Source organism: Microtus pennsylvanicus, chromosome 11 (genome assembly GCF_037038515.1).
Source record: "Microtus pennsylvanicus isolate mMicPen1 chromosome 11, mMicPen1.hap1, whole genome shotgun sequence".
NCBI lineage: Eukaryota > Metazoa > Chordata > Mammalia > Rodentia > Cricetidae > Microtus > Microtus pennsylvanicus.
The window spans coordinates 23,248,659-23,502,220 of NC_134589.1; the positions used below are offsets into that span (position 1 = coordinate 23,248,659).

At 48.0% G+C, this 253,562-nt stretch overlaps 8 protein-coding genes, 2 non-coding genes and 1 pseudogene across 21 annotated transcripts; 5 read left to right on the forward strand and 6 right to left on the reverse strand.

The window, feature by feature from the left end:
• The first annotated feature begins 3,322 nt into the window (after positions 1-3,322).
• Positions 3,323-36,034, forward strand: Top2a (DNA topoisomerase II alpha). The gene is made up of 35 exons (XM_075990796.1): positions 3,323-3,460; positions 4,561-4,713; positions 5,232-5,322; positions 6,429-6,492; positions 8,457-8,602; positions 9,400-9,497; positions 9,689-9,901; positions 12,261-12,434; positions 12,563-12,664; positions 12,773-12,910; positions 15,019-15,157; positions 17,181-17,338; positions 17,782-17,907; positions 18,223-18,333; positions 18,463-18,568; positions 18,663-18,772; positions 18,996-19,088; positions 19,975-20,089; positions 20,194-20,315; positions 20,766-20,914; positions 23,127-23,358; positions 23,718-23,852; positions 23,971-24,171; positions 24,807-25,002; positions 27,337-27,428; positions 27,629-27,781; positions 27,901-27,984; positions 29,494-29,676; positions 30,722-30,818; positions 31,697-31,849; positions 32,802-32,925; positions 33,057-33,100; positions 33,427-33,561; positions 34,424-34,626; positions 34,898-36,034. The coding sequence occupies exons 1-35, from the start codon at positions 3,440-3,442 to the stop codon at positions 35,024-35,026; spliced, it is 4,590 nt and encodes a 1,529-aa protein (XP_075846911.1). The 5' UTR covers positions 3,323-3,439; the 3' UTR covers positions 35,027-36,034.
• A 12,165-nt stretch (positions 36,035-48,199) lies between these two features.
• Positions 48,200-51,846, forward strand: Gjd3 (gap junction protein delta 3). Its single transcript, XM_075942231.1, has 2 exons — positions 48,200-48,316; positions 48,962-51,846. The coding sequence occupies exon 2, from the start codon at positions 48,966-48,968 to the stop codon at positions 49,797-49,799; it is 834 nt and encodes a 277-aa protein (XP_075798346.1). The 5' UTR covers positions 48,200-48,316; positions 48,962-48,965; the 3' UTR covers positions 49,800-51,846.
• A 6,822-nt stretch (positions 51,847-58,668) lies between these two features.
• Rara (retinoic acid receptor alpha) lies at positions 58,669-108,539 on the reverse strand. 5 transcript variants are annotated; one of them, XM_075990799.1, is made up of 11 exons: positions 100,108-100,287; positions 99,117-99,991; positions 89,627-89,791; positions 86,473-87,024; positions 67,106-67,254; positions 65,221-65,362; positions 63,173-63,333; positions 62,855-63,031; positions 61,500-61,704; positions 60,616-60,774; positions 58,669-60,131 (listed from the first exon to the last, which is right to left on the reverse strand). In XM_075990799.1, the coding sequence occupies exons 4-11, from the start codon at positions 86,648-86,650 to the stop codon at positions 59,914-59,916; spliced, it is 1,389 nt and encodes a 462-aa protein (XP_075846914.1). In that variant the 5' UTR covers positions 86,651-87,024; positions 89,627-89,791; positions 99,117-99,991; positions 100,108-100,287; the 3' UTR covers positions 58,669-59,913. The 5 variants fall into 5 exon arrangements, with proteins under 5 accessions (XP_075846914.1, XP_075846915.1, XP_075846913.1 ...); XM_075990800.1 differs by lacking the exons at positions 99,117-99,991; positions 100,108-100,287 and adding an exon at positions 108,435-108,539; XM_075990798.1 differs by lacking the exon at positions 89,627-89,791.
• Positions 108,540-114,220: 5,681 nt separating this feature from the next.
• Cdc6 (cell division cycle 6) lies at positions 114,221-127,625 on the reverse strand. Of its 3 annotated transcripts, none has more exons than XM_075942235.1 (12): positions 127,279-127,625; positions 126,483-126,702; positions 124,615-124,896; positions 124,298-124,497; positions 123,858-124,030; positions 123,333-123,439; positions 121,325-121,464; positions 120,110-120,210; positions 118,650-118,714; positions 116,307-116,509; positions 115,259-115,399; positions 114,221-114,951 (listed from the first exon to the last, which is right to left on the reverse strand). In XM_075942235.1, the coding sequence occupies exons 2-12, from the start codon at positions 126,661-126,663 to the stop codon at positions 114,862-114,864; spliced, it is 1,683 nt and encodes a 560-aa protein (XP_075798350.1). In that variant the 5' UTR covers positions 126,664-126,702; positions 127,279-127,625; the 3' UTR covers positions 114,221-114,861. The 3 variants fall into 3 exon arrangements, with proteins under 3 accessions (XP_075798350.1, XP_075798349.1, XP_075798348.1); XM_075942234.1 differs by having other exon boundaries at positions 123,858-124,033; positions 126,483-126,676; positions 127,279-127,624; XM_075942233.1 differs by having other exon boundaries at positions 123,858-124,033; positions 127,279-127,624.
• Positions 127,626-131,265: 3,640 nt separating this feature from the next.
• On the reverse strand, positions 131,266-164,037 carry Wipf2 (WAS/WASL interacting protein family member 2). 4 transcript variants are annotated; one of them, XM_075990805.1, is made up of 9 exons: positions 163,849-164,037; positions 150,998-151,125; positions 145,786-145,917; positions 144,381-144,513; positions 143,591-143,707; positions 141,826-142,482; positions 138,306-138,515; positions 135,268-135,369; positions 131,266-134,954 (listed from the first exon to the last, which is right to left on the reverse strand). In XM_075990805.1, exons 3-9 carry the CDS (start codon positions 145,846-145,848, stop codon positions 134,914-134,916), a joined length of 1,323 nt encoding a protein of 440 aa, XP_075846920.1. In that variant the 5' UTR covers positions 145,849-145,917; positions 150,998-151,125; positions 163,849-164,037; the 3' UTR covers positions 131,266-134,913. The 4 variants fall into 4 exon arrangements, with proteins under 4 accessions (XP_075846920.1, XP_075846918.1, XP_075846919.1 ...); XM_075990803.1 differs by having other exon boundaries at positions 150,998-151,177; positions 163,849-164,011; XM_075990804.1 differs by lacking the exon at positions 163,849-164,037 and adding an exon at positions 163,617-163,723 and having other exon boundaries at positions 150,998-151,177.
• LOC142832004 (U6 spliceosomal RNA) lies at positions 158,388-158,495 on the forward strand. The gene has a single exon (XR_012907103.1). It is a non-coding gene; the product is annotated as a U6 spliceosomal RNA (small nuclear RNA).
• Positions 164,038-173,451: 9,414 nt separating the features above from the next.
• Rapgefl1 (Rap guanine nucleotide exchange factor like 1) lies at positions 173,452-188,481 on the reverse strand. The gene is made up of 15 exons (XM_075990808.1): positions 187,821-188,481; positions 185,151-185,229; positions 184,062-184,197; positions 183,749-183,846; positions 180,796-180,908; positions 180,529-180,696; positions 179,691-179,788; positions 179,442-179,564; positions 177,203-177,381; positions 177,037-177,127; positions 176,505-176,555; positions 176,320-176,407; positions 176,072-176,136; positions 175,655-175,709; positions 173,452-175,430 (listed from the first exon to the last, which is right to left on the reverse strand). The coding sequence occupies exons 1-15, from the start codon at positions 188,338-188,340 to the stop codon at positions 175,306-175,308; spliced, it is 1,989 nt and encodes a 662-aa protein (XP_075846923.1). The 5' UTR covers positions 188,341-188,481; the 3' UTR covers positions 173,452-175,305.
• A 4,328-nt stretch (positions 188,482-192,809) lies between these two features.
• On the reverse strand, positions 192,810-218,339 carry Casc3 (CASC3 exon junction complex subunit). The gene is made up of 14 exons (XM_075990809.1): positions 218,051-218,339; positions 217,672-217,699; positions 217,183-217,220; positions 203,202-203,357; positions 202,965-203,116; positions 202,144-202,320; positions 201,282-201,967; positions 197,548-197,612; positions 196,549-196,663; positions 196,240-196,338; positions 195,781-196,001; positions 194,269-194,391; positions 193,904-193,967; positions 192,810-193,290 (listed from the first exon to the last, which is right to left on the reverse strand). The coding sequence occupies exons 1-13, from the start codon at positions 218,276-218,278 to the stop codon at positions 193,944-193,946; spliced, it is 2,112 nt and encodes a 703-aa protein (XP_075846924.1). The 5' UTR covers positions 218,279-218,339; the 3' UTR covers positions 192,810-193,290; positions 193,904-193,943.
• A 1,677-nt stretch (positions 218,340-220,016) lies between these two features.
• Positions 220,017-231,718, reverse strand: Msl1 (MSL complex subunit 1). Of its 3 annotated transcripts, none has more exons than XM_075990810.1 (9): positions 230,806-231,718; positions 228,015-228,238; positions 226,943-227,325; positions 225,020-225,067; positions 224,513-224,577; positions 223,626-223,693; positions 223,183-223,307; positions 222,734-222,806; positions 220,017-222,502 (listed from the first exon to the last, which is right to left on the reverse strand). In XM_075990810.1, the coding sequence occupies exons 1-9, from the start codon at positions 231,571-231,573 to the stop codon at positions 222,412-222,414; spliced, it is 1,845 nt and encodes a 614-aa protein (XP_075846925.1). In that variant the 5' UTR covers positions 231,574-231,718; the 3' UTR covers positions 220,017-222,411. The 3 variants fall into 3 exon arrangements, with proteins under 3 accessions (XP_075846925.1, XP_075846927.1, XP_075846926.1); XM_075990812.1 differs by lacking the exon at positions 230,806-231,718 and adding an exon at positions 229,248-229,342; XM_075990811.1 differs by lacking the exon at positions 225,020-225,067.
• A 5,390-nt stretch (positions 231,719-237,108) lies between these two features.
• LOC142832120 (U6 spliceosomal RNA) lies at positions 237,109-237,213 on the forward strand. The gene has a single exon (XR_012907197.1). It is a non-coding gene; the product is annotated as a U6 spliceosomal RNA (small nuclear RNA).
• Positions 237,214-241,844: 4,631 nt separating this feature from the next.
• LOC142831562 (pre-mRNA-splicing factor CWC22 homolog pseudogene) lies at positions 241,845-243,022 on the forward strand (annotated as a pseudogene).
• The last annotated feature ends 10,540 nt before the right edge of the window (positions 243,023-253,562 follow it).

Sequence of the window (253,562 nt, forward strand, 5' to 3'; positions counted from 1 at the left end):
AGAAGAGAGAGCCAAAGACTCCACTCAGTCAGCCGGCTACAGGGAAGAAATGACGCTCCCTCTCCAGGACTGCCCCGGATTGATGATGGAGACCCGGAGCTTTCAGGATCTCCTAACCTCTTTGCTGCAGCTCTGGAGAGACCAGAAACACAACGCCCAGGAGCAAACAGCCAAATGCTTTATTAAAGGAGTGCACATACGCCTTTAATCCCAGCACTTGGGAGGCAGGGGCAGGACAGCTAGTTACACAGAGAAACCCTGTCTCAAAAAAAAAAAAAAAGTGCAAATACACTCTAAGAGAATCTAGCTACCATTAAAAAAAAGACGGACAGAGGACTCCCTACTGACAGGAAGGAGTGTTCAGGCAGTTTGGGAAGGGATTTGTAGAATCCCATAGGGAAAGAAGGAGGAGCGCTCCTCCCCCCCTTTTCTCCCTCACCCCAGACAGGGTCCTCTGGAAGCTATGCAAAGAAACTCTGTCAAGAAAAAAAAAAGAAAGAAAGAAAGAAAAGAAAAGAAAAAAAATGTTTCAAAAGTAGAATAAACAGAGTCATGATGAAACTGACTTCAGGGAGACTTGAGAGCTGAGTTTCAGAAAACAGCACTGGAATAACTTACTAAATTCCTGTTGTTCCTGTGTGGACTTCGCTGGAATGAACTCAAGAGTGGAGGGCAGGAGGGGAAGCGGCTGAAACACCACCCTTGGGAAGCATGCCCACCGAGCTTCTGTGCTCAGGGAGAAGGCAGCGCTCCTGGCTTCTGACGCAGAGAGTGGCACCCCGGCTCTGGAGCCCACCGCCCAATCAGTCTTCCCGCTGCTGAGTACCTAGTGGCCCTAAGCACTGATGTCACCCTTCTTCCCAACAGACAGTGACCAGAACACGGCTGAAGACACTGAGGACAAGGACTGGAACAATGTCAAAGCACCCTAGCCTGTGAGCTGTGTTCATCCTCAGCTTTCTGTCACATCGCGGTTCTGCATTGGTCCTCTCTTTGACTTCACCACCAGGGTCATCATTGGGCACGTAGGGTTATTTAACAATAATTGATCACGGGCTACTGCTGCTGCTGCTGCTGTTCCTCCTCCTCCTCTTCTTTTTGAGACAGGGTCTCTCTATGTATCCCTGGCTGGCCTGGAACTCTCAGAGATCCACCTACCTCTGCCCCCCTGAATGCCGGGATTAAAGGCATGCCCCACCACCTGGTCGATCTCAGGCTTTTTTTAGGTTTTTGAAGACAGGGTTTCTCTGTAGCTTTGAAGCCTGTCCTGCAACTCACTCTGTAGACCAGGCTGACCTCGAACTCACAGAAATCCGCCTGCCTCTGCCTCCTGAAGTGCTGGGATAAAGGCGTGTGCCACCACTTCCCGGCCTTTAGGCTTCTTTTGGAAGGGGAAAAAAAAGTTTAAATTTATCAATTCCTTGATGATGATAGCCTACTATTTTAAAATTTATTTTTGGTTTCGTTTACTTATTGTTTTGTTTTGTTTTCAAAGACAGGCTTTCTCCTTGTAGCCCTAGCTGTCCTGGAACTCACTCTGTAGACCAGGCTGACCTCAAACTCAAGAGATCCAACTACCTCTGCCTCCTGAGTGTTAGAATTAAATGTGTAGACGCCACAACCAGCCTATTATTATTTCTGTCCCCCTCCCCCACAGGAAATCGAAGACGCTTTCTCCATCAGGGTGACACAGCTGACAAATTGTGCTTGAAATTCAAATCAACAAGTAGCGGAGAGAAGGAACTGGTTCAGCCAAATTAGTAGTTATTCAAATTATGCTGCTATGTTTGTCTAGCATCGTGTAACATGTGAGCGAAAAGGAAAACACAAGGGCAGTCAAAATTGACATGCCAAGGTGGTCGTGCGTTCCTGAGGCCCCGGCACTCGCCATGGGCAGGAGGATCGCCAGAATTTCAAGGCCAGCCTGGTCTACGCAGCAAGTTTCAGGCTAGCCAGGAGTACCCAGAAAGATCTTATTTTGAAAACGAGATTGTATTAATTTATACACGACTGTGATAAAAAAAAATTCAATGTATGGGGGCTGGAGAGATAGCTTAGAGGTTAAGAGCATTGACTGCTCTTCCAGAGGACCTGGGTTCAATTCCCAGCAACTACATGGCAGCTCACAACTGTCTGTGACTCCAATCTAGGGCATCTGACCTCCTTGAATGGACATACCTGCAGGCAAAACACCAATGCACATAAAACAATAATAAATAAAGTATAAAAAATATTTTAAAAATTCAACCTAGCACTTCATGTCTGTTTTTTAAAATTAATTAGCAGGGGTGGAGGCTGGAGGTGGCGGGGGCAGACGGGGTCTCAACTCTGGAACTCATGGTAATCCTTCTGCCTCAGCCTCCTAAGTGGTGATATCACAGGCGGAAGCCACCAAGTCTAATCCCTCATATCAGATTGATCATTGCGCTGGAAGGCAGAGTGCATGGCCCTAGTGGGTTCGGTCTCATGATGGCCCCTCATTCCCCTGAAGAAGCATGAAGGACTCTTTTATCCGTCATGATCCTACCGTCTTCCACAAGGGATTGTTTATGCTCCTGGGGATTTTGCATGTATGGAAGCCTAAGACCACAGCGGAAGAACTCTCTTGTCATTGAAAATAGATTAGAGAGGGAGGTGGGCTGACAACCGGAACCCCAGGGGTTCCCAACCTTCCTACCACAGCCACCCTTTAACACAGTTCCTCATGTGTGCTAACCCCCCACCATAAAATTATAAAATGATTGCATTGCTACTCCGTAACTGTAATTTTTAAGACTGTTATGAATCGTAATGTAAAGATGCGCTATGCAACCCCTAGGGGGTCTCGACCCACAGATTCAGAGTCGCTGCCCGAACCAAAGTGACCGAGAACTCGCGCTGTTTTCTCAAGAAAAAAAAAAAAGGATGCCCATTCCTCTCGCTGCCTACATAACGATTAAGGGAGAATTTGTGTAATTTTAACGAATCTGAGATAAAGAATGAACACCCGTTTCTACATCATTTCATTCAGGCGGACAGCTGAGGAAACAGCTTTGATCTCCAGAAGCGCTTTCTCTCTTCAGAGTTCTCGGTCCAGAGCACATAGACCTTTCTCATTGGTCAGATTTCCAGTCAGTCTGCGCTACAACTACTATTGGTCCATTTTGAAGGTTCTCCCGCCTCCCTTACCTAATTGGTCCATTCGAACAGGCCAATTAGGTATTTCAATGAATGAAAGACCGTCTACCATTGGTTCGTCTAAACGGCGCTAATGAGAGCGGCTCGGTGATTGGTTACTCTGGTTTGGGCGGGCTAGGCGGAGATTCAAATGAAGTAGGAAAGCACTATCCTAACCGCCGCGCGTCTGTAGAGCAGCGTCCGGTCGCGGGTCGCCTCGCGTCCCCCCCCACTTGAGTTCTTCGCTTTCGGGACTCTCGAGCCCCCCTGCAGGACCGTCACCATGGAGTTATCTCCGCTGCAGGTACGGCTCGCGGGTGGGCCTGGGTGATGGGGCCTTGGCGCCGCCTCTGCATCCGTGGCTCCGGGGCGGAGGGCAGGCCTGCGACCGGCCGGGCGGCATCCCATCACCCGGTCGCCTCGGCCGCGGGGGGCCGCGGGGAACCGTGGGCAGGGCGAAGCCCCTCACGGGATGCTAGCGTCCGCACGGACTTCTAGGGGGCCGTGCGTTTTGCTCGTTCGCGGGGCAGGGTCCACTCGTCCCGTGGTCGCCCTGTGTTCTCACGGTCCTGGTGTGACTTCCGAGCGGCGTGGGATTGAGTGCCGTGGCCCTCTTTTCTCCTCCGCCCGCACCTCGGAAGGTGCAGAGCGTGACAGTTGCCCTGGGGCCGGCCGGCCGTGTGGCCACGGCTGGCCTTGCTAGCCGGCAACCCCGTCTGTTGTCTGCCCGGGACTCTGCGGGCACGCAGTTGGTATTTGCCCATTGGCTGAAAGGAAACTGAGTGTAGTTTATTTCTGACGTCAAAATACTGTTCAAGGAAGAAATTCCCTGTATTCGATCTGAGAAATAAGATACCTGTGGAAACGGACACCTGCTAGCCAGACCTAGCGCTTGTGATGGCAGCTGCTCCGGAGACGGAGGCAGGAGGATGGCTTAAGCTACTTAATGGGACCCTGAGTTAAAGACAAACAACCAAAAAAGGCCTGGGGGGGGTGGGGGGTTGACTCAGAGGTCAGAGCATTTGCCTGGCACGTCGCGGGCTCCATCTCCCTCTCTGCACACACAAACACTTTAGAGCCTATTTACAAGGATTGTAATGGAATTGCTTGTTTAAAACTATGAGCCGCGTGGTGGCACTCGGGAGGCAGAGGCAGGCTGATCTCTATGAGTTCGAGACCAGCCTGGTCTACAGAGCTAGTTCCAGGACAGGCTCCAAAGCCACAGAGAAACCCTGTCTCGAAAAACCAAAAAAAAAAAAAAAAAAACAAAAAAACCTATGGACCCATCAACAGATGACAAATTGTGAGATAGCATATTGAGTTCATCATTAGCCTATTTTGTTGATCATTTCTGATAAAGTTATGGTTAAGCAATCAGTTTTCTTTTTTTCCCCCAATGACTAGCCTGTAAATGAAAATATGCAGATGAACAAAAAGAAAAATGAAGATGCCAAGAAGAGACTATCTGTTGAAAGAATCTATCAGAAAAAAACACAATTGGAACATATATTGCTCCGCCCAGATACCTACATTGGCTCTGTGGAATTAGTTACCCAGGTAAAACCAAGCTGTTGTTGGATGGCTGCTTTTTCAGGCTAGTGTTTTGTACTTCACTCACTGAGGGTCACAGAACTGACCTATGGTTCGTGCACATGCAGAAACACACACACATATTTCAACCTTTATTTAAGAAGACTTTATTCCTGGATGTGTTGCTGCATGCCTTTAATCTCAGCACTTGGGGGCAGATCTCTGAGCTTGAGACTAGCCTGGTCTATGTAGCCAGTTTTTGGCCACCCAGTGCTACATAGTGGGATATTATCTCAAAAGAAAAGAAAGCCGGGCGATGGTGGCGCACGCCTTTAATCCCAGCACTCGGGAGGCAGAGGCTGGCGGATCTCTGTGAGTTCGAGGCCAGCCTGGTCTACAGAGCGAGTTCCAGGACAGGCTCCAAAGCTACAGAGAAACCCTGTCTCGAAAAACCAAAAAAAAAAAAAAAAAAGAAAAGAAAAGAAAGACTAGGCTATTAATGATAAAACAATAAATAAATAAAAATAACTTTTTTTTTCTTTTAGCAAATGTGGGTTTATGATGAAGATGTTGGCATTAACTATAGGGAAGTAACTTTTGTTCCTGGTTTGTATAAAATCTTCGATGAGATTCTAGGTAAGTAAGGATTTTTATATAAAGATCTGCTGGTCAAATTCTTTTTTTTTTTAATATTTATTATGTATACAATAGTCTATCTGTGTGTATGCTGAAGGCCAGAAGAGGGCACCAGACCTTATTACAGATGGTTGTGAGCCACCATGTGGTTGCTGGAAATTAAACTCAGGACCTTTGGAAGAGCAGGCAATGCTCTCAACCACTGAGCCATCTCTCCAGACCCCTGCTGTTCAAATTCTTAAGTAGCATTCATACCAAACCCTCTGTAAACGCTGCTCCTCTTTAAGTAATTAGTTGTCAAAAGTAGGACAGCCAGGCTGGATATGGCAGCTCACGCTTTTGATCCCAGCACTTAGAGGTAGAGGTGGGCAGGTCTCTGTCTACACAGTGAATTCTAGAGCAGCTAGACCCTGCCTCAAAAAAAGGGAAAGTCATAGCCAGGCAGTGGTGGCGCATGCCTTTAATCCCAGCACTTGGGAGGCAGAGGCAGGCGGATCTCTTTGAGTTCGAGACCAGCCTGGTCTACAAGAGCTAGTTCCAGGACAGGCTCCAAAACCACAGAGAAACCCTGTCTCGAAAAAACCAAAAAAAAAAAATAGTGAAAGTCATATAAAGTTCAGAAAATTAGGTTTTTCTCTGGGAAGAATTCTATGAACAAAAGTTGCTATAGTAGAAGGCTATAGAGAGATGACTTAGCAGTTAAGAGAATTGACTGTTTTTTCAGAGGATCCAGGTTCAATGCCCAGCATCTGCATGGCAGCTCACAACTGTCTGTATCTCTAAGGTCTGATACTCTCACACAAACATGCACAGAAAATAAAAATAAACAATTATTTTTAAAATTGCTATAATAAAACAGTAAGGTGGTAATTCTGTTACTGGGGAGGTAGATGCAGTAAAATCAAAAGTTCAAGGCTATTAACTGTAGCAAGTTCAAAGTCAGCGTGAAATGCACGTGATTCTGTCTCCAGAAAAGTTGCTGTAGACTTAACACCTTGTTAATGCTATTCCTTTGTTATTTGTGGGTTTATTTTCTATATTATAGAACTAATGTGGTTTTTAAAGCACTTAACTGTCATCTAAGTGTGTATCTCATTTTCTTACAGTCAATGCTGCAGACAATAAACAAAGGGACCCCAAAATGTCTTGTATTAGAGTCACAATTGATCCGTAAGTGCTAAGTGCTAGCCTTCTGTTTACTAAAGCTCATTTGTTATATTTGCTTTGATTACTAGTGAAGATAGCTTTTTATAAATTAAGATTCCTGCTGAGCATGCTGACTTGTTATACCTTTAATCCCAGCACTTTTGGGAGGCAGAGGCAGGCGAATCTCTGAGTTGGAGGCCAACCTTGACTACAAAGTGAGTTCTAGGAAAACCAGAGCTACACAGAGAAACCCTGCTTCAAAAAAAAAAATAAAATAAAATTTGCAAAAGTTCAGAGAGACAGCGTTCTAAAATGAACAGCCTGTGGGTACTCAACAGTTAAAACGAACAATTATTAGTTGTTTTGTTTCCTGTTGGCTTTTGTTTGTTTGTAGACATGATCTCACTGTGTAGCTCTTGCTAAGGGAGAACGTGCTACATAATCTCGATATGCAGGCCAAATGCAGAGATCGGCCTGCCTCTGCTTCCCTAGTCTGGGATTAAAGGTGAGCCCCACCATACCCAGTGTCGTCAACAGTTTTCTACCTGGGCCTGGTGATATAGATCTGTAATCCTTGCTCCTTGGGAGGCTGAGGCATATAATGAGACCATGTCCCAAAATAAAAGTTTTAAATTAATAAAAGGGCTGAGAGTGTAGCTTGGTGGTAGCACATGTACAATCCATGATTTGAGCCACAGTACTACAGAAAAACAAATGCCATGTGATAGCATACACCCTTCATTCCAACAGAAGGGTCAGACAGATCTCTGTGGATCCCAGGCCAATTAGAATTACGTGGTGAGGCCCTGTCACAAAACAAAACAAATTTCTATATTTGCGCTGAACCATTTCAAAGTAATTTATAAACATGATGCTTAATCCCTAAATGCAGTGGTTCAGCTAGCATTTCCAATAATTGATCAGTCGTCTAAAAATGTAAAAGGTTTTTAGGGGTTTTTTTCTTTATTTTTTCCCTTTTCTGATAATGCTATTGAAACAGAAAACCAGCAGGTGGTAGTAGAGAATAATTTGGGTTTACATTTCTGGTTTTAAATGCTCATGTTCCTTTGTGGGGTGGCCAGGATGCCTGTTTAACATTTTCTTATTAGCCTGATCAGTTCTAACATAAACTATGCTTAAAGTTCTTGTGGGTGTTTGTTAATGATAACTGCGCACTTGATTGCACGTAAGGACTTGATAACGATCTTTTAAAGATGTTGAGCTAGTTTTAACTGATTTTTATAGATGGTATTAAACCAGTATTATTATTTGTGTCCCATTTTAGCAATTTTATATATATATGTGCGTGTGGTGTGTGTGTGTGTGAACGAACCCAAAATAACTAAGATAAAAGTCCTAGTAACTGAGCTAGAGCGCTGGATCCACAGGACCTGAGTTTGGTGCCAGTACCCACATTGGGGTGGGGTGATCCAATGCCTCTGATCTATGTGGGCACTTGAACTCATGTGCAATAAGCACACACACATATACATAATTTAAAATAAAAATCTTTTGTAAGACATCGCTTGAGTGACTAACATTTTGATAGCAAATAAGACAGTTAATTATTGGTAATATTTTTTCTTTTTAATGTTTTTCAGTGTTTTTTATTGGGTGGGAAAACTAAGGGAAGTAGAAATATACAGAAGATACTTTTGAAAGTGGTATTATTTCCTGATTTTGTCCTTTTAAATGAGAATAATTTATTTCCTTTTGTTTATACTAATATTTTTAAATTTCATGTTTTTTCAGCATTATCAGTGTCTACCCAGGTGTTGGAAAAGGTTTCTGTTTTCCATCCCTGGATGCTATTTCAGGAATATTAGGAACTAAGCATAGTGGAAAAGATTGACTATGCTAGCTAGCTTCTAAGGGGATATATATAGAGTCACACTGAAATTGAAGCTTATGGATTTATATATTTTATTTACAAATGTTAAGCATAGTTTAAAATTTATAGTATAATAAAATTTTCTATTTTTTCTTAGAGAAAATAATTTAATTAGTATATGGAATAATGGAAAAGGAATTCCTGTTGTTGAACACAAAGTTGAGAAAATGTATGTCCCAGCTCTCATATTTGGACAGCTCTTAACCTCTAGTAACTACGATGATGATGAAAAGAAAGTAACAGGTAGAGTATCGATAGAAAATAATGTCTGTTGCTGAAAAAAACATCTTTTAATAACTGTGTGTGGTGTGAGGATTAAAAGTATGGCTCAGTGATTAAGAGAGTTGGTTACTTTTGCAGAAGACCCAGGTTCAGTTGTGAGCACCTACAGTTCCAGGGGATCTGATGCCCTTTTCCAACCTCTGTGGAACCAAGCATGCATGTGGCAAGACACTCATACACAACAAGTGTAATAAAAATTTTAGAGTTTGAGACCAGCCTGGTCTACTGAGCGAGTTCTAGGACTGCCAGGGCTACACAGAGAAACCCTGTCTCAAAACCAGAGGAAAAAACAGAGAGAGATAGGAGGAAATTGATTCATAGATAAAATAAACCCTATCTTTCTTAGTTCTGCCAGCAACTAAGAAAACTGAGGAGAACTAGGTAGTGGTGGTATACACCTTTAATCCCAGCACTTGGGAAGCAAAGACTCTGTTAAGAGAACTTGCTGCTTTGCAGCTCTTCAAAGAACCTAGGGTTAATTCCCAGCTCCCAGATGATGTTTCACAACTGTCCGTGACTCTATCCAGTCCGAGGAGGTCAGACACCTTTTCTGAGCTCTGTGGGCATTGCATGCAAATGCAGGCAAAATCCCCAAATACAAAATGAATAAAACCTCAAAAATACGAAAGAAAGCTGAGTGGTAGATTGCTGGCCTGGGCATGGGCAAGGCCGGGTTCCATTCTAGCACCCAAAAAGTAAATAAAATGAAAAGACTCTCAGTTGAATAATAAAGTAGTTTTCTATATTTACTTGCTTAGGTGGTCGAAATGGCTATGGAGCCAAACTGTGTAACATATTCAGCACCAAATTTACTGTGGAAACAGCCAGTAAAGAATACAAGAAAATGTTCAAACAGGTAAGCAGATAGGTATTTTGTAACATATCTTTAAATTATAGAACAGTCATTTATAATAACATTAATATTTGACTAAATTTAACAGTTTGTAAGGTACATGAAGTTATTTTACGTATGCTTAAATTATTTCCTTATAGTTTGTTTGCGAAATGAATTGACATTTTCATCTTTCCTGTTCTTCTCTGCCATAGACATGGATGGATAACATGGGGAGAGCTGGTGACATGGAACTCAAGCCCTTTAATGGAGAAGATTATACATGTATTACCTTTCAACCTGATTTGTCTAAGTTTAAAATGCAAAGTCTGGATAAAGATATTGTTGCACTGATGGTTAGAAGAGCATATGATATCGCTGGTTCCACTAAAGATGTCAAAGTCTTCCTTAATGGAAATAAGCTGCCAGTGAGTATTTTTCTGGGTAATAAGACTGCAAAGGAATTTTTGATCATTGTTTTCCACCCACATTTTTCTTAAAACTTCTTGGATAAGTTCCTGAAAAGAAACTTGAGTAGCACAATTTTTGAAAACCATCTCATATTTATTTTACTTGTTTTTCATTTTTTTCCCGAAATAGGATTTCTCTGTGTAGCTTTGGCTGTCCTGCAACTCACTCCGTATTCCAGGCTGACCTTGAACTCACAGAGATCCACCAGCCTCTGCCTCCCAAATGCTGGGACTAACGGAAGTGCCTTCACAGACACAAACACACACACACACACACACAGGCAAATCATCTTGTTATAAACCTAGTAAAGGAAGCTTTTTGTTTTCTTTTTGAGAAAGGCTCTTGTGTAAACTTGACTGACCTAAAATTCCACTATATAGACGACTGTACCTACAGAGGGGTTCCTATTTCTGCTTCCCAAGTGCTAAGATTAAAGGCATGCACCACCATGCTAAGCAGAGAAAAGAACTTTCTTTTGAGGGGGAGGGGACTCTCAAGACAAGGTTTGGAAGGAAAGATTTTTCTTGAAGAAAAACTTAGACACCGGGCGGTGGTGGCGCACGCCTTTAATCCCAGCACTCGGGAGGCAGAGGCAGGCGGATCTCTGTGAGTTCGAGGCCAGCCTGGTCTACAAGAGCTAGTTCCAGGACAGGCTCCAAAGCAACAGAGAAACCCTGTCTCGAAAAATCAAAAGAAAAAGAAAAACTTAGTTTTTCTAGAGATTTCTTTCAAATTTTTTATGTATGTGGGTGTTTTGCCTTGACTATGTATGTGTACAACATGTATGCGGTGCCTATGCAGGCCAGAAGAGGGTGTGAGCCATCATGTGGGTCCTGGAAATCAAATCCAGGTCCTCTGAAGAACAGCCAGTGCTCTGAACTGCTGAGGCATCTCTTCAGCCCTTAAATGTGCTTGTTCTCTTCCTTAAATACCATTCTTTCAACCTATCAATGGATATCATTTTAATAGTTTTTAAAAATCTTTGTAGTCTGGGAGATAACTCAGTATGTAAAGTGTTTGCTGTGCCTGCGTGAGGTCTCCAGTACAGATATACAAAGCCAGTCATGGAGCCACAGGACTGCACAGTGATAGGTGGATCTAAGGAGTTCACTGGCCGTCTGATCTGGCCAAAATGGTGAGCTCCAGACTCAGGGAGATTCTATTTCAAAATTAAGTTGGAGTTGGAGAAATGATCCAGATGTCAACCTCTGGCCTCCAGTTTACCTCATGAGTAAACACACATATACACAAAGGATTTTTTTGCATTTATTTGTATGTGCATGTGCACATAGCACATGACACAGCAAGTGTGTTGAGGTTGGGACAATTTATACAAATAGTTTCATCTACCGTGTGTGTCCCAGGAATTGAATTCAGGAACTCAGGTTATGAAGCTTAAGTGTACTTACCTGCTGAACTATCTTGATGGCTCACACAATTTTTTGTTTTGTTTTGGGATTTTGTTTGGTTGGTTTTTGTTTTCTGAAACAGGGTCTCACTATGTAGTTCTGGCTGCCCTGAAACTCACAGGGGCCTGCCTGCCTCTACTTCCCAAAAGCTGGGATTAAAAGCATTCATCACTACATCAGGTGAATTGGTTTGGTGTTGGTGGTTTTTGTTTTTCAAGACAGGATTTTTCTGTGTAGCCCTGGCTATCCTAGAACTTGCTCTATAAACCAGGCTGGCCTCAAACTCACAGAGATCCACCTGTCTCTGCCTTCTGAGTGCTGGGACTAAAGGCTTGTGCTAATACTCCTCCGCTTGATTTTTTTTTTTTAAGCCAGCAAGGTGGCTGAACAGGTACAGGTGCTGGCCAGGCAAGCCTCTCAGCACCTGAGTTCCATGCTCTAGAACCCATTTTGATAGGAGTGAACTGACTCCTACAGTTCAGCCATGTGCATACCCTATTTTTCTCTCCCTGCCCTGCCCCTTTCTCATATACACATAAGCTAAATTTTTAAAATAAAAAAATTTGAACCCTCATATTCTATTTAACTTTAAATTAAATGTATTTATTTATGTCTGAATGATTTGCTTGCATATGTATGTGTGCGTCCTATGTATGCATGGTATATAAGATCAGAGGAGGTCATCAGATCCCTTGGAACTGGAGTTAAAGATAGTTGTGAACCTCTATGGGTGCTGAGACCTGAATGCTGGTTGGTCCTCTGCAAGAGCAGCATATACTCTTAATCACTGAACCATCTTTCCAGTCCTCTCATAGTCTGTTACTGATTCCATTTTCCATCATTGTGTTTTGTTTATTTGTTTGAATTTCCTATTATTTTGACACTCCTCTCTTTAATCCCTATGCAGGTAAAAGGATTCCGCAGCTATGTGGATATGTATTTGAAGGATAAGGTAGATGAAACTGGGAACGCACTGAAAGTAATACACGAACAAGTCAACCCACGGTGGGAAGTGTGCTTAACAATGAGTGAAAAGGGCTTTCAGCAAATTAGCTTTGTCAATAGCATTGCGACTTCTAAGGTAATTTTTGAGAGTTCTCATTAATTTACTTACCAAATAATATAAAATGGATTTAAACATTTGTCTAAAGTATGTTTGTAGTTACTATTATAATTCTGAGGCATTTTGAAATGCTATTTTTTCACTAGGGTGGCAGACATATTGATTATGTAGCTGATCAGATCGTGAGTAAACTTGTTGATGTGGTGAAGAAGAAGAACAAGGGTGGAGTTGCCGTGAAAGCACACCAGGTACAGCATTCTCTTCCCTTGCATTTACAAGATCCCAGGCTCAGTCTCTAGCACTAAGATGGGGCAGGGCATAAGACATTTTGATGACTGTATCAACTTTCATTACAGGTGAAAAATCACATGTGGATTTTTGTAAATTGCTTGATTGAAAATCCAACCTTTGACTCTCAGACAAAAGAAAACATGACTTTACAAGCCAAGAGCTTTGGATCAACATGTCAATTAAGTGAAAAATTCATCAAAGCTGTGAGTACCTACATGGAAAGTAAAATAGAAATGTCTTATCTTATTTCTCATTGTCCTCAGCTCCGCAGAAACAAAGATTGCCTGTTGCACTACACTTCCTCAGCCCTTTTCAGTCTGTGTTTTGTTGTTTTTATAGCAGGGTCTAGCTTTGTAGCTCAGGCTGGCCTCTAACTCAAGATCCTGCTGCCTTGTGCCCGACTAGTGCTAGAGTTAAGCAGTGCACCGTCACTCCTTAGATAGAGATCCTGTCTGCCTCTGCCTCTTCAGATTAATGTAACAGGTTGTTTGTTTTTTGTTTTCTTTTTTTAAACTTTTATTATTATTACATAGCAAACTTCTCAATTATACACTTTTGTTTGTTTGTTTGTTTGGTGGGGAGTGGGGTTTGAGTAGCCCTGGCTGCCCTAGAACTTGATCTGTAGACCAGGCTGGCCTTAAACTCCCTGAGATCCATCTGCCTCTACCTCCCGGAGTGCTGGGATTAAAGGTGTGCACCCCACCACCTAGCCACACTTGTAATTTCTTTCTTTTTTTTTAATTTTTATTTATGTGCATTGGTGTTTTGTCTGCATGTTTATCTATATGAGGGTATTAGGTACCTTAGAACTGAGAGTTACAGACAGTTATGAGCTGCCGTGTGGGTACTGGGAATTGAACCCAGGTCTGTTGGAAGAACAGCCATTGCTCTTAACCTCTAGCCATCTCTCTAGCCCCCACTTGTAATTTCTTATTCTGTCTTCCATATTAATACCTTCAACTACATGAAGGCACAGATATGACATGTTCGGTTTCTTTTTTCTTTTCTATTTTCTTTTTTTTTTTTGACAGGGTTTCCCTGTGGTTTTGGAGCCTGTCCTGGAACTAGCTCTTGTAGACCAGCCCGGTCTCGAACTCACAGAGATCCGCCTGCCTCTGCCTCCTGAGTGCTGGGATTAAAGGCGTGGGCCACCACCGCCCGGCTTCTTTTCTATTTTCATGTGTATGTGGTATGCATGTTTTGTTAGTGTAGGCACTTGTGTGAGGGATGTGCACGGATGTGGAACCTGAGGTTTATCTTAGGAATCATTCTGCCTGGATCCCTCTTCTACTTTATTGAATGAGGCAGTTAAAGTTAGAGCTAGGCAATAGGCCAATCTCACTTATGTATAGAATATATAAGTACCTAGGAAAAATGTACTCTAGTTTTGCTCCAGAGATCATTCCATGTCTCCTCCCCCAAGGCTGGAATTCATGTAGCTGCTATTCCTCTCTGCTGTTTACTTAGGTAATGCACAACAATCTCCTATAGCCACTAAGCCATCTCTCTAGTCCTAACTCATTTTAACCACTGTGTCTCCAACAAGTAGCTCAGTGCCTGGCATAACATAAGTCCATAAAAACTATTGAATGAATGATCCTAGAGAAACCAATTCCTCACAGTAAGGAGCTAACATGGAAAGATCCAAGGGTTACTAAGTCATGCACATCCTACCCAGTCTAGAAATGTTGTTTTTGAGGATTTTTTTTTTTATGTTGTTGTTGCTTTGTTTTTGCTTTGTGTTTTTGGTTGTTTTTGAGATAAGATCTTATTAGGTAGCATGGCTGGTCTTAAACTCCTAGAAATCCACCTGCCTCTCTCTGCCTCCCAGGTGCTAGGATCAAAGGTTTAGATCACCACACCCAGTGATGAGGCGAGCAGGCCTACTTTTTGACCCGCATGGCTAGCTTAGCACCGGAAATAATAACAACACACAAACTGTATTCATTTAAACAACTGCCTGGCCCATTAGTTTCAGCCTCTCACATCTTGCTTTAACCCATGTTTAGTAATCTATGTAGTACCACAAGGTGGTGGCTTACCAGGAAAGATTCAGCATGTCTGACCTGGCAGCTGGCTCCATGGCGTCTGCCCCACTGCCTTCTTTCTCCCAGCATTCTGTTCTGTCTTCCCTGCCTACCTATATTCTGACCTATCAGGCCAAGCAATTTTCTTTATTAATAACCAATGAAAGCAACAGATAGAAGATCCACCTACACACAGTTCTTTTGAGTTATTTCATTTTTCTAGGTGCTTATACATTCTATATTTGTCTTGAATCTTTGCTAATGTGATTGTTTCTGTTTTGAAGGCAATTGGCTGTGGTATTGTTGAAAGCATACTAAACTGGGTGAAGTTTAAGGCCCAAATCCAGTTAAACAAGAAGTGTTCAGCTGTAAAGCATACCAGAATCAAGGGAATCCCAAAACTTGATGACGCCAACGATGCAGGTACACATTTAACGTTTACTTCAGTAGCAGCAGCATATGTGGATGTGCAGCAAAATAGTTTAACCAGTTTCCTGCCGGGCAGTAGTGGCACACACCTTTAATCCCAGCACTTGGGAGGCAGAGGCAGGTGCATTTACAAAGTTATTCTGTGAGTTTGAGGCCAGCCTGGTCTACAAAGTTCCAGGATAGCCAGAACTGTTACACAGAGAAGCCGTGTCTCAAAAAATTAACCAGTTTCTTGTTGAATATTTAGGTTATTTCTAATTTCAGGCATTTTAAATGCTACTGAGATGATTTTAAGTACAGTAATCTACCTAACAAGCATTTGCAGTCTAAAATCAAATGAATATTCAACAGCAACGTCAATATTATGAGGAATTAAGATATTAGGCCGGGCATTAGTGTCACACGCCTTTAATCCTAGCACTCAGAAGGCAGAGGCAAGTGGATCTCTGTGAGTTTGAGGCCACCCTGGTCTATAGAGCAAGTTCTGTGACAGCCAGGGCTGTTACACAATGAAATTCTGTCTTGATAACCACACAATCCCACCCCACCCCCAAAAAAGGAGATGTTATAGTGCTCTGTAGGGGGTATATTTCCAGACCCTCAGTGAACACCAGAACCATGGATAATAATACCAAACCCTGTTATGTGTTGTTTCTCTTATGATTATGATACTGATGATAAAAACACAGAGTAGCTGGTAGAACAGTTAAAGCCACGTGTACTATAATAACTTATGTCTTACTGTACTACACTTATCCCATGAAGGTTTTGGAAATGTTATGTCATAAAAATTTTAATAAGTTCAGACATTCCTTTATCTCTAACACAGGCAGGCAAATCTCTATATTCAAGGCCAGACTGGTCTATATAGTGAGTTTTAGGCCAGCCATGGTTAAATAATGAGAGATATGAATAATACAAGCATTATGATGCTGCATTTGTTTACTACATAAGGATTATTTGAATTTGCATTCAAGACAAATGATCTGATGACTGAAAAAGCTGTTAAATGACGAACAGTCAGATAGTGTGTGAGCACTTTTAACAAAGGTGGGATTGCATGAAGTTTTAAAACATCAGACAAAACTAATGAATTGTTTGTTTCTTGAACCTCTAAAAAATGTTTTTATTTATTTTAATTTGTATATGTGGTTCAGCACATGGTGTGGAGGTCAGAGAATGATTTTACAAATAATGGTTTCTCTCTTTCTACCATGTGGGCCCCAGATTGTCAGGTTTGGAGGCAAGGGCTATCTAGCTGGCCCTATTTTAGTTTATTTTTGAGACATAATTGTGTTATATAACCCAGACTGGTCTTGAACTCATGATTCTCTTTATCTCATTCTCTAAAGTGCTGGGACTACAGGCGTGAGCTGTGATAATTGGGCTTGAATTTTATACTTAGTATTCTCAGGCTATTGTTAATTGAAAATGTTCAAAGTAAAACCATGGGCCTAGAGAGTTGGCAATGTAGTTCCTGTACTGCTCTTGTAGAGACCCATGTTAGGCTCCTAGTGCTCATGTTGGATGGTGCAACTATCTGTTAACTCCAGCTCCAGGGCAAGCCACTGCCTCTGTCTTCTTCTGCAGGTACCTGTACTCACACACATAAACTCATACAGACACATAATTCAAAATAATAGAAATTTTTTTTCAAGTGAAGCATACATAAGGTGTACTACTGTATTAATTTACTATAAACCTTAACTGTAAAAAAATGTTTTAGGGGGAGCAGTGTTGGACAGTTGGTTCATTGCTTAAAAGCACTTATTGCTAATGGAGAGGACCTAGATTCAGATTCCCAGCACCCACATTGTGGCTCATAATTATCCATAACTCTAGTTCCAGGGCTCCAAAACCTTATTCTGATAATCTGTGGTACACATGCATACATGCGACCAAAACATTCATACATGTATACACACATAATTGTTGGGTCCACTTTACTCCTAAGACAATTTGTTATGGATTATTTTGCTTTAATATACTAAAGTTAATTTGTATATTTATGTTTTAGGGAGTCGAAATTCCACTGAATGTACACTTATCCTGACTGAGGGAGACTCAGCCAAAACTCTGGCAGTTTCAGGTCTTGGTGTAGTTGGAAGAGACAAATATGGGGTATTTCCTCTTAGAGGAAAAATACTCAATGTGCGAGAAGCTTCTCATAAACAGGTAGGCTGTAATGCTATTGTTGTAATCCTAATGTAGAGCCAATAGAGTATAACTCAGTGGTGCAGCACTTGTTTGGTGTGCATAAGGCCCAGTGTTTAATCCCAGCACTGCAAAAGTGCTGTGGGGGAAGGAATGGGATCTAAATCTAGTTTATAATACAGGAATCCATTTTTGTATATCATGTCCTCACTCACTGGGCATCTTAAAATATATTTTAGACTGTTATTTGAACAAATTGAGCATGCATGCGATGTATATATCCGTGGTCTCTATGCCTAGTAGCATACACACTTACACACAGAAAGAGAGAATGAGAAATGGGAGTTTAGATACTTTGAAGTTTTATCATAACAGGCCTGATTTTTCAAAGTGTAAGTAATAATTCTAAATGCTGAGGCAACATACATAATTATATCTCTTTATTCTTTTCCAATGTGTTTCAGATTATGGAAAATGCTGAAATTAACAATATCATCAAGATTGTGGGTCTTCAGTACAAGAAAAACTATGAAGATGAAGATTCATTGAAAACTCTTCGTTATGGGAAGATAATGATTATGACAGATCAGGTCAGCTATTTTAGATTTTTAAACTGATATCAAATGTTTGGGCTCAGCTGTCCACCTGCAAGCACATAGCACTGTACCTCACTATGCAGGTCCTATGTTATATTACTTTACTGTCATAAAAAGAGCTGACTCATTATCTCTAATGGACATCCGAGCAGATGTGCTGACATAATAAATTACATGTACAAGAGAAGTAAGTTTACTTTGAATAGGCTTTTTAAAACTTGCACAGAAGAATTTTTGAGAAATTGCCAAATCAGTCATAATTTTATTTCTAAACAGTTCTTTGCTCTTTGGCTTTTCAAATATTTACAGGACCAAGATGGTTCCCATATCAAAGGCTTACTGATAAATTTTATCCATCACAACTGGCCCTCTCTTCTGCGACATCGTTTTCTAGAGGAATTTATTACTCCTATTGTAAAGGTATACACGTTCTGGGATGTATCAAGACTCTTAAGGCCCGTGTTCAGCACTGATGGAACTGTAATTCTGGATGTGTTATATAGAGAGTCTACAATGTGTAAAGCCATAGCGATGTGTTTTTTACCATAGGTGTCTAAAAACAAGCAAGAATTGGCATTCTATAGTCTTCCTGAGTTTGAAGAATGGAAGAGTTCTACTCCAAATCATAAGAAATGGAAAGTCAAATATTACAAAGGTTTGTGATAAAGCCTGCCTACAAATTCTCGGTTTTGTTATGTGTTGTATGAGGCTAAATGGGGGTAACTTACCTGTTTTGTTTACTTCTATAGGTTTGGGGACCAGCACGTCAAAGGAAGCTAAGGAATATTTTGCAGATATGAAAAGACATCGTATTCAATTCAAATACTCTGGGCCTGAAGATGATGCTGCAATCAGCCTGGTGAGTTTGAGTCATGCTGTACATGTACATTCTGCTTTCAGAAGTCACTGCTAGGCTGGTCGATTACACCTGTTAAGTTTACATCGAAGAGTGTTTTATGAAATAAAATGTTTCTGAAAGATCTAGGTATTTGAAAAACCAGGACTTTTGATGTTTGTTTGTATGGAAAAGATATTTGGAACCAATAAGCACCAGTGACATTTTTCCACCTTTTAATCCATAGGCCTTTAGTAAGAAACAGGTCGATGATCGAAAGGAATGGTTAACTCATTTCATGGAAGACAGGCGACAGCGGAAATTACTTGGTCTTCCTGAGGTAAGAATTTTAATCTGTCCCACTAAATAACTTGAGAATTGATGCTATACCAAATTGAAATTATTAAATAGTATTTTTAATTAAAAGTTTGATGTAATAACTATAGTATACAATAGTGGTCCTATATGTATGAAAGCACTGAAAAAATTCTTAATGGTATTTTGGGGGGGCTAATTCAAGACAGGGTTTCTCTGTATAGTCCTGGAACTCATAGGTTCTCCTTAGTGCTGGGATTAGAAGCTTGCACCACTACCACCCAACAATATAGTCTTAAAGTTATGTGACAAGGCATTTCTCAAATGTTTATGCTGATGCTGCTGTAAACAGTTAGTATGCAATCAGTCATCTGTAAGTATGTGCCTTTGTAGTATGAAGTGAATGACAAGCAGCTAGGCTGGGCTGCACAATGAGTCTCCAAAAAAAATAAATTTTAAGGACTGGAGCAACAGCTGAGATTGAGTGTTTGCGTGTTGTATAGAAAGCCTGGAGTTTAATTCTCTGTACTACTCCCCTCCCCCAACAAAAAAAAGTTTAATATTTTATACACTGCAAAGTTGTTTAAACAGCAGCCTCATATACCTATTGTTTTTCCTTTTTGATTGTTTATTTTTCAAGACAGGGTTTCTCTGTGTGGCTTGCCTGTCCTGGAACTTGCTCTATAGACCAGGCTGGCCTTGAATTCACAAAGATCTGCCTGTCTCACATTCCCAAGTGCTAAGATTAAAGGCATGCGCCTCCACTGCCTGGCTCACCTATCATTTTTTCAAGGACTGAAGAATTATCAGACAAATGATATCTCTAATTGTTTATATTTTTGTATTAGGCATTGTTAAGTCTAGTACTTTATTTTCAACCAGATCATCTAATACTGTCTTGGACCCCTTAGGATTATTTGTATGGACAAACCACTACTTACCTGACCTATAATGACTTCATAAACAAGGAACTTATCCTGTTCTCAAATTCTGATAATGAAAGATCTATTCCATCTATGGTAGATGGTAAGCACCAATGCTTTTGTCTGTTTTTAACGTAAAATGGTGATTTGTGCTTAGAAATTGCCAAATTAAAAATGCTAATGGTTGATTGTCCTTTCATTTTAAAGGTTTGAAACCAGGGCAGAGAAAGGTTTTGTTTACTTGTTTCAAACGAAATGACAAGCGAGAAGTGAAGGTTGCCCAGTTAGCTGGGTCAGTGGCAGAAATGTCCTCTTATCACCATGGTGAGGTAAACCCACAATCTTTAACACTTCTAGAATGCCTTAATGCAGAAATAATTGAAAGTTACTCTCTAAACATATTTCATGTAAGTGTAAACTGTTATATCCATGATAGAACGATTTGTTAAATATTTCAAAACTAAATATGATTGACCTTTTGACTAATAGTTCTATTTCTAGAAATAACATTCCTATTAGGAATACTTGTCTGTAAAGTTATATTCATAAATTTTTCAGTAAGATTTAGTATTACTGTATGATATCAAAATTTAGACACCTAGAAGTCTTATGTTTGGACACTATTTCTGCCATATATTTCTCTTGAAAACATCATTATAAATATTTAAATCTTAAAACTGAGAGGATTATTGTGTGACTTAGTTGTGATAGTGAACACACAGGCACACATTTATTTTCATTTTTGGATTAGATTAATGATTTGTCTTTTCCCTCCACAGATGTCACTGATGATGACCATTATCAATTTGGCTCAGAATTTTGTGGGCAGTAATAATTTGAACCTCTTGCAACCTATTGGTCAGTTTGGTACCAGGCTGCATGGTGGCAAGGATTCGGCTAGTCCTCGATACATCTTTACTATGCTTAGGTGAGTTTGCTTTTAGTGACTTGACATTTTGAAGCAATATGAAACCAAAGTATTAAACATTCAATGTTATAGTCAGTTTCCAGCCACTTTTGCAACAACACTGAGCAGTTATTAATCATTGTCCTGGAAATATTTGGACAACTATTCTGATTCTCTGTTCACTTTCTTGGTTCTGTGTTCTTACCCTCTTTCCCACCCTAAATAATGGCCTACCTAAGACCTACTAACTACACTCCTTTCTCAAATGAGCAAATAAATTATGTCTGACTGCCCTCTCACTAATTAGTATCCTAATCAATTCCAGCTGGGCATGGTGGTGCAAACCTATAGTCCCTGTACTCAGGAGGCAAAAGGAGGGACATCTTGAGTTTGCTGCCAATCTCAATTTACAGAGTGAGCATCTGTCTCAGAAAAGCCACTCCCAATCCAAAAAAGTATATACACACACACTTCCTCCAAAACCAAGTCCTGGACTGAGATTAGCTTCGTCAGTAAAGTGCCTGCTATACAAATGTAGATCTGAGTTCAGTCCAGAACTCAAAATTTTAAGAAAATGTCAGAGCTGGACAGTAGTGGCACACGCCTTTAATCCCAGCACTTGGGAGGCAGAGGCAGACCGAACTCTCTATTCCAGGACATCCGGGCTTACTCAGGGAAAGTCTGGCAGGGTAGTGGTCCGGTCGTCTGAAGAGGTGGCACAGGAGTTAAGAACACTTGCTGCTCTTCCAAGAAGATGTTCCATTTCCAGCATCCACATGTTGACTCACGAATGTCTGCAACTACAGTTCTGAGGGATCCAGTGTCTCTACTGGCCTCCTTGAGCCTCACACGGTGCACAAACGTACATGCAAATAAAACAACTGTACACATAAAATTATTTTTATTAAAAGGGGACGTAATGGCACACCTTTGTAATCCCAACACTGGATTCCTTCCTGGGGATTTGCTAGTCAACCAGCCTAGACCTGTGAAGCTTCAAATTAGTGAAAAATGCTGTCTCAAAAAAACAAACTTGTAGATGGCTCCTGAGGAATGGCACTTGAATTTGTCCTCTGACTTTTACACGAGTGCATACGCATACATATATACCTACTCATAAAAGATAATAAAAAAAGCAATAGTTCTTTTATTTGTTTGTTTATATTTTTTGAGACCATCTTATTCTGGAACTCACTATGTAGACCAGGCTGGCCTTGAACTCAACTCATAGAGATCCACCTGCCTTTGCCTCTTGAGTTCTGGAAATAACTATAAACTATACTCAGCAGGTCTTTTTAAAATATGTTATCCAGGTTGAGCTAGCTCCTGACCTGAAGTAATCCTCTGTGTTAGCTTTCCAGAGGCATATGCCTAAAGCCTTGCATCTTAACACTTTCTGTTGCTGTTTTCTAACACCCTACCCACTTCAGCATTCTTTTGTGCATATATATGCATGTATGGGTGAACTTGGGTGGCATCCACCCCGTTTCTTGTTTTTTTTTTTTTTTAAGATTTATTTATTTATAATGTGTACAACATTCTTTCCATGTATGCCTGCATGCCAGAAGAGGGCACCAGATCTCATAGATGTCTGTGAGCCATCATGTGGTTGCTGGGAATTGAACTAGGACCTCTGGAAGAGCAGTCAGTGCTCTTAACCTCTGAGCCATCTCTCCAGCCCCCGTTTCTTGTTTTTAAGGCAACACCTCTCTCCAGGAGTCCACCTGTCTTCATCTGCTGGACACTCATTATTTTTACTTGGGTTATTCTAGGTTTAAAACTCAGGTCCTTGTGCTAGCATATAGATTGAGCTGTCAGCACAGTCCAGCACTCTTTTTATTTGGTTTGGTTTTGATTTGGATTCTTTGAAGCAGTCTTCATATATATCCAAAATAAGCCTCACACAAAATCTCCTCTCACTGCATCCCTAAGTACCAGGATTATAGATGTGTTGCTACAGCACTCATTTCTTTGTGCCCCAAGTAATCATTTTAATAATTTTCCTTTTTTAGAATTCTGCCCTACTGAATACCTGTTCATTATCTATCTACCTGTACTAAATCATGAGCTTGACAGACTTTTGTTTGGGTTTGGAGCAAGGTCTCACTATGCTCCTTGATGGGCCTGGAACTCACATAGACCTGCCTGCTATCTCCGCTTTGTGCCACCATGCCCAACTGAATGTGAGAAGTGTCAAGGCCATTTTACTAATGATATTCTTTGTTTTCTTTAGCCCTTTGACTCGGTTGTTATTTCCACCGAACGATGATCACACATTGAAGTTTTTATATGATGACAACCAACGTGTTGAGCCTGAATGGTACATTCCTATTATACCTATGGTGCTGATAAATGGCGCCGAAGGAATTGGTACCGGGTGGTCCTGCAAAATCCCCAATTTTGATGTCCGTGAAGTCGTAAATAATATCAGACGAATGTTGGATGGAGAAGAGCCTCTGCCCATGGTAAGTGTTCTGGGTTAGGAACTTTGTTTTTCCTCAGGCATAGTTGAGTAAATTCTACAATAAAGATTATACAGGTACAAGATTTATTTTAGGGGCTGGAGGTGGCTCAGTGGTTTAGAGCACTGCCTGCTCTTCCAAAGGTCCTGAGTTCAATTCCTGGCAACCACATGGTGGCTCACAACCATCTGTAATGAGGTCTGGTGTCCTCTTCTGGCCTGCAGACATACACACAGACAGAATATTGTATACATAATAATAAATAAATAAATATTTTTTAAAAAAGATTTATTTTATACTTTGGATTTGTTTGAACATATTTGTGATTTACCATTTAGAAACCTTTTTTCTTGTTAATTTAGCTCCCAAGTTATAAGAATTTCAAAGGTACTATTGAAGAACTGGCTTCAAATCAGTATGTGATTAGTGGAGAAGTAGCAATTCTGAATTCCACAACCATTGAAATCTCAGAGCTTCCCATCAGAACGTGGACCCAGGTAAGTAACTGTTGATTTCTTGTTTTTTCAAGTGAAAGAAGCCAACAATAGTTGGTATTGACTATTCAACAAGGGACTCCTTACAAAAGGATTACTGTGTTTTGTTTTTGGTTTTTAGACTTACAAAGAACAAGTTCTAGAACCCATGTTGAATGGCACTGAGAAGACACCCCCTCTTATAACAGATTATAGGGAATACCATACAGACACCACTGTGAAGTTCATCATAAAGATGACTGAAGAGAAATTGGCAGAGGCAGAGAGAGTGGGACTACACAAAGTCTTCAAACTACAGACTAGCCTCACTTGCAACTCAATGGTATGTCTTATTTTGTAAAAGATACATCTTTCAAATCTAGTATTTTTAGGTATGTTGGTCCCCTCTGATAATCCTCGCATTCCAGAGACAAAAGGATCACAATGAATTCCAGAGCTATCTTAGGCTTGTATAGTCAGACCCTGTCTCAGAAAGAAAGGCTGGAAAGATGGCTCAGGACTTAAGAGAAATTAGTGTTTCTTCATTGGACCTGGGTTCAGTTCTCAGCAACTACATAGCAGTTCACAACTATGTAACTCAGTTCTGAGCGATTCAGGGTCCCCTTCTGGCCTCCATGGGATAGTGCTTCAAGCACATGTTGTAATACAAACATGCAAGCAAACATCCATTTATGTAAAATGTTTTTTTTAATTAATAATTGATTTTTAAAAGGATATCGGGGGGCTGGAGAGATGGCTCAGCTGTTAGGAGCACTGATTGCTCTTCCAGAGGCCCCGGGTTCAATTCCCAGCACCCATATGGCAGCTATCAGCTATTTGAGAGTCCAGTCCCAGGGGATCTGACACCTTCACACCAATGCATATAAAATAAAGTTAAATAAATCATCTTTTTAAAAGGTATGTCAGGTAACTTTTATAAAAGTTACCCAATTTATTGAATCTTTTCTTCTTTTCCAGGTGCTTTTTGACCATGTAGGTTGTTTAAAGAAGTATGATACTGTGGTGGATATTCTAAAGGACTTCTTTGAGCTCAGGCTTAAATATTATGGATTAAGAAAAGAATGGCTTCTAGGAATGCTTGGTGCAGAATCTGCTAAACTGAATAATCAAGCTCGTTTTATATTAGAGAAAATAGACGGCAAAATAATCATTGGTATGTAAATGTCTACTAAATATTTACAGTGTGGGGTAGCTTTTCCTAGATCGTTTATTGTTTGTAGAGTTTTAGTGGTTCTGGGGCTCACATTCAGAGCCTTTACTTGCTAAATAAGCATGTACTCTGTATTAGCCTCACCCCTGCACCCTAAACTGATCATCTAAAGAAATCAAGACTGAATATTTAGATAGGAAGACTAGAGAATTAAAAGACCTTGTGTAGGACTGGGGTGTATCTCAGAGTGGTAGAATGCCTTCCTGACATCCACAGGGTCCTAGGTCTGACCACAGCAACTGCATCAACTTTCTGTGGTGGAGCACATTGTTATCCCAGCACTAGGGACAGGGAGCAGGAGGCTCAAGGCTACATGGTGGATTTTAAACCAGCCCATACATGGGACCTTGTCTGAGAAAAAGACCTTGTTTTACTAATTGATCACAAGAAGAGACACTGGTCTGATCTTAAAATGAAGAAGGTTATAAATAAATGCCTTTTAAAGAAAAGAAGACTGAAAAATAGTCAAATCTTAGGGATGTTTGTTTTACATTTTGTTATATTGAAAATTTTATAAGCAATTAGCAGGGTTTAAAGTAAGAAAGGAGTCTTGACTAAATTAGGTATAAGAATAGAGCTTAGAGGATGTAGCTCAACTCTAGCATAACCAACTAAGAAAGCCAGCAATATTTTCTTAAGGCAGGGTTTCTCTGTGTAACAGCACGCACCATTACCACCTGATGAAAGCCAGCAATATTAAAAAGTTATAGGAAGTCCCAAAATATAATAGCACCAGTTACTGGTGATAAGACTAATTTTCTCATAGTATACAAAAGTGTTTAGCTTAATAATGTTTGTTTTCATACCTACTTAAAAGCTTTAGCGTAGGGCTGGAGAGATGGCACAGAGGTTAAGAGCATTGCCTGCTCTTCCGAAGGTTCTGAGTTCAATTCCCAGCAACCACATGGTGGCTCACAACCATCTATAATGGGGTCTGGTGCCCTCTTCTGGCCTGTAGGCATAAACATAGACAGAATATTGTATACATAATAAATAAATAAATAAATATTAAAAAAAGAGGGATCTGTTTTAAAAAAAAGCTTTAGCATATCAGCCAACTTATTTGATAGATGCTATTGATTCAGGCAAGGCTAAAATGAATGATACTGGGCATGACTAGAATGGAAAAAAGAAAAGGGGGGGATTATTTGGCTGCTTGGAATAGCCCAATCTTCTTACAGAGTGAATATCGAGCGTCTGAATGTGTAATCTAAGTTGGAGAGATGGCTAAGTGGTTATAACACTTGTCGCTCTTACAGAGAACCCAGGTTCAGTTCCCAGCACCCACATGGTAGTTCATTACCATCCATAACTCCAGTCCCAAGAGATCTGATGCCTTCTTCTGTCCTGCACAGAATATTTAAACCTAGGCTAGAAGGGTGCTGGAGAGATGGCTCAGGTCCTGAGTTCAATTCCCAGCCACCATATGGTGGCTCACAACCATTTATAATGAGATCTGATGTCCCCTTATGGCTTGCAGGCAGGCATGCACTGTATACATAGTAAATAAGTAAATCTTTATAAATAAGTAAAGCCTAGGTTGGGCAGTGGTGGCACACACTTTTAATCCCAGCACTCAAGAGGCAGAGGCAGGCAGGTCTACAGAGGGAGTTCCAGGGCTACATGGAGAGACCCTAGTCAAAAGGGGGAAGAAAAAAAACAACGTAACTCATATCAAGTTAAATTAAAGAAAGAGTGGTACTCTTTATATTGGTACTGACTTTGACTATCCCTCAAAGCATAACTGAATACAACAGACATTGAAAGAGGTCGTGTGCTGTGGTGATTAAGAGCATCAAGCTTTGTGGAGACTGCTAGAGCTTTAAATCAATGAAACATTGCAATAAAAGCCAGAATACATAATTGAGTCACAGACTCTTCAGAGGTGGAGGCTATAATTCTTTTGTGGTCTTTGACAGTTATATAGATTTCAGCCTCATCTATGATCTAAAGAATCCCCAGGTAATTCACCTTTGTCCTGCTTCACAGAAATTGAGGCAAAACATAGACAGCTGAATTTCCTGTTTTGTGGATTTGGGTTTGTTTGGTTTTGGTTTTTCAAGACAGGCTTACTCTATGTATCCCTGGCTCTCCTGGAACCCTTGTAGATTAGGCCTTGAACTCACAACTGCCTGTCTTTGTCTCCAGAGTGTGAATTAAAGGTGTGCACAACCACCTGGCTCAAATTTTCCAATTTAATCTTGTGACTTGATGTAGAAACACTTTATCCTTTTTTAAAATCTTGTTCAAAGCTATCTCTCCCTCTTTTCTCAATAGAAAATAAACCTAAAAAAGAGTTAATTAAAGTTCTAATTCAGAGAGGATATGATTCTGATCCTGTGAAAGCCTGGAAAGAAGCTCAGCAAAAGGTAATTTCGTTACTATTTATCTATTGGCTACGGCACACATGCATGCAGAGCACCATACACAAAGATAAAATGGGGGAAAATTTTTTTAATTAAAAAATGTAAAATTTCTTTTCTTGCGTTTCTAGAGGTCACAAGTAAAAAAATAATCAAGGACTCTATATGTTTGTATTTCACGTTCTACATTTTAATTTGTCTTTTAGGCTCCCGATGAAGAAGAAAATGAAGAAAGTGACAATGAAAACAGTGACTCCACAGCAGACTCTGGACCAACTTTCAACTACCTTCTGGATATGCCCCTCTGGTATCTCACCAAGGAAAAGAAGGATGAGCTGTGCAAGCAAAGAGATGAAAAGGTCAGTTGTAGAAGAATGATATGGTCAACAGTTAATATTGTTTTGATGGGAAAAACTGTTGTGTATAAAAATACTATTTGTACATATTTACTACCTCAATTTTTTGTAATCTTATGAAGGAACAAGAGCTCAACACATTAAAGAAAAAGAGTCCATCAGATTTGTGGAAGGAGGATCTGGCTGTTTTTATTGAAGAACTGGAGGTATGTGTTTATAAAATTTATATTATATTAATTATTAATTATACTTACATTAATACTTATATTAATACTTACAAACTAGCAGCATGTTCACTCTTAAGTATTTATTTTTCTTATGTGTTTGTGTGTTGAGGGGTGTGGGTAAGTGCAGGTGCTCACAAAGGCCAAAGGGACCAGTCCCCTGGAGCCACAGTTACAGTGTGGGTGCTAAGATGAACTCATCCTCAGCAAGAGCAATGAGATCTCTTAACCACTGAACCATCTGTCCAGCTCAAGTAGCATACCTTTTTTATCAAGAAACTTCAGCCAGCCGGGCGGTGGTGGTGCACGCCTTTAATCCCAGCACTCGGGAGGCAGAGGTAGGCAGATCTCTGTGAGTTCGAGACCAGCCTGGTCTACAAGAGCTAGTTCCAGGACAGGCTCCAAAGCTACAGAGAAACCTTGTCTTGAAAAAACAAAAAAAGAAACTTCACATTTGATAAAAGAAGAAATACAGAAGAAAGAATACATCCCAAAATAGGTTGGGTATGGTTGCCACTTAGATGTTAAACCTGTAATCTCTGACTAGGTCAGGAACACCAAAATTTGAGGCCAGCCTGGGTTACCCAGTGAGTTCAAGACCAGCCTGAATTATATATGTAATAAGACCCTGTCAAAATCCAAGTACTAGGAATACAATTGTAGACTATTTACCATACATGTGTAAACTTTTGCCCTCCATGCTTAGCACATAAAAAAATAGTAACATAAAGGGAAAAAATTAGGCAGAATGTGGTGAACATGACTGTAATTCTAGCATTTGTAAGGAAGATGAGGAGTTGAAGGTCACCCTCAGATACGGGGACTTTGACGCCATCCTGCACAATATGAAAACAAAAGCAGAGAGGGCAATCAAGATGGCTCAACAGGTGAAGCACTTGCTGCCCAAACCTGTGTTCAAACCCCAGAGGTCAGATAAGGAGGAAGGAGAGAGCTGATTCCACAAAGTATTCCTCTAGTTCCCACATGTTTGCTGTGACATGCATGTGCTCACACATACAGTAATGAAAATATATTTTTAAAGGGAGGAGAGAAACATTATTAAATACTAGTTAGCATAAAGTAAATAATGGGAAGAAATACACTAAAATTAATATTTTTACAGAAAAGAACCAGTGTTAAATCACTTTTAGAGGTGGCCCCTCTATTTCAGAATGTCCTTTGTTACATAAATCTCCTTAGCAATACTTAGTTTCTTAATATTAGAAATGTGTGTGTGTGCATATATACACACTCACATAGCATTTGTCCTTTAACATGGTTTTCTCTTTGTCTTCAGAAAGATTAAATGATGAAATTGATATAGGCACCTAGTTCTCCTGCTCTGCCTTCCCAAAGTCAGCCACACTGTGCCTTCACTAAAGCTGATCACAGATTTACATTAAATTGTAAAAACAGCAAATTCTTAACTGTTGCTTGTTAGGTATCATGTTTTCTTCACCTACGAATTTGTTCTCATAATTCCCTTTATAGGTTGTTGAAAACAAGGAAAAGCAAGATGAACAAGTAGGACTTCCTGGAAAGGGAGGGAAGGCGAAGGGGAAGAAAGCACAAATGTCTGAAGTCTTGCCTTCTCCTCAAGGAAAACGAGTTATTCCCCAAGTGACCATGGAGATGAAAGCAGAGGCAGAAAAGAAAATTAGGAAGAAAATTAAGGTAATACTTGAAGCTTATTTCTCTTTAAAAATGAAATAAATTAAGACCAGTGAGATGACTCAGGTAAATGTTTGACCCCAAGTCTGAACAATCCAAATCCAGTCCACATGGTGGGAGAAGAGTACTGACCTCTGACCATAAATAAGTATAATACTTTTTTTAAGTGGAGCAAGTTATATCTAAATTTCTAAGCCTGTTGTTTGGAATGTATCATGTTTCTGATCCACTTTCCTTTCTCAAGCACCCGATGTTTTTAAATATTTAAGTATAAAATATCATAACTACACCTTTATTTGGATCTCCTTTAATATCTTATGTCTATGGATGTTTTGCCTACATTTGTGTCTACACATATGCATGTGTAGTACCCAAAGAAACCAGAAGAAGACCTTGGATCCCCTGGAACTGGAGTTAAAAATGGTTGTGACGGGGCTGGAGAGATGGCTCAGAGGTTAAGAGCATTGCCTGCTCTTCCAAAGGTCCTGAGTTCAATTCCCAGCAGCCACATGGTGGCTCACAACCATCTGTAACGGGTCTGGTGCCCTCTTCTGGCCTGCAGGCATACACACAGACAGAATATTGTATACATAATAAATAAAAAAAAAAAAAATGGTTGTGACCCTCCATGTGGGTGCTGGAAATTGAACCCTGGTTCTCTAGAAGAGTAGCCAGTGCTCTTCATCACTGAGTCATATCTCCAGCTTTCGATTTTAGATTTGTTTTGTTTTGTTTTTTTCCAGTTAGAGTCTCAATATATTGCTCTAGCTGTCCTGGAGCTCACTATGTAGACCAGGCTGGCCTTGAACTCACAGAGATCTGACTGTTTCTGCTCCCGTGTGCTGGGATTAAAGGCGTGCGCCACTACTGTCCTCTACTATTCTAGATCTCTTAAACAAAACCCAAAGAAAAATATATTCTTTCACTGTATTTGTGTCTGTGTCTATCTATATGTGAATATTTGACTTTATTATTCCAAATAATTAGACAGAAGTTGAGTGTTTCTGTCTTGCTGGGATTTGTTTCTTACATGTTGCTGTTTTTTTAGAGTGAAAATGTTGAGGGCACGCCTACTGAGGATGGTCAGGAACTAGGAGGCCTTAAACAAAGACTAGAGAAGAAGCAGAGGCAGAAGAGAGAGCCAGGTATAACAACATGTTGAGCAAGGTGGTATAAACTCTAAAGTGTTATTAGTATGTTCTACATAGATATTCAATGTTTTTGTAGCCTGGATTAAGTATTGTAAAGGAAGGCTGTACGTGACTTACATTTGAGCCTTATGTTGTCTTTGATTTGTTTTAGAAAGACTCTTGTAGAATAGCTAGTGACTTGAATTCCTTGGTTGGAATCTAAAATAGCTCCTCCCCTTTCCAGGAAGTCCTGAATGTTTGTCTTGTTCTTCCTTGGCTTCAACAGCCTACAAAAGGGATATATGAGAGCAAATTCATAAGCATTAAAAGCATTATCACAGCCTAGTCTGCCCTTACCATCTGTGTGAGCAAACACGGATGACATAAAGAACAAGAGGTGACTATACAAGAATTAATTATCTCCTAGTGACCCTCCAGATCTGAGATATCAGCTCTATTCTATATCTCTAGATCTGTTTCTTAGGGAACTTTGATGTTTAGACATTTGTATCGCATTATTTACTATAAAAACATCATTTACTTATGGGATTAAATGGCCAAACTCTGTACTCTATAGGAATAGAAAATGTGTGTGTTGTACTCACAGTTGTACCCTCAGCGCCATTACATTATGTAGATAATGATGAAGAAACCAGAGTATATCAATATAGTTAATTTCTGGGCCAGTGAAATGGTGTAACATGTACAGGAGCTTGCCACCACTAGTGACATCCTGAGTTTGATCCCAAGGACCCATATAGCAGAAGGAGAGAACTAACTCCCATAAGTGGTCCTCTAGCCTTCACTCAAGTACCTTTGCCCAAACACACACGCACAAATACAGTAATGTAAAACTTTTTTTTTTGAAGTATGAATCCCTATCTCCTTTGTAGGTACCATGGCAAAGAAGCAAACTACATTGCCATTTAAGCCCATCAGAAAAGGAAAAAAGAGAAACCCTTGGTCCGATTCTGAATCAGATATGAGCAGTAATGAAAGTCATTTTGATGTTCCTCCACGAGAAAAAGAACCACGAAGAGCTACAAGTAAGGAAAAATACAGAACGTGCTAGCTGTGCTAGAAGATTTGAATGGCCAATTAACTTCAGGGTACTAAATTCAAGATTACTGCCTGTTAGAACAGCAAATCAAATTTTGAAAAATCAAAGTATCTTTTAGGATAATAAACTGCAGCTTAGGTGGTCAGTGGTGCACAGCTTTCATCCCAACACATGAAAGATGGAGGCAGAGCCGGGCGGTGGTGGCGCACGCCTTTAATCCCAGCACTCGGGAGGCAGAGGCAGGCGGATCTCTTATGAGTTTGAGACCAGCCTGGTCTACAAGAGCTAGTTCCAGGATAGGCTCCAAAACCACAGAGAAACCCTGTCTCGAAAAACCAAAAAAAAAAAAAAGAAAGACAGACAGAGGCAGGCAGATCTCTGTGAGTTCTAGGCCAGCCTGGTCTACAGAAGCAAGTTCTGGGATAGCCAGGGCCACACAGAGAAACACTGTCTCTAGAAACCAGAAGTTAAAAGTTAACTTTTATATGATGGATGGATGGATAGATAGATAGATAGATAGATAGATAGATAGATAGATAGATAGATAGATAGATAGATAGATAGATATGACTTTTATATGCCTTAGTTTAACTTTATATATATTCATAAAATGTTAAGTCAGGGACTGGGGAGATGGTGCAGTGGTTAGGAGCACTTGCTGCTCTTCCAGAAGACCTGGGTTCAGTTCCCAGCACCCAACATGGCAGTTCACTACAGACTGTAACTCCTGTTCCAGGGGTTCTGACTCCCTCTTCTAGCACCCATGGGTATTGGGCATGCACATAGTATACAAACATACATGCGGGCAAAGCACACTCATGCACATAAAAGAAAATGATTGCTATGATAACACACAAGTATATACACACAAAAACACAAATTTAAAAAGTAAAATGTCAATTCAGCCTATGTTTAAATGTCTTTTTGGTTCCTAACAGCGAAAGCCAAATTTACAGAGGATTTGGATTCAGATGAAGATTTCTCAGGTTTTGATGAAAAGGATGAAGATGAAGATTTTTTCCCATTAGATACTAGTCCACCTAAGACCAAAATTCCACCAAAGTAAGAATTTCATCTAACACAGAATTTATTCATAGCTATTTTAATAGTCACTGGTGTGTTTATTGATCTTTGTTTGCCACATATAGAATTGATTGTCAGGATGCCTTCTCTGTGTGTTTTCTTTTTTTCAGAAATACTAAAAAAGCACTGAAGCCACAGAAAAGTACCATGTCTGGTATGTATTTAATAAAATGACTGGGTGCATGGGAGATGTCTCAGCTAAGCAAGCGTGAGGACGTGGGTCAGTGCACAGCACCTACATAAACAAGCGTACCCCTGTAATCTGAACACTCAGAATTTAGAGGCAGGAGGATTACAAGTTCAAAGCCAACTTGTGCTATAGAGCAAAGCTCTGTCCCTCCAAAACTAAAAAATTCAGCTAAGTTCTCAGAGTATTGATAATATTCCAAGAAAGTTATAATGAGAATGCACGTCAGGGACAGAGCAGCACATGGAATGTTTTAAATGCTTTTTGATCATTTCCCTTCCTGTTTGGAATAGTTGACCTTGAAGGTGATGTGAAGGACAGTGTACCAGCTTCTCCAGGCTCTGCTGCTGCTGACTTCCCAGCTGAAACTCAGCAGTTAAAGCCATCTTCCAAACAGACTGCAGCAGTGAAGAAGACAGTAGCCAAATGTAAGCCTGGATCTCTTAGAAGGTTAATTATTAGGGCTAACTGACTTTTCCAAGTCAATTTTAATTTTTTATTCTGAAAATGTCTATTGATGATGAAATTAAGTATCCTAGCTGGGTGGTCATGGCGCACGCCTTTAATCCCAGCACTCGGGAGGCAGAGGCAGGCGGATCTCTGTGAGTTTGAGGCTGTCTGGTCTATAGTGCAAGTTCCAGGACAGTCAGGGCTCTATACCTTGACTCAAACAGAATAATGAATGAATGTAGTAGCTTAAAATCAGTGCGTTACTCAGATTCTAGACATTACCTAGCGCATTTCTCTGACATGAAGGGAAGGAGCTTATAAGCAGTTGGAAGTAATCCATGTAAGATAATTCAGAAATCGGGCTGGAGAGATGGCTCAGAGGTTAAGAGCATTGCCTGCTCTTCCAAAGGTCCTGAGTTCAATTCCCAGCAACCACATGGTGGCTCACAACCATCTGTAATGGGGTCTGGTGCCCTCTTCTGGCCTGCAGGCATACACACAGACGGAATATTGTATACATAAATAATAAATAAATATTTTTTTAAAAAAAGATAATTCAGAAATCAAGGCTGGGGTATGGCTCAGTTGGTAGACTCCTGGTCTACAATATAAAATGCCTTGGAATTGATCCCCCTAGCACCGCATAAACCAGGTGTAGTGGTATATGCCCCCCGGGGCTTTCTCGCTGGCCAGTCCAACTTACTTAGGAACTACAGGTCATTGAGAGAGAGAGAGAGACCTTGTCTCAGAAAGAAGGCGATTATTCTAGAGTTCATTCCAGAGTTCACAATGAGAAATCACCAAAGGATGATCATGACCAGTACTCATGTTCACTTACAGCCCAGTCTTCAACCTCCACTGCTGCTGGTACTAAAAAGAGAGCTGCACCAAAGGGAACCAAATCAGATTCAACCTTGAGTGCTCATGGCCCTGAAAAGCCTGAACCTGCCAAAGCTAAGAGCAGCCGCAAAAGAAGGCAGTCTTCTTCTGACGATTCTGATTCTGATTTTGAGAAACTAACTTCCAAAGCTTCCGTGAGCAAGGTATTTATTGCTGCTTAATCCTTTTGTTCTAGAGACTTTGAAACATCTAACTTAGGTTTTGCTCTAAATTTTGCATATTTTTAAAGAAGTAAATTTAAACCTCAGAATTCATTATTCAATGTGTAATTTAGCTATAAGAAAGTTAAATCTGTCAGTCAGTGCAACAGTTGCTTTGGACCTTTTTCTTACTACTTAGTAGGAAGTGGTAGTGAAGTCTGGAATGACCCTATTGCATTAACAATATCAAATTACTTGGATTTTCTCTTTTTAGAAAGCCAAGGGAGAGAATCAGGATTTCCATGTGGACTTAGATGAGACTGTGGTTCCTCGAGCAAAATCTGGACGAGCAAGGAAGCCTATTAAGTACCTGGAGGAGTCAGATGAGGACGATCTTTTCTGATGTGACAGGGGACTGTTTTAGGAATGGTTTTACTGAGCTGGATTCATTTTAAAGTTACTTGAAGTTTTTCCCTAACCCCCTCTGAATTTAATTTGGGGAAGACTTTTATAAGACTATCCTAGTGAGTGGGCCCACGTGACCTTTGCCTTTGTACTCTACAGACTGTCCCAATGGTGACCTCACATGATACTGTTTTCTTCTGCTTTGTCTACGTTTTGTGTCTATTTCTTTGGTCTCTAAAATCTTGCTTGAAATTCTTTTGGATTCCACATAATTATATGGTCATTTCGGCATAACAGAACTTATTGATCATATACTAAGCTAAATGAGTATGTTTTCAAAAGTGCCCCCTGCCTCTTTTCCTATTTCCACTAGATATGTGGTAGCATGGTGTTTCTGTTTTCAGTTGTGTAGGTAGAATTCCACCACATAGAACTGGATAATTCTACTACAAATACGGTATTCAACTATGATGTTTTGCATTTTTGTTTAAGCCATGAGAAATTGCTCATACCCTTTGAACATCATCAGAGGCTGTAGAAAGTCACTTTGACTGTGTCTTCATGACCTCAGCACAGGCAGCAAGGAGGCCAGCTACGTGGCGTCCTGGCTTTCTTATGATGCCTTTCGAACATGAGATTACAGGGAGCAGGCAAAACTGCTCAGTCGTGAAGTGTGGTCCAGTCTAAGTCTCCATGCATAGTTTCACCTTGCGAGTGCAGAGACCTTTCTGTGTGTGGTACTTAAGTGCTGTTATCAATGTTTTTTGTAAATATTTAATATGTCTTTTCTATTCAGCTTAATTTCAACAATTTTGTACTTTAATAAATGTTCTAAAACATTGTGAGTCATTCATTCCTCTTATCTTAACCTACTTTATGTCCTCTCTGCAGTCTGAAATAAACCCTCTTCACTTCCCTTTCAGGACTGTTACAGCCAGATTGGGCTAAGACTGACAGTCTTTGGCTGGGTGAAGTATAAATAAAGAGTGGCAATGTGTCCTTTGTTGTTATTTTGTTTTTGTTGGTTTTTTGGTTTTCGAAACTGGGTTTCTCTAGGTATACCTGGAACTTGCTTAGTAGACTAGCCTGGCCTTGAACTCAGAGATGCACCTGCCTCTGCCTCCTGAGTGCTGGAATTAAAGGTGTGTGCCACCACCGCCCAGCTCAGCCTGCTTTCTTATAGAATCACCAGCCCAGGGATGGCACCACCCACCATGAGCTGGACCCTCTCCCATTCATCACTATTGAGAAAATGCCTTACAACTGGATCTCATGGAGGCATTTTCTCACCTGACGGTAGTTTGTGTCAAATTGACACACAAAACTGGCCAGTACGTGCATATTTTATTTTGTTATTTGGGTTTTATGAGATAGGATCTTTTGTAGCCCTGGCTCACCCTCAGACTAGCTACGTAGCAGAAACTGACCTTGAACTCCTGATCTCCTTCAGCCCTCTGAGTGCTAGGATTAAAGTTGTCCACCACCACCACCGCCCAGCTTGGTCCAGTTTTACTTAGAATCTTTTTCATGGCTGCTGAATTGTCTATGTCCTCCGCACTCAGGATATGTAGGTATCATGCTAGGAATGTAACTTCGTTGGTAGAGTCACAAGACACTGGATGAAGTCCCTGTCCCTGTGTAAATATAGTGTGGTAACTTCTGCCAGTAATCCTAGCACCAGATAGGTAGAGGCAAGGGCATCGAGAGTTCAAGGCCACTCTGTTAAATTTGGGTTTTTTTAGTTTGGTTTGGTTTTGGGTTTTCAAGACAGTTTCTTTGTGTATCCCTGGCTGTCCTGAAACTCAGTATGTAGACCAGGCTGGCCTTGAACTCAGAAATTCACTTGCCTCTGCCTCCTGAGTGGTGGGAGACAGAGATACCCTATCTCAAAACCAAAAAGAAAAAAAAAAAGCCTACTTTAGCCAATTAAGCTCTATTGGGAGCAACTAGTTAGAGAAAAACGGTAAATCCAATTCCTTTCTTAACCTCTTACATCAAAATTCACTCAAGGTACACTTGAGTTTTACTTTTTATGCTAGGGTGTAAAGTCCACAGCCTGCTGTGTGTTCTGGATATTAAACCAAAGCTACCACCCCACCCAAGATTAAATATTTAGTGTCAAAGGATAAGAAAATGTTTCCAGTGAGCTGAGATGACCAGCAAAACCTGACCGCCTAAATTGGATCTTTACCAAGAGATAGTTGGTAAAGTTTCAATAATAAAGTGGAAAGTTACCTAAATTTCCAACAGTCAAGGACATAGGAGCAAACAATAGGATTAGACTTAGTGAGTGCTCACTAAACAATTGTACTTCTTAACATTGTCATGTTGCTGAGGGAAAGAGGCAGCTTCAAGGCAAAGGTGGGACCCAAATCCATATAAGAAAAATCGGAAATAGGTCCTCTGGTTGGTCACGAGCTTCTCAGTAGAGCGGTTAGAGACTTGACCACTGACTACCCAAGTTACTAACATTCAAGGGAATTGTTTGAGATCTACCACTCAGAGTTTGGTAGTTAGAGGCATTTAGACCCTTTAGAGAAATTGTTTGCTTCCTGTATATATGAAGCATTGTTCATAAATGTTTATTACAAATAGTTATTGAGAGAAGGGGCTCAAAATCTCAGTGCATACGGCAGAGACATGACTAACCAGGGGACCTACTGGCCAGCCGGTCCAGCTGCAGCTGTGCTCCATGTTCAGTAGATACCCTGCCTCAAAAACTAAATGGTAAAAAAACACCCAGTGTTGACTCTGGCCTCTATACAGGTGATGCACCCACCCAAAAACATGAACACATGCATATAATGTACACACCAAAAACAGTGATTCAGACCTATCCAATATCTAAAACTTTCTTGGTAATTCCACTTGGGTAGCTTGTCTGAACAAGAGCTGGTGTGGTAGTGCACCTAATCTGTAGCACCAAGAGACCCTCTGTAAGTGTGTTGTAGAGCTAGAGATGGCACAGCAGTTTCAATTGCTCTTTCGGAGAACCTGTTCAATACCTCCATCAGGAGGCTCACAAACACCTGTAACCCCAGCCCCAAGAGAACCAACACCTCTGGCCTCCTGCGAAACTCAACTCATGTATATATGCTCCCCTCAACACACCCAAGTAATTAAAAGTAATAAAAGTTAAGAAATGTTACCCGGACCACCTAGTTAGGCATGTAACTCAAGTTCAAGAACAGACAGTTCAGTTAGTGAAGCCTCCATCTCTTAAGCAAAAGGTATCTATTAAAGCATAATTTACACAGGTGGGAAACTGGAAACAGCCTTGATGTCCAGCAGCAAAATTAGTTAAATTGAGCCAGGTTTGTCTCATACCTGTAATCTTTGCACTGCTGAGATAGAATCTCTGCAAGTTCAGTCTGAACTACAGAGTAAGACCGTGTCCCGGAAAAAAAAATCATTTCTCATTAGCAAGGTATTTATTATAGAGCCACTAAACATTTTTTTTTCCCCTGAACAAACATCCTCAGTCAGGCAGTGGTGGCAACGCCTTTAATCCCAGCACTCAGGAGGCAGAGACGAGTGTATCTCTGTGAGCTCAAGGCCAGCCTGGTCTATTAGAACAAGTTCCAGGACAGCCAAAGCTACACAGAAAAACCTGTCTCAAAAAAAAACGAAACAAAAGAATATCCTCCTGTTGGTGTTTGCTTTCTATTGCTGTGAGAAACACCAATGACCAAAGCAACTTGAAGAGGAAAGGGTTTGTTGGGCTTCTAGGTCCTGATCACGGTCCATCATTGAAGGAAGACAGGGCAGGAACTGAAGCAGAGACAACCCACGTTCAACTACCCTTTTTCTACAACAAAGTACCCCCTTCTCAGGGATGGCACCACCCACAATTGGCTGGACCCTCCCGTATCAGTCATTAATATTAAAACAAAAACGTAGCCGGGCGATGGTGGCGCACGCCTTTAATCCCAGCACTCGGGAGGCAGAGAGGCATGCGGATCTCTGTGAGTTCGAGACCAGCCTGGTCTACAGAGCTAGTTCCAGGAGAGGCTCCAAAGCCACAGAGAAACCCTGTCTCGAAAAAGCAAAAAAAAAAAAAAAAAAAAAAAAAAAAAAAAAAAAAAAAAAAAAACGTCCTACAGACAGTTGAATTTCCCTCTTCCTAGCTTCTGTTAAATTGACAACCAAACTAGCACAGTAGCCAGAGGTGAACCTGAGCTCTACCTCCCAAATGCCGGGATTACAAACCTGCAACACCACACCCAACACAATGTATTTAACTTCCGGAAACCGTCCTCTCAGTGGGTGGTCCTTAGAGCAGCAACCACACCACCTGGGAGCCTCTTAGAAATAGAGTGTTGGAGCTGGGCGATGGTGGCGCACACCTTTAATCCCAGCACTCAGGAGGCAGAGGCAGGCGGATCTCTGTGAGTTCGAGACCAGCCTGGTCTACAGAGCTAGTTCCAGGACAGGCTCCAAAGCCACAGAGAAACCCTGTCTCGAAAAAAAAAAAAAAAACAGAAATAGAATGTTGGTGCTGGAGAGATGGCCCTGTGTTCTCTTCACAGAACCCAGGTTCAATCCCCAGCACTCAACATGGCTGCTAAGGAGAGTCTAACTCCACTACCAGGGCATCTGTTGCCTCCTGGCCTCCACCAGTACTGTCCAAACATGGTACTCAGACATGCAGGCAGAACACCCATACACATAAACAGTGTTTTGTTTTTTAACAAAGAAAATAGAGTGTTGATCATACCCCAGAACTGTGGGGCTCAGAAACACTTTGTAGGGGGTTGTTTGGTTTTTTGAGACAAGATTTCACTACATTGTGTAGCTTTAGAGCCTATCCTGGAACTTGCTCTGTAGGCTAGCCTTGAGCTCACAGAGATCTGCCTGCCTCTGCCTCACGGGTGCTGGGATTAAAGGCGTGCGCCACCACCACCAGCTCAGAAGCACTTCTTTCCACAGCACTCTGGGGCTGGAGAGATGAGATGACTTGGGACCTGATCGCATTCTTAGGAATTGAAAACAAGGTGGTTTTCTCCTTTTCTGAGATGGGTTTCTGCTTTTTAGCCCAGCGTGGCCTTGATCTTCCTCCCTCAGGCGCGTCACCGCAGCTGTGACAGCCTTTGCTTCACCTCTGAATTTCTAAAGTGCCTCTTCAGACAAGCTTGGGCCTAGTCGTGAGCCTGCTTTCCACAGCTGCAGGTCACTTTTCCTGTTCCACAACTTCCCAGGAATGGAATAACAGTGTCTATGTTGTTGTGCCTACCTTTTTAAACTTGATATGATGTTTAAATTGTGTTCGTATTGTTAGGGGCTGGGGAATGGCTCAGTGGGTAAGGGAATTTGACCACACACTTGAAATTCTAGTTTGATTTCCCAAACCCGAATAAAGATGAAAGGAGAGACCCAACTCCACCAACTTGTTCCCTGACCTCAACATATTTGCTATATGGCACATCAGACACCCTCAATAATGATGATGATGATGATAATAATAAAAATAATGTACCCCACAATAATGGTTTTTAATAATAAATATTAGGGGCTAGAGAGATGATTAACATTTGTTGCTCTTGTAAAGGAGCAGGGTTCAATTCCCAGCACCTACTTCAAATCCATCTATAACTCCAGATCCCAGAGATCTAATACCTTCTCTGACCGCCTCAGCCACCAAGCACTCATATGTGCACAGACATACATGGAGGCAAAAAACTCATATACATAAAATTAAAACTATAAAACAACACAGGCAGTGGTGGTGCAATCTTTAATCCCAGCACTTTGGAGGCAGAGGCAGGCAGATCTCTGTGAGTTCAAGGACAGCCTGGTCTACAGAGGGAGTTCCAGGACAGCCAGGGCTACACAAATTCTGTCTTAAAAAAAAAACTTTAAAATGAAATGAAATGAAAAAATTATTACATAAAATTTAAAATGTAGCCGGGCGGTGGTGGCGCACGCCTTTAATCCCAGCACTCGGGAGGCAGAGGCAGGCGGATCTCTGTGAGTTCGAGACCAGCCTGGTCTACAAGAGCTAGTTCCAGGACAGGCTCCAAAACCACAGAGAAATCCTGTCTGGAAAAACCAAAAAAATAAAAAATAAAATAAAATTTAAAATGTACTCACATTGCAAGTATCAGTAGTTCTTTTTCTTTTTTTTTTTTTTTTAAAAATGTGTAGCCCAGGCTGGCCTCGAACTCGTGATCCTCCTGCCTCTGCCTCCTTCAGCAAATCCTACCGGCGTGCGCCACCACAACCGGCTCAGTAGTTCTTTTTCAAAACAGACAAAAATAGCTTCTTTTTATTATTGCTGAGTATTATTCCATTGTGTGGGTTTGTTGATCCACTCACCTGCTGATGGACATTTGGATTGTTTCCAGTTGGGCCTATTGTAAGTAAAGCTGTTGTGAATTGTATAGTATGTATCCATTTCACGCTTTTTTCACAGTGGGTGGGATTCCTGGCAGTGGGATCACCAGTCCCGTGTTTTACTCTACAAACTGAAGAGCTGTCTTTCCGAACAAGGGTTCGTATAGTCTCTCTCCACCCTAACATTTTCCTCCTGTTTCTTTTTTTTTCTTTTTTTTTTTTCTTTTTTGGTTTTTCGAGTCAGGGTTTCTATGTGGCTTTGGAGCCTGTCCTGGAACTAGCTCTATAGACCAGGCTGGTCTTATACTCACAGAGAGCCAACTGCCTCTGCCTCCCGAGTGCTGGGATTAAAGGCATGCGCCACCACCGCCTGGCTCCTCCTGTTTCTTTGTAAATGTTACACTCACCTACCTCAGGTTGCCCCAGTTCAAATCAAAAGATATACCAGCAAATGTCATTTTAGCTGAAGGAAAGGAAGCTCGGTCTGGAGCCTGGTCCTCTGACTCCAGTGTTTCTCAATAACTTTCCAGGAGCAGTTTCAATCTCGGTCCTTTGGGTAGAGACCTGCTTCCAGGGAGGGCGTGGCAGCCACTGGTTTAGGGTTGACCAGATTGCGGTTCTGCCTGCATCCTCCTCACCAGATGCTGGAGAAGACATCAGAGCGCTCTCACGACCTAACCAGCTACAGAACCGCGAAATAAGCCTGTGGTAATGACAGGACCAGGCAGTATGCCGCCACTGTGGCTGTGTACACACAAATACACATAGAGATACAGGCGCTTTGTTTTGTTTTGAGAGTCTTGTTCTATAGTCCAGGATAGCCTAGAGCTTGCAATTCTCCTGTCTCAACATCTGCAGTACAGGAGTTACCCATTTGTGTTTTTCTTAAAGATTTATTAATTATGTATACAGTATCTGTCTGCATGTATCCCTGCAGGCCAGAAGAGGGCACCAGATTTCATTATAGATGGTTGCTGGGAATTGAACTCAGGACCTCTAAAAGAACAGTCAGCACTCTTAACCTCTGAGCCATCTCTCAGCCCCTCCAGAAATTACCCATTTGTACTATACCACCTGGGCGCCTATACCTTGACATTTCCAAACACCAAAAACTCGGACCAGCCTGTGGGCAGGGCTTTGAAAGATGCTTCTCTTTCGTTTGTTCTTCTGTAAAGTCTATGTGTACGAGTGTATGACTGCATCACATGTGTGGCTGGTGCCTGAGGAAGACAGAAGAAGGCATTGGCTCCTGGAACTGGGGTTACCGATGGTTTCAGGTTGACATGTGGGTGCTTGTTGTAGGGGCTGCTGCGTTCCTGCCACCCAGCTCCCGACTGCCTGGCTAGCTTATGCCCCAAAATAACGACACACAAACTGTATTCATATAAACACTGCTTGGCCCATTTCTATTAATGTGTGTAGCACCACGAAGTGGTGACTTACCAGGGAGATTCTAGCCTACGTCCATCTTGGGTCGGAGCTTCATCGCATCTGCCTCAGAGAGCAGAGCTATGGCATCTGTCTGAGGCATCTTACCTCCCAGCATTCTGTTCTGTTTACTCCACCCACCTATGTTCTAACCAATCAGGGCCAAGCAGTTTCTTTATTAATTAACCTTAATGACCTTCCTCCATCAGGTGCTGGAAACCAGACCCGGGTCTTCTGTAAATTCTCTTAAACCCTGAGCCATCTCCCTAGCCCCAAGCTGGATATAGCTCACTGGTAGGGTGCTTCCTTAGTCTGCATGAGGACCTAAATTCAATCCCTAATAAGAATATAGACACACCCCAATGCCACTTGAACCTATAGGAGAATTGTCATAAATTCAAGGCCAGCCTAGGCTACCTGTAAGCCTGTCTTAAAAAAAAAAAAAGATGAGCCAGGCAGTGGTGGCGCAAACCCTTATTCCCAGCTCTTGGGAGGCAGAGGCAGGAGGATCTCTGTGCACTCAAAGCCAGCCTGGTCTACACAGTGAGTTCTAGGACAGTCAGGGCTATGTAAAGATAACTTGCTTCAAAACACAAAAGAAAACAATTTTAAAAAGATGGAGCATGTGGGGGAGGGCTGGAGAGATGGCTCAGCGTTTAAGAGCATCACCTGCTCTTCCAAAGGTCCTGAGTTCAATTCCCAGCAACCACATGGTGGCTCACAACCATCTATAATGAGGTCTGGTGCCCTCTTCTGGCCTGCAGGAATACACGCAGACAGAATATTGTATACATAATAAATAAGTAAATATTTATATAAATTAAAAAAAGATGGAGCATAGGTAATGAAATGGTTCAGCCCGATGACCCAAGTTCAATTCCTGGGACCCACGTCCTGCAAGGAGAGAAATAATTCCCAAAGTTGTCCTGTGCATGTCCATGTCAACATGCATGTTATAGTACATGCATGCACACACACAGACACACACACACATGCACTCAGTCCCTCACACGTAAACATACACACATCTATAAGTATAAAACCAAAAATTTCAAAGCGTCAGGCGACAAGGTAGCTCAGGGGGTAAAAGCACTTGCTACACAAGCCAGCCTGACCACCTGAGTTTGGAACCTGGAATTCATGGAGGAAGAAGAGACCCAGCCCCTAAAAGTTGTCATCTGACCTCCACATATATGTGATGGCACATATGTAGGGTACACACATACACAGTAATAATCATGTTTTTAAGATCCAAGGGGCTGGAGAGATTGCTCAGTGATTAGGGTCATATGTTGCTCTTCTAGAGGTCACCAAGGTCTGTTCCAAGCATAAACCATCCTGTCCCCAGGGTGCCTTACAACCGCTGTAACTCCAGCTCCAGGGGGATCCGCTGTCTCCTGCAGGCACCTGCACACATGTTCACACCTGCACCCACCCACACGAGCATACACACACACACACACACACACATATATACTTTCTAGCTTTTTGTTTTGTTTTTCAAGACAGGGTTTCTCTGTGTAGCCCTGCCTGTCCTGGAACTCTTTCTGTAGACACAACTGGCCTCGAACTCAGAACTCCCAAGATTAAAGGTGTGTGCCACCACTGCCTGGCCTCAAAACATTTTTTTAGGGCTGGAGAGATGGCTCAGTGGTTAAGAGCATTGCCTGTTCTTCCAAAGGTCTTGAGTTCAATTCCTGGCAACCACATGGTGGCTCATAACCATCTGTAATGAGATCTGTGTCCTCTTCTGGCCTGCAGACATACACACAGACAGAATATTGTATACATAATAAATAAATAAATGTTTTTTTAAAAAAAACATTTTTTTTAAATCTTAAGAAACATTCAAGCCCTTCCGCACCCCAGTCTCAGAGCTCTACCTCCAATTCCCGAGCTCTCTGGTCACTCAGATGAGCCAATGCAGGGCCCAGGCTCTACTCACAGGACAGAGGTTACGTTCCCAAAGTGGGATGGAAGGCTGAGAGGGATGGAGCCTTCACGTGAGGTAATGAGGGAAAAGGGTTGAGGTTGGTTGTCAGCTACCCTTGAAGAAAGGCCTAAGAAGTGCAGTGGTTTGGAAGGGTCTAGAATAATATGACAAGCCAGTCCAGAAAGGCTTCTCTTCTTTCTCAGCTGGTAAGGGCAAAGACTGGGAACACCAGGTGACTCCAGTGCCCATTCCAGTGTGGAGAGCCAGACCAGAAGTGAACCCATGACCCTGACTCTATAATCCCCTCCTGAGGGTACAGCCCCCAGAACAGACTACACTTCCCATCCTCCATTTGCCCATGGGAGTAGACATAGGAGCCCGCTCTGGCTAAAGATGTATGAGAAGAATGGATACAGGCCCGTCCTGGACCTCCTGAGACGCCGTGTGGACGCTGTGTGTTTGGGTGATGACTGCTTGGCGTCTACTGCATGGCAGTGTGGCCCTCTACCTTCTTAGGAAGGAAGACACCAGCTTCTTGGTTAACAAAGCCATTGGTTGGTATTCTTGCTGCTACAAAACCAAACAGTAAAGAACTCCAGATCCAGGTGGTGGGGCACACATTTAATCCCAGCACTTGGGAGGCAGAGGCAGGTGGATCTCTGTGAGTTCAAGGCCAGCCTGGTCTACAGAGCAAGTTCCAGGACAGGCACCAAAGCTACACAGAGAAAGCCTGTCTCAAAAAGAGAGAGAGAGAGAGAGAAGAAAAAGAATTCCAGAGCCAAAGGAGGTATCCAAGCAGGGGAGGGGGGTGGGTTCTGTAAGAACTACATACAAAACAGCACCCAAGAGTGTGGAAGCCAAGGTCAAGTATGAGGTACCTTGGGAGGAGAGAGAAGCTAGGCTGTGGAAAAGGTTCAAAGGCTCAGGAGCTGTGCAGGTTGGAAGGTGGCTAGAGAAGGACAGGAGAACACCCACCTCTTCCCCACCCGAGCCCCTTCCCCACTTGGGTGCCAACCCTCCACCCGGGCCTGTACATTTTGCAAGCTAATCGGATACCGAACGGGGCGCTTACTGGACTGAAGCCCAGGAGAACAGAGCAAGCAGCTGGCATGGAACCAGGACGCTACAAGCTTGCTGCCGTCCCTCTCGCTGCCCCTTATCCAGCCAGCGGCTATTTCAGAGCATCTACCGTGGCCCCAAGTGTTCTAGGTGCTGGGGGTGACGTGGAAGGAAGCACACCCCAAGTCCCATCACTAACATTGCTTCCATGTTTAGCTGAAGAGAGGACTGGTGCAGAGGAGAAAGGCGGGGAGGGATGGGAAATAGGAATTAAGTTCGAACACAGCAACGCCACTGAGAAGGCCTTCTGTCCGGGAACGACTCTACGCAGCCGCTTGTGACTTGTTTGTTTCATTTTCCAAATATTGCCATGTATGGGCTACAGTACGGCCGTGAACTTGCCAGTTACAGACGCATGCGTGCCCCTGTGTATGACCGTGAGCGGTTGCTGCAGGGCTCTGGCACCACAGTCCGATAGCCAGGCTGAGGTGTCTGGGACACAGAGCTCCTCAGCCCAGTTCTTCAAGCAGGGCCCAGAAGGGCCAGTGCCACTAGGGCTGGGTATTGTCAGCAACACCTCCCAGCCTGCCCAGTGCTATCTGGGCAGGGGCCTGGGTCCTGGAGATTGTAGAGTCTCCTCTGGCATCAGGAGCTTGGGGGTGGGAGGACGGGGCAGGGTGACCATGGGCTCCCCACCCTCGCCACCGCTCTAGCACGTGTTTCCCCTCCCTGCAGGCACACAGAGTGGGGCGGGGTGGGGTCTGGTAGGCTTTTTCCAGGCTGATGAAGCAGGAGCGACAGGGATGGGCTGGGACCATTCCCGGACAGTTAGGAGAGATGAGACGTGACCCCGAGACTCCACGGCTGAGAACAGAAGCCAGTGGCAGAGGTCACCGTGAGCGCCCCACCTCACATCCTGTTTGCCGAATGTGGGGCTCTAGCACGTGCTATTTTCTTGGATTTTATCCAGGGCAGCACCCCCACACCCAGACCTGCTTCTACCGGACCCTGCAGGAGGGTGGAAACAGTCAAGGGCACACCCGTGCTGGAGTTAAACCAAAGGTTTTTTTCAGATCGGGCTAGACCCCTGCCTGAACCAATGGGAAGAGAACACATTTCGAACACATTTCCCATCAAGGGACCCCCTGTTGACAGACAGAAACCCACGCAGGCCTTCGTGCCTGACGGGGGGGTTGGGCAATATCACAGAGAACAGGGTGACTAACGACCTTCCCCTTTGCAGGGATAAGCATAGCCACCTCCAGTGGCAGCCGGCACCCTCAGCCCCACACAAGACCCTGGGGAAGCCCAGCCTGGTTAGGGAGCGAGGATAGTCCCCTGGTGTGCTATACTTGTCCTCCAGAAAGCTAAGGCCCAGCGAGACCAGGATCTGCCGTTCCCTGACTGAGCATCTATGACTAAGGATCCCCGGCTATAAACAGTGTCCCCCACCTGGGTTGCTGAAGACTGTACTAGAGAGGAGGGGCAAAGAGAACATTTCAGCCTGAACTGTCTTATCCTCACCCACTCAGCTCCCCCTCAGGATTTTCCTAACTCTTCTCCTCGGGACAGCACACCCCTGCTCCTAGGTGTTGGAAGACACTCAGTGGAGAAGCCTTGGTGGAAGCTCTGACTGCTGTCGGCCTTATGAAGCGCCGTACTCTTCATAGGAAATCTAGAAGTTTCTGGAAAGGAGAGAGCTCAGAGCCTTTGCTTAACCACGGGAGCCAGCCACTTTCCGCACCTTCATGCCGTCCACCCCTTCTTCCAGGCACCAAGCTCTGAGCTTCCATAACATAACTGAAACCTGAACTTGGATGGGCACCTAAGCTGGGTGTGGTGGTGTATACCTAAGGTCTTGGCACTTAGGAGGCTGAGGCAGGAGGATCAACACTTCCAGGGCAGCCTGGTCTATACAGTCAGTCAGCCGAGCCCAGGCCAGCTTGAACTACACTGAGATTCTGTCTCAGAGCAAAGTAAGAGGCATCTTGGCGCTTTGCTGTCTCAGGTGACCAAGAGATTCTGACCCACGTGACCAAAATGGTTCATCCAAGGTCGAGTGCCCTAGAGCCGAAGTCAAAAGCCATCGGATATTCGTTGCCTCCTAAAAAAAACACGGTATCTCCCTCTGACTCTTTCAAAAGGGGTCAGTTAGTTGTGCGGACCTTGTTCTGAGTTTGGGGAGTCTGTCGGGAGGGTTTCCATGATTCCCCTGCTCCCTCAACAAAAGATGTGGCTCTAGTTGACCTCAGTCCATCACCAAACGGCTATGGGACAGGGGGCATGGGAGGGGGTGAAGGATGGAAAGGGAGGACCCAGCAAGGGGTGTGGTCCCGGGTCTGATCCCAGGGTGGAGCCAGACAGCAGGGTCACCCTGTCCCTTTAAGAGAAGGGGGAGAGCTAGCCCCTCTCAGCCATCCTGTCCTGTCATCCACCCCAGCCAAATCCTAAAAGGAAAATGAAAGAGGGATCCAGAGGAACAGGTCCCAGCTGTCTCCCAAGGTCCTGCTCTCAGCTCTAAGCACAGGCCCCAGGGTAAGTAGAGTCGGGAGGAATCCAGAGGCCACCAAGGGTCTACGGGGACATGGTGTGTTCTGTATGTCGGGGGAGGCTTACAGGAGATGCTTGACAACTGCTTGGGGGGCTGCGGGAGGCGCTGTTCCCATTCCCCTTGGCCCGAGGTAGGAGAGCGAGGAAAGGGCAGATTAACCGCGAGAAATTCCTAAAGCAGGTTTCTGTGTCAGCCTCTAACGGTGAGGAAGAAAAGAAAGGAGACAGTGGGGGCTCACCCGGCCTGGCCTTCCCCTTGCTTCCAGGAGTCTCAAACGGAATGAGGAATTCCGGACTCCAGCAGTCGCTCTGACTCCTAGAGATCATCCTGGCGCAAAGAGCCAGGCAGGGGCTGTCCCTGCAGAACAACCTAGAATCTGAGAGATCACAGGGTCTAGCCAAGCAGGCCCGGGCGGGGGTGCGGAGGAATCCCGCCTCAGCACCCCTTTAAGCCCAGGTGAAGAGATCCCATAGCTGAGGACGGACTCACCTACTATCCTCACACTCAGACTCATTGAACCCCACATCTCTGACCCCTGGTGCCCTCCTAGGTTAGAAATTGTGGTGGGCGTGGAGGGGCGGGGGTCCGGTTCATCCCAGCCTCTGATTACCCCCTTCCCTTGTCCCCAGCGTCATGGGGGAGTGGGCGTTCCTAGGCTCCCTGCTGGACGCGGTGCAGCTGCAGTCGCCACTCGTGGGTCGCCTCTGGCTGGTGATCATGCTCATCTTCCGCATCCTGGTGCTGGCCACGGTGGGAGGTGCCGTGTTCGAGGACGAGCAGGAGGAGTTCGTGTGTAACACGTTACAGCCCGGCTGTCGCCAGACTTGCTACGACCGCGCCTTCCCGGTGTCCCACTACCGCTTCTGGCTCTTCCACATCCTACTGCTGTCGGCGCCGCCGGTGCTGTTCGTCATCTACTCCATGCACCAGGCCAGCAAGGAGGCGGGTGGTGCGCAGCCGGCCACGCCGTGCACGCGCGGGCGTCCCGAGGCCCCGTGCGCCCCGTGCTCCCTGCGCGCCCGCCGCGCGCGTCGCTGCTACCTGCTGAGCGTGGCTCTGCGCCTGCTCGCCGAGCTGGCCTTCCTGGGTGGCCAGGCGCTGCTCTACGGCTTCCGCGTGGCCCCGCACTACGCGTGCGCCGGCCCGCCTTGCCCGCACATCGTCGATTGCTTCGTGAGCCGGCCCACCGAGAAGACGGTCTTCGTGGTCTTCTACTTTGCCGTCGGGCTGCTCTCGGCGCTGCTCAGCGTAGCCGAGCTGGGCCACCTGCTTTGGAAGGGTCGCCAGCGCGCGAAGCTGCTCCCGCCGCCGCCACCGCCCTCTCTGCCTTCGCAGCGAGCGGACCCCGACCCCTTCGGCCCGCCCGCCTACGCGCACCGCGCACCGGCCGGCGACAGCGAGGGCGAGGGCGACAGCGGCCACAGCAAGGCTTCGCTGGCCACCGTGCGTCAGGACCTGGCCATCTAGCGGCGAGGTCCGAGGCCGAACCTTCAGTAGCACTGGGGTCCTTGGAGGCAGAAGGGAGAAGTGGCTTCTCGCTGCGTAGGACCCTGCCTGAGCTGAAGATGGGAAGAGGGATACACCCCCACTCCCGGAGCAGAAGATACGGGACCACCGGGGTTCTGGTCGGGGTAGCGTCGCACTTCCTAATGTTGGTTGCACCAGCGTGCTGGGATTGCTTTGATCCCAGCGGAAAGGGAGGATGCCAGGGACCTTGAGAGGAAGCAAACAGGCCAAGGGCAGTGAGTGATCTGATTGTTCTACCGGGGGCAAAATCAGCAACGATGGCAGCATTCCCAGGCCCCCTGCTTGGTCAGAGAAGTCCTTTTCCCAGAGGGCTTTCTGTGCACACATACATGCACACCTGGATACGCTGCGATGGGTTGGGTGCTCGTGCACATTAAACCTCCGTGGACTGTGTGTGTGTTTGCATGCGTACACCCTCTGAGAGGTCCGTCCACACAGGCATATGCACACTTGTATACACCTCACAGGTAACAGGAGGTACAGACCTGTGTCCACGCATGCATGCACAGACATGCACATAGATGTCCTTGTGGGCTCTGCTCTGTGTGCAAGCATGTGTGCATGCATCCTACGTAAGCTTTGTGTACACACCTATACACACACATTCTGTGTGTGCATCTGCTAACACTGTCATTTACTACCAGAACCCAATGCCAGTGGGAGCCATCATGGCTTTCTCCCTACTGATCTAACCCAGCCACCTGTGAGGCCGTCGGTGCCCCCGTCCCCGCCCCCAACAGAGGGGGAGGAAATCCTGTCCAGCCGTCATCTTGTAGGTTTATACCGCCATCCATGCTCTGCAAGCCTCACTGGGAGTGGGCTGGAAGATACAGCAGGCAGTGTTGTTCTTTTGGCTTCCATCTCTACTCTTCCCACCCGCCATCGTCCCTATAGTCTGTAAACGTGGTTGAGGTCTTTCCATCCTTAGGGAAAGCTGCCCCGAAACAGATTTGTTCCTGGGTCCCCATTCCCTTGCAACTAGCCTTCGTCTAGCACAGACTTTGAAAGAGTTGCCCCATGGCTAACTCATCCTTTCCTGTCCTTCCTCACCTGCCTTTCTCCATCGCCCGTGTGGCCACTCTGGATACACCAGGACCAAGTAAGAAGTCCTGACAGAGCAGGGCTGCCCCTCCCCAGAACCTCAGGCTCCATTAGACATGCTGCCGGTCGTACCTTTAGCCACCGCACCCCAAAATATGCCATCACCCACCTGAGGGCTTTCTGCCTTAGCCCCCGGGGGATCCCTGTCATTCAGACACAGCCAGCCCTTTCCCTCAAGTTTCCTGCACGTCGGGCTCCCTTGGTTAGGCCTCCGAGATGGCCATCTTGCCGTCTGTCACACCAGGCTGAAGTTTTGCTCACACCCACTTTGGACGCCAGTTTTAGACACACTCTCGGGTGTAGTCTCTTTCTGAAGCCCTGCCCCGAGGCTGCCTGCCTTTGCCCTTTGGGCTCACTTGAAGGAAGCAAGTGCCTCCAGCAGGGGCTCTCCCTGCCCCCCCCTAGCTGGGAGTCAGCACCCCATGTCCCAGCCCTTCTGCTGGATGGTCGCTCCATGTGGTTGCTATTTTGGGAGAGAAAATGAAGAGTTACCGGGGCCCCCCGCCGTCAGTATGCTCATGTATATGCTCCCAGTGGACACATCTGGCTACAGCCTAGACCCCTCCACACAAACACAGATGTGGCTGTCCAGCTGTTTTCCAGAGAACAAGCCACTCAACAAATACTGTTCAAGGTCAGCATCTTTCAGTACAATTGTACATGAGGCATAATGTAATTTTTGTTTGTTTGTTTGTTTGGTTTTGGTTTTCGAGACGGGGTCTCTCTACATAGCCCAGGCTGTCCTGGAACTATGTAGATCAGGCTGCCTCAAAAATCACCCAGTCTGCCTCTCTCTGTTTTCTGAACGCTGGAATTAAAGGCCTGGGCCACTGCATCCAATTTGCAATGTAATTTCAAATTTTCCTGTAGCCACATTAAAAGAAAAAAAAAAACAACGAAACAGCTGAGACGGATGTAAGTGGTATTTTCTCTAACCTGCTTTACCCAAAAACATCTCCATTCCAGAACATCATCAATATTTAGAAGTATTACAGAGATATTTCCCATTCTTTCTCAGAAATCTTGTGTGAGCTTTACACATAAAGTACACGCCAGGTCAAGTCGGCCCATTCAGCACACATGGCTTAGTGGCTACCACATGCAGCACTGATCCAGATGTTGGGCTGCAGCACAGATCCAGATGTTGGACTGCAGGTCGGCATCTCTGCTCTCAGAGCCTGTTTTCTGGTGGAAAAGATATCACAAAAAAGATAAGGGGAAAGTGATGTCCCTGAGGAGGTGACACCCCAGAGGCCAGTTGTGAAGCTCTTTCAAGAACAGCATGCAGGTGGCAAGTGCCACAGCCAACAAAGGCACTAGAGTGACCGGAGTTGAGTGAGCAATGGCCCTGTGGTGGGGCCAACCAACTAGAAACAGTTCACCCACACCTCTCGCTTTGCTACATCATCATCACCTCCTGATCTACCCAGGGTCAGCTGTGCCTAGTGCTCCTCCACAGCATCTGTTCAGGAGGCCCTGCTAGCTCCATCTGAAGGGCCTGTCTTGCTGGCTTAAATCTCCCTTCAGGGTCAAATCCTGCTGCTGCGGCCCCTGTCCCAGCCTCTGCAGCCTTGCTGTCTCCATATTGGCTCTCACAACCAGACCTGAGTTGCTGATAAATTCTGATCATGCCTAGCCACCTCATTATCCCCATACCTCATCAAGGTCCTGCAGGGGTGGGCAAGCGCTCACCCACAGATTCCCTCCCGAGTCTCAAGTGGGAGACACTTCTGACTGGGGTTCCTTAACCTCCTGAGTCCCTCTGCTTATGGAGTAGTTAGACCATGGAACAGGGCAGAGCTCCCCTGACCCCAGGGGACATGGCCACAGTCCTCCAAATAGCATTATGAGCATTCAAAGAGTAGAGGCGGCTGAGGGAGTTCAGTTTGGCCAAGTGCTTGAGGAGCATGCAGGAACTGTGGGCTTGATACCCTAGCGTGGTGATAAAAGGCTGTAATCCCAGCACTTGGAGGATGGAGGCAGGAAGATGCCATCTCACCAGCCCACACACACCTTTGGGAATGTTCCATTGGACATTCACATAGTGGAAAATCACTTTGTGGGGCTGGAGAGATGGCTCGGGAGTTTAGAATCCATCCTGTTCTTCCAGGACTCAAGTTCAGTTCCCAACACCCACGCCAGGAAATTCACAATGGCACCTAACTCCATCTCCAGGGGATCCAGTACCCTCTTCTAGCTTCTGGAGATGTCTGCACACACACACACACACACAGACTCACCAACACATAAGGAGATTCTGCGCACACATACACAGACTCACCGACACATAAAAAGATGTCTGCACACACACATACACAGACTCACCAACACATAAGGAGATGTCTGCACACACACAGACTCATTAACACATAAGGGAAATAAAAAGTCAAACTGTAAAATGTGTTTGTTGTTTGTTTGTTTGGGGACACTGGACTGACTCCTAGAGATCATCCCGACACAAAGAGCCAGGCAGGGGCTGTCCCTGCAGAACAACCTAGAATCTGAGAGATCACAGGGTCTAGCCAAGCAAGCCCAGGCAGGGGTGCAGAGGAATCCCGCCTCAGCACCCCTTTACGCACAGATGAAGGGATCCCATACCTACTAACCTCACACTCAGACATTACCTCATTGAACCCCACAACATCTCTGACCCCTGGTGCCCTCCAAGGTTAGAGATTGTGGCGGGCGTGGAGAGGCATGGTCATCCTCAGTTATATAGTGAACTTAAGGCTGTCCTGGGATACCTGAGACCCTGTCCAAAAACAGAGGGGTGGGTGTGGTGGAGTGAGTTAGGTGTGGAAACACAAATCTGTAATCTCAGAATTTGGGAGGCTAATGCCAGAGAATCTCAAATTCGACACTTGCCTGGGCTACACAGCAAGACCAACAAAGACTAGAGCATAGCTGGTAACCATTGTTGAGTACTCCAGACAACTCTCACAGAAGGAAAAATACTATATATATATATATATATATATATATATATATACATATAAAATACAATATATATATATATATATCTCCCACCCAAAATGTCACTACTAGGGCTACGTAGTGAAACCCCTGTCTCAAAAAAAGAAAGGAAAAAAAATGTCATTCGTGCCAGAGCTTGAGAAACTGCTTCACAGCGATGAACTGAGGATCCGTGAAGACAGCTCATGCCCAGCAATTCACCACAGGGAGGATACCCTGTCAACAGCTCCTCGTCAACGGACGGGCCTCTTCTAGATTGTCAGTGACTTCCTGCTAGCACTCTGTGGACAGGAACTATGAACCTCAAGATATCTTCCTGCAGTTTAAAAAAATGATAAGTCACAGGGGCTAGGGAGATGGTCTGGTCTGTGGGAAAGTGTTTGGTACGTGGCACAAGAACCCAGATCAGATCCTCAGCATCCTCCTGAAAACACTGGCCCGCTGGTGCACACCTGCAGAACCAGTGCTGGGGCATACAGAGGCAGGGGGATTCCTGTGGCTTCCTGGCCAGCCAGTTTAGCCACGTTTGGGAGTTTCAAGGTCAGTTAGAGACCCAACCTAAAAGATGGAGTCCAGTCAAGTCAGATAAAATCCCAGCATGGGTTGGGAAGGGGTCACCAGGTCCCACCCCTAGCTGAGGAGCTATTGGTGGTTAGCAGCATCGTGGAGAGGGGGGGAGTTTTCTTCAGGGATGTTTCAGTAGGTGTGCATACACACAGGCTGCACAGAGTAGACTCAGTGGGTTTTTAAAGAGCACATGACGTTGGAGGTGGGGTTGTTACGGGAAGAGACCGAAGGGGTGGGAATGGGGAGTAGATCTGATCAAAAGTCATTATATGCAAGTACGAAATTCTCTTTTTTTGTTTTCATGTTTTGTTTTATTTTGTTTTGTGAGACAGGGTTTCTCTGTGTAGCCCTGACTATCCTGGAACTCACTGTGAAGACCAGGCTGGCCTCAAACTCACGGAGACCCACCTGCAGAAGGCTAGGATTAAAGGCATGTACCACCACAGCCCAGCTGCAAGTATGAAATTCTCAAGCAAAAAATAAAGGTGGAAAGATGTTGGAGACTACAAATATACACAAAACTGTCACACAAACTTTTAAATGTCTTGTTACACACGTGTGTGTTTGTGTAAGCGTGTCCATGTGACAAATGTAGCGGTCAGAGGACAACTTGTGGAAATCGGTTCTCTTTCCTTCATGTGGATCGGGTAGATAGATGGGGGCTCAGACGCAGGTTATGAGGTTCGTGCAAGCTCCTTTGCTAGCTCGGCCGTCTCGCCAGCCCACACACACCTTTGGGTATGTTCCGTTGGACATTCACATAGTGGAAAATCACTTTGTGGGGCTGGAGAGATGGCTCGGGAGTTTAGAATCCATCCTGTTCTTCCAGGACTCAAGTTCAGTTCCCAACACCCACGCCAGGAAACTCACAATGGCACCTAACTCCATCTCCAGGGGATCCAGTACCCTCTTCTAGCTTCTGGAGATGTCTGCACACACACATACACACAGACTCACTGACACATAAGGGAAATAAAAAGTCAAACTGTAAAATGTGTTTGTTTGTGGTTTGTTTGGGGATACTAGATGTCACCTATCTACTTTTTGTTTGTTTATTTTTGTTTTGTTTTGTTTTTTGAGACAGGGTTTCTCTGTTGTAGCTTGGGAGCATGTTCTGGAACTTGCTCTGTAGACCAGGTTGGCGTTCAACTCACAGAGATCCGCCTACCTCTGCCTCCCAAGTGCTGGGATTAAAGGCATGTGTCACCATTGCCTACCAGCTTTTTTAAAAAAATATTTATTTATTTGATTATTATGTATACAGTATTCTTCCTGCAGGCCTCATTACAGATGGTTGTGAGCCACCATTTGGTTGCTGGGAATTGAACTCAGGACTTTTAGAAGATCAGGCAATGCTCTTAACCGCTGAGCCATCTCTCCAGCGCCTTCCCTCCCCCTGGCTTTTTTTTTTTTTTAGGGCAAAGTTTTTTGTTGCTTTTTTTTCTTTTATTGATATTTATTGAGCTCTACATTTTTTTTCAGCTCCCCTCCCTGCCTCACCTCTTCCCCCTTCAGCCCTCCCCCAAGGTCCCCATGCTCCCAATTTACTCAGGAGATCTTGTCTTTTTCTACTTTCTACTTCCCATGTAAATTAGATCTATGTGAGTCTCCTTAGTGTCCATATTGTTGTCTAAGTTCTCTGGGATTGTGGTTTGTAGGCTGGCTTTCTTTGCTTTATGTTTAAAAACCACCTATGAATGAGTATATGTGATAATTGTCTTTCTGGGTCTGGGTTACCTCACTCAAAATAATGTTTTCTAGCTCCATCCATTTACCTGCAAAATTCAAGCTATCATTATTTCTTTCTGCTGTGTAGTACTCCGTTGTGTGAATGTACCACATTTTCCTTATCCATTCTTTGATCGAGGGGCATTTAGGTTGTTTCCAGGTTCTGGCTATGACAAACAAAGCTGCTATGAACATAGCTGAGCACATGTCCTTGTGGCACGATTGAGCATCCTTTGGATATATACCCAAAAGTGGTATTACTGGGTCTGGAGGAAGATTGTTTCCTAATTTTCTGAGAAATCACCACACTGACATCCAAAGGGGCTGTACCAGCTTGCTTTCCCACCAGCAATGCAGAAGTGTTCCCTTTACCCCACATCCTCTCCAGCATAAGTTGTCATCAGTGTTTTTGATTTTGGCCATTCTTACAAGTGTAAGATGGAATCTCAGAGTTGTTTTGATTTGCATTTCTCTGATGACTAAGAATGTTGAACATTTTATTAAGTGTCTTTCAGCCATTTTAGATTCCTCTGTTGAGAATTTTCTGTTTAGGTCTGTATTCCATTTTTTTAATTGGATTATGTGATCTTTTGGTGTCCAATTTCTTGAGTTCTTTGTATATTTTGGAGATTAGACCTCTGTCTGATGTGGGGTTAGTGAAAATCTTTTCCCATTCTGTAGGCTGTCGTTTTGTCTTGTTGACCGTGTCCTTTGCTTTACAGAAGCTTTTCAATTTCAGGAGGTCCCATTTATTGTTTCTCTCAGTGTCTGTGCTGCTGGGGTTCTATTTAGGAAGTGGTTCCCTGTGCCAATATGCTCAATTTTGATATCCAGTTATGCCAGCACCACTTGTTAAATATGCTTTCTTTTTTCCATTTGATATTTTTTGCTTTTTTTTTTTTTTTTTTTTTTGGTTTTTCGAGACAGGGTTTCTCTGTAGCTTTTGGTGCCTGTCCCGGAACTAGCTCTTGTAGACCAGGCTGGCCTCGAATTCTGCCTCCCGAGTGCTGGGATTAAAGGCGTGCGCCACCACTGCCCGGCTGTTCTTTTTTAAAATCAAAGATCAGGTGTTCGAAGATGTGTGGATTGATATCTGGGTCTTCTATTCGGTTCCATTGGTCCTCCTGTCTGTTCTTATGCCAATACCAGACTGTTTTCAGTACTGTAGCTCTGTAGTAGAGTTTGAAGTCAGGGATTGTGATGCCTCCAGAAGTTCTTTTATTACATAGGATTGTTTTGGATATCCTGGGTTTTTTGCTTTTCCAAATGAAGTTAAGTACCGTTGTTTCGAGGTCTTTAAAGAATTTTGCTGGGATTTTGATGGTCTAGAACAAAGTTTTATTATATAGCCCAGGCTAGCCTGGATCTTGCTGTATTGCGGGCTAGGCTTGCCTTGAACTTGTTGTAGGTAATTCTCCTATTGCTTCCCAAGTGCCTATTGGTTCTTGGAAACCTATGTACACATATGTTACATTTACTTCAGCTAAGTAACCAAGTTAGAAAATTACTAGGAAGAGATAGTGTCCAAGGCCCCTCTGAGACACTGAAGTGAGCAGCTGCTGCCACCTAGTGGCTAACCTAGAAATGGCTAACCTAGAAATGGCTAGGGCCTCCAGGGAAAAGAACCCTTTGGTTCTCCCTTGCTAAGGCAGGGGTATGAGTGTGAGGTAGGGGTGTGTGTGTGTGTGTGTGTGTGTGTGTGTGTGTGTGTGTGTGTGTGTGTGTGTGTGTGTGTGTGTGTGAGAGAGAGAGAGAGAGAGAGAGAGAGAGAGAGAGAGAGAGAGAGAATATGAGTGTGAGGCTGGTGTGTGTTGGAAATGGGAGCCCACCTGCAAGCACCTTGGGGTGTGTGAAGCTTCTGGAGTCTCTGGAACCCAATAGAGAACCCTGGGTTGAGCAGGAGCCCCGAGTGTTGACCCTGCTCCCCAACCAGCCTCTCAGCAAAGACTACCACAGTAAGACACAGAAAGCTCATGCTCCAAGCTCTGCTGCTGCCCAACGGGCCTCAAAGGGGACAGGACACTCTCTTCCGGCTCCCACGGGCTCCCCACTCTCCTGTTGTTAGGGCATTGGGAGCCCAGCTCCAGCAACTGCGGGAACATCCATTTGTAGCCACTTGTCTTTCGCTGGGTAACTTCAGTGTCTAGGGGCTCTGAGGTCAAGGGCTGGCTTCCTTTCTCTGACTGTGGCAAGAGCCATTTGTCCTCCTGCTCCTCCTTCCCAGGGTGAGTCCTCTGCTGTGGATGAGAGATTCTTCCCAGCCCCAGTTTGAGGGCACTGCCAGACCTGAACCCTGCCACAGGGCAACTTTGACACTGGCTAAGCCCTTGGCAGTTAGCGCTTGTGCTTAGTCCCTGGGGCCCAGAGCCTGCAAAAAGCCCCCATCTCGAAGCCCCAGGCTGGATATGGAGAGGAGAGGGTGGAGGCAGAGAGGCAGAGGCATTGTAGAATAAATAGAACTTTATTCTTTCTCCAGTAGAATTCAGTGGAAACCCAGCAGTAACAAGTATACCACTGGGCTCCGGGGTGAGACCCCACCCAGGCAGGAGGGCAGGGTAAGCCTGCTCCCCCAGCCCAGGGGTGTAGGGGGAGGGAGGGGACCCCCTGGAGTCCCGTCCTGCGGGGCAAGGAGGGGGCACAGAGGGATTGGGGGGAGGCCAGGGAAATGAAGGAACTCAGGCCAAGTGTGTGTGTGTGTGTGTGTGTTGGAGGGCCCCATGGGGTGCTGGTGGCTATGAGGCTGGGGGCAGGGGTAACTTGGACCCCTTAGCCAGCCCCTTCACAGTGGGGCTGAGGCTTGGATGAAGTGAGCTCTGATGAGCAGTGAGGAGTAGCATCCTACTCATCCGAGGGGCCCTAGCTTTACCCTCCCCCTACTTCTTGGTGGTCAAAGGCAGAAGCCAAAAGCCAGGATCCCTTCCTCCCAGGGGTAGCTGCCCGGGACGCCCACACCCAGTGCTGGGCAGAGGGAGAAGGGAAGCTGCTTCCCGCACAGGTCAGGAGAAGGCGGCCTTGGAAAGTTAGTATTTCACAGTATTAGAGAGAACGGGAGGACGACAGGCTGCGGGGTGGGGCGCATCCAGGAGAGAGGAGCCCTTCAGAGCCCTGCCCATCCGAAGGACCCACCCCTTCAGCTCTAGATCCAGCTCCCCCAATACACAGCACAAATTCCTTCAGTATAAATGTGCTTAAAATGAAAATTCTTATTAAAAAAATCAAAACAAAAAAATTAAAATAAAAACGAAACCAGCGAGAATTAATATCTGGAGGGTTGGTACGCAGGATATGTACAGGGGATCTCCCCCACCCTGGACACCCCCCTCTGTCACCATCTGAAGCAGGGGGAAGTTCCCCAACGGGGGAGTGATGGCTTGAGTTCGGAGGACAGGAAGCCAGGTCCCGGCGTTTGCTGGTGATGAAGACGTGGCAAGGTGCGTTGGGGCTCAGGCCCAGGTCCTCACATGGCTCAATGCCTGGCCCCTGATGCCAGCCCAGGCTGCCGGAAGAGGGCAGTCCATCTTGGGTCCAGGCCTCTGTCCACAGAGTCACTGCCTCCTCCCTCCTGTCCCCGCAGAAGGTTCCCAGTTCTGTCTGGGAGGAAGAGGCGGGGCAGGGCTGATGGGTCATGTGGCCAGTAGGAAGGCAGAGAAAGCCAGGGCAGGGTTGAGGATCGTCCATGTGGAGGTCATGGGGACTGGGTGGCAGGGCTGCTTCTGTGGGAGCTGGGGCTGAGGCTGGGGCTACAGCTACCCGGAGGAGGGGCCAGGCCACCCCCATCTCGGGTTCCGCCCCCCGACTGTCCGCTTAGAGTGTCCAAGCCCTCAGAGTTCTCCAGCATTTCCTGGATAAGAGGAGGCATGGAGCCGGGAATCTCCATCTTCAGGGTGATCACTCGCTCCGCTCCTGTGGGGATGAAGGAGAAGGTCAGAGACTTGCCCAGAAGGGGGCATCACAGGGTGAGGAGACCAATGCCACCCATATGGGCATCTACCATGCACCACACCCAGGGCTCAGTGACTTGATACAAAAGCCAGCTCTCTCGAACCCGCAGTGTGGCAACTGGATAAAGCATTTTGAATGTGAGGCTTCTGCCTGTCTGGGTTTGGCCCTGGGTTGTCCCCTAGGCCTCAAGTCATGGATTGCCCAGCAGGCACTGCCAAACACCATCACCGCTCCCTTCCTCACAGGAAGCTGAGGTTCGGAGCTGGCAAGAGGCCTGCCCGCCAGTCTATACCCACATGACCTGTTACAGAGGCAGGCCTTAGACTACCATGGAAAAGTGACAGCAAGAGCTATAGCCTAGACACAGACGGGGACAGACTAGCTTCAGTGAGGAAGACACACAGCCTGACTCAGTCCTGAGCCTTCTTCCACGCGAAGGACTCACCCTTGGCGCTGATGCTCCGAAGATCTGTGATCTTCATCAGCATCTTGGGGAACATGTGGGGACGGCTGGGCCTCCGTTTCCGGACGTAGACCTTCAGTGCCTCCAGCAGCGGCTCCTGCAGCATGTCCACCTTGTCTGGCTGCTCCAGGTCCTGCCGGTCTGAGCATAAAACCGCCCCTGAGCAGGCGTACCCTCATCCCCCCAACCCCACACCCAAACCCACTCCACCAAGCAGGCATACAGCTGCATTCCCAGATATGGCCACTTGGGGGCGGGTCTGCCCAAGCCACAGAGGGCAGAAGGCTGGCCGCAAGGTAGGCCTGAGAGGCTCTTTGGGCTGGCAGACAGCACAGGGCTTTTTTTTTTTTTTCTTTTTTCTTTTTTGGATTTTTCGAGACAGGGTTTCTCCATAGCTTTTGGTTCCTGTTCTGGAACTAGCTCTTGTAGACCAGGCTGGCCTCGAACTCACAGAGATCCGCCTGCCTCTGCCTCCCGAGTGCTGGGATTAAAGGCGTGCGCCACCAATGCCCGGCAGCAGCACAGGGCGTTTAAATTCTAAAAGGAAGTGGGGTGTGGGCTGTTCGAAGCTCTCCACAGTAGCTGTGTTGGTGGAGATGGGAAGCCCAACCCCTAACACGGGGAGCTCTCCCCATACAAAGCAAGGACTTCCCTGCAGCTTCTCCTCTCCTGGCCATCATTACTATGACTGATATAGTCTATATCAGTGTAGCACGGACGAACAGTAAAATAACAACCAATATTAGCTGGGTCTCACTCTTGATGCCGTAGAGGAGTGTCGCCTGGGAGAGAGTAAGTGCCCCGAGACCAGACCTGCCCCTCCAGGCTGCAGCCAGCCTCCAGAGAGCCACCTGAACCTCACCCACCTCCACAGATGAGGCAGATGGCACTGAGCAATCCAGTCTCCGCATCGTCCATCTCCAGGGGCAGCAGCTGGTTGGCGAAGGCAAAAACCAAGTCGGTGAGAGGGCCAAAGCCAGCATTGTGCATCTGCGTCCGGTTCAGGGTCAGCCCGTCTGAGAAGGTCATTGTGTCTTGTTCAGGCGTGTACCGCGTGCAGATTCGCAGAATCTGGGTGCAGAGGATGTACAGGTTCGGAGACTGGGGCGCCACCCCCCCGCTTCTGCCCCAACCCCTGGTAGGCCAGCTCCAGCATTCCCGGAGGCCCTCCCTGGCAAGCGGCCAGAGCATGGCTGGCTGGCTGACAGAATTTTCTCCAGTGATGGAAAGGTTCTGTCTGCACCATCCAGCGCGGTAGCCACCAGCCCCATGTGGCTCCTGAGCACTTGAGATGTGGCTAATGCAGCTAAGGGGCTGAACTGAGTCTAATCGCAATTAAACTTAAACAGACACACGTGTCCATCGCCAAGACACTGGGCGATGGATCTAGGCCACGCCGCCTCCTTACAGGGAAATCAGGAGGGAAAGGCGTTTCCAGCCAGCAAGAAGTAAGGCAGAGCCATCCCCAGGACTGTCCCATTCAGCATCAACAGTTTGCTCCTGATGGTGCTTCCCACATCTGTGCACGGCACCGGGGACAGGCGCCGGGGTCAGGCACGCGATACCTCCCAGGTCTTCACCAGGGATGTGTCTGAGGAAGAGGCCGGGAACCCTGGTGAGGGATTCTGTAAAAGCCTCCTGCCAGCCTTGGCTTGGGCAGCTCGCACTACTTCAGGCATCCAACTCACAATTCAGGCCATGGCGCGCTACAGCACACCAACTCCACCGGAGTCCCCGCAGCAGGCCCTTCCACTTCCTGCTCCCAGGAAATAGCACTTTCTCATGATGCCTCACTACCAGACGTTAGTGGTATCGCCTCTCCAGGGTCTCTCTTCCCAGGGAGGGGACAGGACAGCTCTCATCCCACTGCCAGCCGGCACTATCGGCTTGCAGTGTTCATTTACTTGTCCGTGGCCTCCTCCCCTCGAAGAGAGGATGGAAGTGTGACCGCCTCTAGACGCCCAGCTCAGAGGGGTCTAGGTCAATCTTTCTACGGACTGAATGGACAGGTGGGATGTGAGCTGACGAGAGGCTGCACGGATAAGCAGGTGGACGGGAGCAGCCTGAGTGCTAGGTGGCTGAGTGGACAGACGGACACAGGAGAGGGAGAACGTGGACGTTCGGGTTCTGGGAAAGGTTCTAGAAAGTGACTGTTCGGCCAAGACTAGATCCTACGGATCCACACGCAGGGACACGGCGAAGGGCAGGGGTAAACGCTCACCAGGATATCCAGGCAGGCTGCCTTGAGGAGGGTGATCTGGTCAGCAATGGTGAGGGTGGTGAAGCCGGGAAGCTGCTTGGCGAACTCCACCGTCTTAATGATGCACTTGGTGGAGAGTTCACTGAACTTGTCCCAGAGGTCAATGTCCAGAGAGACGCGCTGTTCTGAGCTGTTGTTCTGAGAGAAGCCAGGAGAGTAAGGAGAGTTATGCACCCGTTCTCCAGCCTGTCCCCTGCCTGCCCTCCACCCGGCCTTTGCTTCCAGGCGGTGGCGGAAGAAGGGGCCCTGGGCGTGTGGCACCCCTCCTGGCCAGCATACCGTAGTGTACTTGCCCAGCTGGCAGAGGGCCGGGAAGGTCTCCTGGTGAGCCTTGCGCACCTTCTCGATGAGCTCCCCCACCTCCGGGGTCAGCGTGTAGCTCTCTGAGCACTCAGCCTTGGGAGCCTCTTTCTTCTTTTTGTTGCGATCGTTTCGCACCGCTGTGGGGGACGTGGATGGGTTAGAGAGAAACTGCCGTGGCTCAGGGCCAGGCCCAGCCCATGCTGTCCACCAACCAGACAGACGACAGACAGACAGACGCACGCACGCACATAAGCACACAAAGCAGTGTGACATTCCAGCCCTCCGTGTCTACCTGACTCATCTTAAATCCTACTCCAGGCCCGTGACCACAGCGGCCACACGTGCGCACAATGCCCTTGGCCAGCGTGTAGCGCGCTGTCATGCATCTACTCCAGCCCACACTCTAAGAACATGAGCCCAGACTGGCAGTCATGCTGAGTCCTCGCTCTGTGCCTGCCTGCCAGGAATCCTTAGTGTCCCTGCTCTCCTGGCAGCAGTCTCCCTGGGGTTCCCTAAGACTGGCCCAAAGCAGCTCCCTGGGCAGGCAGGGAATAGGGCTCCCCAACCACAGAATGGGGGGCCCCCCAGGCGGAAGAATCTCTTGGCCCATTAGCCGGGGGCGCTGAGCCGCACACACCACTCGGCTTTAAAGAAGCAATGGGGTCGTTACCAGCCGATTATCCCAGACACACAATCACTCACAGGCCCTCGGTGGCGGCTGCTGACGCGGGAGGAAGGAAGGGTGGGGGTGGGGGTCCAGGGAGGGGATGGGGGTGGGGGGGAGCTGGCATAATTTGGAGATCACTCATGTCGATTCTGCAAATTCAATAAAGTGCAGGGGAGAGAAGGGAGAGGGAGAGGCAGAGTGGGGGGATAATTTGGGAAGAGAAAATTGCAGCTGTGACAAGACGTTTATCATTCGGAAGCTTTAATTCTATTGAAATGGCAGCTGCTCAGCTCCGGGGCACAGAGCAGCCAGGGAGAAGGGAAGGGGGGGTTGTTGGTAGGAAGGAGAGGGGGTCCCCACCCTCGTCCTGTCCTTCTGCAGTGGAAAGAAGGAAGGTGGACCAAAGGGAGAAAGAAGGAAGTGACAGTCTTTTAGCGAAAGGTCCGTCCTGCACGTCCCAAGTAGTCACAGACTGCATAGGACAGTCACCACTTCCTGAGTGCGGACCAACACTCCCAGTCTTTGGTGACAGGAGGTAGCAGGATATCCAGCCCTCTATTCCTGCCTGGGGCTCTTGGTGTGTTACTCAGAACCATCTTTCCCTACACCCCTCCCCACAAAGGGCTGGAGGGGGTCCTGCAGCCCCCTCCCCCACCTCCTCCCCCAAGGCTCGGGCTCCATGGCAACGGCCACGCAGACAAGGAGGCGTCTGTCAGCGTCATTTATCTCTGACATCATCAATCACTGGTCACCACGGCAACACCCATGATTCAACACAAGAGGGTCTCTCCCTGTCCAGCCCTCCTCCTGTCCCTCCCTCCTTCAGGGCCTCAGCTGGGCCCAAACTGGAAACCCCTGTTCCTCCTGGATCTGAGAAGCCAATTCTCTTCCAGCTCAGGAGGGAGTTCCAGGTTTATCCAGACAATGGCTTCAGGGGTCCCATGGCAGCCCCCCAACACAGACATACCAACTAACACCCTCTGGAGTTCAGGCCCATCCCCTAAGATACACAAGGGACAGGGGTATGTTACTCAGCCACACCCCAAAGCCAAGCAAAGCCCAGGAGAAAGCTAACCTGGGGGTAGGCACTCACGCACAAGCATGCAAGCCTGCAAGATGTGCTAATGGGAGGATTCTGCTCATTCTGTGCTTAAACAACGCGCGGACACAGAGCCCGCCAGACTCACAGACAGGTTCGTGTAGTTGTCCACAAAGTAACCTTAACTAGAAGCCTGCCTGCCACCGCACACATGCTCACACATGTGCACAAAGACGCACAGCACCCCCACCCCCACCCCCAGAAACGCCGCAGGCCCCACCTTGGGCGGGGCTTGGCCCCCAGCCCTAGGACACTCACACTCCTTGGACATGCCCACTTCGAAACATTTCTGCAGCCGGCAGTACTGGCAGCGGTTCCGGGTCACCTTGTTGATGATGCAATTCTTGTCCCGGTGACACGTATACACCATGTTCTTTTGGATGCTGCGTCGGAAGAAGCCCTGGGTGCAGAGGGAAAGGAGACAGGTTATACACACCACAGTGAGAACAGCCTGGCTGCTACCCTCCAAACGCTCTGCCATGGCCTGCCTAAGAAGGCGGGAAAAGGCGGGAATATGACTCCCCCAAAAGGACACTCTGAGAGAACCCAGGCCTGTCTGTATCTCATAGGCTGGCTTGGAGTTCTCCACAACATCCATCTGTGTACCTGATTCTTCTCTTTCAAAGAAAGGGACTCAGGGTTGAATCTGGGGTAGGACACACAAGGCTGGAGATGGGAGAAAGAAGTGTCTGGGACTCAGAGCCTGGGACTCAGGACACAGCACAGTAACCAGTAGGAGGAACTGGGCAAGGTGGAGCACACCTTTAATCCTAGCCTCCGGTAGACTGAAGCAGGTGGATCTCTGAGAGTTTGAGTCCCGCCTGGTCTACATAGACGGCTGCAGGACAGCCAGAGCTCCGTGATAGGGAGACCCTGTCACAAAAAACCAAAAGAGGCCGGGCGGTGGTGTGGCACGCTTTTAATTCCACCATTAGGGAGGCAGAGGCAGGTGGATCTCTGTGAGTTCAAGGCCAGCATCTTCTACAAAAAGCTAGTTCCAGGACAGCCAGGGCTATACATAGACATAGAAACACTGTCTCGAAGCACAAATAAAACAACGACCAAAAGAAGACAGCTGGAGGAAGCTGAGAAGGGACCCCGTGCACAGTCACGCACACTTATGAGCAAGCCATTTACCAACTACACATATGCACTGGACAGTCACAGAAAGACCAGGCTGTCCAGGGTTCTGCAATACAAGTGAACACAGAAACTGAGTGACTAGGCAGCAGGAAGGCAGGACAAGCCAGACGGGACTAGCACACGGGCACCGCTGTCCACTACCCTTGACTTCTTTGATCTCACACCTGGAGATGGCTAGTCAAGGCTGAGATTCTAAGAGCCCAACATACTGAAGGTATACATATTCTAGACCCTTTTTTGGTTTGGCTTTGTGTGTGTGTGTTTCGAGACAGGATTTTTCTGTAGCTTTGGAGCCTGTCCTGGAACTAGCTCTTGTAGACCAGGCTGGCCCCAAACTCACAGAGATCCGCCTGCCTCTGCCTCCCGAGTGCTGGGATTAAGTCCTGGGATTAAAGGTGCGTGCCACCGCCCAGCTTCTAGGCCCTTATCTTTGAAGGAAGAAACCGGAGCAGAGGCTCTGCTGTTTGGTAGGGAAGATATCCAGGACCAGAGTGGCCAGGAAGGTTCAGCTACACACGTGCTTAGAGACCAGCCCGAGTAAGAAAGCAGGAAACCCAGCGGCCACTAGGGAGCCCACAGCCTGGACACCTGAAGGGAGCCAAGGCCAGGTGTCTGCTACTAACTGTCTCCTGCAAGGATGCTATGAACAGCTTCAGGCAAGGCCATTGGGGGCAGGCCTCCTGGGTCCCCAGCCAAGAGTCAGGCAGCAGCCAGCTCACCATGGCAACCTGGGCAACAGTGGCAGGGCCAGTGTATACCCTGCCAGCCGGAGGATAGAGACAAGGAGAGCATGGCAGGAGGGGGCTTCTGGCGTGAGGGAACCACTGCTCATTTATGGCGGAGGCCCTGTGGTAGACAGCCTCCTCCTCCTCCACAGTTGCTGAAGAAGCAAAAGCGGGCGGCTTCGGAAACAACCCTGCCAACTGCTCGCTGAGGCCACAACAGAGGGGGGCATCCGATGTATCTACTCAAAACTGTCTTCCACGACACCCTCACTCACCTTACAGCCCTCACAGGCGCTGACCCCATAGTGGTAGCCCGATGACTTGTCCTGACAGACGAAGCAAGGCTTGTAGATGCGGGGCAGAGGTGGTGGCGAGGGGGGGCTGGGCACTATCTCTTCCGAACTGCTGCTCTGGGTCTCGATGGCTAGGAGAGAAGGAGGAGAGTTAGAGACCCGGGCCACTACCCTCAGCACCCTGTCCGCCCTGCCCCAGTAACCCTGGCCTGGACACTAGGGCAACATTCAAAGCCTACGCAGTGATGGTCTCTGCAGCCAGGGGAAGGGCAGTTAAATATCCAGACCCCCATGATTCCTATGTCCCCAGGACCCACCTTCAATTCCAGCTCGCTCCCCCCCCCCTCTCTCTCTCTCACACACACACACACACACACACACACACACACACAGAGAGAGAGAGAGAGAGAGAGCTATAATTGGAGGGTGAGGGGAGTGAGCTTGGTTTGGAAGCCCTAATACAAATAGCACCTTAGGCAGGGCTCCCCCAAGTTCAGAAGGAGTTAAGGCTTAATGAAGAGGGAGGGAAGGACAGAGACTAAAAGCAGAGGAAGCAGGGGTCAACAGGATATTCAAAGCCGGCCACTCCCTGGCCCCTTCTGCTTCCGCTCTCCCTCCTCCACCCCCTCCAACAGCAGTCAGAGCCCCTCCCCCACCCAAACAATCCCCTGGCTAAGGTGGGGTCCAAGGCAGCACACAGGAAGAATCAGATGTTGGGGCGAGACAAGAGAGCACGCCCTGAGATAGAAGGGGGGGACGGACCTCCTGGAGACAGAAGAGCCCCCACAGCTCCTAGAAGCCCATCACTCTGGATGCCCAAGTCTGTGGGGAAGACAAAAGGGGTCTGTTCCCATCAATGCTCTGTCTGTCTGTCTAAAGACTATGTCCGGGTTACTACCCCCTCCGCTGTTATTCAGCTCCAAGAGGGCAGCCAGGAGGGGGTGACCTAGCCAGCAGGGGCAGTCCACCCAAGCAAAAGCTCTGTGCCTGGCTCTCTGCCCACCACCCCAGACAGAACATGGCTACTTGGGTGAGAGTTGGCTATGCCCAGAGCCTGGGCTGCTGGGGATACAAGATGACAGATAACTATAGCAGAGACCATCCCAGATTCCCAGAGGGCCCTCCGGCATCCTCCTTTGTCCCCTCCATTTCTACGGAGGCAAGGATGGGTGGGAATCCACTTCCCTCCCATCTAGTTCTGTCCATACGCCACCGAGCGCATGGAGAGATGGCCAGGGTTCCCGTGCCTAAGCTCCTGTGGCTACAGAGTCAGGCGGAGAGGTAGGACACTTGGGGACACTGGAGCCTGGCTGCATACTACCACCCTCGTTACCTGCAAACACACCGGGGAACTATGCCAACAGCCTTGGCAGGACTTCTCCTGGCTCCTGCTTGGGCCTGGACATCAGCCTAGCCAACCAGCATGGCTGTAACCCATGTCCCCTTCCCTAACCAGAGACTATCTTGAAGAAGGACTTTTCTGTCTACAACCCCGTAAGGTGTGGGCTGACCTGCAGCAATGTGCTCCTCATACCTACACAGAATGCCCTGCCCTGCCTTCTCACCCCACTTCCTTCTCAGGAGGCCTGACAAGCAAATCAAACAGGCAGGGAGGCCTGAGAACAGCTGCTGGGGGGCGGGGTTGGGGGGCCTGGGTGAGGCCAGGAGGCAAAGGGGCGAGTGACAAAGGAACCCTTTGTCGTGCTAACTTTTTCCAAGACGTAAAAGCAGTAACAATAGACAATCCAGACTTAGGGGGGCATCAAGGACAAGCGGGGAGCCTGGCCTCCAATCTTGGTCAGCATTCCAACAAGCACAGGAAGAAGGCATTGACCTGCCCCCCCCCCAACCTCAAGACTGAGCCAAATTGGAGGGAAAGGAGGACTGAAGGAGATCTGGGGTTCAGGGCTGAGGGAGGGCACTGGCAGGTAGGGCACTGAGGGAGGGAAGAACCAGGATGAAGAGCAAAAGGCCAAGGACAGACCAGAGGGGCAAAGGCTCAGAGAAACCTAGAGTTAAGGCAAAGTCCAGAAAGTTGTTTATGGGGAATGAAGAGCTGGGCTTTTTTAAATTGTTTTCGGTGAGATAGTGGGCATGGCCCTAGGAGGGGGTCAGGGCTGGGTGAGGCCTCTTTTCAAGCCACCCCAGGCAGCTGGCTGGCGGGCTACCTCTGAGGCTCTAGCTTTGTCTGCACCCCACTTCACCTGTCACCCAGGTAACTCAACCTCTGAGGTTTTAACTCAAATCCTCAAGGCAGGGTCCCCCACCTCTCCAGACCTTCAGTCTGCAGCCTAGGGAGGCTAGTGTCAACACCAAGCCAGAAGTGTGTAGGTCTTCTCAGCCTCTGCTAAGACAAAGTTACAGTGTAGCGTGAGCAGGTGTGTGTTGGGGGGGGGGGAGTACACTGGCCTGGCCCCACCCATCAGCCACCCTCCCTTGAGGCCCCAGCCCACAAATCTCTCCACTTCCTGCAGCAAGGCTGGGGCTGGAGAAGGACCAGACCTCAGCTCAAAGTTCCAGCGAGCAGCCAAGGGCTGGAAACGGCCCAGGAAGCCCGGCGTCCCCTCTCACCTCCGCTGCCAGGGCGCCCCTCCCCCGCTCCCCTCCTGGGCGGCCGTACACAAGGCGCAGGTCCCCACGCCCCAAAGCCGTTCGCAGGCTCGAGCAAGGGGCCAGTTTCCTGAAGGAGATCAGCAGGAAATCAGCTGGGCCCCTGGCCAGCGGCTCCCCTCCCAATCCAGCTGGCGCCCTTTGCAGCTCCCTTTATAGCCCCTAGGGAAAGATGGGGAGGGGGCGCGGAGCCCTCCGTATTGCCTTTTCTCCTCATGGGGAGAGGGCGAGGGCAGTTCTGTGTGCAGCAGCGCCAGAAAGCTCAACGCAAGGCCGGAACTTAACCATCGGTCATGATAAGCATCTCCCCCCCCCCCACTACGGGCATCCACGTGCTTCACATTCTTGGACGTCTGGAAGCGGGCGGAGGCGTGAGCTGAAGAGACTGGTGGGGGACAGATGGGGAGCCACATCCTGTGCACCCCTTGTCCTCTAGTGTACTGAAATGGGGGCTGTGGGAGGGAAGCAGAGTCCCCAAGGCCTTGCCATACCCAGCAGGTCTCCACCCACAGCCAACCTGCTCTCTTCCCTCCGCTGGTACAGGCCAGGAGGTAGGATTCTCCAAGACATCTAGAGGTGACTCCGGGCACTAGTCTCCATACACCAAAAGGCTCTTTTCAAAGTGGTGACACAGGTCCAGTGGTCACCAGGACTGCAGGTCACCAAGTACCCCAGAACAGCCTCCATGAGGGGAGAAGGCTGAACATAGACAATACTGTTCTACTCAGACCACCACCGTTTTCCCACAGCAGGTTCTGTGTGCAGACAGGTCTCCACTTCCCCAAGTTCAGTGGTTGGAGAATGGAGGGTGGGGGAGGCTCCCTGAATGGGCTGTCTCTCTACTAGCCTCCTCCCTCAAGTTCCGGGCCAAGAAGAGCTCAGCTGTCCTAGAGAGAGGACTTGGGGAAGAGACCCCAGGGGCTGAGGTCCCATCTTCCCCCAGTGCAATGGAGAAGGCAGTCAGAGAGGAGAGCCTGGGGCTCAGCCCAATTAACCCGACCCCAGGGGTGACTCCTTACAGATAAGGGGGATGCTATTTCCCACCTCTTTTTCCCAAAGTCAGTGATCACCCACCCCTCCAGGTCTAAAACCTAACAGCTGATCTGCCTTGGAGGCAAAGGTCAGGGGGCAGGACAATAGGAAAGGCCCAAGGAGGTGTCTCCGAAAGGGCGGGGGTGGGCTGCCCTCCTCCTCGGGTCTCCCTTCCGATGCAAGAAGGGTTGTGGGTGGGCAAATCCTTTTCTACTCCAGCCTTCCCCAATATGCTAGGCCAGTGGTTCTCACCCTCCCTAACTCACAACCCTTTAATACAATTCCTTGTGCTGACCCCCACCCAACCATAAAAGTTATTTTCGCTGCTACTTCGTAATTGTAATTTTGCAACTGTTATGAATCGTAATGTAAATGATATCTGATATGTGATCCCCGTGAAAGGGCCCTTCAACACCCCCCCTCCAAGGGGCCACGACCCACGGGTTGAGAAGACCGGTGGTAGTCCTTAAGAGACCCAATCTTTCGTTGCTCCCTGGCAGGCAGAAAGGCGACAGCAGGTATGGGAAGGTGGGGGAGCCTCCTGGGAAGAGCCGATCCCACAGCAGAGAGAGATGAAACCTGAGCCACCTAACAACACCTTAGCACTAGCTCCCCACCGTCTAAAACACACTACCTCACAGCCGGGCAAAAACATGCCCAGGTGTGCACCCTGGGGCATGCGCACAGGTCCTGGGTGGGAAAAGAACCTCCCCTTACAGCACAGCCTGAACCCAATTGAACCAGACTGGCGAGGGTGCTCAGCTGCCAGGACATCAAGGTTCGCAGCGGTCGTCCCTCTTAACAGCACAAAGCCTGGCCCTATTTCCCTAGACAGGGTAACAAAAGGACCCAAGAGTAGAGGAGACACATTCCCACTGCCAGAGAACCCCTCCACCCCGCCCTTAAAAACCGAGTATTTCCTAGAGAACAACCGGGATGAAAATTAAAGAGGATTCTTCACTCCAGCTTCTTTTCCCGTTCCCAGCATGAAAGTCCGCCCGCCAGCCAGGTGCCTAGTGCCAGACCTTCCCCCCAAGATGGACTAGTTGCCTCTCAAATTGTAAGGGGTAGCCAGGACAGCAACTGTCTGGTGAAGTCCCTTTCTGCCACACCCCACTATCAACACCAAGGACAGGGAGCAGTCAGTCCCCAACCACCGGCCACAGCGAGTCAAGAGCAGGGGCTGGGGGCATCAGTTGCCGCGCACGGGAGAGACGTCTCCCTAGGCTTTGACAGGGGTGGGATCTGGGGAGGTGGCCCCTCCTCTTCAGAACAGACAAGCCCAGAGCCAGGACCTTTACCCCACCCTCCAGCAGGCTGTGGAACTATGGGTTCCTAACCAAGAAGATGTAAATGGGGGGCCAGAGGCTGGAATTTCATGTCTCCGGGAGAAGGAATACTCAAAGTTACTGAGCCCTACACCATGGTAGCGCGCCAGGGTCACTGGGTGGAGGGCAACTGTCCAGCTAGGACAGCCGAGTTACAGCGAGACAGACGGAAAGAAAGTGAGGGGTAGAGAGGTCCCCACCGCCACCCCCACCCCAGCTCCTACGGTAGCACTGTGGAGGCCGGTACGTACAGTGGTTTGAGCCATTCCAAAGCGGAGTCCGGAGCGGGGTGGAGTAGGGACCCGGGGCAGGGAGCCCCTTCTCCGGGAGCAAACAGGCCCGGTTCTGGTTATAGAAGTCCACCACTAGGAAGGGGTTAGGGGCGGGGGCGAGCCCCCCGACTTCCACACTCTCGTACATCTTGCCCCAAGAAGGCCGGAGGTCCAGGAGGGGAAGTCCTGCACGCGGCTCCCCTCACTCAGCCGGAGGCGCCATCCCCGCCAAGCGGCTGGGGGGCAAAGGGACAAGTCCCCTCGCCCCAACGGGCGGCCCCGCGGTGGGGCGCCCTGCCCAGAATTGCCCTCGCCTAAGTCCGCAGGTCGCTCCGCCGGTCCCAGGTGAAAAGCGGGAAGTTGCGCGGGGTGGGAGGAGGTCCCTCGGCGCTCGTTTGCAGGGAACGCCCGGCGGCCCGAGAACTGGAGGCTCCGGTGTCCCAGGCAGAGTCCAGCGGTTCCCCAAGTCCGCTGGCCTGGGGCGGGATCGGGGCGGAGACGGGGGTCACCGAGCACTTCCTTCTGCCGGCCAGAGCTCCCGGGCTTCTCCGCGGCTGAGATTCCGGGTACGGGTGGGGGAACCCCGTGCGGCCCCGCCTCCGCCGGACCGGCGGCGGGCCGCTCGCTGGGTCTCCGGTGTGCACGCCGCCGCCCCCCCAGCCCGCGCGCCCCCTCTCTGGGATCCCAGCCCCTCGCCCCGCCCTGGCCAGGCGCCGCCCCTGGCTTAACCCTTTCCAGGCCGGTCGGGCTGCAGAGAACGAGATGAAGCGAGAGCCAGAAGGCAGCATGTGGACCGCGAGTGGGAGAGCCTCAGAGTGGAAGCAGAGGCGGGAAATGCGCCTAGCACAGGGTTAGGCTGGGTATGCAGAGCGGTGTGCACCAGGAGGCAAGACGGAAGAGTGGAGGGAATCCTCCCCATCCCAGTTCCGGCTCTCAGCCTCCCTAGTACTTTTGGTCAATCCCGGGCCCGGAGATGTTGAGGAGGGGAGGTGGGGTGGTCCCGGTGTCCTCCCCCTAAAAACACACCCCTCACCCAGCCCCGGCTTCATTTGCCTAATGCAATGCGGCTGAACTCTTGCTGAACTCGCCTGGCGGCGCCTCACCTCCTGGTGACCCACCCACCGCGGCCCGTGACATCACCCGCTCGCCAACCCGCCCTCGAGGCTCGCCCACCGGCCCCTTTCTCGGCTCGGTCCGGCCCCAAACTCCGAACACGCTGGCAATGGGCACAGAGCCCAGATACAGGGAGCACAGCATTAGAACCACCAATGCGGCATGCTGGGTGTCCCGGGTGTGACATTATGCAGCTTGGGCGCTGTGTCGGAATGAGACACCCAGCTTGTGTCACTGTCTGTGACATCATGTGAGACTCCGGCTGCCGGCTCGCCCGCCGGAATCCGACGGGGCAGATCTGAGCTGTTAGCACAAACACTAGCGGGGAGCTCTCCTCCTACACTCTGCGTGCTTCCGGCGAGCAAAGCTCCGCCCAGGGTGTCTCCCAGCCCGGGAACTGGGATGGGCCAGCCCAGGACAGATAAAAGGAGAGACTGGTTCCTTCCAGCTGCCCACTTCCTTCCTAGGAGGTTTGTTTCTGTGGAAGAAACGCCAAGGTTAGGTAGGTCCCTAGAAAGAAGGGATACCCAGGGAAGACTAGGGTATCCTATGATCCTGCTCTCTTAAAAGAAGGGATAAAAATACACAGATTAATCTAGAAGCCAGGTTTTGTCCACACGTGATGCCCAGAGGTCCTCATGCTTGCGCAGCAAGGACTTTAACAAATGAGCTATCTTCCAGCTCAAAGCCAGGTTCTTCAGGTATGCTGCCATTTAATGCTTACAACGCCAAGGAAACATACAGACAGGTCTGGAGATACAAGCTACAGACACAAGCAAGAGGGTCACAGATTCAAGGCCAGCCTGGGCTACCTACAGAGTGGATCAACATCCTGCGAAACCACACAGTAACATGGTATCTCAAATTTTTAAAGAGTTAAAAAAAAAAAAAAAGAAAAGAACTCAGCTGGCGGTGTAGCCAAGCTGATAAAGGCACATTTGCATACATGCTATAATCACAACACTGGGCAGGTAGAAGCAAGAGCAGCTATAACCCCAACCCGCAACCCTAACAGTAATCCTGGCACTTGGGAGGCAGAGGCAGACAGATTTCTGAGTCTGAGGAGTTCCAGGCGAGTCAGAGCTACACAGTGAGACCCTGTCTCTTAAAAGACGTTCTAGGGTCATCTTTGGTTACTTGTAGCAAGTTTGAGGCCAGCCTTAGATACATGAGACCCTGTCAGTTATAAAGAACACTGGAGGGGTAGCTCAGTCACAGCATGTTTGCCTGACATGCCCCAAGCCCTGGGTTCAATCCCTATTCCTCACTGTGGGAAGTGGGGAGACTTTATGAATGGAGGTCTCAGCCAAAGAAGGTTGGTCCTCCAACACAAAAGGAAAGAGGGAACTATGCCACTAAAGCTCATGCCCCTACCAAACCAGGCCAACTCAAAATAAACTATATTTTCTGAGCGCCTTGTGTATGACTGTCCTGGTGACTTTATGAAGTGACAGAAATTAGGCAAGAAATTACATCATCCCACATGTTTATATATCCACACTGCAAACCGATAAATGCTATTGTGACACAAACATAGTGTGTTCTGAGGGGCAATTAAGTTCAAGGGTCAGGGAAGAACTCGAGGCAGAGACCTAAAGAAGGCTGAAGTCCAGAGTGGAGCAAAGAGGGCAAGTGAGGGTGGTGGCTGTGCCAAGGCCACAGCTACTGGTGAGTCCATACTATCCTCTGAGAAAAGGACCAGAAAGGATGGCTGATAAAATCCCAGAGGAGAGGGTACACAGAACCAGGCAGAAGAGTAGACTAAGGCCAGCTCAGACCAGATGGGCTGGTAAGCCTAAGGCTTACAAGGGAGGCCCTAGGAAGGCTCTAAGGAAATGAGAGGCAAGAGTCCACTGCAGTGTAAAAAGACCTTTCCAGGTTATGAAGACTGAGTTACAAGACAGCAAGAGTGTACAGATAGAGGTCAGCCATGGTGGCGAAGGCCTTTGATCCCAGCACTCTGGAGGGAAAGGCCGGTGGATCTCTGAGTTCAAGGCCAGCCTTGTCTACAGACCCAGGACAGCCAGGACTACACAGAAAACCCAAACAAGATTTAAAACACAAAAACAAAAAGAACATGTAGTTAGAAGTCACTATGGTAACCCAGAAAGCAGACAAGGTTGGCTTAGCCTAAGTAGCAGTGGGAATAGAGGATGGTGGGCTCACAGATGTGTGTGTGTATACAACAGTGTGTGTATGGGTGTGCTGTGTGTGTATACTACAGTGTGTGTATACTACAGTGTGTGTATACTACAGTGTGTGTATGGGTTGCTGTGTGTATACTACAGTGTGTGTATACTACAGTGTGTGTATACTACAGTGTGTGTATGGGTTGCTGTGTGTATACTACAGTGTGTGTATGGGTGTGCTGTATGTGTGTATACTACAGTGTGTGTATGGGTGTGCTGTGTGTGTATGTATACTACAGTGTGTGTATGGGTGTGCTGTGTGTGTGTACTACAGTGTGTGTATGGGTGTGCTGTGTGTGTATACTACAGTGTGTGTATGGGTGTGCTGTGTGTATACTACAGTGTGTGTATGGGTGTGCTGTGTGTGTATACTACAGTGTGTGTATGGGTGTGCTGTGTGTGTATACTACAGTGTGTGTATGGGTGTGCTGTGTGTGTATACTACAGTGTGTGTATGGGTGTGCTGTGTGTGTATACTACAGTGTATGTATACTACAGTGTATGTATACTAGAGTGTGTGTATGGGTTGCTGTGTGTATACTACAGTGTGTGTATGGGTGTGCTGTGTGTGTATGTATACTACAGTGTGTATGGGTGTGCTGTGTGTGTATACTATAGTGTGTGTATGGGTGTGCTGTGTGTATACTACAGTGTGTGTATGGGTGTGCTGTGTGTGTATACTACAGTGTGTGTATGGGTGTGCTGTGTGTGTATGTATACTACAGTGTGTGTATGGGTGTGCTGTATGTGTGTATACTACAGTGTGTATGGGTGTGCTGTGTGTGTATACTACAGTGTGTGTATGGGTGTGCTGTGTGTGTGTATACTACAGTGTGTGTATGGGTGTGCTGTGTGTGTATACTACAGTGTGTGTATGGGTGTTCTGTGTGTCTATACTACAGTGTGTGTATGGGTGTGCTGTGTGTGTGTGTATACTACAGTGTGTGTATGGGTGTACTGTGTGTGTATACTACAGTGTGTGTATGGGTGTGCTGTGTGTATACTACAGTGTGTGTATGGGTGTGCTGTGTGTGTATGTATACTACAGTGTGTGTATGGGTGTGCTGTGTGTGTATACTACAGTGTGTGTATGGGTGTGCTATATGTGTATACTACAGTGTGTGTATGGGTGTGCTGTGTGTGTGTATACTACAGTGCGTGTATGGGTGTGCTGTGTGTGTATACTACAGTGTGTGTATGGGGTGTTCTGTGTGTCTATACTACAGTGTGTGTATGGGTGTGCTGTGTGTGTATACTACAGTGTGTATGGGTGTGCTGTGTGTGTATACTACAGTGTGTGTATACTACAGTGTGTGTATACTACAGTGTGTGTATACTACAGTGTGTGTATACTACAGTGTGTGTATACTACAGTGTGTGTATACTACAGTGTGTGTATGGGTGTGCTGTGTGTGTATACTACAGTGTGTGTATGGGTGTGCTGTGTGTGTATATACTACAGTGTGTGTATGGGTGTGCTGTGTGTGTATACTACAGTGTGTGTATGGGTGTTCTGTGTGTCTATACTACAGTGTGTGTATGGGTGTGCTGTGTCTGTGTATACTACAGTGTGTGTATGGGTGTACTGTGTGTGTATACTACAGTGTGTGTATGGGTGTGCTGTGTGTATACTACAGTGTGTGTATGGGTGTGCTGTGTGTGTATACTACAGTGTGTGTATGGGTGTGCTGTGTGTGTATACTACAGTGTGTGTATGGGTGTGCTGTGTGTGTGTATACTACAGTGTGTGTATGGGTGTGCTGTGTGTGTATGTATACTACAGTGTGTGTATGGGTGTGCTGTGTGTGTATACTACAGTGTGTGTATGGGTGTACTGTGTGTGTATACTACAGTGTGTGTATGGGTGTGCTGTGTGTGTATACTACAGTGTGTGTATGGGTGTGCTGTGTGTGTATGTATACTACAGTGTGTGTATAGGTGTGCTGTGTGTGTGTGTGTATACTACAGTGTGTGTATGGGTGTGCTGTGTGTGTGTGTGTGTATACTACAGTGTGTGTATGGGTGTGCTGTGTGTGTATACTACAGTGTGTGTATGGGTGTGCTGTGTGTGTATGTATACTACAGTGTGTGTATGGGTGTGCTGTGTGTGTATGTATACTACAGTGTGTGTATGGGTGTGCTGTGTGTGTATACTACAGTGTGTGTATGGGTGTACTGTGTGTGTATACTACAGTGTGTGTATGGGTGTGCTGTGTGTGTATACTACAGTGTGTGTATGGGTGTACTGTGTGTCTATACTACAGTGTGTGTATGGGTGTGCTGTGTGTGTGTATACTACAGTGTGTGTATACTACAGTGTGTGTATACTACAGTGTGTGTATGGGTGTGCTGTGTGTGTATACTACAGTGTGTGTATGGGTGTGCTGTGTGTGTATACTACAGTGTGTGTATGGGTGTGCTGTGTGTGTATACTACAGTGTGTGTATGCGTGTGCTCTGTGTGTGTACTACAGTATGTGTATGGGTGTGCTGTGTGTGTATACTACAGTGTGTGTATGGGTGTGCTGTGTGTGTATACTACAGTGTGTGTATGGGTGTGCTGTGTGTGTATACTACAGTGTGTGTATGGGTGTGCTGTGTGTGTGTATACTACAGTGTGTGTATGGGTGTGCTGTGTGTGTGTATACTACAGTGTGTGTATGGGTGTGCTGTGTGTGTATACTACAGTGTGTGTATGCGTGTGCTGTGTGTGTATACTACAGTGTGTATGGGTGTGCTGTGTGTGTATACTACAGTGTGTGTATGCGTGTGCTGTGTGTGTGTACTACAGTGTGTGTATGGGTGTGCTGTGTGTGTATACTACAGTGTGTGTATGGGTGTGCTGTGTGTGTTTACTATAGTGTGTATGGGTGTGCTGTGTGTGTGTATACTACAGTGTGTGTATGGGTGTGCTATATGTGTATACTACAGTGTGTATGGGTGTGCTGTGTGTGTATACTACAGTGTGTGTATGGGTGTGCTGTGTGTGTATACTACAGTGTGTGTATACTACAGTGTGTGTATGGGTGTGCTGTGTGTGTGTGTACTACAGTGTGTGTATGGGTGTGCTGTGTGTGTATACTACAGTGTGTGTATGGGTGTGCTATATGTGTATACTACAGTGTGTATGGGTGTGCTGTGTGTGTATACTACAGTGTGTGTATGCGTGTGCTGTGTGTGTATACTACAGTGTGTGTATGGGTGTGCTGTGTGTGTGTACTACAGTGTGTGTATGGGTGTGCTGTGTGTGTATACTACAGTGTGTGTATTGGTGTGCTATATGTGTATACTACAGTGTGTATGGGTGTGCTGTGTGTGTATACTACAGTGTGTGTATGCGTGTGCTGTGTGTGTATGTATACTACAGTGTGTGTATGGGTGTGCTGTGTGTGTATACTACAGTGTGTGTATGGGTGTGCTGTGTGTGTATACTACAGTGTGTGTATGTGTGTGCTGTGTGTGTATACTACAGTGTGTGTATGGGTGTGCTGTGTGTGTATGTATACTACAGTGTGTGTATAGGTGTGCTGTGTGTGTGTGTGTATACTACAGTGTGTGTATGGGTGTGCTGTGTGTGTGTGTACTACAGTGTGTGTATGGGTGTGCTGTGTGTGTATACTACAGTGTGTGTATGGGTGTGCTATATGTGTATACTACAGTGTGTATGGGTGTGCTGTGTGTGTATACTACAGTGTGTGTATGGGTGTGCTGTGTGTGTATGTATACTACAGTGTGTGTATGGGTGTGCTGTGTGTGTATACTACAGTGTGTGTATGGGTGTGCTGTGTGTGTATACTACAGTGTGTGTATGGGTGTGCTGTGTGTGTGTATACTACAGTGTGTGTATGGGTGTGCTGTGTGTGTATACTACAGTGTGTGTATACTACAGTGTGTGTATACTACAGTGTGTGTATACTACAGTGTGTGTATGGGTGTGCTGTGTGTGTATGTATACTACAGTGTGTGTATGGGTGTGCTGTGTGTGTATACTACAGTGTGTGTATGGGTGTGCTGTGTGTGTATGTATACTACAGTGTGTGTATGGGTGTGCTGTGTGTGTATACTACAGTGTGTGTATGGGTGTGCTGTATGTGTATACTACAGTGTGTGTATGGGTGTGCTGTGTGTGTGTATGTATACTACAGTGTGTGTATGTGTGTCAAAAGACAACTTTCAGGGGTGTACAGCGGTGTGTACTTTTAATCCCAGCACATAGGAGGTAGATGCTGATGGATCTCTGTAAATTCCAGGGAAAGATGGCTCAGCAGTTAAAATTAGCGGCTATTCTTCCAGAGGACCCTGGTTCCATTCCCAGCACCCAGATGGTGGCTCACAATGATTTCCAATTCCAGTTGTAGGTGATCTAAAACCATCCCTGTCCTCTGTAGGCACCAGGCAACACACACAGTGAACAGACATGCATGAAGACAAAATACCCAGACACATAAAGTCATATCTTTCTGAGAAAGAGAGAGAGAACTTTCAGAAATTGGCTTTCTTTCACCGTGTGGGTCCCCAGGATCACAGATTGGTGGTAAGTGCCTTTACCTACTCAGCTGCCTCCCTGGTCTTCACAAGAAATGTGGAAAGTAGAATCGATGTGGGGGAGCTGGACGTCGTCTCTGGTATGCAGTTTTAGGGCTTTTATAGGGGATACAAGGCCTCCTTATAATGGGAGCTGGCCGGTAGCTCCACCCATTCCCGTTTCAGCCTATTAAGTGCTGGGTTAGGGCCCCTCCACCACCCCCAGCTGTGATGTGCACCTGCTCCACCAAGGTTCCAGAAATGGCAGAGAGGCTACCTGCTGCAGGGCAGAAGGCTGCGGGACTCCCAAGAGAGTGCAGGGGCTTGCCAATGGAGTGCTGGGGTATAAGGTCAGTGTGAGGTGTTGGCATGGATGCCCTCCATATTTTCTGTTCACTGATGTGGCACCTGGCACAGCGATGTGAGTAGACACTCTCCTCACAGCTGCAAGGGGCTAAGGGATCGGACACTGTCCCTCATGATCACTCAAAGATCTCCCAAAGAGCTGGCACCCAGTATAGAAGCCAGAGGGAAGTAACTTCATGATAGAGAGATGAGTGCTCTGAGAGAGAGAGAGAGAGAGAGAGAGAGAGAGAGAGAGAGAGAGAGAGAGAGAGAGAGACAGAGAGAGAGAGAGAGAGAGAGCGCCATGGGCATTCAAAGGAGGGAGGAGAATGTGATGAGGAGGGGACATCTGAGATGGATTCTGGGAAGTGGTCACATTCAAGATCCCCAGCTTTAAAAAAAAAAATGCCCCTTGAAGGATGAACAGGATTTCCGAAGCTAGACAGAAAAGCTGGGGTGAGATGCCTGCTCTGGCAGCCACAAGGTCGAGAAGCAGGTCAAGGAGGAACACAGTGTCCTGAGGCTGTGAAAGGAGCAAGAGCGAGGGAGGGAAGGCCCTGGCCGGCAGCAGGGGCTAGGATGCTGGGTGGCAGCTGCCTGCAGGCTGTGGCCTCATGGCTCATGGCTCAGCCTCAGGTCCCATCCCCAGCTCCCCCGGGGCTTTGTGCTGAGCAAGCCCTTGGCAGGTGTGGGCTGAATCTTCACTACCACCACCTCCAGCCCCGGCATGAGCAGAGAAGGGCTGCCTCCTCTGCCCTGCCTCATCTGGAAGGGACGACGAATAGAACATGAGGCCTGGTGCCAGATCAGACATCGGGTCCTAATACAGGGCATCCACCCCGAGACAATACCCAGCTCCACCCCGCCCCTTGTCCTCACTGCTCTTCAAGGTACTTGAAGCGACTGGAGGCCATACCCAGCAAGCAGGTCACCGTGGCCTCGCAGCAAGCAGCCTGCCAGAGGCAGATTGGAAGGGCAAAAAGATTCAGAGAAAGGTTGAATGACCTGCCCAAGGTTGCTCATTAGAAAGACTTCTGTCCGTGAGCAAGTAGGGGAGCAGCATGAGCCTTTGGGCTGGCTGACATGTTCAGCAGCTTGGGGTTCAGCTGTGCAGGGGAGAACCTGGATTCCTAATGCTACCAGGGCTAAGAGACCCGCCCCCCCGACTATCCTGACTATTGAAGAAGGCACTGTCCCAACTTTAATAATTTGGAAAAGGTTCTCATTTCCTCTTTTTTCTGACTGATTCTATTGCCCCCTCCCCAACACATACAACATGAAGATGCCACAGTCCCAAACACACACACATACGGATGCTACAGTCCCAAACACACATCCAAAGGCAGCCCCGGGCTGCACTGGCACAGCCCCCATGGCACACACGGCTTGGCAAGAGGTGGATACGATGCCTGAGGCCCTGACTGGCCTAAGAGGAAGAGAGGAAGACAGGCTTCCTTCCCTGGGTCCCCTCTCCCAATCCATGCGGGGATCCTACCCTAAGATAGCCTATACATCTCCCTCCTGGGAAATAAAGAGTGAGGTGCCCCACTTTCAATGAAAACCCTGTATGGAAGGACTTTTGGCTGACTGCACTTTGGACCCCAAGAAAGGCATAGCTAGGCGGCACCCTGTCCCTGAGGCTGTGGTTCTTACTGTACTGGAAAGAGTGGAGAGAAGCTGGGGGAAACAGCAGAACGGGGGATGCAGAGAAGAGCTCACCACCCCCGCCTTCCGAGGCCTGGGCACTGAGAAGACGGGGAGGAGGAGGGGGACAACAGCCCCATATCTAGACACGTATCCAGCCAACACGTGGAAGGAAAATCTGTAGCCGCCTCTCAGGTTCCTGTCCCAATTCTTCTATTGATTGCTTCTATCTTCCCTGCCCCCCACCCACCTCTCAAACTGCAACAAAATCTGAATAGGAACTATGGCTTTTACACTCTGTTCCTTCAGAATCTGTCCTGGGATGGGAGGAGGTGGCGGCCGCTGTGTTCTGCAAACTCATGTTCTTGCTGGACTGCAAGAGGGCAGAGTGGGGTTGGGCGGGGGTGTGAACAGATTGTATCCACAGCTTCCAGGGCAGGATGGAGATGATTTTTCCCTGGGCCTCTTATCTTCCTCTCCAGTCCCAAAGTCCAAAACACAGGAGGAGGCAAGAATGAACAAGGCCTTCTCTGCGCCCCCTACTGGGAGAAGTCAGAGGCGGGGTCTCCAGCAACCTGGACAAGATTCAACAATGGCACTAAGGCCCCAAAACTCTCCCCACGCCCCATGCCCCAAAACGTCCCCCCACAGTCTCCCTCTAAAGCTGCCTGTCTGGATGGTGGGAAACAGTCTTCAGGGCAGTTCTACTGTATTGTAAACGCCCGTCTTTTTTTTTTTTTATTTTATTTATTTATTTATTATGTATACAGTGTTCTGTCTGTGTGTATGCCTGCAGGCCAGAAGAGGGCACCAGACCCTATTACAGATGGTTGTGAGCCACCATGTGGTTGCTGGGAATTGAACTCAGGACCTTTGGAAGAGCAGGCGATGCTCTTAACCACTGAGCCATCTCTCCAGCCCAACGCCCGTCTTTTTTATGACTTCTTTATTCGTGTATGCGAGCGCACTGTCTTCATGTGTACCAGGAGGAATCTGATCCCACTACTGATGGTTGTGAGCCACCATGTGACTGCCGGGAATTGAACTCAGGACCTCTGGAAGAGCAGTCAAGTGCTCTTAACCACTGAGCCATCTCTCCTGCCCCACCTTGCATCTTCTATCCTCCTTTGTCAACGAGTGCAAGGTGCCTCTACTGGAACAGTCTAGAAGGTTTTTAAAGTACAGACAAAGTCCCGACCCATGGCAGGTGCCTCCCGTTCTACGGGGTCACATGCCCAGCACACACCAAGTGTGCTCTCCGGATATGCTAGCCTAACCTGGCCCTCTTAGGAATCTGGTAATGTCCCTGTGGTACAGAGGAGGAAACATGCCAAAGAGATCTCCATCTAAGTGATACCCCTGAATCCCAGGGAATTCCAAGGGTGCCTAAGACGACCATTGTCTTAGTTGTCCTCAGGCAGGGAAACACAAGAATATCAGAGATACTGCTCCCTTTCCCAAACACAAGCTGAAGGAAGGTCATGCCCCCTTAGGCTCTTAAACCAGGACACCTCTGCCCTAAATCATGCCCCCCCCACAAACACACAGTCCCAGCGTACATACAGGCTGACATTCCCCTCTTCAGCTCCGGATTTGATTCTCTTCAAACACATTGAATTCTAGAACACTCTCACGTAGTATACACAAGCCATTAATCCCCCTCCTCAACATACTCAGCCTTGACACCCACACCCCCCCCCCAAACCACACAACCCTGACCTCCCACAGTAAACACACCAGGCCTCAGGGGCCAACCAACAAAGGGGACAGGAGTCTAGTGCTATCTCTGGGGCCTCCACCCTGGTTCCCTAGGAGACTAGCAGCAGGACAATACCTAGCCTCCCCGTGGTGGCCTGAAGAGGCCTTTGGTCCTCCCACGGGTCACCTGTTCTCTTCAGAGTTCATGCAAGACACCTAAGGTGCAACCTCGCAAGAGGGCCAGGTAAGGGAGGCCAACTAGACAGCTATGTGCTTGTGGGTCTGGAGCAGGGAGCCTGGGAGGTCACCGGGGACATCACCGCTTCAAGCTGGAAGGAAAGGCCTCCCGCTTCCAGGAACTGCCTGACCCCTGGAAAGCTGTAAACTTTTGAGCTGCTTCCAGGCACCCAGTGCACAGCAGGAGGGGGCTGGGATGCCTGGTTGTCTCAGACCCAAGGCCAGGCCTCTGGCCCCTAGTCCTAGAAGGTGCTCAGAGGCTGGGGAGTAGGGAGGAAGAGATGTTGTTGTTTACTAGAGAGGGGGAGGGGTGGGAAACCCACAAGCTCACAGAGGAGGGGGCAGGAAAAGGGCATTGCCTAACCTGGGTGGAGAAAGCCAAAGAAGGCTGCCATTTGCCCGGTATATGGGCACCCCACCCTGGAAGTAGGTTACGAGGGTGGGGGCTCTCCCCACCCACCTCTAAGAAAGAGGAAGGTGTTTGCAACACTCAGAGGAAGGCAGAGAATTTACTTTATCTCTCACAGGGGTCAGATCCCAAATCCTCTCGCGGCCCCTCCAGGGAGTCTGTCTGTCCAGCCCCTTGTTACCAGCACATGGAAAAGGAAAAGCGGGTCACTAGTACCAGCTTGCAGGACCCCTGACTCCTTTGCTTCTTAAAAATTCCACCCTGGAAGAAAGTATAATTCTCCCAGCTCCCTTCAAATGCAGAGAGCATCTGTTCTGGTTTTTTTGAGACAGAGTATCTCTGTGTAGTCCTAGCTAGCCTGGAACTTGCTCTGCAGACCAGGCTGGCCTTGAACTCAGAGATCCACCTGCCTCTGCCTCCAGAGTGCTGGGATGAAAGGCATGCGCCACCACCTCCAGGCTGCAGGGATGTTTTTTTACATAGGTGCACTTGCCCAATCCCCAACACTCTGGTCTCCCCATCAGCAGCACAGACTAGAAAACCAGAACAGAATGGGGTTCTCCGACTCCCCTATTAAGGTGGGGAGAAGGGGTAGAAATCAAAGGTGAAGGCTTGAGGCGTTACTAGCAGGGGGAAATGAGGTAGTACCTGTCTGCTCCGTAGCCCCGCTGCATAAGGGATTGGAGATGGGAAGGAACATGGGCATAGCCTATCTCTTCCTGAAGGCTGGTGGGGCCTGGAAGGGAGGGGGCTGCGACAAAGCCAGAGGCCAGAGGCGGCGATCCAGGAAGCAGTGGTGGCTGTGGGCAGACGGCCAGTTGTGGGCAGTGAGGCGCCCAGCCAGAGCCTGCCCCAGGGACAAAGAGACTCCCTGGCTCCGGGGAGAGAGTGCTACCCCCACACCAAGAAGGGGGCACTGACCCAGCCCAGCCAGGCACACAGGGCAGTGGTGCCAGGCAACTTGCCAATGGCTGTGGGAGGGGCAGTGGGTGCCAGGCAGGGTGCTTGGTCCCTGCCAACCAGGAGAGGTGGGACACGTTTCCCAGGTCAGCAGCTGACCAGCCAGCCAGCCAGCCAGCCATGGCCTGCTCTGCTGCTTCCCACCCCCTCCTGCCCCAGGCCAGGCCCAGCTCCCTCCTCCTAGGCTCTGGCCTGGAGCCCAGCTGGGCCCTGGGGGCCAGAGTTACTGTAAGCGGCCTGGCAGGCCCCGAGCCTGGACTTTGCCAGCTGGCTATAGCCACTGCCACCTCCCACTACCTGGCTTGGCCAGCTAGGGAAGGGTACCGAGACCCTCGCCCAGCCAACTTGTGACCCTCATGGCAGAGGGCAGAGGCAGAAAACACAAGCCCTGCCGAGCCAGTGCATGTGTCCAAGGTCAGAGTCCAGGCAGAAAGCCCCCACGGAGTCCCTCCCCGTCCTTCGGGGGCGGGGGAGTTGCGGGGCGGGGGGGGGGGGGGGGTGTTGCACGGGCTCCAGCTGTGCCGAGCTGCCCTGGGCTGTCTCTTGAAGCCCTTTCCCTCAGAGTACTGGAAGAGGGTGGGGTGGAGGTGGGTTTCACTCTCACAGTGTTGAGCTGTCATTTCCCCCAACGCTGAGAGGTTTGTTTATCCACCTCAGCCTCTGCGTCCATCCCTCCTCAGAGCTATTTATAAGGCCCTCAATAGCATAGCACCAGGGACACAAGGGACAAAGGGAGACAACAACAGTAGGAAGGAACCAAACGGCTTCATCTTTTCTCTACCACTCCCAACATCAAACAAGCTAAGAGCAGTGGGACCATCGTCAAGCCCCCCTCCAACCCTGCACCCGTACACACCATGTCCCCCCTAGTCTAGAAAAGACCTTGTCACTCACTGTGCCTCCAGTGGAACAGACGTGTCCAGGAACCCCAATCCTGGGGCCTGCCCCCCTCCATACTCCCTCCCCCAAGCCTCCCCACCTAGACTTACTGGCTGGGGACGGTGTGCTGTATCCACTAACTGGAAGCTGGTGCTGGAGACTGCTGAGGGCGCCTGGAGGGGAGAGTCCACCCAACATAGGGGGGAAGAAGAAGGCGTAGGGGGGCACCGGGTACCCATTGAGGTGCCCGCCCCCAGGTGTTGGGCAGGAACTGCTATTGCTGGCCATGCCAAGCGGTCACAGTCAGAACGGCAGGCGAACAGTCTGGCAGGCAGCTGTGATACGCTTCACGCGGTCTCTCCTCCTCCGGGCATGGGGCCTGGGCCCAGAGGGGGTTTGGGTGGTCAGCCCACCCCCACCCCGTTCTGTCCCTGGAGTTGCAGTCCAAAGTGAGTGAGTTAATTTCAGCCTTCTGGAGCCCCCTCCCTAGCCAGGGGCCAGGTGGACTGGGGGATGTCCCAAGAGTCGGTCCTTTGGTTAAGCAGTTCTGTGAGCAGACACTTCTGTAGGAAGGTCCAGAGCTGGTCTTCAGGGTGTCAAAAAGGATGCCACTCCCAGAAGGGCCCCAGCTAGGCGGCTGGGGGGTGGCATGTCCTGCGGTGCTGCAGAAAGAGGAAAGGCAGGTAAGTGGGTACTGAGCAGGCGCATGGGATTCCCCACGGCGCTCCCCAACCTGGGCAGCCAGAGATTTTCCTGTGGCACCCAGCTGAGCAGACACTTGGCACCATTCCTGGCTGGCAGGGCCAGCCTAGGACCAGGGCCCAGACACTGCTGGGGGTGGCAGGAGAGCACAGCCAGGCTGGGATTATGGGGACAGGGCCCAGAGTATGGGAGGGCCTCTCACCCAGAATGCTTGGGAAAGGGTCCACACAGTGCCACCCCAAAGATCAGTGCAGCTGAGGCAAGCAGCTGGCTCTCCTTCCCCCAGTGAGGGTTACCTGAGGTCAAGATACAGAGAACGCGCTGGCAGGGAGGGGGGAGAAGCCGCTTCCCTAAAGCACGGGCACTTCTCAGAAAAATGACTCCTAAGTGGAGGGGGGGCTCTCACACCACTTCCCCCCTAAACCTAAGACCCAGCATCCCAGATCAGAACATCCCTCCCTTGAGGAGGAGGCCCAAATCCATATCCACGCAGGGGAATGGATCTCCAGGTCTCCTAGGCAACATTCCCAATACCGAACAGTACAGGTGGCCCCAGGAAGCCCTAAGTCAGGAAAACACACCCAGGGGATGAGGGAGTAAGTGGACAGGACATACAAGACCAGATGCTACCCTTGCCAGTGTGTACGCAGATCCATCCACACCCTATCTGAAGAGCTGAGGCCAGAGGGTAGACACAGATAACACCTTGGGGTAGAGACACAGCTGGGACCTACAGATTCTGATACATAGCCAGATAGGGAGAAACAGAGCTAAGGGCTCTTCAAGTCGGTCTGAGTGTAGATTATACACAAATCTATACACATGTTTAGGGACATGTGCTGCAAATATACACACATAAATGTATCATATATACATATGACAGAAGAGACACAAAAATAATCACAGCCAAACAAAACCAAAAAACTTCCGTCTGTCCCCTTGTCAGGTACTAATCCAAGAATACTCCAAAATGTCTACACACTAGGATGGCTGGGACCAGCTAACAGGGCCCAGGGATTTGGCTCTGTTGGTAAATGTTTTGCTATACATGCATGAGGACCTGATTTTAGACACCCAGCAAAAAGCCAGGCACAGCGTCACACACCTGCAACCTCAGAGCTGGAGAAGCAGAGCCAGAAGGCTGTCTGACGTCTGCTGGCCGGCCAGCCTCACTGAAGCAGTGAGCTCCAGGTTCACTCAGAGACACTATCTCAAAAACTGCGACAGAGAGTTATTAAGAAAAAGACACTTGGTCAGGCTTGGTGGCGCACGCCTTTAATCCCAGCATGCAGGAGGCAGAGGCAGGTGGATCTCTGTGAGTTCCAAGACAGGCTCCAAAGCTACAGAGAAACTCTGTCTCAAAAAAAAAAAAAAAAAAAAAAAAAGGACAAAACAAAACCTTAAACATGGCATTCACGTACATAGCAAGTCCATTTCTGGGTATCTACCCAAGAAACAAGACAATGGAAGCCTTGCGCAACAAGATTTGTGTGTGCACGCTCAGATCAGGATCACAGACCCCAAGTGAGCAATGAAACCGACCCAGAGGTCTAAAATGGTGGACACCCAACACGCTAGAGTATTTCTGTGCCAAAAAAAGAGAACAAAGAACTGACACACAAGCATGGCCAAGCCCTGAGAGCAATACAGTTGCCCAAGATGCTTATGTTGTATGATTCGACTTCTAAGAATGTCCAGGAGGAGCAGATCTGTGTGCATACATTTGTGGTTACTAGGAACTAGGGTGTGAATGTCAGGGAAAGGAGAAGTAGCTGCTAGTGGGTATGGGAACTTTCGGGGGCGGTGAAAACGTTTTAACGTCGGAGGTGGCGGCGGCGATGGTGGCTCTATACACAGGCGAGAGCTATGCAACTGTGCAGAGTTGCAACTCCTTGTCTTTCTGGCTTCTTTCTGAAAAGGTCTCACTCACTAAATCACTCAGGCAGGCACTGAACTTGCAATCCGTCTGTCTGAACCTCCAGAGGACTGAGATTACAGGTGTACACCACCCACGCGGGGCTTAAACTGTATACTTTTAGTGGGTGCATTTTGTGGCAAGTGAGTTACTATCGCAGTAAACCTCTTTAAAAGAAAAAAAATAGAGCTACAGAGACCTAAAATAAGAATTGTCAGCTGGTGCCGGGCGGTGGTGCACGCCTTTAATCCCAGCACTCGGGAGGCAGAGGCAGGCGGATCTTTGTGAGTTTGAGGCCAGCCTGGTCTACAAGAGCTAGTTCCAGGACAGGAACCAAAAAGCTACAGAGAAACCCTGTCTCGAAAATCAAAAAAAAAAAAAAAAAAGAATTGTCAGCTGAGTGGTGGTGGCACACACCTTTAATCTCAGCACTCGGAAGGCAGAGGAAGTTGGGTCTCTGTCAGTGAATTCGAGGCAGGCCTGGTCAATGAAGCGAATCCCAAGACAGTCAGAGCTGTTACACAGAGAGAGCCTGTCTTGAAAAACCAAAAACCAAAACCAAAAAAAAAGAAGAAGAAGAAGAAGAAGAAGAATCATCCCTTTCCAACATTCCCCCTCCATCCCTACTCCCCACACTTAGGACATACCAGGTTCCAAGCTCCAGGCTCCAGGCCTAAACCTGGAGACTGGAGGATGCATATATAACCAGCATTTGCCTGGGGACCAGGATGAGAATGGGGGGTTCTTGCCAAGGCCACTGTGGAAGAGCACTGTGTCCTCTGTCGACTGTCCCAGCCTGTGTCTTCTGTTAACTGAGGAAGACAGAGAGAGAGGGGGCAGGTAGTAGCCACAGAAGCAACAGCTCCGCTGGAGTGAAATCCGCACTGTGTTAGTGATTCATCACACTAACCACTGGGTGGGCCTCACTCCTGAATGAGGTGCCTCCTTCCCTTCACAGACCGATGACTGATGTCAGAGAAAAATGGGGGTTCCACCTACAGGGCCAGTGGCCGCTCTGTCCCCCATCTCCTATGGGATTCCATACAACAGGAGCACAGGCTGCAAGAGCCACGCTAAGGAGGACAAGTGTCTGCACTTGGACCCCCTACAGACACGCCACACACCTGCAGAAAGTCACCCATGCGAGCCTACAGAAAACATCTGGGTGGGCGAGAGCAAGCCTGCTGCCCTGGCCTGTGCGGAGGCTGCATGGGAGCAGAGCAGCCTGGAGCATCTCTCCACACCTGGCCCCAACCATACATGAGTGCAGTCCGGGACTTATGAGCATGGGCTCCTGCACAGACTCCCAGAGACACCCAACTCTCGCCTTAAGTCTCTCAAGGTGCACAGTCTAGTTTAGGAGATGCCCCGAGGTCCTCCCTGCGGGCCAGCCCTCAGGAGGATTCATGTCTACACAGAGGCTTACCTACCGATAGGTGAGGCCTAGGAGACAGCTGACCAAAGAGAGGCCACCAGACCCACGACCGAAGCCAGAAAGCTCACTTCAAACTAAAGGCATTCTGACCTTGCTTGTGGAGGTGGGTGACACCTGGCTCAGACTTTTGAGGCCCAGTCTTTTATATTCTAGAAGCCAGCTTTGCCCACACAGAAGACTAATGGTATCTACCTTAGAACGAATGCCTCAAGTCTCCCCCTGAAGAGGTTAAAACTGTGTCAGACTTCGAGCCACCAGCCTGCCCCAAACACACAACTCTGGGGAGAGTCTGGAAGGCCTCAGAACCTCTAGTATCCTAACCCAGCTGGGCCTACACACTTCAAGGCAACGTTCTACAGCTCCCTGAGGGGAAGAGGGAGGGCTCTCCAGTGAGGGCAGGACAAAGGTCACAGAAATGGGCCAAGAGCCAGGCTGACCAGGGAACAGGGATAGGCACGGGCAAAGATGATGAGGGGGTGGAGCAAGGTCCTTTGGGAGCCATGACCCTCACAGAGATGCCTGCGCCCTGGCCAGAGAATTTAAACCGGCACCAAAGAGGGAAAACAAGCAACCCACATATAACCCCCACCCTCTGCCAGCAACCTCCACCGTTCATAGGCGCCCTGCCTGAGAGAGAAAACCACAGACCTGTCCCTCCAGTCCAGCCCAGCAGGAAGAGAAGAGGCAAGGGTGCTGCCACCAGCCCTGCACCCCTTCTTAAGGAGCTCTTTAATTCCAAATCCCTAAAAGGTATCGCGATCAGTGGTCAACCACACACACACACACACACCATACACACAGGCACCATACACACACACACACACACACCATACACACACACACCATACACACACGCACACTCACGCACACACATGCACACGCGCGCACATGCACGCACACACACCATACACACACACCATAATACACACCATACACACGCACGCACACACACAAGCACCATACACACACACTACACACATACACACACCATACACACACACCATAATACACACAACACACGCACGCACACACACAAACACCATACACACACACACTACACACATACACACACCATACACACGCACGCACGCACACACACACCATACACACATACCATACACACACACACACCATACACATCACTCCAAAGTCACACCTTTTAGGGGGAAAAAAAGTGAGAGTTGCGGCAGCCATGAAGATGGGGGAAACAAAACCAACACCCGAGCCCAATCTCGGCTCTGCCACTCTGGGTGACCTTAGGCAAGTAGCTTAACCTCTCTGAGTATGTTCGCTTGCCTGTGAACTGTCTCCCTTGATGAACGAGGTCCTGGAAAGCACCTAGCACTGCCTGGCGCAGAGAAGGCACTTAGGTCTCCCGCCTCCCCCATCTCTCACCATCACCTGGGGTCCCTGGGCTCTTTGCCTCCTCTCCCTGGCCTTGCCCCAACCAGGGCCAGCATCTGTGGACAGGGCCAGCATCTGTGGACAGGCTAGCAGGGAACACTACCCATTTTTCTGGATCTGCTTCCTCCCAGACGGAGGGGAAGATTGTGGGGGAGAGGGATATCTGGGGTGTGGGCAGAGGCCTGACCACAACCCTTTCCCAAATTCCCTTCTTGCATTTCACAAACCGAAAAAGGGAAATCTTTGGATTTGGGGAGGGAAGAGAAATAGACCATTTCCTCCCGTGTCCTGGGGAGAGAGAACTTCGAGGCCCCCATACCCAGCGAGGCCACCTCCCAGGCCTCCCATCTTCAGGCCTCCTCTCCACCCTATGCTCCTTCAAAACGAGGGGTCCCCAGGGACAGAAGTCAAGCAGTTCCCTCTGTTTTATCTGTACGCTTTGAGACAGGGCCTGCTGCCCAAGCTGCCCTCAAACTAGCTGATGACCTCGAGTGGCAGACTCTCCAGCCTCCACTTCCAGAACCCTCCGGGGTAGACGGGCACCAACGCCGTGACAGGTTTACGTGGTGCTGGGGACAGAACCCAGGGCTTCCTGCACGCCAGACAAGCACTTCACCAACCAAGTTACACCCTCAGCCCCAAGCAGTTCCCTCTGAAGGGGCTAAGGCTGGGGAGCTTAAAACAAGGGGAGATGGGGGTTTCCTAAACATTCTAGACAGTTAATGAATCATATGCAAATGAGACACAGAGCTCAAACTCCACCTGGGTGGGAGGGCCTCCAGCCCTGGCAAGACAGGGGAGCCCTACCCACCCCGGGACCCCCAACCCTGCCAGGAGTTAGTTGAGCTGGCCAGGCAGGGGCAGGGCAGGACAGGACCGATTTCAAACCAGAACAGTGGGCTCGGGCTATTTATAAGCTCTCCAGGAAAAATCCTTGTACACACAAAGCCACAACCTCTCCCCTCCCCCACGCGGCTTCATCTGCAGGCCGACAGGGCTGGGAAGCAGAAGAGAGCACTACCCTCTTTTCCCCAAAGATCCTCCCACTAACAGCTCTGGTCCTCCTCACAGGCCCACTCGGCCTCGCTAAGGGAAAAGACTACCGAAGGCAGGGCCAGGCAGAAGGCATTTTCCCCCACCAGCCCTACACACTGGCAGCATGTGTCTGTACAGCCAGGCCTGGAGGGCCACCTGCCCCCGAGAGTGTCCTCTCTAGGGGATCAGTGAGGTAAGAACACAGAATATTGCTGCTGGATGCCAACCAATGCTGCCCACATTCAGACACAGCGCCTCGTCCCACGAGAATGGTTCTCATCCATCTCCAATGTATACTCCACGAAACCAAACCTCCTCCCTAGCTCCCAGACGCCACGCATCAGCTGTGAACGACCAGCAAGCATGAGGATCAATCAGAGACCATGAGGCCAGGACAAGTTGGGCCCCAAGAGAAAAGAGTGGGGGATCTTCCCGATACATCAGAGACCATACACCAGAGGGCCTGAGGGACATAGTCATTCAGGACTTCCCACACCCAGGGCGGCTGAGGGGCCCATCCAGAACCAGGGCTGTAACTGGGTCTTCCATGGAAGCAGAGAGTAGGTGAAAGGGCAGGGGGCAGCCCAGGCCTACAGGAAGAGGGGGCCAACCCATGGGGAAGGAAGAAAACAGGAAGAGGAAGAAATGAGCCTGCTCTGGCCACAGCCAGACCACAGAAGTACGTGGACAGTACAACAGTAACTCTACCTATGGGGGACCAAACGGGCACAAAGGGGACCCCCCAGCTTGGAAACCACCGATGTGCATACCCAGCCTGGCATGGGGCTTTCCCCACCCTCACCCTGGCAGCTGCCCCCTCTCCACCTCCTCTCCACCATGCAGGAAGCACAGTTCACTCATAATTAGGGGAAGGTGTGTGTGTGTGTGTGTGTGTGTGTGTGTGTGTGTGTGCGCGCGTAGGGGGGGGGATGATCAGAGAAGCAAACCCAGCAGTCGCAAGTAGAGATGGGCTACATCAGTCCCCACTCCTGCCTCAGCTCAGCCCCAACCCCAGCCTGCTGCACTCTGAATCCTAGGGCACGCTGCCAATAGAACTAGATGCTACCAGTCCCCTCCCGTCATCCCTCCCTGGGGACCCAAGCTGCAGGGAAGCCAGGAACACCCCCCACTACCTCAGGATATCCTTTTGGCTCTGACCCCAGACCAGGCCTGAGTCAGACTGGGCCCTGCCCCACAACCCCACACCCTAGGACCCCCCAGGAACTTCCTACGCCATAGGGAGCCCCTTAGTCCAGCAAGAACCAGGGGGAATCTCTTCTCTTCTCCATGCCTAGCCAAGCAGAGAAACCCCACATTAGGTGGGAAAATCTAGTCACTGAACTCTTGGGCCTTCCCTTCAAGCACAGAGCTTGCTGAAGCCGAGAGAAGCTGGTGTGGCCATGTGTGGGAGAGCTAGCTGGCTGCAGAGCCACTTCCAGTCTCCCCACCCATAAAACATCAGGGACCCGGTGGCCCAGAGTCCTGTATATTCCAGCGTGGATCCCAAGAAGCCACAAACTCTCCGGGGAGGAAGGAAGGAGAGGAGAGAGGAAGGTAGGGTCTATGAAGTGATGTCTGAAAAGGCAGAAGGACCCAGACTGAGGGGATGCGGCCACTAAATCAGTCTCACAGTCACGGCCACAAAGTCGGTCTTCCCAACACAGTCTGAGTAGGTGGCTGTGACTCCTTCCCACAGACAGAAGTCTGAGGGCCCTAAGGGACCTGAGTCGTCAGAGACCACACACACAGGCTCAGCTTGAAAGGGCCCCCTAGACAGGCCTCTCAAGCACCCCCCCTCCCAATTGTGGGCCTTGAGGGGAGGGGCAGGTCCCTCCCCACAAAAACCAGGGGTAGTGCCTACGGCGGCCATCACCATGGCAACCAACAACAAACATCCCAGGAACCACAGTGGGACAGGAAGTGATGAGCACGTGACAGGAAGACTTCCCCCCCCACTGTTAGGGGGGTGCAGACAGGAGAGTTTGCAGCCCTTGGGGAATCAGCTGTCATCCCCCAACATTCCCCTTCCTAGAGCTGGAGAGAAGAGGGGTCCGCTAGGAGGGTGGCCACTCCCCACCACTCTGTGCACAGTCAGTTCATACAGGGCTCACAGTGCCCTCCTCCACCTGCCACTCAAGGTTACCCTCCCTCATCCCCCCCCCCCCACTTCCTGCCGTGACTGGAGATCAGAGAACTCCATGCCACAGCTTCCCTTTCTCAAGTCTCGATTCCTGGGCTGAAGGTTTCGCTGTGGGGCAAGGGACAGGAGGGCTGGGGACCTGCAGTAGATAGAGCCCAAGGGACAGCTGCTCCAGGGGGAGAGGCCGGGAGGGGCTACCCAATAGGTGTGTACTCGTGGGCACACAGCGAGGAGGTCACCGTGACACACTGAGGCTGCCTGACCTTAGGCAGCTTTGAGGAAGAGGGAGCCAGGGCCAGAGAACCTAACCAGTACCCCACATACTCCACCTGGGTCCTATCCTGAGCCTCCGGGTTCACTCTGGTTTTTCCGGTGGCCTCCAAGCAGGCAAATTCCCAAAGACCCAGCCCTTATCACCTCTCCCCTGCCTTTTGTGCTGAGGAATCCCCGCTCCGGGTTCCAAGGTGCCCGCCCAGACGAGGGCACCTTGGCTGAGGTGAGGGGAATGGAACCTCCCTCCACTCCCCTCCCCTTCTCTGCAGATGTCCCAGGCTATATTTAGCTCAAGCCGGGCGGCCAGCCAGCCCCAGACTCCCCACCGGCCGAGAGCTGAGCTCCCAATTTTTTATGCAATTAAAACATTAAGAGAACCACCCCATCGGCCCCCCCATGCGCACAAGCGCGCGTGCACACACACGCACCCGCACACACACACTGCCCTGTCAAGGCAGGAGAGCTCTAAGAACTTGAAGGAGGACTGCCTACTCTTGCCTACTCTACAGCATCCAATGATGGGGTAACGGGGTCCTCGGGCAGGATAGGAGCATCAAGGCTCAGATGAGGGTGACTGACACGTGCAGCGGTGTGGGGGATGGGCTTTGCTAGTTCCCACCAGAAAGGAAAGGCCTATCTAGAAGAGGCTGGGGGCTGGCTGGAGAAATTCCACCTGTCATTTTGCAGCCCCTCGCTGGCCGGCTCCGGTTACAAGGCTGGAGTTGGCAACAGGTGCTGGCCAGGCTGGCAGCAGCTTAATCCCCCACCAGCTACTGGGACTGAGTGTGGAGCCTGGAGGTCCAGCAGGGGCCTTTGGGGGCAGGATGCTAAATGGAAGGAGGTATCTCAGGGCCAACGAGGGGCCTCTGCAGGAGGCAGCCCCCGTGTGATGGAGGGACCAGTGTGGCCAGGCAAACCCTACAGCAGCACCTATTTCATCTTCCCTATGATGCCAGGCCAGCGGGCGGACTAGAGTGTGGGAGGTCTGTCTGCCTGCCTCTTCCTCCTCCTTACCAAATTCCTGGAACAGGCAAGGGAGGTTCCAGTTGCAGTGAGGGGAGAGCAGGCAGGCGGTCCCGGCTTGGGGGGAAGGGTAAGTGGGGAGGGGAGATGAGGACCAGAGAGGGAGGCAAGATCCAGACAAGATCCAGACGAAGCAAGAGACACCCACACCCAAACTAGACTAGGGACACACACACCGACACTGACACGTTCTCACACTCTGGGCCAGGTCCCTGCACGCCGCCCACCCTGTAGGGACACCCAGACACCCTCAACTAATCCTGCCAATTCCCAGGACACCTCCTGGACACACAAGGAGATCCAGAGCTGCCCTGCCCCCACATCCCACAGAAACCGTGTGGGCTCCAGACAGCAGCAGGAGGGCGGAGAGGGAAACAGGAGGAAAGACAACAGGCGTCAGCTAGGATGCGGAGCCAAAGCCTAGCGAGCTGGGGGTATCACTGGCTACACTTCTTTCTCAAGACTCAGTAAGTCATGACAACCTTGGTCATCTCGCCAGAGGCTCTGCCAGCTTCCCACACTCCTAAAACCACCGCCACCAGACAGGGGTGTGGGGTGCTGGGAGTGGATGATTGTGCTTATTCGTCAAGGGGTAGGGTTACCTTCCTCCAAGTCCATCACCCTAAATCCTAGGCAGGGCTGCTCCCCAGAAGACCCCATTGCGGGCTGGGCTCAACTCCTCTCTTCTCCAACTGAGAAAAGGTGCCCTGCTGAGGTATCCCAGGGGACAGGGATCTGGGTATTAAAGTTTATTTCATGTCACACAGTTCTGAGGACAATCCACCTACAACCTCAGAATCTGAACGAGAGTGACCTGGTGAGAAAGATCCCAGAAGGTGGAGCTAGCTTCAGGGACCAAACGGTTAATGGAAGGGCAGTTCATCTGAGTCTGTCTGTGTCCCCCAAACAGACCTGAAGGCCACTCAATGTTCTCACCCCCACACTAGACAGGCTGGCAGGAACAACGTCACGGCATGAGTGGGTGACTGTGCCCATTGGGGGAGGCACAGGGGTGATCAGGCTGCCTACAGCTAGCTTCCTGCCAGGCTGCCACATGGTTAGGAGTAGGAGGTGAACTAGGAGGTATCCCAGGGTGCCAGCAGGTGCATTTAGGGTCAGACTACAGAGGCGAGATTCAAGGCTGTGGCAGGACAAAGCTAATTCCCAGCCCAGTGTCTGCCACTAGATCTGAGGAACCCCTGCAGTGATGGCCTTCTGCACACACTGCAGGCTCACACCCTCCAAGTGCCTGCAAATCCACCATTGTAGGCTCCCAAGGGCCTACTTGAGTCTGACCCTATTGACCTCTCTGCTTCATGGCCCAGACTCCCAGGCAGCACTGGTGTGCCAGCCCCTCCCCGTGTGCCATCTTTCACAGCTACAAATTCTGTGACTCCACATCCCTCTTCCTCACAAGGAAGAGCCAAGCATCTACCGCCAAACCCTCTTCACGTTCCCGTCCCCAGACCCATTTCCACCCCTCCCAGGGGAGGCCCCAAGGCTCCAGGCCACCCCCACTCCAACGTAGGGCTTTCCCCAGCTATGTCTCCACACAAAGCCCTGTAGAAGTTGGAGGAGTTTGGGGACCTGAACCCTAATTTTCTAGCAGGACCTAGGAGTCCATACTAGGTCCCCAAAAATTCCTCCCCCAAAAAATTGTGCCTTGGGAAGCCTTCAGCTGCAGAAAACGCCTGGCACTCCTGAGTCTCCATGCTGGTAGGGTGATCAGGAGAGGGACTGGGAGCTAGTTAAAAAAAAAAAAAGAGCAAAGGGCAGAGGAAAAATTCTGTTGGAGAGCACACACACATGTGCACACAGGCAGCAGGTAGCAATCTGGCTTCAAAATCGGAAGCTGGCACTAGGTAGGAGCAGGGGGTACCCTCCCTTCCATGCCAATACATTGGGCATCCTATCCAAGAAAGGATGGGCAGTGAAAAACACACACACAAATCCAAAAAACTTCTCAAGACTGAGTTTGTTGTTGTTTTTGAAATTATTTCCATATGAGGTGGCCCCCACCCCCAGCCTAGCGCACTGGGGGATCTGTCCCCCTTTCCCACGAGCAGTCTGACAGCAGGGCAGTGCCCAGAGAGGAAAGGGGACACAGTTAAACTGATTTGCCAACCACCCCTCAACATACACACATCTGGCTAGCAGCTTCCAAGCCTCGTGGGTGGCACTAGATCCCAGACATCCTCGGCAAAGCAAGGTCGGCCGGTCTACTCTGTCCTTCCCTCACCCCGAAAGGCTTCCACAACCTCCAAGTAACACAAGACACAGGCGCATCTCACCCAACCGCACTGGCTCCCGCACCCAATTCTGACGGCTCCCCCACACTCCAACCGAGACACCAGCTGAGCGGGCCCCGCCCCCCAGCCAGATCCCTCTGGTGGGGGGTGGGCCCCCTGGCTGATTCTCCCCAAACCACAGGGCGGCTCAGGTAACAGGAGAAGAGAGTTGGAGGGGGCTAGTCCGTTGGGCATCTGATCTCTCCCCAAACAGGTTTTCAGAAGTCTTTTTGTTTGGTTTGGTTTTGAAGAAAAAGAGAGAGTCCCCGGCGGGTGGATCCTCCACGGCTGGAGCTCTGGGGACACGCGCGGCAGACAGCCGCAGAAGCCTCAAGGCTGCGCGCGCGAAGATGCGGCGCAGACGGGGCTCCCCAACCCCGGACACGCCAGCGGCAAGCTGGGAAGCCCAGGGAACCCCGGGTTCCCGTGGAAACCGCCCGGCACCCTGTCCCCGCCCGCGACTACCATCCAGAGCAGGCCACCGGGCCCCGATACGTGAGAGCGCCGAGGGCTCCCCAGGATCCCAGGGGAGAGGTTACCTCGAAGCGAGGGGATGCAACCCGTCTGGGTGTCTGTGAGCACTGCGTCTGCCCCAAGTCGGAACCTCGGCGCTGCCAGGAGTCAGGGGTGTGAGGTCCTCGGAGAGGAGCCGTCCGGGGGGCCGCAGCTCAGGGGCGCGGGGCGACGGCAGCGGCCATGGCGAGTCACGTGCGGAGGCTGAAACTTTACCCGGAGCCCCAGACTGGGGGGGCGGAGGGTATGGAGCTGGGGTGGGAGGGAGGCTCCCCCTCTCGCAAGTCCGCCCCTGCCTGCCACGGGCCAATCACTAGCCGGGGGCGGGTTCTCAGGCTCACACCCGCCCCTCTCTCCTTAATAGACCCAGGGAAGGGCAATTCTTAAAGGAGACGCTTCCAGCCCACGGCTGGACCGTGGGAATCTGGGAGAATCCTCCTTCAAAACGCCAGGAAAGAGATTCAGAGCGAGAAGGGGTGTGTGTGTGTGTGAAGTTCAGAGAAAAGAATAAAAATAAGACTCGGCGGAGAAAGAACCTCAGAGTGCGGTATCCTACACACTCCCTTCCCCCAGCTACACGCCCACACTCACAGGGACACACACACATCGCACACACCTACTAAACCTGGGAAGAGAGGAGGTGGTGTAATATGGAAGAGAACGCACTGACTCCTGCCCCAGCTGTCAAGTCTTTGTCTCTCCCAATCACAGTCCTCTGGGGCCAGGGGAAACAGAAAGCTATCTGACCTTGAGCAAGCCACTTCCCTTCTCTGGACCTTTACAGTTCTCATCTGCAAAACCGAAGCACAAAGAGTGGACGTCTTCCGGATATCTTTCCCCAACACCTCTCCAGCTCAAGTGGGTTCGAGGAAACTTCTAACAACTCAATTCCTCCGAGGAGCTAAAAGTATCACCCCAAAAGACGGGTCTTAGGTTGGCCAGGAGCCCTCTCCACCCCCATCCCCCGCCCCCGCCCATCCTAGAAGACTCCACTCGAGTGGCCAGGGCAGTTCATACATGTTCCAGGAGGACAGGATCTGAATCATACTCCATCTGCAGACCTCAGTCCCCGGTTGTCATAAGCCCCTTTCCAGCCATTTGGAAGGCTAAAGTCCCCACTGCTGGCAGTCCACCGGAGGAGGGTGGGTCCGCTATGAAGCGCCTCCCTCACCGAGTTCCTGGGCAGCGAAGTAGCAAGTGCCCCCACAGGACACAGGACATCCCACTGGAAAGGGAAGTGCCACACGCCCAGGCCTCCACCCTAGAGAAGAGACGCTCAGTCTGATCAGGTGGCCCGATTTTCAGACTAGGAACAAGAGGTCCGAGACCCATATTGAATTTTGTCCACCGTTGCATCGGTTGCTGAACCCGCTTAGAATTGGAGTTATCTGCTTCTCTCTCTCTGGCTCTGCTCCTCGGCCTAGAAAGGGTAGCACAGGCCAGGTTGGTGGGACGCTCTGCCCAGAGGTCGGACGCAAGGGAAAACTAGCCTAGGCAAAGGGGAGCTGTGCTTCCCCAGGCCCTTCCTGCCCGCTGGGCCAGAGCAGAAAGCCGCCTCCGGCTCCTGTCTGGGTTTCCGCCGGTGCTAACCACCCGCCCAGCCCCTCCCTCCTGCTCCTGCTCCGTCCCCGTCCCGTCCCGTTCTGTCCCGTACAGATCCATCCACAAACATGCGCTCAGCAGGCAAGAATGCGCCAATGGCTCCCAGATGTGGAGGCCGACGCTTAACCCCTTCCCCTCCACACACCCCTCCACGCACCCCTCCCCGCATCCCCCTTAAGCCGTCTTGTCAGAGCCCCCACCGTCTTCAGGGGCCTCCATCCAAGTGAGGAACCAGGTTAAGAGAGGGCTAAGGCCAGTCCACCTCTAGCTCCCAGCTCCCACAGGTTGCACCCAGCCTGTATCCTATGAGGCCAAGAGGGAAGGTTTATGGTCAGGAAAATTCAAGTGTGCATGCATAGAGTTACACTGCCTCCACATGGGTAGCCTTCAGGCACACCTGCCAGCATATGGATTCAGGTACACTCTTATACACACACCCTGGCACAAAGGCATAACCCCACACATGTTCATGGTGTGAATGTGTACACCTCCAAGACAGATATGCACACCCCAGCACACAAAAGCAACAACAGGTGTGTGTGTGTGTGTGTGTGTGTGTGTGTGTGTGTGTGTGTATACAAGGTCATGAAGCAGAGAATGTACCGTGGTTGTGAACAGCCATGGTTGCAGATCCATGTGGAAATGATGGAGGAAACCCATGCTCACACAAACCACTTCCTATAGGAGACCAGACACATACAAGATTGCACACACGGCCTGCACACCTTTGGGAGGCTTTCTTGGCTTTCTTCATGCCCAGGGCACTCAATACCACAGGTCCAAAGTCCAGCCCTACCCTCCTCCTACTGCAGAAATCAGAAGTTCCTAGGTAGAGGGGCCAGCAGGCAGGGGCGCCTTTCAGGAGAACAGAGTACTTAGAATATAGCAAGAGTCTAGGAAGGAAGGTGTCCTAGGGCCTCTATTATCCCTGCACAAAGGAGACCGGCTGAGTGGGGGTGAAGGAGACACTTTCCCAGGACAAGGGTCCCTCTTCAGACTAACAAAGGCCAGAGAGGGCTCAGACAGGTAAGGACAGCTGTCCAGGAACCGCTCCTAACCGTCAAAGGAGTTGCAGCCTGTGGGGGGCTCCTACAAAGCAGCATTAAATCAGGGGTGGTAGCGCACACCTGTAACCTGTACCAGCAGCTCTTGGGATCCTCCAGCAGGGACTGCTGAAGCTGCAGGCCAGTTTGGGCCAGCCGTGGCTACAGAGTGAGAACAGAACAATCAAAGTACAGCAGGGAGTCAGCATGGTGGTGCGTGCGTGCGTGCGTGCGTGCGTGCGTGCGTGCGTGCGTGTGTGTGTGTGTGTGTGTGTGTGTGTAACCTCAGCATCCCAGCACTATGGAGATAGAAGCAGGAGGATTAGGAGTTTGAGGACAGCCTAAAGAGGGAGCAGGAGAACATTGGCACAGGCATGCAAGCACTAAGCAGAATCTGAAGAGGGCGTGGTCTCGAAGACCACCTGGGGGCAGGAGAGCTGGCTGAGAGGTTAAGAGCACTGGCTGGCTGCTCTTCCAGAGGATCCAGGTTCAATTTGCAGCACCCACAGGGCAGCTCACAACTGTCTGTTCCTCCTGTTCCAGGGGATCCGACACCCTTACACAGACATACATGTAGGCAGAACACCAATGTATGTAAAATAAAAATAAATGCATTACTTTTAAAAAAAAAAGACCACCTGGAGGTGGGTGAGGTGAGAAGTACTTGCTAGAACCAGCCTCAACTCGTCCCTCCTCCCCAGCCTCCCAGCTTAGGTATCCAAAGGTGTACTTCACGGTTACCTTGGATCCACTTTTCAGTCCAACATGGGTCCTGTACCCATAGTACAGAATAGGAAACTGAGGCTCACAAAGAAATCGCCAACCAATTGAATGTGCTCGTTCACGCTTATCATCCCAGCCCTTGGGAGACTGAGACTGGGGGTGGCCATGAACTCTAGGCAACCCTAGTAAGTTCCAGGCCAGCCTGGGCTACAGAGTAAGAACCTGTCACAAACAAATAGAACAAAAGAAAAATGAATTGCTTTGCCAAGGTCATGCAGTTTGTCAATGCAGATCCCAGGCTCCCGCCATGGCCATCACCAGCACACTCCCCTGTCCCTTCAACTCAAACATCTCCCACTCTATCCTGAAGCCTGCACCTTCATCCTTTACCTCCTCAACAGAGCCTGTGGGGGAAGCAGCATGCCTGCCTGGCTCTGTGGGCTTATGGGTAGGGCCAGGAGATGAAAGAGCCCGGAGAAGGCACTGAGGGTACACATATAACCACCACCCTAGCCCTTGCATGATGCCCACCTACCAGGCGGGCATGGCCTGGTGACTCAGCCGCATCCGGGTAAGATGCCAGGGTAGTGACTCACCTACCGAGAAGAGCTGAGTCTGGTACTTTGCCAGCCCGGGGACAGAAGCGACTTAGTCACTCTCCGGGCTGTGCTGCCCAGCAGGCATGGCCTAAAGATCAGGGAAGAGGGCCAGCTATGTCCCTCTTTGGTCACATGCGCCCCCTGGTGAAGGCAAGCCTCAGCATCCAGGACTGAACTGTGGCTCTGCTGGCCCCCCGCCTCCTCCCTACTGCCCAGCCTCATGGTACCAGCTCTGCTCTGGTGCCAACAAGTTTAGTGAGACCCTTGGGCAGGGCTGCCCCTCCCCCTTGCAGCCTGCCCCCCTGCCCATCACTCACCACCCACTCTCTGACTTACCCCACCTCCTCCTGCCACCCAAGTTGTACCCAGGCTATGAGTCTCCTTTAAACATGTCCTGGCAGCACCCCTGCCCCCACAGCCCCTCTCACCCTCCCCACCCCCACATCTCACACACACACACACACACACACACACACACACACACACACACTCCTGCCAGCAGCTGCTGAAGTTGTTGAGCAGGAGGGAAATCATGAGGGTGGGGCCAGGGATTGAGTTACCAAAGCCAATGGGGTGGGCTGTCACCCAATCCCTTCTCTAGCTCCTTCCCCGGTCTCCCTCACCCACCTGCCTCCCGCCCTACCTCTGGCTGGCAGCCCGCTGCCCTTTGAGCCCCTCCACCCCACTCCACCCAAACTAGGAAATAAGTGTTCGGGAGGATTTGTCAAGCTAAGACCAGCCCGGTATATGTGAGCGATGGAGACGGCGTGCCTGTGCCCAGTGTTGGGACTACAACTGTACACTAGGTGTGTCTATGCCCATGCTAAGCCAGAAAGGGACAGAATGACTTACAGGGTCCCGAGGGAGTTGGAGGGGCCCAAAGGGAGTCGACCCGCTGAACGGCCTCAATCCATTTGCACTATTGATTTCTCACACGCTGCAGCAGGCTTGATGGGGGGCGTGATAAATCAGGACCCCAGAGACAGGGAGACTTGAGTGGAGACGGGGGGAGGGGCTCCTGACCATAAGACCCACTAGGAGCAGAGCGGCTGGGTGAGGAGGTGGCCAGCCAGAAACCCAGAAACCAGCAGAGGCTGGGTGGCAGGAGGTAGGGACAGAAAGTAGGTGTTAGATCGCCACAATGCCCTCCAGCTGGCAACACTGGTAGTTCCAGAACAACTCTAGGGGGCGTCACTCACCTCCCAAACTAAAGAATGGCTTTCTCGGCACCTACACACCATGGATCCCTTAAGGAACCAGAATGCCAACAGACTCCCAAGAGAGAGCAACACCCTACGGAACTGTCTCCCCATCCCAGTCCTTGGCTCCTAGGCCAGAGGACATCTGCTGACGGCTCTGTTCCCTTTTTGTGCTGGTGGCAATGGCACGGGTCCTGGGCACAGCAGGAACGGGCTCACAAAGGGTTCCGAAGGGTCTGAAGATCCGTATTCTTGTCCTCCATCTGTTCCCAAGTCATCCTGCAACTGTGGACAAATCCCTGGGCCTCTCTAAGTCTCTAAAACGAAACAGCTGGGCGGGATGTCCCTTCCGAAAGGTGGCTCCAAGCCCCAGAGTTTGCCAGCCTGGGAATGTGCTGGACGCTGGCCAGTGCCTCCATTCACACCAGTAGCCACAGGCCACCCAAACAAACCCCAGCCCCAACCTCCTTCCAGCCTGGACACAGACTCTTTCCACATGGTGGACATATAAACAAACCAAGCTGGGTTTTACAGAGACCCTGCACAAATCAGCAGGGAGGGAAACAGCCCTCCCTGCTGTCCCTGACCTGAGGTTCTCCTTGCTGCAAACCGGGAAGGGAAGCAGAAGCAGAAGAACGGTGCAAGCCACTAGCATAGCTAGTGACTGGCAGGGAGGCATATCCCGATCTGGTTCCCCTCTGTAAGGGGAAGGGGTTTATCCGAGCCTCAAAAGCCCCTTTCAGAGCTGAGGGAAATTGGACAGAGAAACGTGAGGGGTCCCCAGAGCTCCTCTGTTGGTCTGATCTGAGCCCAGCCCCTCTTTGCAAGGTTGCTCCCCTGGCCAGCATACTTCCTTGTTCTTTCTGCTACCCCCGGCCCTTCCTCACTCTGATGCCTGCCTTCTTACCCTCACCTCGGCCAGCCCCTCTGCCTGCCCCGTGCTTTTCTGCACGTCCCTCCTGCCAGGGGACAGACCAACTAAAAATAGTCCCCACAGCCTTTCTCGCCCACAGCTGCCCAAAGAGCAGGAAATGAGGGGGGCAGGGAGGCCCGTGCCCTGCCCTCACCCACCAACTCTCAACTCAGAACAGTGTCCAGCACTCTGGCCCGGGGCTAGTGCCAACTTGGCCATCTCTGGGTCATCCCGCACTCCTCCCTGGAGTGGAGGGGGGGAGGCTGCTCATAAGTGCCTACAATCACAGAGTTGCCCCAGCACTGTGGGAGAAGAAAGGATGCAATTGGTCTAGAGGGAACCCTTCCCAATTTCTAACAAATCAATGCCAACCACATTGTGGGCACCGAGAGGGGAAGGCTTGGCTCTACCCACTGCTCTTTTGAGGGCAGAGGGAATTAGCATTGGTAAAGTTTCTGTGTTTCCTTTCTCCAAGCCCAACTGGAGAGAGGACAAACTAGTACCCCAGCCCCAATTATGCTAGCCTTTGCTCCCCAAAATATACATGGTTCAGATATAGGTGTTTCAGTAGGCACCCCCATACCACAGACAAAAGGGCAGCAGAAGATCTTGGATACCCACAGGTAGAGCAAAAAGCCTGAAGCTAAGACCACGCTATGTCCACCAAGCTGGGCATGCACTGTCAGAAGCTGAACTGGAGGTCATGAGGGAGAAGCTTGCTCTCAGGGGTACCACAGGCTATGGTACCTTGCTACCCATCCCATTTGGGATTTCTGGCACCTCCCAGCTCTAAGGGAAGGCCCTCCCCATACGGGAGGCAGGAAACCAGTTTAGAGACTCTCTGGAGGCCAGCAAGGTAGCCCTGTTCTGTGAGGCAAGTGGGAAACCCAGAAGTCCTGGCCTCCAGCCCAGAGAGTGAATGATATCTCTGAGGAGAGGAAAGGAAACAGGCTCAAAAGGCGTGCACGTGCACACACACGCACGTATACACACACACACACACACACACCAGATATGACCCATAGGAAGGAAGGTTCCGGTGAGAAGGGCTGGATTGGAGCAGCCCTTCCTACTATGAACAGGAAGGAAGAGAGAAGAAGGTGAAGCCATGGGAATGGGGGAGACAGTCTAGCTCCCATCTGCAGCCCCAGGTGCCTGCATTTTAAGGCTTCGGGTGTAGGATCCACTCCCGACCTCCAGGCCCCTAGTCCCTAGCTGTTCTAGCTGTTCTTTCCCCGGCTTCCTCTGGCTCCCCTTCCCTGGGATCAAGCCAGGAGTCAGCTAGCCCAAGGTGGTGTTCTCTCTCTCTCCTCTCTCGGGAGCCAGGGCATGCCAGGGGCTTCCCTCCGCCTGCCTGCTTGCCTGCTTTCAGTCACCACACATACCTCAGCTGTCCAATCCGATTAGGGCTTCTGCCCAGTGAGCCGGACAAGGAGGCCACTGGGCAGGGAAGAGACAGACAAGGACACAGACGGGGATGGGGAAAGGAAGGTGGAGAAGAGGATCCCGGACTAAGCTGTGTGGCCTCTGGGGGGAAAAAAAAGAGCCTGGTGCAAAGACAGATCCGTGCTGTCTGGCAAGCACCCTGGCGACAGGGTGAGACACTGGCTCTCAGGAAGTTCTGCATCCTCAGGCAATGGGCTCCTCTGTCCCCTGGACAGTGGTGGAAGGAAACTGAAGGCAGAGAGACTGACCCAGATTTAAAGAGGGTTCCTATCCTAGAACTCTGCAGTCCTAACTAGAGTTTACAGGGGCGGGGGGTTGTTCACTATCTCCTAGGCCTTTCACAGAAGGGTCACTGTCAGGTAAGCCTATGGACAGAAGTTTTGTTTACAAACAAAGAAACTGCGGTTTAGCTGGAAGGAAGACCATACATGCAAATGGTTAAGAGTCTCCAGTTCAAGCCTTTGACTCCCAGTCTGTTGTTCACACCCGGGATCCCCACTTTCCCGTTCTGTATCAGGAGCAGAACTGAGTTTGGAATCCATTCCATTATAGACCCTCTCCTCCAAAGCCAACCCTCAAGGGGACCCTGGAAACGTGAGGGGGGGGATATAGAGCACACAGCTAGTTTCCAGAAAGGTGCGTGTCACCTACCCTCACGACATTCTGAAAACCACTCTGTGATGGGTCTGGGCCTTTTCTATCACCCCCACCCCCATTCAGCTACCCCCCACCAGGCAAGATACACACGTGGCCACTAGACAGTCAGACATCTGCCCTTCGTATAAGCCCACCAACCATCATGAGATGCCTCCGACCTCCAGCAAACAGGAGGGGAAAATCAGCCAGTGTAAAAGGCAGGTACCATCCAGCTTCCTCCCAGAGAGCCTGCAGGAGGGCAGAAGCTCAGGGACCTCCCAGCTCTAGAGTAACACCAGGAGCCTGGGGCTCTGTAAGCCAAGGCGTGCAGGGAGCTGGCATGGCTGAAAGGCCTTCCAGATCTGGTCCACACCCCCTTCCCCAGCCATCTGGACTCAGCCCGATCTGGCTTGGGCCTGGCTGGGATCTCTCTCTTTGGATGCATACGGGGAACCTTTATCCAAAATGTCTAGGTCTTCCAACCACATGGTCTCCACACAGCAGGCACTCGAGGGAGGGGGCTTCTGCACTAGGTGCTGAGGTGTTGGCAGGAAGGAAGAGTTCTAGGCTGGAAGGACTTTCCCTAGAGAACAAGGTCAGGAGAGCTCACCATTCTCCTACAAAGCCCGTGGGCACCCAAGTGTGTCCTGCACCTGGAAGGAGACCTGTGCTCCCGACATCGTGAGTGGGAGTGGAGGCAAAGTCCTGAGCTCCAGGCTGGGAAGCCACGAAGACGAAAAGCGAGGGAGCAATCCCTCCGGGAGAGTGGGGTCTTTTTCACGCCCCTCTCCACTTTTTCTGCCAAGCCATCACTTCCCATTCTCCGGTCTAGGTGAGGTGGGAGGTGGGGGGGGGGCGTTGAAGCAATACTGCAAAGGAGGGTGCAAGGGCGTGGGGCCTGGGCAGACCTTCCCCCACTTTCCATTCTTAGCTAGAGAAAGGAGAATGCCTGGGGGGGGGGTGCGAATTGCAAGGGATGAGCTCCGGGGGTCTGGGACTCAGAGCTTTCCAACGCCCCAGGGTTCCCAGGCTCCCACCTCCCTGGACTACTGTGAGCAATGGGGGGAGGAGGCGTGGGGAAAGCCTGAACTGGCGAAGAGGGAAGCGGCCCGGTCTGGAGCAGAGAGACTCCCCCGAAAGGAGGTCCGGGGAGAATTGGGAGGGGGTGTGTGCATGATCCTACCTGCTCAGGTGTGTGCCGGCAGGGGGGCGATGGGGTTCCCAGGAGAACCGGGGAAGCCCTCTCAGCTCGATTCAGGATTCCCCCCTGCTTCTGGGTTAGGCTGCTGCAAGAGGCACGGTTCCCGTTGGGTCCTAAAGCCCACTCTCCAGCTAGTAGGCTCTCCCTGCCCTCTTACTACCCGCCCCCACTTGGTGAAAGGGTGCAGCACTAAGGACTGATGGAGGAAAACTAACCCACTGGAAGAAAGATGGGGGGTCTGAACCATGGGTGGGGCCAGGGCAGTATCGGATCTCAACACACACCACACCACAGACATTTCTTTCTTCCTCTCCTGGGCCTGTGGACTTGCCCTTGGGCCCTGGGGATGGGGTTGAGGACCTTATTCTCTCATGGGGCTATTTAGCTATCAGCTTTGGGAATGTGGGGGGGGGTGTCCTTTTAGACGGACAGACAGACACCTGCTTCTGTCCTCTTTTTCAGGCTGTGTTGGTGTAGTCATTCCGCTGTCTTATCCCTAAGTGTGTCAGAGACCCTCCTAGCAGAAAACCTTGGTCTTCAGCAAGAGTGCCGACGTCTCAGTGGTAGCTGGAGAGGAGATGGTGGGTTCCTGTTGGACTACAGTGCCTGCTACGGTGTACTAGGGAGGCTGTGGTGCTCACACATGGACAGGAGAGTCTGAGCAGGTGGGACAGGACAGGAGGGGCCGTCTTTTGATGCATCCAGTACTAGAGATGGCCATCAGCAGGGGATGCGTAAGACACAAAACCTAGAAGTCAACCAGTGTCCTCGCTCAACCCTCAACAGGGCCTTGAGTCTTTATTACCATAATGAACACCTTCAAGGGCTTTCCCTTGTATACTCTGGGGCGGGAGCCTCTCCCAAGACCAGAGATCAACTTCAAGGTCATTGACTCTGTTGTATAGGACAACCAGGTTTCTCAAAAGTTGCTCCTTCTCTGGTCACCCTGAAAGAAAAACTGGTGGGCATGGTGGGCCAGCGAGAGGTGGCCAAGGCAGGCGTCTGTAGGGTGTTGGACTGAGAACATTTTGCAAGGAGTGTTGCCTGGGTACTGTTTCCAACAGCAGAGACGTGGCGGGGGTGGGGGGGAGATGTCATGGGGTGAAGGGCTAAGAGAAGATCAGGCATCTTGAGGGAAGGGAGAGAGCCCTGGCCTCTTCCTAGAAGGGTAGAGGGCAAGAGCAGAGCCTCCAACCTCAGTCTTGCAGGAAGAACTGGAAGGAGCCAGACAGCGAGGATGGAAGCCCCAGGGTGGAGTCTCCGGGGTGAGCTCAGGTCAAGCCGCTCACCCTAATGTGCCTCAGTGCTCTCCCAGCTGTTAACCAGGACTCCGGATTCTTCCCAGGCTCTTAATGAGTGTTTACCAAAGGGCTTGGAGATCCTCAGATCTCAGCTGGGCCACCACTACAGTCTGAACCCTCGGAAGAGCAGAGGGTTATTTGGGGAGGGGAGGAACAGGGCAAGAGGGGAGCAGACGACTCCCAACTCGCTGAGGATGAAACCAGGCTCCCGGAGAAGCCCTGGCCCAGCTGCCACAGGATATCCTTGTACCCAGGAATGGAGGTCACCCTCCCCCTCCACCTAACCACCACCGAAGCCTGGCCTCCAGCTAGCTAGCTGTAGGCAGAACCCAGCCGGGCAGCTGGCCTTCATTAACTCCAGCTTTTTCGCCCCCCACTGTGAACCCACAGCTTCTACAGGCCTAGGCTACAGGGGGCTGCCCTAGCCTGACCTTGCAGCTGACACTGGGGTGGGGGGCACCGCAGCAAGGGCCAAGCTAACCAGCTGAAAAGAAAGTCGAGCGAGACTCCTTTTTTTCTTTTCCCACTGGGAGCAAGCAGAGAGGAAAGGAGTGTGGGGGTGAGAGGGTGGAGGTGGGGGAATTTAGGGCAAACAGCAAGCCGTGAAGTCAGCTGGATTGGGGCCCAGAAACCCCCACACCCTGAAGCCAAGTCTTACTCTAGCTTTGCTTCTCAGCTAGAGTCTTGGCGAGGCCCCAAACTAGGGAAGGCCCTGGCTGCCCCTTCCCGCCTCCCTGCCCCCACCCTTATTAAATACACATTTTATCTCTCAGCATCTTCATTATCTTAACTGAAGGAGACAGGCAGTGGATGGCGGCAGAGAGAGAGAGCGCGTCGGGGAGGGGGGTGTGGGGAGCAGGCGCACCCTTGTTACAAAGTGCTGATGTAGCTCTTTCAGGCAGTGTGGGAAACAGAGGAGGGATCAAAGCGAAGGAGGCTGATTCAGAACTCAATTAGAAATTAAAAAAAAAAAAAAAAGGAACCAACACGGGAGCCGGCTCTCCTTCTGCCAGTCTTCAGCCTTTACCAGGCTCCTTGCACCCAATTAGCTTGTACCGGCTGTATCTGGACTGGTGAAGTTGGAATACGGGAGCGAGGGCACGCTCCCGCCCTGTGCTCCTTCCTCGGGAAGGGGGCGCTGTCAGGAGGAAGCGGAGATAACTTCCCCCACTAAGCTAGAAGTAGGGCACCAAAGGTGGGTTCTTCCCCAGTCCCTTACCAACTAGAGACAGTTTTCTGGGCAACCTCTGGGGACCTTAGGTAACTTCTGGACTGAAACACCTCTTTCTAGCCTGTAGGCAAGTCTCCAAACCGTAGCCTCCCTGAAGCCACAGAGATTGCCTGCGGCCAATTACTAGGACGTCTACCTGAAGGGCTGAGGTCTGGTCAACGACGCCCTAGGCCCGGCAATGAGGCCTTTTGCACCTGAGACCTCAGCGCCAGCTTCACCTCCAGCTGAGAACTGTTCTAGACAAGGCAAAAAGGCAGTATCTTCTTGTATTGTTCACTGAATAGGAGTTAATGAATAGCCACCAGAGTTAGGGCTGGAGACTGATACAAATGTAAATAAAATCTTGCTCCGGGTTCGATCTCCTACACCACAAACAACAACAAAAAGTCACTTTGGCTCCCCCACCGACCTCTCTATAGGCAAGATATTTTTGTGCGAGTGTAGGCCAAAGGTCAGTTGTAGGTGTCTTTCCTCGGAGCTGCCAGATTGGTTTTTTTCACTACAGTGGCGGCTCTTACCTCGCCAGTCAGCCCCAGCCCGTCTGGGTCTCTCTGCAGGGCTGGAATACCAGTGTATGGATGCATGTTGGGGTGTCCTGGAGATTGATCTTGGGGCCTCATGTTTGCACAGTAAGCACGCTGCTCACCAAGCTACCTCCCCCTCCTGGGCTCTAGTCATTTTTTTTTTTTTTTACAAAAATGGTTCATTAGTCCTTATTGTCTTTCTTTCCTACCGCCCCCTCACCCCTGCACTGAGGACTGAACCCAGGGCGTTGTTCATGCCAGCGCTCTCTGAGCTAGCCCTCTTTTACTTCATTCTCAGATAGTTTTATTGACTTCTCCAGGTCGGCCTTGAACTCACTCTGTAGTCCAGGCAAGCCTTGAACGTGTGATCCTCCTGCTTAACTGGGATCGCAGGCCTGTACCACCCGGTCTAGCTTATAGCTTGTCTTTAGAGGGTGCTTAATAAAAAAGCAGGGAGAACTGGGAAATAGTTCAGTGGTAAAGTTTCTAGACTGGGGGTGGGGGCAAGGAGCGATGGGAAGGGAGGTGAGGAAAAGGCGCTGCCAAGGTTTCTGATTTCTGGGTAGCTAGCCTGGACCTCACACACTCTCGCAGTTAGCTAGCCACAGGCAAGTCTTCATTGAGCCAGAAATGTCAGTGGCAGTTTGGGGTTGAAATTCATACCAACTTTATTGGGTTTATGTTCTTTCCATGACAATACCCAACACTATGGAAGCTTAATCTGGTTCTTAAAAAAAAAAAAAAAAAGACGGGCCGGGATAGAGACACACACCCCACCATCTTCAAAAGGAAAAATGTAGGTCAGCATCTTTGCCACTACTCCGTGTGGAGTGGCCTAAGATCCTGGCAAAACCTCATAACCACAGGCCCGTCCCATCCTACTTAAAACTCCCACCACCTTCCCATAGTTCTCAGCCTCAGTGAGAAAACCCAGCAAGGAAAGGACTCTCTTCCTCTCTGCCCGGCCATCTGAATTACACTTAAGACTTCACTGACAAACATACATCAGCCTCTGCTCCCACAAGGGCAGCGGAAGCCAAGCAGGGACTCTAGCCTGCTTCACGCATCATTGGCAGAAGCAACCCCGTTCCAACTGCTGAGGTCTTAAGAGTGGCAATGACCTAGAAATTGACGGGGGGGGGGGGGCGGCGCTGAAGGAAGCTAACAACAGTACCCAGAAAGCCCTATTTCCAAAAGGGAGGGGGGCACGAGAGAAAGCAGAGGTAGAGGGGAAGGAACTTGGCCCCTTTGAGTCTGCAAAGGCGAGCTTGGCTAGAAGCCAGGGAGGATACAGCACAGCCCCGCTGAGAGTCCAGCCATGTTCCTGACTCAAGCCCCTACAGTTAGAGGAAGGCGCCAAGCCTCAAATACAACGAGGTGGGGAGGCCGCTCCTCTTTGGGCAGGATCCTACTGTGGACACAGAACAGACAGCAGCTGCCCACAGTGTGGAAACAAACTGTAAAGCAGTCACGTCTCTTAAGGCTGCAGCATCCAATAAAATGTAATTTAAATCAAGCCTCACATCTGTTCCCAATCCCATTCAGGCTCTGCTTTCCATCAGTCTCCGGACAATCTTTACAGTTGCACCCGTTAACCCTTATAGTCCCAGACAGCCTCTCCACTTTGCACACTGCCCTGGAGGGGAGGAAGACTCCGGTGAAGCAGTGTGTGAGACATTCAAGCTCCCACCTCCAGACTCTGCCGCTGCACACACCAGCGGGCAGTATGCATTTCAGATTCAGAGAGCTCGCTGCCCTTCTCTCTCCATCCCATCCCACCTGCTGCGGGGCAGATCACTTTACAAGGATACGGTGGGCAGAATGAATGAAACTGTGGCCAACAGATCCTCTGTAGGCAGATCAAATTCCCAAACTCAAGGCCAGATCAGACAAGGAGGCAGCAGCCTCACTCAGCTCAGAGACTATTCCTATCACATGGTCTGTAGCCAACCACTCACTCGGGTAATATAGGAATAGCAATTTCCCCAAACAAGTCAAAGGCCTGCCCCTTCCCTCCAAACTACCCACACCCTGCCCCACACTTTCAAAGCAGTGGTATAATGGTGCCCTCTGGTGTCCTTGTCACAAAGCGCCACTTAAAGCCACTGGAAATCAAACCCAGAAGTCTCGGTAACCATATGGATAAACTTATCTCAAGAGGCCGGGAATGTGTTCTGCCGAAAACCCAAGCCTGACCCGAGGCATGCCGAAACAATGGCTGCAATGGCTGCGTCTGCGGGGAAACTGGCACAGGATGGGAAGGCATCGTCCTGTTTGTTTGTTCGAGACGGTGTTTCATTACGTAGCTGTGGCTGTCCTGGAACTCACTCTGTTGTCCAGGCTGGCCTTGAACTTAGAGATCTACCTGCCTCTGCCTCCCGAGTGTTGGGTTTAAAGGAGTGTGCCACCACCATCCATCGAGAAGGTATTTTCATATTAACCTCTGAAAGCTGAAGCTCTCGTGGACTGAGGCAACAAACACAGGCTCAGGACGCGGCTCAAAAGGTAAAGGAGCCCACTGCCATGTTTGGTGGCCTGAGTTTAGTCCCTGGGATTCACAGGGTGGAAAGCAAGCAAGGATTCCTACAGTTGTCCCCAACATGAACACTGTCATACCCCTGCGCCTGCACAGGATGGGTATAAAAAAAACACATGCAGCCTGACAAATAAAACATGAAAATAAAATAAATATATTCATAATCTGTAGTCACATTCTACTCCCCCATATTGCGTGGGCACACGGGAGAAACGGCCCCCGAGTCCTTAAGAAGTCCAATGCAGCAGCACCTGTTCCGCGAAGGTAGTGACGCCAACGAGTCCTTTAACCAAAATGTCCTTCAGATTTCCATGTAGGCTCGTGTAGTTTTCTGGATCATTCCATTCCACTTTTAAACCTCAAAGTTCTTTACAAAATATATTGTTTGTATTTAGAAGTGAATATATACAAACCCTTCAACACAGGTCGGCACATCTGCAGATACTTGCAGGTATGGGAAAGGTACTGAATATTACTTTTAAAGGGGTCACTGGTTTCATTTTTAAGGTGTCTTACGTAGTCCAGGCCAGCTTCAATCTCACCACGTAGCAAAGGATGGCCTTGAACTCCTGATCCTTGTGCCTCTGTCTCCCACGTGCTGGGATCACAGGCATATGCCACCACACCCAGCTACTCGGTCATTTTCATGGGTCAAAACAGTAAGAGCCAAAGATATTAGTGCTAACACTCATGAATTAACACACTAAAATGTACCGGTGCTGAGTACAAAAGGTCACAACAGTTTCCAAACGGTCCTCCTAACGGAGACTCCCAGGTCGGCCAAGGGCCGCCAGCTGCAGGTGGGTAAGACGGGCACTCAGGGCAGTCCCGCGGCAAGGATGTTACCTACGAAAGCTTGGCCTTTCAGGACATGCTCTAGTTCTTTTTCTTCAATCTTCAGAGACACCTGGAAAGAGAAAGGGATTTTCTGTGAGGAAGAACATGAGACTCACACACACAATGCACGCCCGCACACACTGTTACACTCCCTATCGTGTTCCGCTTTCCTCAGGCCGGCAAGTCAAACCCTGCTGTTTTCAATGGCCTAAATCACATCACACACACACCCCTTCCCACACACACCCCTGAAACCCTAGCCAGCAGAGAAGCCAACTGTTCACTAGTCATTTCTAATCTTTCCTTTGGCAAAGGACACGCTCTCCAGAACAGGACAATCAAAAGCAGGGAGGGACACACCAGACCGTTACTTGTACCTTGGTCAGGCGGCTCTCCTTATTCTTCTTCAATCCTAAGATGCCTCTGGACTCCAGGAGTCCCGAAAGGGACAAACACTCAGACTGGTCCACAGCTGCCACCTGCTGTTTGCGACACACGCTACTGTAGGCTTCGTATAACTGGGAGGAAACGAGGGAGAACAAGTGTCACTTAAAAGCTACATTCCATAACCTCATAGATTAAGTTACCTGTATACTCTACCGCCCCCCTGTTCAACAAAGCCTCGAACAGGCAATAGGCCTTCCGCACCCCCTTCCTATACTTTATGGTTGTTTTTTTTTTTTAAAGATTTACTTTTCTTTCCCGTGTCTTGCTGCGCGATGTATTTATGTATGGGCACTGTGCTCATGCCTGAAGTCTACAGAGAGCAGAAGATTGTCAGGACCCTGGGAACTACAGTCATGGTTGTAAGCCACCAACCACATGGGTGCTGGGGACGAAACCCGGGTCCTCTGCAAGTGAGAAGCAACCGCTCTTGACTGCTGAGTCCTCTTTAATGTACAATGTAGGAGCAAGGCTCTGTGAGTTCAGAGGGACACAGAAATGAGGGGTTGCTTATAACCCTGCCAGGCGGCGACCCTCCTAGCTCGGCCTCCCAAGTACTAGAATCACAGCTACTGAACCACTATATCTGGTTAATAGTCAATTCAATTTCTTAATTTTGTGGGGAGGGGAGACAAGGGTGGTGGTGAGGCAAGGTCTTCCTACAGATTCCTGGCTGTCCTAGAACTCTGTAGACCAGGCTGGCCTGGCGCCCACAGAGACCCGCCTGCGTCTGCCTCCCAGAGTTTCGGGATTACAGGGCGCTCTACCACTGCTTGGCCTTACCGTGTTTTTGAGGTCCGCCCAGAACTATGCAGAGCAGGCTGGCTCAAACCTGCAAAGATCCACCTGCTTCTGCCTCCCAAGTGTAGTGACACCATAACCCTTATTCCTACAGATTAAAAACCCATTTTTAACCCCTGCTGCCTTCTGGAAAACACCTGCACTTGAACCTCAGCTCCGCCTGCTGAGACCCTAGCTTACCTTCCCCAGAGTGACCTCTTTGAGCTTCAGCCGCCGGGTCAGGAGCAGCAGAGAGCAAACCAAGATCTTCTGCTGGAGAGGGAGGGAATCGTGTGCCTTGTCTTGGCTCAGAGTCACCCGGTTCCCATCAACTTCCGAAATGACTTGGGATATGTGAGTAAGGCCGACACGCTTGGGAACCGGCGCCTCGGAGGGTGACCGACCTGAAACGCAAGCAAGCCAAGCTTTATTCGGTCTCTAAAACTGTGTGTGCGGAGCCACGTTAAGACTGGTGTTAGCGACAGGAAACCAAGGGCGGAAGGAGACTTGGAAAGCTGCCTTTCTCCCAGAAGAACCATGATCTATTTTGTCCTTTAGGGTACAGCTTGATGTTGGGAAAGACAGCCAATCCACCTCCTGATCGAGCAAGAGCCCGGCAGGAGCCGCCAAGCGAGGTTAACTGCCGCAGGCTGGCTGGGGACGAAGCTGGGGCATAGCACTCGTCTCTGCAGACACCTGGTTTGGTCCTCAGCACAAACCCTGCAGCCAGGATGACTACCTGGTCTCTAAGGAAGGACAAGAAATAGCTGGAAAATGTATCTAATACGTGAGAGTCAAAGGAATGGGCAAGTACAGAGAGTAAAGTCAATCCCACTTCAGCCCCGGCGCCCCCACGGCTGCTCCAAATGAACTCTGAAGTTTGGTCACTCGCCCAAGCTCATCTGCAAGACAGCAACACGTGAAGAAATGCCACTGGATGGCCGACCCAGAGCTGGAGTCTGAGAACTGCGGGGAATCTGCTCGGGACTGCGGTTTTGCTGCTTGGAGACGCATGACTGCGCGACAGGGGCGGGATTTGCTCGCTAACAACCTGGGCCCGCAGCTACCCCCCCCCAACCCGCCTCTGCTCCTTTACCACAAGCAGGAAGCTGCAAAGGGCTAACAGAGAAAGCAGAGCTCACAGACCAGGTGACAGACAGTCCACAGCCCCTCCTCAAACAATCCCGACAGGACAGCTATCCATTTGTTGTCCTTGTTCCATGATTTAAGAGCACCTTTCTAAGTGGCCTATGTTGGCCTTGAGCTTGTAGTGATTCTGTGCTTTGGCCTCCGGAGCGCTGGAAGCGTAGGTATGCCCCCCCCAGGCCTGGCATCTAGCTAATTTTGGTTTGCCTATCTTCAGTGCTGGGGAACCTAGTTATTTCTATGCATTAAAAAGTTCCTTTACGGGGTTGGAGAGATAGCTCAGAGGTTAAGAGCATTGCCTGCTCTTTCAAAGGTCCTGAGTTCAATTCCCAGCAACCACATGGTGGCTCACAGCCATCTGTAATGAGATCTGGTGCCCTCTTCTGGCCTGCAGGCATATACACAGACAGAATATTATATACAAAATAAGCAAATATAAAAAAAAAAGTTCCTTTATACAGAGAAATCTTGCTTGAAAAACAAAACAACAAAAAGTTTCTTATATTTAGCTGGCCACGTTCTCCATAGTTTCCTATATAGCTAGACCCACAGATATCAGAAGTCAAGACGGGGATTGGGCTGGTGCCATAATTTACACAGGAGCTTGAAGCTCTTTAGCAGCGAGCACTAGTGATGTTCCCAGGGCCACCCACAAGGAAAGACTATCTAAAGGGCCAAGACAGAGGAACTATCTAAGTCCACATATTAATTTGGGTTACTCCTGAAACTTCTTAATTTGTTTCTTTTAATAAATATTGACCAGTCCCAGAATGGCTAGATTGTTATACAGAGAAACTCTGTCTTGAAAAACCAAAATTAAGTAAATAAATAAAAATAAACTCTGATGAAAATCTGCTAGTGAAGGAAACAGGTTTGAGGAAAAGGGGAATTCAACCTCATCTGTGGACAGCCTTTGTTTTCCTATAGCCACAGATCTGTCTTGGGCCCCTGTAGACGGCCTCATGACACCCTGAGATGAACTCAAATCTGTGCATTTTATCATCTTACTTTCTTCCCTTTACCTACCAGGTACTAAGCATTACTTTCTCCTACATAGGAACCTAAAGGGCATTCAACGTAAGTACCCAGAAAGAAGGTGACTCAACCTTGTTACCTCGTTTTAATTCCGAGAGCCTCGGGAGAAACCTCACTACCTGAGCGCGTTATTTATGAACACTCCGGGGAGCTCATTTCCAGTAACACACATACTGATACTGGCAGGCGAGACTGAAAAAAAAAAACCAGACGAAACTACACTGTGCTCCCGCGTGTCTGTGTGTCGGCTGATTTCCCTTGTGTTTGTAGGTGGATTTAACTGTGTCTGTTTATCTTTCCCCTTTCTCAGGAAACTGAACTCTCCATCTACAAAGGGAGACAGGAAGCAGGTAAGCTACTCACCTCCAGACAGTGGTTTGAGGACTGTCTGGCTTTTGACATCCGACTCCACAATTTCAATAGCTCGCCTGTTAAAAAAACAAAACAAACAACTTTCTAGTCTTAGCCAAACCAAACACCACACCAAGTCACCATGCCCCAAAGTAGGCACATTAACTAAAAAAAAAAAAAAAAAACCACGTTTTTAAAAAATGAAGGTCCTTTCCAAGTTTGGTGCCCAGCACCCATACCAGGCAGCTCTCAACCTCCTATAACTCCAACTCTAGGGATCTGATGCCCTCTTCTGGCCTCCATGAGCACCATACACGGTACCGGGCACACATACATGAAGATAAAATGTAAATCAATCTTAGAGGCCAGTCTGGTCTACACAGTGAGTGAGTTCCAGACGAGCCAGGTCCCCAAGGGAGACCCTGCCTGAGAAAGATAAATGAAGGCCCTTAAACAAACTGGGTTATGTTGCAGCTTTAGGAAGACTTGACTGTCTTTAAAATGAAAAGACCGGGGATTGAGAAACAACACTACTCATCTTCCTCCAACGGATGTCAAGTAGGTCATCGTGCACGAAGCCAGCAACCTTTTAGATGAGGAACAAAGTCCTGGGGAGAGCGATAGGCAGTGTGGGGGTAGCCTAAGGGGAACTCAGAGCCTCCTACACAGCAGACCCAGAAGGGGAGTCCCCAGAAAGACACAGGACACACGTAGGCTAATCTTGCTGACCTACATGGCTATCACTCATAGCTGTAGCCTTGACTCAAGTACTTTGCTGACTGGGGGACTTTCACATTCCAGATCGTGCAATCTAGCAACAGGAAGGGCTTCCTCTCCCACTGCTCTCTCTAAAGTGTTTTGCCCACGGGAAGCCATAAGGCAGACCTGGATCTTCTGCACGGCAAAAGGAGGAAGTTGGACCAGCGGGTCAGCACAGCAAGGATCATTTTAATGGAGCCAGTGCCCCTACTGGGAGGGAAGAACTTCCATCAGTTAGGACTGAGGCTTTCCCCAGCAGGAGGGGCAGGGGGATGGAAGAGAGAAAGAGGTCTAGGGTAGGACTTGGGGGACCACCAACTGGAGGGAGGAAGGGGTGCCCACAAAAGGAAAGGAAGAAGAAAGTCTAAAGGCAAAGATGGTTCAGGTCCATAAATAAACCTGCTTGAGCCCAGCGAATGGAAAAGCAAACTGGAGTCTTTTTAATACAAATGTAATTAACCAATCTATAATCACCACAGGGGGCGCCAGCAACATCTCATTTATTTCCCCCTCCGTAGGTAATGGACTGATAATGTTTCAGACATTAACACGGTGGAAACCCAGAGCTCCCCGCTGAGAAGCAAGTCCTCTTTTCTGAGCATAAAAAGTAGCAGAATGAAGCCTCGTAAGCAACATTCATTTGAGTTACATGAGACAACTGCCAGCATTTCTTCCTGGTTTTAATAAAAGCAGTCACCAGGGCCATAATTCACCTGCAAACATCCAGCGCTTTCCGGATGTCTCCTGAGACAGCAGACACTTTGCGGGCACAGAACTGAATCGCGGCATTGTCCAGAACCTGGTCTCTTGACACCTTCACACGAGACAAGACACAGAAGACATCTCAGTCAGCCTTAGGAACATAGGCCCGTCCCTAATCCTAGCTACCTGGGAGACTAAGGCAGGAGGATCTACACTCAAGCGAGGCTGTCTCAGATAAATATATAATAAATATAAACCAGACACGGCTCAGCGTAGAGGCCTTGTGAATCCCAGTACCATCAACCAATAAATAAACAATAAAATAAAAAGACGATTTGAACTGAGAGTTTCTCTTAGCAATTTAGGTTCAAAACATAAATATTTCCACAAATTAAATCTAACTCTGGGACTGGAGGGAGGTGCACACTCAGGACTCTGAGCTTAACATTCAGTATAGACAGTTTCTCTGGGTAGCCCTGGCTGGCTTTGAACACATTGAACTGTCTGCCTCTGCTTTCCAAGTCCTGGGATTAAAGGTGTGCACACCACCATGCCAGGCTCATAGGCCCTACTTTTTTTTAAAAAAAAAAAATATTTATTTATTATGTATACAATATTCTGTGTGTCTGCCTGCAGGCCAGAAGAGGGCGCCAGATCTCATTACAGATGGTTGTGAGCCACCACGTGGTTGCTGGGAATTGAACTCAGGACCTTTGGAAGAGCGAGCAGGCAATGCTCTTAACCTCTGAGCCATCTCTCCAGCCCCTCATAGGCCCTACTTTAAAAAAAATGTAACCCATTTATTTTTGTTTGGAGTGAGGGGGGGCAAAGCATGCGTGCCACCCTTGTGGAAGTCAGCGGACACCTTCCAGGACCCAGGTCTCTCCTCTCACCACGTGGGTCTCAGAGATGGAACTCAGGTCATTAGAACCAGCAACCAGTGACTTTACCTGCTGAGCTACCTCACTGATCCAGGCTCTCCTTTTTAAAGGCCATTAAGGAAGCCTGAGTTCTTTAATTCCTACTTTTATTTCAGCAGTGAAGCAGCCAATAAACGAAAGCACATGTCGATATCCACATAAAAATGCTCTCAGTCATTACAGTCTACGGGAGGTTGACACACCATTAATAAAGCAATCAAACCGAAATATTTTAAAGCTATTGTTATCTTTCGATGGCAGAAGGTTATCCCTGCAACAGAATCTGGCGCAATGGCTGGCACTCACCTGACTGAGTCTCTCCTGCAAGATCGCAGCTATCTGGTTTCTGGTATAAGGTGGGAAGTTCAGTAGCTGTGGCTTACAGTTTTCTCTAGCTTCAAGTCTCGGCAGAATTCTGTCTGTGAGATCTAGGGTATTAGCAACACCTGAGAAGATAGGTAACAATCACCATCAGCAGACAAATCATCCTCATAGGAGATCAAACCCCTCTCAAAGATAAAACTCCCAGTCACAACCCAGTGTTCCAACTGCTGCTTCCACTTGCTCTTCCCCCACACTAAAAGGTAAGATGGACTTACTAGGAAACATACAGTGGTTAGGCAGGTATAGTGAGGCATGCTTATAGTCTTTTCTTTCCCCCACAAGACAGGGTTTCTCTGTGTAATAGCCCTGGATGTCCTGGAACTCCCTCTGAAGACCAGGCTGGCCTCGAACTCAGAGATCTGCCTGCCTCTGCCTCCCGAGTGCTGAGATTAATGTCCTGCGCCAGCACCTCCAGCCGCAACTGCACGTTTCTAGTCTTAACACGTGGAAGGGTGAGACAGGATGATCATGGGTTCAAGGCCACCCTGAGCTACAGACCTTGTCTCCAGGAAAAGAGGACAGGCAGGTAGATTTCTGTTGTATTTCAGACCAGCCAGGGCTCCAGTGAGACTGTGTCTCAAAAACAAATCTGGGCTGGAGAGATGGCTCAGAGGTTAAGAGCACTGGCTGCTCTTCCAGAGGTCCTGAGTTCAATTCCCAGCAACCACATAATGGCTCACAACCATCTGTAATGAGATCTGGTGCCCTCTTCTGGCCTGCAGACATACATATAGGCAAAACACTGTATACATAATAAATAAATCTCAAAGAAAAACAACTGCCAGGCAGTACTGGCTCCTGCCTTTCATCCCAGCACGTGGGAGGCAGAAGCAAGCGGATCTCTATGAGTTCGAGGTCAGCATGGTCTACAGAGCGAGTTCCAGGACAGGCTCTAAAGCTACAGAGAAACCCTGTCTTGAACCCCGTCCCTGCCAAACAAAAACAAAAAGTCGCCACCACCACAACCACCAAATTTATTGACTCAGGCATTGTGGTGCACTTATCCTCCCAAAAGCTGGGACCACAGGAATGCAATGCCATGTCTGGCTTCTTTGGCCTTTTTATTTAGACCTCACAAAATCAATCTGCCTTATATTAAAAAATTACTACCATAGTCATTTTCTTATTTCAATAAGACAGAAAGCTGGCTTAAGTATAATGGGTGTGGCTGAAGGAATGGCTCAGCTGTTAAGAGCACTGGATTCTCCTACAGAGGACCCAGGTTCAACTCCCAGAAACCACATGTCAGTTACATTTGTAACTCCAGTTTAGGGAACCGGATGCCCTCTTCTGGGCCCCCACGGGTATTGGGCATGTAGTAGAGCATGCAGGCAAATCACCCACACACATAAAATAAAACTAAAATAACAGGTAAATAACCTGCATAGCGACTGGGGAGATAGCTCAGTGGACAAAGCATCTGCCACACAAGTGTGAGGAGCCGGCTTTAGCTCTGCAGAAGCTGTGCCAAAGCCAGGAAGGCAGGGTGGCCCGTCTGCAAGCCCAGCACTCGGGAGGCAGAGAAGAGATCCCAGGGGCAAGCTGGCTAGTCAGACAAACTGAATGAGCCAGCTTCAGGTTCAGCAAGAGACTGCCTCAGCAAATAAAAAACCCACAGCATTGGCTGCTCTTCCAGAGGTCCTGAGATCAAATCCTAGCAACAATACGGTAGCTCACAGCCATCTCTAGTGGGCTCTGATGCCCTCTTCTGGCATGGAGAACTGCATGCAGAGAGCGCACCATATAAAACAGGAAAACAAAACTTGACAGTGGGAGAGCGAGGAGAGCACCGCATCTGACGTCAACCTCTGGCCTCTGCTCACACTCGTGCCCCCATACGCCACACACACTGAACACAGACACTGAACACACTTTAAACAGTTAACAGACTTTCAAATTCACCACACGACAGTAACAACCCAGCACTAACCAATGAGCACCAATCGGGAATTGCTTAGCCACGGCCATTCAAATAGTGTGTATAAGACATCCTGCCCTTTGCTGTCCAGCTGATCCATCTCGTCCAACACCAACACGCTACATGCAAAGAGACACAATTAGTACCGGTCACACTTTCGGTCTTCCAGTGCTTGATCCGAGCTAACCTTAGGTTAAAGTCATGAGCTGAGACCAGCTCGCAGACCATAGCTCGACTGGGATGTCATCCCTGGCATCCCACATCATTAACAAGTATCTGATTGTTTTCAGAGAACTAGCTTAAAAATAGTTAAAATCTAAACTAAAAACAAAACGAAAACCAGTAAGCGTAAGGACCGTGAGTGTGGTTCAGTGATAAAGTACTTATCTAACACACATAGGCCCTGGCTTTGAGTCCCAGCATTTTTCCATTCTTCAAGTGTATGTACATACATCTCAGAGCAAAGGTCTTTTCAGGGCGAGTTCTTTTTGTGGGTAGCATTTTTACTGAGCAACATGCGGCAGAAAAAATACTTACATCATGGGGCCCTTCTCAGCAGTCAGCTGCTTTTCCAATTTTCTCATCAAGTCCTTCCCAGCTGGTCTGCATAGTTTCTCCTGACCAATCTCCTGAGCAATAGCTGGGAACACAGCCTGGGCACTCCTCAAAGACATGCAATTCAGCATGATGGTTTCAAAGCCTTCCACTTCCTTCTAGGTGTTTAAAAAAAAAAAGATGCAAACATGGAGTTAGTTATGTTGGCTTCAGACAGATTTACTGAAACCTAATCTGGTCTCTGAGAGCTAAGAGAATCCAAGAGTGAAGCTCTACTTTCTTCTGGAAAGATTTATACCCTGAAACAAGAATTCTTACTTCTGGGAAGCATTCAATCACATAACGGTCCATTCTCTCTTAACCCTTAAGAATCAATCAGATCATTTTGGCAAGAGCCTCCGTCGCTCAGACTCTCAGGGTACCTTGAGGTCTTGCAGAATCCGGCTCAAGCAGGCAGTTTTTCCCGTCCCAGGAGCACCAGAGAGGTAGAGACTTCCAGCCTTTTTCCCACAGATGTGTTTCTTCAGGAAGGCCCTGATGACATCCATCTCCTTTTCCCTGGCAGGCAGCCGATCCGGGACAGCTGTGTTTAGGACAAGCTTTGCTTGCTGATAGCAAGTGCCTGCGCCAGACATAAAAGGGCAGTTACGACCCAACAGGAGATGCCCGAAAAGACTCCCTGGGTTTCATTCAGAACCACCATCCCGATGGCACCGACAGCTGCCATGTAAGAACCCACCTTCCTGCTTGAACAACCTCACACGTCCAGATTCCTTCTCTGGTGGGCATCTCTGCTCAGAATTTGATTCGCTCTCTTGACCTTTTGGAGCCGAGGAAAGTATTTGGTTTTGGTGAACTTGGTCTTGTTCTTTTTGGCTCGAAGACTTAACTGTCAGCTCGTCATCAAACACTAATCTGCAGCCCTTTCGCGTCTGTGAGCGAGGGGGGCCGTTTTCTTTCTTGCCCAGCTTTGGTGGGGAACAGGGAGATAAACGAGGGGTGTTGCATAGATTGTCATCACCTGAAACGTTAAAACAGAACCCGGTCATTCACATCAATGCTCTCAACCACCCAAAACACGAATCGCAGAACGCGGCCCTCCACAGTGGAGGGCAGTAGACGTGCAGACTTCCCCACACCCAGAAAGAGGAGAATCTCTCTTTCTCTTTCCAGTTCTTCAACGCTGCTTCTCTGTGTAGCCCTGGCTGTCCTGGAACTCACTCTGTAGACCAGGCCTTGAACTCAAGAGATCTGCCTGCCTCTGCCTCCCAAATTCTGGGATTAAAAGGCAAGAGGTGAATTTCTGCCTTAGAACCCAAAAGAAACTTCTCACTAGGGAGCGAACATGACCACCAGATGGCACCACTGAATCTGACCGTTTGATCATTTGGTAGAAACCAAATGATAAATTCTAGTTCCGTGAAATTGTAAGGTGGCTTTAAAACAGGACCATCGCCAGCTGGTGGTGGTGCACACCTTTATCCCCAGCACTCAGAAAAGCCGTCGTCTCCAAAACAAACCAAAACTTATCAACCTTGCCGCCACTGCCATCTTGAGATGAATAACTTCTCTGAAGGAAGCTGCTGTGTGCACTGTCGCATTCCAGCGGCACTGCGGCTTTCCCTCACTGCTGCAAGTCCACCCCTCAACTAACAGACTCAAATCCTCAGGCACGATGAGATCACACATGCTCTCCCAGCACCGCACACAATGAGTGTCCACCAATAATAAGACCAAGGCTCTTAGACTGGGCGTGTCCAGCTAAGCAGCACAGCACTTCCTGGCACAAACGAGGTCTTGCGCTCAATCCCCAAGACCCAGTAGCACCATCAACACACACAAACCAAGTATGGTCTAGCAGCGGTGACGCACACTGGTCCTCTGAGTGTTCGAGGCCAGCCTGGTCTACAGAGTGAGTTCTGGGACAGCCAGGGCTACACAGAGAAACCCTGTCTTGAACAAACTAAAACCAAACAAACAAAAAGCCAAGTTTGGTAGCGGGAGAAAGACCGTGAGTTTGAGGCAATCTTGGGCCACAAAGTGAGTTCCAGGCCAACCTGAGTTAGAGAATTTTTCCTCTAAAAAAGCAAAAATAAACAATGGAAATGTTAAGTACTAGTTTGAAACAAAAATCAAAAATATTAAGAATGTCATCTATTTGTTTCTCTTATTTTCACGAGTATGTAGGCAAATTTCATAATGCCATATGTTAATAACGCTAAGGTAATTTTAAAGGACAGAACTAAGGAAGTGAAGATGAAACCCATCAAGTCCCTCAGAAAATGATCTCTATTAGTGAATGGCTTAACTGTGAAGTTCAGCACGCACTTAGCGGCCATTACAAAAATAGATACGGCTATGGTCTAACTGCCGGGCATCTCATCGTCAAGAGAAGAAAGGCCGCTGGGCAGTAGAGGTAGATGCCTTTAATCCCAGCACTCGGGAGGCAGAGAGAGAAGGATCTCTGTGAGTTCGACACCAGCCTGGTCTACAGAGCAAGTTTCAGGGCAGGCTCAGAGAAACCATATCTCAATAAACCAAAAAAATAAAAAGGAAGCCCCGAGGGCTGTTAGTCACCAAGTTGCGCTTGCAGAGTGGAACGCTTACCCAAACGTTTTCTGGGGCTGAGAGGCAGAAGTTTTGTGTCCGCACATGGAGTAGCCGGTACAGCCTGGACGTTTTTAAGTTGTACTTTACTGTCCTTGGAACTCGCTTTGCTCGGAGTCTTAACCAGCTTCTTTTTCGGAAAACGGATGGTGGCTTGTGTCTGGGATCGTGTTTGAGGCATGACGACCACACAACTGGACACAAAAGAGAAGCAGGAAGCCTGTAATTTAAAAGCATAAAATTAAAAAGGGTGCTTATTTATATTGGTGACCAACACTCACTTCATACATTACGTTAACAGCATTTTCAACACGTAGGTCTGCTCCCTAGTCAAGCCTATGTAATAACAGGTGACATCTCTCTGCCTTATATGTGTAACACGCCGCTATTACACATATTATACACTTCAGTCTTACCACTATTATCCCTCTCTTAAAGACACAGCCATAAAAAACACGGCTATTACCCCAGGCATCCTGAAACCAGAACCTAAGTTCTTCCACTTGAGCGATGCCCAAGTTTACCTCCAGCGATTTCTGTAATATTTCTAGCTCCTTCACTCCAGACACGAGAGACATCCTTAGTACTAACTAGTTTAATTCCAGATCATAACATGTAGGCTCTCCCAAAAGCAGGCAGGGCAGCTCCGTCCTCCTCTGCCCAGGACTAGCCTGCTCGCCATACAGCTCAACCCCACCCTACACCGTTTCCTCCCAGAAGCTCTCAGCTCCTTCCCACCATCGCGGACTCGAACGCCTTGCAGGCGCACAACCCCCTCCCTGACCCAGTCTCAGACCTCAGGCGATCTCCGCTCTCCACCGGCTACGCTCGAACCAGCTCCCGGAACTGGGTCCCGACCAGCTCTCAGGCCTCACGGAGCAATCTGCCCCTTCACACTCTTCAGGGCTGTGTCGCTTCAGCGCACGTTCCGGTGTGTCGGTCACAACCGCAAGGATCTCCCGCCACGAGATGCACAACTGCAGCAAAGTCAGCTCGCGCCAAATCCGCACACCCTCAGCGTTCCCGTCTCGCGCCAAAGTCCAGCCACGCTTCTGATTAGTTGTCACTAAGCTCCACGCCTTTGCCGGGGACGACCTACAGCCAATAAGACAGCCCCAGGTCTCCGAGCCCAGCCTGAGGCCACACCCACTCGCCAGGGAGGGCGTCCACTTCTGAGACCTCCGCGGGAAAGGCGCGCTTGCGACTCATTAGGTAAGCACGCCACGCCGCAAGCCTGGCGGGAAGTGTAGTTTTTGATCACAAGCAAGCCCCTTCCTACTTCCGCATTTTTTTTCCCCTACCTTGGTTTTTTGAGACAGGTTTTCTCTATATAACCGTCCAGGCTGGCCTGCCTCTTCTCCCGAGTGCTGGGATTAACGCTATGCGCCACCACCGCCCGGTGTACCTATTTCATTATGAGGGATACTACAATAGGTTTGCTATTTGGGGGGCAGTCCTGCATGGCATAAAGCAAATGAATGCATAGGGTCACAGCATTCTCGGTGGCGGAAGGGCTGACGAACCAGGGCGTTTTTGATTGACATCATCTCAGTATTTGTTGACTTGCACTTGAAAAGTGAGAAACAGGACCGACACTAAACACGCAATTCTGTTTTGTTCAAGGTTAATATATTTAATATATTCCGCGTGCCTTCTTAACATTAATCTACACATCATAAGGATTAGAATTATGTTCCTTTAATTTGAGCATTTTTTATGGCCAAACACTAGGGTTTCGGGGCTAGGGAAGACATCTAATAGGAGAGGCAAGCTGAGCATCTAATGAAAATGTAAATCGGAGCTGTCATTTGCAGACCAGGTTCCAAAATAAATAACCCACTTTAGCGTCCTTTAAAGGCCAGAGCCCAACTCTAGGTAATGGCAAATTTTATGCATGTTTATTAGAGGCAGGGTTTCTCTGTGTAGCCCTGGCTCTCCTGAAACTAGTTCTGTAGACCAGGCTGGCCTTGAACTGGGAGATGCCTGCATCTGCCTCCCAAATGCTGGGATCAAAGCACTGTGGTACCACACCTGGTTGTAAAATATACTTTTATCCTTCCATAGCTAATAAAATGGACATAAAGCTAGGAATAGGAAAGCGATATCACAATCACTGGTTAGCTCAAATAGTGAATTTCAAATGGTTACCACCTCTTAGCACAGCTGATGTGAGTCCTTTGTGTGCAGGGACTGGGTTCAGCATTTGACTTTGTCACTTTAGTCTTTACAAACACCCTAGGAAGCTGAGGTCCTGTAACTGGAGGAGCTGGTATCTGCATTCTAATGACAGAAGACCAAGCTCTGAGGTGTGGTTTCTAAGCAGGGCAGGATGGTGAAAGGGACATTTTCTTAGATACATTTTGTCCTAGCAGCTAAGAACTCCAAGAGAAAACAAGCTGCCATCAGTGGGGAGACAGCATGGACGGAAGCTTTCAGATGATTCGGCCTCACCAGGTGTGAGGGCTGAAGAGTAAAAGGCTGTCCACTGGAGGCTTTTCCTCCAGTGACCTCTCACACACGTCAGCTCATTTCTGTACCTTTGTACCGTCTCCTGCCTGGAATGTGTTTCTCTCCTTCCTGGCCAGCTCCTATCAAAGTCTTCCAGTGCCCCGCATAGGTTCCTCCCGATGACTAGGATTTGCTAGACCACGGGCTTTGAAGGCAAAGACCGTGTCTGAGTTACCTTCCTGTGTAGATTTCTGCTATAAAGTACACGATAAACGCTTGCCAGATGAAGGGATGGACAGGACATTCTGTCAGGCTGACGTCCACTATCTGCATGAACGAGTTTTATGGTTGGATAACATATATAGTCCTTTAAATCTCACGGCCATAAATGTAGCAAAATAAATTTAATTACGCATAAAAACAGTTCAAACTGAGCGTCAGTGGTGTCAAAGGTTAGGATCCTGAGGTTGATATGCGCATCCTCTTACCATGCACAGAGTACTGGGAAGCTTTCTTCCTGTAAGTTGCAGTCCACTTCTGGGCCAGGAAACACTTAAAGGCACGGCCTGGAGCAGGCAGAGCCGGGCCTCAGTAATCACCAGTGAGCAAGCTAATGTTCTTATCACCTAACTCAGTGTCCCAGAGCAGGAATCACAGCACACTGGAAAGACTTGTCTGGCAGCTTTCTGAGTGTGTGTAAGGGTACACACACAGACCAGCAAGCCTGTCCCAGGGAGAGAACTTAACCAGGGTAGGGAAGCTGAGGGTCATTTAAGCAAGTTCCATAAGCAGACTATTAAGTTAGGAAGAACAATAAAATCAATAAATAGTTTATTAATCATATTAATAACAAGAATGGGTCAAATAATCGGGAATTCAGACACTCTGGGGCCCCCACAAGTTATGCTATCTAGATTCTGTGATCCAGCATTTCCAGTCAGTGGGGAGGGAACTCTGCAATCGGGGAGAGTACAAGCAAAGCTCAGCGGACTCTCTTCCTGTCAGTAACAAAGAAGCCTGGCTGAGTTTTAACACCTAACATCAAAGTTCAAGAAAACCAGCTAAGATTTCAGCTTAAAAAACAGTGAAGATGGGACCTTAAACAACTTTGAAGCCAGCCCTCCTGGGGGCAAAGGCAGGTGGGTCTCTGTAAGTTCAAGGTCAGCCTGGTTTACAAATTGAGCTCCAGGACAGCAGGAGCTACACAGAGAAACAACAACAACAACAACAAAAAGACACACTCAGAAATGACTATTTCTAGACCTGAAAATGTTTGCTGGGTGGTGGTGGCACACGTCTTTAATCCCAGCAATCGGGAGGCAGAGACAGTCTAGTCTCACTCTCTCAGTTCGAGACCAGCCTGGTCTATAGAGTGAGTTCCAGGACAGCCAGGGTTACACACAAGAGAAACCCTGTCTCAAAAAAAATCAACCAACCAAACCAAACCAAACCTCAAGAACAAATGGATTCTCAAGATCCCAAAGGCCCTGCCCACCCACTACCACCTGGTAGAGAAACAGGCGCAGGTAACAGAATCTGAGGGGTCACAAGGAAGGAACACAAAGACAGTGAGCATCGGGGGCGCCTTGAGATCAAGGCAACGGGAGGTAAGCAGCAAATACAAGTCAGAATCACTGGTCAGTGAGGCCACAAATGGTGATTTTTTAAGACACCCAGGCAGAAAAGTCCTCTGAGAGCTGCAGGTGCTTCTGCCATGCGCATTGGCACACGTCCTTCCTCGGGGGAACCTGAAATCAAACTGCCACACTTACCCAGAAGAGGATTCCCTCCCCTCTCCTTGCCATCAGTATTACTCTGGAGTTACACTGCCTTGACTCATGACAAAAATACACAGTTTTCTTTTTTGTTTGTTTAGTTTTTTAAATATTTAATTAAACTGCACAGCATCCAGAAGAAAGAAATGTACCAAGGAATTCAACCTGAAACCAGATTATACATTTTCTGTCGGGGGACAAGGGGTGCAAAGATCAGTGCTATTGTGGAGAAGCACTGAAACCAGAATAAAAACTCCAAAATAAATCACACAATAAATTATATTTTTTAAAGAAACTGATCCACATGCAGATGATGGGCACACACGCACACGCACGCACGCACACACACGCACGCACACACACACACACACGTACTCTGGTCTTTTATTTAGTGTTGACCGTAACTTCCAGACTGAAAACTGTGGGAAAGGACAAAAGTCAGACATGAAAAGAGAGGGTGTGCTAAGTCCCTCTGCCCCGGGGGTGGGGGGAGCAAGACATGACAATCAGAGAAGGACCCCGCGAAGCTGTAAGAATCAAGAGCAGAAAGGAACCAGCAGTTATCAAGGAAGATTTTAATTACTTCATAGAGGGGGAGAAAGCACAGAAATCTAACACAAGTAAAGGCACAATGAACGTGGTGGAGTTGAGTGAAACAGAACCCTTCCTTCAGTTAAATGGTTTTTGGGCTTTTTGTTTTTGTTTCTGCATATGATTTTGAAGGTGGTTATCATTTTACTTCATTTTATTTTCAAGAAATGAGTCTTAAAGGCAGAATTATAATGGCCTCCTCTCTTCCCTCTCACTCCCTAAATCTGGGTTAAACCTGGGTGGCTCAGAGTCACCTTGACCACATAACTTAGGGACTGAGTCACAGGGAAAGAAAACTTACACTGGAATGTGAAGACTCTGGTCTGGGTTTGCAGAAGGACAGACAGCGCAGCACAGTGCTACCAAGGGCCTCTGATGCCCGACACTCCACCCCCAGACTTCACGGAACGAAGGACCCTGGAGTCACCTTTCTCCCACACTCCCATAAGCACTCAGCCTACAGATTATTCAAGTGATCAGGAGAATTACAACATACCCCAACCCTGAGTTGCTCTGTAGCAAATCTATTTACAGTTATTTTTTCCTCCTCACCTCTCCCTGGAGGTAAATCTGGGTTTCAAGCTGGGAAGCCACTAGGTAAGGGAATTAATTCCCCTAGTGCAATGCCAGTGACTGTTTCCTTGCCTTCGCCAGGAAAGGGGGCAGGGACAAATTCCTGGTGACATCTCCAGTTAGGACAGCCCTAGCTGCTCACACAATTGGCCGAGGCTGTGAAAACAGGAGGGCTCCGCAGCTGCAGCAAATCCTCAGGAGAGAGAAAGCTACACCTGGAATGTCCTAGTACTTTGGTCCAGGTTTGGTGACTTGAGACAGGGAAAGAGGGGCATCTAGCTCATTTGAAAATCAAGAGGCCACTGCCCAGCTTCAGGTAGGGCAGTAAGAAACAGCTACTGTTTCCTATTAGGGAAAACCACTACAAAACCCACAGGAGAGCTGTTGGCAAAGCTTCTTGCTGCTTAGCTGGGCAATGTCTCTTCCCTTTGGGAGGGAACAAAGGAACTAAAAGGATCAGGCAACAGCCTCAACGTGAGACCACCCAATCTCCCACTGAAGAGACGACATCCCATGAGCAGATAAAAAAGCAGTTCAGAAGGGAAATTTTCAGTGCTCTTGCAGCCCCGCTACCTTTAACCTGTATTACAAGCTTTGTACAACATACAAAATAGACCAACATTTTTAAGGATCACATTCCCACCTTCAATAGCAAACATACACTGATAATAAATCTGTTACTAATAGCGGGACCAAATGATGTATAAGGCAAAGACATTTACATTAGGTGCTGTGTCATCAACATTCTCTAGAGGAGAATACCCATTTATTCAGATCTAAACCCAGGCCTTTTTTGGTAGTTGTCCCATCGAGCAAAGACAATGGAAATGTAATCAATACCCACATGACACCATCCAAATCTGGGGAATATGAACAGCGCAGGTCATGTGCAGGAAGGATCAGCCCAGTAAAAAGCTGGGGTGTGGCTTTATTTGCTATATCATATATTCTGATGATTTATGTTTCAGTAAGGGGACATCTTTATACACTCTGATAGCATTGTACAAAAGGCATCAACTCCCATTTCAAAAACAAATGGGAAGACTTCACAGTCAAAGCTCAGCAATTAGCGTCTACCCTGGAACTCCTGCAGTACCAGCTCTTCTCTCTGACTCTGTTCACTTGAGGATGCTGGGGATACTCCTGGAGATGACTACTAATGCATTTGAGAAGAAGAATAAGTAGTGAACAAATTAGAAGTCTGGTGAGACCTAATCATTGCTTGTCCCAAGAGTCGAAGTGGTCCAGGAGATGGCAAAGGGTAACACTCAATAAATAAATAAACCAAGTTAAGCCCACCTTCACCAACACTGAAAGATTTGGGTTTCACCTGGCATTAAACACAGATCCTTAGCCTATGTTCCATTAGGTTAGAAAGGTCCCTATGAGCCGGGTGTGATAATGTGTGACATTAATCTCAGCACCCGGGAGACAGAGGCAGGCGGATCTCTGTGAGTTCGAGGCCAGCCTGGTCTACAGAACGAGTTCCAGAACAGCCAGTGCTTTCACAGAGAAACCCTGTCTTGAAAAAAAATAATAATAAGGAAAAGAAAAGAAAGGTCCCTGTGACAGTTTAACCCTGTGATGGATGTGATAGTTTTTAACTAGCTTCCCCTATTTGAGTCAAAGGACAACCTGGTTTCCCCATGGTAATGCAAGGTTGGAGCAGCCTTTGTCCATGGCTATGACTGTACGAAACCAACCTATCCAGTGTGTGGAGTCCTGGGGCCCCACACTGCTGTTGGAGAAGAGACACTCACTGTCTAATAGACCAACCTCAGTTGGAACATCCATTTTTCCTGTGCTGTTTACCTACAACCTGGAAGACAGAAACAATGTATTGCTGGCTGCTAAGGAAGACCCACTGACTGGAGTGCTGCATATCTCCTTAAGTCTTTGTGCTTCTTGGTTTAGAAGACTCGGAATATGCCCCACCCCCAAAGGCCCCACGTATTTCCTTGCCCTTTTCTACTCTGTGGGCTTAGCACCCACAGTCTTGGGAAAGCAGCGTGGCAGAGATAACAGGAGGACCCTGCTGTCGGATGTGAGATGGGTATGAGGAGGCTGTCAAGACCTTTGCAGCCCCAGAGCCAGACCCTCCTGTGAAGTGCTTCCTCCTTCCCTTAGTCTCCCTGGAGCATTCCCCGAGGGCTGCTGACCATTTCAGGGTTAATCAGAAAAAACTGAGATCGACTTGAGGTTGAGGTTAAGGTCCTCACCCGCTCTTTTCATCTCTTACATGAAGTTTCTGGGGTTTGTGAATATGAATAATGCACCCAACAAAAAGTGACTCTTCTCTTGAGGGACGGGAAGCACTCCGGGGAAAGGCAGGGGGTTCCGAGGGGTACAGATGGCCCTGGCCCTCAGCTGCAGAGGGGCCGACTAGCTCTGGAATGATCCTCAGTTTACTTCGTCCCCTTCTTTTATTGTCTAGTTCACTGATTAGTATTTAGTGTATGTACAACTTACCCCTTGGAACGGGGAGAGGAGGGATGAGAACAAAACCAAAACACTCTCAAAAATGGAGAAGACCCATTTCTTTGTCCTTTCTGTAACCTGACCTTTAAAACAGGTCACTTCTGCAAACCCCCTGACTGCTTCACGAAAAGTACCTTTTCCTCAACAGTCCTGGCCACACCAACCTCCTCAACTATGGAATACAATGCACACAGCACACTTCCCCTTGGTGAATAACAGCAGGCAGGGGTACCATTCTCTACCCTGCCCAGTGTGTGTCCATTCACCTAACAAGGCACCTTTCCCTGGAAGAAAGCAGGAGAAATGGAGGCTTTCTCCTCTTCTGGCTTAGCAGGGCTTGCTGGAAGAGGGCTGGATAAAGGGCTTGAGACCCTACTGCCAACAGAAAGAATCCAATCACCAAGTCCAGAGATGAGATGCATAGATGGAACTGGGCCAGGAGGATGCTTAGGGTTGGTTGCACTGGAGAAACACTGTAGGAGCTCTCATGCAGGTTTTACGGGTTAGGGGACCATCTGAGAAGAGGAGGTCCATCCTTTTCCTGAGGAGCAGGACCAAGCCAGGCTTCACCTGAGAATGGGTGGCAGAGGTGGGGCTCCACGGGCAGCTGGAGAAACAAGAATCATAGACACTGAGCTCACTTACAGACCCTACGTAACATTTCTGAAATGAGACAGGCTCTCTAAGTCAAATTTTAACAAATTTTAACAACAGGGACTATTGCTGAAGAGATGGCTTGGAAGGTGGGCACTTGATGCCAAGGCTGCTGACCCAAGTTAGTCCCCAGGATCCAGGGGACTTGAAGGAGAAAAGCCAACTCCTGCTGACCTCTACACGTGCAGAAGCACTTTCTAATCCCAGAAAACACACAAACTCTACGTTGCATGCAAACACGGACGCTTTCCTCACTCCCCTCGCACCTCGATTTGTTTTGCTGGGGTATACTCTCTGAAGATGCTTATACTCTTCTGGAGCAGGGAAGTCCTCTACTGGGTGGAAGGAGTACTTGGACTCAAAATCATCTGTGAAAAGAGGAGAGTATTATGTCACGCCTCCCACAGACGTGGGACTTCTTAGGACCTTTCCTATTTACCATCTCCTCTGGGTTCTGCTGTATGGACAGCCTGCTCTGCCCACCAAATCAAAGTTCCTGAGACAACAAAAGCATCCCCCGGGTGCCTCTGATGAACAGTGGATACCCAAAGACCCTTTATCTGGGGCTGGTATGGTGGCAGGAGCCTATAACCAAGGGCTGTGGAGGCAGAAATCAGAGTATCACTGGGGCTTGCTGGCCAGCCAGTCAGACCAATTGCAGAGCTCCTGGTCTAGTGAGAGACCTTATCTAAGACAAATATGGTGGAGAGCAATTAAGGAAGACACCTAATGTTGACCTCTGGCCTCCATAACCACCTGTACACATACATATAAACACATAAAGGTGCACATGTGAACATATACATACAGAGAAAAAAATTTAATCCTTTTAAATTGTGTGTGTTTTGTCTACATGTATGTTTGGGCACCATGTGCACACAGCACCCACAGACGCTAATGGAGGGTTTCAGATTTCCTGAAACAGGAGTTACAGACTGTTATGGAGGCTCCATGTTGGTGCTGGGAATTGAACATGGGTCCTCTGAAAATGTACCCAATATTCTTAACTACTGAGCTATCTCTCCAGCCCCTTTATTTATGTGCTGGATAGTTTTATTCAACTCAACACAAGGTAGAGTTATCTGAAAGGAGGGATCCTCAACTGAAAAAATGTCTCCATAAAATCTGGCTATAGGGAATTTTCTTAATTAGTGATTGATGGGGAATGGCTTGGCCCATTGTGGGTGGTGCTATCCCTGGACTGTGATCCTGGGTTCTATAAGAAAGCAGGCTAAGCAAGTCATGGGGAGCACCTCTCCATGGCCTTTGCATCAGCTCCTGCCTCCAGGTGTCTGCCCTGTTCCTGTCTTGCCTTCCTTCAGTGGTGAGTTGCAATATGAAAGTGTAAGCCAAATAAACCCTTTCCTCCCCAACCTGCTTTTTCGTCATGGTGTTTCATCACAGCAATAGAAACCCAAACCAAAACAAATTATTATTGTTGTTATTATTATTAGACAGGGGTTTTCTGTATAGCCCTAGCTATCGTGGAACTAACTCTGTTGACCAGGCTGGCTTTAAACTCACAAAAATCCACCTGTCTCTGCCTCCCAAGTGCTGGGATTAAAGGCATGCACCACCATTGTCAAGCTATTATTATTTTTGTTCATTTTGAGACAGGGTCTCACTATGTAGCCTTGGCTAACTTGGAACTATGAGACCAGCATGGTCTCATACACACAGAGATCTGCTCGACTCTGCCTTCGAAGTGCTAGGATCAAGGTGAATGCCACACGACCAGAACCAGTACCTTCCCTTCTAAAATTCTGAATGTAAAGGAGTCAAAGGCTGACTCTACATCTTTCCACCAAAATTCAGACTCTTTGGGAAAGGAGCACAAGTATGTGTGCAAGCAGAAACAAGAAGCTCCAGAAACAAGGTGGGCTTACAAGAAGCTCCAGAAACAAGGTGGGCTTACAAGACTGTTGCTACGGGAAACAAACTGAATTAAATTTAAGGAGTGGTAGTCATTAACCTCAAATGTCTCTCTAGCTAGCAAGAGTTTTAACGGAAAACTTCCTTTCAGCCTTGGTTATCCTATAGTGCTCTGCAACACAGCTCAGTCAGCCATGTCTAGCTCCGATCCTGCTCCCTACAACCTCATCCTAAGAGTCAAACGTCTTACGTCTTATGGGCACGGCACGATCACACCTCAAGAGGTCCTTTTTCTACTCAAAGCTTTTTTTGTTTAGATAGGGTCTTACTATGTACTACAGACAGGTTTTGAATTTAAGATTCTCCTGCACCAGCTAAACTACAGACACACGCCACCGTGCCTCACTACATTCAGAGGTTTCTGCAATAAGGATGTACGCTCAAAGCAAAACTCTTGTGCAACTGTTAAGAACAGGCTGGACTGTGTTGGGGGTAGTGATGGAAGAGCAACCCTGAAGAACTTAGCGTGTTAATGCTTTCAAGAGATATCATGGTCTACACCACGCATCTTCAAAAGAGTACAACTTATGGCTCTATTCTAGACTGTGAGGTGAATTCTCTTAAGTAGAGATCTCAACATTTATAAGCTTGGAAAACATGATCCAATACGCGCCTGTTCTAGTCAATTTCCTGCTTCTCTACATAATAACAGTGGGGTCCAAATAAATAAAATGATGTCCTCAAAAAAATACAGCTGGTTTGTCACTGGCCTCTGTATGTTTTGTTTTTGTAGTGCTGGGGTTCAAACTAAGGGCCTCTGTCAGCTAAGCTTGTTTGGCTTTTCGTGCTGTTTCTGTACTGTGGGATTAAGCCCAGGACTTGTACACACTGGCTAATGCTGTACCACTGAGCTTCACCCTAAGCCTCTTGAGTTTTTAAGTAACCAGGAAGGAACTCCCCTCCTTGAACACATAATTCTAGGATATATGAGAATAAAGAGAACAGTCGCTGATGGGAAGCTTCATCAGTGATTCTTGTGGGGACCTGAGAGTAGCTTTAGAATCAGTATGAACCCTGACGACTTGATTTCAATCTGTTCATGTATGGAAAGAATGCCAATGGATCGGAAGCACAAGTCAGAGGAAAAGTCAGGAGGGAGCTGCTGTGAACAAGACTGCTGCTCTGGCCTATTCTCCATCTACAGGAGCCATCTGGCACCAGTGAGTCGGTCAAGTCACCACCAGAACTATGAGACAAAGTCACTATTAGCTAGGCGGTGGTGGCGAACACCACCCAGCATTTAGGAGGCAGAGGCAGGCGGATCTCTGAGTTTGAGGCCTGCCTGGTCTACAGAGTGAGTTCCAGGACAGCCAGGCCTACACAGTAAAACCCTATCTTGACACAACAAACAAACAAATCACTGACAACTTACCCAAGAAGGAACGGACAGTGGTGATGGAGTCTCTATGGCCATTCCTCAGGGGTGGTGGTGGAGGAGGGGGTGGTCCAGCTGGTGTCCTTGAGGGTGGAGGTGGGGGTTTTCCTCTGCTCGGAGGCTCTGACCCATGCATTCGATAAGGTGGTGGGGGAGGAGGAGCATCCCTGGCACCATTTCGGACCGTGGGTAGAGGGGGTGGAGGAGCTGCAATTAAAATACAAAGCAGTTGGCTTGTGTTGGAACTGGCAAAGAAAAGAAGGGCTTGAGAGACATAAGCTAGAGAAAGCAGCCGGGGGGGGGGGGGCTAGTGAGGGAGCAAATGTGAGAAATGCACAATGATACAGAAGTACAGGAATGCTGTAATGAAATTCATTGTTTTATATACCAACTATAAAATAAAAACCATAGAATGCCAGGTAACGGTGGCACACACCTTTACAGCACTCAGGAGGCAGAGGCAGGTGGAACTCTTGAGTTTGAGGCCAGTCTGGTCTACAGAGTTTCCAGGAGAGCCAGGACTAGACAGAGAAACACTGTCTCGAAAAACAAAATAAAGCAAACAAATCATAGAAAATAAAAGAGAGATGGGGTGGCTGCTGCTCCTCCTCTGTTCCCTCCCTCTGTCATTGTTTGTTTAGTTTTGGTCTGTTGGGTGTTTTTGTTTTTTTGTAACAAAACAAGGCTTCTGTGTGTAGCCTCAGCTGTCCTAGAACTTACTCTGTGGACAAGGCTGGTTTGGAACTTGCTGCTTTCTGCTCAGCCTCCAACAGAAACAAACATGTATTATCATATAATATTGTTATAATGTGATTTAATAGAAGTAAGTCCATGAATTACTTAGATGCCCTTTACATAAAACAAGTTCAACAGCACACTACACGACAAACAAACTCAAGAGAATCAGAGAAATTTGCCCCATGTTATACAACAGATACAGCCACTCCTCAAGACTGTGGGCTGCTCAGAACTCCTGCTCTGGGTACTGAGCGGGCAGCAAGATGAGGCCTCCCCTTGGCCCATGCTCGCGGCTACCGGACACAATACAACTCATAGTATATGAAAAGCAAGAAATCTGCAGAATTGACACTACTTACCTCAGTTTTATTTTCTCTGCTTTTATTACCGAATGGGATTAGAAAGAGGATTGTTCACATTAAGAGTCTTTTAAGGGGGCTGAAGAGATGGCTCAGTGGTAAAGGGCACTGGCTGTTCTTCCAGAGGACCTGGGTTCAATTCCCACCCACATGGCAGCTCACAACTGTCTATAACTCCAGTTCCGGGGGATCTGATACCCTCACACAGATATACATGCAGGCAAAACAGCAATGCACATGAAATAGAGATTTAAAAAAAAATGTGGCTTAAAAAAAAAAGTCTTTTAAAATCTACAAGTTAAAAACTTTTTATTTTTTAGATTTATTTATGTGCATCGTGTTTGCCTGCATGTGTGTATGAGCCATATGCATGCCTCATGCCATCAGAGGTCAGCAAAAGAGTATTCCAGAGTACCCCTGGGACTGGGTGCAGAGAACTGACCTGGGTCCTCTGACAGAGCAGTCATTGTCTCTCCAGCTGTCCCCCACCTGATGTGTGCATTTTTTCCCTTTAAACCTGAACTTTACAGAATCCTGGGCTATCTTATGGCTGGTTATAGGCAGGGAAATACCATGTCATCAATATTATCAGGTTGTTGTCTGGGGTGCCCTCTAAAAGACTGTTACTGAAGCCGACTGTGGTGGTGTATCTCTTTAATCCTATTACTTGAGAGGCAGAGGCAAGCAGATCTCTGTGAGTTTGGGGCCAGCTTGGTTTACAGAATGAGTTTCAGGACAGCCAGGGCTGTTACACCTATAAACCCTGCCTTAAAAAACTAAAAAAGTGCTACTGGGAGCACAAATTTACAGGAAACATAATTTGTATTTATTTTTATTTGTGCATGTGTGTGCCTGCATGCCTGTATGTGTGCCATGTGTGCACAAGCGCCCATGGAGGCCAGAGGAGGACATCAGATCCCCTGGAGCTGGAGTTACAGGAGGTTGTGAGCTGCTGTGATATGGGCTGGGAGCCAAGTCCAGGTCCACAGGAAAAGCAGCAGTGCTTTGGCAACCGTTCTATTTGTATATGGACACACTCAACCAGGCCTTCACCAAGGTTCCTATATACTGCTTTCTTAAACGTTCTTTTCTGGTTTTGGTCACACACGGTCTCCCTACATTGCCCAGGCTGACCTCAAACTCCAGTGGCTCAAGCCAGCCTCTGCTTCAGCCTCCAACATAGCTGGCATCCATTCCTAATTTGTGAACCTACCCCAATTTGCTTCCTCAAGGCTGCACAGAGGGTCCCTTGATGTTCAGTCCACAGCCAGTTCTCAGTGTCCAACTGGCCTTTCTGCAGCACTGCACAGAGGACCACTTCCTTTATCCTGCTCCTTTTCCATCACTCTACCAAGTTCATTTTTCCTGTTTTGTTTTTTGTGTTTAATTTTTATTATTTTATATGTATGGGTGTTTTGCTTACATACATATCTGTACACCATGTGTGCCTGATGCCCTCAGAGACCATAAGAAAGCATCATATATCTTGAAATTGACACTACAGACAGTTGTGAGCCAATGTGTGGGAGCTAAGAAACCAACCCAGGTGCTCTGGAAGACCAGTTAGCGCTCATAACCATTGAGCCATCTCTCCAGCCACCAGGCATGTGTTTGTTGTTGTTGTTTTTCATAACAGGGTTTCTCTGTGTAACACAGTCCTAGCTGTTGTGGACTCGCTTTGTAGACTAGGCTAGCTTTGAACTTAGAGATCCACCTGCCTCCCAAGTGCAAGATTAAAGGTGTGCCACATTACGCCCGGCTAGAATGTGGTTTTGTTGTTGTTTTTTAATTTTATATAAGATTTATTTAGAGCCAAGTGTGTTAGTGCATACCTTTGATCCCAGCATTCTGCAGGCAGAAGCAGATGGATCTCTATGAGTTCAAGGCTAATGTGTTCTACATACCAAGTTCCAGGCCAATCAAAGGTATATATGGAGACCTTGTCTCGAAAACAAAATAATTCACTTGGAATGGGACGAGGTCAGCTCCAAATCTTCCCAGAGTCCTACACATTATCCCGGAAGACTTGGCTTTACCACTTTCCCTCTTGCCAGCTCCCGACTCATTCCAGTCCTTCTGCAATGGCCTCCCTGCTGTCCGGAGTGATGACTGTTTCGATTTCAGATCCTTCACACTGGCACCACACAGGGTAAGCCTCGTCTCACTCTACTCTCCTCTAGTTCAAATACCAGCATCCTTTCCCTGGTTTGTATTTCTCTAAAACATACTACATACCATGTTTATAGATTTATATATTTACTAGGTTGTGCACAACAAGTTTTTTAATCTTTCCCCTAACAATTACCAACACATCAAGGGCTCCCAATAACCCAGGTGAATACATGACTCTTACTCTAATTACTGAAGAGATGCTCTTAGAAAAAGCAAAGAGAAAAGAGAAAAGGCTTCCAAACACTTACCTGCTCCCCTACTAGGAGGGTCTCGGGCTGGGGGAGGTGGCCTGTTACTCAACAAGAAGGGGGAGGCAGAGGTGGGTGGAGGAGGTGCAAGGCCTCTGACTGGCCCTGGTGTCTTCCTATGCAAAGAATTGTGTCTTTGTGGCAGCTCAGGGGCTGACTCATTAGTGGGACTTGAGGGTCCATTGGGGACCCCAGGAGGCTGGCGGTAAGGCGGTGGGGGAGGAGCCAGAGACTGGCCACTTGGTCCGGTTCTGATATTCACAGGGGAAGGAGGTGGTTTTACAGGGGGTGGAGCAGGATGTCCTTCTCGACTCGGGTGCAGCCTCTGTCCAGGTGTTGGAGGCAACGGTTTCTCCCTGTTGTAGGCCTGAGCTTTGCTGCTGTGCACAGGCAGAGGAGTAGGGGGCGCATTGGCACGGCGCCCTGGAGGTGGTGGGGGAGGAGCAGATGAGCTGTGTTTCATTCCTGTACCGCTAGTGGTATTGGGACGAGAGAGGTCAGGTAAAGAGGGTCTCTGCGTCCGAGGCAGTTCTGGGAGGGAGGCTCGGCTGCTGTCAGTATCATCTTGAGGACGCCCACTGGCTGTAGACACTGGAGGCCTCGGAGCAGCAGCTCGAGAACTGGGGACTTGTAGGGCTGGCTTAGCAGCTAGAGTATCTACAAACAACAGAACACTGTGTTAACAGTTACATGCACATCGGTCAGGCCTCTGGTTGACCCAGCCTCCTCAGTGCACCTTGCACAACAGCTGAGAAAGTACCAGCAAAGTTCTTGGGTCTGTTTGCTTTCCTGTGGCCCGTGCTCAGAGCCTCAAGCATGCAAAATACTTGCCTTACTGCTGAGCCACATCGCTAGCCCTAGCTCTGAGTTTTAATCAGGTTTCAGATTCAGAGTCTCTTGACACAAAATGAACATATTTGAATTGAATTACATTCATTTATTTTACCCCCCCCTTTTTTAGGGGGGCGTATTTATGTACCCCTGGCTGCCCTGGAACTTGCTCTGTAGACCAGGCTGGCCTCAAACACACAGAGACTCACCTGTCTCTGCCTCCTGAGTGTGCACCACCATGCTGGCTTGTCGTTCTGTTTCTGGCTTATTTCACTCAACACAAAGTCCTCTAGGCCTGTCCATGTTGTCACAAATAACATTGATTTCTTTTGCAGGGCCAAATAGTAATCTATTCTCTGTGTGTATACCTTTGTGTGTGTGTGAATATTCTGAATGTAGTTATTTATGTATTTAGAGATTAGGTCTCATGTAACCTAGATTGGCCTCAGACTCAGAAAGTAGTCAAGGATGAACTTGAATGTCTGAGATTCTCCTGCCTCCACCTCCCAAGTTCTGGGATTACACGTATACCACCTAGCTTGGTTTATGCAGTGCTAGGAACTAAACTCAGGTCTTCACACACACTAGCCAAGTCTTCAACTCATTGAGCTACAACCCAGCACTTAAAATCTTTTTTGTTTCTTTAAGGCAGGCTCTCAACTCTTGCGGTTCAGTCTGAACTCAAACTTGTGATTTTCCTGCCTCAACCCTGCAGGTGGGACTGAAGTCACATGCTACAACAGCATCTCCATTTTCTTTACCTAAGTTAAACACATTTTTATTTAACTCTCAGCTTTGCTTTACTGGGCAACTATGCTTGTCTCTTCTTCCTCCCACCTTCAACCTCAGTTTTCAACCTAAGATAGCACGCTTGGAGCAAGTCAAAAAAACAAACACTGTTGGGAGCTAGCCCAAGAGATAACTTCTCAGATACCTGAAGCATCCTTGGCTCCCACAGGTCGCAGCTTGGGCACTCCTCCTTGAAAGAGACCTCCCTTGGGTTGCAAAGCAGCAGCTCCAGGGCCATAGCCACCACCACTCCCTTTGGGCTCTGGAAGGCAGAGGTGAGGTTTCATTTCACATGCTCTGAGCTGCTGACCAAGTCAAGCCTGAGAAGAAACGATTCCTCTATCTAGGCTCTAATTACAAACGTACCAATCTTACTTTTGCCTCTCTATCAAGAAGCGGCAGCAAGAGTAGCAGCGCTACCACTAAACACACAACCCAAGGGCGCCAGGCCTTGCCGCTGCACACCTTCATGCAAGGGTTATCACAAAAAACAAGCAAACTAAAAGGACAAAGGGAAGGAGGAGCCATTTTTATTTAGGGAGAAGGAGAACAACTCGATTAAAATAGACAAGCTCAACAGTTCTCTGGGTCCTCTTCCCCACATTGGGGGCGGGGGAGACAAGGAAGTGTGAACAAACGTTCCTGAGGCCTACAAGAATGGACTTGTACAGCAATTGTAAAATCATCCTTGGTTTCAGCCAGGAAGCCTCTAGGAATGTGGTGGTCTCCTGAGAACAGCCACAGATGGGCCCTAACAAACACTATCATCAGCAGGGGAGGACTTTAACCCTGAGAAGAGCTGAGGAGAACTTTCCTAACGTTCAACTCCACAGCTGGAAGGAAAGTCCAGATATCCAGGACACCACTTTCCTCCTGGAGAGACTACAATACGTGCGATGCCCAGAAGTCTTCTAATCCTCGGACCCCCGACTCACTCTCAATGACAGGAGCACTCCGGTCATTAATGTTGGTCACCTTCTTCAGTTTGGTCCCTTTGCAAATATCTTGTAAGAGGGCTCCTCGATTCCTCTGCTCATCTCTACTGAGTTTGGGCTGCTCTGTGTTTGCCTGGAGGAAGAAGGAAATGGTAACTTTACCCTAAGAGCTCCTTTTATCTCAAGCTTGGCATAAATGACTTAAGCCAAGGGATTCTGTAAGATGCCACAACACAGAAATGAGACTAACCTACTTGTAAGACAGGTAACTTAGGAAGAAACACTAGCTCCAACTCCATGAGTCCAAATCTCCATTTGGAATGAAGCAGGACAGGGAACAAAACACGTCGGTGTGATCCTCAGAGGACCTCTCAGAAGTCCAAACTAGTTGAGGCACAGGCTTGTGTGTTCTCTATCTCCTTACACTGCCTGCTATTAAGTGTGTCTCCTAAGTAGCCTCAAGAATCCAGAATGCAGCTGAGCAATTGCTCAGGCCTACACTCCGGAAGGCGTGCAGAAGGCAAAGGAAAAAGGATCACACTGCAAGGTAGAGGCCAGTCTGACCTACATAGCAAGCTACTGGCCAGCCACACAGCAAGATCCTGTCTCAAAATGCTAGGGAAAAGTCTTTAAAGGTCAAATATATACAAAAGTTATAGATGGTATTAAAAATGATTAGTGGACATGGTTATCTCTTATCTGTAACCCCAGCAATTGGGGTAATGAGACAAGAAGACCTAAAGTTTAAGGCCAGCAAGGTCAGCCTGGACTACATAGCAAGATCCTGTTACAAACAAAACCAAACAAACCACAAGGGGGTAGGTGCTGGAGAGGTGGTTCCATCCTCAAGAGCATTTACTGCTCTTTCAGAGGATGCAGGTTCAGTCCCCAGCACCCATTTCTGGCCATACAGCTGCTTGGAACTCTAGTTCCAGAGGATCCCAGAGCCCTCTCCTGCCTCCTGTGGTCTGAGGCATGCATGTGGTGCACATACATACATGCAGGCTACATGTAAAGTAAATATAAAAGAAATTAAAAAAACAACAGAGGGCTGGAGAGATGGCTCAGAGGTTAAGAACACTGGCTGATCTTCAGGAGGTCCTGAGTTCAATTCCCAGCAACCACATGGTGGCTCACAACCATCTGTAATGAGATCTGGTACCCTCTTCTGGCCTGCAGGCATACAAGGAGGCTGAACACTGTGTACTCAATAAATAAATAAATCTTTTAAAAAAATTTAAAAAAAAACAGAGCTACAGAGCAAGCTCAGAGTGAAAGAGTGGTTAGGTAAGAAAATTTACAAGTTTTAAACAAAGAGGACTGAAAAGAAAAAGAACAAAACAGTATGAGAAGCCTACCAATTTACTTAAAGGTTTGAAGACAACCTAGTGGAGAGATTACGTACCTGATTAAAAGTGGGAGGTGGGGGAGGACCAGGTGGGGGCGGGGGAGGAGGCGGAATTGGCATCCTTGCCCTGCTCCCAGTTGGCACCGTTCTCTCTCCGTCTTTATTTGTAGCTTTAGGTCATTCATATACCTGTAAACAAAATCAAATTCAGAACAACAGCTTTATAATTAGAGGCTCTGCGTGCCCAGGAGGTCGAGAGGATTGGACAGGGACAGAGACCCTGAGCACTTCATCCCTACATAAACACTCTGTCAAACACCACCTTACAGTCTCCTTTATATATTATTCTTGGTGGAAGTGGGAATCAAACCCAAGTCCTCAAAGGTGCTAAGCATGGGCCTCATCACTGATTTCTACTCCCACACCAACTAAAAACAAACAACAACAAAAAACACTTTATATCTTAGAAGTTCTAGGTTCACAGCAAAACTGAGCAAGAAGTACTACAAGTTTCCATGCATGCATCTCACTGTGCTGAAGTGTGATTAACAAACAGTTCAGGCATGTACCTACACCACAGTGTGATTGGTGGATCAGGCACTAAGAATATGTCTGACTCTTTAAGAAGCTGCCAAACTTCTTCAAAAGTTGCTCTACCCACTTAGGATTTGCACCAGCAACAAAGAACTTCTGTTGCTCCGCATCTCTGCCACACTTGGCGCTGTCAGTTGGGAGTTCGGCCACTCAATGTCTGTTTAGGTCCTTTTGACTTTGGGGGTGATGGTGCTCCCCAGCGCTAAGGTATGCTAAGTCCACATTCTACCAGTGAGCCATTCATAACCCTAGCCTTTTCATTTTACTGTTGGGCTCAAGAACTCTGTCTCTAGTGAAATATTTTCTTCCAGTTTGTGGCCTGCCTTCTCAATCTCTCCCTCCCTCCCTCCCTCCCTCCCTCTCTCTCTCTCTCTCTCTCTCTCTCTCTCTCTCTCTCTCTCCCTCCCTCCCTCCAGCCTTTTAAGAACATAAAATCATTCTCAGTTTGTGAGGCATTCAAGAACAAACTGTAGACTAGACTTGACTCATAGGCCACAGTTCACCTGTACCTGGCAATAGTCACACCCACGGGACTTGATTAGAGAATAAATACCACATGAGAAACTGCCTGCTGACTTGGTCACACAATACCTAAGCGTTTGAAACCTACAGCTGTCTGCCCACTGCAGTCTGCTTCACTTCACACAGAACTGAAACGAGGGAACTGACTGACGGAGGACACTGAACTGGCTGAAGATATAACCAGAGCTCAAAAACACCAAGTCCTCCAAGGCTTGGTCCCGAGAAAATCTCCTTTCTTGATCTCTAAAAATGAAAGCCAAAATAGCACTGGCACCATGAATGCAAACTCACAGATAGGAAAGATATAATAATATAAAAGGCTGGAGAGATGGCTAAGCAGTTAGAGGCACTTGTGACTCTTGCAGCTCCCACCCCAGGTTGTTCACAACAGCCTGGAACTCCAGTTTCAGGAATTCAATGCCTTCTTCTAGCCTCACAGGTTCCACACACATGCGGCACAAAGACATACAGAAACAAAAGTAAAAATAAGTCTTTTAAAAAAAAGTAAAATAAAGTCCATTTGTCAGTCCACAGAGGAACTGCCTCTAAACAGAGTAACTAATGTGATTAGGGCACAAGGAGATTCTCAGTAGCCCACAGTACATATGGGAGGCCATGTGTATCAAGCCAGTCACAGGACGGCTTAGCTCTGAACTCCTTACAGGGATATTCATAATTCACTGTTAATAAGAAGTCATTTTAATAGTCTTTCAATGTCCTGGAGTGAAGGAAGGAAAGAGGAGAGATCCAAAGACCAAGAACAGCTGCAGGAGAGCAGAACTGATCAGAAGTTGACTGGAAATCTCCAATCCCAACTCCTGCCTGTGTGATGTCCAACAGACTAGCTGCTTCACAGAGATGTCTGGACAGGGAGTTCTCATGGAGGACGACACCTACACTCACTTCAAAACCAAGTGGTGGGGTGATGAGATGGCATTTGCCTCCAAACCTGACAACCTGAGTTCAATCCTTAGGGCCAACACAGCTTAGGGAAAAAAAAAAAAAGGCTCCAACAAGTTGTCTTCTGACTCACACACATCCCAGGAGGGGCTTCGGAGATAGCTAGTAATATGTGACAAATTCAGTCCCCAGAACCAATATTTAAAAAGCTGGGTATTAGCCAGGCAGTAATGGTGCACACCTTTGATCCCAGCACTTGGGAGGCAGAGGCAGTCAGATCTCTGAGTTCGAGGCCAGCCTGGTTTACAGAACAAGTTCCAGGACAGCCAGGGCAACATAGAGAAACCCTGTCTCAAAAAGATAGATAGATAGATAGATAGATAGATAGATAGATAGATAGATAGATAGATAGATAGATAGATAGATAGATAGATAGATAGATAGATAGATTAGATAGATAGATAGATAGATAGATAGATAGATAGATAGATAGATAGATAGATAGATAGATAGATAGAGCTGGTGTGGTGGCACACTTATAAATCTGGTGCTAAGGAGACAAGACAGAAGGAACCAGCCTAGGCATTGACAAGTTCTAGGCCAGTGAGAGACTCTGTCTCTACATAAGGTGGACAGCATTCTTAAGAAAGGACATTCAGGGTTGGAGAAATGGCTCAGTGGTTAAGAGCATTGCCTGCTCTTCCAAAGGTCCTGAGTTCAATTCCCAGCAACCACATGGTAGCTCACAACCATCTGTAATGAGGTCTGGTGCCCTCTTCAGGCATGTACGTAGACAGAATATTGTATACAAAATAAATAAATAATTTTTTTTTTTTAAAAAAAAGGACATTCAAATTGTCCTTCCACAAGTACAAATACACATATGTGTACACACACACACACACACACACACACACACTCATGTGCACGCGCACACACGCACACAGAGTTTTAGCCCCTCTCCAAAGGAAATACCAATTCATTTCTGGTCTCAAAGTTGAGCGCGACAATCTCCCTTTACTCGAGATCTAATCCTTTGGTCGTATTTTTATCAAAATACACTAGGAGGAGCGATGTCCCGGCCACCTGAGAAGCTGAGGGAGGAAAATCGCCTAAACCCAGGAGGTCAAGACCAACCTGGGCAAAACAGGACCCTGTCTCATTCAATGCCCCTGAACAAATGCTCAGCTTCACTAAAATATTAATCAAAAATAGTAAATTTTCATAAATCAAATCCCTATCATCAGGGACAAGCATAAATTTAAAATAAATTGAAGGGGCCGGGCGATGGTGGCGCACGCCTTTAATCCCAGCACTTGGGAGGCAGAGGCAGGCGGATCTCTGTGAGTTCGAGACCAGCCTGGTCTACAGAGCTAGTTCCAGGACAGGCTCCAAAGCCACAGAGAAACCCTGTCTCGAAAAACCAAAAAAAAAAAAAAAAAAAAAAAAAAAAAAAAAAACATAAAATAAATTGAAGGGGTCATTCTCCAAATCCAGAAGTGTCCCTCTCTGGCCAACATCAACACCGCTGAAGAAGCCTGAACGAAGCAACAGCTTCCCCCGCTTCAAGGCCAAACAGAATTACATCAGCTCACTAATTCCACAGATACTACACAACTTCTTACTTCCAGGACAATGGATAACCAGGCACTACTTATAAGCCTTCTAGGGTTAAAAGTCACCACGTGGAATGTGCCTGCCTGTCTACCTGCCCTTTAAGATTGCTCCTAAAAAACAATCAAGGTCTGATATGGTGGTGCATGACTTTAAACTTAGCTCTCATGTAGAGTCAGATTTCTAAGTTTGAGGCCAGCATGCCCTGCACAGGAAATTTAGGCCAGCCAGGGCTGTATCGTGAAACCAAGTTTCAAAATAGCCCAAAAGAACAACAACACAACAACAATAAAGTTGGGAAATCAGGAGTCCTTAGCACAGTGGTGTAATGGCATCCAGTCCCCAGGACGAAGAACCTCGATACAGGAAGAGTAGGAGCGGCCCGCCTACTCTCTCCAGGAGACTACCCAACAACAGGAACCAAACTGGTTCCCGGACTTACTTGAGAACTGATGTCCACACGGAATCAACCACATACATCCTGTGTTCTAGCTCAGATTGGAGACAGCTCCCACTAAGGCAGTTCTACTGTTTGTCTCTAAAATACAGCGAATCAGGCAGAGCGCCTTTCATGCCATTCTGCACTATATAGTCATATAGTGCAGAGCTCTCCTCTCTCAAGAGCAGGTGCCAGTTCTTTTCTGAAGGTCAGATCAGTCAAATGTCTGGAAATGCCGGGCAGTGGTGGTGCACACCTTTAATCCCAGCACTCGGGAGGCAGACACAGGAGATCTCTAAATTCAAGGCCAGCCTGGATTACAGAGCTAGTTCCAGGACAACCAGGGTTTACAGAGAAACCCTGTCTCAAAAGGAAAAAAAAAGAAAAAAAAATCCCAAGGTGATTTCATGAAAGGAATCCCCCCCGCAACTATAGTCAATTTTTTATCATATAAATTTAACTGTATAGCAAGCCTAATTGGCCCAGAAAGAAGATAAAAATCAAATAGTTATCATAAATATTTAAACTAAAAGCCTTAGGTCGTCTTAACACAGACACGTATGGGCAGTTTTTTTTTTAGTATTTATTTATTATGTATACAATGTTCTGTCTGTGTATGCCTGCAGACCAGAAGAAGGCATCAGACCTCATTACAGATGGTTATGAGCCACCATGTGGTTGCTGGGAAGAATTCAGGACCTTTGGAAGAGCAGGCAATGCTCCTAACCGCTGAGCCATCTCTCCTGCCCCCTGGCAGTTTTTTTTTTTTTTTTTTTTGGTTTTTCGAGACAGGGTTTCTCTGTGGTTTTGGAGCCTGTCCTGGAACTAGCTTTTGTAGACCAGGCTGGTCTCGAACTCACAGAGATCCGCCTGCTTCTGCCTCCCAAGTGCTGGATTAAAGCCGTGCGCCACCACCGCCCGGCTGGCAGTTTTGTTTTTTAAAGCAAAGTTCTAGCCAGTAGTGTTGGTGCATGCCTTTGATCTCAGCGCTTAGAGACAGAGGCAGGTAGACAACTTCTAGGCCAGTCAGTGCTACCCAGTGAAGACTCTGCCTCAAAAAAAAAAAACCAAAACAATGGATGGAAGGATGGATGGATGGATGGATGGATGGATGGATGGATGGATGGATGGATTAGCAGTCTCAAATATATGGGGCTGACTCTGAACTCGATGTAGACAATGATGACCCTGAGTTCTTACCTCTCCTGCCTTTGCCTCCTGAGTGCTGAGATTACAGGTACACACCACAGCTGGCTCCTTTACTGCAGGACAGTGGCTCTCCAGAGTATAAGAAGCACGATAGCTGACATGCAGCACACCTGTAACCCCTGCACGTGGGAGGAAGAGGGAGATGGCTGGGTAGACGATAGCAAACCTTACCTAAAACCAAAACAAAACAGATACAGCTCAATCAACCAGTTGTTTTTTTTCCCCATAAGGAGCTTTCTCTTCTTCCCCTGGATTATTTTTTAAACTCCAAAATGTAAATGCAGGTGTCTACTTATTTTCTATGTCTAAATATTAGGTTATTTCTAGATAAAGGAAAGTCCAGAAGATAAGACTTATCTAAAAGGATGATAAACAAGGAGACATCCATATTCACATTCAATTAAACAACCACAGTGCAAAGAATGGCTTCATGATAATGAAGACTAGAGACAACTAATGCAAGAGAAACTGTAAATTAAATGTCTGAACAGCACCCCAAACACATCAGGAGTGACCTCACTAAACCCCTCCAGCCCTACCACACTCCGCTCCTCAAAGCAAAGGGACAATCCAGTTCTGCAACAGAGAAACACAAAATACAATATTAACTGCAGTAAATCAGTGGTAGTTAAAACAGCCAGTGGAGAAGCACGAGACAGTCACACTTTTTGTTCAATAGTAGTTTTTCAACTTTGTTTATCCAAACTGTTCAAACATAACTTGTAAAAGCATTTTGGAAAGAGTCTAGGATGGAATGAGCCCAGATTTCTCAGCAGGTAAAAGTACTTGCCACAAAAGCCTGACAACCTGAGTTCAAGCCCCGGAACCCACTGTGGGAAAAGGGAATTGACTCGCAAAAGTTGCCCTCTGGGCTCCACATGTATGCCTGCACTTGCACACACTGCACACACACACAAAATCTTAATATTGAAATTTTAGAAAACCCAAGGCTGTGTGCATACTCTACCACTGAGCCCAGCAGTAGAGTATGCACACAGCCTTGGGTTTATTCCTCAGCAGAAAATAAAATACATAAAACATAGAGCTGTTTCTATAAAGCTACCCATCAGAAGATGTAAACGCACCCAATGCCAGAGTCAACGTGGCTAACTAACAGACACAGGGATATCCAAGAACTGGTCACTACGGTGGTACACTCGGCCTCCACAACCTTAACAAGTACTACACAGCTCCTGACCTCCAGGCAATTGACAGCATCCAAGGAATAGCCAGCTGCAAATATATTTCCAGCTGATTTGTTGACTAGCAGTAAAGGACAGAGCGGTTCTTTTATCAGTCTGTGAATCTATCATATAGATGGAAGACGCAAATGTGCCCTTCATATGGTCATGGTTAAAAACAAACCTCAAAGCCAGGTTTGGTGGCACATGTCTACAATCCTAGCACTTGGGAGGTGAAGGCAGAAGGACTGGGAACTTGAGACCCTGTCTCCAAAACCAAAAAATCCAACTTCAAAATCTCAGTGCATTGTCATCTCCAAAAAGATGTGGAAACCCAAGGCAGATGATTTACATGTGTTCCATTTCACCAGAGACATTAGCACGGTCCTGAATTTTACAGTTAAATGACAGAGTAGCTCAATGTTCATAATTAATATTTCCTCCCCACCCACATCTCCCAGCAACCAGGGCGCTTAGATATATTGGCAAGAAAAATGGAGTCATACAGCTAAAATTTATTACCATCAGTCAGCTTTACAACTAGGGAGGGTCTAGATTTAGGAGACTGACTTTGCTCCTTTACTAAAGAATTACCTGAATAAATTCCTCAAGTCGGGGGGAGCACTCTTGGGAAGAAAGGAGTTCGTCAGCTAAAAGACACATATTCTAATTTAGAAATCCAGCCCAAAAGACCAAAACTAAGCAGATTGAAACCATCTGAATATAAAGGAAATACCAGGGAAAGCCCTAGTTTTCCCCAGAGATGTAAGGGGTACCAATGTTTACAGAGAGCTCTTCTTGAGCAGGGTTTCTGAGCTCACCTGTACTAAGTCACATTTAGGATATCTGTTAAATAAAGAAACTCAAGCTGGCCATGGTGGAGCATGCCTTTAATTCCAGCACTCAGGAGACAGAGGCAGGTGGATCTCTGTGAGTTCAAGGCCAGCCTGGTCTACAAAAGCTAGTTCCAGGACAGGCTCCAAAGCTACAGAGAAACCCTGTCTCGAAAAACCAAAGATGAGACAACAACCTGGGCATGGCTGCCTGGGAGGTGAAGGCAGGTGGAGCGGAAGTTCAAGGTCTTCCTCAGCTACAAAGAAAAATTGAGGCCAGCCTGGGTTACATAGCGACTGTCACCCCATTTACTCATTGTGTGTGTGTTCCACAGTGTAGGTATGGGGGTCCGAGTGTATTTGCCATAGGTGCACTCTGAGGTCAGAGGATAATTGGGGAGTCAGGGCTCTCCCCCTGTGCAGGCTCTGGGCACTGGGCTCAGACTGTCAGTTTTGGCAGTGAGTGCATTTGCCCACCGAACCAGCTCACCAGTCACTGCTTCCAGCATTTTTAGTTTAGTTTTCGTTTTTTATTTTTAATTACGTGTGTATTTGTGACCATGTTTTAAGAAGAAAGGGTATAAACAACTACCTCATAAGAATAATGGCTAAAAGCATACTGCCACTGGGGTGGGGTGACATCCAGAGCCATCTGTCGCCAAGGACCATGTTACTGCAGCTGAGGTGTGTGCTGAAGTCCACGTCCTGTATTGCTACCAAAGGTCACATAGAGGCCCAACCACAGTCTGAACCATTCCTGCCTGAGTGGCCATTCCTTCCACCCAGAGCCAGGATGCCATCCAGGCCCAAGATGCTGCTGAGGGCCATGTCTGGGTCTGCATTGATGTCTGTGGCCTGTGTCACCTCAGGAGGCCTTAGGAACCATGCGAGATGAAATCAGAGGGCCAGGTTGAGCCGGCCATGCCCTTTGATGGCCCTGGGAAAGCTGGCCTTGTCTCTTGCTGGACATTAAGCAAGAGAGCTGGCCCTTGCACTTCCACCCCTCACCACACGGGAGGCTGAACCAACCACAAGGGCATGCATGTAGGGGAGCTGACTCTGTCCCTTCTCCTGAGGGGTGGCCCCAGTAGCCTGGACTGATCAGCTCGGCTACCACCCAGGCCCACCCTAGCATCTACTCCATCTAGGACCTGCAGGAGTGTGTGAAGGGACTGGTCCTGTGGAATGATACCCACAGGATCTCCAAGACTTGGGGTGGCCACAGGATGTCCTAGAGGCGTTCTGGTGAGGAGCCAGTGATGGTGGTGTACCAGAAACCAGAGGCCTTGAACCAGACAAGTGACTCACTGCATTGAATATTAAGTAAAGCTAATGGGACAAAGGGGTATACTGCATGATACACCAAAGTCCCATTGCTACCAGGACCAATGAAGAGAAGGAGAGGTGGGAAAGAAGGAGAAGCAAGAGATTTTTGTTGTTGCTTTTGTTTTGTTTGGGGGGTGTTGTTTTTGCTTTTGCCTGCTTGCTTACTTGGTTTTGTTTTCTTTTGTGATGGAGCATGGCAGGGTGAGGGGAGGATATGGGGGGACGGGACCGTGAGGTAAGCAGAACCAGGGTTCATGATGTGAAACTCCCAGAGAGTGAATAAAGAAGTTAAATTTTTAAAAAAGAAAAAGAATAAAGGCCAAAAATCCCAGCACTTGGGAGGCAGAGTCAGGCAGATCTCTGAGTTTGAGGTCTGCCTGATCTTCAGAGCAAGTCTTGGGACAGCTAGGGCTACACAGAGAAAGCCAATGTTAGATCTGTCACCAAACCAAATAAATAGAGTAAAAAAGCTTACTTCCCACCAAAACCTGTGAAAGCCAGCAAAGTGTCACCGCAGGTAAAGGTGCTTGCCCCTCAACCCCAACAACCTACGTCTGATTCCTGGAACCCAAGAATGGTGGAAGAAACCACTTCGTAAAGATGGCCTCCAACCCCTACACACGCACCACAGCTCATCACCAGCAGTGCTCACCAACAGGAAAGAAAAATTAAATGGACGTTAGCACCTGTGTCTCCTGTAAATCTCTAATGGAGTCAGGCTACCAATGGTGACCTGGATCTGTGCCACAGTCTGGGTGTAACCACAGGGTAATCAGTGACCTCAGCACTCACTCTATCAGAGGCCAAATATGTGAGCAACCTCCAGCACACTAAAGGAAATCATGACCAAACTGGGTGTAGTGACACACAACCGTAGTCCCAAGTATTCAGGAGACTGAAACAGGAAATGGCTTAGGCCTAGAAATTTGAAGCCAGCATAGATAACATTAGGACTTATTTTTTTAAATAAATTTTTGTTTGTTTGTTTTTGTTTTTCAAGACAGGGTTTCATTGTGTAGCCCTAGCTGTCCTAGGACTCATTCTAAAGAGCAGGCTGGGGCTGGAGAGATGGTTCAGTGGTTAAGAGCACTGGCTGCTCTTCCACAGGTCCTGAGTTCAATTCCCAGCAACCACATGGTGGTTCACAACCATCTGTAATGAGATCTGGCACCCTCCTCTGGCATGTGGGCATAAAAGGAGGCAGAATGTTGTATACATAATAAATAAATAAATCTTTAAAAAAAAAAAAGAACAGGCTGGCCTCGAACTCACAGAGATCCACCTGCCTCTGCCTCCCAAGTGCTGGGATTAAAGGTGTGTTCCACCCCTGCCTGGTACTGTTTTTTTTTATTATTATTATTATTTTAATAGTAACATTACACTGAAAACAAGATCCAGAGGTCAAGGCCAGCCAAAACTTGGGGGAAAAAATCTATTACAAACAAGCAAGTCAAGGCGGGCGGTGGTGGCGCACGCCTTTAATCCCAGCACTCGGGAGGCAGAGGCAGGTGGATCTCTGTGAGTTCAAGGCCAGCCTGGTCTACAAGAGCTAGTTCCAGGACAGGAACCAAAAGCTACGGAGAAACCCTGTCTCGAAAAAATCAAAAAACAAAACAAAACAAACAAGCAAGTTAGACACCTCGTCACTGACTGGCAAACAGTACTGGCACAGTAAACTAGCCATATCATACCTAGCTGCCCATCTCCATCAGAGCTTCCTTCATGTGCATATCCTAAACACAAAGCAGAAAAGCACATACAGAGAAATGAAGACAACCCGATGACAGACTCCACAAGAAAAGGCCTGAACGAGCCGGGCGGTGGTGGCGCACGCTTTTAATCCTAGCACTCGGGAGGCAGAGGCAGGCAGATCTCTGTGAGTTCGAGGCCAGCCTGGTCTACAAGAGCTAGTTCCAGGACAGGAACCAAAAGCTACGGAGAAACCCTGTCTCGAAAAATAAAAAAAAAAAAAGAAAAGAAAAGAAAAGGCCTGAATGAAACTTAAGCAGATGCTCCATGAAACACTGATCAGACTTCACACACAGAGAGGTGTCATGCCTCATTTCAAACAGAATGTATTAAGTTTCAACTCACCACAGACACTCTAATAACAGCGCTGTGACATTCCTTGTTGAAGTCTCTTCTCTCACATTCTAATACCCTTGAGCCACCAGAAATGCAGACACTTTGCGTTGAAATGCTAGAAAAACTCGCACATTGTCATTCCTTGATCACCAGGGATAGGCTGCTAAATCAAGTCTACTTGAAGTTATGAAAGCAGGGCAAGCTGATCCAATTACATAAGAAAAGTGCTCAATCAAACAGGACCATCTGGGCTTTGAATGTGGAACTTCTGAGCAAAAGTCAGCACACTAGTAAATACAATGTCTCAGGTAAAAATCCTTTCATACTCGGGCATGACAGCCTCCCCTCAGGGGACTCATTCGCTTGCTGGCCCAGCAAAACTTATGTGTCCTGTGCAGACACATGACCCAAATGACCAGATGACAGAACACTATTCACAGCAGTTCATAAGAACATCTGGATTCTCTCCTCGGCCCCAGGAAGACTCCCAAAGCTGTCATAACGCCCTACAAGTACAGATCCTTTGTCTCCTCAATAGCAAACTAACAAGCCCATCATCCCCCATAACCTAAAGACTGTGCCCCAGTAATCTGAAAACCTAACCCTGCCAACCAGGGTTAATTTACAAGACAGGGGTGGGGGAATGGGGGTGGGGGAAGGGAGACTAAAGGGACAGGCTTCATTAAGGGAAATTCTGATGGAAAACGAGATCCAAACATTATGATGCAGACAACTTCAGCATCCACAGCAGCAAAGTAGCACATAGAAGGTTACCTGGAAGTATCCTGACATTGAGTTCAAAATTCTCGGAAGCAGCAGTTGGGGTACAGCTCAGAGGCAGAGACTGGGCTAGCCTGCTTGAGGCCCTGAACATGAACTAGTGAGCTAATTGGAGTACCTACCTGATCTTCCAGGAAAGCCCACATCCTCTAGCCTCTGGCCTCTCCACTTCTCACCAGGCACCAGCTCTGAGAACCTTCTTTCCTCAAAACAAACTCCTTCCCTAGGACCGTCCCCTCAGTCAGCCTTTTCTTCCTCCCTCAGTTCCTCCATGGTCCCCCCTAACTGCCTGGGCTCCCCAACAGCTACCTGCACAAGGACCACCGGCAACATTAACCAGTTCTTTAGTGGAGGTCCTTTCCACTAGAGCACAACTGTCGCAAGGCAAAGACTCCGTCAATTTGTTCTCAGCTCTATCCCTTTCCACTAGACCACAACTGTTGCAAGGCAAAGAGACTCAGTCAATTTGTTCTCGGCTCTATCTCTACCATGCAGCACAGCGCTGGCACACTAAGGGAAACTCCTTATTTTCCATGAGCTTCAAAATTACTTCAAATGAAAACATGTTTTTAAAAAAAAAAACTGAGCATAGCGGCACACACTTAAAGGCCAGCCTGGCCGGGCAGTGGTGGCACATGCCTTTAATCCCAGCAGAGGCAGAGGCAGGAGGATTTCTGTGAGTTCGAGGCCTACAAAGCGAGTTCCAAGATAGCCAAAACTAAACAGTGAAACCCTGTCTTGAAAAACCAAAAACCAAAAGGACCAAACAAAAAGGTCAGCCTGAGCTACAAGACCCTGCCTTAAGAAAACAAAACAAGGGGCTAGAGAGACAGTCCCACTGTTAAGAGTACTTGCTGTCTTTACACACGACCCAATTCAATTCCAGCTTCCCCACTGGCCAGCTCACAACCACCTGTAGCTCCAGCTGGACAGACTCTGACAACCTCTTCAGTCCTCCACAGGCATGTGTGAGCAACCATGCACACACATGCAGTTTATTTTTAATAGCTAAGGGCTGAGCTATAGTTCAGTTGGTAGAAAAACTCTAAGTTGTGGTAATGTTTGGGAGCTTAGTTTATAAAAGACAGAAAAGTCTGAATCTGTATCAGGACAGAGCAAATCTATTTATCACTAATGGGGAATAATGACCAAAACAGATTCAAAAACAAAAGACGCATGCTCGATCTGGCAGCACATATGCTAAAAATTGGAGCAATACAGAGAAGATCAGCATTGCCCCTGCACAAAAATGACATGCGAATTTGTGAAGTAGTCCATGTGTTAAAAAACAAGAAAAAACAACAAAAGATGTAGTAGTATTAACAGTGTGTGCTACACTGGTTTTAAAAACTGTGGCCTCGGGCTGCAGAGATGGCTTAGCCATTGAGAGCACACACTGCTCTTGCAAGAAGACCTGAATTGGATTCCCAGCACCTACATCAGGCAGTTCACAACCCCTGTAAAGATGGAACAAGTAAACTGAGCTGACGGCAAGCCAAAAAGGTAGAGCATATTATATACTCCCACCCCAATGGTGGGAACGGGACTCAGGGCCTCCTCCTCGCACTTGTTAGGCAACTGTCCTAGAACTGAGCTACATACAGTCTATGGGTCCTGCTGTACCACTCAAGCTAACCTTCAACCCGTGCTAGCTCAAATGCAACCCTTCTGCCTTTGCCTCTGGAGTGCTGACATTGTAGGCATGAGCCAACATGCCACATAATTTATTTGTTGCCATTTGAATTTGCATTACTTATTTATTTAATTTTATTTTATGTGCATTTGTATTTTGCCATTGGTGTCAGGTCCCCTGGAACTGGAGTCACAGACAGTTGTGAACTGCCATGTGGGTGCTGGGAATTGAATCCAGGTCCTCTGGAAGAGCAGTCAGTGCTCTTAACCTCTGAGCCATCTCTCCAGACCTGTATTACTTAATTAAAATATAAATTTTATTTGTTTTTTGAACAAAGGCCTTGGACTTGAACTCCTGATTCATCTGTTTCCACCTCCTCAATACTGGGATTATAAACAAGCCTCAACACAATTTAACATATAAAATTTGCAAACACCATTTTCATCTTTATTTCTCTTTTAAAAGTTGTGTGTCACCCAAAGGTGGTGGCGCACGCCTTTAATCCCAGCACTTGGGAGGCAGAGGCAGGCGGATCTCTGAGTTTGAAAACAGCCTGGTGTACAGAGCGAGTTCTACGGCAGCCAGAGCTATTACACAGAGAAACCCTGTTTCAAAACAAAACAAAAAATTGTGTGTCACCCAAAGGTGAGTGCACACCACACATGTAAATACCCATAGTATCCAAAAGGTGCAGCTGGATCCCCTGGATCTGGAGTTAGTTGTGAGCCACATCTCAAAGTGTTAGGAACTTGGAACTCTGAAGTACTACAGAGTGAGGCCTGATCTCAAACATTTTTTGTTGTTGTTATTGTTGTTTTTTCAAGACAGGGTTTTCCAGTAGCTTTGGCACCAGTCCTGGAACTAGCTTTTTTTTTTTTTTTTTTTTTTTTGGTTTTTCGAGACAGGGTTTCTCTGTGGTTTTGGAGTCTGTCCTGGAACTAGCTCTTGTAGACCAGGCTGGTCTCGAACTCACAGAGATCCGCCTGCCTCTGCCTCCCAAGTGCTGGGATTAAAGGCGTGCGCCACCACCGCCCGGCTTTTTTCTTTTTTTTTTTTTTTTTTTTTTTCTGGAACTAGCTTTTGCTCTGTAGCCCAGGCTGGACTTGAATGTGCAGCCATCCTCAGCCTCCCAAGTGCCGGAACTACCACATCTACCTTATATTTAACATGTTTTCAATATCTTTTTTTGTTTGTTTGTTTGTTTTTTCCGAGACAGGGTTTCTCTGTAGCTTTGGAGCCTGTCCCGGAACTAGCTCTTGTAACCCAGGCTGGCCTCAAACTCACAGAGATCCACCTGCCTCTACCTCGCAAGTGCTGGGATTAAAGGCGCATGCCACGATCACCTGGCATCAATATCTTTTTTTAAATTATTATTTATTTATTGGTTTTTTGAGATGGAGTTCCTCTGTGTAACAGTCCTGGGCTGTCCTGCTCTGTAGACCAGGCTGGCCTTGAACTCAGAGATTTACCTGTCTCCAGACCTCCCAAGTCCTGGAATCGAAAGGCATGCAACATCATTGCCCAGCGACATTTTTCACTACCTTGTCATAGATAAGGCCAGTAAACACTTACTGGGACTGGGGGTGTTGTTCAGTGGTAGAGCACCTGCCTAGCACACATGAAGTCCTAGATTCAATCCCAAGCACTGATGGATATAAAAAAAAAAAGGCAAAGGAAAGGTTGATATGTTCCTAACTTCAGCCTATAAGGTTCATCAACTCAGAGATATGGGAGCGAGAACACAGAAAGCTTGAAACGCTGTTTCCTCAGTGCCCTTGCCTTGCAAAGTTAAACAAATGTAATGAATCTACAGCTAATCACCAGATAAATGAAGAATTGCCAAAACATTGAGCGAAGAATCTGCCTCTGTTTCCCATCAGAGCAGTTCCTGAGATCTACCAGTGGACTTCACTTTGATGTGGAACGCCCCATGCACTCTAATCCAAGGCCTATATCCTGCAAGAGACAGTCAGTCAACCAGAACTCTGCCAGCTTCTGCTTGGGAGCTGTGTGGAGAACAGCTAACAAGAGCTTACTTTGAGAAAGAGATCGACAGTCACACTCCTAAGAAAAGGAGTCATTTGGCAAATGGACGCATGTCGCCAAAATGTTAGTCACAGCTTCAAGGTCCCAGTTTGTATCTCTGCAACTATTCTCTGCTTTGACAGAGGCCATTCTCTGGCTAAGAAAACCAGCTCAGCTTCTGTCACCCTCCGCATTTGAAGCAGCCAAGGATCCTTTCATTTTGGTGGCATCAAGCTGTGACACGGACAGGATGCCCACTAGAAGAAGGGGGAGGGTGATTTGCCACTTTCCACTTAGGCCTAGTTGAAGCAGAACAATGGGAAAATGTGACAGGACAGGAAAAACTGAACATCATTGTGCTAAAGAAACAGGTCATTGCAATAGCCCTGAGCTTCTATAAGTTAGAGCAAAATCCTCTGAAGAACAAAGTAAAAAAGCCAGTCAGTGGTAGCACGTGCCTTTATTTATTTTTTTAAACATAATTTATTTATTTATTAATAGCTTTGGTGTGAAGATGTCAGATCTCGTGGAATTGGAGTTACCAACAGTTGTGAGCTGCCATGTGGTTGCTGAGAATTGAACCCAGGTCCTCTGGAAGAACAGCCAGTGTTCTAACCGGTAAGCTATCTCTCCAGCCCCCTAGCACATGCCTTTAACCCCACCTCGGGAGACAGAGGCAGGGAGATCTCTGAATTCAAGCCCAGCCTGGTCTACAGAGCAAGTTCCAGGACAGCCAGAGTTACACAGGGAAATTATGTCTCAAGAAAACAAACAAACAAAACAAAAACCCAGCAGCACACTATTCCACAGGTTTTTATCTCCAAATATGCGGGCACACTTCATGCCGGCAGCTCCTCCTGAAGCTGGTGTGAAGACGAGGGTTTCCTAGAACAGCCTGAACTAACAGCCCATGAACTTCAGAATTACTTGAGGGCAACAGGAATAACACACTCAAGTGTGCAGGGGAGCAGTTCAGAGGGCTAAAGTCGAGCAGGACCATGTGATGGTATTCCCTTCCAGAGAACAGGGTTACTTTTCCTAAACTCCACAGTAAAACTCAAAAGCTACCCTCTTCCAATGTCCTTCCCTCCCCTGCATCTCACCTTTGCGGCCACAGCACTATCCGGCACCCACTAGTGTAAACACCATTTCTGATATCAAGAGTGAGGCAGAAGTAAAACTGCCCAGTCTTTGGCAAATCCACATCAGACCTCAGAAAAGCCACGACTCTCAGACATACGTCTAGGCAGAACAAGTTCACTTACTAGCTAAGTGTTCAAAGCATCACAGCCTAAGCAAAGGCTAAAGCAGAATTTCCAAAGAGTGATAGTAAAGCATCTAATCCCGTCGACAAGCATGGTCTCCCCTCTGCCAAGGCCACAGGTACCGAGTGAACCAAGGCACACGGCTCACCTCTCTAAAATACTCAATACTCGGGAGCTCAGAAAATCAAACCCTGCATTCTCGAAGTCACTAATGAGTGAACTCGTTCATTTCCGACTCTAACGTCCAGATCTTCCTCCTGGTGGTCACCAACACAGTAACATAAAAATATTGACTATTAAAAATATTTAGAGATATAAGGATATTAGAAGATGAAAGATTATATGTTAAAATGCATAGAGATGCTGGGCAGTGGTGACACACATCTGTAATCCCAGCACTTGGGAGGCAGAGGCAGGCGCCTCCGTGAATTCAAGGCCAGCCTGGTCTACAGAGCAAATTCCAGTACAAACAAGGCATCACAAAGAAACCCTGTCTCAAAAAAAAAAATTAATAGCATATCTCAATCCTGTTTTTCTTTACACCACCGACTTCAAAGATCTAATTGGTTAACACAATCTTTTAGGGGAACAGATGGGACAGAGCTGTATTACAAAGGAGGAAGAGAGTCTAATGATCTGTCTCAAAAATTACATGTAAATCTGTATTTGAGGTAGAGTACTAAAGTTCTCTTCTGGTCCATAAAGAGAGAAAAGAGTAGCCAAAATCATGTAGCAATTCAGAAGACACAACTCTAAAGCAAAAGTAATAGCATGAAAAAATAGAACGGGCCCGGAGAGAGATTAATCTAGTACTATTCAAGTTGCTTTAAAAATAAGAGTTCTGGCTGGGCAATAGGCACATGCCGTTAATCCCAGCATTCGGGAGTTCGAGGCCAGCTTGGTCTACAGAGTGAGCTCCAAGACAGCCAGGGCTACACAGAGAAACCCTGTCTCGAAAAACCAAAGGGGGAAAAAAAAAGCATTCCAGAGCTCGGGTGCAGCTTAGAGGTAGAGAGAGCCCTTGCCCAGCACACGAGTGGACCAGGATTCAATCCCCAGCAGGGATGGGTGCAGATTCCAGCACACAGCAGCTTCCTCCCGCTTCTCGTTCCAATACTATCCTTCCAGAATATGTCTTCCTAATCACTCCTCATCAGTAACTCAACCGCACACACAGCCTACGTTCGGCGCCTTCAGATTCCCAGAGACCCTCATTCCACACCCCTCCAACAGGAAGCTCCAACTCCAGGAGCTCGCAAACGCATCTCAGACATCTCCCCGACTCCCTCTCACCCACCACTCTCCACATCTCCTCCAGCCATTCTAGTTCACCTAAGCCAACACGAAATGTCACACCGCTCTCCTCAACTCGGAGCATCCTGCTAATAATTACCTTTCCCAACAGGTCCTCCCTCCCTTCCCCATCTCCCCCTCTGCGCACGGCTCCCCTCCTTCCTCACCCAGAGTTACCGTCTTACTCACCTCACCCAACCCTTCAGGATCTCTAATTTCCTGTCTCTCCTGCCCATTTGCCCGGTCCGCACCGGCCGCTCACCGCCGCCCTCCACTCGGACGGCCCACGCCCCCTCGCAGGGTCTCCAGGCCCCGCCCCCAGGCCCCCTCTCCGCCTCAGGCCCCTCCCCCGGCGTCCCCTCCCCCCGCGGCCCCCTCCCCGGCTCGCTCTCTCTCCCTCCCACTCAGGTCCGCAGGTCACCTCAGCGGCGGGCTCGGCCGCCCCGGCGTCCTCGCCACCTCGGGGCTGCTCCGGGAGCGAATCCTCCGTCACCTGTGTCCTGGTTCAGTCCTGCCCGTTCGCCCCGCGGCAAGCTCTCTTCCTCGCCGCCGCCCCTTTTGCCAACCCGGAAATGGATCTGCTCCCACCGTCCCCAGCGTCCGCGAACAAAATGGAGGCGGGGGAAAAAGGAGGAGGCAGCCGGGCGCCCGGAGACGCGGGGCGCATGCGCCTGGGAAAGCCTGCCCTCTACCGGCGCACGTGGGGGCGGAGCGCCACCATCTTGAGAAGGTCGCCGGACGAGATCCGCAGTGAAGAGCCGGGTTTGCACCTTGGGCTGCAGTTGGGACCGCCTGCGAGGCTCTCAATGACTTAGCCATGCCATATCTAATTGGTCAAATTCAGTCTGACCTTTAAATTTGCGCAGATAATTTTAACTTCTGGCCGACGGAGAGAACCACTGAGCTAACCGCTGTTTCTTAAATGTTTTTTTTTTCCGTGCACACGCACGCAACATAAGCCCTTATATGGTCTGGGTTTAAGGAAGACCAGGACTCCGCTACCCTTGCAGGGGCCCGGTAGCTGTGCTCCGGTTGTCATAGCAACAGAGAGGCACGCTTCTGCTTACACATCATCGGTTAGGTCATTCTAACCGCTGAACCTGAACATCCTCCTCAGGAGAGGGACCCTCAACTCACTGGACTGAGGGATGGGGTTGTGAGCTCCTCTAGATACTTGGATGAGAGCGAGGAATCCTTGTCCTCTGCTGGCTTCATTGCGAACTCTTGCAAATGACTAAGGGTCTTCTTCACACACAAAAGCTTGTCAGCACTCCAGGCAACCCCACTGCTTCCATGTCTCACTGCTCCCTAGGTCAACCCAATGATCAGGACTGAAACTCATGTAAAAGAGCAGTATTGGGGTTTAATCTCCACTTATTGTGTGCTCTTGGGCCTCAGCTCCCTCCGTGTTTGTCCTTTTTCATAGAGTCCTTGAAGGCTCCTCGGGTAATGAATTGGCAAGCACGTGGTAAGCCTAAGCTGTTATTATTTTTGTTTTCCCTCTGTTCTGCCTTGAGTGTTGGGCACCACCCACTAGTCAACTAAATGTCACATTGAGTACCTGCTGTGACCATTCACTAGGCTAGGTAGGAGGAGCTGGTTCCAGAGGTGACTAAGACAGCGCTTCCGCCCTCTGGGAACTCACCATGCTGGGGCACAGCTTGGCATGTAAACAGCTAGCTGAGATCTCAGTCAGCATGTGATGAGTTGTGGTGACATGTGGGCTGGGATGTCCCAGGAGTGACTAAGTCCTGCTGAAGAATGAGAGATTTTTTTTAATGGTTTGAACTAGGCCTTGAACGATGAGTTAGAATTTTGCCAGGTGTGGTGGCGCTCAGAAAGCAGAGGTAGGGAGAGCTCTTGAGTTTGAGGTCAGCCTGGACTACAGAGCAAGATCCATGACAGCCAGGGCTACGTGGAGAAACCCCGTCTCAGAAAACAAAAAAAAGAAAGATGAGTAGAATTCCACTACCGAAGAGCAAAGGCGAGGAACACTTGCCAGAAGGATCGGCGGGTGACGCACGCATGGGGCAGTGGATCTAGACTGCTTACCAGCCCTTCCTATCTCTTTGCTCACTGTTTCACCCACCTCATCCTTAGCGGCTCGACAATTACGTGTATCTGCTTTCAGTTCCTGAAACACTCAATGAAGTTCCCACCTCGAGGCCTTTGAACGGATCGTCCTCATCCCATCCTCATTTCCAAGGCTTTACGTCAGTGCTCCTCCAGAGGGAATTCTCTGTCCGCTATGGCTAAATAAGCCCCTGCTCACTTATTACACCACTCTATGGCAAGGGGCAGCCACTAGGGCCAATACAGGGACATCTCATGTGGGGACATATCAATAATAAGCTTTATGAAGAACGAAACCAAGAGGCTATCCCTCATTTTCTACCTGAAGTCTTTAGAAATGGGCCAGGGTAGGAAGGAAAAGAAAAGCATTCCAGGAAAAAAAATTATTTGAAGCAAAGAAAAAAATGATTTCTTTTTTTGAGACAGGGTTTCTCTGTGTAACAGTCCTGGCTGTCCTGGAACTTGCTCTGTAGACCAGGCTGGCCTCAAACTCAAGAGATCCACCTGCCTCTGCCTCCCGGAGTACTGGGATTAAATGTGTGTGCTACCCAGCCAATTTTTAATTTATTGTATATAGGGGGCACCCCATAGAACATGTGTGGAGGTCAAAGGACAATTTTGAGGAACTGGTTCCTCTCCCATCATGTGGATTCTTGGGATCAAACTCAAGTTGGCAGGCTTGGTGGCCAGTAAGCCTGCACCTTTACACCGAGCCCTCCCACCGGCCCACCTTCCTGTAGCAACTATTTTGATATAGAGAGCTAGAACTTAAAGGAGAAAGTAGGTTGTAAAAAGAAATTGAGGCCGGGCGGTGGTGGCGCACGCCTTTAATCCCAGCACTCGGGAGGCAGAGGCAGACGGATCTCTGGGAGTTCGAGACCAGTCTGGTCTACAAGAGCTAGTTCCAGGACAGGCTCCAAAACCACAGAGAAACCCTGTCTCAAAAAACCAAAAAAAAAAAAAAAAAAGTAATTGAGGGCCAGGACGAGTGGCCTAGCATTTGGGATGCTGAGGCAGGCCTGACTCTGTCTGTCAGTTTCAAGTCATGGGGCACATTGTGAGTTCCAGGCCAGCCAGGGATAAACAATGAGACTCCGTCTCAGACAACAAGAAGACGTGAAAGGAGGAGGGGGCATGTTGGACAGAAGGGTTCCAGAAGGAGTGGACGAGAATAAAAGAGGGGAAAGCGGTGATTCTGGTCAACGTGTTATATAGATGTATGAAATTGTCGAAAAATACAAATATTTTCAAAAAGAAACCGTAAGGTTTGACATTTATTGCAGTTCACCATGTACCAGTCATTGTCATAAGCTCACATGCCGTCATAATCCATCTCCTCTTCAGTTTTCTCAAGTAGTGATCGCACTCCCACTTCCCAGGTGAGGGAATGAGCCGCACAAAGCCTAACCGTCTACGTTCAAGCCTCCTACCTACAAAGTAGTAGACACATCTTCCGGCTTTGTCTTCTCAATGCTCACATCGGTGACTCTGTGCCCTCCTTTTGTTGGTAAATGGGTTGTTTTTATCTGCACGAGTGCTTTGCCTGCACATATGTATGTGAACCTCTTGTGGTTCCGGTACCGCTGGAAGTCAGAAAAGGCATTGGATCCCCTAGAACTGGAGTTGCAGGCGCCTGTAAGCCACCATGTGGGTGCTGAGACTCAAACGTGTGTCCTCGATAATGGCAGTAAGGGTTCATAACTGCTGAGCCATCTCTCCAGCCCCATGATTGCAGTTTTTATTAATTGTTTATGTATTTACTTATTTGCTTATTTATTTGAAGACAGGGCCTCACTATGTAGCTCTGACTGACCAGGAACTCACTATGTAGACCAGCCTAGTCTCAAGCTCACACAGATCCACCTGCCTCTGCCTGCCAGGTGCCAGGATTAAAGGTGTGTGCCATCAAACCCAAGCTTATGAGACCCTATTTTTTTTTAAATAATAATAGTACCAATAATAAAAGAGTTACGGAGATGACTCAGTGGGTAAAGTGCTTGTTGCCTAAGCAGGAGAACCCACGTTTGTATCTGAAGCACCTGTGTAAAAGCACTTGTACCCCCAAATCTGGGGGCACAAAAACAAGTGGATCCCAGGGTAGCCAGCTAGTCTATCCAAATCCGTGAGTTTCGGGTTCAGTAAGAGCTCCGTCTCAAAATATGATTGAGGATGGGCGTAGTGACCCATACCTTTAACCCCCAGCCCTACAGAGGCAGAAACCGGCAGATCTCTGTAAATTCCAGGCCAGCCCGAGCTACACAGTGAGCCCCTGTCTCAAGTGGGAGAAAAACTGTCAGATTATTCCCACTCCTAGGCACTTTGAAAAGTAGTCTCTGTGGTGACACCTAGTGGTTGGAAATGTCACTGCCTAAATTCCTTTCTCCTACTTAGGCTCCCAAACAGGGTTCTGGTTAGGCTGGTCCTTTGGCCACTCCAGATTCTTTTTGTCATCTTACCATCCCAGGGGACCTGATGCTTCTGTTCCAAAGGGTGGATTTGAGACCCAGGATGACAACTTGACCTCTCATTGCCTCCGTTTTAAAAAAGAAAAATTGTCTCTACCAGAAGATGATAGGTTATGTCTATAATTTCAACACTTGGGAAGTAGAAACTGTTGGGTCAGGAGTTCAAGGTCATCCCTCAGCTTCATGGAGAATTCCAGGTAAAAACAAAAGTCTCCCAAGTTCTCAAATTTCCATCTAGAAAGTAGAGTTGACAGAGCCAGCTCTGTGGGGTTTGCTGGAAAGATTAAACGAGAAACCATGAACAAAGCCTACAACATCAGTACTCGGAAGGCTGAGGCAGGAGGATTCAGAGTTAGAGGCCAGGCTAGGAAAAAAAAAAAAGCTGAGCACAGGAAATGGCAAAGGACATGCCCTGGAATGTCACTCGTAAGTAATGACCTGATGGTTCTGAGAGCGGCTGAAATGAGGATGCAGGTGGGAGGCAAACTAGGTCACTTCTCTGCCCGCCCTGGGTGGGAGCACAGCAAGGGCAGAGACTGCTCCCTAGCCATATGATTGTTCTCCTTGAGTCCTGCCTGGTCCTATAGGACAGGGCCAGCCCTCCACACTGAACGAAGCCCACTCCCGGTGGCTCTTCTCTGCCTGTTCATGGTGGGAGATGCATGTAATCCAGCACGCAGAGACTGAGGCAGGAAGATTGGGAGTTTGAGACCAGCCTTGCTGCATGAAGAGACCCTGTTTCCAAAAACCAAAGAGCCAAACAATAAGAAGAAAACAACTCTAGTTTTGCTTTGGGCTCCTCTCTCTTTCTCCCCCCCCCCCAGGGTTTTTCTATGTAACAGTCACGGCTGTCCTGGAACTCACTCTGTAGACCAGGCTGGCCTCAAACTCACAGAGATCGCCTGCCTCTGCCTCCTGAGTCCTGGGATTAAAGACGTGTGCCACCACCACCTAGCAGGCTCATCTCTTTAAAGGAATTTCTTTATTTTCTCTGCTCCTTATTCCCAGACCAGCAGTGCTCTCCTTGGCTTAAGTCCTAGAGCACTTATCATCTTGCACTGGGTCCTGCTCCTCTGGTTCCTATTACAACCAACTTAATTTATTCATTCAACAAATATGTATTGAGTGTCTGCTCCGTGCCAGCTACTATTGCAGTTACAGCCAGTGAGCAAGATCCACTCCCAGGGATGATCCATGCTGGTGTGGGAGGTAACCACTAAGCGAATACACAAAGAAACACATGTGATGTCATGAGCGAGGCGTGCCTTGAGCCAACCGGGAGAGCAGAGTATAGGGCGGGTTTTGTCTGGGTGATCCAGTTTGGCGTAGGGAATGGAAAAGGCGAGATCTCTTTGCTAACAATGATTGCTACAAGGACAAGAAAATGGCCAGGATGGCCAGAGTAAAGTGAAGGACAGATAAAGGAACAAGAGATGTGACCAGGGAGGAAGGGAAGGGGATATATATGTAGAGATAGGGTCTCATTATGCAGCCATGGCTAGCCTGGAACTGTCTGCGTAGAACAGGCTGGCTCTGAGATCAGTCTGCCTCTACCTCCAGAGCGCTGGGATTAAAGGTTTACAAAACATACACATTTTACATGAACAACCCACATTTGTGGTCAAAGGTTCACAGTTTGGGATGTTTCTATTACTCCAGCAGGCCCCAGCACGACCACAGGAATCCACAGTTCCCCTCACTGAACACCACCTTCTTTTACTTTTCTCCAGGGTGGCCTCAAACTCAGAGATCTACCTGCCTCTGCCTCCCAAATGCTGGAATTAAAGGCATGTGCCGCCACCACCAAAAACACTTTTGTGTGGGTATTTTCCTGTGTTGTGTTGCGTGCGTGCGTGCATGCGTGTATGTGCATGAGTGTGTGTATGTGTATTTTTATTTTGGGATGAGTTCTTTCTCCATAGTTCAGGCTCACCTTAATTTATGACCTTTCTTGCCTCAACTCCCTAGAGTGCTGGAATTCTACAGGTATGTCATCGTGGCCAGTTTTTCCTGTGGTGGACGTACATCTGTGTGTTCAGGTGCATTTGCATATACACATGAAAACAGAGAACAGAAGAGACCGTCAAGTGTCCTCTATTGCTCTCCACCTTATTCCTTGAGACAGGGTCTCTCACAGAGCCCGAAGTTCACTGTTTCAGATAGGCTGACTGTCCAACAAAGCTCCTGAGAACTGCTTTTCTCTGCTCCCCAACACTGTCGATAATGGGGCGGGCGGACAGGTGCAGCTTTCGTGTGGATGTTGGGGATCAAATTCAGATCTTCATGCTTGCATAGCAAGTGGTCAAACCCACTGAGCCGTCTCCTGAGCCCTACACACAGCTTGCTCGCTTATCTTTTTGTCTTTGTTTTGAGATAGGGTTCACTCTTTGGCCTAGACTAGAATAGCACTCACTCTGGGACTCAGGCTGGCCTCACCACTATACAAATCCTCCTGTCTCAATCGCCTAAGAACCCTGATAACAAGCCGGGCGGTGGTGGCACACACCTTTAATCCCAGCACTCGGGAGGCAGAGGCAGGCGGATCTCTGGGAGTTCGAGGCCAGCCTGGTCTACAAGAGCTAGTTCCGGGACAGGCACCAAAGCTACAGAGAAACCCTGTCTTGAAAAACCAAAAAAAAAAAAAAAAGAACCCTGATACCAGGTATGAGTCACCTGCCTGTCCTTTTCCTTAAGACTTTTAATTGTGCCAGGCGGTGGTGGCACATGACTTTAATCCCAGCACTCAGGAGGCAGAGGTAGGTGGATTTCTGAAAGTTTAAGGCCAGACTGGTCTACAAGAGCTAGTTCTAGGACAGCTAGGGCTACACTGAGAAACTCTGTCTTGAAAAACCAAAGGGAAAAAAGAGAGAGATTTTTTTTAAATGATTTATTTATTATATACAAGTGTTTTGCCTCCATGTATGCCTGCAGGCCAGAAGAGGGCACCAGATCGCATTACAGATGGCTGTGAGCCACCATGTGGTTGCTGGGAATTGAACTCAGGACCTCCAGAAGAGCAGTTAGTGCTCAGAGTGCTCTTAACCTCTGAGCAATCTAAGAGAGAGATTTCTAATTGTGCATACTCACCCTCAGGTCCTCTGGAATGAGCCACTTAATGTGGGTGCTGGGAACTGAACTGGAGTCCTCTGTGATGGCAGTATGTGTTGTTTTTTAAAAACAAGTTATTTTATTATCTTTATGAATATGGATGTTTTGTCTGCATGTTCATCTGTGTACCATGTACATGCCTGGTACCTGTAGAGGCTAGAAGAAGGCATCGGATTCCCTAAGAATGAGTTACAGATGGTTGTGAGCTGCCACATGGCTTCTGAGAATCAAACCAGGGTCCTCTGGAAGAGCAACCAGTGTTCTTAACCACTGGGCCATCTCTCTAACCCTATCTTTTCTTTGTTTTCCTTTTCTACCCCACCCCCAGCACTGAGGAACTGGACAAGTGCTCCACCATCAAGCTATACCCCCCAACCCCTCTGGAATGTAATGTGTAGCTGCAGCTAGCCTCAATTTGCACAATCTTCCTGTTTCAGCCTCCCAAGTGCTGTTGAATTCGTCACCATAAAATTGCTGCCATCACCTAAGTGCGGTGGTCCACGGCAGTGATGTCAGAACTTGGGAGGGGAGGTTAGATGACTGAAGGTTCAAGGCTAGACCAGATAGTGAGATTGTCTCACTAAAGAAGAAAAAAACAACCATAAAACAAAACAAAAACAATCCTTCCATGATTACGATTATGTGTCCTGGACTAGTTTCTCTTGGGTGTGCACTCTTGAGTGGAAATGCGCGGTCATGTGTATGCATTAGTTACATAACCTACTTTTAGCAGATATTGCCAGTTTTCCAAAGTGGTAGTACCTGTTTACACGCCCACCAGCAGCATATGAAAGTTCCAGTTGTACCCTGGCATAGTGGCGCATGCCTGTAATCCCAGCACTTGGGAGGCTGAAGGAAGAGGACTGATGAGAATAGGCCAGCCTGGGCTACACAGTGTCTCAGGAAAGAAAAAGTTCCCCATCGTCACTGGGACAGGTGCTGCCAGTCTTTCCCATCTCAGCTGTATGCAATGACACTGGTTTTAGAAAGACTGTGTGGGCTCAGTGTAGAGACCTGACTCTCGGCAAGTAAGGATGGGCTGGAGACAAGGTGCTGCCAGTCTGGCAGGAGGTTAGTCTTGTCATCCAAGAATGCTGGGACTGGCTAATAAGAAGAGGGAGGCTAGGGGGCTGGAGAGATGGCTCAGCGGTTAAGAGCATTGCCTGCTCTTCCAAAGGTCCTGAGTTCAATTCCCAGCAACCACATGGTGGTCCACAACCATCTGTATTGAGGTCTGGTGCCCTCTTCTGGCTAACTCTGTACAAAATAAATAAATAAATATTTTTTTTAAAAAAAAAAAGAAGAAGAGGGAGGCTAGGCATCACAGTGCACCCTTTTCATCTTGGCACTTGGGAGGCAGAGGTAGGGGGACCGCTGTGAGCGAGACTACATAGTGAGTTCCAGGCCATCCAGGGCTGTACAGTGAGACCCTGTCTCAAAAACAAGCAAGCAAAAAGATGGGCGAGGACAAGTGAAAAGAGATAGCTAGGGTAAGGTCTAGATAATTATTTCAGATGGGGTCCAGCTATGCAGTTCTTAGACCTCTCTATCCTGCCACCATCATCCAAGTGCTGGGATTACAGGCATGCACTGCCACACCCAGGTAAATACTAGACTTTATCAGTGTGTTTGCATGGGTGTGTGCATGCAGAAACCGCAGAAGGTGCACATAGGTCAGGGGACAATCTGTGATGTTCTTTCTCTCCTTCCACTGATACAGCAGGTATGGAAATAGGCCATCAGCAGGCTTACAGGGCAAGCTCTTTGCTCTGTCAGCCATCTCACGGACCCCTAAATTCTAGGATGGGAACACAAGCAAAAGCAAAGCAAAGCTGGGAGAATAAAGGACTGCTTTCTGATACCAAGATTCAGGGAGAGTTAGACAAGCTAAGAACTCACACGAGCCTATGTGAATGGGAGAAGGTACCCTGAACAGGAGACACTGTGCTACCTCGAGAGTTAACCCAGGCTCAGTGTGCCTCTGACTTGGCAAGACTGGTAGCTGCCAGCTGCATGAAAAGTTTGTATTGCCTGCAGCAGACAGACCAGGGCTAGCATAGTAGGCCTGCCTCAGCTAGCCCTATAACTTGGACTTCATGCTGGGCCTACTCAGCCTCCACCTCATTCCTCGCAGGGTTAGAAGTGCGATCACATAGCAACGTGACCCGAAACAGGTGAGAACAGAAACATCTCCTGAGTTCCAGACACCAGACACAGATCTTGGGAGGTTGGCACCTTCTCCTCCCACTCACATTTCCCAGGTCCCTCTAGACAGCCCTGCTGAGGAGCCTTGAGTGCTGGGAAGGTGTCCCCTGTTCCCTCTCCCAAGCTCAGTCCTTCCCCCCAGTTTCAGAGAAGCAATGGAAAACACTGGGAGGTTGATTCATAGATTTTAGTGTATTTTCTCTATCCAGCGGTTTCTCCCATGACAGCGGGGCCTGTACAATGCACACAGTTCAGGTTCATTCTGTTAAAGCTACAGGATTTGGGGATGGGGGGCCCCTGAGAAACAGTGGGGCAAGCATCACAACCAGAGGCAAGCAGCAGCCAAGGGGTGGGGGAGGCAGCGTTCTTGGAGGCTAGGGAACGAGAGAAGGCTGATGAGGGGTTACTGAAGAGGGGCAGGAAACTTGGGCTGCAGGGGGAGCAGCCAGCAGCTGAGCAGAAGAAGCAGAGTATGGGACGGTATGGTCACCATCACCATTATGGGCTGGGGGCGGTGGCACGATCGCCATCACCACTAGGAGCTGGGGGGAGTGGTATGGTAGGTCTGTGGATATTTCGACAGGGGCTGCTGTATAAAAGGGAATATATAACATAACCTATAATACAATGTTTACATATTATACAAGGTTCTTTCCCTCTTTGGGTTTTAAAAAATAAATGTACAATTCCAGAGCTTTGGGTAAAAATCTATATACACTCCCAGAGCAGGAGCTGCAGCTGATTTCACCGCTGCCGCAGTCGCCGCTGCCTCTTCAGAAGGGCCAGGAAGGAGGGGGGAGGCTGTGCCAGGAAACCCCGCCCAGTAGCTGCCAGGAGCCCTTGCCACCCCTCCGCCCTGGAGCCCATGACGAGAGAGAGAAGGGTGCCGGGAGAGGTAATAAAGGCCTTGCAAGAGCCCAGCTTTGCCTCTGCAGCTGCTGCAGTCTCTCCTCCCCACTTAGGGAGGCGCTAGCTGCCCTAGGTACTGAGATCCACCCCTGATTCTAGAGACAAGGTGTGTGTGGCGGGGGTGGTAAAGACAGATGGACAAACTGTGTGGTTGGTGACAGACACAGAGCCAGAAGAAGGATGACAACTCCCTCTTTAGCAGTGAGACACCCCCCAAAGCAGACAAGAATGGAGAACAAGTGCCCCTAACTCCTGATAACCACTGCATTCACCCCACAGTAAGGCAGAGGCAGGGTCCTGCAGGCAGCGTAAGCCTGTGATTCCCTGAGCATCTTTTAGCCTCTCGCTGGGAAGCTTGGGAGGGGGATTTGCAAGGGCTGATGGGTAACTCTCCTGCCTTCTGATAAGCCCTGCCTGCAGGAGACTGACCCACAGTTTTCACATGCAGGACAGCAGGTGGAGCTGGACAGGGAGTGAGGGAGACATAGTCAAGAAGGTAGCACCAAACAGAAGGGATCCTCAAAAAAACAAACAAACAAAACCCACTCTGATACTCTCCCTACACTATCAGATGTACTCTTGCTCCCTAAAGGGAATATATAAATCACACACACACACACACACACACACACACACACACACACACAAAATCTTGGGGGTGTATATCCAGGGATCTCAGCCCTGATTAGGGGAAGTGAAACAGGTGTCAGGGAGGAAGGTTTCCAGTACCCCCACACCACAGCTGCGATCTGGGAGGGGGTGTTTCCAGTGCCCCCGTACCACAGCTGCGACCTGGGGGAGGGGTGCTTCCTTCCTGCTTGGGAAGCGGAGCCTAGAAACTCCATCTCTGGAACAGACCATACTGGGAGGGCACAGGGGTACTCGTCTCTTGCCCTCCAGAGAGGTCAGAAACCAGGAGTGTGAAGGAGCAAGGTAAGAGGACCTCAGCAGGATGGACAGACAGGCTTACACATTCTGGTAGGTCAACCCAACTCCTCTATGTAGGATAGGAAGCGGCTCCAGGGAAAAGATGTCCGATGTGGGCTACTGAGGGCATCGCGCAAAGTGCTTGGGTGCCGGGTGCCAGGGACCCAGGTGGGGCAGCTGGCCCTCCACACTCACTGGCTATTAGCCTCCAGCTTGTAGGAGAGCTCGAAGAGGAGGTTCTGGTTGTCGATGACCTGGAACTGGCGCACGTAGGCCTTGGTCTGCAGGTGATGAGGGGAGGCCTCCATGTCCAGGCCTGGGGGGTAGAAAGGGAGAGGTGTCATCTCTCAGCTTCCCTTTATCCCCTACATGCAAGCCAGGCAGGCCAGGGTGAGGGGGTGTGAATGGGAACAGGTATTGGCAGGAAGCCCATGGAAGATGAAGAACTGACCAGTGTCACGAAACAGACACTTGAGTTCTCCCAATCCCTTTCCTCTTCCACAGTTCTACTGGGAAGCTCACTGAGTCTTGGGTACTCACAGAGGGGCCGGCTCCGGTATTTTCGGATTGTCCTCACTTTCTCAGCCACGGAATGCTGGAAGATGACAAGGAATTAGCCCCGAAAAGGGCACAGGCAACTGCTTCCTTCCCCCCTTCATTCTCAACTAAGTGAGTTCTCCACTCTCCAGTGATGGGGCCTCTGAAGGGCCAAAGGCCGGGTAATAGCAAGGTGCCAAGGGAGGGAGGGAGAATTGCCCCCAGCTGCCTGTCAGCTTTGCCTTTGTGGGTGGGTTGCCACAGTGATGCCACCAGGGAGACAGTCTGGAGTCTGTCAGGCAAGCTGGGCACCAGACAGGAAGGCTGCTATTTTGGGGGAAGTGACAGGAGAGAAGGGAAGGATGGATGCATACGGCCCGGCCCCTCTCTCCTAGGACAGGGGCTGGCAGTACCACTCACCAGCTTCTCAATATTCACCAAACCATCCACGAGGGTCTTGCTCCCCTCATGCAGGAAGGTCAGATCTAGGGAACAGGAAGACAGCTAACGTGAGGGTCAAATAGGAAGAAGGAACCCATACCACCCTCCAAGACACGTGCAGTCTGGGGGCGAGGGGCTCTCTGGAAGTAGGTATTCACAGCTGAATTGAGAGGGGGCTCAGAGGCAGGCCTGGGGTGTGGGAGAAGCACAGCACGGGAGGGACTGACCTTTGAGGATCAGGGGCACGAAGGGAATCACAGGGGGCTTCATTTTGGAGATGATTTCTCTGTAGCTTTTATGGTTCCGGCAGGGGTCCTAGCATTCCACAGAAGGAGCAGAAACAGATGGGCCCAGTGTACCCCTAGAGATGTCTCCCCTTCCCTAGGGGCCGAGGAAAGCCAACCCCACTCACCGTCAGGTTCTCGAATTTGCGGAACAGGTTCTTGAATTTCCCTGGCAGCTTCTGCAGAGAGTTGAAGGAAGAAAAAAGAAATGTCAGGGTGGGCGGAGCTTCTTGAGTTTCACAGCAGGAGCATGCGACTAGTCTTCCTTAGAGGGCTATGGGTTTACACATCTTGGGGTGGGAGAAGCAGCTAGCAGGTGAGGACACAGAATCAGTCCTAAGGGTAAATCAGGGAGTTTGAAACTGCCTGGGGAAGGATTTATTCTGGACAAACTGAGACCTTTGCCTAGGCAGGTGCCACGCACAAAAGTGCTCCCGTGAGACCACTGAGACCCAGCAGATGCTCATAGCAAGGACACCTCAGCTGGGATTCTGGCTTTTTACTAATTTGCAAAGACATGAGCAAAGCTCTGTCCTGAGTAGCAGAAGCCAGAAGAGGGCAGCTGCTTTCCTTTAGTACAAAAAGCCTGAGATGCATGCAGATCCTGAGGTGAGGTACTGGGTCTGGCACTGTGGGTAGAGAAGGGAGATGTCACCTCACCTCCCAGGTGAGCCGCAGGCGGCTGACGGCAGCATTGTCCAACCCCATGACCACAGCATAGAAGGACAGGAGGTCCTGGTTCTGTTTGCAGCTGTGTGGGAGGGAGGCGAGGTTAGGGGGCTTCGGGGGAACTGTGACCTTCCCCGTCTCCACCAGAAGCACTCACATGGCGGCGATCTTGATGAACTTTTTGAGCAGCTGCACCCGCTTGCCCGGGGCCTCACAGAGCAACACCTCAGTGGCCACCCAGTGAGTGACCTCACTGCAGCGCTGCAGCAGCAACTCCAAGTTGGCTGTCTCCCTGCGACCACGCTCCCCGTGGAACACATAGTCCACGAACTCCAGCTGCAACCACGGTGGCAGAGGGGAGGCCAGGGTGCGAGCGGGAAGATGGCAGCACAGAGCACATGGAGAAGGAAAGGCAGGAGTGAGTGGGCATGGAAATGGAAAACCAGGGACAGGGCAGGATGTCACAGAGACAGCTGATGCTAGCGCTGATTTCTCTCCTAGTGAGCCGGAGGTACCAGGCACCTGCTAAGATCTGTGTGGTTCTCCCTCTAGGAGACACTCATCTCTGCCTTTTTTCTATCTCTCTTTTTAAGATTTTATTTTAGAGGCTGGAGAGATGGCTCAGTGGTTAAATCACATATTGGTCTTGCAGAGGATCAGAGTTCAATTCCCAGCACCCATGTCAGCAGTTACTCCACGGAATCTGATACCTTTATGGCCTTGTACACAGAAATATACAAGTATAATAAATAATATAATAATAAATAACAATATAACTATTCTTGAAAACATTTTATGGGGGGGCTGGAGATATTGCTGAGTGGATAAAAATGTGTACTGAACTTCCAGGAAACCTAAATTCGGTCCCCAGCACCCATAAAAGATGGCTCACAACTGTAATTCTAGCTCCAGGGGGACCTGGTGCTTCTGGCCCGTGGTCACCTGCACTCACATATGTGCATGTATGCATGTACACACATGCACACTGCACACTCAGACACAGTTAAAAATAAAATAAATTTGGGGCTGGAGAGATGGCTCAGTGGTTAAGAGCATTGCCTGCTCTTCCAAAGGTCCTGAGTTCAATTCCCAGCAACCACATGGTGGCTCACAACCATCCGTAATGGGGTCTGGTGCCCTCTTCTGGCCTGCAGGCACACACACAGACAGAACACTCTATACATAATAAATAAATAAATAAAATATTAAAAAAATAAAATAAAATAAATTTTAAAATTGCTGGGTGTCATGGTGCACACCTTTAATCCCAGCACTCAAGAGGCAGAGGCAGACGGATTTCTATGAATTTGAGGTCAGCCTGGTCTACATAGTGAGTTCCAGATCAGCCAGGGCTATATACTGAGACTGTTTCAAAAAACAAAATTAAAAAATTAAGACTTGCCAGGCAGTGGTGGCGCACGCCTTTAATCCCAGCACTCGGGAGGCAGAGGTAGGCGGATCTCTGGGAGTTCGAGGCCAGCCTGGTCTACAAGAGCTAGTTCCAGGACAGGCACCAAAGCTACAGAGAAACCCTGTCTTGAAAAACCAAAAAAAAAAAAAAAAAGAAGACTTTAATATTTATTTGTGTGTGTGTGTGTGTGTGTGTGTGTGTGTGTGTGTGTGTGTGTGCACTGCACATTCATGCACAGGCCAGAAAAGGGCATCAGAGCCCCTGGAGCTGGAGGTCCAGGTGGTTTAAGCCATGATTATGGAGCTGGAAATCAACTCTGGAAGAGCAGTAAACACTCTAAACCTCTCAGCCAACTCATGCATTTTTTTGTTTTTTGTTTGTTTGTTTTAATTTATTTCATGTGCATTGGTGTTTTGCCTGCAAGTAAGTCTGTGTGAGGGTGTCAGATCTAGGAGTCACAGACAGTTGTTAGCTGCCATGTGGGTGCTGAGATTTGAACCCTGATCTTCTGGAAGACACTCAGTGCTCTTAACTGTTGAGCCATCTCTCCAGTCCCCTTGTTTTCTGTTTTGATTCGGAGTTTTCTGATCTCAGGCTGGCCTCCAACCCATCATGTAGCCCAGGATAATCTGGGTCCCTCTGCCTCCACTTTCCAAGTGCTGAGACGCCAGGCATCCACCACCACAGCTGATTTATTCAGTGGTGAGGATCCAGCCCAGGGTTGTGCATGTCAGGCAGGTCAGGTACTCTACCAACTGAGCTACACCCTCTGCTTGATAGTAAACATTTTTATGAATCCAGATAAGAATTTCAGTTCAGCGCCTACACAGGCAGCACCTGAAACTCCCTGCTGTAGAGGCTCTCTGCCGTTCCCCAGATGAGGGGCCAAAGGCTAACAAAGGTTATCCCTGCGCACTGGCCCCGTGTGTGCTCCCAGGAGCAGGTTTCGCGCCACCCCTCTGCCCAGCACCAGCCTCAGTCCCACCTCGTGCACGCAGCGGAAGAGCTCCCAGTGGAAGGCAGTAAGATGGTTGGCAACATCTTCGGGCTCCACCCGGTGGATCTCTGTGTCTCCAGGGGAGACCTGGATCTCCTCAGGAAGGGGTACCTGGCGGCAGGTGGGGTTAGAGGAACTTGGCTGCCTGTGGTAAGGTGAGAGACTTACTCTCAGCTCTCCCACCCCACCCCTCCGCCAGCTCTTGTTACCAGCCAAGACAGGTGAAGGAATTCTTACTAGGGCCTCATAGCTGTCCCGGGTACAGGCAAATAGGTGGCTGTTGATGCCCAGCGTAGTGAAAACACAGTCCTCTGTCGGCTGCAGGAGGACCTTCTCTGCAGAGGAACAGGCTGTTCAGCTTTGGCCACCCACATCCCTCATATACCTGAGCCACCATCGCCCTATGCTGACATACCCTGGACTAGTGGGACGCTTATCGTCACCAGCTTATACCACAGGTATCAGAAATAGTTGGTCAAATGCTTTCTTTTGCATTTGTAGACTACCCCACATGTAAGTCTCTCTCATTCCCTCATCTCTATGAATAGGGTGAATACTTTTGTTAACTTTATGGAAAATAAGTCATGCCTGAAGTCCTGTCCTGCCACTTGAGAGGCTGAAGCAGGAAAGACTGCAAATTCTAGACCAGTCTGGGGTTACACACACACACACACACACACACACATACACACACAGGAGCTATGCTACCTTGCTGGCTCTCTGCCTCCTCCCCACAGGATTAGAGCCTACCCTATGTCCTCAGCCTGGAAAAAAGAAATGGAGCATATAAGATGGGGGGAGGTGTGTGCGAAAGACTGGAACACAGTCTCCAGGTGGGAACTAGGTAGCACCCAGGACAGAAACCAATGATTCTAAACCGGTGTGCCCCAAATTTAAATGTTCATAGGATCCCCTGAGTGGGAGAGGGTCTGGTCCAAATGCAGATTCTAATCCTGTAGATTTGGGGTAGGGTCTCCTAGGTGATGCATTCACCAAGGCTGGACCCACGATGACACTTTGAGTATCAAGGATCTAGAATTTAGCATTCGCCCCTGCCTAGTGTGCTGATCCTCACCTCCAGAGGAGGCAACAGCTACCAGGATGAGGGCATCCTCTCGCTCGGCAGGCTCTTCTGAGTACTGCAGCTTCTCTGTCACAGAGCCCAGAATGTCCTGCACTGATGCGGAGAGGCGGCTGCGTATGGTCACGTAAGAGTGGTCAGGCATGTAGACTCTGCAGAAGACTGCACAAAGACAGGAAAGGAGACTCTATTGAAGGTGAAGGCCCACCCACCTCCCTGGGCCACTCCAGAAACTTCGCTCTTCCTAATGGCCATACTCACTCTCATCTGACCCCCGGAAAGCCACTCGGGTCTGCAGACAGGAATCTATCCGGCGGAAGTGGCGGAAGAGTGGCTTGACCTGCTTGCTGGGCGGCTGGCTCTCCTCTGGAATCCTGGCGTGAACACAGTCATGTATCAGCAAGTCCTGCCAGGCACACGGAGCACCAGGCAGGGCCATAAAGCAGGGATAGGACAATGACCAACACAGGACAATTGTCTAAGTGGCCCAAATCAGATGCCACCTCTTTCAGAGATTCTTCGCTGGTCCACCCACCCACGAGGAAATGCTACAAAACAATGGAACAATATTGTTTATGTTCATGTCATCTTTTCTACAAGATTGACAGCTTTTGAGGAATGGGATCAGTTTTTATTGTTTTTCACCCTTTAGGTCCTAGCACACTTCTTGGCACGTGGAGGTGGTAGGCCATCGGATGTCTGAATTTTGCCGACAAGGACTTCACAGTCTGGGGAAGAGACAGACGTGCAGGCAGCTACTTCTAACACCAGCCAGAAGTGTTGGTGAGATGACAAAGGTACAGGAGAGTGGTGTGGGGGAGGAAGGAAACTCTCCCTGGAGGCGGAAATCTGAGCTATGTCCATGGAAGAAATGGCATTTGACCCGGGCCTTGAAGGATCATGGGAAGAAAGAGTAGGAGTGCACAAGGGTTGCCAGATTAATAGGTGAAGAGGGATGAACAAGAGGAGATGGGGAAAGCTCAGCAGATGGCAGGAAGGGAGGGGTGCGGAAGCTGCGCTAGGGCATCTAACTTGGAGATGTTAGGGAACACGGATGCTTTGGGAACAGGAGGGTGAAGGCATCATCTATGGAAGTCTGGAAAGTGTCTCTGGTGTGAGAAGAGAGGAGGGAGGAAGACATGAGGCCAGGAGCTGAGGTCCTGTGTGGCAACAATCTAGGTGACCGTTAATGAACCTCGTGGTAGCAGGAATGGAGAGGGGATAACCAAGATGTACTCCTGTCCTGAGCTGGTGAGGTCAAATTTGGGGAATTTTGTCAACTGTTTGTTTAGGTAATAGTGAGGATTAAACCTAGAACCTTACACATATTAGACAAATACCCACCAGCTATATCCCAAGTCATCATCATCATCATCATCATCATTATTATTATTATTATTATTATTATTTTGAGACAGATTTCACTAAGTTGTCCAAGCTGGCCTTGAACTGATGATTTTTCTTTTTTCTTTTTTTTTTATTATTTTATTTATTTATTATGTATACAATATTCTGTCATTGTATATGCCCGCAGGCCAGAAGAGGGCACAGATCTCATTACAGATGGTTGTGAGCCACCATGTGGTTGCTGGGAATTGAACTCAGGACCTTTGGAAGAGCAGGCAATACTCTTAACCTCTGAGCCATCTCTCCAGCCCCAACTGATGATTTTTCTGCTTTAACCTCCTGAATATCTAGGATTACAGGGATGTGCCACCATGCATAACTGATACATATTTGTAAAGATTTATTGTGTTTTTAATGTGTATTTGTGTTTTGCCTGCATGTGTCTTGTGCATCACAAGCAAGCACTACATTTGGAGTGTGGAAGAGGCCATCAGATCCTCTGGAACTGGAGCTACAGATGGTTGCTAGCAGCCATGTAGGTGCTGGGACTCCAAAGTGGGTCCTTAGGAAGAACAACGGGTGCTCTTAACCATTAGGCCACCTCTGAAGTCCCTGCTACCTGATTTTTTTTTCAAGACAGGGTCTCATTATGTAGCCCTGGCTGTCCTGGAACTAGCTCTGTAGACCAGGCTGGCCTTGAACTCATAGAGATCCGCCTGCCTCAGCCTCCCAGGTGCTGGGATTAAAGGCATGAGTCACCACTGCTCCATACATAGTATGCTGATTTTTTTTTAAGGACAGCCACGAAATATGTGTGTGCTCATTCATACACACACATTTTGCAAATCTGAGGCCAAATAAATTGTTCTCAAAAGAGACAGTTTCAAGCTAGGCAGCATGGCACAAACCCATAATCCTATCATGGAGGCAAACACAGAAAGATTGCTGCAAGTTTCAAGGACTCTGTCTCAAAAATAAATAAGAAGAGAAAAGAAAGGGAAGGTAGTTTTCTAAGTACTCTTTGCTGTTTTGTATGGCTATGCTCCAGCTTTTGTATGCATAGGTGATAATGTGATGGAATACTATGTAACCAGCAGTGCAGATCTCTTCCCAGCCCCATAGTCAGTGTCCGCCCTCCTGTTGATCGCTTGATAAGTGTAAGAGAATTTACACTGAGAATCAGAGCTACCAACCAGGGATGTTTCTCATAAAGCACAGGTTGTTAAATACTTGCCAGAACTCTACCAGATTAATAGACAAACTGAAGGAAAAATAGACAAAAACCAAAAAAGACTGGAGCTGGGCCAATGGCACAGGCCCACTTGGGAACCTGAGACAGGAAGATTACCAGTAGAAGCATCTTGGGCCATGTGGTAAGTTGGGGGTTAGCTTGAGCTATACTGTAAGACATGTTGCTTAGCCCCCACACACCCACCCAAAGAACAAACGATTGGGTTAGAAAACAGTGATCTGTGGTTCTGTGTTAACTCTCCAGTAAGGAAAAGGAGCTGAAAGAAACCACATTGAAGGGGTAAAGGGGCTGGAGAGGTGGCTCAGTGGCTTAGAGCACTGGCTGCTGCCCCAGAGGACCCCTCCATCTCTGGTTCTAGCAGGCACATGGTGGCTCACAGCTGTCTGTGACTCAAGTTCATGGGGATCCAAAACCCTCTTCTGACCGCAGCAAATCCAAGCATGCGGTGATACACTGATGTACATGCAGGCAAAGCGATAAGAATAAATCAATAAATAAGCATCTTAAAAAGCAAGCAAGCAAGCAAGCAAGCAAACAAGTGACTGAGACGGTGAAGCCACTAGACCAGAGGCAGCCCTTGTAATAGAGGAACTCAGGGAACCCCTTTCCCCTCACTTTAGCTCCACTGTCTCCACCAGCTGGTGCAGCCTCAGCGTGTCCTCTCGGAGGTCTTGGTAAAGGGACTCATCCTTCATAATTAGTAAATACAGTTCCTAGGGAGAGGGTGACAGATGAGAGGAAGGCACAAGTCTCATCCCAAGGACCACTCATGGCAAGGGCTGAGACAGGGCCTTCATGCCTCAAACACTCAGAAATCACACAGACATCTTTTGCTTCCAGATACCCAACTTGAGGAGTGTGACTCCTTCGAAGAGCCCCCTTCCAGAGCTGAGAGCTAGCTCATGTGCCTTTTCCTTCCAAGGCCCACCTTGATAATGTGGCCAGCCCCTTCTTCCTCTTGCAGCAATCCTTGGTAGGTATCCAGGAAATGAAGGAGTAGAGCTAGACAGGCTTGCTTCCGGCCCAGCCCCTCTGGACCCTCCACATTCCTTGATTGAACAAAGCTGACCCCTAAGTTAAGTAAAAGTTCTGAATAGCCAAGGAAACCGGGGAAGGCAAACTGACTCTAAATATTCTGCACTTGGGTACCAGAGGAGAGAAGGTTTCCAGGGCTCTGGAACCAAGACTTTTCTCATTCCAGCCATGGTTTTGCTTAGAGTACAAAGAATGAGGGCTTCAATTTGGCCACATTCAGCTCTTGTCTGTTAAAGAGGTTATTGCCAGCACCCATCTAGGCACCAGCCAGCTCACAAAGCTGACTTTACCTCATGGTGAGGCCTGATTATTCTAAGGGAGCCTAACGACATTCGACTCAAGGGCTTGACATGTACAATTAGGTTCTAAAGTAATTCTGTAATCCCAGCATTTAGGAGGCAGAGGCAGAAGGATTACCACAGGTTAGTGATAACCTGGTCTACATTAGAAGTCCCACACTGAGCCAGTAGCTCATCTCTCGCTGACCCTACTGAAGCACAACCATGACCTAATGCTGATACCAGACCCCATGTTTAGAGCAAGATCTTTTTCGTTTTCTTTTGTTTTTCAAGACAAGGTTTCTCTGTGTGGTCCCGGCTCTCCTGGAATTTACTCTGTAGACCAAGCTAGCCTCGAACTCACAGAGATCCACCTGCCTCTGCCTCCCAAATACTGAGATTAGAGGTGCACACCACCACTGTCCCACTTGGCCCTTACACTTGTACAGGTGTCTCCTGAGCACTCCCAGGGCTGAGACAAGGCTGATCCTCACAGCAGCCCAGAGCAGAGCATCTCCTGCTGTGTATCTCTATCCTACTGACTGAAGCAAACCCAATCGCCAGGATGTGGAGCGAGCTGCCCAAGGCTCGTGAGACGAAAAGCTGGTTGTGTCTTCTATGGGAGAGCTTGGGTTGGGTTGTAGTTTGTGGGCAGGAATGACTCCCTCCTGGTCTGCCCTTTTATAAGCTCCATAAAAGGATATTACTGGTGCAACTCTTGCAGAAACTTTTCTGTTGGCAGGAAGAGCGAATGGGTGAGGACAATGTCATCAAGCAGAATATCTGTGGAGATCAACAAGCATCGCAGATGTCAGGTGGGAGCTTCTAGAACCGTCTGGAAACTCTGCACCCTCATTTCTTGCCGCTTTAGCAAGGCTGGAGCCCCGGCCACCTGCCCTGTCATGCTCTGCACACGCGCACACACATGTGTGAGGGTTCTGGGCAGCCGCTGCGGGGGTGGGGCTGGCAGCTGCCAAGGCAGCTGGAGGGGAAGGGGGGTGCCTTTGAAGGCCACGCACACTTCTCTTCAGTGTGTGGGAAGTTGGTCAGATAATACACTACGCCTGAGATCTGCTAGGAAAAAAAGGAGTCCACAGAAGTGACCCTAAACAGAGGACTGGCAGACACAGAGGTTACAGTCAGAGGGATGGAGGTGTGTGGGCGTATGTGTCCATCCTCCCCTCACCACTCATCACCTCAGAGTTTTGACAGGGAAGGTGGGGACAGCCCCATTAAAATTAGGAGAGGAGACAGACTGCCACCTCTTCTTCTCAGTTCCTTAAATAGAGCCCCTGTGTCCTCTGGGTGCCCAGAGGTAGAAGGGTTAATGATGAAGAGGAGAGGGGAGGGGCTCCTCTCTCCACCCTTCTCCCTCCACACCCATCTGGGCCTGGCTCAGCCAGTCAACCAGGTACAAGGTCGCCCTGACTTGTAGCCAGCCTTGGGGTGGGGCAGGACTGCTTGGCACACACAGACAGGCAGGGCACAGGGTGGGAGCCAGGTGTCCTCACCAGGACAGGTTAGGGCCAGGTCCCCAGGCACTACTCCAGGGCTCCTGACAACCCTTGATTGTCGTGCCCTGCTGCCAGTGCCAGTCATGAAGGCAGAGGTGGGGAGGCAACATACGACTGCCTACTTGAGTCTTTTTTGTTTCACAGATGAGAAAGCGGAGGCCCAGAGCTAGGAGGCACTTGCCCCAAGTCAGAAAAAGAACCTGGACGGCGGAGTCTCTGTTCTTCCCTCAATATTAGAGGCGAGCAGAGTGTCAGGGTAGACTCTAGGGGCCACAAGGGGCTGCCTAGACTTCTGAGGGCTCTGGCTAGGTATGGAGAGCCCTCAATAAGCAGTTTTCTCCTCCCACACAGCCTGGGAGGAAACCAAATGGCTTGAGAAAGTGGCTTATATTAGAGATATTGGAGAGGCAGGTTAAGCTGGTAGGTTTCCCAAACCAGTTTCTCTGGGGATTCAGCCTGCCAAGCCAGATACTATGGGTGACAATTCAGGAGTCTCAGCTCAGGGGACACTGAACAATCTGTGGCACCATGCCCCTGCAGAAGAGGAAAGCCAGTCTCTCTTTCCCTCTGCCCAGCTGCCCTGCTATGTTCTGGAAGTAAGCGAGATGTTCCCTTGGCCCTCACACCTAGTCCAGGGATGCAGACAAGGCATAAGGAGGCCTGACATCCTTCTGAGCATCTTTATCTCCCTGGAGTGTGAATGCTGAAAACCAGAGTAAAGGAAAAGGAACATGGGCAGCGTGGGGAGATGCTGATACGGGGGCTACAGTTTGGCATCTGTTCCTTCCAAAGCAGGCTCTGGTCCAATGCACAGCCTCCCTGGGGAATGTGTCATAGAGACACAGGGTGCGTGGTGTAGGTGGGAAGTTATGGTTAAGAGAGCTGTGTGTGTGTCTGATATTTTTCTAATTAAATCCAAAAGGTGTCAGCTCCCCAGGGCAACTGCAGCCCAAGCCAAAAGAGAGGACCCAGACCTTCAGGAAAAGAAAGAGAGGAAGGAAGAGGGGGAGTGACATCTACTGTTAAAGCCAGAGCACTCTGCAGAGGGTGAGGAGTACCACACATGACCCTCATCTTTCGGGGTTCAACTTTGGGCTCCCAAACCTAGACCTTTCTGGGCTCCGTGTAGTGCCTACTTAGATCTAAAACCCCTGATGTCTTCTGCCTCAGTTCTAAGCAGTAATGTGTGGGTCTCGTAAGCCCTTTAATAGGGTGCTGGTGGGGAGGGGGAAATGGCATCATCGTTTAGGGAATAAGCCTCTCAGGGTGTGGTTATTATTTTTTAAAGCCTTATGCTGAGGCATGACATAGGGAGGGTGGGAGCCGCTGAGGCCCAGATCCTTCTGGATGCTGCAGTCTCCTGGTGCCTTCCCTTAGAGATGTTCAGATGCACCCCCAAGGAGGACACTTACCCTAAAGGCAGCCAGACCCTGTGCCTATCCACACTGCCCCCACCAAGTGAGCCAGCTTGTGCCCTGGGGGCTTCTATACAGCCAGAGACTCTCGCCATGGCTTTCAAGCTTTGGATACGGTCTGAAGGGTGGCATAACCTCAGCTGGAAAGCGTCCATCTTAGGGTGTCAGCCCCTAATTTGGGGGCATGGGAGGAGGTAGGCAGTATTTCAAGGGCCATGGGAGATTGGCTTACATGTTCAAGGGAGAGGGAGGGGGCTGAAGGAGAGGAGAGGATGGTTGGCTTCCTCCCCGAGGGTGAGGCTAATGTTAGGAGAAAGGAGGGTGGGCACTAACATGCCCTTTCCCCTATACTACTGCAGGGTTTCCCTCAATCCCTACACTGCTGCTAAGGACAAGAAAAGAAACCAGGGCACCCCCTTTCTCAGGGAGGGATGAGCAGGCTTACCTGAAGCGCCGCTGTCCCTGGTAGTCCCTCCAGCCAGGCGCTCCAGAACCCGGTTCAGAAGATGCTCTGGCCGCTCGGGGGCGCCCAGGGGGGCCCAGGGAGGTGAAGCCAGGGGCTCGCCCGGGGATAGCTCATCTGAGGAGTACGAGGAAGGGGAGCGCAGGGGCACCCCGCACCCCAGCGGCCCGGGCCCCGGCACCTCCTCTAGCTGCAGCCAACAGGGACCCCCGCTGCCCGGCTCCTCCGAGACCCCTAATGGCTCTCCCCCTTCCTCCTCAGCGGGCGGCTCCAGCCCGGACTCGGCTGAGGGCTCTCGGAGGAAAGCTGGGAGCAGCAGGCGAGACACGCTCTGACGCCGCTGCAGCGGCCGCGGTCCCCCTGCCGGACCGCCGCTCCCGCCTGGGCCCCCACCCCCTCCAGGCCCTCCACAGCAACCCGGACCCCCGCCGGGACCTCCTGCCACCGCTCGCCCTGCCAGCTGCGACGTCTGCTTCTTCAAAAATTTCTCCAGTGGCTTCATGCCCCCCCCCGCCCCTCTCCTAGGGGCCGCCGGGGGACCCAGGTGTCCCAGGCGCGGGCGGGGGGGGCGGGGACACGATGCTCAGAGCCGGAGGAGCAGAGCCGAGGGCCGTGCCAGGCGCCGGACTGCGAGCCAGAGGTGGCCGAGGCTCGCTGGCCAAAGTCCAGTGGCCAGTGGCCGGGGGAGGTGCCAGAGGGAAGAGGAGCTCGCTCTCAGCGGCCCTCCATGCTGGCCGCGGCCAAAGGGCGGGCAGGTGGAGGGGCCGGTGTCCCCGGCTCAGCGCTCCGGGGCCGGGCTGAGGCGGCAGAGGCAGCGGGCGGAGCGCAAGGATGAGGACGCGGCGGCGGCTGCGCTCCTGGCCCCGGGGAAGGTGGCAGAATTGAGACCGCGCCCCCTCATCCAGTCCCCGCCCCTACCCTGCCAAGGCCCGCCCCCATCCGGCCGCGCGAGGCTTGAACTTGGGCGCTGGTGCTGACCGCGAGGACTTGGCGTCTGACAGTCGCAGAAACTAGGGGCGAAGGCAAGGGAGGGTTTTATCAATGAAGAGACCCCTAGTTCTTCATTACCTGATCTCTTAATGATCATTTCAAATAACCAGAGCAGATCTTTGACCTACACCTTGACGCGCTCACCTATACACAGGTGAGGCTGAACTCATTGCATCTTTCCCACAATTATGTGGTCTTTATCTCCCACCTGTGAGAAGGGCTGGGCCCGCGTCTTGGGTGAACTGGCTTTGGCACTGGGGGCGGAACCCACAGCCTTCTCTGATAGGGTGTAGTAAGTGGTGCAGGGCGGCCCTGGGAGGCAGGTACCGGCAGGTAGGAAAGAGCCAGGCAGAGACCAGCAGGTTGTGGCAGGTCTAATTGGGGTGAAAAGAAGATAGTAGGCAGCAAGAGGAGACCGAGAGCACGAGGGCACCTTAGCCCCGGTGAAAGCAAAAGGAAGCAAGACCGAAGGGATGGGTGGTAGGTCCCTAACCTGCTCACTATTGTCACCAAGCACTTAAAGTTCACTGTATTAGCCATGGAACGGGAGAAATGTTGCCCTTACTCCTCATGGCCATGCCAGAGCATTCTGTTGCCAAGGGTATACTGCACTTGGAAGACGAGGCTGCCGAGACAGTGTGAACGCATCCAGGCTAGGTACAGTGAGGGAGTGGCACCAGGTTCCTGGTGGGGTGGGGCTCCTCGGACAATGCCCCAACCCTGTTTACTGTGCACCAGTCAGGCATGGATGGACAGGAATGCGTATAGCTGGGAGTGGTGCATCTGACAGGGTGTTGCTGTCTGTGCACCCCCAGTTCCATGTGTGCTAGAGCATGTGTTCACAGAAATAAAGCTCTGCACACCCATCTGTGGATCTGGAGAGGGAACAAAAAGAAAAAGACAGCTCTGATTTTCACTAAGAAGCTAGGTCTGACTGTTGGCTTTCTGGGCTCCCGTCACTGGACACTCAGTATCTAAGGTTGAAAGTAGAAACTGGCTAGAAGGGCTTGAAGCTCCCCAGGTAACCTTTTAGGAACCAAGCAAGAAGAGGGGAGGGCTTCTCTTCTGCACATGCCACAGTACCAGATTAAGCAGTTGCCTTGGTAACCTCCTCTCTGGGCAGGATTTGGGATTGTCGGTTAGGAAGGGTAAAAAATTGGGGAGTGTAAAGCGTGTGGGGGCTGGAAATAAAGGGGACTAAGAGACTTCTAGAAACTAAAGGCTTTGTTTCCAGGCCCTTCTGTTCAAGACCTTCAGTCAGAAGAAAAGGACGCATTAAGCTGTGGTACTCCCAGAGCATCAGTGGTTTCCACCCTGGCTACGCACTGGAACCACAGAGGAACTTTTCAGAATTGCTGATGCCTGGGTCACACCATAGATCAATTATGAGATCCTTTCAGGCAGGCCCAAGACATCTGTTAGCTTAGAAAACTCCCCAGTTGATTCAACTAGCCAGCGTTGAAAAATCACTGTTCTAGGTCAGCCCTAGTAGGCTGCAAGCGTCAGATGAACTGGCGATTGCCAAACCCTTGCTGTTTTGAGTCACCTACAAGGTAGGCCCATGAACTGACCCCCCAGGGTGGGGGTAGGGATAGGGCATCTGTATTACCGTGAGAGAAATGCAGAGGAAGGTAGGGTAGTATACAATTACTTAACTGAGGAAATGGAGGCCGACAAGCTTAACTGAGCCTGACCAACCCATGAGCTTCTAAAAAAGGTATTGGACAGGGCTGCCCAAGGCAGTAATGTATCTGCCCCTTAAACTCCCATTATTTCTGCCCACAGAGAGGCAGGGAGAACCTGAGGGCTTTGCTGAGCTTGAGTTTCTTCTTGCTGAGCTGGTTACCAGGGCAACAGAGAGAGCAATGGGATCTAACCAGAGGACTGGGGAAGAGGCAGAGGTGAAGAGGAAGCATCCTAACATTCCTTTTTCCTGCCAGTAACCCACCCCCAAGGTTGGTTGGCATTTTTTGTGAGACAGGAATATACAGTTACCCATCACTTGTGAGAAAGAAGACCTGGTATATAGTTACCCATCACCTGTGAGGCAGAGGGAAGATGTCCCAGTGACACCCACACCACCAGTGGAAAGCTTTGTGGAATGAAGAACGTTTCCAGCCCCACAATATCCAAATGCTCTTCCATATCAGGGTCACCTTTGTAAATTTCCATCCAAGGAAAGTTAATTCAAAACTGGTTATTTTTCTGTGTGTTCCAGTCTCAAATGAAAGGCAGCCCGAACTAGCTAGTCTTTGTTTTTCTTGTCTTTATCAGTACTAAGACTGGTAGCTGTCCTTCAGACTGTGGGCCTTGTACCATCCCCAACTCCAAGAGACAGGGCTTCTCTGTGTACACCTGGCTTGAACTCACAGAGATCCACTTGCCTCTGCCTCCCGAGTACCGGGATTAAAGACAAGCACCGCTATGGAGAGTTACCTTTCTTGGAAAGTAAAGATAGCACTAAAAACCAGTCATAGTGCCCCGCACTTTAAATCCTGCTCAGGAGGCAGAGGCTGGTGGATCTCTGTGAGTTCTAAGCCAGTCAGGATTACATAATGAGACAGGGTCTCAAATATATATATATATATAAACTGTTAAAATTTGTGTGGCAGTGAACATCTGAAATCCTAGCACCTGGGAAGTGGAGACGATAGGATCAGAAACTGAAGGGTTATCTTTAGTACAAGGTGAGTTAAGAGGCTAGCCTGGACAACATGAGCTCCTGGTCTGAAAAACAAAAAACAAACAAACCAATAAAAAAAGAGGGATGGAATGAGAAACTATTGGCAAGCACATTCAAAGTTGGGGCCTCACAGGGCTCCTCACCTCTGACCCCACATTTTACCGGGCTGAGCTGCTCAAATTATGACTGGATTCTGTAGGGAAATCAGTCTCTTTCTTCCCTCCAAACCAAGATGCATATAATAACTGCAACAGAGTCAAATCTATAGTCTAAATTTTATTATCTCCAAGTCACACTGCTGATCACAAATGTGCACCCTTGAAAACAGTGACAAACACACACATGGCGAAATCTTTGCAGTAAACACGGTGGACCAACAGACAACTGTCACAGTGTCTTAAGTCGGGAATCTGGGCATGCTGCCCACAGGCTTGAGGAAACACCTTCAGGTTTAAGGCAAAGGGAAGCCTATAAAAGGCACAACCACCAGCTACCCCTGGAAGAACCCCTTAGTTATTTCCTCCTTGGGGGTTAACCCCACCCTGACTCAAGAGTAGTTAGGCCAGCTGTAGGAGGAAGAACAAAAACAGACACATTACTAGGGAGAGGCAGCACCACCTTTCCCTCAGGTTCTGTAGGAACCCTGGCAGGCACAGCGCTGCAGTAACAGACTTCCACACAGGCACGGGGATGTGGTTCAGTGCCAAAGAGAGGACTGAAAGGAGGGAGAGCCTTTGCCCAGAAGGTAACTTGCTTCCTTAGGACTGAAGTCCAGGATTTTAAACCCTCTGTTTGCAAGTAGAGGAGCAGAATTTGGGGAAAGTAAGTAGTAACATCTAAACACACTTGTAGCAGGGAAGGCATGGAGAAGAACTGCAAAGACAAGGCAGACAGACTGCTGGATAGTATTTGTCTCTAGAGATGCATTGGTCCACAGCAACTGGGAAGGGGATGTAGAAGAAGGGATGTAAAGAAAAGAAGCAGGGCTCACTAATTCCACTTACCTCAAAGACAGCCCCGAGGACTCGCCATGCATTCCCCTAATCGTGCAGAGGATCTCACTCCACCCTCCCTTTTCATAAAAGCATCCAGTTTGTTCTTTCTCCACAACAGAGATTATACCTCTATGGAGGACTGAAACCCATCAGTATAGAGGTACTGAAGGAGGCTCAGATTTATAAGCCCAAACAAGGGATCCCGCTCACCCACTCTGAGTTCCCCTCTACAGTGGAACACTGTGTGCAGAGAGCTTCCATAGGGTTAGAGGAGTTAAGAGACTAATGAAGACCAATCACAAGAAAAAGGCCAGCTACTTTTATACTTGGTTGATACAGTCTCAATTTGTGGGAGTCAGAGAGGAGTCAAAAGGAACTCCAGAAAGGGTAGTAAACCAGAATGAACTTGTTTCATGTAAAGTCAGCGGGCGGAGCAGGGAAAAGGAGAAATAAACAAGAATATTAATTTAAAAAAGGTAAGTCGGGCTTTAAAAATGAACATTTAAACAAACAAGCAGGAAGGAACTTCCTTGGAAGCAGAAGACACTTGAATTTCTGGGGAGAAAGTAAACAACAGTGAGATGCAGGCTTCTGAAGTTAGACTCTGAAGCCTGGGCTGTCCAGTCTCTGCTCCCCTGAGTCCAGGCAGCTCAATTGAAGAGTGGAGGTTTCTTCTCTCTCTAGCAGGCCTGTCCTCAGAGAAGAGGGCCTCTTGTCCTCCAACTGTCGGCTGGCAGGGTCACCCCACATTTTTCTTCTCCTCCGAGTTTTCACCACTCCTGTTCTATTGAGAGTTAAAAAGAGAAGAAGTGCATGTCAGTGGACTTTGGGCATTTATATTAGCCTTCTCAGAAGGCCACATTTCTAAATAATGCGGTTTATTTGGCACCAAGGATCAAGTCTGAGATCTTGAACATGCTACACCTTCAGCTTCTAAATAATGTGTTTTAATGACCACAAAACAAAACAACAACAATAAAAATATCCTGGAGTCAGGTGTGGCAGCCCACACCTGTAATCTGAGCAGTCAGGGGTAGAAGCAGGAAGATGGAAAGTTTGAAGCTGGCTAGGGATATATAGTAAGATCTTTTTTCCTAAACAAAGACCATACTCCTCCAAAGCTCTGAAAAAGCCTCATACCCACTCTTCTAGAATCCCTAGCATTGGCTTCTTTGGCTATAACAACTTAAATTCAGATTTTTTTCTGCCCTTCATTAGTTTAGATTGGGCTCCTGTATTTTTATCGTTTAATTTCCAAAACAAAAGTCTGAAGGTAGGGATGGTTTCTCTTCAATTCTGCCCAATGCATTCATAAAACAATTTTCCTGAGCTATCTCACGACTGTAATGTATGGTGGTGAGAATTAGTTTGAGCGTCACGGTACACTGGGCACTTACTTTCTCACGATGTCACACTTAATTAGTTACATACTCGGCATTAACTGGAACCCCTGCTTACAACCTGAAATAAAAAAATTGTAATTTGTTATCATGTCATACAAAAAAAGACTTCCATTAGCCAGGCATGGTGGCAAATGTCTTCCAGCACTCCGGGAGGCAGAGGCTGGTGGATCTCTGAGTTCAAGGCCAGTCTGGTCTACAGATCAAGTTCCAGGACAGCCAGGGATACACAGAGAAACCCTGTCTTAAAATAAACAAGAAAAAAAAAAAAGACCTCCATATAAACATATTGTAAAAGGAAGAGAAACTCCTTAGAGAATCAGAGAAAGCCCACATGCTTAAAGTGTGGGAATGAGACTTACCTCAGGTGGAGGGGGCTTGATGGAGACTGGCTGGGGAGTCCTCCGGGGTGGGGAGGGTTTGGGCTGCACCTGCTGCTGGGCAGGGTTATAGTAAGTCACTCCTCCATATACCTGTGATGGAGCCTAGGACCCCATATGCCAGGACCCCATAAGCCAGGAGAAAAAAAAAAAGAATTAACCCAAATTAGGAGAAACAGAAAACATTTGCTAGTCACAAAAACAAAAAGATGGGGCTGGAGAGATGGCTCAGTGGTTAAGAGCATTACCTGCTCTACCAAAGGTCCTGAGTTCAATTCCCAGCACCCACATGGTGGCTCACAGCCATCTGTAATGAGATCTGGTGCCCTCTTCTGGCCTGCAGGCATACATGACAGCAGCATACTGTATGCGTAATCAAAAGAGAGAGAGAAAGAAAGAAAGAAAGAAAAAAAAAAGAAAGAAGGGGGCTGGAGAGATGGCTCAGTGGTTGAGAGCACTCACTGCTCTTCCAAAGGTCCTGAGTTCAATTCCCAGCAACCACATGGTGGCTCACAACCATCTGTAAGGAGGTCTGGCGCCCTCTTCTGGCCTTCAGGCATACAGACAGAGTGTTGTATACATAATAAATAAATAAATAAATATTTTTAAAAAAAAGAAAGAAAAAGAAAGAAGGAAGGAAGGAAGGAAGGAAAGAAAGAAAGAGAAAGAAAGGAGAAAACAGGTATGGTTCTCGTAACCACTTAGGAGTCAGAGACTGGAGGATCATATATATTCCCCATCAGTGACACCCTGCCTCAAAAATAAATAAATAGATAAATAAATAAATAAAAGAAAAACTACCAGGTGGTGGTGGCACACGCCTTTAATCCCAGCACTCGGGAGGCAGAGGCAGGCGGATCTCTGTAAGTTCGAGGCCAGCCTGGTCTACAAGAACTAGTTCCAGGACAGGCTCCAAAACTACAGAGAAACCTGTTTCGAAAAAAATCAAAAAGAAAAACTGACCCTGCCTCAAATAGACAGATAGATAGATAAATAAATAAAATGAAAAACCGAGACAAAAAACAAGGTCACACTTGGTAGTACAAACCCTTAACCACAGCACTGAGGAGGTGAGTCTCTGTGAATTTGAGATTAGCCTGGTCTATGTGGCAAGTTGCTAGGCCAATAAAGCCATATAAAAAAATGTAACACCAACAAAAAAATAAGAAGCAAAGATAGACATTACATAACCTGCATTTCCAGCTCCTGACCACCAGGGGGCATCCTAATGCCACACAGGAAAATCAGTGGCATTGAATTGTTCAAGACAGGGTTTCTCTGTAGCTTTGGAGCCTGACCTGGAACTCCTGCTGTAGACAGGCTGGCCTCAAACTCACAGAATTCAGAGATCCACTTGTCTCTTCCTCCTTCCTGAGTGCTGGGATTAAAGGCACGCGCCACCACTGCCCGGCTTGTAAAACTCTTTTAACATTTTCCCCCACCCCAATCCTGTGTGACATAAAGGATGTATACCTAGAACATTAGGCATCTTACCTGTGTGTTAGGATACAGATGAGGAGGAGGAGGAGGAGGAGGAGGTAATGCTCCTGGAGCATAAGGGTAACTGGGGTTACCAAAATTCATGACACCTGGAGCAGAGAAGTAAGTAGGAGCAAGCAACTGCTGGGGTGGAGGTTGTCCTGGAGACATGGACACTGGTGGCGGGTAAAGACCCGGATTGGGCAGAGGTGCTGGTGACTGATGGGGATGTAAACCTGAGCAAAGAAAGACAAACAAAAACTGTAAAAGAGGATACCACCTTTTACCACAGAATGCCTGAAATTAGACCACCAAGCATAACAGGTTAGACTGCAATCCTTAAGATGGACTTAAAATTGAGCCAGGGTGGTCAGCATCACTGGATAGCGTGACAGTGCTGGAAAGGTAGGGTTTGTAGAGTCCCCAACACAGATTCTTGCACACTATAAGCATACAAGAGGGATGCAAGCTTACCTGGGTGAGGAAGGTGCATTTCTGGCTGTACAATCATGCCCTGTGGAGGCAGTGGGGCAGGGCTGTCACCATGGGTATAAATTGGTCCCTGGAACTGCACTGTAAGATATATTGAGAGTCGTATAAACCACAAACCTTCATACCACATAAGCAACTCTTTCGGTCCTGCAGACCTTTGATATTCTAACTCTTCCATATGAAGAAAACAGCAACTAGACAACATGGGATAACCACTGTGAAGTAGAAGGCTGAGCACTTCATTCCCTTTACAGTGACAAGAAAGGTACCCAACAATAAGAAAGAACTCACATGGATCATAGTAATGGCCCTCCATGATGCTGATATGCACAGGAGGAGCAGGGGGCTCTGGCACAGGTCTCTGCCGCTGGGACGAATAACGTTTAGCTCGACCACCCTGGACACCCTGAGATAAAGAGATTTGGTTAAGACTCCAGAAGAAGCAGGGCAGTGGTGGTGCACGCCTTTAATCCCAGCACTCGGGAGGCATAGGCAGGCAGATATCCGTGAGTTCAAGGCCAGCCTGGTCTACAAAGCAAGTTAGTTCCAGGACAGCCAGGGTTGTGACATAGAGAAACCCTGTCTCGAAAAACCAAACTTCTATTGCCTGGCATGATAGCCTAAGCCTAAGAACTCAGGAATCAAAGTTTGAAGCCCATCTGAACTATATATGATATTCCAGGCCAGTCTGTTAAAGAATAAGAGACAAGAGACCATCTTGAACAAGAAAAAGAACTTATTGTGGTTTTTAATAGTGAACAAGTGTGACAGTCTCAATGAGTGATCCACATTTGAAAACTTTGTCCCCAGTTAGTGGAACTGTTTGAGAAAGATTAGGAGGTGTGTCACTAGGATGGACTTTGTGGTTTCAAAAGACTGGGCCATTCCAGGTGTGCTCTCTCTGCTTCTACTTTAGGATCAAATGTAAGCCCTCAGATGTTCCTGCTGCCATGTCTTTGATTTGCTATCACGGTCTCTAGCATTCTGGAACTGGAAGCCCAATGAAATGCATTCTTTTATAAGTTGCCTTGGTCATGTTAGTCTGTCACAGTAACTAAGGTCCAGGCATGGTGGTATACATCTTTCAGCTGGGAGGCTGAGACAGACAGATCTCCCTGAGTCCAAGGCTGGCCTATTCTACTTAGGGAGCTCCAAGCCTGCCAGAGCGAAATAGTGAGATTCTATCTCGGCACTTCTTTTTGACAGTATTGGAAGCTGAATCAAGGGTCTCATGCATTCTCTACCACAGAGTATATACAGTCCCAATCCTCCTTCTTCCCATTTTTGTACCATTTCTTCCATCCGGTTAAATGGAGGTGGAGGTCCTGCTCCCATATGGATGTGGTTGGGCATACCTGTAATATACCAAAAAAGTCACTGGTTGAATGCAGATGTATGTGAATAGGAATCAAAGGTACCACCAAGAAAATAATAAGCGCAGCTGGGCAGTGGTGGTGCATGCCATTAATCCCAGCACTTGGGAGGCAGACAAAACCCTGTCTTTAAAAACCAAAAGAAAAGAAAATAACAAAGGCATTCTTCTCTTCTTTTAAACTAGCACAATTCTGTTTAAAAATGTCTGCTGGGCCGGGCGGTGGTGGCGCACGCCTTTAATCCCAGCACTCGGGAGGCAGAGGCAGGCGGATCTCTGTGAGTTCGAGACCAGCCTGGTCTAAAAGAGCTAGTTCCAGGACAGGCTCCAAAACCACAGAGAAACCCTGTCTCAAAAAACCAAAAAAAAAAAAAAAAAATGTCTGCTGGTCACTCTTGCAGAGGAGGACCTGGGCTCCGTTCCCAGCGACCACATGGAAGCTTACAACCATCTATAGCACTAGTTCTAGGGGAATTCAATGCCCTTGCCTGTAGTGCACACACATCAACTTCAAGTGCACACACATACACATAAATTATTTTAAACTGTCTGCTTATTGTCAATGCTAGCATTTGAAAATGTGCTCCTGTTGCCCAACATCTTTATTATAGCAACAAAGTCCTTGAAAAAAGACTGGAAAATAAACTCAAGCTCAAATTTTTCCTACTAAATAAGGTTTTATATAGGAACTTTGGGAGGATAAAATAAGCACATTAGTAGATATACTATAAAGTGCAGAGCCAAATGTTTTCTAACAACACTAGCTATGAGGAAGACATTACATTCTTTTTTTTTAAATATATTTATTATGTATACAATATTCTGTCTGTGTGTATGCCTGAAGGCCAGAGGAGGACGTCAGACCTCATTACAGATGGTTGTGAACCACCATGTGGTTGCTGGGAATTGAACTCAGGACCTTTGGAAGAACAGTCAGTGCTCTTAACCGCCGAGCCATCTCTCCAGCCCCAAGACATTACATTCTTACTGTATAAAAATTACTTAGAATACAGACATGGCTCAATGGTTAAGAGCACTAGTGCTCTTAACCTTCTTGCAGAGGACCCAGGTTTGATTTCTAGCACTCAGTTGGTGATAGATAAGTAAATAAGATTGGGGTGGAGGGGTGGCGCATTCCTTTAATCCCAGCACTTGGGAGGCAGAGGCAGGCGGATCTCTGAGTTTGAGGCCAGCCTGTCTACAAAGCTAGTTCCAGAACATCCAGAGCAACATGGAGGAACCTAGTCTCAAAAAAACCTAAAAAATTAAAAAAAATTTTTTTTTTTTTATTTAAAAGAAATGTTTTATATACTCTCCCAAAGATAGTAAAGTATCAGTACAAAACGTTATACTTCTCTGTCCAGAGATCAACTAACTCTAGGATCATACTGCTTATACTAATTTCTGGTGCTCAAAAACCACATGTAAAAGCCCAGAGGCCTATGAGCTAAAACTGACCTAAAAGCTTCTTCCCTGATAACTAGCTTTTATGGTAACAAAAGACACCATGCAAGTTTCCAAAGGAAGGACGCAATCAACAATACCCAGGTAAAACATCTACAAAGCACAATGATAACCAGGGTGATAGATAACCCAAGAGTGCGGTGGTGGCACACAAAGCTTGGTGGTAACCAACAGCTCTCAGATTGGACTAAAGATCACTCAACAAGAGGGAAACCATGCCTGCTACTGGAAGCTTAGCCAAGGTAGAGAAGTCAGGGATCTTGGAGGAGAACCTACAACCACCATTTTACTAAATCAGCATAATCCCTAACTTCATTCTAAATATTTGTCCATGGACCCACAGATAAATGACCACCCATGGAGGAAACTTTTCTTTGCAACAGATGAAGACCATTACAAAAAACCACAATCAGTCAAAATGCAGTTTTGGAGCTCAGTCCCAACAGATACATCTATATAACAACTTCCACACCTAAGAATCAGGGATTGCTGAGGAAGTGGGGGGCAGAAAAAGTTTAAGAGCCAAAGGATCAGAGTTTCCTGAGAGATTGTATTTGTTGTAATAGGAGTGGCGGGCTGCATCCTGCCACCAGGCTAGTTTTACCCGGAATAATTACACAGAAACTGTATTTTTTTAAACACTGCCTGGCCCATTAGTTCCAGCCTCTTATTGGCTAGCTCTTACATATTGACCTAACCCATTTCTATAATCTGTGTAGCTCACAAGGTAGCTTACCAGGGAAGATCTTAACCTGCGGCTGCGTTGGGAGTGAGAATCATGGCGACTCTCTGATTTAGCTTCTTTCTCCCAGCATTCTGTTCTGTTTTCTCCGCCTACCTAAGGGTTGGCTTATCAAATGGACCTAGGCAGTTTCTTTATTAATAAGAAATCACTCCCACATCATGTATATTCTAGTATCCTCAGAAGCTACACCTGTAAATTCTCACAGACATGAGCTGAACAAGGACAACAACAGACATGCCTAAGTGGACAGTGAAAAAAACCTACCAGGCTTTACCACTATCTAAGGACCTATAAGCAACTAAAGAAATGCTGAGAGTAGGAGAGTCTTCTTTCTCCCAGGAAGAACACACCAACTGGTGAGCCAATACTCTTACTGTCAGCCCTAAAAACACACAAGTAACAACTAAGCAGGGTAATTATATATTTAGGAATATAAATGTATATACATATATGCAATGTAGCAAGTTAAAAAAAAGAGCTCATGAATTTCAAAGAGAGCAAGGAGGATATAGAAGGCTTTGAAAGGAGGAAAGGGGAAAATGATGTAATTATAATCTCAAAAACCAAAATAATTAAAATAAAATCACCTGTATCAAAGTAGAGTGCCAAAATTCCCAGTGCTCATCAAGATTTTCAATTTTTAAGTTTGGCCTAGAGGGCCAGAGAGATGGCTCACTGGTTAAGAGCAATGGCTGCTCCTGACCTGGGTTAAATCCCCAGCATCCATATGGCAACTCACAACCACCTATAATTCTATTCCCAAGGGATTTGATGCCTTCTTCTAGCCTCTGTGGGCACTTACACACATGGTGCACAGACGTGTGTAGGCAGAACACCTACACACAAAAATAAATAAAATCTCCCCTCGCCCCCCAAAAGGAAGTTTGGGTTACATTTCAAAAACTACATGATACCTGCTAGCTGCATGGCTTTTATTTTCTTTTCTGAGACAGGGTTTCTCTGTGTAACCCTGGCTTATCCTGGAGCTCACTCTGTAGACTAGGCTAGCATCAAAGTCAAGAGATCCACCTGCTTTTGCTCCCCTGAGTGTTGGGATTAAAGGTGTGCGCCACCACTTCTCAGTGCTATATGTGTTTTTAAAATTAACTAAAAATTCAATTCTTCCTTCTAGCCACATTTCAAATACCCCAAAGCACAGCATTATATATAGTTCTAATGTCTCTAGGAAACATGTAACACTGGCTCAAACAGTCTGAAGATGCTATCTATCTTAGGTCCCTCTTTGTGCAAGAGGAGAAAATGAATCTTGACGAAGGCGCTAAGGACTGATGGCCAACAGTGTGTGTACACAGTGGGACAGGCTAACCGGGAATCTACAAGACTGGCTCTGTGAAGGAAAGAGAGCTTTCTGTCAGACACTACATTGCTGAGAGGGAAGTCCCAATAACACAATAAAATCTAGACCCAGGCTGCAAGGCCTACCTCGAAGCTCCCGTGGTTGCAGGAATGAAGGCTGTCCTGGACTCCAGTTTTGTTCTGCTATATTTAGCTGTGCCACGTCTTGCTCCAGTCCACCTGTGGTAGAATCTACTGGAGTCTCCCAGTTCCCAGTCTTAGCAGCTGGAGGAGGAGTTGTTTCTGGGATTGTGGCTGCTGAAGTGAGCCCTTCAGATGGAGGAGGAACCTCCTCAGAAGCTTTGACTGCATCCCCAACTTTGGTCCGGGTCCTTCTTGCCCGGGAATAGGATTTCTTCTCAATGGGCCTGTCAGGAGCTGGTGGTACAGTGTCAGGAACAGCAGCTGGTGTCTCCAAGGCCGTCTCTTCTTTCTCAGGACTGCCAAGCAATGGAGCATCTGGTTCTGGAGATGGATCCCTCATAGGAGTCTGCTCCAGACGCCGCGACCGGTAATTAGCTTCATGCTTATGAGTCTCACCAGACCGGCCACCATGCTGCCCACCAACCTCCACAGGCCTAAAACTAGTACGACCTTCCTTGAAGCCCCCAGATCGGGAATAATTCCTGGATGTAGACATGCGGCCAGTACCTGCTGCATTCCTGTTAATAAATGTTCTTGGTGGTAGGGCGCCCCCAGGACCCTGGTGGCGATGGGACTTGTTTGATCGATCACCAATCCAGTTTGGATCTCTTTGTGGGGGACTTCCAAATCTGAAACAGTAAAATTGTAAAGAAAAATGTAAGAAAAGAGACCTCCACATATCTACACGGAGACTCAGGGAGTTGTGTCATTCCCATACTTACTTAGTCACTTAAAAGAAAGAAATGCATTTAGAAAAGCAGAAGAGTTTGAAAGATCAGTAATTTAGGCTCCTGAATTTCCTTACCGAGGTTTTCGGACTCTTCGGGGTTTGATGTCATCAGGATTGTGAGCGGATCGAATATCATAGCCATAAAGAGCAATGAGCTCCTGTCGGGACTTTGGGGCCTGTTCATCTTCACGGAACTTATCATGCTCCCAGCGGCCCTCATCCTTCCATAGCTTTCGCTGACGTCCCTTGGGTCTGGACCAAACCAAGCAGAGGTGTCTTGAGATAATTAGTACTTTAAAATTATCTCTCTACTAAAATGGTAGCCTATAAAAACTTTCTATCTCCAGAGTCACAGATTAAAGGCAGCAGAGGTGTAATAGTTTAGGATCTGGAGACAGATCACTCTGAATCTGGATCCCAGCTTCTTTACCATCAACAGTTCCCAAACATTTTCTATCTTTTTTTAAAAGACAGGGCCTCACCACGTAACTCCGACTGGCCTAGAAACTGCTATATGTAGACAAAGCTGGCCTTGACTCCACCTCTCTGAGATCCTGCCTCAGCCTCCCAAGAACTGGGATCAGGAGTCACACTACCACATCCACCTCTTGCTTGACAGGGTCTCACTAAGTAGGCCAAGCTGCACCCAAGCTTATAACCAAACTGCTTCAGACTCCTGGGTACTGGGACTACAAGTGCATGACACTATACCTAGCAACTAGTTAGCAAATTCTGCAAGCTTCACTTTCCTCACCTGTACAGGAGGAATAATAACACTTCTCTTAAAATGTTCTGAGTAGTAAAGGAAACGATATAGGTAAAGAAGTCATCGAAGAACCTGACACACACTAAGCACAAGCTAGCCAGTAGCAAGAATAGCGTAAGATGGCTGTTACCGGACTTCTTCTTCCTGAGTCTGTCCTCGAAGATCATGCTCAAAGAAGAGCCCTTTCCTGGGTATATAGGCTGGATTTTTCCGATCTTCATCATCATCCAAATGCTTAGGGCCTTTTTTACCCACTTTGTTCTCTACAGGCTCTGTGCTCTCCTGGAAGATAAAGGACTCCTTACTTTTCCAAGGAGCTGAGAGGCCCTATGCCAACCCCAAATGGAGGACTATGCTGCGTACTGACCTGTCCATCCCCACTTTGCCTCTCTCCAGTCACAGTGCCTTTAGTATCAGGCTTTTCTTCTCCCTTCTCTTTTGCTGAGGAATCAGCAGCATCATTTGCTTCTGATTTCAGCTCCACCTTGGAGTTCTCCTCTTCACTGTATTCTCCTTCTTCACCCTGAAAAAGTGTTTTTGTTAACTATGGGGATGAGATCTGAAGATAAGAAAACATTTCCTGGCAAACATTTACTACAGTGTAAGACTGAGAAGCAAACACTACAAGTATGGTGTGGCACATGTTCACAATCCCAGCAGTGGAGAGGAAGAGACACGAAGACCACGTGTTCAAGATCACTTTCAGCTCATATTAAGTTAGAGGCCATCCTGTGCTACATGAGATCCTGCCTCATAAAAACAAAAAACATGGACTAAGAGATATCTCAGTTGATAAAATGCTTGCCACAAAAGCATGAGGACCTAAGTCTAGCACCCATGTACAAAGCCAGACATGGTAGTATACACTTGCAATCCCAGAGCTCAAGAGACACAGGAGAATCTTGGGGCTTGTTGGCCAGCTGACCTGACTTAAATGATGAGTCTCTGGTCCTCCTAAGAAACCCTGTCTGAAAAAAATAAAAAAAGATAGCTCTAAGGAATGACACCTAAAGCTGTCCTCTGTCCTCCATACACATATGCACACACACTAAATAAAAAATAAAACAAACATTACAAGGGCTGAGGTTATTAACTCCATGGTACAGTATTTGCCTAGCATGGCAAGGATCTGAGATCAATTTCTAGCATACATACACTATGCCAATATTCTTCTTCTTCTTCTTTTTTTTTTTTTTGGTTTTTCGAAACAGGATTTCTCTGTATAGCTCTGACCATCCTGGAACTCACTGTGTAAACCAATCTGGCCTTGAACTCTCAGAGATCTGCTTGCCTCTGCCCCGAGTGCCGGGGTTAAAGGTGTGCAACACCACCACCTGGCCTAAGCCAATATCTTAAGCAAACGTCTAGAGAACAGGGTTCTTTAAAATAGACACAAGTGCAATATGCACATATGTCCTTAGAAATAGTGCTGTAGCACACAAGTAGGGAATTTTAACAATGGTATCTAAGGAAAGGAGTCAGGGGTTAGAGATGGAAGACTAACTTGATAGTGCCTTGCTCTCCTTTTCCAGTCTTTTTGTGAAGCTCTGGCTGTTCTAGAACTAGCTCTGTAGACCAAGCTGGCCTCAAACTCAGAGGATTACCTGCCTCTGTGTCTCAAGCACTGGGACTGAAGGCATATGCCACCACTGGCTCCTTTCCAAGTCTTAAACATACAGTGTTTAATAATAGTACTCTGTCTTAAGTTGAGAATTGAATGCCACGGCAAATGCTCACACATACATGTGCACACACAACAGAACCAACTGCTTTTAAAAAATGGATTAGGAGCCGGGCGGTAGTGGCGCATGCTTTTAATCCCAGCACTTGGGAGGCAGAGGCAGGTGGATCTCTGTGAGTTCAAGGCCAGCCTGGTCTACAAGAGCTAGTTCCAGGACAGGCTCTAAAGCTACAGAGAAACCCTGTCTCAAAAAACAAAAAAAAGGGGATTAAGAGTAGAAATTACCAATCTTTCTGATTATGTAGCTTCATTGAGGGGGCACACACCTAAAATCCCAGCAACTCAGGAAGTGGAGGTAAGAAGATTGAGAGTTCAACGCTAGCCATCACCTTAATATCCTATCTTAAAAAAACAAAATAAACAAAACAAAGTTCTTTTGAATCTAGGACCTCCAACTATCACCAGACTAAGAAAACATGAAGACAAATGTTTTCCATGGCTCCTGTGGTCAGAGGACAATTTGAGAGCCAGTTCTCTCCTTCCACATGTGGATTCCAGAAACTAAACTCAGGTTGGCAGGTTTTATGGCAAGTACTCTTACTCGCTGAGTAATCTCGGTCTCCATGCTCCCTCTTGTGGAGATAGGAATCGAATCCAGGGCCTGAGTATTTATAGATTTACTCTACCACTGAACTACAGCTCCAGCTTGTTTACAGTAATGACCTAACTTTCCTCCTCCTTACTATGAATCAAACCTCAGATCCTCAAACAGGCAAGACAGCACTAACTACTAAGTTATGTGCACTACAGGCCCAAGTCATACAAGTTTGTTGTTGTTTAGAGACAAGAGTCTCACCATGTAGCCCTGGCTGGTTTGAACTTGTTCTGTAGATCAATGGTTGCTTAGAACACAGAGATCTGCCTGCCTCTGCCTCCCAAGTGTTAGAATTAAAGGCATGTACTCCCATGCCCAGCTTCTAAAATTACATTTTTAAAAATATTTATTCATTCATGTGTATGATTGACCTTCTTCAAACACACGAGAAGGGGGAATCAGATCCCATTACAGAGCCACCATGTGATTGCTGGGAATAGAACTCAGGACCTCTGGAAGAGCAGCTAGTGCTTTTAACTGATGAGTCAATTCTCCAGCCCCTAGGATTGTATTTTTTATGTCTATGATAGGAGTACTGAATCTCCTACAGCACGAGATTCCAAGAGAAAACAAACACTATCCTATCTGGAAAATCTTAGAGAACCAGCTGCCATAGAAATGAAAATGAACAATGCATGAGTGCACTCTGAACAATTACTCCCTCATTACCACTCCCTTCTTTTCTAAGACAAGATCTTGCCATGTAGTTGGGGTTGGCCTCAAACCTGCCTCTCCCTCTTGGTGCTGGGATTAAATATGTGAGCCACCACACGTTTTTCCTTTTCCCTCTCTTAACACACAAGTTTGAATAATACAGATCCTGACAATGTTAGGTCTTCCCAGTTGGTGGTAGCGCACGCCTTTAATCCTAGCACTGGGGAGGCAGAGGCAGGCAGATCTCTGTGAGTTTGAAGGCAGCCAAAGCTGTGGCGGGAGTGGGGATATCATTCGGACACTAAAGTGGGAAAGAAATGAAGGTATGGCCAGCTCCACATAGGAAAAAGCAGTGACTTTAAAATATGGTCATACTCTCTTCTCATTCTCTCTAAATCTGATGCTTTGGAGACCTAACTGGATTACAGAGGCAAGTTTAAAGAAATGGGCTGAAGGGAAGGTGGTTTAGTCATATGTTAAACCTCTACCACCGATTGGATGTGTGCACACTGGTCTCTTGTTCTCCTACTGTACCTGGCACCTCACCTAAATCAGACTGCCTTCTCACTTCAGGCTAGCCTACCAGGACCTGGTCAAAGACACCATGTAACAGTCCTGACTAGGCTAGAAGCTTTCAGTGTTCTACCCTTTTTTTTTTTCAAATAAAGCTAAGCCTGCCTAGTTGACCTAGACAAACAAACCAATTAATTCCTCTTCCATTCTTTCTATTTCTTGTTGACACTCTAAGCCACTCCTCATCTGGATGTTTTGCGTAACAATTCTCAGAAAAAACATGGAGAACTAAAGGAGATTCACTACACCTGCACTGTGACAATCCAGTCTTTATCTACAGCTTAACAAGCACTCTTCCTTCTTCTCATGCTCTGCAATCATATTGTTTTCCTTCTATTTGTGGATCAGAGGATGGTAATCATTCAGTACTTTCCTTAATTCTAGGTTATGCAGCAGACAAACAAGAATTTCTGGTGTAGGTACACACTTCACTATGTTCCTCTACTCATATGCTCTCCGGATTTCAACCTTAAAAGAAACTTATTTAGTTATTTATTAAATTTCATTTATTATGTAGTGTTGTACCTGCATGTATGCCTGCATGCCAGAACAGGGCACTAAAAATGGTTGTGAGCCACCATGTGGTTGCTGGGAATTGAACTTACGACCTCTCTCTGGAAGAGCAGCTAGTGCTCTTATAGCCACTGAGCCATCTCTCCAGCTCTCGAGGTAACTTTTATGCAACATTCTCTTTAGGCTGTAATAGAATGTCAATGAGGAAATTTATATATTCCTATTGAGAAAGTAATTTTGGTGGGAGTAATGATACACACCTTTGATCCCAGTTTAGGGAGGCAGAAACAGGCAAATATGTGAATTTGAGCCTAGACTAGTCTATACATAGTGAGTTCCAGACCAACCAGGGCTACAAAGTGAGAGCCAATATTACACACAAACACAAAGAAAAAAACTAATTTTGTTAACTGGGCAAAAAGACTGAGGAGTGATGAGGAGACTTCAAATCAGACTCAAAACCTATAGTCCTTGTATGTTCCACCCCTACACTAATAAATATCAAAGATGTGTGTTCAAGTGTGTTGTGGAATATTATTTTAAGCTGTGTTACTTTGTCTGTCTAAAACACCTGATTGGTCTAATAAAGAACTGAATGGCCAACAGCAAGACAAGAGAGAGAAATAGGGAGGGCTGGCAGGCAGAGAGAATAAACAGAAGGAGAAATCTGGGGGGAAAAAAGATCTAAAAGCAAGAAAATCAAGGAGTGAGAAAAGAAGGGGCCAGCCACCCAGGCAGCCACAGAGTAAGAATGAAAGAAAAATATAAAGAAGAAAAGGAAAAGGCCCAGAGTCAAAAGGTAAATGGAATAATTTAAGAAAAGCTGGCTAGAAATAAGCCAAGCTAAAGTCAAGCTAGAGTCTCTGTGTGTGATTATTTGGGAGATGGGTGCTGGGACCCCAAAGAGTAAAGAGTAATAAAACAACCAATGACACAAGTGTCTGCAAAGGCTAGAAAAACATGTCAGTTCCCATGGAGCTAAAGTCACAGGTGGCTGTGAGATACCCCAAAGTGGGTCTGGGAACTGGGAACTGAACTCAGGTCCTCTGGAAGAACAGCAAGTGCTCTTAACTGCTAAGCTATCTCTCCAGCCCCTTATCTAATTTTAAATAAATTTTAAAGATTTTGTTTATTGGGAGAATGGAGAGATGCTCAGTGGTTAAGAGCACTGACTGCTTTTCTAGAGGACCAGGGTTTGATTCCCAGCACCCACATGGCAGCTCATAACTGTCTGTAAGTCAAGATCTGACACCTTCATATATACATACATACAGGCAAAACACCAGTGCACCTAAAATAAAGACAATTTTTTTTAAAAAAGGAATTTGTTTATTACTAATACACTAAAAGAGAATAAAGCACATTTTCTTCCAAGAGGTGTGACTGACTCACATCCAGATCAAGTGCTCCAGAGGTCTGTTTACTGCAGGGCTTGTCTCTTCAGTCATTGCTCACAAGTCTCTGAGAAATTCATGTATATGCAGGAATAGACATGAGGTCTGGCTCCATCTGCAACCATGTGTAAGGAGACTGATCCTCCTATATATAACAGAGCCCAGGTGGTGAGACCTCCTGGGATCTCCACATTGGGCCAAGCCTACTTCTTTTTCTTCTTTCCCGCAGGTGTCATCATTCTTACCCTCCTCTCCAGACAGGGTTTCTCTGTGTAGCTCTGATTGTCCTGGAACTCACTCTGTAGCCCAGGCTGGCCTTAAACTCACGGAGATCCGCCTGCCTCTGCTCCTGTGCTGAGATTAAAGGCGTGCGCCACCACCGCCTGGCTCAGGTCTCATTATTCTTTTTTTTTCGGTTTTTCAAGGCAGGGTTTCTCTGTAGCGTTGGAGCCTGCCCTGGAACTAGCTCTTGTAGAGGTCTCATCATTTTTTAGTTCACTTTACTTTTCTATAGACTCCAAGTAGTGTACAATGAAGTATGGTACCTGGTACTTTTTTTTTTTTAAGAGATAGCAACAAGTTTCTTTTTGAAAAGAAACAAGTTATAAATCTGCCAAGAATTCTACTATGAATGAGATAGTTTCCCTAATTTCTTTGAGAATCCACTGTCCTTTAGCTTATTTACATGGTGCGTTACACTCATTAATTTACTCATGTCACACCAACCTTGCACCTCTGGGAGAAAGACATTGTTCATGATGTATGATTCTTTGTTTTGATTTTTGTTTGTTTGTTTGTTTGTTTTTTTGAGACAGAGTTTCTCTATGTAGCTTTGGAGCCTGTCCTGAAACTTGCCCTGTAGACCAGGCTGACCTTAAACCCAGAGATCCTGAGGCTAGAGAGATGGCTTAGAGGTTAAGAGCATTGCCTGCTCTTCCAAAGGTCCTGAGTTCAATTCCCAGCAACCACATGGTGGCTCACAACCATCTGTAATGGGGTCTGGTGCCCTCTTCTGGCCTGCAGGCATACACACAGACAGAATATTGTACACACAATCAATCAATAAATCAATCAATCAATCAATAAATAAATATTTTGAAAAAACCCAGAGATCCTCCTGCCTCTGTTTCCCAAGTGCTGCGATTCAAGGCATGCACACCACTGCTTGGTTATGATATATGATCTTAATGTGTTCCTAAATTTGGTTTGCAAGTTTTTTTGCTGAAAACATCTGCATTTTCGTTCATCTGAGAAAATTGTTGTTTTTGTTATTATGTTTTTACCTGGTTGTTTTTTTTTTTTTTGGTTTTTTTTTTTTTTGGTTTTTCGAGACAGGGTTTCTCAATAGCTTTGGAGCCTGTCCTGGAACTCCCTTGGTAGACCAGGCTAGCCTCGAACTCACAGAGATCCGCCTGTCTCTGCCTCCCAAGTGCTGGGATTACAGGCGTGCGCCACCACCGCCCGGCTTTACCTGGTTTTGATACCAGGATAATACTGGCTTCATAGAATGAATCTGTCAGTCTTTCTTCTCTATTTTGTGGGACAAATAAAGGACTGGTAGATCTTCTTGAAAGTTTTGACAGAATTCAGCAGTGAATCCATTTGGTCCCAGGCTTTCCTTTATGGGGAGATATACTGGCTAGTTTTATGTCAACTTGGAATAATCTCAGAGAGCTGGAATAATCTGAGAGAGGGGAACCTCAATAAAGAAAATGCCTCCATAAGACTGGGCTATAGCCATGCCTGTAGAGCATTTTCTTAATTAAATGATTGATGTGGGGCCATTGCAGTTGGTGCCATCCCTGGTCCTAAGTTCTGTAAGAGAGCAGGCTGAGCAAGCTAGTAAGCAGCACTCTTCATGACCACTGTACCACCTCCTGCCTCCAGGTTCCTACCAGGCGTGAGTTCCTGCCTTGGCTTCCGGTTGTGGAATATTCCTCTACACTGTGTGAAGATGTGCCACTGTGATTGGTTTAATAAAGAGCTTAAAGGCCATTAGCTAGTCAGGAAGGGGCTAGTCGGGACTTCTAGGGACAAAGAGCTCTGGGAAGAAGTAGGAGTGGCCAGAGGACACAGAGGGAACATACATGTAGGAGGAGAGGTAAACGCCATGAGTTATGTGACAACACGTAGATGAATAGAAACGGGTTAAGTAATAAGAGCTATTCAGAAACAAGCCTAAGCTAAGGCTGAGCTTCCATAATTAATAATACGTTTCCATACCAATTTTTTGTGAGCTGGCGGCCCAAAGAAAAATCCAGCTATGGGATATGTGAGCCAAATAAACCCTTTCCTCCAATGTTGCTTCTTGTCATGGTTTTTAATCATAGCAATAGTAACCCTAAGACAGAACACTTGCATTATAGCCAAGAATTCTGTACTTTTTCCTCAGCAAATGCCTCATTTTCTCTGACATCTCCAATATCTCCAATATCCTGGGGTCTATATCTGTAATATCCACTGCAACTTAGACATTATTTTTGCGGCATCATGCACTAGCCTTCCAGAGCCTCAAAGTAGGGAATCCAACCCAGACACACACAGCCTGGCTTCAATGGCTTTCTTAAACCTTAGTGCAAGCCTCTGGTGAATCCCTCATTCTTGAAGCCTGCCCAACTCTATCTCTTAAGACAGAAGGCTTTCCTCCTATTTTACAAAGTAAAAACAAAGATGGAATACCAACTTCCTTTGTATGTACCTTCCCTTCTCACCTCCAAGTAATTACTAGTTAAGACAGTTTTGTCTAAGCAGGGCATGATGGGAAATACCATTACTCCCAGCTTTTATTTTCTCACATACTTTTTTTCCTTTCCCTTACTACTTATTCCTTCAGTTTTTAACTAAACTAGAGAGTCTCCCAACAAGTAAGAACGAAATCACCTTGACCTCAAAATATTCTCCTAGCTTTCCTTTCAATCAAAATTTTCTTTGTTCTTTTACTCATCACTTGGCTGAACCAAGTGTTCTCCCACTGAGCTCCAGCCCCTTCTGTATTTTCTTTTGTTTTATTTATTCATTCATTTTTGTTTTTAATTTGTTTTTTTTTTCTTCAAGACAGGGTATGTAGCCCTGGCTGTCCTAGAACTAGCTGTGTAGATGAGGGCATCCTCAAACTCAGAGATCCACCAGTATCTGCCTCTCAAGTGCTGGGATTAAAGGCGTGCACCACCAAACCTGGCCCCAATAACAATATATTTTTTTTTTTAAAAAAAAAGGTTTCTTGGACCATTCTGGGGGAAATGGAAGTAACACATTGTAGTGGTATTTTGTTTGTAATCTAATGAATAAAGCTTGCCTGAAGATCAGAGTGCACAACTAGGTCACTAGTTAGCCACAGAGGCCAGGTAGTAGTGGCACACACTTTTAATCCCAGCACTTAGGAGACTGAGGCAGAGGGGTCTCTGACTTCAAGACTACCCTGGGCTACACAAGATTTAATCTGTCTAAAAGAGAAACAGAGCTCACACAAAAATCACATACCTTTAATCTTTAATCCCAGCACAGGAGTGATATGGCTGGACAGAGAGAGGAATATAAGGGGGGGGAGGAGATAGGAGCTCAGATGCATCTGAGGATTAGTAGAGACAGGATTGCCCCTTCTTATCTGAGCATTGGTAGAACTCTCTAATGGCTGCCTACTCTGCTTCTCACCCTAATATATGACTCGAATTTTTATTATTACGAACAATTAGAATTTGTGCTATAACACATCTTTTTGATTGTTTTGTAATACTGGAGAGTGAATCCAGGGCCTTGAAAATACTTAACAGTTTACCACTGAGTTACAACCCCAACCCTTTTTCAATTTTTTTTTTTTTTCGAGACAGGGTTTATCTGTGTAACCCTGGTTGTCCTGGAACTTGCTCTGTAGAGCAGGCTGGCCTCAAACTCACAAAGATCTGCCTGCCTCTGCCTCCTGAGTGATGAATGAGCCACCACCACACGGCCCTTTACAAATTTTTATTCTGAAGCCCGGTATGAAGAATACGCTAAGGCAGAGAGGCAGGTGGATGTCTGTGAGTTCAGGGAAGGCTTGATCAACAAAGCAAATTCCAAACTAGCCAGTACACATAGATCCTGCCTCAAATTAAAAAAAATCTCTGTTGCCAGGCTGGCCTTTGTGATTCTCCTGCCTCACTCACCCTCTCAAGTATCTGAGATTACAGAAGAATACTACCTCGCCTAGCTTCAGCAACACAATTTATTTCTCTTCAAATTTCAACATGGAATGACAGCTTCTAGACAGCAAACCCCGAAGTTTTAGACAATATTTACAACAAAACTATGTTAACCAGCTATGTCTTAAACTTTCAACTCTAACTGTATAAACCAAAGCACCGACAGCCACAGATAGCACGTGCATAACACAGTTTAGGAGGAAGCAGAGATGTAAATGGACCAAGGGATAGGGAAACCCTGAAATAACCAATGGTCACTGACTGCTGAGCCCAGAAGCGGTTACCATGTAAAGTAAAAGTTATGGTACACTCTAAGGGTTACACTAACCCAGCTGCCAAAGCTCCTTCTAGAACATGAACAGCAAGAAGAGACTTACTGAGAAGAGAATCGAATCAATCAGCACAGGGAAGTTCTAGAACAAGCTGGGAAGAAGAAGAACGAAAACAAGAAACCTCAGAAAGCTTCCCTTATTCTTTTAACATCACAGAAAAATGGGAAGAGGGAGCTCTATGATGTTAGAAAAGGTACAGTACCCTAAGCCATGCTTTCTTCTAAAGGCTTAGGAAAAGCAAGTTTACATGAAAATGAATAGGTAACAGCTGGAGAGACATTTCAGCAGTTATGAGTACTTGTTGCTCTTGCAGAGGACCCAGGGTTAAATCCCAGGACTCACATAGTAACTCACAACCATCAATACTCAAATTCTAGGGGATCTGACTTACTTTGAGGGCACTACAAATACATGTGGTACACACACAAACATGTAAGGCGAAACATTCATACATAGAAAATAAATAAGTCTTAAAACAATTATGCCTTAAGTCTACCCTCCTTACGACCACTGTATAAATGGGGGGACTTTTAATACTCCCTCTCCACCTGCCCCACGGCACAATGTACCCAAAGAAAAAAGGTCTCCATTCAAGGACAGAAGCCTGTGGTTAAGAAAAAGAAGGTTCAGGCCAGCTAGGGCTGTAGACAAAGAGACCCTGTCTCAAAAATAAAGAATAAGTAAATAAAAACAACTGGGCATGCCTCCATTAGATTCTCTTTAGATTATCCTTGAGTAATTTTTTAAAAATATTTATTTATTATGTATACAATATTCTGTCTGTATGTCTGCAGGCCAGAAGAGGGCACCAGACCTCATTACAGATGGTTGTGAGCCACCATGTGGTTGCTGGGAATTGAACGCAGGACCTTTGGGAGAGCAAGCAATGCTCTTAACCACTGAGCCATCTCTCCAGCCCCTTTTGGTTTTGTTATTAATTTTTTTTCTTTCTTTCCTTTTTCTGGAAGGGTTTCACTATGTAGCTCTGGCTAGCCTGGAACTTGCTGAGTAGACCAAGCTGGCCTCAGACTCAGAGATCCACCTGTCTTTGCCTCCCACTACTGGGATTAAAAGTATGTACCACCATGCCCAGCTTTATCCTTCTTTTCATCAATAACCTCATCTAACTGCCTCATTCTGACTTGTCCTGAAGTCCTTTGCTGTGGCATCTACCAAGAAGCCCCTTAAAGCTTTTAGAAGTGTTCTCCAGGCTGAACTGCCAGCAACACTGAACTGCCTTTTCTACTGCAGCTGAGAGTCACATATACAGGGATTAAAACAACAACAGCAGCATTCCTACACAATAAAGGTATGCCACGGATATATCCTATCAAAAGTACAATTCACACACCTTTAATCCCAGCACTCGGGAGGCAGAGGCAGGTGGTTCTCTGTGAGTTCCCGACCACCCTGATTTACAGAGCAAGTTCCAGGACAGCCAAGGCTACATACACAGAGAAACTCTGAGCTAAAAAACCAAAAGAAAATATATTGCCTCCTTATGGTGGGTAGCAGTGGTGCATGCCTTTGACCCCAGCACTTGAGAGGCAGAAGTAGGGAGATCTCTATGAATTCGAGGCCAGCCTGACCTACAAAATGAGTTCAAGGACAGCCAAGGATACAGAGAAACAGTGTCTTATAAACTTAAGAAGAAATGGATTTGTTTGTTCTTAAAACATCCCAAACCTGGTTGAGGGTTGCTTAATGTTAGAACATCAGCCTCATAGGGGCAAGCCCTGCATTGGATCATGACAAATTAATTTATGTGCTGCTGAAGGGAGCATGCAAAACTAAACTTAAAAAGCCATCTAAAACTTAACCCACCACTCAATTCCTGAGTATTGTCTCTTTTTTAGTTATTAACACCATTAATCAATCTAGACACTGACTCCTTCTTTAGACCTCAAAATTTAATGGGGGCAGGGGTTCTATTAGTCCAATCAATATAAGCCTCACATTGGTCCACATCTTGCTATTTCACTAGCTGTCTAGGGAACCATAATCTCAATCCTTAGACTACCTTAGAAAAGATTTTTTAAGCTTTTTTTTAATTTAATAATTTATTTAACTATTTTACATGCATTAGTGTAAAAGTGTCAGATTCCCTGGAACTGGAGTTACAAATAGTTGTGAGCTGCCATGTGGGTGCTGGGAACTAAACCCAGGTCCTCTGGAAAAGCAGCCAGTACTCTTAATCACTGAGCCATCTATCTCTCCAGCCCCCTTAAACCCTTTTTTGGAGACAGAGTTTGCTATGAAGCCAAGGCTGACCTCGAACTCTTGATCCTTCCACTTTTGCCTTCAGAGTGAGCTGTGTATTATGACACCTAATTCCTAAGAAACTTTACTTTTATTTATTTTTGTTTTTTTGAGATAGGTTCCCCCCCCCAACATAAGAGCCCTGGCTCTCCTGGAACTAGCTCTTGTAGACCAGGCTGGCCTCGAAATCACAGAGATCCGCGTGTCTCTGCCTCCCATCTCTGCTGGAATTAAAGGCGTGCGCCACCACTGGCCAGCGTTTTTTCTTAAATGTCTAGTTTGTAGTCTTGCCTCGCCCTCAGTTGATGCTGTTTATTTAAACCTTCTGTGCAATTTCTTTCTGTGCTCTCAGAATTACACCCAAACTCCTTTATAAACAGGATGGTGAGCCACTATGAACTTACAATCAGGGGCTGGAGGCTCAGCAGTTAAAAACATTCACTGTTCTTGTAAACGAACTGGGTTCAGTTCCCACTACCCACATGGAAGCTCACAACCATCTGTACTCACAAACCTAATACACACATATAAATTCAGGCAAACCACACATATACATAAAATAAACAATCTTAAAAAAAAAGTTTTGGGCTGGAGAAGATGGCTCAGAGGTTAAGAGCACTGGCTGCTCTTCCAGAGGTTCTGAGTTCAATTCCCTGCACCCACATGGTGGCTCAAAACTACCTACAATGAGATCTGGTGCCCTATTCTAGCACGCAGGCAGACAGAACACTGTGTGTATATAATAAATAAGTAAATCTTTAAAAGAAAAAAAAGTTTCATTTTCTGTTTTTTTTTTCCTGACAGGGTAGTCTTGCTTATAGCCCAGGATGGCCCTGAACTTGAAACAATCTTCTTGCCCCTGCCTAAGTACTAGAATTTGAATAGTATGCCTGTACAGAAATGTGCACATATGTAAACATGCATGTGGAGCTCAACAAGAAGGCTAGACTGTGGCTTGCCTGCAAGCTCCAGAGATCTGTTTCTGCCTGTATTACACATGCCAACATACCCAACTTTTTACAGTGATCTAGGGATTGAATTCAGGCCCTCTTTACCAACTCTCCAGCCCTTATTTGAATTTATGTTTTGCTAAGTTGATTTCTGTGCCACAAGCTTTTGTTTTCTCAGTTTTTCTAGAGTACTGCTTTCTTCTACAGTAGGGATTTTGAAATGTTTACTACTACATCTCCCAAGATGTTAAGACAGTCAAAATTCTAGTAGATTTATAGGTTAAGGCTGAGGTAGTAGCCTCAATGGTAGAACCCTTTTCTGCATGCACCTACATGTAAGATCAAGCTCCAGAATCACAAAACAAACAAATCACGAAAGCTAACTAATGAAACAAACATATTTATAGAACAAATTCTTGACCCACAATCCAATTCTCCCCAAATATAACCCCATAGCTAAAATACAAAACTCAGGAGTCTGTTCGACAATTCTGGGACAGGTAATTCTAGGACAAAGTTATTCTGAAAGTATCTACAGTTATTTATCCAATCAAAACAAAACATGCTGTCTGCCTAGGGAAACACTCCCATAGACACCAAAAAGCCCTATCCATAAAATAAGGGATGGATTTTTTCCCCCATAAACTACACAGAATGGGGGGGGGGGTGTTTCCAAGTGGCTGTGTTTTCAACCTAGACAGTATAAAGTGAACAGTCAAACATCCCGTAAAGGACTTCAGCATCTTCTCATTCTCTGCCTCAGACAAGCACTTGTTCAGATGAGAATAAACCAACTAACACTGTGATCCAAAGCTTGAAGAGGCGTGGCTTCAAGTTGCTGTCATTAGCTTAACAAGATCGTCTCTTTTTTGTCTTTGTTTTTTGAGACAGGGTTTCTCTGTACAGGCCTGCGTCCTGAACTTGCTCCATAGATCAGGCTGTCCTTGAACTCACCGAGATCTGCCCAGCTGGGATTAAAGACTTGTGCCACCACTGCTCACCACCCCCCACCCCCTGCTTCTAACAGATTTTTAAAAGCATAAATGAAGAAACATAGGCATAGAAACATGTCAGGGAATTTTTGTACCACACAAACGTAGATTCTTAAAAAGACATTTTCTGACTTACACCATAAGGAAAAAGAATCTATCACACTCACTTCTGAATCTTCTGCACTTTCATAATCGGAAAGGACAGCTGAAAGGAAAACACAAACACGTGAAGGGGAGGCGTAAACAACAAACAGTGATTATAACTACATTCCTGACTGCTCACTTTGCATCAGGCTAAAATCCTCACTTAACTTAGGCAGCAACTTTTGAGGCACATAAAATGATGGCCTCTATTCATTTACTGATGGAGAAGTATATGGCATGGCTGACAAAAAGCTACGCGATTGGCAGGTGGTTCTCTGAGTACTCAACCTGTCACCTTCCAAAAAGGAACCAAAACAACCATGCTCGGAATCACTATGGTACAAAAAGCCACTCCTGGGCACACCTCCCGAAAAAACCAAAACCAAAACCAAAAAAAAACCCAACCAAACAAAAAAAAAAATCCTTAACAATCAGAGAGAAACCCAGTGTTAGAAATGCGTGGCCTCAGTTTATGTCCAAACACTCATCATGATAAATTAAAAACCACTCACCATCGCCTTCCATGCCATCTTCACTCTCCTGAGAGGAAGAAGATGACAAGGGTTAGAGGAGTCATTCCCAGACGTGGGGAGCCCACCCGCAAATAAATGTGAAGAACTGAAGACTCAACACAAACGGTCGACTAGGGATATGGAGAAAGGTAAATCGTTCTAAGTCACAATCAAGAAGGCCGATCCCCACACCTCCAGCCCCAGTCCTGTGTCAACACCCGCGCAGCACCGCCCGGGCTCGGAAGCCACCCATCTCTGGGGCTTGGGGTGGCTGCAGACTCGCAGCAGGACAACCTTCCCGTCTACCGGGAGGCCCGGTGTCTCGCAGCACCTCCACCCCGCCCCCTGCCGGGTCGCCGTCCGGCAAGCGCTCACTCACACACTCCGACTGCTCTGCGCTCTTGGCGCCCCCGCTCTCCACCCGCCGCAGATGCAGGCCCCCGCCGCGGCCGCCGCGCTGAGAAGGCAGCGAGCCACTACCGCCGCCTCCGGCGCTCCCACTGCAGCTGCCGCCGCCCCGCGCCGGAGAGCCGCTGTCGGAACCCGAAGCACCAGACTCTTCGTCCTCGGTGTCCTGGGAAGCGCGCTGCCGACGCCGGTCCGCCATCTTACGGAGAACGGCCACCGCTGGTCAGCTCCTTACGCACCACGCCCGCCGCTGAGGCTGCCGGGAGGCTCGAGAGCAGTCCCGGCATGCTTCGCGTCCGGCGCGGGCCGCCTCTCTTCCCGCGGGGCGGGGCCTGCGCCCTGCGGCACGTTTGCGGGAGCGCGAGATTACGTCTCCCGGTGATGTAAGGGGGCGTGGCTCGGCCCTGCTTTTCTCCTGTGCGGGCACAGGGCCTGGGGATTGGTCCCCTGCGGCTTCTCTGGGTGCTTTGCTCGGCCATCTTGAGCTTTCCTTGGGGAGGGCTTCGACTTGTTACAGCTCCAATGTGGCGCTGGAGCTGTCGCATGATTGTCGTTTTCCATTTCTCGTTTTCCCCTGAATTTTAGACGAAGCATTATGCTGTATGCCATCGCATGATAACACCACGAATCCAGGTGAAAAAGCCTTAGTTCTGTGTCAGATTTGCCAGCTCTTCACCTCAGCCTAAATTTAGGGGAAAGGAGAAACTGCAGTGGAGACACAACTAAATACTGTGGCGTTTTCTGTGTGTATTCAGATTTTTCTAACTCTGTGTCTACCCGACCCAGTTATCACATTTTTAGTAGTTCAGGTTGGTAGGACACTTAGGGGCCGGATCATCCTTGGCTACATAGGGATATTAGAAACCTAGTGTTTAAAATCCTGATGTGTTGTTATCTGACAGAAAATGCTTTGGGCATTTGTCAGCAATGAAAAAAAAAAAAACACCTCAGTACTGCTACCTCGAAACAGTTTGTAAACTAAATTATTAGTGCACATTGGTAATATACACCAAATCGCCATGTGGTAACAGGATTCTGAGCTGTTCTCATAAATAAGGACCCCATCGTTTACCAGACTCATACAGTAAGAGACCAGAAGGACTCATGTTTGCAGGGTCTGGTTCTCTCAACTGGAGAAAGGTGACCAAATGTATAACGCAGTTCAGCTCCCAAACCAACTGCCTTGATTCAAAATGGAGGACGCATGACTTAATAATATCCATCACAAGCTAAACCAATGAGTAGGACCGCCAGGGTAGTGTCTAAATAAGGAAAAGGATAGTCTGCCACTGTCCTTTAGTCCACTCTATCCCCCAGCCTGACCTCAGGCTGGTCTTTTCCCACTCCTCCCCAGGTGCTAGGATTACAGGTGTGCACCACCGCACCCTGCTTGGGTCAGCTTTCTTTTGAGACAGGGTCTCATGTAAGCTAAGCTGTCCTGGCTGTGAGAAGCAGCAGTAAGAACTGGATGTTGAGCATGAGCAGATGTCTGGGACAGTAGACATCTTACGAGAGGAACTGTGAGAGAAGGGACATCTTTTCCCATCACTCTAGTCACACAAGGACCAAGGGGTTCACGCTACAGTGAGGGTTTTCAATCACCCAGAAAAAGATGTGTGGAAGACACAGTTAAACAGATCTGGACCTCATTCGTCTGGTTTGTTATCCAGGAGAAGTGATGTATCAGACGTTGAGGACACGTGAGCTTTGTAATTTGCCATTTATGTAGAGAAGGGCTCAGGACAAAGGAGCGAAACATATAACTGTCCTCTGACACAAATGGATTGAGTCCCTTATTAAGAGGGGGAAGTAATATGTCATTCTATTTTATTTAAGGATAAATAACCTTTTATTTTCTAACCTTTCATATATATAAGTAGAATTTTTTAATGTTTGTTTCCCAACAAATCTAATAAATTGAGGCAAAAGTTCAAAAATTAACGGCCACAATAGTTTATTTACAATTGAACTCTTTATAAGATATTTACAAGACAGCCGACTTTACACATCAGAAATGGTATCAAAAGTATGAATTACAGCACAGACAACGATATGAAATGGGCATAAAACAACGCTGAGGTGGAGAGACAAGCATTTCTCTTTTAATTTATTAACACTAGCTTAAACTTTGTTAAAGAAAGAAATAAGGAACTATGTTTTAGAAGAACTGCAGGGCCTTACTTTCTGCTGAAGACTGAATTTCACAGTGCTGGATCCCATGCAGGGAAAAATAAGACTAATTTCCCCCACATTTGTAACACACTGTAATTTCACTCCTGGAACTTTGCTTCAACCTCCTTCTCAACAAACCTCAACATACGCAAACCAAAGGAAATCTAGGAGAGGACATCAAAAATAGTAGGCCCTCAGGGAAAGGAGAACCAAAGCAATAGAATCCACTTATGTCCTGCCAGATAGCACCTCATGGATTCCTCTCAGTCTAGCCAAAACAGGATCTGAGGACTCCTCTGTGAGAGGCTAGGTCTGCTAACCCATACCCAAAGTAGGAATCTGACAAATCACGGTAGCAAGAGGAAACTGAGAGGGATCAGAAACAAAGAAAAGAGGCAACTGATTGAGGTTATTCCTTTGGGAGGAGCACATTGTAAGGAAACATAACATAGGTCAGGGTAGGAGCACTAACCAGTTTGCCTCATTAAAAAAAACAAAAAACAGAAACACAAAAATCTGGCCCAATTTTTTTTAGATATATCCTCATCCTTAAGGTGTGAGATGAAAGCCTCTGTGGAACAAGTCCTCTTTCTCTCCACATCCTTGCCGCAATAGTTTACAGCAGCTTCCATTACAGAGAGACCACACTCCTAAGCAGATGGGGTTACAGGTGAAAACCCACAGCCACACACAAACACACACAAAAGAGAATTGAGAGCAGCAAGATCATCCAAGAATACTACATGTACTGCTGGAATAATTCCTTTCAAAATCAAACCCAGGGAGCACAGATAACATCTCAAAAAAAAAGCTTTAGCAGTGGGAGGCCCTGAGGAACTTTTCTTCTCTTCCCACAATGGCAATCCCATTCTCTCCTGCTCAGCTGATGGGCCAGCCACACACCCTCCATACCTTGGCTTCTCCTCTAAAAGTGCTAATAATCCGGGGACATACTCTCTTCAAGGATAAAAGCCCCTACCTTCTAGGAGATTAGACCCCTACTTGTTTTTATACAATAGTCCTGAAGACTAATGAAAGGCAATTCCTATATATATATGTATATATAAGACCAGAGGTCTCGACTCTATTTTCCTTCCAGATAGTTAACAGGGATCTTACACTGAGACCAAAGTGGCCTAGGAGTGCTGTCCTGATTTTTTTTCTTTTGGTAACAAAACAAAGGCAGGAGATAGTAACCAAGATGGTACATGTATAAATCTATTTTTTACAAAACGAACAGAGGTTCATTAGGTACAACTCTTTGTTTCAAGATGTAGACATTTGCCAGTCAAAGGAAGCATGTCTTTCTATACCCTCCCTCCCCCCCACACGTTTGGCTAATAGGATGAAACCCCACTAAGGAGTATTGAGAAGTGATGTGACGTAAGGACATCTGTACAAACGCTGGCGTGCCATCCCCAAATGACAACGTTTCTGTTTAGCACTGCAACTAGTTGGAAACTTACATCCCTGATCTCTTTTTCTAAACATTTTCTTTTTTGAGGGGTGGGGAAAGAACTTCAGTTACCCATTAATTAGGAAAGTGCTCAGCCACACACCTCTTTCCACCTCCTTTATCACAGCCTAGTTTTGAGAGAACCAACTTTCACACAATAGTCTTATTTCTTTCTCTATGAGGGTGACTTGCTTCATCTGTTATTCCTCCTTGGGTCCTAAAGCTTATGATAAGGTCTCTTTGTTTATTTTAGTGTAAAATCTACTACACCCAAACTGTTCAAAAGGCGCACCAGGGAAGCACAGGTCAGGGCAGGCACGGCTCCTACAAGACCGGGGTCACTCCATCTTCAACGTGGCTAATGAAGAGCCCTCGTACCCCTTTAACACAGGCAAGTGAGCAGAAGTGGCTCCTAAAACTCCCAAATCTACCGTCCTATATGATAAGTGCATGAGCTCATTTCCCCAAAAAGGAAAAAGAAGTCCCAATAACTCTCCGTAATTCAAAATAAGCCCAATGCAAGAGGTTTCTTTTGCTTGTTTTGTGAAGTCAGGGTGACGAAAACAAAACTAAAATGAAGGAGTATGGAAAGGCATTACCAGTGAGTAACACACATGAGGACATAGGTCACATATACAGGTCTCGGCCATTCTCTTGGAATGGCATGCTACAACTATCTGAAGACAGGGTTCTTGCCAGCACAGCTACTTCCTACACGTCCGGTGAGGTGTTTGCTTCTTCTGGATCTCTAACCTGCAACGGCTTCGTTCATCCAACCAGGGTAGCTCAAAGTTCCTGGCAAAAAAGAAAAAAAAAAAAAAGAGGACAGCAAAGTGAGAAGGTGGCACCAAAGCCTAGCAATGGTTAGTTGACCACTGAAGTGGCAAATCATCTACTTCTGACTTAAAAAGCATTCTACTTCCTGGCTTGTCAGGTCCCCATTTTATCTAGGCTTCCATGGAGTTTGAGAAAGAGGAATAAACTATTTGAAAAGGGAAAAACAAAAAAAAAAACCTTTATACTTACTGTGGAGTTAATTTTGGTAATGGTCGTCCAAATGCTACAACAGGCAAGAAGGGGGTAATCATCAAACTTTCAACTATGGAAGAAAATCATGAGACCGTGTTAGCAAGAGGTCAGAAATGTGTAACAACAACTACACCACTTCCAAAACACAGCCTACTCATCAGAACCAGCTGTGCTGAGATTTGTACCCCTTTTCCCTTGAAAAGCCTACAGTTGTAAATTTGTTCGCTTTATTTCGTGTTTATGGGTAGGGGTTTGTATATGTGAGTGCAGTGCCCTCTGAGGTCAGAAGAGGGCATCAGGTCCCATGCAACTGAAGTTACAAGCAGTTCTGAGCCACCCAATGTGAGTGCTGGAAACCAAACTCTGGTCTCTCCAAGAACAGAAGCACTCTTAACCACTAAGGCATCTTTCCAGCCCCAAAGTCTACATTTTTAGATACAACTTACCGTCATCTGGCTCAGGGAAAAATGAGGTAACCTCAGGCTCAGATTCCTGAATTCCTTTCTTTTTATACATTCTGAGCTGCAGTCGCTGTAAAATTCTTTGTTCCCTGATCCTCTGAATATCCCATCTGGGGAAAACCAGACAAAAAGAAACAAACCCAGCATTACTACTTAGCTAGAAATTGTCCTACAAAAGCAATTCACTCTCCGATGCCAGAAGACCCTTACTTAACTCCTCTCCCAGGATCAAGTGACTGACTACAGATTATGTGCTGGTGTTCCACACAAAACAGCACTGAGGGAGGGCATCTGAGGAAGGCCAACACGTGTATCTGCCTGTTAAGACAACTGCCCCACAGGAATGTCACGTGCCCTAAGACTCTCCCCGATATGGAAGTCTCAGTTCTGGGGCTCAGATGTTCCCAGGATGGAGGTCTAGTCCTTACCTTTTTCTTCTCTTCTCATCTAGCTCCAGTTTTGCATGCCTCTTTGAAAACACACTGTCGTCTAGGTTCTGGAAGAGGAACAGCAGGGGTAAGCTCCTTATGACCATGTTGAAATAACTCAGTTTTCAGGAGAATAGCATTTTTCACCTTCAGGTTCTAAAAATATCTGCGTTCCATAGATACATTATAAACCTTCTGGCTAAAGAATCAATAAAAGAAACTCCTGTCCTTACCCTGATTCTTTCCGAAATCCCAAATTTCAAATTTAATCCCCATAACTTTCCAGGATAAGTCATGCCAATTGCCTGTGTGAGGGTCATAAACTCTCCCTACCTCTATACCTTTTAAAAGTCTGAAATCAAAATAACCTTTTTCAATAATTAAGTAAGTTTGGAACATAAGATTGTGTTGCTGAGTGGCACAGCCTAACTTTTGTACTCAGTATGGAATCTACCTTAGTTTGGAACACCATTTCAATGCTGATTTTGAAAAATGACTTAATTACTCTAGAACCGACTTTTCTCATCCATAAGATGAAAAGCATAGAGTAAATAACCTCAAGTTCCTTTCTGGTCTTAAGAGTAGCTAAGTAGGGCTGGAAAGATGGCTCAGCGGTTAAGAGCATTGCCTGCTCTTCCAAAGGTCCTAAGTTCAATTCCCAGTAACCACATGGTGGTTCACAACCATCTGTAATGAGATCTGGTGCCCTCTTCTGACCTTCAGGCATACATGCAGACAAGATATTGTATACATAATAAATAAATAAATTTAAAAAAAAAGAGCACCAAGTGATATAGCTGGGACTATAGGTGCTGACCACAGGGCCAGTTGTACACCCTATATTCTATTGTTTCCAATTCTCTTCATTAACAGTTTTTGGTACTTACCTCCAAAATGTCTGAAGGATTTGGGTCCCTTAGAGGCTCTACTGAGTGGTCCCTCCAAGAAGGAACTGAAAAAAATATAGAAAAAGAAAAGAAAAAGAGGAGGGGTGGAACCACCCTTAAATCCAAAGTCACACAACTATACAACTATTCACTAGGACAAGCAGTCTCTCCCCAGATAAGACAGTTACCAAGTGATAGGAATCCATTCTATGGCCTCACCCAAAGCCATAGTCAGTGTCCTCGCTATGGTATAAAAGAACCTAAAATGCCATTGCAGTCTGTCAAACTCAGGACCTAAGCCAATACCTGACAATTCACATAATGGATGCTATTGAAGTTCCTGAAAAACAACTGAAATGCGTTGTCATCTGGACGCCTACGATAGTGTCAGCAAACACCAAGGACTCTCGCTCTTCCATATCCAACAGATAGAGAATGGCGCTCCCAACCAGCCACCATCCCACCAATTCCCACCCAGGCCCAGCCGGCAATTCCTAATCTACTCACCAGCCAAGACTGAAGTTTCGCCTGCAACACTTGATGGCATCAGACACCCTAAATAATGCAGGAAAGAAGAATCATCTCAGTGTAAAAAGAAAAAAGCCCATACCCAGAGCGGAGGAGAGGAGCGTCACTCATGTTCTCACTAGGAGGCCATTTTGGTTTTTGAGCTGTTCTTTTGAGAATTTCTCTCTGGGGAAGGGGAAGAGGGAACAACAGACAAAAGAAAAGAAAATAAGCCCACCACTTTTTTTTTTACACTGAGACGACTTCTTTTCTTCATTATTTAGGGTGGTTTCCCTGCAACAGTTGATGGCCAAGGATATCAAACCTTAAACTCAGAACATGGCAGGTGAGTAAAAGTTGACCCTATTTTTCAAATAAATAGATCAGTGTTCTCAGAACTTACATATGTAGTCTTCTTAAACAGTTTCCTCCTCCCTCCACACAAACTACCTTGCTGGTGCAGCCTGAACAACATGCACAAAGACTTTGGCTTTCTTAGGATAAGTCATTGAGACTTCCACTTGAGATAGGGGCATCATAAGATAAGGGTTCACACATTGATGCGTAACTCAGGCTCCTCAAGAGACTGGGATCTCCCAATCACATTCCCTCATGTTGTTATGCCCACAATCTCAGATGTGTTTGGGACTTGTTCTACTAGAGTAGACAGGGTTTTCAAAAACAGCCAGTCACACAGAAGAACTCCAGACCAAGCCATTTCCTAATTCCGGATGGGAAGTTGCTTCACGGTTTCTCCTAAATTGTTACACAGCATTGCTGTAGCAGCAAAATTTAACTATTAAGATGAACCTGTTCAACTGACTGAAACAACAAAAGTATCTGAATCTAGAGCAGAACCCTGGTCTGTCTCGTGTACTCAAGTGTGAGGCCTAATGAAGGTTAGGTCATTGGTCTGTCTTCCCCACAACAGCCAAACAAAGCCTGGAGACTGCTCACATCTTGTTTGGAATGGATTCCCATCCCCATTCCTGCTATAGTAAGGCACAGGGTAGAAACTTAGGTCTGAGGCTCTGCCTAAGAAAGGTTTCCCCACCATTACCCAAGAGCACCCACAGTAACTATCATAGACTAATACGACACAATTGAAGACACATCACAGTTACTGGTTCATATAAAAGGTAGGGATCATCTCTGGTGGAAGCCATTAAGAAAATAAACAGGAATAAAGACCAAGTTCCCAAACCCCACCCCCTCCCCAAGCAGCTCAGATATCCCAAGATAGTCCTTATTGTTTGAAAAATAGTTTGTAGACCATTTTATTTAAATATATCAACAACCAATGGGCTACTGCAATCCACGTCAACTCTTTGCATCTCAGAACCTTGTGAAGTGTAGTAAGGTAAATAAGACTGTTGGCCTTTGGCAGATCCCTCCTGCCCGCGGACCGGGACATAGAGATACAGATAAATGTTTGTGTAGTTAGAGAACGGAGGCCCAGGTGAAATTCCCCACCCCAAGCTGACTCCCCAATCAAAAATTACCATTGGCCCCTGAGAACACCCAAAGACCACCCTCCCAGGTTTCACACAACATCAATGCAGGAACAGTCGTGCACGGCAAAGTGTAAGTTCTATGCATTTCATAGCACAGAAAACCCTTCTTTCAGAGGGCATGCAAGTTGCCGGAGATTACACCCCCAAGTCTGGTGCTCTTGTGATGAGCAACTTACTGGCAAACACATCTCCCAGTGTTGTAAGCAGACACATACATTGAGCACATTTTGCTGTAATTCCATCTATTTGCAATGCCTGCACAGTGTCTGTCTCTGGCTGTTAACTTACTCATTCTTGACAGAACTCTGCTTTATTGATTGCACTTTTTAAAAAATGCCAAAGGCATTTCACACTTGTTAGCTTGACCGCCACCACTAGGGTATAAGAGCAAGTGTTCTCTATGCCTTACTTGCTACAGTCTCCTCCTTCTTTGGAGAGGATTCCCGTAATGGTAACGGTGATGGGGGAGGCTGGTGCCAACGACACAAATACATTTCTGTGGTGGAAAGGTACGGCAAATCTTCCATCTCACTTGAGAAGGTTTTCTCCTTGGGGTGGGCGCTGGGTCCCTTTTGGGGAGTGGAGAGTCTTGGTGGGGTATCCACTGAAGACCGGGGCTTTTCTGGGGTTTCTTGGCTCCTCAATTCACGTTTACAAACAGTTTCTGATAAGGAACCACAGGGTTCCTCTTTAATGGGAGAGTGCTTAGGAGTTTTTGTTTTGACTTTTGAAAATTCAGGAGCCAGCTTTTTAACAGGAGTCTTTCTTTCTGTATTTCCAAATTGGGTTTTCCTATTAGGTAGGAAAGAAAATGTTATAAAATTAATTGACTTTTGAATAAAATTTGAGATTAAAATATATTTGAAAGCAAGAGCAGTATCCAGGTACCTAAACATCTACTGTTCATTTGGAAGACAAGGGCTGTAAGTGTCATGCTTGAAAGTATACACAACAGGCCTTTGGTAAACGATCAAGCATCTATGTTTAAGAATATCTGGGTCAGGTGGTGGCAGCGCACGCCTTAATCCCAGCACTCGGGAGGCAGAGGAAGGCAGATCTCTGAGTTTGAGGTCAGCTTGGTCTACAGAGCGAGTTCCAGGACAGCCAGGGCTACACGGAGAAACCCTGTCTAGAAAAAGAAGTATCTAACTCTCTACTCTCCAGGAGAGTCAATAGGGTGACACCACTCTTTACCCATTCTCTTTAAGATATAGCTGCATGTGTATTTAGTACTGTGACAAAAAAATGTTTTAAGACAATTTCTCAACATCACAGAAACCTGGGGGGGGGGGTGTTGTTTCCCAGGCTGGCCTTGAACTCACAATAATCCGCTTGCCTCAGCATCCTAAGTGCTGTGATTACAGGTGTGAGCCATAAGAGACTTCTCGATTCAGGCTATAGTTACTATAAAGCCATTCCTACCCACTCAGGCAAGAACTCCTTGTCTTATTCAGATAGTTGGAATAAAGTTATCAGCACACCTTTTGTGTCCCTTTCCACTCCGTCCACATGAGAAAGGCTTGGAAGGCAGAGCCTGGGATGTCTCGCAAAGCTCCGGCTGGCGCTCCAGTTTAATTTTCTCAGACAACTCTATTTCCTCTCTCTCTTCAGTTTCATAGCCCTGAAACAGCTTGTGCCTTTCTTTCTCGTTATCCCTCTTTACCAACTGCATCCGCCTTTCCATACGTTCAATCCGAGCAAGGAGCTAAAAGAAAGTGACAAGATGCAGACTTACACACAGAAGTTAAACCTAAGTACTTAGCCCCATTTGGGACTCAGCAATCTTCTGCATGTTGCCATGGACTTTACTTTGAATTGGCAGACATGAATCTGCTTTTCTTAAAACCAATAAAGGCAAAAGACAATTGTAGGAGTTAGTCTGGATGGTAAGCGACATGGGGCAACTCTAAGCTCACTCTTCTGAAAGAAGATCCTCTTCACTGGGCGGGGCCAGTGTGCCCTTTAATAACAAGGCCTCTGCTACAGCCAGCCCTCAAGTTAACCTTATATATGTTCTTCACTGTTGTATGTGATGCTAGGGACAGAACCAGGGTCTCTGAGCACCACTGAGCTACATTCTCAGCCCTGTGTTCTTTTCAAGTGTCACAACGTTATCCAAATTCTATCTGTTCTATGTTTACTCCAGAACTCCAGACATGATGGAATGTTCAAATAGTACAGTAAGAAGGAGTCAGGAGCACAGGGTGTTTACTAGGGATAGCAGTATTACATCAAAATGTTCTGTATGCATAGCTGAGGGAGTACTTCTAAAACACACTACATTGGAAGGAATTATAATAGATAGATACCACTAATATAATACCAACAAATATGACATACATATTATACTTTGCATTTGAGCCAGCAAAAGTAACTTATCTAAGTATTTATTAAAATTACTTTCGGGCTGGAGAGATGGCTCAGTGGTTAAGAGCATTGCCTGCTCTTCCAAAGGTCCTGAGTTCAATTCCCAGCAACCACATGGTGGCTTACAACCATCTGTAATGAGGTCTGGTGCCCTCTTCTGGCCTGCAGGCATACACGCAGACAGAATATGTATACATAATAAATAAATTTAAAAAAAAAAAAAATAAAAAAAAAATAAAATTACTTTCATTCTAATTAAAGAGAACCACAAATATCAAACAAAATGGAAGTCTATTGTCATGAGAAACTTCCCATTAACTCAGTTTTGACAAAAAGGTGCTACTTACACCATACTATAAGAATTTTGCCTGCGTTTGACAGTGATATTAATGCTGCCTTTATTACATCCATTGCATAGATTTCAGAAGAGGCCAAACAATAACTGGAATAAGAGAAACAGACTTAAGCAATGCTAAGACCACTGCAGCACATAAGAGAAGCAGTGAAAGCAAAGTACTTTATCCTTAACTCACCCCACTTTCTCCTACCTTGAAAAGCCTATAAAGGGGACATTACTTCAGGAACTCAGCAAAAATCTCCACCATCAGCAGTGTCCCCCTAGTTAGCCATTCTCTCATGTCGTCTTCTGTTCTGATTCACAGCCTTAGCATTATTTAACCTTGTTTGTGGGTGACACAGTCTTGGTTTCTTCTTTACTGGTCTCTCCCCCCCCCCCCATGGAAGGAAGGGTGTGATGTGCTGTAACTACAGGACCATCACACCCCTAGACTGCAGTGTCCTAGCTGAGCAGTGCCACCTCCATGTTGAGGAACTTCCACAATCCACACTGAGTTTCCATGAGACCTGCCTCATCTCCCACTCCACCTTGTAGAATGCAATCTCCAATCAGGGACTGATTCATTTAGAAAACAAACAAAATGAGGAATTCTGCTCCCATGCTCAGCCTTAAAAGAGAGCTGCAGCCTGAACACAACTGTAGAAACCATGTTTATTCTTAGGCGGCTGAAGGTATGCTGCACAGCAATACCCACCACACCAGTTTCCCTGTGTGTGAGGGAGTGTGCTTAACATGGAGGTGCCCAAGACTGCTGAGCAGTGAGAACAAGCCTTCGAAGTACAAAGAAATAACAAACGACTTCTCCACTACCTAAAGATTCTAAAGCCGGTCTGGGAGGTGAAGGATCTGCTGAATACATTGAATAAGCTCATGTCTCAAAATCTTCAAGCTTATTCAAGAGACTCGGTCAGTGGGTCATGATTTATAACTCAGGTATCTACTAAAAAACTACCTGAAATCAAAGGCAGTGATTCCCATTTAGAAAACACCATTTAGGAAAGCTAAACTAAGACTCCATGTAACCCATCTTTTACCCTCTACCGACTAACAGACCTACGACGACCCTCGTGTCTAAAGATGCTGCAGCACTGGCCGAAGCAACAGCTGTTATGTCCCCGTCCTCTACAGTGCATTTCCAGCGCAACAGCTCTTTAACCCCTTCTATGCAGCCGTCACATCTGCACCCCACCCTATCATTTTAACCCCTCATAAATCGGTCTTTGCCCACTCTAAACGGCTTTCCCACAAGTCTGGGACTGTCATTTTAAATTAACCCTTTGGCTACCGAAGCCTCCTCCACCACACACACACACACACACACACACACACACACACACACTGAATGCCGCCCTTTAACCCTTTCCCTCCGCCCCAACGTGTCAGTGAGCCAGGCTCCTAACCACCCAGCATCTAAAGCACTCCTTCGCTGGTGGCCAACTTCCTCTAACCCTAACCAAGCGGGGACCTCTGCCTCCTACAGCCCCCCTTCTCCCGAGCATGCGCACAACGCGCTCCCCATCCCTGATGCAGATTAACCCATCCCGTACCGTGTCTCTCTCGGACTTCAGCTCCTCGATCTCTTTTTCCTTGGCCTGCAGCTGCTGCTGCTGCTGCTCGATGAGGTCCAATTGCAGCAGAAGGATCTGTTTGAGGCAGGCGGCCTGACTGGAGGCTCCCGAGCCGCCGCCACCCCCGAGAGGGCTCTTCCTCATACTCTTCCATCTGCCCTCGCTGGCCGCCAGGGTCCCGGCAGTGGCGGTGGGCGCGAGGGGTGGCGGCCCGGGCAGAGGTAGTGGTGGGGGTCCCGCCGGGTCCGAGGCGGTGGCAGCCGGGGGAGCCGCCCCACCCTTGTCCCCAGCCCAGGGCGTAGGCTCTTTGGCCGCCGCCACGAGAGAGCCCGTCTGAATGGGCAGCACCGCCTGATACTTGGGCCGGGGGCTGCAGCCGGCGCCGGCTGCGACTGGCTCCCCGCCGATGCCGGCTTGTTTGGTAGCTGGGGGCGGACAGGGCAAGGGCACCGAACCGCCCCAGCTCTCTTCCTGCTGCCCGGGGGCCGCCCCGGCCGGGAGTAACAAACCCCGGCCCTTGCCGCCGCAGCCGGCTGGAGAGGGCGCGGGACTCCCGCCCTGGGAGGAGGCCAGCGGGGGCCCCGGCTCCTTGAGCTTACGATGCCGGGGGAGGAAGTGGGCTTCGGCTGCCCCGGACTCGTCCTCGGGCCCGCCCAGCGCCGCAGCCCGCTCGTAGTCCAGTCGCTGCTCGGGGTTGCCGCCGGCAGGAGCCGCGGCTGCCTTGAACACTGCGGATCTCATGGTCATAGTGGTCCGGAGCGGCGCGGGGGACCGAGACGGAGGAGGGGGTGGGGAAGGGGCGAGGTGCGGGGGGTCGAGGACGGAGGAGGGGGAGGGGAGTTTGGCGGGCTTGTCTCAGCAGAGCGGCCGCAGGCCTCCGCTAACGCGGCTTCTCCGAGGCCCGGGCGCCATCCCGCCGGCGAGCGGAGAAGTGGAGGCCGCGGCTGAGGCCCGCCGCCGACCCATGGGGGCCTCGCCGCCGCCTCTGCTGCCGCCACCGTCGCCTTCGCCGCAGAGGCAGGAGCTCGCACCCAGCCGCCCCCGAGCTCATCCCCGGAGCTCGCTTCGGCCCCCCCTGGCCCGGCCGGGCCCGCCTCGTCTCCCCACCCCGCACCCCCCCTTCCCCGCCCCGGCCCCCCGCCCCGGAGCTCGCCTCAGCCGCCCCGAGCCTCCATTTCCCCCCCTCCGCTCCTCCTCAGGAGGGGGGTGGGAGGGACGGGTCCGCCCAGAACCCTCCTACTCCGGGAGGGGGGTCTGCCGCCTCCCCCGGGGGTCTCCGCGGCTCCGGCTCCCCCTCCCCCACAGTCACCCCCAGCGCCTCAGCGTTTCCCTTTAAAAAAAACGGAGCCGCCGCTGCAGCCGCCGCTGACCGGAGCGCGCATGCGCCGAGAGGGCAGCGGGCGGGAGCGAACCGGGAGCCGAGAGGAGGGGAGGCGGGTAGCGCTATTGTGAAAGGGGCCGCGGCCACGAGGGGGAGGGGATCGGGGCGCGGGGGCCCACGAGGGGAGGCCGGGGACGAGGGCGAGCACGCTGGAGCGGGCGAAGGTGGGCCGGGGCGGGAAAGAAGGGCGAGGGCGGCCGCTGGTGGCTGGGGAATGCGGAGGATCCCCGGAAAAGCCAAGCGCGAGAGAAAGGGGTTGGGAGGAAGGAAGGAGGGACGGGCGCCCGCCCCTCGCGGTCGCCTACCGACCGCTCTGCTGAGCCTGCCTGCGTTGAGTGGCCCTTCCCGGGCCGCCTGGCAACGCGCCTGGCCCACGCCGGAGCCCCATGCACCTTCCGGACCAGCCCCGACCCCGGCTCCCCTTGGAGCGGTGGAAGGTAAAGCTTCCACCCCGTAGGCTCCATGGCGGTCCCACGCGGGTTGGGAAAGAAACGAAGTTCTTTGTCTCTAAGGGGTCCAGCACACACATGGAGGGACCTCTGGTTCTAGAAGCAGCAAAATAGATGATGTCTGCTGCCCAGGGAGTTTTTACCACAACCTTCTTGGGATTTGGGGTGAAGTTATGCCAACTACCAATAGTTCTTTCTCAACAGCCATGTCCTCAGACTTAAGCTATTGCTAGAATCTTCTACAAGAAGGCGCAGGAAATATGTGAAGATTGCTTGTATTGGGACTAGGCGTTCTTTAGGGCCTTCAGTTTGAGCACTTCTTCCCATTTCTCAGGTTCATAGTGTCTATGTGTGTGCCGTCATTTTCCAAGCAAGTTTGGCCACCAACTCCTCGCACATTTCCCTATGGAAAAACTTGTAAATTAATTGGTTGCTTTTCTGTCTGAAGGGCACTACTGAAAAAATTTTATGGAGGTAACCGGGTGTAGTGGCGCATGCCATTAATCCCAGCACCTCGGGAGGCAGAGGCAGGAGAATTTCTGTGAGTTTGAGGCCAGCTCTACATAATCGAGTTCCAGGACAGGCAGTGCTACATGGAGAGAGACCTTATCTCCAAAACTAACTAAATCGTGCAGGGATGGAGAGGACATCTGGCCCAGTGTGAAAGCTTCCAGTTAGAGACTCCTCTGCTTTGCAGGCTCTGAAGCAAGACACACTGAAAGCTTGGAAATGGCTGTGAAAGTCCAGAGTCCCAGCCCTCTTTCCTTCAGACTGGCCGCAGATCCTCCAGGAAGTCCTGGAAAGTTTGGAGAATGTGGTCTTTTTCATTATGAATACTCCACACCATCTCACTCTTAATTCACATACACTGAAACCTCCCAGATTTGTAGCCTGTTGGGCTCTTACTCCAAAATCACATCTCCAAGTGTCTAGGCTATGTCCAACTGGGTGTCTAATATGCATTTCAAAGTCAAGCTTTTGACTGCCACCTAAGTCCCTCTTCCCCATACCCGGTAAGTCAGTCCATCTCTCTTTCAAAATACAAATAAAAAATAATACACTTCAGCATCATCTCCACAACTTCCACTGTGATTTAAGCTGTGGTCTTTACTTTTTATTTATTGATGATTTATTGGAAGTAGCCTCAGTTTCAACCTTTGCCTAAGCCTGTCCTGGGCACCGACAGTCATCCTGATAAGATATAAAACGATAGTCGTTCTCTAGTCTGAACCCTCATGGCTTCCTCTCTCACTTGGTAAAGCAGTCGCTGACCAGCCTGAAGAATCTGGCCTGCACCCTGCTGCGGGCTTCTCTCCTCTCCTGCCAGATTCACCTGTGTGTCTGCTCAGGTTCCATGCTGTTCCCTCTGCCTGGGCCTCCTTGGGCCCTCACATGACTTCCTCGTGTCCTATGGCTTTTTGCTAAATGTCATCTTTTAAGTGCTTTCTTTGCTGACCTTTACTCTTTTCTGCAGGACTTATCACCATTTAACACATAATCTGCCCTGCATTTTCCTCAACAGCTAACATATGAACCTCATAGATCGTGCACTGTATGTCTCTAGACCCATACCAGTTACAAAGTAGACTCTTTATGTAAGCCAGCTTGAAGACTGCTAGCCTGGGTGGGAGGCGATGAGTAGCTAATCTAGGACCCAGCGGTATAGAGACAGGCAGAGAAACCACTGGTAGGAGAGCGAGCGGAGTGCCAGGCTTGTGGCAAAGACCAGTGATCCCAGCTATTCCGGGAGACTTAGGTAGTACCATCCCAAGTGCAAGGCTCCCCAGGTCACAGAGTGACAGATCTGTGCTGTGGTTCAGGGGTAGAGTGCTTTTGGCTTACGTAGCAGCCACAAAGTCCTAGGTTCAGTCCTCGGTATCACTTCAGAAGGACTGGTGAGATGGCTCAAAGGGTAAGGGAAATTGCCACCAAGCCCCAGGACCTGGGTTGGATCCCTGGAACTCAGTGGAAGGAGAGACACAAGTTGTCCTCTGACCTCCACCTTCACAGTGAGGGCACACATGGCCAAACATGAATAAATGTAATACAAATTCATAAAGAGAAGCCAAGGCTGGAGCATGAAACTACAAGAAGCAATCAGAAAGCTGGTGAGCTGGTTCAGCAGGCACAGGTGCTTGCCCTGCAAGCCTGGCCACCTGAGTTAAATTCCAGTACGGGTAAGGTAGAAAGAGAGAGGCAACTCCACAGAATTACCCTTCCTTCCACAGAATGTATGACAAGCCCCTTCCTCCACAGCATGCACATAATAAACCCAAGCCAGCATTGTTAGCATCGCCTCATAACTTGCATGTACAAATTACCAGAAGCTCTGCTTTGGTTTGGGTTTTTTTTCTGGAGTTTTGTTTTTATTTTTTGTGAGACAGGGTCTTGAGTAGACCTAACTGGCCTTGAACTCCTGATCTTCCTGCTACCACGTCCTGAGTGTTGGGATTGTGGGATTACAGGCACGAACTATCATACTAGGCTAAGCCTACTTACCTACTCTTAAAGGGCCAGACAGTGACTATTTTAGGCTTGGCTGACTGGGAGGCCTTTTTCCCCCTCTTCAGTGCAAAAGCAGCCTAATGAATGATATGAATGTGGCCATTTTCTAATATAACTTTATTATATGATTCTTGTATTCCTGACAATTTTGTTTGAAGTTTTAAGATGAGGTCTCTCATATATGTATATGAATATATATACATATATATCTATATTTCCCATGTAGCCTCTAATTACTATATAACTGACAAGAACCTTGACCTTATCTTCCTGCCTCTACCTCCTAATGCCGGATCATAGGTATTTACCATTATCTGCATTCACCACAGGCCGAGCATATTCAGTGCTGGAGCTCATACCCAGGCCTTCACAATTGGAGGCAACTGAGCTACATCGCTAGCCCTATTTCTAGTGATCTCAATTACAATCTCATTTTAAAATGTGCAACTATTACAAATTCTTGGTTTGGTTTGTTTGTGGCAGGGTCTCACACTGTAGCCCAGGCTGGCCTGGAACTCACAGTGATCGGCCTGCCTCTGCCTCCTGAGCGCTGGAAACAATTCTTTGTTTGTGAGGCACACCAAAAGGTGTTGGGTCGCCAGGCCTCAAAGTAATCCTACACACAAAAGATGGAAGCAGGAGGATTTAAAGTTAGAAGCCAGCTAGGATACATAACAAGAGCCTGATTTTATTAAAAAAAAAAAATTGGGGGTGGAGAGACGGCTCAGAGGTTAAGAGCATTGCCTCTCTTCCTAGAGGTCCTGAGTTCAATTCCCAGCAACCACATGGTGCCTCACAACCATCTGTAATGGGGTCTGGTGCCCTCTTCTGGCCTGCAGGCATACACACAGACAGAATATTGTATACATAATAAATAAATATTTTTTAAAAAAATTAAAAACGCTGAGTTGGCTCTCCTCTTCTGGCTGCCCACCCCTGAGCTGGGGCACAGACTGAACAAGAGTCAGCCTAGGATAAAATGTGGGTGGGAGTGCTGTCCACACCAGCCCTGGGTGTAAGGTGCATGGGAGCACTTTCTTTTCTTTTTTTTTTTTTTTCAAGACAGGGTTTCTCTGTAGCTTTGGAGCCTGTCCTGGAACTCGCTCTTGTAGACCAGGCTGGTCTCGAAATGGGAGCACTTTCTAATGAAGGTACGTTCTTCTGTATTTGCTAAAAAGTTCTAGACATACAAAAACCAAATGAAAAAATGCTGGGTGGTGGTGGCGCACACCTTTAATCCCAGCAAAGGCAGGCAGAGCTTTGTGAGCTCAACGCCAGGCTGGTCTACAAGAGCCAGTTCCAGGACAGCTAGGGCTGTTACACAGAGAAACCCGGTCTCAAAAAACAACAACAACAAAAAGTACTAGACATTGAATCCAGGACGTCATAAATGCTGAGCAAGTGTTCTACTGCCGAGCTATCTGCACAGCCTGATTTTGACTCATTGAGACGGTCTCACCAAACTGTCCAGGCTGACCTGGAGCTGTGAACTTTCAACCCACTACCCTAAAGTATACTTTCTTCTGTGAAACGAACGATGCCAGTAATCAACGGTAGTACCTTTTAAATGTCTTCACCAGCAGATAAATTATCAGCTGGCCATCCTACATCAGTCCACACCTTTAGTTTTCCTGGAAACGTTTCATTTCTAAAATCCAAAGTCTACAATTTCACTACATCAGATAGTAAACGTACCTTTTTCCCAAAGACAAGACTGGAATCTTTGGATTGGCAGTCTGACTGTAGCTCAACTTCAAGGGATAACCCACAGGAAACCTAGAAAGGTCTTTCCAGGGTTTGATTTGGGGACTTTTTTTTGAGGCAGGATGCCCAGACTGACATCCAACTCTTTATGGCTTTTCACTGCCTCCCGGAGTGCTGAAGTTACTACAGGTGTGAGCCTCCAGGCCAGGCAAAGAATTACTTTCATTGGAATTCTTGTTTCTAGTGCTCGCTTAGGCAGCACATATACTAAAATTGGAATGGCAGAGAAGATTAGCATGGCCCCTGCGCAAGGATGACTCGCAAATTTGTGAAGCGTTCCATATTTAAAAAAAAAAAAAAAGCTTGCTTCTTAAAACCATTAGGTTTTACCTTTCCGTGACCCCTGAACTTAAACACATAAGGAAGAGAGGTTTCAAAGTGTAAAGGCCAGGAGAGGTGTGGTGGGGCATGCCCCTAATCCCAGCTGGAAGGAGGGTGAGGCTAGAGGATTTTGAGTTCAGTTTGTAGAATTCCAGGCCAGCCTGGGCTACAACGTGAGAGAGACCCTGTCCTAACAACAACAAACTAAAAGCGGAGTCATTTGCGAGGGAACCTAAAGAGAAGCAGTGTTTAATCCCCTTAAATCAAGTCCCTAGCTATTTTATCTGTCCTGGGATGATAGCCACTTTCCCTATAGGGTGGCTGCAAGTCTGCAGAGAGTTAACAGTAAGTCTTTCACCCTCCCACGCAGGTTTATGGAATTGCAGAATTCCATTCCTCCCATTATCTCCACTCCTTGAAGGCCTCCCTGCGGTATGAAAGGCCTTCAATAAGCCACGTTACCTGCCAGGGTCTTGGTTTTTTCCCAGACACCCCACCGACCACCACCACAGCCCCTAGAGAAGGAAAACTGGAGTAATTCATCTTGCGGGGCTCTTCCATTTTTGACAACGAGGCTGCTGTTTAACAGGGGACAGAACTTGGTAGTAAAAAAGCGAACGTTTGTCTTGGCTTCTCTCCAGGGAGAGGATTCTCCTGGGAGGCTTTCCGAGGCGCTCAGAAAGGTAAATAAGAATTGGAGTTGCCTGGCTGACATTAACTCAGTCCCTCACCGGCCCCGGAGGGGGACCACGGCCGGCTTCGCCACCTTTCCCTTCTCGAGGAAAAGGAAAAGTCTCCCTTGCCGATGGAGGTTAGGAAACCAACCAGCCCCGAGCCAGAAGCTTCCGCTGAAGGTCTGCAGGGCACAGGGCGCTTTCTGACAGCGACCCTGCCCTGCGTTCCGGCGGGCTGCGGAGTCCCTGTCCCCGGGTAACACCCACTCGCTTTTTACAGTTTCCTTCACAGTAAGAAACAACTCACATTTGGGTGTTACGTTTGTAGTTTGTTTCCCCTCTATATGCCAGCCCCACCAAAACTTTAAGAGCGTCCCTCCCACTCCACGTGGACCTCCCTTCCTTGTCCCAGCAACCCCTGCGAGAACCACCCCTAACACGTGGTCAATTGTTATGTTTCCTTCCTCAGGCTCCCTTGTAGCTGGCATCCGCTAGCCACTGAACAAAAGTGCCCTCTTCAGGGTGACTTTGGGGCAGCAGCCTGGGCTAGGGGAGTTACAGAGAGCTCACGTACTGTATAGTAAGTAATGTGGCTGCTTCAGCTGAAGATGAGTTTATATCCATTCAGTTCCTGAGTTCTCTGGTTCAAAGACTCTTTAAGGGCCGGGTCCGGTGTGGTGGAGCAGGGGAGCAGGTGGGGGACCTTTGAGTTAGAGGTCAGCATGGTCAACACAGGGATTTCCAGGCCAGCCAAATCTACCTAGTGAGGAAACCCTATGTCAACAAAACAGAAACAAAAGAAGGCCGGGCTCTTGGGGAGGCTGGAGGGTAGCCACATACAGCCAGTCTGGGCTATTTCTATTGAGCCACACCCTGTTTCAAAATAGTAAAAGGATTGAGGCTGTAGCTCAGTAACACACCTGAAAGGAACGGTAACAACGGGAGCCCCTGAAGTCAGTCCCCAGTGCCCTCCTTAAGAAAAGAGACAAGTCCTAGAGGGAGTTATCAGTGACAATTGTCTTGGTGTGGGATTAGTAAAGGTTGGTTATCTTTACACCGGCTCTGCCTCCCTTAGGTTTCACAGTGTTGACAAAGAACTGAGGGCCTTCCCTAATAATGAACTGGGTTATGGGTACCGTGCTCTCTGCATTGGGTAGGCTCTTCCTAAATGACCTTCCCCAAGAGCAGTCTAAGTAGTTCTCCTATGAGCTCAGTCAACAGGTTTCTAAAACAGTGTCTACCTTTCAGCATTAAGAGCACTTGCTTTGAACGAAAAAGCCCCAGGAGATGGTGTTGAAGAAGAAAGGGTAGGCAGACACTAAAAATTAGCCCAAGGCCCAGATTGGTGGCAAATGCTTTTAATCCTAGCACGGGAGGGACATCCAGATCTCTCTGACTCTGAGAACGGTCTAGTCTCCTTACCAAGTTTCAGCATAGCCAGAGCTATATAGAGAAAACCTGTGTCCAGTAAACACATAATAAAGAGAGGGATGGGATTCTTGTGCTTGCTCAACCTGTTTTGAGGTCTCTCTCTTATCAACACTTTGGTTTTAGTGATACTTTGTTTGTAGCGAACACATAAAGCTTGCCTGAAGATCAGAGTGCAGTGTTAGGCCACTAGTTAGCCACAGAGCTCAGGGAGTGGTGGCACACTCCTTTAATTCTAGCACGCAGGGACGCAGGGACAGACAGAAGCAGAGGGATCTCTGTGAGTTCAAGGCCACCCTGGGCAGTAGGACTGAAGCCATCTAAAGCAGAAACTGAGCTCACACAAAGGTGATCCCAGCACTTGGGATGACAGGCCTTTAATCCCAGCCCTAGGGAGGCTGAGCCAGGAGTGAGATGGCTGGGCTGATAGAGGTATAGAAGACTAGAGGAGACAGGAGCTCAGATGCAGTCTGAGGTTTGTTTGGTAGTGACAGCCTTCAGTCTGAGGACTCGTCGAGATCCTGTGATCGTTCCTTTGCCCTGTGGATTCGTACAGGTGGTGTGTGGAGAAAGATAGAAAAAGAAAACTGTCAAGGAACTCAGAACATCAAGTACTTGCTTCTTTTTTTATTGATATTTATTGAGCTCCACATTTTCTCAGCTCCCTTCCCTGCCTCTCCCCAACTTCAGTCCTCCCCCAAGGTCCCCATGCTCCCAATTTATTCAGGAGATCTTGTCTTTTTCTACTTTCTACTTCCCATGTAGATTAGATCTATGTATGTCTCTCTTAGTGTCCATATTGTTGTCTAAATTCTCTGGGATTGTGGTTTGTAGGCTGGCTTTCTTTGCTTTATGTTTAAAAACCACCTATGAGTGAGTACATGTAATAATTGTCTTTCTGTGTCTGGGTCACCTCACTCAAAATAATGTTTTCTAGTTCCATCCATTTTCCTGCAAAATTCAAGCTGTTGTTATTTTTTTCTGCTGTGTAGTACTCCATTGTGTAAGTGTACCACATTTTCCTTATCCATTCTTCAATTGAGGCGCATTTAGATTGTTTCCAGGTTCTGGCTATGACAAACAGAGCTGCTATGTACATAGTTGAGCACATGTCCTTGTAGCACAATTGAGCATCCTTTGGATATATACCTAAAAGTGGTATTATTGGGTCTTGAGGAAGGTTGTTTCCTAATTTTCTGAGGAATCGCCACACTAACATCCAAAGGGGCTGTACCAGCTTGCATTCCCACCAGCAATGCAGAAGGGTTCCCTTTTCCCCACAGCCTCTCCAGCATAAGTTGTCATCAGTGTTTTTGATCTTGGCATTCTTACAGGTGTAAGATGGAATCTCAAAGTTGTTTTGATTTGCATTTCTCTGATGACTAAGGATGCTGAACATTTTCTTAAGTGTCTTTCAGTCATTTTAGATTCCTCTGTTGAGAGTTCTCTGTTTCGGTCTGTACTCCATTTTTTTTTATTAGATTATGTAATCTTTTGGTGTCCTCTTTCTTTCTTCTTTCTTTCTTTCTTTCTTTCTTTCTTTCTTTCTTTCTTTCTTTCTTTCTTTCTTTCTTTTGTATACAATATTCTGTCTGTGTTTATGCCTGCAGGCCAGAAGAGGGCACCAGACCTCATTACAGATGGTTGTGAGGCACCATGTGGTTGCTGGGAATTGAACTCAGGACCTTTGGAAGAGCAGGCAATGCTCTTAGCCTCTGAGCCATCTCTCCATCCCTGGTGTCCAATTTCTTGAGTTCTTTGTATATTTTGGAGATAAGACCTCTGTCTGATGTGGGGTTAGTGAAGATCTTTTCCCATTCTGTAGGTTGTCATTTTGTCTTGTTGACTGTGTCCTTTGCTTTACAGAAGCTTTTCCATTTCAGGAGTTCCCATTTATTAATTGTTTCTCTCTGTGCTGCTGGGGTTCTATTTAGGAAGTGGTTCCCTGTGCCAATGCATTCAAGTGTACTTCCTACTTTCTCTTCTATAAGATTCAGTGTGGCTGGCTTTATGTTGAGGTCTTTGATCCATTTGGACTTGAGTTTTGTGCATGGTGATAGAAATGGGTCTATTTTCATTTTTCTACATGTTGATATCCAGTTATGCCAGCACCACTTGTTAAATATGCTTTCTTTTTTTCATTTGATATTTTTTGCTTCTTTATTAAATATCAGGTGTTCTAAGATGTGTGGATTGATATCCAGGTCTTCTATTTGGTTCCATTGGTCCTCCTGTCTGTTCTTATGCCAGTACCAGGCTGTTTTCAGTACTGTAGCTCTGTAGTAGAGTTTGAGGTCAGGGATTGTGATGCCTCCAAAAGTTCTTTTATTGTACAGGATTGTTTTTGCTATCCTGGGTTTTTTGCTTTTCCAAATGAAGTTGAGTACCGTTGTTTCAAGGCCTTTGAAGAATTTTTCTGGGATTTTGATGGGCAGAGTATTTGCTTCTTGAACCGACTTGAAGAATCTAGTCTATTTAGGAAACTAGCATGAGAAAATGAAGAGGATTGTGGGACACAAGAAACACTCTTCTGGTCATGACAGAACGGAGAGTCACAATTCACACCACCAGAACTCCTCCCCTCAAGACAGATCTGCAGAACAAGAAAGCCCCCCCGCCACTGCCAGAATAGATATTACTCCGATTACAGCCAGTCAGACTGTGAGCATTCAAGAAGAGGGTGTTCTCACGAAGACAGCGTGGAGCCACCAAGTGGGGACAAACACAGAGAAAGAGATGCAGGCCGGAAAAGCTCCCAGAGATCCCCATCTCCTGGAAGAAGGAGCCCAGGGCAAACACTAACTTGGAGTTCTACTCAGGAAGAACCTCCCACGAAGAAGAAGAAAGATGAGCAGGATCCGCTGCTCATCCGAACTGGGGGAGAGCATCTATTCTTCCTGCAAAACTGCAGGAGCAGATCCCAGATGAAAACAGCGTAGCCTATCAGAGGATGATCTGGGAGGCCCTGAAGGAATCAACCAACGGTCTCAGTAACAAGTCAACACCTCCAACATTATTATCCCAGAGCTCCTTCAAGGAAACAGTCAGAGGGAGAGGTCTGCCGGCCAGGTCTGTCATGCAAGCGCAGAGCGCTTCTCCAGTCTTCACTCTTGTTTATGCAGCTTTGGTGGCGATAAGCAACTCAAAACTCCCACAGATTGGAGAATTGATCGTCAAGAGACTAAGTCTTAATTTCCGGAAAAGATATCAAAGGAACGACAAGCAACTTTGCCTGACTGCTTCAAAATTTGTGGCAGATCTTACCAACCAAAATGTGGCACATGAGGTTCTGTGCCCGGAGATGCTCACTTTGTTGCTGGAGAGACAGACACATGACAGCGTTGAGGAAGCTATCGGCTTCCTCAAGGAGTGTGGCCTCAAATTAACCCAGCTGTCACCAAGAGGAACCAGTGCTATCTTTGAACACCTGCGAGACATTCTACGTGAGTCTGAGATCGGCAAGAGTTCAGTATACGATTGAAGTAATGATTGCTCTATAGAAGGACAGATTCAAGGAGCACCCTGTTGTTCAGGAAGGACTTGATTTAGCGGAGGGGGATGATCAGTTCACCCATATGCTCCCCTTGGAGGATGACTACGATCCAGAAGATGTTCTTAACGTTTTCAAGATGGATGCTGATTTTATGGAGAATGAAGAGAAGTACGAAGCTTGAAAAGGAAATTCTCGATGAAGGAGACAGTGATTCAAACACAGACCAAGAAGCTGGAAGTAGTGAAGATGAGGAGGAGGAAGAAGAGGAAGGAGGACAAAAAAATAACTATTCATGACAAAACAGAAATCAACCTGGTCTCATTTCATTGTATCTTGCTATTCAGTCAGGTTTAGCTTTTGAAGAATGTGCACACAAGTTGCTGAAGATGGAGTTTGCTGAGTGCTAAGCAGAAGAACTCTGCAACATGGTCCTTGATTGCTGTGCCCCACAAAGGACCTAGGAAAATTTTTTGGCTTGCTAGCTGGGCTGTTTTGCACGCTAAAAAAAGAATATGTGGAATCATTTACAAGTCTATTCAAAGAACGCTATGATAGCATCCATTGCTTAGAAACACACCATTGAGGAGTGTCGCTGAGGTGTTTGCTCACCTTTTGTACACAGATTCACTTCCATGGAGTGTTGTTGAATGTTTCAAGCTTAGTGAAGAAACCACTCCATCATCTAGTAGAATTTTTGTCAAAATAGTTTTCCAGGAACTGTGTGAATACATGGGTCTTCCTCAGCTGGATGCGAGGTTAAAATATGAGACTCTACAGCCATTCTTTAAAGGTCTATTACCCTGACACAACCCACGGAATACCCGGTTTGCCATTAACTCCTTCACTTCCATAGGTCTCAGAGGTTTAATGCATGAACTGCGAGAGCATCTGAAGAATACACCAACAGGAGGTCGGGGCCCACAAGGAAGATCCTACCAGGATGGTGATAACACCACTAAGTGGAAAAACACCACCCAAAGATTGGCTTTGGACCACCAACTGCTCCGGACAATCTCGAGGTGGCTAGATGAGATGATCCAGCCTCACAGACTACTAAACCCTGGACTTTAGACAAGTCCTGGACTTCCCATTATGCAGAGAGCCTGGACAACCGATGATACAGCCACCTCTCCCAGGACTTGACAATGAACCCAAATTTTTCTTTTCTAAAAAATTGCTCCCAGACAGCAAGAAGTAAATTTAAGAACACAATGGCTGGGGCTGGAGAAGTAGCTGAGTGGTTAAGAAATATATAAGACTGCAGGATACAGGAGCTCAGATGCAGTCTGAAGTTTGGTAGAGACAGGATCGCCCTTTTGGCCTGAGGTGGAGGTAAGAACCAGTGACTGGCTGCTCTGCTTCTCACATCCTTCAGTTCGTTTTATTTTTTTTCGAGACAGCATTTCTCTATAGCTTTGAGGTCTGTGCCAGAACTAGCTCTGTAGACCAGGCTGGCCTCGAACTCACAGAGATCCTCCTGCCTCTGCCTCCCAAGTTCCAGATGTAAAGGTGTGTACCACCATTACCCGGCTGATCAGGTTTTACCCAATAGCTGATTCTAGGGTTTTTATTATTAAGACCAATTAGAATTCATGCTACAAAAAAAATTCTTCCCTTTCCTGTTTAGAAATAAAAGAGTTGGAATGAGAACCTCGTGGTGGTGGTGCACACCTTTCATCCTGGCACTCGGGAAGCAGAGGCAGGCAGATGTCTGTCAGTTTGAGGCCAGTCTGGTCTACAAAGGGAGTTTCAGTACCGCCAGGACTGTTACACGGAGAAACCCCGTCTCAATAAACCAAAATAAATAAATAAATAAAAGCGTTGGGGAGAGGTGATTGTGGAAAGATAAGACTAAGTGGTGTGGGGAAGAAAGGGTCAATTTAGTAGGCTGGCATAGTGATTCGAGCCTGTAAGTCCCAGCACTGGAGAGGTTAAGGTAGGAAGACTGGAATCAGAGAAGACAGAGAGATGGCTCAGTAGCCAAGACCACTGCTTGTTCTTCCAGAAGAAGAATCCCAGCAAACATGGAGGCTAGTAACCAGTCATTAAACTCCAGTTCCAGGGGATCCAATGCCTACTTCTGGTCTCAGAAGGTATCAGCAAGCTGTCTTTCCAGACCCAGTTTAAAAAAAAAAAAAGTCGAGGAGGAGGAAATAAAAGTGGAATGATTGTAGGGCTATTTGTGATTCCAAGGTCACAGAGTCAGAGCCCAAGAGCTGCAAGTCTGGGAGCCCAAGAAAAGAGATCTTATTGAGGCCAAGAAACACATAAGAAATGAAGCGTGGAAATGTGGAAAAAATGGGGAGAGTCCTGAGGCCCCACCACTCCTGATCACAACCCTCCCTTCCTTTACCTCATGGTGTCACTATTAGCTCAGACCAGCCTTAAACTCCCAGTCTTCCGGCCCTGACCATTCAAGTGCTGGGATTGTAGTATGTTCTGTCACGCTTGGCTTGGAGCACCTACTTTTAAGGGAAAGAGTTCCAAAGCGATCAAGTCAGAAGACTGAAAACTCTGGCTGGGCCACTTGCTCTTCTATAACTCAACATCTGTCAACACTCCCATTACCAGGTGCTATTTCCAGAGTCCAGGGTTTAGCTAAGCTGAGGAAAAGGGAGGGGCAGAGACGTCTAGGCAAAGGGAGACCCAATAAACGCCTCTCCCAGCCCATCTGCAGTTCCCGCTTTTAGCCACTCGGGGGCGCCCAAGCTCAACCAGAGCACCGGAGAGAGAAAGCAAACTGAAGTAGCCGTTAGAGGACAACTTAGGACGTCAGGGACGACCCCGAACGGAGAGTTGATGCAAGGGCCCTCTGCTCTGAAGCTGCAGACCCCTGGCGTAGCCGCTGGATAGCATCCGATCTCGTCTCCGCTAAAAGGCGCCCGGGGCACTGCAGGCTAACTCTCCACCTTTCACCCTCACCTTCCACGCTACGGTCACTTCTTCACTGACTAGTTTCCTTCCCCTCCCCCTCCTCCTGTGGGAACCATCCCACAGCCGGTCAGAAGGTTGAGGAATGCTCTGCCTTGGCCAGGTGCCAAGCTGTGGACTTCCTGGGTTTTGGGGTGGGGCTTGGCAAGGGGAAGCCCTTTGGACACAGAGCCACCAGTCTTGCACAGCCTGTCTCCCCTCCCCCCACCCCTCTCTCTGCTAAGTGAAAGACTCTGAAGTCACTCTTTGTGACCGCAGTCTAATTTCCTCCCCCCACCTCAATAGGATTTCCTAGCCTGGGTAAACACATCTACCAGTCTGGGGGCAGGCAGCCATCCTGAGCTCTATGGCTCACAATAGGTAGGGGAGGGAGGCAACCATTTCAGGACCTGCCTTCCGTGCCTGGAAGGAGGGGTTCAGTTGTCAGGGCCTCGGTCCCTAAGTTATTCATGCCAATTCATCTCTTCAGGTTCCTTCGCAGAACCTTGGGTCTGAAGCCTCTATAAAGTTAAAGCCAGGAGTAAGCCGGGTTCTGAGTACCCGACCTTGCCTCAGCCTCCATTTTCCCTGAAATACATTCAGCTGAGAGCTGAACTCGCTCATCCAGATCAAGACCAAGGAAATCTTTGCGGCCCGGTGCAGCTTGACTGGGGTGCGTTTGTCAAGAATCTGAAGAGCCTGCAAAACCCACTTTCAGATCTCCTGGCTGGAGGCCAAGCCTGACAGGGACCCCTCTGTCCTACTGAAGGGGCTCGCTGCTTAAAAGTACTTTCGCGTTTGTGGGAGGAGAAGCCTCTGATACATCCACCAAGGTCCTGAGACGAAGAATGGGAATTCAGTGTGGTGGCGCCCCCTGCCTCAGGGATCCCTAGTGCCACTTTGGCAGCCAGTCCTCCTGCCGTCATCATCTGTAGACCTGTGCCAGATTCCCAAGTTCCTATCTGGAAACTTCAGCCCCCACACCCCAGGCCTAGAGGAGAGCCAATGTAGGTCACTGCAGCTGAGCCTGCAGGGCTGTCTGCTCCTTGGGCCCAGAGCCTTTCAGGCCTAGAGGAAGTCTTGCAGGGAAGCAAAAGGAAGAGCACCATGAGATTCAGATAAAATATATATATATATATATAAAATATATATATATTGCTCAGAAAAGAAAGCAGGGAGAATGAAGAAGGCAAGGGGTCAGAGCCAAGTCTGGAAGAGGAGCTTGAGCCTGCGCTGAGTTACCCGTGTGGGAGGGAAGGCATGCTCCCATCCTTGGCATCCCCCTTCTTCTTGCTTTCTTTGCCTACACAAGGAGGTTCTGGTTCTGGTGTCTAGCCTCCACTCTCCGGTCACACGCCAGGCTCAGCTTTCATTCTCAGGAAGCTTTGTGATTTACCTTCGAGACCCTCTGGCCACAGTGTTTGTTTGGGTCTTGGCGTAGAAGGCCGGTGCTATCCCCATCCTCTCTTATTGACAAACCATTCCTGCTCCTTATCTGCTAAACTCATTTTACCCAGGGAACGTCCAACCCTCTCATCCCTTTTCTTGACTCTTCTTACCCTGACCCTGGAGAGATCTAGGCAATATGAGTTTGGGCAAATGTGTTCATTTCGTTTCACACAGAGGAATCAAGGGTCTATGGTCAGACCTAGCTCAAGACAAAACAAGAGTGGAAGGTCAGAGGGACGGCTCGGCAGTTAGGAGCACTGGCTGCTATTCTAGAGGACCTGGGTTCGGTTCCCATCATCCACGATCATCTGTAACTCCAGTTTTAGGAGACCCAGTGCTCTCCTGACCTCTGCAGACACCAGCCATGCATGCAGTACACAGGCAAAACATTCATACACATAAAATAATAAAAATAAACAAGGGAGGGAAGCACACACCTTTAATCCCAGCACTTGGGAGGCAGAGGCAGGCGGATCCCTCAAATGCAACCTGGTCTACAATGGAGTGAGTTCCAGGACAGCCAGAGCCACACGGAGAAACCCTGTCTCAAAACAGATAAACAAACACACACACACACACACACACACACACACACACACACACCGCAAAACCAAACCAAACAAAAGATAAATAAGGGGGAAAAATTCTACCTTTAGACTCAAAAACAGTAAAATAGAATTACAATCATGGTGGGCTTTTCTTTTTGTGGGAGGGGACATTTCTTTGTTTTTTTGTTTGCTTTTGAGACAGGGTCCCACTGTGTAGAGTAGGGGCTGGCCTCAAATTCAAAGGATGCACCTGCCTTTGCCTCTGGGTGCAGGGATATCAAGGTGTGTTACTGCCAAAGCAGGTCCTGTGGTGTCTGCCACCTCATCTGAAGCCAGGCCTGTATCTTCAACCCCCTAATCAGTTGCTTTAACAGGAATCTCAGAACAAGGGGGTGGGGGCAGGAAGGGGAGGGAAAATGGAGGATAGTCTTCCCTTTGCTTCCTTCTTCCTCCGAGTATATTCTACTCCCCTTTGGAGAACAGTAACTCACTATCCCTCTCCTGGTGTGCCATTTGCCCTCATTACCAGAAGCCTGGTACACAGGAGGCACCCGATAAATGGGTTTTGCACAGAGTCAAACTAAATCGGACCAAGCTTTCTGACTGAACTCTGAGATATTGCCCCACATTGGAGAAAGGTAAAAATATCCCCAGATTATGGCTGTATGTCCTGAAGAGAACTCAGACCTAGAGCTGCGTTTCCCTCACACAACAAATCCCCTGGAAGGCGTCCTAAAGCAGATTCCCTAAGCAACACATCCTCAGCGTTTGAGAATCAGTGAGCCTCCGGTGGGCCTGAGAACCTGCATTTCCCACAGGGTTCCAGGTAATGCTGATACTCTCCATTACTGCCCTGAGAATTGTCCCCTCAGTGAATCCCAGCCCCTCACCACGAAGACCTGGTTGATTGCAATCTTATATAGGAGGAGGGGGCGTCATGAGCACCTCCCTTTTGCGCAGACCCCCCACCACACGAGGTAGAGCAGGCACATCAATGTCTGTGCTCTTTTTATTTAGTCCGTATTGAAAGTCACTTCCCCAAAAACATGTTTTGCTCCAGCGAGGGAGCACCAGGAATTTCCTGTGGCTCTGCAGCCCAGTGCCTGCCGGGGTGGAGGCAGCGCTGAGCAATCCAGTCCTTCCCTTGGCTCGGGCAGGGCCACGTGCCCCACCCCCTCGCTTGCACATGTCTCCGCCGCCACCGCCGCAGCAGCCGGGCTGTTTATGAGCGGGTTGTTGTGGTAGAAATGGAGCAGGCTGCACATGCCCGGGCCATGTGACCCGGGCAGCCCGCGTGAGCTCCAAGACGGCACAAACACACTCGGGCCTGTCCTCCAGTGGCCGGGGAAGCAGGAGGGAAAGAAGGGGGAAAGAAGCAAAAGGCCACTGGGCCGCCCTGTTGTCTTCTGCCCTGTGATCTGCTTGTGTCCTTTCTGTCTCTCTCCGGAGCCACCGGGAGCGCAGTCAGCAATCAGCCAGGCAGCATGTTCACCTCCCAAACAGACCCTCGGCATTGACAGCCCCCACAGCCCAGAGTCCCCCCCAAATAACAAAGGGCCTCTCCAAGTCAAGTGCACAGCAGCTCTCACTCCAGCCTCCTTGTGATGTGGGGTTCTGGCTTCCAAGTTGAGACCTTCTTTTCCCGCAGCCTGGGCTCCCCACACCAGGTTTCCCTGTCCCCTCTTTCTAGGAAGGAGGTCCAATGGCACACATTCGTGTAGCTAGCGTCCACCATGATTAGAACAAGCAGAATCAGGGATGTGAGTCGGGGACAGGAAGCTAAGAATATGGCTGCAGCCATCTGTGGGAGACGATGGATTGGAAAGGGAAGTCCCTCTGGTTGTCCGTGGTTAGGACTGGAGACCTAGAAAGGTTGTCACACTGACTGCTGTCCAGAACAAGCGGCAGGGCAAAAGGCAGGCTTAGCTTTCATCCTCACTGAAGCGTCCCCTCCACCCGCCCACAGGAACTGTAACCCCAGAGCCCCTACTTCCAGACCGCGGCGGCTCCTGCCACAGCCCACTGGTGACCCTGTTTCTGCACCGCAGTGCCTCTCGCTGCGAGGTGAGGCTGTGCTGGAGTCAGGCGGACAGTAGGTTAGCAGGAACAAGAGAACGAAATGAGCACGACCCACATTTCCTCGCACACCAAAAACTTTGCAGATCCTGCATTGCAGAGCTGGCGCTTTTTATTTTTTTATTATTTTTTTTTTAATCTCTCCTCTGGGCCCCTACACACGTCTGCATTTTTGCAACTAGCACAGATTTTTTTTTTCCAAGGGTGCAAACTGCGCATCCTAATGAGCCAAAGCGCCTTCCTGCAGCATTGAAAATCTCATCAAATTGCCAGTGCCCCCCCTCCCCGATTTAGAAGAGGGGGCAGGATCCTAAATTTGTGAAGTAGCATCTTCTCCCTCCTTCCTCTGCCTGCCTCCCTCCCCCACCATATTGCAGACCTTCCAACCAACAGCTGCAACCAGTGGAGAGGGGCGGGAGGAGGGACCGGAACGTGAGCCTTATTCCTTCTTTCCACACAGGCTGAGCTGGCGGGCGGGGGTTGCTTTTTTTTTTCTTTTTCTTTTTCTGGGCAACCCACTGTACCTTCCCCTCCCTCCTCATCCCAGCCAGTGTTTATGTAAGCCTCCCAGAAGCTACACAGGGCCCCCAATGCCTGCCCAGGCCCCAGTTCCTCCGAAGTCCATCCTCACGAGGACTGTCATGAGCCTCTGGCTTCCCTAGACAGCTGCACGGAGAGCTGCAAAAGCCCAAAGAATAGGAGATGCTGGATCAGGAGAGGGTTTGAGATGCCTCTTAGAATGGAGATAAGGCAGGCACAGAGGCACCCTGCTCGCTCCCCCCCCTTCTCTCTCTCTCTCTCACACACACACACAAGCACACACACACACGCACCCCCCCCCCACTTCTCTGCATCTCTGTCCTCAGAGGCTCAACTCAAGGACAGCCAGTACACAGGTACAGGAGCATGGGAGATGGTCTCACCAGCAGGCCACAGCAATGGTATAGCAAAGAATGGACAGAAGATATCAACATGACATGCCAGATACTACTGTCCCCCTAGCTGGGAAGGTGGGCTCTTTACCAGATAAAGGGTCACCTGGGGCTTATCTTGCACTACTAAGGACAGTCTAGGCCACCGCCAGGATCCTTTGAAGTGACAAAGATCCTGAGCTCAGAGAACTCCCCTTTGAGTTCCCAAAGCCCTGAAGTATCCTTGATCCTGGATGGTGGCTTTAAAGGTCTGCGATTCTCAGGCAGATAAATGGGAAAGCCAGATTGTCTTTCCTTGGGGCCATATCACAACTTCTGTCTGTCCTTGATGGCCTTCCAGACTTTCAGCAAACCCAGCTTTTCATTCATTCATTCATTCATTGAGAAAGGGTCTCACTGGCTGACCTAGAACTCACTATGTAGACCAGGACGACCTGGAACTCACAGAACTCTGCCTACCTGTACCTTCCAAGCTAGGATCAAAGGTGTGAGCCACCATACCTGGGTCAACTCAGTTTTAATATATCCCCTCGGCGGAAGCTCCAAGGGGTTCTGGGGGTCCTGGCCTATCGCCCTTCCCCCACCCACCACCAGCTGTGGATCCTACAATTATAGGACTTGAGCAGAGAGCAGAGCCCAGATGTCTGCCTGAGTCCTTCTCCTCTGGAGCAGCCCATGTGGAAGGTTTTTTTGCTTTGTTTGATTGTTTGTTGGCTGATGGCTTTGGTTTGGTTTTTGCATCCTATTCTGATCCATTCCTACCTTGTACGACCAGGTCATGGAAATGCAGGCTGGAGAAAGAATTTAAGGGGAGAGAAAATGCTGGAGTTACAGGAGAGGTTCTGGGAAGCTGAGGTTCTTCTACGGGAGGGAACAGAAGTTTCTCTTCTTGATGCTTCACCTCCCTTCCCAGCACCACCATGGCTTGGGAAACAGGGCTTGGTATGTGGCTCAGATGCATCCCCTGTGTTACCATTCTCTCTGGGAGGGAACATCTTGCTAGTTGAATTTCTTCTTCAGCCTGGCACTGAACTCCCAGCTCTGTCGTGATTGTTGATAGTGACATATAATTGCTGTTCCAAGCTGGGGTAGGGAACTTTATGTTTCCAATAATCTCTATTAATTCTGTCTGTCATTCTTTGATAGTGTTCTGTAAACACAGCTTCAAGACAAATCTCCTAGTCTCCTCTGCAATCCTGGCCAGGTTAATAAACATCTTTTTTTCTTTTTTTTTTAAGATTTATTTATTTATTAAGCATACAATGTACTGCTGGCAAGGAAGGCACCAGGTTTCATTACAGATGGTTGTGAGCTACCATGTGGTTGCTGGGAATCGAACTCAGGACCTCTGGAAGAGCAAATAGTGTCCTTACCCTCTGAGCCATCTCTCCAGCATCTTTAAGCCTCAGTTTTCTGATCTCCAAAATATAAAATGTGATCTACAGCTCGGTGGTGGTGGAGTTTCAGGACAGCAAGAGACACCCCATCTCCGGGGGTACAGGGTAGATCCCCAAAACAAAACAAAACAAAAAGGTGATTTACAGCTCTGAATTGCTATGAAATCCAAAGGAAAAAAATGTTTATGAGGTCCTTAGCACAGTGCCCGCCATACAATTGGTACTTAATACAAAATCTGCTATCTGATTTCTGTTGAAAGAATTGTAGTAGGGAAAAGGTGGAGAAACACACCCATTGAACCCCGTCATCCCTGGCTCCTACCTTGCTTTTCTCAAGTTTTCATAACAAATTAACTCAGACTTTGTTCCTCAGGTCTTGAGATCCTCCCCAAATGGTGGGATTTTGGATGGGTTAGGGAAAACTAGTTGCCCTTTTAGGAACCAGGAAAATGATCCAGGAAGGTAAGGAATGAATCTCTTTTAGGTAAACGTCTGGTTCTCTGATTCAGGGGCATCCCCAGGTTTCTATCCCGGGTTTGCATCACCCTGGCCAACAGGTTTCTACCCTGGACAATGGTTCTCTGGTGAGAAAGGAGGGGGATGGGAAGGCACCTAACTGAAGCCTGACCTATTTTCAGTAGGGACCCACCCTCAGTCAGTCAGTCAGTCTGCCCAAGATTTAGGCCACTCAAGGTTTGCACAGGGTGTTGCCCTGTTACCCAGAACAGCCTACTCTCAAGGAGAATAGATCTCGGCTCAAACACCCACCCACTCGTGGACTCACTGCACATGTTTAGATTCATACTCATAGTCCCGCCCCCCCCCCCTAAAAAAAACATGCCAAGGAGTTCTGACCAGAACTATCATGTATGTGCTAGGAACTGAACCCAGGTCCTCTGCAAGAGCAGTCAGTGTTCTTAACTGCTGAGTCATCTCTCCAGCCCCCATTTTTCTATTTCTGACATCGTCCCCAGTTCAAAGAATCCTGGGAAAACAAAAGACATAGTTGAAAACACAAACACAGAGATGCCAACAAAGCCTCCAAAGCATGAGGTCACTCCTCGGACTCCCAGACTTCAAAGAAGCCAAGTGGAAGTGTGTACAATATGGATCCAGTGCTGTTCACTGAACCTGGCCTCCAGGGAGCCAAAATTGGCCCTGTATGTATTTGTGCGTGCGTCCGTGTGCTGTGTGTCTATGTGTGTAGTAAGCTAAAACGTCTGGCTGAGGGGAGGGTGAAGGATGTTATTGCTGTTTTTGGTTTTTATTTTGGTAGGGTTTTTGATTGATTGATTGATACAGGTCTTCTACTATAATCAAGGGTCAGTGGCCTGGAACTCTAAGTAGCCCAGGCTCACTTTGAACTCATAGTAATCCTCCTGCCTTAGCTTCTAGACTACTTGGATCAT

Bases quoted from the DNA above. Each gene is read 5' to 3' on its own strand.
- Top2a (XM_075990796.1), top strand. From the start codon at position 3,440: ATGGAGTTATCTCCGCTGCAG. The intron at 23,853-23,970 runs GTAAGTAACTGT...TTTGGTTTTTAG, and splicing joins CCATCAGAACGTGGACCCAG to ACTTACAAAGAACAAGTTCT. The intron at 32,926-33,056 runs GTAAGAATTTCA...TCTTTTTTTCAG, and splicing joins AAGACCAAAATTCCACCAAA to AAATACTAAAAAAGCACTGA.
- Wipf2 (XM_075990805.1), bottom strand. From the start codon at position 145,848: ATGCCAATTCCGCCTCCTCCCCCGCCCCCACCTGGTCCTCCCCCACCT. The intron at 144,514-145,785 runs GTACGTAATCTC...TTCTTCCTCCAG, and splicing joins CACCTCCCACTTTTAATCAG to GCAAACACAGAGCAGCCCAA. The intron at 134,955-135,267 runs GTGCGAGGGGAG...TTGTTTCTCCAG, and splicing joins CCCCAGCAAAACAAATCGAG to CTGCCCGTGGAGCCCCACCT.
- Rara (XM_075990800.1), bottom strand. From the start codon at position 86,650: ATGGCCAGCAATAGCAGTTCCTGCCCAACACCTGGGGGCGGGCACCTC. The intron at 67,255-86,472 runs GTAAGTCTAGGT...CTTCTCTCCTAG, and splicing joins CAGCACACCGTCCCCAGCCA to CCATCGAGACCCAGAGCAGC. The intron at 60,132-60,615 runs GTGAGTCCTTCG...TCATCCCCACAG, and splicing joins TCGGAGCATCAGCGCCAAGG to GAGCGGAGCGAGTGATCACC.
- Cdc6 (XM_075942234.1), bottom strand. From the start codon at position 126,663: ATGCCTCAAACACGATCCCAGACACAAGCCACCATCCGTTTTCCGAAA. The intron at 120,211-121,324 runs GTGAGTGCCAGC...TCTCGTGTGAAG, and splicing joins TGCAGGAGAGACTCAGTCAG to GTGTCAAGAGACCAGGTTCT. The intron at 115,400-116,306 runs GTAAGCTAGGGT...GTTTCCTCCCAG, and splicing joins AAGAGGTCACTCTGGGGAAG to TTATACGAAGCCTACAGTAG.
- Rapgefl1 (XM_075990808.1), bottom strand. From the start codon at position 188,340: ATGAAGCCACTGGAGAAATTTTTGAAGAAGCAGACGTCGCAGCTGGCA. The intron at 179,565-179,690 runs GTAAGAATTCCT...ACCTGCCGCCAG, and splicing joins GGGACAGCTATGAGGCCCTA to GTACCCCTTCCTGAGGAGAT. The intron at 177,128-177,202 runs GTGAGTGCTTCT...CCTCCCACACAG, and splicing joins TTCATCAAGATCGCCGCCAT to CTGCAAACAGAACCAGGACC.
- Msl1 (XM_075990810.1), bottom strand. From the start codon at position 231,573: ATGACCATGAGATCCGCAGTGTTCAAGGCAGCCGCGGCTCCTGCCGGC. The intron at 224,578-225,019 runs GTGAGTAGATTA...TATTTTTTTCAG, and splicing joins CGAAACTTCAGTCTTGGCTG to TTCCTTCTTGGAGGGACCAC. The intron at 223,694-224,512 runs GTAAGTACCAAA...TTCCTCTTCCAG, and splicing joins ATCCTTCAGACATTTTGGAG to AACCTAGACGACAGTGTGTT.
- Casc3 (XM_075990809.1), bottom strand. From the start codon at position 218,278: ATGGCGGACCGGCGTCGGCAGCGCGCTTCCCAGGACACCGAGGACGAA. The intron at 203,358-217,182 runs GTGAGTGTGATA...ACACTTTTTCAG, and splicing joins AAAGTGCAGAAGATTCAGAA to GGTGAAGAAGGAGAATACAG. The intron at 196,664-197,547 runs GTACAAAAATGG...TCTTTATCTCAG, and splicing joins TTAACCGGATGGAAGAAATG to GGTGTCCAGGGTGGTCGAGC.
- Gjd3 (XM_075942231.1), top strand. From the start codon at position 48,966: ATGGGGGAGTGGGCGTTCCTAGGCTCCCTGCTGGACGCGGTGCAGCTG.